Raw genomic sequence first — 288358 nt, 5'->3', positions numbered from 1 at the left:
CTTCACTTCTCTTTATCTCTGACTTTCTCTCATTTGGCATCATTTCCAGGGAAGACAGAAATCGGCGTAGCTCTGGCCTGTTGAATGTGTGACTCTGTCCTGAGGATACCAGGAGTATCTTTCCTACCACTGCACCCTCACAGAGCCAAGGGAGAAAATGAACTAATTACAAAATGTAAAGCAGAGACTGAAAACTGGCAGCCTATAGGCCAAATTCTGCCTGCAGATGTATTTTCTTGGCCAGAAACTTATTTTATTTTTTAATTTAAACTATTCACTAAAATTTAAAGCTGTGTTTCATGTAAAAACTTTTATTTTTGGCTTTCCCTTTAAAATAGTCAGAACCAGCAACCAAGGGCTCAGAATTCCACAAAGCAGTAGTTGGCTAAAGCTGAGCTGTTTCATTTGTATTACCTGCCTGGTTGCAGAAGTAATGAGAAGCCTGAGACCCTTGTTATAAAGGGCTGCAACTATTTGAACAGTTACTTAGGAGCAGATATGCATTAAAAAATTTTTTTTAATGTTTGTTTATTTTTGAGAGACAGAGAGAGGGAGAGAGAGTCATGCACAAGTGGGGGAGAGGTAGAGAGGGAGTGGACAGAGGATCTGAAGTGGGCTCTGTGCTGACAGCAGAGAGCCCAATGCGGGGCTCAAACTCATGAACCATGAGATTATGACCTGAGCCAAAGTCGGACACTTACTCGACTGAGCCACCGATTTGCCCTGATATGCATTTTTTTTAACGATAAAAATCATTTAGGATGTGGAAAGAACAAACTAGGATATTACAGATCTGCCATTCCCTATAGAAAAATTCTGGAATCTTCTAAAAAGTGGAAATTTATAAACATGTCAATATCAGATGAGCTTCTGTCAAATGAGGAAAAGTGAATATTCAAGAGGGAACAGAAAGCTGTACTGAGAATGATGGAGCCTGAAACTCCATTTCTAGATTAGCCTTGAGTCATCTGGGTGACCTCAGAAGAGTCAATCATTTCCTAGACTGCAGTTTTACTACTATAATTAGGGACTGGTGTAGCTAATGTTCCCCAAAGAGCATTTCTTGGTATACCAATCCTGAGTCTCTGTGAAAAGACGGTTTCTTTTCCAAATAGTTTGGGAATACTGAATCTTTTACCTGGCTTTGGAAGACAACCCTTGACTACTGCCACATTAAAGAGTGTTCCTATAGGAATAAAACTTGGTTACCTTTGTTTAATCTGGTGCATTGTGTAAATTTACTTGACAAAAGATAGTTTTTATTAGCAGTGTTCAGACTTGCTCTTGTGGCACACATTTTGATGAGTCACAACTATATCGGGATCCATCCAACCTGTGTGTTCCATGGTTTTGTGAAGGGTTTTAAGCACACATTTAGAACTGGAGGGATTTGCATTTCAGGATATTTCTAATTAATTCATTTCACTTTATCCATTTTTTTTTCTTCAGAGAGCACTCTATTTTTCTCCATTGCTAAGATAACTATGCAGCAAATTAGCAATGGGAAGTATATTCTCTGTATTATCTGAATTTGATTTTCCAAGGTCTTCTTTTTCTAGGTATAATACATGTTCATCCCTTCCAAAGTGACCATTATGCTGCTAAAATAGTGAAGTCTGGCAAAAGCAGAGCTGTTGTGGAAACATTAAGAAAACATAATTATCGTAGAACGGCACCACCCAATTTGCATATTGTTGAAATGCATCTTGATGGGAGAAAGAAACAATTTCAGGAAAATATTTTCTGTGTCATGATTTCCATCCTCTTTGTTTCTCTTATCCACGTGGGGCCGATCAGAATGCTTTATTACATAAATTTGAAATACATCAGGATTAAAAAAAAATCTATTTCCTGTGAACGAGGCAAGCTTAATCCTTTATGGTTCCTCAGGGGTGAATTTGGGAGCACCTGAAAAATATAGCTCCTTCTGGAGCACTAAAAATTCCTTCAAAGAGCTCATGGAAATGCCATTTCCTTCCAGATGATGTGACACCAACATGCAGGCATGGGGGAGTTAGCCTTTGAGCCAAATGTACCAGATATTAAGCAAACCATTCAGGGTTATACAGATAAACTTAGATTTATATCTTTAAAACAGTCTGAATAGGAACATGTGAATTCTTCATATAGAAGAATTTTTCTTTTCTTTTCCTTTTGTACAAAGGCAGAGATGGCTGCAGGTATTCTTTTCATTGTTGAACCTCAATTCTTCTTGTGCCCACTCCTAAAGCGCTCGGTGGTGAGGGATTTGGGGCTCACGGCACATGACTGCTTATAGTCCATCAGTTTGGCACACCAGGGGAATACTCTGCTTAGCAAGAGACATGGATCTAGCATCTAAAAAGGATTTTGATACTAATAAACTAAAAGCCAAGAGTCTAGACCATTAACATAAAATTTGCTGGGAATGCATATATAGTTTTTTCCTAAAGTTCAAAGAAGTCACAGATACATGGATATGTGGACCAAGGAACTTTGAGTTATCCATATGCTCATTGTGATTAGGCAGGTTCTGAGGTTTTATTAACAAAAGCACGATATTTAACACACATAGGCAGTTTCTGTCCCACAGAAACATGTCTTCTACACTGGTCACTCTGGATAAATACTACTGGTTTTTTCCCAAATGCTTTATTTTCTTAGGAACAGTGGTAAATTGGAGTATGTAGAAGATGCTGATGGGAGAGTGGGAGAAGAATGTTTGGAAATCCTGATAACTTGGAGACTGAGAACTCTCTAACGGAGACGCTGGGTCTTGATCATTTTTGTATCCCCAAGTAGCTGGGAAGAATTGACACTGTAAAGACCCCTGAAGAGCTTAAAGGAGAAATGACAGGTGGCTACAACATGGGATTTTTAAAAGGCTGACTTTCTCTAGGGGAAAGAAATTGGGTTGGTATTTGCAGATTATTGCTATGCGATAATGTAGAATATTATTATGTTTTAATCATAATGCCCAATGTTAGAAGTGAACTCAGACTAGCCTAAAATTTTCCACACTTTGCCTTCACTCTATTGTCTGTCAAGCACCTGTGCTATTTCTCAAGGCAAAAGGACCTTAAATGGATTTTCATGAGTTGATGTAAATTTACATAATGGTTTTTGTGACTCCCTCCCCACCCCTTCCCGTTGCTTCAGCTAAATGTTTCAGAGTATCTCTGTATTTTCTACATTATCTCTCTTCTTCTATCTCCAACAATTCCAACGATAAGCAAAATTTGGATTGAAAATCACAGCAAGCAGAATTAGTCTGGTATTACAAATCTAGGAAAACCAAAGAATGAGATAAAGCCCCCAATCAGACTTTCCTTACAAGGTCCTTTTGCTATGTGGATGGCTATAGTGAACAGGAAAAGTGATTGTAAATATCCTACAATTTCAGCTTAAAAGTATTTGTGAAAGTTTTTCCTCCCCATTTGGGTTTGGATTTGAACTTGGCATGATTTCTACTGCATGGCAATACTATGTGTTAGTAAAGTCTCTCAAGATCCTTCTGTATATTTTCTACCTTATTTTTTAAGTAAACTTAGGTCCAGAAAGGATCACAAGAAAATGGCAGTGGGCAGGTTGGTGCGTATGTGTATGTAGGAGTCCATAGTTGTAACACATAAATCACTGAGGAGGAAGTTAATAGTTCTAGAACTTTTAAACAATTAGAATCATTTAACAATGTCACAGTGGTGACCTTCTAACCCTGGAAATCTTCAAGCAAGGAGCCTGGAAAGCTAGCTGTCTGGGTGAGGAGACTTATCATGAAAGAAAAGGACTCTTGGATGGTTTCTGAGTTTCCTGTTATTTCAAATCACTCACAATCAATCATCAAACAATAAAAACAAAGAAAGTGTAGATTTTCAGTTCTAGCTACTACCCATACAGTGAGGGTTTTAATCCAACGCCAATGTACAACTCCATGATAATATGACCGAGAAAGAAGAAAGGCCTGTACTGCTTTACTGTGGGGACCATTCACCTGTTTGTTACCCTCCAGAGAGCAGGGTTTCCGGCAACAGCCAGCAAAAATGTTGAGACGCAGGATGAGATTCAGTAAACTTCTATGGAGCTTCTACTCTGTGCCAAGGGCTATGTTAGACACTTCAGGAGCTGAAGAGATGAACAGAGTACTTTTGCTCAAAGACATGACAGACAGACATGCAGGAAGCTGAATTATTTCTAATTCTTCCTTCTCTCATTATCCTTTCATGAAGCTAATTTCTGAAATCGTGAAGCCAGTCCCCATAGGATAGATGTTGCTCCTCTTTGCTCCTTCCTCTTACATCCTGACTAGTTTAGACTTGTACCTCTGGGCCAAGTGCCTCCTAAATGACCTTCAAATCTCTGAACTTGTCATTTCTAATTCTAACACTGTGCCTTCCCAACTCTGATCATGTTACTTGAAAAACTAACTCTGACTTCCTACGTCTTCCTCAAAGAAGTCCCAAACTCTAAGATGGGCATGCAAGTCTTAAAATTTTCTGCTTCAAATTATTTTCTGCTATTACCTATGGATGCCCGCTGTGATATTATTTGGAAACATGCAATGCATGGCCATCTCCATTTCCTTTCTGACTGTTCGCTCTAAGTGGAGTGTCTTCCTCCCAATCACTAAATATTTACATCTCCCCTTCCTGCATTGTTAGTTCAAACTCCACCTTCTCCATTGAAGGTGACCTCAATGACCTCCTTGTCTTAAGTGATCAACAGCATGTCCTTGTCATTCTCTTATGGCAGTTTCACACTCTAGCTTAAACTATATTTAGCCATATGGAGTAAAATAAAAAGTTGTTTTAACTTAAAATGATGCATTTAGCAAATTACAAAAGAAGAAACATAAATGATATATTCTAAATTTAGATAGAATAGACTATTTTACATGGCATTCCATTCAATGGGTATATCCCCATTGAATGAGCCCAAGGTGGGTGATAAAAATAATTTGCTATTCCTCAATTGGTCCCAACCCCCATAGATTTGCTTTCAGGGCATGCTGTAATATTAACATGTATCTTTCAACATGAGTGCCACAGTTTACTGAGATGTTCACATAGTAAACTACGACTACACTTGGCTTAGACTGGACCAAATGGACTTCCCAAGACAGACATAGTGATAAGGATCATCAAATTTGATTTAATCTTCCTCTTCCTGGGCTGTCAAGTATTTTCTACAGTACTCCACCAAAGAACTGATGATCTATTCCAACTACTGAAAACAACAGACTATATTAGACTTACTGAACAAGATATGTTGCTCTTCAACATGGCCCACACCTTTTTTTGGGACCTCAGGAAGAATCTGGACTATGGGCATTTTCTGTTTCTCATGCTGGCTTTAGACTCTAGTCTCAGTGCCCTAGGTGACGCCATGATATGTTTTATCCCTCTAACTTAAGTATGACTTTTAAGTTTTAGAACCAGGCTTTTGTCATCTCAGAATGATACCTAATGCACTTTGGGTACTTTTAATAGTGCCTGTTGAAGGAGAAAATGAACAAATCCTGAAATATAAAGATGCTACCATTAGGTATACCCTTTTAGCTTTTGTTTGTTGGTTTGTTTAATTCCAGGATTAACTGCTCCATCCATTCTCTTTCATAAAATCTACTGGGGCATTTGCAAAGTGGTTGTTATAAGGGAAGGATCTTAGGTATGGCCACAGAATAGAGTAAGGCTAGCCTCTCCCCTCTTCTCCTACTGCATCCTGTGAGTACATCAAGTTATCTTTTTTCCTGAAAATAATGTTTTAATGAAAGGGGACTGATACTCATTTTCTTGATAGACAAACAAGGAGCAGACAGGATAAGTGGCAAAATACCTGGTTTAATCAAGGTGGACTCCAATTTGGGCATTCCATCTCTTTTCTCTCCTTTAAGATATACAATGCATCATGTAAAACTGGTTCATGTTAACTATTGAGAACAAGGCAGCTGATGTCTGTTTCCTTGTTTACTAACCTGTAGATCAGCCATTTGTCATTCACATGTACAAAGTGGGTTGTATTGCAAATGACAGGATATCGCCCAAGCCATATTTCAGTTAAGAATAAGAAATTGTCAACTCATTGAAAATGTGTGAAAATAAATCTACCTGATATATATATTTTTGATCTGTTCCAGTGGGACATGATAAAAATGTCTCTGGGTAAATTTTATTGCTGGTGAAAAGCAGAGGATGACAGCCCATGGGGCAGGTTTGCAGAGCACATAGCCCATAGATTATGTCTCCTCTCCACTGCCGAATACCTCTCCTTTTTTTTCCTCCTTAGATCCATCCAGTTGAATCATAAAGTGTCAAAGTTGGAAGGGGCTCAATGTATCATTTTCCAGAATTATGACCTGAAACACATGAGCTTTGAAGGATGTTGAACCACCCTAAAACTTTCTTGTGTATATGCATCTTTTGGGTACATTGCTTCTCCAAGATTTTTAAAAGGGCCCATGGCCTCCAAAATAATTTTTGAAGTTAGTTGACATTTTATACATAAGGGAAGTAGACCCCCAGTAAAGAGTCTCTTGTTATTCTCTGAAAGTAATAGATCTAGGGCCAGAGCTCAAGGCTCCTGGTTCCTCAGCCAATGAACTTAGTGATTCACCATAACCAATCACCCAGTGTGAATGATGGTTGCTCAGGATAATTCATTTTTCCTATTCTCCTTTTGTAAATAAGACCACAGAGGTAGGCACATTGCTTAGGCTGGGTCAAACATAATTATTACAGCACAGATTGCACCATAGGATAACCAAATTCAATTTAATCTTCTTCTTCTTAGGCATACAGGAAAATTTCATTATTTTCCAGCCGGCTCTACTGTTAGGTGGGGCCATGTTACTTGGTGGGATAGGGATGAAAATAGTGTTTGCAGTTTCCAACTATGGCCCAAGTATAAAAACATTTCAGAGTAGAAAGCATTCTTTATAAATTTCAAGTTTTCTTCCCATGCCACAGGACCTTGGATGCCAGGTATTTAGGTCACGGGTGAGAAGAAGAGAGCCTAGACCCTTGGCTTACCTGATGGAAGAGAGCCCCTGCTAATAACATACTGGTGTTTGTATGATTAGCAATAAAGTGTGATGAGCCAAATCACAAATGTTTGTGAATTAATAGCACAGTATAGCCTATGCTACCCTTAGGAATGTCTCTGGACTAGGTAATTGGTTCAAGGAGAGCACATGACACAAAGATAGCCAAATACAATCTTTGGGTGGCATATCAGGCAGCTTTGCTGCAACAACAAACATTCTCAGTATCTCGGTGGCAGCTCAAAACAGCAAACATTTACTTTTCATTCATGTTACACATTAGCTTTTGTTGGGTTTGTGCATCTTATGTACCTTTTCATTCTGGGGTCCAGACCAACAGAGCAATCTTCATAAAGGGCATACCTTGACTTGTGACAGAGGAGAAAAGCAAAAGCTCATGGAAAACTGTGATGTCTCCTCAAGTTTACATTCAAATATGTCACACACTGTGCTCCCTTTCCTTACATGGACCAAAGAATGTCACACAGCCAAACTGATGTACACTTGTCCCAGAGTAGGCTTGGCAAATCACATGGCCAAGGGTAGGGAGGTACAGTCTTTTTTATGAGGAAGAGGGGAGAAAATTATTTTGAATAATAATTTGCACCTTGGATTGGTGCCTGACTGTGGAGGGAGAGAAACTCTATTTTCTCTGGGATTAACAATGATGGCTACTAATATTCATGCTTGCTATCTTGTGAAATTGGCTTGTCAATATACTGTTGGAGACATCAAGTCCAATGATCAGGAGATGAAGACAAGAAAAAGAATTTCAAGTGCAGGGAGAGAGAGGATTCTATGAACTTAGAGCCTCATTTCCAGTTCTGAGACCCTAGTTCCCATAGCTCATTCCTTGGTTCTAGGAGTTACCTACCCCAGTATCCTTCCCAGCATATGAGCCAACAAGGTACTATCTTCTTTTCATTTTTCCTTTTATTTTCTACAGTTTTTGCCTCAGTTAGCTTTAGAACTTCTGTCACTTATTTTTTATTATGAGAAAATTATAAAATTTTATTAAAATATGGTACAATACTTAAAATAGTACAGAAATATATGTAACCTTAATGACTGAAATATCCAACTTTCCAAGTATATGTACAGATTTAATGTAACTTCGGCCTCAGTTGCTTCATCTTCAAATATTTTGGGGAGCGTCATAAAGAATTTCTTCACTTATGATCAAGAGAACCCTAATAGAATTTACTATATAACACATATTATCATATAATATACATTTTATAGTTTATATTTGCCTTGTGGGATTAGCTGGGTTGATAGAATCAAATAAGGCTAGGGTCAAATCCACTTAACTTTCTTCTGTTTATATGACCTTGGGCAATTTATATAAGCTTCACGTCTCAGTTTCCCCATCTGTAAAATGGGGCAGCAGTACTCACTTCATATATTTAAGTAAATCTCCTCCTGTCTTAGCTTTTCCCATGTCACAAAATGGCAGCTCCATTTGTCCAGTTGCTGAGGACAAGATCTCTACAGATATGTCTGCCTTCTTTTCTTTCTTTCTCTTATATACATACCACATTCAATCTATTAGCAACTATATCAAGGATTCTACCACCTCTCACCACTTTTACCACCCAAGCCCATGCCATCATCTTTTGCTGACTCTTGCCACCTTCCTACAATAGTGGGAATGAACACTGGGAAACACAAATCACATGATGGTATTCCCCTGCTCAAAACTCTCCATCTCACTCAGGGAGAACCAAAATTCTAACCCTAATGAGACTGTGCATGACCAGGCCACCTGCTTCCTCCCTGAACTTACCTATACCACTTCATCTTCTTCTTCAGTCCACTCCCATATCTACCTTCATGCTACTCCTGAGAAAGTCAGCAATATTCTTGCCTCAGGGCCTTTGTACTTACAGCCCTTCTGCTTATGCTATTCTTCCTGAAGCATTTCTTCCTTCTCTCCTTTTGATCTTTGCTCAAGGGTGACCTCATCAGGGAAGACTTCCCTGACCTCTTTATGTAAAGAATGTTCCTCTCCTCCCCCATTTTCTTTATTTGTTGACTGTGATTTGCTTATTTTTATCAGAACACTGGCAACCACCTGACATGTTATGTATTTAGTTTATTTTGGTAAATTTTAGGAGAGCAGGGACTGTTTTATTAACTGCTTTACTCCATTTTGGGGGGGGGAACATCATAGATGCCTAGTAAATGTCTATTGTGTAAATGAATATGTTGAATCAATACCTTTGATACAGGAATAACTTAAAGCTCAAAATGTCTATAAAATGTGTGGAGCAAGGCCAGGCATATAGAAGATAGAACTGTACTGGGGCACCTGGTTAGCTCAGATAGCTAAGCATCTGACTCCTGATTTTGGCTCATGTGGTCATGTCATGGCTCTTGAGTTTGAGCCCCACGTTGGTCTCTATGCTGACAGCACGAAGCCTGCTTGGGATTCCCTCTTCCTTCCTCTCTCTCTGCCCCTCCCCTGCTTGTGTGTGCGTGCGCGCTCTCTCTCTCTCTCTCCTCTCTCTCTCTCAAAATAAATAAATAAGCTTAAAAAGAAAAGAAACTGTATCTACTATCTCAAGATATACTGAGCCTTACTTTTGTCCATGATTCTTCAAATAACAGAGGCTGACATGGGAGAATTTAGGGGTAAGGCCCCTTCAGACATTCCTGAAGCCACATGTCATGAACAGCTGTCTCTGTGGTCTATAAGGTCAGCCCTGAGCTCCAGACAGCAGGGTTCTAGGGAGAAGACTCCAGGTGTGACACCATTGTCCCCAGCAATGCCCAGCCTCAACTTGCCTTATCAGGACCTCTCCAGCTGTTGGTTTTGACATCAAGTAATGAAGATCTCAGGCAGAGATATCCCTGGAGGAGGATTATTGAATTTTAACCAGATGAATAAAAAGAGAAACCCCTCAAATCTACCCTTTAGAGAAAAGAGGCAGCAGCAGCTGTAGGACACAGGTGAGGGAAGAGAGAGAACTGTGAGCAAGCATCACCATGAGAATTATTTCCATGGATTCTGAAGCTGACTGCAGGTCAGAGGTGATGGTGGAGGGGGTCATCATTTTAGAATCCCTGCACCTCAGAAAGACTTATCTTTCCCCAATATATCCCCTTCAATGCTGTAATTCCAGTGGTCTTAGTTTTAACACATTTTGAGATGTTATCAGAGCAGCGTACAGAAATAGCAAGGGGGTGAAGCAGCAACCTCATCAGAGAGTCTATTATATATTCCCTCACACAGAGAGCCTATTACGCATTATTTGATGACCACACAGGGATATTGTTTATACAGAGCTGCTTTATTCTAGCAGAGATCCCACTGAAGAGCTGTAGGAGCCATTTACTGGCTGGCAGCAGCAACTGCAGATGGGAAAACAGAGCCACACACCCCTGCTCTGTGTTCTATTCTCTCCCACTCAGCCCTTCATTCTAAGGCCTTCTCTGGGGGGGGCTTCTTCTGGTGGGAGTATTTGTGTTCTCACCTTCCATTTGCCTTTTCTTTCTCTGGCTCCCATTCCTCTCCCCTCATGTCACCTTTTCCTCTCTCTGCGTGTACAGTGCCCAATTTCCTCTGGATACTGACGTAAAACAAAGATGACTGGGATATGCCTCCTGTCCCCACAGAGCTTGTGGTCAATTGCTGAGTCTGTATCTTCCAGGGAAAAGAATAGGAAGCCAGAGAGGCAACATCCAGTAAAGGTGGGGAGTCAGTAGGCTTTATGGGGAGCACCTGAAAGGTGGATACAGACTGGAAGAGATGGAGTGGGAAGAAGCCTCAAGGTGGCCACTGCCAGGGCACAGAGAGAAGTTAAATTTGTCCTTGCAGCAAGCTCGATGTCTGCTATGCCTACCTCATGCCCACAATGGGGCCAAGTCCACAACACAGACTATCTCATTTAATCCTCATTTAAGCCTCTGATGAATGACTTCTTTTACAAATAGAGATGGAGGCTAAAGGAAATTGAATAACCTTACCCAAAGTCACACAGACAGTTAATGGTAGAATTAGAAATTAAATCCAGACCCATAAATAACCCTAGGCTCTACTATTTTCTGAGAGAGTAGTAGGAAATCTGTTTAAAACACAGAAGCAAAGACCAGATGGTGAGGGGTCTAGAATACCAGAAGGAGTTTTAAATTTCCTTGGTAAGTAATGGTTGGGGTTGGGGATGGGTCTTAAAAATGCTGAACAAAGCATTAATAAACTCTCTTATTTAATCTTTGTCTTACCCAGTATAAATAGGCAAATAAATACCAATTAATCTCCCCACCACAGTTAACTATGTCCCATTTCCTTCGAGAGCTGGCAGATCACTCAAGATAAAGGTATTTTTTTTTAATTATAGCTGCTTCATTTCTTTCCATCTGAACGTTTCTTCCAAGTGTCTGTGTTACTGTTTGTTATTGTTATAAAGGCATTTTAGTATAGCTAAAATAAGATTCTAGAAATCCATATTTAATTGATGTTGGCCATTGCATATTTTGTGGTAGTGGTTTGTTTTCTTTCTAGTGCATTATTTAGTAATGAAGAAACTTTCAGGCTCAGAAATTGTGGGCTAATTATCATTTACATAATTATATGGTAAACACACTCCCGGATTGAGATTTTAAATTTTTTCCAAAGAGTCCCCAGGAATTTCATATTCTTTAAAAATTTGCTTATTACTTATTCATTAAGTAGATTTATCCTGAAGTATATAATATCATCTCTCTTGAGTGTAACTTTCATTACCTTTCCTTGAGGTTAATAGACGAAGGTCAGATATAAACATGCCAAAGAGCTTTTAACTCTCTTGTGTGGCCATTATCTGGATGGTTACTGGCTGTATTTTAAAATATTTCACTAGAGTTTTGTTGATTAGGGACTTGACCTTTGAGCTCCTCAGAGTAGCCCCCAAAGCAGACTGTTAAGTAAACGACCAGTCTCTCTGTTGGGAATTGGGACCTGCTATCTACAGTTTCACACATTCTAGAGATGTCTTTACCTGGGAAGAGGAAAAAGGCATTAGTCTGTCCTTATCAAAACAAGCAGGCAAACATTTCCATTTAAGTTTATATCAGCTTGAGATATCATAAGACCTTCTTATGATGAGCATAAAGGAGGAGGAGGGGAGGAAATAAAAAATGAATAAATAAATTCAGGATGATTTTAAAGCAGTAAATACAAGAAAAATACTTGCACTGTTTTGTTCTCTTTTCATGTAAATTTCTGGCAGACCTCAAACTTCTTGGGAAAAGGCAAAGGACTAGGAATAAACAATCTGATAATCATCTACATAGCCACTACTCCAGTATGAAATTTCTTGGTTTTAAGATTTGTGGTGTGCACTTTCAAACGTTGATGAAATATGCCCATGACAGCCTCCCTGGTCTGTGAAGCATATACACACTTTTCATCTGCATTAATTCATGTACTGATTTATACTTTTCATCCCCACAAGAGCACTGGGAGAGTTCATTTTATTTGTCAACTTGACTGGGCCACAGGATGCCCAGATAGCTGGTTAAACAAAACTTGGGGTGTGTCTGTGAGAGTGTTTACGTTTGAGATTAGCATCTGAATTGGTGTACTGAGTAAACCAGATGGCCCTTCCTAGTGTGGGAGGGCATCCTCCAATCTGTTGAGGGCCTGAATAGAACAAAAAGGTGAAAGAAGGTTGAATTAGCTCTGCCAGACTGCTTAAGTTGTAACATTGATCTTCTTGTGCCCTTGGTGCTCCCTTGCTCTCAGGCCTCCAGACCCAGACTGGTGTGTACACCACAGGCTCCACATCTCTCAGGCCTTGGAAATACACCACCAGCCCATGTGAATCTCCAGCTTACAGATGGTACCTCATGGGACTGCTCAGCCTCCATAACTACCTTACAATAAATCCCTTTCTAGAGATATATATCCTAATGATTCTGTTTCTTTGGAGAAGCTTAACTGACACACACACTAAATAATGCGGGAACAATGGGCTAAATCAGGGACTGCCAACTCACGTGCCATGGGGAAAACAAGAGAAGATAGGAAGGCTGCCTCCCATTCTCTGTGAAACATGCAGCCTTCTGTGTCTTTTTCATTTTCCTGTTTTCTCTAGGGACACATACACATGAAATATTTCACCTTAACTTCCCTCTAAGAAAAAGACTAGCACGGATACAACACAACAACTGATAGTTTGTCTTCATAGGACAGCGGGACCTGATAGAACTGTGTCATAGTGTAAAGCGGGTGTTGCGTAAAAAGAGGCTGAATGTTACCAAGCTTTAGCTGGCTGGTGCAGGTGGCAAAACAGTTCAGCAAGATCTGTTTTGTTTGTCTTTGTTTTAAGACATGCTAGATACCTGTTTTATGTGAACAACCCAATTTTTGAACCTGGCCCCTAATACAAATTTAAAACATCACATAGGTGTGGGGACAAACATGTTTGTAAGCCATTTCTGGCTCATGAATCATGAGTGTGAGAAGACTCCAGTTAATGGGGACGCAGGATGCTGAGAAGGGTAGAAGTGAGGAAAAAAAAAAAAAAAACACAGTAAGAACATGAGAAATGAGAAACTCATCATCCTCAGAACATGAGGAAAATGCATGCATCCACATGGTTTCCTATACCAGGCAGTGAGAACTTGTCAAATCAGGACCGTATTCATTTCAAGGTAGTTAAAAAGATTATCATAATGATATGTTGGTAATTTAAATTAATTGCATAGTGATCCATCACAGATTACACTAAGTGAAAGGGAATACAAAAATAAACACAGAGCTGGAACAGATTTTTAGGAGGAGCAGAGAATGACTAATCAAGAGGAAGTGGTACATGTGGGATTCATAATTCCTATTCTCTCACCATTTACCAAAAATATGAAGGGGACTTAGAAATATATGGGCAAAAATAGTAATATTTATTGCTCTTCTTTGACCAAATGATTTCAAATTTGGAAGCACCAATGAAGGGTCTTCAAAAGGGTTACTTTTCTTATCTGCAAATTATTTTATTGGCTTAGAGTAATTTTACATTCCATGAAAGTGTTTTATATAATTTGTAACCTTGAGACAGGTGACAATCTCACTGAATCTTAATTTCTTTATCTGGACCTGATGGCTTCTGATAGTTGTTCTTTAAACTCTACTATTTTATGAGATTCTCTAACAAGAAGTCATAGCTGTCCAGGGATAAATGGTAGTAGAAAAAGATAATTTAAAATGAATGCTATTAAAATGGGAACCCAAAATTCATAGTACATAAGGAAATGTGTGATTGGAAGCTTATCTTGAAAAATTATATCAAAGTTGCAAAATTTTATTCCAAAGTTAATATGTAATTTTTGAATGCAACTTTGCATAAAATGTAAGAATGAGCAGAACTTAAATCAAGCATTGATTATTAGGGGACAAGAATAATTTTTTTTTGTATTTTTGGCAGTAGAGAGTGATACAATGTCCTTTCTTTCATGTTTGACTTTCACAGTGTGATAATCAAAAGGGTCACTTCAGCAAAAGTGTTTGAAGGCTTCCTCAGTTTTTCCAAGAGGCTGTCTTTATCTTTGATATTGAAATCTTTCTCTTCTAAAGAATTTATTTTACAAACATTCTTGTCAATTTTCTCTTAATTTTTCTCTACTGGGTCCTTATCTGTGAATGGCGTTGTGTTCAATTAGAGAACTTTTCCTTCTCTCTCTCTTAAGGCTTTCTGAAATCCTGCATTTCAGGGGCAAGATTTGGTGGATTTGCAATTACATTTTGCATTTGTTTTATACTGCTGAAGCACAGAATTGACAAATAACCAATCAATGTGGTATTACCCAACATAGGTAATAGCTTCCAAGTCTGTGGAGAGGAGCTAATTTTATAAGGGGTCAATTATTAGTGAGTATTTTTATTCTTTCAAGATAGCCTGCTTTCAAGTAATTCTATGATAAACACCAAACAATTATATATTCATCCCTTTATAAAAATGAATTTATATCCTAATGATTTCTTTTCCCATTTTAGTAACAGTAGTATTATTCACTAAATACAGGTCAATCTCATTATAGCAAAACTCTGATTTTCCATCTCCCCAGTAATCAAAATCTTCAACAAACTAGTGTTTACTTTCTGAAGTTTGTATTTAGAAGAAAGAGGCAAGAAAATAACCTCATGTAATTAGTCTGAAAATCCAAATTTTAGGTATGGACCAAGGTTGGTACAATTTCAGACCAAGCCCTATGTATTCTTTATTTTTTTAATGGTTTATTTATTTATTTTTGAGGGGGTGGGGGGGGAGAGAGAGAGAGAGAGAGAGAGAGAGAGAGAGAGAGAGAGAGAGAAAACTCACAAGTGGGGGAGGGGCAGAGGGAGGGAGGAAGACAGAGAATCCCAATCAGGCTTCAGGCTCCAGGCCTAGCATAAAGCCCAAAGCAGGCATCAAACTCATAAGCCATGAGATAGTGACCTGAGCCAAAGTCAGATGCCTAACCAACTGAGCCACCCAGGCACCCCTGTATTATTTAATTATAGGAATTGAGGCTCAGAATGTTGTTTAATTGCATGTGGTAAAGTACATGTCATTATAGAAATATTTTAATCTTTAATTTTTATTTATTTATTTATTTATTTATTTATTTATTTATTTATTTATTTTTGAATTTAAATCCAAGTTAGTTAACATATGGTATAATAATGATTTCAGGAATAGAATTTAGTGATTCATCACTTACATGTAACACCCAATGCTTATCCTAACATGTGTCCTCCTCAATGCCCCTTGCCCGTTTAGCCCATTCTCCAACCCAACATCCCTCCAGCAACCCTCAGCTTGTTTTCTGTATTTAATAATATCTTATGGTTTGTCTCCCTCTCTGTTTTTATATTATTTTTGCTTCCCTTTCCTTATGTTCATCCGTTTTGTATCTCAAATTCCACATGAGTGAAATCATATGATATTTGTCTTTCTCTGACTTATTTTGCTTAGCATACCACACTCTACTTCCCTACATGTTGTTGCAAATAGCAAGATTTCATTCTTTTTGATCACCAAGTAATATTCCATCACACACACATACACACACACACACACACACTCACATCCCTATACACGACATCTTCTTCATCCATTCATTAGTCAATGGACATTTGGACTCTCCCTACTTTGGCTATTGTCGATAGTGCTGCTATCAACATTGGATCATCACTCCTGTATCCTTTAGATCATCACTCCTGTATCCTCTTAATAAATACCTAGTAGTGCAATTGCTGGGACATAGGGTAGTTCTATTTTTAATTTTTTGAGGAGTCTTCATACTGTTTTCCAGAATGTCTTCACCAGTCTGCAGTCTTACCAGCAGTGCAAAAGGGCTCCCCTTTCTCCATAATCTCACCAACATCTGCTGTTGTCTGAGTTGTTAATTTTAGCCATTCTGACAAGTGTGAGGTGGTATCTCATTGTGGTTTTGATTTATATTTCCCTGATGATGAGTAATGTTGACCATTTTTTCATGTGTCTGTTAGGCATGTGGATATCTTCTTTGGAAAAGTGTCTATTCACATCTATTGACCACAGGATTGCTTGTTTTTTGAGTGTTGAGTTTGATAAGCCCTTTATATTTTTGGATACTAACCCTTTATCTGATATGTCATTTGCAAATATCTTCTCCCATTTTTTCAGTTGCATTTTAGTTTTGCTGATTGTTTCCTTTGCCATGCAGACGCTTTTCTTCTTAATGAGGTCCCAATAGGTCATGTTTGCTTTTGTTTCCCTTGCCTCCAGAGATATGTCAAGTAAGAAGTTGTTGAATCCAAGGTCAAAGAGGTTGTTGCCTGTTTTCTTCTCTAGGGTTTTGATGGCTTTCTGCTTACATTTATCTTTCATCTATTTTGAGTTTATTTTGTGTATGGTGTAAGAAAGCGGTCCAGGTTCATTCTTCTACATGTCGCTGTCCAGTTTCCTCAACACCATTTGCTGAAGAGACTGTCTTTTTCCACTGGATATTCTTTCCTACTTTGTCAAAGATGAGTTGGCCATGTTTGTGGGTCCATTTCTGGTTCTCCATTCTGTTCCATTCATCTATGTGTTTGATTTTGTGCCAGTACCATACTGTCTTGGTGATTACAGCTTTGAAATAGAGCTTAAACTTTGGAATTGTGGTACCTCCAGCATCACAACTGGTTTTCTTTTTCAGGATTGCTTTAGCTACTTGGAGTCTTTTCTGGTTTCATACAAGCTTTAGGATTGCTTGCTCTAGCTCTGTGAAGAATGCTGGTGTTATTTTGGTAGGGATTACACTGAATATGTAGATTGCTTTGGGTAGTATCGACATTTTAAAAATATTTGCTCTTCCAATCCATGAGCATGGAATGTTTTTTCCTTTTTTTGTGTGTGTATATTCTTCAATTTCTTCCATAAGCTTTCTATTGTTTTCAGTGTATAGATTTTTCACCGCTTTGGTTAGCTTTATTCCTAGGTATTTTATGATTTTTGGTGCAATTGTAAATGGGATCAATTCCTTGATTTCTCTTTCTGCTGCTTCATTATTCGTGTATAGAAATGCAGCTGAGTTCTGTACAGTCATTTTATATCCTGTGGCTTTGCTGAATTCATGAATCAGTTCTAACAGTTTTTTTGGTAGAGTCTCTTGTGTGTTCCACATACAGTTGTCTACTAAGAATGTTGTCTACTAAGAATAAAAGTTTGACTTCCTCCCTGCTGATTTGTATGCTTTTTGTTTCTTTGTTTTGTCTGATTGCTAGGACTTGGAAAATTCTCACTCTGCATTATAAAAATGGCAGCCAGATATCAACTGTTACAGAAATGAAATAAGATGGAAAATTGTAACAAACTGTTTAAACTAATGTCTTAAAGAGGCTTCCTTCATTGCCAGAGATCTTGAATAGCCCCTTGGTCAGTCATCCAGAAGCAATTCTTCACATAACTGATGAACTTGACTTCTACTTTAGGAAGAGAATCACCTTTTTTCACACTTGGTTGCATTTTTGCTTTGATGTCTTCTACATAACTAGGTCCTTTTGGTGTTTTGGGAGTCTTTTCCTGTTTTTTGAAAGATGCTTGACCTTTTGATCTTGGTGTTGGTGGTTTTGAGTATTTTCCATTCTGGTCTGATTTTTGTGCATTTTTGGCTGGAGTATCTCATATAGATTTCTTTACTGGAGGCTTTTCTTCAGCTTCTTTATCATCGAAGTCGTCATCATCATCATCATCATCATCATCATTATCATCATCATCTCCACTGGCACCAAATTTTACTTTTTTCTATGGAATGTTACTACCACATCCAGACAGAAGGCTTTCCACATATACTAAGGAGTTTTACATCCTCTTCCTTTTGATCTTCTGACTCTGCATCTTTCTCCACAGCTATGAAGCACTGTCCACTAATATGCACAGGCCCTGAACCACATTTCAATCATGAGACCACAGGTGGTATTATTTTAAAGCCCGCAAGGGAAACTGTTAGCTGTAAAGACATTTCAAAGTTGCCAATGTGACTTTAATTGGACTGCCTTCATAACTCATTGCTTCTGCTTCAACAATGTGCAATTTATCCTTTGCACCAGCCCCTAAACTAATTGTTCTTAAAGATAACTAGTGCTTGTTTTCATCATTATCTACCTTAAAGTGATAATCTTTGTCAGCCTTTAATTCACAACCAAAAAGATAGTTCTGGAGCCTTAGGGGGCTCATGTCTGTGTCCACTGAATCTTCCATGGGGTGGTGGCACGCACTTAGGTGGGAGAGAAGGCAGATGGAGAGAAATGACTACTGTAACACAAAAGAGCCATGCAGGCTAGAAACATTTTCAAAGTAAAATGTAGATTTACAAATTAAAGTCTATGATACATTAAAGGGCAAAAATTGTAGGACCATTTGCAATGAAATGGTCCAAACAGATGAAATAAAAACTGCCACACTCCTTTGATCAGAATCACCCACACGAGATTCCTTTTTAAAGCTGAAACAATTAAAAAACGGGTAGCAAAAGGTCTGTGCATCTAGTTATAAAAGGACCAGGGGCAAGAATGCAGCTCACTGCTGGTACACTTTCTGAATTAAAAGTTAAAATAGAAGATACTTTATAATTAAATAATTTGTCTAGAACAAGCAGAAAAGTTCATCCAAAGGTCAAACACCCAAGAATTGCCAGCTCTAATGTGACATGTGAACTTTATCAAATAGGGACTTGGCCTTCAGACAAGACAAGCAGCGGCAGCTGAATTACCCCCAGCACAGTCAGGATAGAGCATTTTCTCCACCTTGGCACTATTGACGGATAGGGTAGATGACTCCCATTGTGGGCTGTCCTAGGGTTTTACAACATCCCTGGTCTCTAGGCACTAGATGCCAGTAACACAATCCCCACAACCACCCTCAAAATTGTGACAACCAAGATGTGTCCAGACACAACCAAATGTCTCCAGGGGGGACAAAACTGCCCCCCACCCCGGAAAATGGCTGGACTGTGGCTCTTTCTTATGGGCAGTAGTCCCTTTTACAGTGGCTCCTGTAAGGGCTCCTGTATTGTATTTCAGTAGAGAATGTCTTAAGTTTCGATCATTCTACGATGTTTATGTTTCGACCACTCTGAAGAACTTTGATCATTTTCCACCACTTGTACTATTATTTACTAATACTCCTGGAAGCTATTTTTTTTCCTTTGCACATATGTAGAACCATTCTAGATGCTTATTAAGAGAGCAGTTGATTCACAACATACAGTAGATAACTCTGTACACTGGAGCTTGATTCTTCCAGGAATCCAGTTTGAGAAAGGTTACATCTAATCTGAAACCTGGAAACCACCTGAGACAGCCCCATCTCCTTCACTCCGCTATGTAGTTGTCCTCTTAACCCTAGTTTTCACCCTGACATCACATGGGGGGAGACTCCCATGTAGATGTGCTGAGTAACATTCTGTCTACCTCTTACTTGCCTCACAGGAACCCCTTTCCTATCTTATTACCCCTTCTTCTAATTGAATGATTGATCGCCTGAGATATAACTGGCATATAACACTGCATCAGTTTCAGGTACATACCTTAAAGTTATTTTGAATGGAAATAAAGTTATAATAAGTGGACATGCACTTATTTTAAGAGGAAATATGTATTCTCTTCCCATAAATGAAGTGCAGCAGTAACTAGAAAGCAATCAAAAACACACTAAAAGGGGGCGCCTGGGTGGCTCAGTCGGTTGAGTGCCCGGCTTCAGCTCAGGTCATGATCTCATGGTTTGTGAGTTCGAGCCTCGCATTGGGGCTGTTTTGGATTCTGTGTCTCCCTCTATCTCTGCTCCCCCCCGCCTCGTGCTCTGTCTCTCTCTCTCTCTCAAAAATAAATAAATATTTAAAAAGTTAAAAAAAAACATACACTAAAAGCAAAAACAGTTATGAAGTTCTAGCTAGGTGGTATTGGCTACAGAAATCTCATCAGAGTCTGAGGTCTGCTCTCTGGGAGACTAAAAAGTGTTAGTAGAGGGAAGGAGAGCCTGTATGGTTCAGTCGGTTAAGTATCCCACTCTTGATTTCAGCTCAGGTCATGATCTCACGGTTTGTGTGTTTGAACCCCACATCAGTTTCTGTGCCGACAATATGGAGCCTGCTTAGGTTTCTCTCTCCCCCTCCCCCACTCCCAAGCTCTCTTTCTCTCTCTCTCTCTCTCTCTCAAACTAAATAAATAAGCTTAAAAAAAAACTTACACATAAAAAAAGTGTTAGAGGAGTTAAAGACATGCCAACAGCATGCTGAGAGATTCTCTTTATGGTATAAAAAAGGTCGACAAGTCACTTTTTTCACAAACTTAATGTTATTTAATGTCGTTTACAACTAAAATTATCTTCAAACAACCAGGGCAGTATTATCCCACACTATGGGAAATTATCAATGGATTTATCTGGTCTGTGTGGCAAGAGTCAGGTGCCTTGCAAAGGAGACTAACTATGGTAATTCCCCCTCGTAAAGCTGTCACTTAAGGATTACATGAGGTAAGTGATGTAAAGTAATCAGCATGCTTGGAACGCTGTTGGCACACAATCCTTTTGAAAACTTTTTTTTCCTCATTTTATTTATTTAATTTTTTTTGAAGTGTTTATTTTTGTGTGTGTGTGTGAGAGAGAGAGAGAGAGAGAGAGAGAGCGAGCGAGCAGGGAAGGGACAGAGAGAGAGGGAGACAGAGAATCTGAAGCAGGGTCCAGACTCTAAACTGTCAGCACAGAGCCCGAAGTGGGGCTTGAACTCATGAGATTATGACCTGAGCTGAAGTCAGACACTTAACTGACTGAGCCACCCAGGCGCTCCCCTTGCTCTTTTTATTTAAAGTGCCAATTCTCGAAGGAAGATGGCAGCATAGGAGGACGCTGGGCTCACCGCGTCCTGCTGACCACTTAGATTCCACCCATATCTGCCTAAATAACCCAGAAAACTGCCACAAGACTAGCAGAACAGACTCTCCAGAGCCAAGTGTAGACGAGGGGCCCACGGAAGAGGGTAGGAAGGGCGGAGAGGCAGTGCGCACTACACAGACTGGTGGGAGGGAGCCTGGGAGGTGAGGGGCAGCCCATCCAGCAAAGCAGAGCCCCCGAGTCTAACTTGCAAAAGCGGAGGGGCCAGACGGAGTGTGTTCTGATAGCCAGGGAGACTTAACATCTGGAAGGTTATAAGTCAACAGCTCTGTTCAGAGAGTGGGAGGTCTAGAGGACAATGGGAGGGAGAGTTGTTGAGCCCCAGAGGACAGAGCTCAGCTTGGCGCAGAATAAAGGTGCTGGGAAGCACCATCTCCCTTGCCCATCCCCCAGCCAAAATCCCAAAGGGAACCAGTTCCCATCAGGGAACTTGCTTGCACCACGCGCAAACACCCATGCGTGCTTCTGGAGATCCATCCCTCCAATGGGTCTGCCTCCCTCCCAGTGCCACAGGGCCCCTCCTGAAGCAGACCACTCAAGGCAAAGCAAGCTGCATCTGCACCTCCCCACCTTGTGCACCTTGTGGATCCACCCCAGCTAATATACCAGATCCCATCAAAGCAGCACCACAAGCCTGGCAGTGAGCAAGTAGCCTGGACAAGGGCCACACCACTCCACAGTGAGTCCTGCCTCTGGGAGAGGGGAAGATAAGGTACACACCAGTCTAACTGTGGCCCCAGCAGTGGGCTGGGGGCAGACATCATGTATGACTGAGGCCCCGCCCACCAATGCAAGTTACTCCAGACAGCACAGAGGAAGAGCCCTGTAGTTCTGAGGCACACCAGGGACTATCCAAAATGACAAAATGGAAGAATTCCTTTCAAAAGAAACTCCAGGAAGTAGCAACAGCTAACGAACTGATCAAAAACGATTTAAACAATGTAACAGAAAATGAATTTAAAATAATAGTCATAATAATAGTCATAAAATTAATCACTGGGCTTGAAAAAAGTATAGAGGACAGCAGAGAATCTGTTACTACAGAGATCAAGTGACTAAGAAACAGTCAGGAGGAGCTAAAAATGCTATAAATTAGCTGCAAAATAAAATGGAGGTGACCACAGCTTGGACTGAAGAGGCAGAGGAGAGAATAGGTGAGTTAGAACATAAAATTATGGAAGAAGAGGAAGCTGAGAAAAAGAGGGATAAAAAAATCCAGGAGTATGAGGGGAGAATTAGAGAACTAAGTGACACAATTAAATGTAATTATATACGCATAATTGGGATTCCAGAGGAGGAAGAGAGAGGAAAAGGTGCTGAAGGTGTACTTGAAAAAATCGTAGCTGAGAACTTCCCTGATCTGGGAAAGGAAAAAGGCATTGAAATCCAAGAGTCACAGAAAACTCCCTTCAGACGTAACTTGAATTGATCTTCTGCACAACATATCATAGTGAAACTGGCAAAATACAAGGATAAAGAGAAAATTCTGAAAGCAGCTAGGGATAAACATGCTCTAACATATAAAGGGAGACTGATAAGACTAGTGACAGATCTCTCTACTGAAACTTGTCAGGCCAGAAAGGAATGGCAGGACATCTTCAATGTGATGAACAGAAAAAATATGCAGCCGAGAATCCTTTATCCAGCAAGTCTGTCATTTAGAATAGAAGGAGAGATAAAGGTCTTCCCAAACAAACAAAAACTGGAGGAATTCATCACCACTAAACCAGCCCTACAAGAGATCCTAAGGGGGATCCTGTGAGACAAAGTACCAGAGACATTGCTACAAGCATGAAACCTAGAGACATCACAATGACTCTACACCCATATCTTTCTATAATAACACTGAATGTAAATGGACTAAATGCGCCAACCAAAAGACATATCATAATGGATAAAAAAAACGAGACCCATCTATTTGCTGTCTATAAGAGACTCATTTTAGACCTGAGGACACCTTCAGATTGAAAGTGAGGGGATGGAGAACTATCTATCATGCTACTAGAAGTCAAAAGAAAGCTGAAGTAGCCATACTTATATCAGACAAACTAGACTTTAAATTAAAGGCTGTAACAAGAGATGAAGAAGGGCATTATATAATAATTACAGGGTCTATCCATCAGGAAGAGCTAACAATTATAAATGTCTATGCACCAAATAGAGGTGCCCCCAAATATATAAAACAATTACTCACAAACATAAGCAACCTTATTGATAAGAATGTGGTAATTGCAGGGCACTTTAATACTCCACTTACAACAATGGATAGATCATCTAGACACATGGTCAATAAAGAAACAAGGGCCCTGAATGATACATTGGATCAGATGTATTTAGACTTGACAGATATATTTAGAACTTTGCATCCCAAAGCAACAGAATATACTTTCCTCTCAAGTGCACATGGAACATTCTCCAAGATAGATCACATACTGGGTCACAAAACAGCCCTTCATAAGTATACAAGAATTGAGATCATACCATGCACACTTTCAGACCACAATGCTATGAAACTTGAAATCAACCACAGGAAAAAGTCTGGAAGACCTCCAAAAGCATGGAGGTTAAAGAACACCCTACTAAAGAATGAATGGGTCAACCAGGCAATTAGAGAAGAAATTTTAAAATATATGGAAACAAATGAAAATGAAAATACAACAATCCAAATGCTTTGGGATGCAGCGAAGGCAGTCCTGAGAGGAAAATACATTGCAATCCAGGCCTATCTCAAGAAACAAGAAAAATCCCAAGTACAAAATCTAACAGCACACCTAAAGGAAATAGAAGCAGAACAGCAAAGACACCCCAAACTCAGCAGAAGAAGAGGAATAAAGATTAGAGCAGAAATAAACAATATAGAATCTAAAAAACCTGGAGAGCAGATCAATGAAACCAAGAGTTGGTTTTTTGAAAAAAATAAACAAAATTGATAAACCTCTAGCCAGGCTTCTCAAAAAGAAAAGGCAGATGACCCAAATAGATAAAATCAGGAATGAAAATAGAATTATTACAACCAATCCCTCAGAAATACAAGCAATTATCAGGGATACTATGAAACATTATATGCCAACAAACTGGACAACTTGGAAGAAATGGACAAATTCCTAAGCACCCACAGACTTCCAAAACTCAAACAGGAAAAAATAGAAAACTTGAATAGACCCATAACCAGCGAAGAAATTCAATTAGTTATCAAAAATCTCCCAACAAATAAGAGTTCAGGACCAGATGGCTTCCCAGGGAACTTCTACCAGACATTTAAAGCAGAGATAATACGTATCCTTCTCAAGCTATTCCAAAAAATAGAAAGGGAAGGAAAACTTCCAGACTCATTCAATGAAGCCAGCACTACTTTGATTCCTAAACCAGACAGAGACCCAGCAAAAAAAGAGAAGTACAGGCCAATATCCCTGATGAATATGGATGCAAAAATTCTCAGTAAGATACTAGCAAATCGAATTCAACAGCATATAAAAAGAATTATTCACCATGATCAAGTGGGATTCATTCCTGGGCTGCAGGGCTGGTTCAACATTCTCAAATCAATCAGTGTGATCCATCACATTAATAAAAGAAAAGATAAGAACCATATGACCCTGTCAATTGATGCAGAAAAAGCATTTGACAAAATTCAGCATCCTTTCTTAATAAAAACCCTCGAGAAAGTCAGAATAGAAGGAACATACTTAAACATCCTAAAAGCCATTTATGAAAAGCCCACAGCTAATATCATCCTCAATGGGGAAAAACTGAGGCTTTCCCCCTGAGATCAGGAACACGACAGGGATGTCCACTCTTACTGCTGTTGTTTAACATAGTGTTGGAAGTGCTAACATCAGCAATCAGACAACAAAAGGAAATCAAAGACATCAAAATTGGCAAAGATGAAGTCAAGCTTTCACTTTTTGCAGATGACATGATATTAGACATCTGGCTTTAAAACCCATGACCTAGCCTGATGTTTTATTTTCTTTGGAAGAGCATGGTTTATTTCTTTTCTCACCAACTGTTTTACTTTGCCAGGACTTTACCAGTAACTTGGTGGTGACTTTGCATTCCTGCTTCATTTTTCTATTCCTCAACCCAGAGAAAGGTAACCTTATATTCCCAATTCTATCTAAAACAAATCACAACAGAATGGGAAGAAGAGTATTGCCGCAACATAGGAGCAACAGGGAGGTTTTGTACTGAGAGAGGGGAGGTGCCGGAAAAACTCAACTTGTCGATCAGTCTCCCTGAGTTCACTGGACTCTCTGTGCTTTGAGGCCACTTTTCGATTCTCTAATTTCTTTCTGCTTTCAATATCTAGTAAGTAGTTATAGAAAGCAAAAAAGGAAACTGTTTTCCTCCACTTACAAGGTACCACTAGGTATGCCCTTTACTTTTTGAAAGCATCGATTTGGTATCCTAAACATTGGATTGTTCTTGTTACACTGGGGAACCAGTTCTATTTGTATTTGATGGGGCTCTGTTCACTGGACTCTGTAATCTGGTCTGGGACTTAGCATAGTAATTCTGAGATCTTCTAGGAGATGGTTCAGCTCAGCCGTCAAGGCTCATGTAGTCACGCCAGCATATGTCATATGATTTTAGACGCTCAGGTCTTCCTCACTCTCTTCCCTATGTGTCTGTGGCAAACTATGAAGTGGGAGCTTATCTTAGTTGTTTTTCTATTCCCTTTCAGTGATTTTTCCCTCTAGGACCTACTCTGCCCTTATATCTAACTTGTGTGATTACAACACCTGCAGAATGCGATAGACACTGGTATGGATTTATGAACCTCTCTTTCTTTTTTTCTTGTGGGCCTCAGCTTCTATTTCCCAGATCCTTTGAGCTGAGCTGTGTGCAGGCATGTGACCATGTCTTGGTCATTGGAATGTGAGCTAAAGTGAGATCCCAGTTTCCAGGCCTTTCCCAGGCACACAATGACTATTTCTAACTGGCAGTGGGCTACTAAGAACTAGAGAATCAAGTTTATTCGAATAGCACTAATGGTAAGAGAAAGAAGTCTCTGAGTTGGAACTCTGCAATAAATGGAGTCCAAGAACTTTAACACATGGTTATGATGGCATATATTTGGCATAAACTTTGGTAGGCTAGTATGCCTCCACCAAGATATCCACATCCTAATCCCCAGAACCTATGAAGATGTTGCCTTACATGGCCAAAGGGGCTTTGCAAATGGAATTAAGAATTTTGAGATTATTCTGGATTATCTGGGAGAACCCAATGTAATCACAAGGGTCCTTATAGGAGGGAGGCAGAGGGATATTTGACAACAGAAGAGGAACATCAGTGTAAGACTTGGCCAGCCATTGCTGGCTTTGAAGATGGAAGAAGAGATCACTCTAGAAGTTGGAAAAGACAAGGAACAAATTTTCTACTAGAGCCTCCAGAAGGAATGCAGACATACTCACACCTGGTGTTAGCCCAGGGAAACTGATTTCAGATTTCTGACCTATAGCACTGTAAGGTGCTGTAAGGTAATAAATTCATTCTGTTTTATACTACCAGATTAGTGGTAATTTATTACAGCAGCAGATGGACAGTAATATACAAGTCTTTGGATTTTTTACCCTGGTTCTCTTTTACATTCTCTTGTATGTTGTTATCTAAGCCACTTTGGGTAAATGACACTGAATAATAATAACAATAGATATGTCCTGAGTGTTAACTATGGGCAGGATATAGTTGTGACTGAAACTTTTTCCAATTGTTTTATCATGTAATCTCCTAAACAAGCCCATAGGATAGGTCAGATCATTCATTTCCTATCCCATGTGGAAAATGAAGACAATTCTTACAGAGATTAAGTCATTTCTGTAAGGTTACACAGTTTATTACTGATATATACAAGTGGTACAATACCACAGTTCATGTTTTTTTTAAAATGTTTACTTGTATTTATTTCGAGAGAGAGATTGAGAGTGGGGAAGGGGCAGAGAGAGAGAGGGAGAGAGAAATAATCCCAAGCAGGCTCCACGTTGTCAACTCAGAGCCTGAGGCAGAGCTCGAACCCACAAACTGTGAGATTATAACCTGAGTCAAAACCAAGAGTTGGGCACTTAACTGACTGAGCCACCCAGGAGTCCCTACAGTTTGTGCTTTTAACTGCATACATGTGTAAATAGGTATCTCTATGGGTGGGGTCCATATACTCTAGAAGCTTTCATAAAATTTGATTTAGAAAACTTTCAGTATAAATAAAAAAAGAGTAAAAACACCACTTTAAAACACTCCATTGAGAATATGTGTTCACATTGTCTCAGGCAAAAGCATGCATTTTATATTCATGTGTAGCTATGACCGAAAGATTAACCAATAAATCAGGCCAGTTTGGAGAAATTTTATCCAATAGTTCAGTTTCTACCATCAGGACTTCACTGTGTAAAATAAGTGCAGTAAAAATTAATGTAAGAGTTGCTTAGTATATTATAATGGGTTATAGTGGACTGAAAATACATAGAGTACTTAAAATTTTACATATAACTTATTAGGTCATTGAAAAAAAATCACTTTATTCAAGGAACTGTTAGCACCTGCCTAGCCTTGCCTCATTTAGATTGTAGAGACAGTCTAAGGGACCACAACGGCTATTACAGTTCAGAAGAAGATACAATATATAATGCTGTCTTATATTTCCTACCGTTCTTTCCTAATTTCACTCAGGAATATCTAAAAACTAAGGTGAACAGGTCAACTCACTATGTGTGTATTTGGGGGGGGACTTAACTCTACCCAGTCTGAATTTCATTATCTATACAATGAAGCACCTTCCTGTCCTGTCTATCCAATGGGGTCACAGTGAGGCTGAACCAGGTCACATCCATGAAAGCACTTAGAAAACAGAAGCCCTACTGAGATAAAGCAGGATTATCGTTAAACTTTAATCATAATAGAAAATACAAAAATAGTTAGCTGCTAAAATCTCAATCTTTCCATATGGCATTGTGAAGTGTTTAGAAGGGAAACCAGCACTAAAAACACCTTTGTGTTATGAAATTTCAAGTTCAGTTTAAGAAGATGGACATTCTCTGTGTTTTGCTGAAGGTCTGAGAGGAAGAAGCAACATAAAGCTGCTTGAATTCTAACCTGAGTCTTTATTTACATCTGTCTGGTTCCTTCTTATAAGGTGCTAGACTTATTGGCCATGCCCAGGTTTCGAGATAACAAAAGGCCTGGATGATTACATGTGCTTTAACACCCTTGCTATGTCTTCCAAGATCATTAGATATTCAAAGTATCTTAGCAACCTCTTCAGGTTGGAACTGAATCAGAGGACAGTCTTCCTCTTAGCCCCTCTGAGTTAATTTCCAGCATCTGATCAGAGAAAGACAATGTCATAACATGTGGGTTCAGGAAGAAGTTACTAGCACTGAAACTGAGTATGGTCCTTCACTGTACCCCCCAGCATCTGGAATAGGGTAGGGCCTGAGCCAGGACCACGTGTGTGTTTACCCAATGTCAGATAAAGAGGCCACTATATAGGATATGTACACAAAGTCAAAACACTACAGCAGGAGGAAGAGAAAGGAGAAAAGAGTAATTACTACAGAAACTACCCTGCCCTTAGTTTTTACCATTCTCATATAATCAATCAGCAAGTAAACATTATTCAGGCAGAAATATCAAATGTTGAATGTGATTTAAAGGCCAATGACATTGTGAAGATGGAGATTTACCAGAAATATGACCCTTTAATGAAAACTTAATTGGATGAGGCCAGACTGCCTAGGTCCAAATCCACGCTCCATCACTTGCCAGTTACGTGACATTAGTCAAATCCTGTATCCTCTCTGTTTCAGCTTCTTCACTTGTGAAATAAATTCTACCCCCAAAATTATTGTAAATATTAAAGTAGGTAATACATATAAAAGCTGAAAACAGCATCTAGGATTTGTCATGGTAAGCTGATATGGGCTCCCAAAGTTAGGTCTGAATCCCTATGTGACAGTTAATGTGTCAGCTAAGCTGGACCTCAGTGACCCAATTTGGGGTCAAAAATTACCATAGATGTTTCTATGAAGTGTTTTTTGGATGAGTTAAGATTTAAATAAGTAATTTGAATAAAACGGATTATCTTCCATAATGTGGGTGAGCCTCACACAATCAGCCGAAGGACTAATGGGACAAAGGTTGGCTTTCCCCAAGCAAGAAGAAATTCTGCCAGCAGGCTACCTTTGGACTTGAACTAAAACTCTTCCTTAGGTCTCCAGCCTAACAGCCTACCTTGCAGATTTTGTAATCAACAAGCCTCCCAAACAGCATGAGCCAATTCCTTAAAATAAATTTCTCTTTTCTTATCTTCCTCTCATATATATTATAATACTCAATCTCTCTCTCTCTCTCTCTCTCTCTGTTTTTTTTTTAATTTTTTTTAACGTTTATTTTTGAGACAGAGAGAGACAGAGCACGAACGGGGGAGGGGCAGAGAGAGAGGGAGACACAGAATTGGAGGCAGGCTCCAGGCTCTGTGCCATCAGCCCAGAGCCTGACGCGGGGCTCGAACTCACGGACCGTGAGATCGTGACCTGAGCTGAAGTCGGACGCTTAACCGACTGAGCCACCCAGGCGCCCCATGTTGGCTCTATTTTTATGAATAACTCTGATTAATATACCCTGTAACCTATAAATGCTACTTTATTTGGAAAAAGGGACTTTGAAGATGTGACTTAAGATCTTGAGGTAGAAATTATCCTAGATCATCAAGGTGCTAGTCACAGATGTCCTTATAGAGACAGATAAAAGAAAAGACAGACACAAAGAAGGTCATATGAAGAAGGAGACAAAAACTGGAGTGATGTGGACAGAAGTCAAAGAATGCTAAGCAATACCAAAAGCCACCCAGAAACTAGAGGAGGTGAGAAATGGATACTCCCTCAGAGTCTCCCGAGGAAACATGTGGTATAGCTGATCTACTGATTTTAGACTCCTGGCATCCAGAACTGTGAGAGAATATGTTTCTATTATTTCATGCCACCAACTTTGTGGTAATTTGTTACAGTAGGTTTAGGGAACAAACACACTTACTGTAACAAGTGTTTTCTACTAGTACTCAGTATCTTCTTACTCATTAGCCATAAAACCTCAAGTAGAGATGTGACACCAGAACCAGGAAGAAAGCAAATGGACACATTTCTCCATAGATTCTCACTCAGGGGATCACTCTGAATGTTGATCCTTACTATTATAGATTATTTCTATTACTAATAGAAATAATTTCTCCTCTCCTGGCTCCATGGAGGATGGTACGCCCAAAGTGCCTTGGTCCCCAGTGGGGATGGGTGGGAGACATCTGTGAGTCACTGACTGAATTCCCCACCCCCTTAGGGTTCTCTAGCAGGTCAGTAGAGCCATCCCTTGAAGGAGGGACCCAAACAGTCATGATACTGGCAGGAATCTCATCAATTTTCTCATGTTTGAGAGTCCAAAGAAGAAACTCCTTAATCCTTGGGGGTGGGGGAGGGCAATGAAAACAGTTGATGCCTGTGTCCAAAGCTGGCAAACACAACTGGAGCTCATCTTTACCATGCATTCTGGCACTGGCTCATGGACTGGGGCATGCCAAGGCTTGAAGGTGGGGAAATCTTGCTTCAACCTGCCATCACATCTATCTCTAGGGGAGTGTGTGGAATCAAGGACCCGGATGGGCACAAGGTCCCTGATAAAACTATCCAGGGCAGCTGCTGCACTTGTTTCACCTCTGCTCATTAAAGCCTCTACTTTAAGGTTTCTTAACCCCCCAGTCACTTATGTATCCCTTCATTAATTTTTTCTGTACTTCTGTACCTTTGGTACTACCATTCTTTAAATAAACCCACCACTTTATCTTAGCTTCAGGCTAATACAGGCCACAAATTCATGAGTTTGACGTAATAATGTGACAATTCTCTTACACAGAGTCATCATGGACATATTTATACTGTTGAAAACTATCCTGGGTGTCTTCAGTAGTCAGCCTAGCACTATATATTATACTTACACTTGGGAGGCAGACACTGCCACTGTGGACAGGGGACTTAGGGCTTGGGGCTCACGGGGGCATATGAAGGTCCCCTGAGCTGGGTCCAAGGGAAGAGATGAGAAGCTCCTTTTCTACTTAGTGTTAACAAAATTAACAAATGGTCAAGATAGAACCCCAGTCTCTACCTATCTGTCTTAAACTCTTCACAGTCCACCCTTCCAGGGGAAAAAAAAAATGTCTCTCTTCCAATCCCAGAGAGCAGCAGGGATGGAGTTATTTCCTTGACAGGCTGTAAATGCCAAAAGGGTAAGATGCCCTTGAGATGGCAATAAGTACACTTTGGCTAACCAGGAGGAATCTGTAGATACTCAGGGAGCTAAGGCGTGAAGCCTTCACTGTTCAGTCGTGGCAGAGTGGGGGCAGGCAAGCATAGCAGGGCCAGGCCATGCAAGAAATCTGAAAAAGGTCATAAGAGCAGCACCACTGGAGCCCCGCCTCATTTTATATTCACACCTGGGAATTGAGGATTTAGGAATCAGCCAGATTCCTAAAGGTGGGCCTGTCTCTGTTCCAGGGTGGGAATGAAACATCTGGGACTTTTGGTGGCTGTGAGCTGTGGAAGGGGTCCTGGTAGATAATGCTGGAAAAGAAACTCATCATTCATGGACCCTCAGCATCTGGCTTATTCCAGAATAGGGCTTATTACTTCTTCCCCCCACAATTTCTTCAGACAACTTCACATTGGTGATCTGATCACATTTCAAATTCTTTGTAGCTATTGTTGTTGTTTTTCCTATTAAGTGGTAACACCCTTGGGCACATCCCTCTCCAGGTTCTGCCTCACACTGGTTTCAGCTGCATTCTGTGCTAGGTTTCCCCACCAAAGCAGCAGAAATGTGGGCAGTCCTGTGTCACACTCAGGACTCAGAAGTACCTCCTGGAATGGAATGAAATAGCTGATGTTCTAATCACCTGGGTAATTGGGAACTGCAACCTCTCCCACATAAGCCCTCCATCTATCCTCTGTGCTCGTCCATCATGCCTCAGTGCATCTCACTTTTCCTGGAAACCATCTTCTGAGAAAAAAGGCAACCCAGAGGTACTTTGTCTGGACAAATTCTATTGCTCCTAGCATCATCAGTCATGGAAAGGATTTTTTTAAATGTTAATAACTTGGTTCATTTATATAAAAAGGTCAATATTAGAAAATGTCTCTCCCCCTGTGTCTCTTCCACACTGTAACATAATGTTCTACCCTGGCAGTGTGCTCTCTGTGACATCAATGCAGGCAATAAATGAGTATAGATTGAAATAATTACGGGAAAAGGCAAAAATTATTCTGAAGTTGGTGCTGAGTTTTTCTTCCAGTCTATTTTTTGTTTGTTTGATAAAACACCTAATGCAAGAAATTAAAAAATAATGATAGGACAATGTCCGTTTATTCTAGTGGATCAACAGAAGCCATAAATCTAAATTTAACCTTATATTTAATAAAACCTTCCAGGTTCCCTGAATTAGAGTCTAGGAAATTGATTTGCTTCATCCCAATTGCTTTTCCTGCACATCAAGCTAAATATTGTATCTAATCACCTGCTTTGGTGGCTTCCAAACACATATAAGTTAAAACCTGCCTTAAAATTGGTCTAGGCGATAAACCTTATTAACCTTTTTATAGGAGTTATGTTGATTCTACCTTTTTATACATTATTCTTAACTATCTTTGCTACTTTGCAATTCATAACTTGAACCACCTAAAAAAGCACAAATCATTACTTCAGGTAGCTTTGCTCTCACTTCTATGGCAGAGCACACTTTAGCTTCAGAGAACGTCTACAGGCTGATTCTCACGCTTTGCCTCTATGCTTCTTAGCTCTTTGAAGTAAAAACAACACGATAATGCTAAAAGCTTCTGCTGGTCAGTGTGAAAGAAGAGGGCTGGGATAGACATGAATGTGGGACAGGGGAGGTGAAGGGCAGGGCTTCCAAGTGAGTTTCTACAACACAATCATATACAATTAGTTTTTCTTTTTTATAAGTCAAAGTGGTTTGGTGGGGGCAATTTCAAATGGTTCCACCTGAAAAGAGTGGAAAAGTAAAATTTCTCTGCCAGTGCAGTAAATACTGATAGCATTCTAGAAATTCCAGTGGTGGAGTCATGTCACTGAATTTCATGTATCAAAAATGGCATTAGCTGTGGTAGGAGCTGGGTGTGCAGGCTTGCTCCTAATGATGGTGGGCTGGGCACAAAAGAAGCAAAAGGTGTGGAAAACGAACCCAGCTCTAGGTTAGCTTCTATTTTTTGGACCATATAAAAATTTCACATGTTTCTTTCATCAATGTTTTGTTCATCAATCTGTAGCTATCCTTCATTTGAGGAATGCTTAAGTAAAGCCTAATGAGTCTCATGTTCTTCCATGATGTAATGGGTCCCAAGACTACCGGTCTAATCCTTCTCTTACATCCTATCCCCCCAGAAGAATATGGCAAAATGTTTTTGAATTCTGAGTAATAGAAAATCTTTGTGAAATATTTAAATGATTCAGAAGTAAAACTTCCTTATTGTGAGTCCCTGTGAGATAACCAGACCTTCCAGATTCTGATATATATGTATCTTAAATAAAAAATAGTTCACACTATATTTGCTATCTTGTTTTAATCACAACATATATTGTAGACATTCTCATATCATCATATATGGATTTGCTATAATCATTATAAACACTAGTGGCACCTGGTTGGCTCAGTCGATTGAGAATCCAACTTAAGCTTAGGTAATGATCGCACAGTCCATGAGTTCAAGTCCTGTGTCAAGCTCACTGCTGTCAGCTCAGAGCCCACTTTGGACCCTCTGTTCCCCTCTCTCTCTGCCCCTATCCTGCTCGTGGTATCTCAAAAATAAACAAACATTAAAAAAAACCACTGAATAGTATTCTACTCCATTACCATACCATCATTGAATAAAATCAGTCCCCTAAATAAGGACATTTGGAGTTATTCCATTTTTTTGTTATTATGAATAAGTCTTCAGTAAACATTCTTGTGCATACACATTTGTAACCTTATGCCATTTATTTCTCTAGAATCAATTACTACAGGAGGAATTGCCAGATTAACAGGAAGGTACATGCCACATGTTGATACATAGAGTCAGAGGGCTTTCTAATATGCACTTCAACCAAGAATACATGAGGATTCATTTCCTGTACCCTAACCAGCCCTGGGCATCATCATGTCTTTTGGTCTTCGTTAGTTTGATAGAGAGCTCATGATATTACTGTTTCACTTAAATTTCTCTAATTCTAAGGATGGTAAAGAGCTTTTGATGTAGGTATTGACATTTGGATTTCTCCTTTTGTGATTTTTTTTTCTATTTGGGAGGATGCTTTTGCAATGATCAATTCCCTATCTCAAATTGGGTTAAAACAAATCAACCCACAAAAAGAGGATGAAATCGCTCACCAACTGGGAGAGACACTAGACGGGCACTCAGAAAACTGAATGAACGACAAGAACCTTGAGTCTCACGGACTGCATCCAGAGCAGCTTATTCTTTTGAATTCCTATGGCAATGAGTGACTGCTCTATACAATCCACAGCAGGACCCACCAATTGTTGCTTGTCTATGTTTACCCTTCTCACCCAGTCCTTGGGCGATTATAAACTGATTATAGCACTGGCCTGGATTCTGGCTGCACAGGTGTAATGCCACTATCCACCTTTCCTCCATGGAAGTGGGAAGAAAGAGAGCTGAAATTTGAACAGCATAGTTCCTAGTTATTTAATTCAAATCTCTTTTCCTTGAGGTATAAGCTTTCATCCTTTTGAGTTGCTATCTTCTATTTCCTTTGTATCTTTCTCAGGGCTCAACAAAGTTATCACCTTCTCTGAGATATCCCCAGTCTGGATGGAGTGCCCATTCACTGTGTTCCATTCAGCCTACAACCCAACCCTCACATGGCCAGGACCCTATGATCTATATTCTTGTCATTCACTACCACTACACTGTCATCTCCATAAGAGCATGGGGACTTGGATATCCTCAGCATTGCATAGCATACAACAGGTTCTCATGTGTTTAAAAAAAAAAAAAAGAAAGAAAAGAAAGGGAGAGTAAGAAAAGGAAGTTAGTTCAGATGGCTTCTAAGCTTCTTGCTAATTCTAGTATTCTTTGGAAATTATTGTATCTTTAATGTCTCAACCTAGCCAAAATACACACAGTAGACAGTCTCTGAGGAGTAGACAGGTTCAGATTTGGGTGGCAAAGTTGGTATTCTTGGTTAGGTTAGTTTGAAAGTGCTATTCTGCCAATACTTCCTCCTCTGAAGGTAGTGTGATCTACAGAAAGGAACCTGAAATACAGAAACAGACAGCTCTGATTCTACTACTTAACAGGTGAACTTGACCAATTTATTTAATCTATTCAACATCTTAAAAGCAAATTAACAAGTCAAAGTAAAAAGATAAAAGAACAAAAACAAGAGTAACAGCGATGGTCACCCAGGAATGTTAGGATGGAAAACAAATGAGCACAGTTGTGGCAAATAGTCACTCAGCAAATTATTTACTGAAGCAATGAAGCAGGTACATGTCCTTTACACAGTCACTGCTTAATGAAAGACAAGCCAACTAGATATTCTGGATTAGATCCCAGAGTATCTACGGGAGGTCAGTGGAACTAACAGAATCAGACTCATTAATGAACTAAGACTGTGTTTTGCATACCTTCTACTGAAAGCTACTGAAAGCCACCAAATCTTATTTTTATTCTCTGTAATGAGATAATACAGAAATCCATTTGCTCTTGTCTTATGTGAGAATGTGTACAGTATAATTCACATACCTCAGTTCTTAGCACCTTACTATATTGAGCTCCTAATTGGTCTGTACTACTTTATCAACTGCTCTAGTATTTTGCCAGGATTTACTTGGAGCAAGACCAGCTTGTTTTCTGTTCCTAGCTAGGTTGGGTGTGCAGTTCTCAGTGGCAATGGCGTGTGCAGGGGGCTCCAAGACAGTGCAGACTTTGAGGAAACAGAAAGAGAATGTGCATTGAAATCAGAGCAGGGAATGCAAGGAAGTATTGTGTATGAAATACAAACTAAATTTATTTGTCCCTTATAATATATAGTTTACGTTATTGGGCTTACAAAACACGTACCAAACGCTATTCAAAAAGAGAGTCAAAAGACTGTGGGATGGCACAATCCAAGATTGTGGAAAGAGATGGGCTTTTATTTATGCTTCTATAATCCATCTCTTTGGGATCACTATTACTCCCTTGAGTATAATAATATTTATTTTTTAAATGGAAAAATATGGTACAAAGAGGGGGAATCCAACTGACAGGTTAAATTTTCTGTCAGAATTTGCCTTGAATAGGCTAAGAGGATAGATATTGTATTAAAAATAGGCTTTGTATTATGAGTTGGCCCTGGGTTGAGAAAGGAACACTTAGCTAGGAGTCAGAAAATCTGCCTCAGTCACTAGCTGGGTGGGTGACCTAGAGCAAGTCACTTGACCTTCCTGGGCTGCAAATTCCTCCTTATATAATCTTATCATTCAACCAGATCAGAATTCAAATTATACTATTACTGTGAAACCAATGACAGGATCCAGACCCTCACTCCCACTATACACATACAAGCACATGCATTCAACAACCAGCTCTACATGTACCAGTTCTTTAGAGATTTAATGTAGGGACTTCACAGAAAAGAAGCTGTACAATATAATGGTTGAAGGAAGGGGTCTAGAATCAAACTGATAGAGTTTGAATGTGCATTCCACAACTCACCAGCTATGTGAAGTTATATAAGCCTGTATAATATAATTCCCACCTGTATAATTATTATCATTATTATTGTTAATAGATTCTTCATTATTACTTATTAATCTATTCATTGTTTTAACAATATCACCTTATAGAGATGTTGTGGGGGCTAAAAGAGCTAATACAAAGTGCTTGCCATAGTGTCTGGCATACAAGATCTACTTAATAATATTATTACATGTGGGGGAAGAATTCTGAAGCCTGAAAATGATTTTAAAAGTCAACGATCTTTAAAATGCCTTCCAGTTCTGAAACTGCCTTTTCTAAAAAGTTGCTGTTATAAGACAGCAGGGAGGAACCATCAGTAGATGGGGTTCCTAAGACTGTCTGATTTCAAATGCAGCTTGTCTTACATGGAGATTATTCAAGCTTAATGAGATGCATTTGCTTATAGTAAGGCTCTCCCATTTTTGGTATTCAGCTCATAATCACATACGCCCACAATCAAGACATAGTTCCACCCCCCCCCCCAAGTGTCCAGGTGGCTCTTTGTAGACTGTCTCCTCCCCTCATTTAGCCCCCGGAAACCACCGGTCAGTTTTCTGTCCGTGTGGTTTTATCTTTTCTAGAAAGTCATATAGAGGACGTGATATATAGCTTTTTGAGTCTGGGTTCTTGTACTTTAGTACACTTGAGCGTCATCTATGGTACTGCATGTACTAGTACTTTACCCCTTCTTATTTTTGAGGAGTATGCCATCATGTGCTATCCTACAACTTGTTTCTCTTTTATTCTGGGATGAGTTATAAAAAAACAAGTCACAAGAAACTCCTGAGGGGATATAAGTTTAAGTATCTTGGCATGAGATTACTGGGTCATATGTTAGATGTATTTTTAATTTTATTAGACACTAGCAAACTTGGTTTTCCAAAGTAGCTGGACCATCTTATGCTCGTGAGAAATTTAGGAGAGTTCCAGATAATTTCTTTTAATTTTCTATGGCTGTTACAACAAAGTACCTTTGGCTTTAAACAACACAAATTTATTATCTTATAGCTCTGGAAGTCAGATATTCAAAATGGATCTCACTTAGCTACGACCAAGGTGTGTTGGCAGGCTGTGTTCCTTTCTAGAGGCTCTAGGGGTAGAATCTATTTACTTGTCTTTTCCAACTTCTATTGGCTGCCCACATTCTTTGGCCTGTGGTCCTATTCCATCTCAAAGCCATCAATGGCTGGTCACACACATCCTTCTTAGGATCACTTTGATGCTCTCTTCTGCCTCTTTTTTCCACATGTAAAGGACGCTTGTGACTACAATGAATTATCCTGCATGATCCAGGATAATCTTAAAGTCAGCTGATTAGCAAATTTATTTCCATTTGCATCTTTAGCTCCCCCTTGCCTTATGACACAAAATATTCACAGGTAGAGGGGATTAGGACGGACATCTTTTGGAGGGTGGGGGGAGTGGGCTGCATTTCTCTGTCTACCAGTCTGCCTCCCCCCAGGCATATAATATGCTAAATTAAAATAAAAACAAACGTTAGTTTAGTGGTTGTATAGCAGATAATTCTTGTTTTAAATTATATTTCTCTAAGGACTAATAACGTCAAACATTTTTACATGTATTTCTTTGCCATCAAATGTCTTCTTCGTTGAAATTTTTGTTCAGATCTTTTGCCCATTTAAAAATATTGGGTCATTTGTTTCCCTTTTAGAGATTTGAGAATTCTTTATGTATTATCGATTGTAGTCTTATCAGATATGCATTTGGCAAACATTTTCTCCCAGTCTATGGCTTATCTTTTTTTCTTTAGTGTTATTTTTAAAAAGAAGATTTTAGGGACACCCGGGTGGCTCAGTCAGTTAAATGTCTGACTTTAGCTCAAATCACGATCTCATGGTTCGTGGGTTCAAACCCCGCTATGGGCTCTGTGCTGACAACTCAGGGCCTGGAACCTGCTTCGGATTCTGTGTCTCCTTCTCTCTCTGCCCCTCCCCAGCTCCTGCTCTGTGTCTGTCTGTCTGTCTGTCTCTCTCTGTCTCTCCAAAATAAACATTGAAAAAAATAATAAGATTTTAATTTGATGACATCCAATTAATCACTCTTTTTCTTATATAATTCATGCTTTTTTTTTGCCCTAAGAAATCTTTGCCTTACCCAAGGTCACAAACACTTTCTTCTCAGTTTTCTTCTAGAAATTTTATAGTTTTGAGTTTTACATTTTGATCAGTGATCCATTTTGTGTTGAATTTTATAGGTACAAAGTGTTGGCTCAAGTTTATTATTTTTAACAGTATGCTTAGTTGTTCTAGAACCATTTCTTGAAAAGAAGAAACTTAATTTTCATTTCATATATTTATTTAAAAAATATTGAAGGAAAACTTTTCAACATTTTTGATTTTTCATTACTTCAAAACTTTTCAGTTATTTTTTGATTTTTTATTACCTACGTCTAATGACAACACAATCTTGAAACTGAAACATTCATTCATTACAGACCGAGTTAGACACACACCAAGATGGTCAATACACATCCCCAGATTTATGATGAATAATTGATTTCTTAGTGTCATAAGATCTAAATAATTTGATTATGTATTTAGCTAGTAATGGACACTCATTAGGAGAATTCTATTTCATGCTTGTTTGCACCTGCAAAACAGTTTGTTCTTGTATAAAGGATTGTTCCATTTGGTCTGCCTGATATAATTTTGCTCATTAACACTGTATTGATGGCCACCACTCAACCGCACCTAGAAAGTATGATGAACTCTCAAACTCCCTTTCCCACCTGGTCTGATTACTGCTTTTTACCTCCTGTTGCTTTCAGTGGCACAATAGTGTTAGAGTCCCACGATTGCTTTTGAGAAGAGAACTTTGGGGAAGCTACTTAAGCCAAGAATAAAAGCATGGGAGGCCCATGGAGCACACATTATTGAAATCACATCTGTGTGCATATAATAAACTTCTGACATTTGCTTTTCATAATCATTCACTATAAGCATTGTGTTCTGTTGATGCAAAGTGGATGGAGGAAAGAAGATTACAAATGCCTACTGATTTGGAAATCATTAGAAATAGCCTTTTATGATAAGGAACCAATGATGATTGCCTCAGACCAAAATCATAGACTGATCACAATACAGATTCTTTTGTTTTCATAAAACTCTTGAATCAGATCGAAGTTTCATTTTGGGGGATGGATGTGAGCACTGATTTAGTCAACAGATCTGTGACTGGCTGTTATTTTTCACTGCATTAGTTGCAGGTTTTACTTATCCACGATCCTTCAGGGCAGGGAAGAGCAAGGATGTCATGACTCAAGGTTGGTGCTCTGAGATACTTTATCAACTATCTGAGAGCAACAGATCTCAGACTCCTGATGGGAAAAACGGTAAAGAAGTGGTCTGCACAAACTTGAAAAACATTTGGCATGCTATGCCCACTACCTCCCTTTAGGAGAAACATTATACATGTTAACAACTCCAAAAAGTCCCACATCAAAGAAACTGGATTTATTTAATTAGCTTCCGGAATATGAGCACGGAATGCTGGTGTTCTCAGCACACCTATTAACCTGTGGAACACTCTGGGACACTCCTGTAGGAAACACTGAGCTAGAAGGTGCAAAGAGGTCACAGCATGTGTATTGTTTTTTTCTTATTCTCTCAGTGCCTTAACTTCTCCTTTCATCCCCCTGATCTCTATGCATTTCATTTTTCTTCCATCCTACTGTAAATTTAATATTCTCAAGTAAACAGTGGGTTGGTGGGATACATTTTGTTAGTATCCCTAAATCAACACATGAGAATGGTGCCAGAAATCTCTTGAAAATGAAGATAATGTTACTGACTAGTCTCATTATCGGAGTGGTTAAATAAAATATCATAGTTGGAAATCCTTCTTCGTAAAATATACAGTAAGATGATCATATCTAGCTCTCCAGAGTAATTGTGTGTTTTTGTCTCTAAATTGAATGAACTAGTCTGGTCTAGGGCAAAATACTGAAATGATGAGGTTTCTCTTTAGGCAAACTGATTTCTACGCCACTCAGAGACCTCCCCCTTTCTGTTCTGCTATGCTGATGCCCTTTGTCCTCCTGCTCTTCAGAAGAGATAAAACAGAAATTGTTTGTACTTCAACATGAATGTCAAAAGTTGCATTTTCAGCCCTAGGTGAAGGAGCAGGGAAGTATGTGTGGATTGGGCCTTCTCCTCTACTTGTCACCAGCCCTGGAGTTAGGGGATGCTCATAGCTACAGTTATTCTAGATTTGGTCCCATCAGGAGGATTTTATGGGATGTGTCATCTTTGGGGCTTTTAGCCTTCTTGAAAATCTGCACATTCTTGTGTGATTTAGGGAGACATTTTACACCCTCCTACATAGCTTTAGACTGTTTTATGAGAGTAAGAGAATGACAGAAGGATCTCTAATAGAGAGGCAATGTGAGCTGTCCAAGAGCACAAAGTTCATATCTGGGACAATGGGGTGAGGGAGTGGAAGGCAAGAGGTGAATCTGTGAGGTGGTGGTGGGAGGGGGAGTTTAGGTCTTAAGTTCCACTTTTCCTTGTTAAGTGGATAACACTTTCTTTCTACCTGGCTCCCAAAGGTACTGACAGCTATCTGAATTTAACCATCCAATTCTCTTCTCAGTCCAACTCAGAGTAAGGTAGCAGAAGTCAGTGTTAGATTTCAGGTATGAATTTCTAATGGAGAAATCTTTAGCGCTTCAAGTTGAGACTGACATAGGATCTCAGTTTTCTCTGGGTGTGATGGAGCAACAGAGGAGGAGTCTTCGTAAAGATCAGTAAAGACAGGTGAGGCATGGAGACTTGGAACTTCCATCCTTTAATCTGAGCATCAACTTTGCAAAACCGAAATAATTTCCTAGGAATTCCCCTTTGAGTTGGAGGATTTCAAGCATGACCCAATAATTTGACACTTGAGCAATTAGCAATACGAGTCATGGCCAGAGTGAAATTGCCTTGGTAAAGGAGCAACATTTCTCTTTTCCAGAGCACTTGGCAGGTCACACAAAACTAGCTGCTGCCTCTGAGGCTGCTTCCTCCTGGGAGGTGATAGGGTGATAGGTCTGATAATATCTTTGATGTGATAGATCCAAGGTTTAAAAACAAGACAGAACAACATATAGCAACTCACTAGAAAGAGTAAAATAAGTCTTAATCCTCTCGTTCAATTAAATATTTCTGAAATAGAATATGTGCATTACTTTTGGTAGCCTCTTCCTTTGGAGGACAGTCTTACTGTATTTTAGAGTTCCATTACACCATTCAAAAGGAGTCTGATAAAATCTGTAGTCCAGGTTTTGTAGTTTTGTTTTTTAATAATTTCTTACCTTAGCATAAACAAAAAGCAAATATTTTTATGGCTCTCTGGAGAGTTACTGACCTGGAGGTAAGTGATTTTTTTTTTGTTTGGTTTTGTGTTATAGCCTCAAGAAATGTTCTAAGAAATACTGTGACACAACACCACTCAAGTCATACAATTTTCAGCCGAAGGGAACAGCAGCTCAATTTTTATGCTGACGCATTTGAGATTAGTAATTTAAGGGGTACTGCAGTGAGCTCCTGCAGTTCAACTAAAACTCAAATTCTAGAATTCTTCGAAACATATGATTGGTTGCATCCATGAGTCTTTAAGACCATGTTCTCCACATTGTGACATTGGTGAATTGCAGCATGTCTGATGTGAAGATGTCCTAACTGGATCCCTACAGGAATCATTAGCTTTGAAGTTGTTATGGCAGCTGCCAAATTCTTTGTCCCTGACAACTGCTTTATGTGAAAAAACCTTTATCTGCTTGATGCAGGCAAACCCAGGTGTGTTGTGTTACTCCTCCAAAATGTCCTTTTCTGTGTTTGGTTCTCTTGTTTCCCCAAAATTCACAATGAGATGAGACCAATGGTTCTGCAGGGACCAGAGTCTTACTGTTTTGGCCTATGCACTTGATAAGTGCTAGCATAACCATGGAAACAATCTTTCTACATATTTAAAAGTTGCAAGTGAATTTAATGTCACCTCATTAAATTTTTATAGAATTTCATGCTTAGGGAAAAACAATACTCCTTTGTAGTGCTTTTATTTTTTTATTTTTTTAATTTTATTTTTTTAAATTTACGTCCTTTGTAGTGCTTTTAGATTATGAGAACACTGTAGCATCCTGCATTTCCCTTTTTATAGTGGCTGCCAGGAAGCTCAGAAGTTGCCATCATATACTATGTCTTAGTAAGTTTCATTAACCTCACTTTTCTGTACAGTTTTTCTCTGCCAATAAATCTTTAATACACTGATTTTGCTCATTCTATTATATCTCTGTCTTTCAGTATAAGCAGCTAGAAAGCACACAGAATCCATATATTCTACCTGTAGAATATTTAACCTGGTATATCTTTGTTCCTGGTATTTTAAGAGCAATAGTTTTTTTATTGGGGGATATTCTTTTTAAGAACATTTTTCATGTTTTATTTTTATTTTATATTTGAGAGAGAGGAGAGAGAGAGGGTAGGGGAAGAGAGAGAGGGAGACACAGAACTCAAGGTGGGCTCTAGGCTCCCCACTGTCAGCACAGAGCCAGACACAGGGCTCTAACTCATGAACTGTGATATCATGACCTGAGCCGAAGTCTGATGCTTAACTGACTGAACCACCCTGGTACCCCTAAGTGTCCATTCTTAGGGATATCACCTTGAGTAGTGATGCAAGATAGGAAACTAGGTAGGTTCAGAAAAGATTCCTTAATGATTTTTATATGAGCCTTCAACTCCCTCCACCTAGATTGAGAATTACTGGTAATGAGAAATATTTTAAAACTTTAGTGTGGTGCATTCTGGCCTAGTAGGTCTGATACAGGGTCCAGACATATGCACTTAAATATTTTTCTTAAGGGACTATTTACATAAAGGATATGAAACACTGTTATGAGGACCCTGAGAAACAATGACTAACCAGAGTTTTAAGAAAATGGGAGGGAACAGGTGAAAATTACTTCATTCTACAGGTCAAGGACAAATGCAGATTTCATTCCCATGGAATATTCCCTGCCTCAATGCTATTGCAAAGCAGGTGAAATGGATTCTGATTTCTGCTCTGTCGGGAATGTCGGTAACCTTGAGAAGGCCACTATCTAAGGTAACCTTGAGAGACCATATCTCTCAATGTCCTCAGATGTAAAATAGATCACTGGGCTTGTAATCAAAAGGACTCTTCCCATGAAGAAAATGCAACGATTATTCACCACTATCCAGAGAGATGGTAGATGTAGAAACAGGAGGAATTTTAGTGCCACCAGGTAGGCAATGAACAGAATGATGGGAAAAGCCTTTCCTGAAAAAAGTCAATATGGCTTGGTTCTCTGCCAGGAAAGTACATATCCATTTTCATTCTCCAGCATTTTAAATGTGGAAACTGAATTCACAATTTTTGCCAAAAGGAATTGTTAAATATTCACAATCAATGAAACAAGTCTGTCAATTTAATTTCTCTTGGAATAAGGGATCTTGACTGAAAGACATCTCTGGAAGGCACTGGGCAGATCAGCAGGGAAAAGGGATGTTCAAGTTCTGTCCCTTAAAGTCTAGATCCAGTTAACTCAGGGATTATGATTCCCCCAATTCTGAAGATTAGACTTCCTTTGCAGCAATGGCCACTTGAAATTAATGAGTTCATAATCCCATGTCTCTTTTGGAAGCAGTTATGACCAAGACTAATTACCTTCCATATAAAAAACAATTTTTTTTTTTGGTCAGTAACCTCAACTCATTTTCCATTGCTGTACCTTACAGTACAGAGCTATATTTTAAACAGAGAAGATGTAATTAAATTAAAATTCATAGTGGAAACCAGTGGTGGCTGATAATAATTGCTTTTCAGACGCCACTATAATTAGTGAGCCAAGGATTTTATTTCAAAGCATCAAAGTCAATTTAGAAGGCTTCCTTTATCTGGACTCGAGCTGCTTTGATGAAGACACTGTGTCTTCATATGTCTAAGTTTTCTTACATTTAACTAAGCTGTTTTTTAATGATTATGTTAATAATTACAGTACGACAGCACTGTTTTATGGACACTGGAAGATGAATTCAGATTCTCCTTCTGCCTATTAAAGTTGTAATCACAGAATGTACACAATCCTTTCTCATTAACTGCTTGATAAGCCCTTGAAATTGCACAACCAATAAAAATACCTTTATCGTTCTTTACCTCCCAAGTAGTATTCAATACATGAAAACAAGGAACAAGAGGAAGCTTATTAACGAACACCCCAATATGCCACTTGTTTTTGCTCATACTGTTTCCTCTACCTGGAATGTATCCCCCTTTTTATTCTGCTCTAAGGGGTAGAATTCTACTTATCCTTCAAGTCCCAGCTTGGCTGCCACCTGCTATGGACTGAATGTTTGTGTCTCCCCTAAATCCATATGTTAAAATTTCAACTCCCGATATGATGGTATTAGGAGGTTGGGCCTTTGGGAGGTAATTAGGTCATGAGGGTGAAGACCTCATGCACGGGATCAGTGTCTTTAATAAGAAGAGCAAAGAGTTTGCTTCCTCTCTATCTGCTGTCTGCTAAATGAAGATACAATGAGAAGATAGCCATCTGTAAACCAGGAAGAAGGCCTTCACCAAGAACCCGACTATTCTGGTAGCCTGATCTTGCTGATCTTGGACTTCTAGCCTCCAGAGTTATACATAATAAATGCTTATTGTTGAATCTCCACACTCTGTGATACTCTGTTAAAGCTGCCTAAGCTAAGATACCACGTTTTGTATAAAGTCCTCCTTGATTGTCAGAAGTGTCCATCATTCCAAATCTTAGCTCCAGAAGCTTAAGTTTTCTTGTGGACAGTATAGTGATCACAGGGCTTTGGTGAAGATAAATGAGTTAATTTGGGGGGAAACTGAAAGGATACTATTATCCTGTTGGGAAAACAGTTTCTTTGCTTACCTACTAAGATGCTGCCAGCATAAAGACATAGGATTGAACACAAAAGTCAGCTTAAGATTAGTCATCAGGACAAAATTTTCACTTCCATGCAGCAAATATAATTAATTATTTGCAGAATGGTTTGTTGTGTCTGACAGAAAACATTGAGGTCCTAAGGTAGATATACTATCTTGCTGTGTGACCTCAGGAAAGTCACTTTACTTTTCTGAGTTTCAATTTTCTTTTGTGCAAAATAAGTTTATGGAACTAAATTATCGTTACGAATATTTTTGCCTACAGGAATTTATGAATATAATTACAGGTGGTACCAACCTTAAAATTGTGATCAAATTATTTATAGCATTAAAACTAATTAATAAACTAGCTAACCATGCCAACAGAGATCAATTTTTCATATGTAATTACCATTTCTGTCTTCATAAAGGCAAAGTAAAGCAAGAATCTTACCATTCTACGCAAACTTGACTGATTCTGCCGAACATGCTGGGTAATTAATAACTGGAAGTAGAACTCTCCATCTCACCGTTCCAGCATCCCTTTGACAAAAACCAGAGTCCCTCCACTTATTGCAGGGAACACACACAATTCTCTAAATGTTCATTGGTTCTGTGGAGGATGGAAAAAACAAAAACTTGATGACAGTTCAAGCAAAGGCTAGCATTATAATATTTATTATTATTATTATTATTATTATTATTATTATTATTATTATTAGCAGTGGTAGTAGTGGTAATAATAGCAGAGGCAGTAACAGTGTTAGCATTTGCAGAACGTATTCTGCACCAGGCACTATGATGAGCATTTCATATGGATTCCATTATGCACACAATGCTATGAGGTAGGTGCTCCCATTATCCCTTTCTACTGAGGAAAGAGAGGCTCAGAGAGGTCAAATAAATTGACTAGGATTATCAGATGGTATGTGGCAGAAATGGGATTCAAATGCAGGTCAAGCTGACTCCAGAATCGTGGCTGTCAGCTAGAAGGTTACACTGACTCATACATAATATCACTAATTAGGGTTAGTATCCAGTTTATAGAGGACTGGCTCTACAAGGTACTCAAAAGAAAGATGGCATTCAGCTACTATGTACATGTATGGCTGATAATTCTGTCATCCAATTCCAATGGGGGAGAGGGTTTTACTGTACATCCAATCAATTCTCTGACACCAGCTGGGTATCCTACTATTCAAGTCAATTCTGACACTATCTTCCTGGAAAGAGAGTCAGCCAGATGTAACAGATTAAGGGCTCAGTCCTATAAGCATGTGCACCTTCCCTCCTTTAAGGAGGGAATACACACACACACACACACACACACACACACACACACACACACACTTGAGACACCAATCTCAAGTCCAGATTGTTATCTGGTCTTCTGAATGAATGGCTATAGACTGACTGAAGGTTCCAAGGTTCCCATGACCCCTTCCTTATGTTTGAGTAATTTGCTAGAGTGGCTCACAGAACACAAACATTTTAACTACTAGTTTGCTTGTTTATTGTAAAAGGATGTAACTCTGGAACAGCCAAATAGAAGAGATGCATACAGCAAGGCAAGGGGAAAGGGCATGGAACTTCCATGCCTTCCCAAAGGTCTGCATGTTTACCCACATGGAAGCTCCCTAAACCCTGTCCTTTGGGTTTTTATGGAGGGTTCATAACATAGCCATAAATGATTAAACATTGGACATTGGTGATTGATTCAAACTTCAGCCTTTCTCTCCACCCTGAATGTTGAGGGTGGGACTGAAAGTTCCAACCCTCCAGTCACAATATTGAGTGCATTGCTAACTAAACTCCATCCTTAGGTTCTTTCCAAAATCCACCCCACTAGCCTGAGAAAAGGGATGTTCACTTCTCTCACCACTTAGGAAATTTCAATCGTTTCAGGAACTCTGTGCCAGAAACAGGGATGAAGACTATATATATATATATATATATATATATATATATATATATATATATATATAGCACATGATCACAATGTCTCTACCAGTACTTAAAATACAGAAATAGTCCTATTGGTTAGATATTGCTGTTGTCCTGAGTTCTTGACCATTGGTCTCAAGTGGTTGCGGACCCTCCCACAGATCCCCTTATACCTGCCACATTCCAAGTATCTTCTCAAGACCTAGCAGCAGTTTATGACTGTATCCCAGGGCCCTGCCCCAGGGTTAAGGCTGGCAACTAATTACACTGGCTATTGCCCATAATGAGTAAGAATTTAAAAAATACTGCTCTTGATAAACAGGAATATGTGCCAATGTGTTTTGTTTTGGGGCTGAAGGTTTGTATTTTTCTTTTATGGGTGGATGCGAATGGTTGGGATGGGAGACTATCTTAGTCGGCTTGAGCTGCTGTAACCAACATATTATAGATTGGGGGGCCTAAAGAACAAACATTTAGTCAAGGCTCTGGAGTCTGGGAAGTCCAAGATCAAGGTGATAGCAGATGTGGTGTCTGGTGAGGTCCTGCTTCCTAGTTCACAGATGCTGCTTTCTAGCTGTGTCCTTACATGTCAGAAGGGATGAGGGACCTCTCAGGGATAAGGGCACTAATCCCATTCATGGGGGCTCCACTCTCATAAGTTAAGTACCTCCCAAAGACCCCACCATTTATTACCATCACATTGGGGGTTAGGATTTCAACCTACAAGTTTTGGAGGGACACAAATTTTCAGTCCACAGAGACTTCTTGACGTTCTTATCTGGCAATGACAATATTAAAAACACCTTAGTAGCATCACTCTCAACACCATCCTCTGACAACACCAAAAAAAGGTCCTTTCGTGAATTGGTTGACTTCAAGACTGGGGCAGGGAAAATACAAGCCTGGAACACCTTGGAGTGCCAGAGAGTAAGGAATTTCTCAAAACCCAAAAGAAAACAAGAAGAATGGGGACATATAAATGAGAGTATTGGATTACAACCCAAAGAACAAAATAAATATCCATGTTCCCATACCAATATAAATAAATAAGTGACTAAATAAATGAGGGGAAAAAAAGCCGAAGTTACATAGAAAATCATCTGCAGATGATAGGTCTGGCAAGATCCAATGATGGATACAAAAATTGGTGGGTAAAAGTTTAAGCAGAAAGAGAGTATTTGCATACTCTCACAGGATCTCCCTTGTGAGAAATAAGCCCACTGACCCAATCAAAGGAGGGTTGCAGGGACTTGGATATAGTGAAGCGAGGCTTTAATCAATGTTCTTGCAAGAGCAGGTGTCTGATAGACAGGCACACTTGGGGCAGTTACAGCAAACCATACAGCATGCAAGTCCCTCCCTTGTTTCATCATTGGCTGAATTTACAGAGGCTACAGCCTTACCCAGACATCCACCTATATACCCATGCAAAGCAGAAAGTAGTCTGGTTCGAACAAATGTACCTTCCCTGACATGATGCAGAGACTTCAAGTCCCTCCTCCTTTGTTCTTTGGCACATGCTCATTGCAAAACCCTTGAAAACAAGCCCAAGAGAATAAGCCCATGAAAATGATCCTGTGAAATGGAGAGGGGATGAAGATCCAGGAAGTGAAGTGTCTAAAAGTTTGGAACTCCACTGTGGGAGGTGGTTCGTACATATTTCTAATAGGCTATAAATCTACTGTTAACTAGACAGCAGAGCTTTTATTTGCTATTTCTGAAAAATGAATCATCTCCCTTACTTCTCACATCCCCCAAATATTTATTAATTGCAAAGGGAATAAAGCAAGTTTACAGTGGAAAAATTCTGGAAGAGCATTTTAGGCAAGTGACTCAAGTTAACATCTTCTATTGTACCTACTGATATCATATGGCATCATGTGGATATAATAACATACCCGCTGATTTGACACAGGGAAAGGCACATCACTTCTATGGTATCTTTTCCAAAAATGCGTTTTCCCAATTTTATAACGAGAAAATAGCAGACAAACACAAATAGGGGGATTTCCTACAAAACAGTTGACAAGAACAATTCAAAAGTGTTAAGAGAAAGACAGACATAAAAAGAAATTGCCATAGATTGGAAGAGACCAAGGAAACATGACAACTCAGTACAATTTGAGATTCTCGAATAGAATCAGAAAAAAAGAGAAAAGGTCATTTGTGGAAAACTGGTGAAATGTGAATAAGTTCCGCAGTTTAGCTAACAGAAGGTTAATTTCTTAGCTTTTATAATTTTTCTATGTTTTTTAAAGAGGTTAACACAAGGGGAAACCAAGTAAAGGGTATGTGGAAACTCCATGTACCTTTTTTTTAAACTTTTTTATAAGTCTAAAATTATCTCAAAATAAAATGAATGTACAAATCAAAACCCAAGAGATTTTTTCCACATCATGGCATCCAAGGAAACATTACCCTCTCTTCCACGAAACTTAGGGAATAGTATATGGAATTTCGCAAAATAAGCACAAAGCTGGAACAAAACCTAAACCAATGATCACCAACAGGAACATTTGTTTATGTTAAAAAATCCATTCAACAAATTTTCGTAGATTATCTACTATGAGCAAGGTACTATGCTATTATGAATAGCATAATAGCATGTTTTATTTATATTATAAACTATATTATACTATAGTTTTCTTCTATATTGTATAACCTTCACTTCAAAAACTTTCTTCCTGACCTATGAAGTGTAATCTTCCAAACATGAGCCTGTCTATGTTCTCTGAAGGAATGGTTTCTGGTCAGGTGTGCCACCAAAAATGCCCTACGTAGTGGTTGATTTTATTTGTATTCTTGTGTTACTCTGGATGCTGCTGGTTATGTGAGGGTTTGGGAAATGTTTCTGTATCCCACTCTGGAAAAATAAATCATAGTGCCTATAAGTTCCCTCAGCAAATAGATGGGACCCATGCTATCACTCCAGTCTGGAAAACATCAGGCCTAGCTGGTCTCTTGCCTCACAGAAGGACAGGGTGCTATCAAAGTGTCTTTTCCATACCCCACCATGAAATCTGCTGTCACTTCAATATGATGCAACTTAATTTATGGCTCCTGTGGTACAGCTTCAATTATATACATAACATGGAAGGGGAAACTCAACCTAATCTGATAGTTTTGCTCAAAGAGAATATTTTTAATGGACAATTTGATGACAGGATTACATAACATCTTTCAGGGAGTAAGAAGAACATGATATGAGACATTACCATGGCTGTAACACAGTCAGTTGACATGACATAGCTTCAACCTTTCTATCAATTTCTTTTGTATGCCTTAGCTTAAGGGTTTACTTGCCTTGAACTTTGGACTACTTACTGGAAAGATAAAGACCCACTTGATAGATTTGGTGGTGGTAACCGAGGTGGGGGGGGAGGAAGGACAAACCAAAGAGCCAAGAGATTAGGAAAGGATGCTTGAATCTGAGATCTTTTAGGACATGGAAATAATTGTGGTTGTATTATGGTAATAATGATGACTTATGAAAAAGAAAAGCTGGAATTTACACACACACACACACACACACACACACACACACACACACACACACACAAACACAGTACCTAAAAAGCACAGAATTGCCATTGAAGGATATATTTTTAAAAAATCCCAATCCTTATTCATGCCTTTTGAAAAACTATTTACAGGAACCCCATTTGTACAGATCAGTAAGGTTTCTCCCAAGCTCCTTCCTGCATTGTTCAACTCATTCTTACACCAAGATACCAACCTCTCTTAAATCTGAGTTCAATGGCACTTCATCCGCTATTCTTACTCCTTTTCTCCCAGTTCTTCATTCTGGAAGTCCATTCTACCAAGTGTCACTTGCATCTGATGTGCTTCTTGATTGTGATTCTGTTTCATAAAAGCTCAGGACAGTGGAATCATTAAGCTCCTCTTGCAGTGGGTAATGAGGATAGAGGGTTTTGACTGTGGACTAGGGGGTGGTACTGAAAACAAACTCATGAGAATGAAGCCCTGCATGGAAGATTCTCGCCTGCTCCAGTCTCAACCTGGAAGTGAGCAGAATCTCCGTTTGTCCAGACAGGAGTTCCTCTTTTTCTACCATCCAGTGGCTTTGCTGCCATGCCTCAGGTACAGAAAGAGGATTTCTCAGATTTACTATGTGAGAAGCTCAAGCACGGAGCTCAATTGTTACTCACTGGCAGTTCAGACACAGTGGGCCCCTAGGTGGCACCGCTCTTGTTCTTGCTAAGCAGCTGTCTCCTCAGCCAGCCCTCTTTCCCACAAAAGTTTCATAAAAGCTTTTTATTAGATAATTATACTTCTGTGCTTTGTAGTTATGTGAGGTAACTCACAATTAGCATGTTTAATTAGGAAATTAGGTGTTATAATCACAATATGGAGCAAAATTTGTCATGAAGTTTTAGTTCATAAACAAAGGGCTTTTTTTTTCTTCCTTAAGGAGGAAAAAACCCACAAAATCAATGTTAACTTTCCATTTTGGCAGATAGTGAAATTTAATTTATGTTTAGCACTAAAAGAGAACATTCCATCTGTTTTCCAGATGGAACCCGCCTTCCCCCTGTAGCTGGGAATTAGTCACTCTGGTATGTAACTGTCCCCTCTGTCACTCCTGGGCTATGTTGGGTTTTCTCTCTAGGGCAGATGTTGAGCTGATTTACCTTGAGACATATGTTGTATAGTGTTGATGCTCAAGTGATCTAGTATATTCCTTTCAAGATATGTTCAGGGCATGTGACTATGTGTTAGGTATGGGGCTAAATGTGAGTTAATCAACTTAAGTGGGAGACCACCTTCTAAATACATTAGGCACTGGTAGGGTATGTAGGGAATGCTGTGAGAATGTAGAGGAGGGAGTACCTAATTATGTGGGATTTCCCAGGGATAAAAACCTATGGTCAAACCAAGCAACTAAAGACACAAAGAATTTGTTCGGATATACCATGTATCTTACACCACAGTTCTTTCTTTAAAAAAAAAAAAAAGGAGTGAGGGGCGCCTGTGTGGCTCAGTTGGATAAACATCTGACTTCAGCCCGGGTCATGATCTCGCAGTTCATGGGTTCAAGCCCTGCATTGGGCTCTGTGCTGACAGCTCAGAACCTGGAGTCTGCTTCAGATTCCAGGTCTTTCTCTCCCTCTGCCCCTATCCTGCTCTCATTCTGTCTCACTCTCTCTAAAATAAATAAACATAAAAAATGTTGACAGAGAGAGAGTGCAGGGAAGGAGTGGAGGGGGGGGTATAGAGTATCTGAAGTGGGCTCTGTGCTGATAAAAGATAGCCTGATGTGGGGCTCTAAGTCAGGAACCATGAGATCACGACCTGAGCTGAGGTCAGATGCTTAATCAACTGAGCCCCCGGATATGCCTATACCATAGTTTTTAACATGGAGTCCAAGGCTCCCCTAGGGATTTTGTGAGTGAACTTGACTATCATCTGGGTTTTGCTTCATTCTATATAAGGACAAGTGATATTGTGACATGTAAGATATCAAAGTACAGATAAAATTCATGAATTTGTGTTTTTCTGGAGAAAATGTACATGACTTTATCTACATTTATATGACCTATTCTCAATGGTGTCTGTGACTTACAAAATATTAAAGTTACTTATCTATATTTACAAATATTTCTATATCTATAGATATAGGCAGATATAGATTTGCCTAATCATTAATTTCATAAACATAATCTAGGAGATAGAAGATAGGGACACAGCCCCTACTTTTAAGCTATCAGGGAAGACTGAAAACATAGTGATGGCAGAGTTGGTCAGTTAACCAACTTTATATGCTCCTTTTTCATAGAGAGGCACTTTTGCCTGGAACAGCTGTCCAGCCAGGAATATTTCACAACCCTTTCTGCATCCAAGTTTAGCCACATAAAATGTTCTTGCCAGTACAATGTGAATGATGTAATGTGTGTCACTTTTGAGCTGACTAGGTTAAGAACTAGATCTAATCTCTCTACTCTGTTTCTCCTGTGCAATGACTATGGAAAATGGCCAAGCCACAAAATTGAAGGAGCACAGGTCCCTGAATCCTCACTGGAAGGTTGCTCTAAAACTCCTGCACTCTAAAATGAGCTGTTGTTTAAGCCAAAAAGAAAACTTATACTCTAATAACCATTAAAATACTTGTGTTCATATCTTATGGAAACTAATGTTTTCTTATTGAACACAAAGGTCAAATTCAATGGAATATAGTGTTACCAAAGTGTTAGATGCAATGGGATACTAGAAGAGGAGACTTGGGGAAAATTAAGGAAGACATATTATGGGGACATAGCAAGGTGAAGACATACCAAGGTGAAGAGCACATAGAAGGACAAGGGGGGTGAGTGGTGTGGAGAAAGTGACTAAGAGAAGGTGAGCATTTCAAGCAGAGGCTAACAACACGTGAAAAGTCCTGGAGGTGATAATGAGTAGGGACTGGCTGAAGGCTGTTCAATAAGATGGGAGGAGAGAATGGGACAGGGGTAGAGCTAAGAGAAATCTGCAAGGCCTAAATTTTATACTTGATCCAAAGGGCAAGATTAATGGATTATAATCAGATTTGGGTTTTTGAAAGATAATTTTGAGTGCTGGGTGGGGGAGTCAGAGAATAAGATTGAAGGTGGATAACCAATGCAAAGGCAATATTCTAATCCAGGTAAGTGGGAACAGTGACCCAAATGAACGAAGAGGCAATGGCAACAGAGGGAAGTGGAAGGATGTGATGGTGAGAAGATAAGGAAAAAAAAAAAAGAAATATACAGCTGGAGCCAGTGATAGATGCCAGCATGGAAACGGAAGGGGCAGAGGACTGACTTAGAACATATGATGCTCCTGCTAATCTTAGTTTTGCTCTTAGGTTGGAGCATGATTTTTATCTCTGTAGGTTTCATTTTACCTAAAACATGTGGATGATAACAACTAATTTGCAGAGGTTTTGTCAGGATTAAATGAGAGCATATATGGAAGTATTCTATAACTCTACAGTGCTTTATAAAGGGAAGACTCCCACCTACATAAAGAATCTATGCAAGCCTTGTCCAGTTCTCTCAGCTCCAAGAATCTAAGGAGTGGAGGATCATTAAGACCCTTGAGAGATGAATTTTTAGAGGTTCTACATGGAGAAGGACCACTTGCTACTCTGGTGGATCAAGTAATGTGGGATGGTGTCTGTCCTGCCGAGGCCACCATTTCCCTCGAAGTATGATGTAAAGACCTCAAGGTGGCTCAGCTTTCTTTAAGTAGATGGCATTTGGGAATATCCCATGCATGGATGTCTTTGAGGTCATCCTATCTTCTGGTACAGCCCCTGAGGTCTTGTATTTGTAGCTTCTTCAAACTATTCTTATAGCAGCAAGAAGTTCTCCATGACAGAGACTGGTATGCCTACATTTCCTCATTTCTTCCAGAAGCACTCAGGCCTGTATATAGTTAGGCAATTCAGAATGGACCTTCCTTTACCAAATTGGCCTGTATAACACCTTTTTGTGAGCAGAGCGCAAAACACACTAGGCCCTCAATAAACATTTGCTATGTAACTCCCACTGTTACATAACACATCTAAGCATAGTTTTTTTCCTTGACTCCTGATACCTGGGCTCCCTGTACTATAGTTCACAGTTAATGATCAAGACAGTGAGTTCACTTTTAAAGACCAGAAATACTTCTGCACCGAATTAATAACGTTTAGATATTGAAGTCTGCCTTGAAGAAACACTTGCCATTTTCTTACACATCTGGACTTTGAGGATAATTTAAAGAACTTCTCTCTTCAATCAGACTAACAAAGCATTTTTGGGACCCAAAGAAACCTGATTCAAGAAATTATTCTTACATGTACTTTTCAAGGCTTATGCAACTAACTTAGGCAGCACGTCACTGTTTATATTACAATGAAACTTTGATCGAAGTACTTGGGTCAAAGATAAAAAGGAGCAGTTCATACAACATGGCAGCTGGTATTACAAACTCTTTGCATAAAATGGCAATTTTCAACAAGTATAGATGTATCATTAGTGTTTTTGGAACCATAAACCACTCATTTCATTGTGCCATTAAAAATGTTTGATGCAGTGTATTGTGATATCTAATTTGGTTGTTCTTGAACGGCAGCATGGCTGATGTTTCCCATTTGTAGTGCAGTTCATCAAGTGCCTGCCATTATCCTGTGATGAGAAATGATTCCAGAAGGGAAAGGGAGGGCACAGGGTAAAATGTAGTGGAAACTGTCAAAAAGCAACAGGGGCACCTTCAAGTTGGCAGTCCCAGGTGGATAGCACTGGAGTCCAGGCTGGTCGGCCCTCTCAATGAGTAGGTTTTCCTGGTTCTTCTGCAAAACTCAGCTGTATAACATTCTGCACCCAATGGGCACTGCACTGGGGTTTTGTCTGCTCAGCAGGTATTCCCATCTCTCTTCTAATAACAGAAACTCTTTTCCTTTGTAAAAGTCCTTCACCAGCACATGTGGACTTTGTGGGGGTTGTCAACAGTAGTTCCCCACTTCTACCCCCAATTGTGACTATAGTGGGCATGTAGACCAGGGTGGGCCAGGTGGTGCACTTCCCCTTTTGAAATGGTGACTAGCTCAGGGACAAGCATGTGACCAAAGACAGACCAATCAGATTCTATCTCCAGACTTTACCAAATTAGTCAGAGAGACAGCTTGTTCTTGGTTTTGGTTCAAAAGTTGTGAACATGCAGGCCAGGATTATGAGCACTCATCTTTCTCATCATGTATTAAGAGCTGGCCTGAGGCAGGAGAGAACAAGGTGAGTGACCAGAGAAAAGTAGGGCCACACATGGAAAGTGTGCCAGAGAGCACTCAGATCCCGAGTCCCTGCAGCCAGGAGTGAAAGCCACAATTGGATACCCCAGGTATCCATTTTCACTTTCCCTATTTCTTCATGCACATGGTTTGAGTTGGGTTTCTGTTATTTGAAATAAAGAGTTCTGACTAATACAGTTGCTTAAAAAAATGCAATTTAAATGAAGAGATCAGTGAAACTTTTCCATAGCTCATTCTATCATGCCCTGTGTCCAGACACTACTTATTCTATATTAGTGATTCTAGAATGTGTGCAATGATTATTTGTAGCACTGTGTGTGTACGTGTGTGTGTCTGTGTGTGTGTGTGTGAGAGAGAGAGAGGGAGAGAGAGGGAGACAGAAGGAGAGAGAGGGATGGGGCGCCTGGGTGGCGCAGTCGGTTAAGCATCCGACTTCAGCCAGGTCACGATCTCGCGGTCCGTGAGTTCCAGCCCCGCGTCAGGCTCTGGGCTGATGGCTCAGAGCCTGGAGCCTGTTTCCGATTCTGTGTCTCCCTCTCTCTCTGCTCCTCCCCCGTTCATGCTCTGTCTCTCTCTGTCCCAAAAATAAATAAACGTTGAAAAAAAAAAAAAAGAAGGAGAGAGAGGGAGAGAGAGAAAGGAGGAGACATAAAAATCACTTTGAGGTAAACCCAGGGAAGAGGCCATTTTTTCCCCTTAGGTATAGAAAGAGACTGTGTTTAAATGTTAGAGCTAGGAAATTACCATCACTGCCCTAACAGACCCAGTTTTATAACACAATTTCCTCTTGGACGAAGGCAGAAAGGGTTGTCTTTAAAGGTAAAGGAATTTCATGGAGAAAAAATACATGTCTTTTTTTGATTAAACCCATCCTAGTGGGTGTGAACTGGTACCTCATTGTGATTTTGATTTCCCTTTCCCTGACGGCCAATGAGGTAGAACATCTTTTCATGCTCTTGGTGGCCATTTTTATATTTTCTTTGGAGAAATGTCTATTGGGACTATTAGTCCTTTTTTTAATTGGGTCCTATCTGATAGCAGTGGCAAGAGCACTTTGGTGAACAGAACTTGGCCTAAGGTTTTGGAAGAGCTTTACCTACTGCTGGGAAATACATTATATATAACAAATGGAAACAGGAAAATGAACATGGAAGGGGATAGAAAAAAAGAAGAGAAGTATTTCATCCCCCTCCTAGGGCAAGGGGTATGGTTGATGGATGTAGGGGGGATGAATGTTAATACGTCTTTTAAATCTTCAGGATTTAGTTTGGATGTCACCTCCACAAAGAAGTCTTCCTTGATTGCTATTAGACAGATCCTATGAATTATATTTTATATTAGGTTTGTTTTTTGTTTTCCTCATATGACTTACAATTTTATGACTTACAATTATTTGATTTTTTTAGCTTCCTTTTTTCCCCCTTTTAACTGTATCTTCCATCAATTTGAAGGCAAAGTTCATGTTTGTCTCCCTATTGCTATGCTCATAGCAGCTACATCAGTACTTGGTATAGCACCTTTGCTCAACAAATATTTCTTGAATGGAAAAAAGCTCAGGGTATAAGAGAGAGTGGTTATGTTAGTTTACAGTCCTCAAATACTGGAGATAACTTTATGAAATAGTCTCTACTAACATCTTAACTTTCAAACAAAAATCACTTCTGCCTTCCTATCTATAACATTTACTTAGTAGAATCAACATCTGTAACAGGCTTTCAATATTCAGGTTTGAAAATTGTGATGTATACTGAACAGTCTTCATGCAGAAGACATTTCAGTTCAAAATAAGTTCCTCCTGGAATCCATTATCCATGGACCAAAAAATATTAATAAGGCAATATTATGTATATTTTAACCCTACTATGCTGAGTCTACCTGTGATGGAATTTGAAGTTCCCCAAAAGATTCCATCCTTTGTTCTGCATTCTGTGCATTCTCCTTGGAAGAAGAAAACATGTCTCACTTCGCATAAGCACACATTCTCAATTCTACTCTGTTAACTGAAACACTCTTTTCATGTCATTTCCTATACCGGTCATGCTGTGTAGAATAAATATTTGAACAATATTCAGAAGTAGGACATGAAATCCCAGACTGGGATATGAGTATTTTTTAAAAAATTATGAGTGATTTTTAATGTTTGTTCATAGATTTACCACATTGTAGGACGCTAGCAGAATAAAGGACTTTCTCTCCCTTCTCTATAACTGTCTCTGCTGAGCACATAAATAAAGATCTGTGGGGGTGGCTGATGGCATACCAAGGAAGAGGGAGACATCTAGGTTCACCCTTAGGTGACTGGATGGGAGGTAATGTCATATTCCCAGAGAGGTAAAAGTAGTATTCAAGGTGGTATTGAGAGCAATTCTCTCTGGATTTGAGTCCTGACTGCCAGTATGAGCTAAGTAAATTTGGGCACGTTTCTCTGTCTCCATTTCTTTATTTTTAAAATGAAGATAGTAATAGCATTTATCTCATAGAACTCATATAAGGACTCACTGATTTCACACACATAAAGCACTTATAACTGTGCTAGAGGACAGTGTTTATAATAATGTACTTTCTTCTCTTCCTTTATCTTCATTAGTATCATCATTATTGTAATCAAGAGTGTAGGGGATGGAATTTTTGGAAGGGAGGTATAGTGTTGAAAGGTTCTATTTGGGGAGTATTCACTTTAGAGTATTTGTGGGACATCCACAACTAGGTAGGGACAACTAGAAGGTCAGTGGGAAGAGTGGCCTAGATCTCCAAGGAGACACCTAGGCTGCTGATGTTGTATGGGAACCACTAGTGTACAGATGAATGTGGGGGCTGGATAGGTGGGCAGCAGGTGGAGTGAGCAGACAGGAGTTATGGGCAATGTCTTATAAGGGAATATAAAAAGGCATCAGTAAACAAATGTTAGTGGTCATGAAATTAGGAAGAGGCTAGGGATGAGGCGTGCTGGAAATTAAGAAAGGAGCAAATGTTTAACAGAAGGAGTGTCCCATTATACTAAATGACCTAGGAAGTTCAAATAATACAGGGGACTAAGGGTCCTACTAAATTGAATAACTAGGATGTCGCTGGTAACATTCACTAGAGCACAGAAATACCTGAATTGAGGGTGGAGGTTACAGCCTGGTGCAAAATTATGTAATATCCTCTGCTAGGGAAGAAAGTCAATGGTTGGTGTCAAGAATTCTGGAAACTGCACCTTGCCTTGATACCTGTTTCCCTTCAGGCTGTTAATACAAGAAGCATGTATCTGAAGAAGAATAGTTCACAGAACAGGGAAGAAGGTAAGAGCTTAGTACTTGTGTGGCAAACACTGAATTCCAATGGGTGACCTTTTTGGTGAAACCAAATTGGAACCTGAACCTGAACATCTGGCCCAACCCTTGGACATAAGCTTCTGATCTTCATCATAAGGAAGAAGGTAAAAAGCAGGTGGGAAGAGTGTTTTCAGAGAATGGAGATAGGAAATGAAGAGGGACAAGGGGTGTCATTGCATTCCTAACAAGGTGCAGGTGTGCTGTTGCTACAGTTTGAAGTGTATGTCTCCATATTCATTTGCAGAAGCCATAACCTCAACATTATGGTATTTAGAGATGGGCCTTTAGGAGATAATTATGGTTAGGTGAGGTCAGGAAGGTAAGGTCTTCATGATGGCATTAATGTCTTCTTTATAAGAGAGTAGTGAACTTTCTCTGTCTCTGCAATGTGAGGACACAAGAAGAAGAGACAGCCGTCTGCAAGATAGGAAGCAGGCCCTCACCAGGGAGTGAATCAGCTGGCACCTTGATCTTGGACCTTCCAGCCTCCAGTATGGTGAGAAATAAATGTCTGTTGTTTAAGCCACTGAGTCAATGATATTTTGCTATATAGTAGTCCAAGCTAAGACACCTGCTCACTAGTAAAATATGGCTCAATGAGCACCCTACATGAACGGTTCCTCCTCCTTTGGGAGGGCTCAGTATTCCCTCATGATTTCACTATATAGATAATGCAGGAAATATGAGACACCCTACTCTGTCCCTCCTTCTCTGGGCAGTTTGATTAAGTTGAGGTTGGGAATTACTAGGGTACATATGCCAGAGAGTGTGATTTCCATATCTATCTTATGATCCACAAAAACCATACTTCTTGATCTTTTTAAAAAAGTTCATAATAACAGAACACTTGGAAGTTATTATATGCTTCATAGAACACCATGAAATATTGATACATTTAATTCTAGGAACAATTTCAGGCAGAAAATATGGCTCTATTGTATGTCACAATATAAAATCATAACCACAAACACACATCCATAAAAAACATGCTGTTGAATTAAGAGTGATTGGCTGTTTGCATTAACTTTTGCCTGCTACTTATTCATTTGATTTGTTATCAGCTACCACTCACCAGCAGATGAGCAGTAGCAGGTGCAGAAAGGCTGAAAAATTTTGGCAAAGAAAAGCTTAAAATTGAGAAAATTTTATCCATTAAGTTATATTTTCTGGAAATTGCAAAAACCCAGCAATTATTCCAATTTAGTGATGGAACATATCTGCTTTTCAGAGACTGAGAATCTCTAAACTATTTCTTAAAATTTCACACTACAAACTGGATACCACAAGGATCATGACTTGTCTATTAACAGATACCACATAGGCAGTCATATGAGAAGAGCCAAGGGAAACCATTTAGCTGTCTGTACTTCTCATTTCCTGCTACCAAATGGAAATGGACTTTTCAACTCTTTGCTTTTTCTCGTATGTAACTTCCAAAATTTTTGTGCCACATGAAAAAGAATAGGTATCTGGGGAAGAGGGAAGAGTGAGGCAATGTTAATAGAGTCTCTCCTCCCTCTACTTAGTTCTGACAGCTTCTTTCTCCTCTGGTCTCCTCAATTGTTCATTGGGTAAAGTTTTTAGAATCTCCATGAGAATATAAGCAAGGTCTCTGTGCTGCTATTGATTGCTGTACCCCTGCATTGACATTGAGGCCTGACACTGAGGCCTAGTATGTGCTTAATAAACATAAGTCCATTGAATCTGAAGTTCTGTAGAAGCACCATATTTGAAATGGAATGAGTTTTTAGTATGCCTGGTTTTGATCTTGGCTTACTACCTTAGTCAAAGAACTTAATGTCTCAAAATAGATTCACACATACGTTAAATTGAGGCAATAGTAATTACCTGATAGCATTGTAATGAGAATTAAGAGTACTCTAAGAACATTAATATAGTACTTTGCACAGAGGGGTTAATAAATGGCAGCTATAGTTTTCATAGACTGAAATTGAGATTTCTTTCAATTTATGTACTTTACCAAATGCACGATAGTAATGCAGTGCAGATTATTATAAACGCAGTTTTGACAATATAGCATCACATTTTTTTAAACTGTAAATTTTAACTGCAACAATTAATAGTCCATATAGTGAGAAACTACTTCTTATATTTAACCCTATATGGTTAATAGTTAAAGACAAAGAACTTGTCAAAGACACCTTAAAATTTTTTGGTTACAGAGAGAATAAAAGTTCAGTAAGTATACTGTTTTAATGGAAATGTTCTTTGGCCTTTCTATATTAAGGTCATCTTCATTAATTAATACCACCAGATACTCTATGATTACCATTCAAAGAAAACAGATGGGCCTCAGGTTTGATAGCCAATTTTCTAAGTTGATCTACCTATAAAAAGAACTACTGTGAACCATTTCTATAGGACAGATTTACCATTTATTATCAAATTAAATAAATAACAACAAAAAAAGCATATAAGACTAGTAACAAGGTCATGTCATCAGGCAGAATAAAGGAACTGGGGCGTTCTGAGCTAAAGTAAGAAGAAAAGCTAGTAAAAAACGAGATGAGGGGCGCTCGGGTGGCTCAGTCGGTTAAGCGTCCGACTTCAGCTCAGGTCACGATCTCATGGTCCGTGAGTTCGAGCCCCGCGTCGGGCTCTGGGCTGATGGCTCAAAGCCTGGAACCTGCTTCTGATTCTGTGTCTCCCTCTCTCTCTGACCCTCCCCCGTTCATGCTCTGTCTCTCTCTGTCTCAAAAATAAATAAACGTTAAAAAAAAATTAAAAAAAAAAAACAAAAACGAGATGAAAGGGGCCAGCCAGATGCCGAGGCTGGATATTCCCCTTGCATACTTTTGGCTTCTGTAATCTTGTTTGGCTCCTGTGTCCCCCAACTGCTGGGATAGCCCACCTAGAAGTGCCCCCCCCTTTTCCTTTTGTTTGTCTCCTGCCTCCACCAACTACCCATGTAGCACCACTGATGAGGACCCCCTCCCCTTTTTCTTTCATCTCTCACTTCCCTACCATCCCAGCCTTAAAAGGAGGCCAATGCCAAGGTTCGGGGCTCAGCCTTTTGGAGGTGACTCCGCTGGGCTGGCACCTGTGCGCAACAAAGTCTTCGGATTCCCTGAGTGCTGTGGCTTGTCTCTTCCTGGGTGCCGAATATTCACTGTAACAAAATCACATAATTTGGATGGGCTATTTCTACTTAAAATAGCAGCAGCACTCTCCCTGACTATTAGATAGAGGGAGTGTTTTCTGTTTGCTGTGGTGCACTAGATGGGTATAGGCCAACTGTGTCCTTGTTCTCATATACACAATCCTGGCTTGAACAGCCTTAGTTGGCAAATATATTATCTATTTGCTTACCACAGATGATATTAAATGTCAATTCTAGTCTGGAATTAGAGAGGAAATAGCAAATGTTAAACATGAAGATGAGCCTGCGAATCTAATCATGGAGAACTGGTTTCAGGAGGTGACCCAATATATGTAATCTGGGTTGAAGGACATCTGTCACATGTAGCTTACCCAATCTAGACGCTGCAGCTTCCAAATTTCTAGCATTAAGGATGATCTTATCACTTCCAGTTATTCCTGTTGAAAATGTATATAATTTATTTCTCCTTGAAACCAGTGTTTATTGAGCACCTTCATCATACCAGGTGCTGCTGATACAGCAATGTGCAATAATCCTGGGATGATTAGCATATTATCTCATGAATGCCCTAGTGTAAATCTGTTTATCCCAAAAATGTCCTCTGTAAAGGTGGAGAGCAACAGGTGGGAAAGGGAAAAACAAACATTTAGACGCTGTGGATCACTGGTACAGTTTAATGAGAGCTTTTAGTTGCAGGTAACACAAAACAATCTGATGTATCTTAAGATACTGCCCTTTCAAAGAACTAGCTTTTGTTTTGTTAATTTTCTCTACTTTGTTTTTAGGTTACTGATTTTTACTCTATTTTTTATTATTTCTTTTCTTCTGCTAAACAAGGAATAATTATTCTTCTTTCTCAATTCCTTAAGTGGAAGCTTGGGTTATTGATTATAGATCTTTTCTTCTTTTCTAATATATGTATTTTTTGCTGTAAATTTTTCTTTAACACTGCTTTTGCTGCATTCTATAATTTGGCAGATTGTATTTTAATTTTCATCTAGTTCAAAACATTTTCACATTTTTCCTGATACTTTTTATTTGATGCATGTGTTATTTAGAAGTGTGTTGTTTACTTTTTAAGACACTTTGGAGTTCTCCAGTTAAGCTTCTATTATTGATATCTAGTTTATTTCCATTGTTGTCTGAGAACAAACTTTGTATGAGTTGTGTAAATTTGTTCAGATGTATTTTACAGAACAGATTATGGCTTTTCTTGAGGAAAGTTCTAAGTGAGTTTGGATAGAATGTGTATTCTGCTGTTGTTGAATGGAGTATTCCATAAATGTCAATTAGATCAAGTTGATTGATAGTGCTATTCAGATCATCTATATCCTCACTGATTTTCCTCCTGCTTGACCTATCAATTTCTGACAGAAGAGTATTGAAGTGTCCACTATGATAATGGATTTGTCTATTTCTCCTTTTAGTTCTATCAGTTTTTGCTTCATGTATTTTGACACTCTGGTTACAGGCATACACAGTGAGAATTTTCATGTCTGTTTGGAGAACTGATGGCTTTATCATTATATGATACCCCTCTTTGTCCCTGATAATCTCCCTTGTTCCAAAATCCGCTTTGCTTAAAATTAATATAGCTATTTCAGCTTTTGAAAATTTAACTTATTTAAGTCTTTACAGTGTAAGTGGATTTCTTATAGACAACATAGTTGGGTCTTGTTTTGTTTTTGTTTTAATCCACTCTAACAACCTCTGTCTTTTAAGTGGTATATTTAAAACACATTTAAATAGACCACTGATAAAATTTCTACAATGTATATAACTATTCTCTATTCACTGTATTTGTTCTTTGATAATTTACGGTTTTTCTGTCTTCCCTGGTTTTAACTGAGCATTTGATATGATTCCATTTTATTAATCATTTAGAAGATCAACTATATTTTTTAAAAAGCATTATTACTGGTGGCCTAGAGCTTACAATATACATTCTATAAATGTTTTGTTTTGGATAATTATACATAACAAAATTTACCACTTTAACCATTTTTAGGTGTAAAGTTCAGTGATGTCAGCTATACTTACAATGCTAAATAACCATCTCACCAAATATCTCCAGAACTTTTTCATGTTCCCAAACTGAAGCTCTGTATCCATTAAAAATATACATTTTAAACTAATCTAACTTCACCTTCAAATAACCCTATACTTTTTTTTTGTTGTTCTTTTTTTGTTTTGTTTTTTTGCAGTTCGGTACCTTAAAACATGGTATTTCCAAATATACCCTCCTGTCCTGAGTGACATTTCTGTCATTCATTTCACTGAGCCAAAGGTGTCTCTAATCACCAAAAGATTGTTACTATTCTTTCTTGAAACAGTTACCTTTTATTTAAAAAAATTTTTTTAATGTTTATTTTTGAGAGAGAGACAGAGACAGAGCACGAGCAGGGGAGGGGCAGAGAGGGAGAGGGAGACAAAGAATCCGAAGCAGACTCCAGGCTCTGAGCAGTCAACACAGAGCCCAATGCAGGGCTCAAACCCACGAACCATGAGATCATGACCTGAGCTGAAGTTGGACGCTTAACTGACTAAGCCACCTAGGTGCCCCTAAACAGTTATCTTTTAGATAAGAGTAGGAAATATTTAAGATTTTGTTTTAGCTTTCTTTATTCCTTCTCTTAAGTTCTTCCTTCATACAGATCTAAGTTTTCAACACTTTATTTTCCTTTTATCTGAATAATTTTCTAAAATATTTCTTTCATCTGCTGGTGGTAAATTCCCTCATTTTTTTGTTTGTCTAAGAAAGTCTCTATCTCCTTTATTTAAGGATTAATTTTGTTGGATAGGAAACTCGAAGTTCTTGGGGGAAGCGTTCTTTTACACTTAATATTTCACTCCACACTCCTGCATAAGATTTCTAACAAGGAGTATGCTTTAATTCTTATCCTTATTCTTCTACAGGTAAGGGGTTTTCTTCCCCTGGCTTCTTTCAATACTTTCTCTTTGCTGTTTTCTGCAGTCTGAATATGATATACCTAGATGTCTTTTTTTGTTTGTTTGTTTTTGTTTTTGTTTTTGCATTTATCCTATTTGGTGTTTTCTCAGCTTTTGAGATATGACGTTTGGTGTTTGTTGTTAATTTTGGACAGTTCTCAGTCACTACATTCAAATATTTCTTCTATTCCCTTTCTCTTCTTCTTGTGACATCCCAATTAGATGTTTATTACACCTTTTGAAATTGCCCACGGTTCTTGGATGTTCTGTTCTTTTTTGCTGTTGTTGTTATTTTTGTTGTTGTTATATTTTCTCTTTTCCTTTCCCATTCCTCGAAATGGGTCAGGACTACTAAGGAACTCAATGAAGACTTTCTTCATTTCTGATTCTATGACCTTTATTTCTAGCATTTTCTATTGTTCTCTCAGAGTTTTGATCTATGTGACTTATCTTCTTGCACAGTTTCTACTATTCCCATTAAATCCCATATTATATTAATCACAGTTACTTTAAGTATCCCCTCTACTAGTTCCTACATCTATGTCATATCTGAGCCTATTACTAACAGCTGCTTTGCTTCTCCAGACTGTCTTTTTTTGCTGCCTTTGGCATGCCTTGTAATTTTTTTGTTGAAAGCAAGCATTTGTTGTATCACTTAATGGAATTTGAGGTAAGGAGGACTTTATCATAAGGATTTATGAGACTGTGTTTAATGTTTTTTGTAGCTTTAGGTGGCAAAAGGTTCACATTCTTCTAGTATTCTTGTATACTTCCTTACATAGAGGTATACATAGAAGGTATACATAGAGGTATACATAGAAGTATACATAAGTATACTTCCTTACATAGAGTCTGTATCCCATAGCTCTTTCTGCTATAATCCACTGGTGTTATACTGAGGTCCTGTTGGTGTAATGCTGAGACTAGGGGAAGGGAGTTATAATCTGATTAAATCTCAGTGTTTTCGTGGGCCTGAATCTTGGGGTTGTGACCTTAATGAGTGTTTCTCCAGTGGTATCACTTTTCCCTGCTGCCTTTTATTCCTTTCCCTGACTTTAGCATTCTCAATCTATTTCCTGGAAGCTCTGACTCCTCCTGAATCTCTTTTGTCCCCTGAGGTAAGACGGAAAGGCTTGAAGGACCAGAACTAGAGGAATGGCATTCCATTACCCAGATAAGCCTCTGATAAAGTCTTTTTCCTGTAAGAATAAGTCTCTGTTATGGGGAAGGCTTTGGGTCAGTTTTACAATGACTGTTATTCCTCTGTCCCTGCCAGAGCCTTGAGTGGATCTTTCTGGGATCTGCATCATGAGCATCTAGTGGGGCTCCTAGAGCTAATGCTCATGGAAATGTGGGTATCCTGAAATCTGTAGCCCTCAAGATTTTCAAGAAAGTAAGTGATTATCAGTTTCCCCCACTTTTTTTGTTGTAACAATGGGAATATATTTCATAAGCTCTTAACATGTCAGAGCTGATACCAGAGTCTCTATCTCAAGAAATGAAGACATATTTGTTTACTCTATAACAAATTCATGGGATGGGCAGAGGCAGAGATGGCTTCAGGAATTACCAGAACTAAGGCCTTGAATGTTGCCAAGACTGATTCTCTACCTTTTAATTTCTCTCCATTATAGCATCACTATTATTGCTGATTGCTGATCTGTTTTCTTCATGGCTGTAGGCAACTCTGCACTCACACCCTAATGGCTGTTACTGCACAACCAAAGAATCTTCCTTTTTAGCTTCAAATTAAAAAAAAAAATCTGTAGAAGGATTGTAATGGGCTCACTTGTTCATGTGCCCACAGCTTGAACCTATCAGTGTAGCTGTAGAGGGGAGAGGGTTATGACTGGTTTGGCCTGAACTATATGCCTACCCTTAGGACCACAAAGATGGGACCATTGCCAGAAAAGATAGGTGATTCCTCCTAGGCCTAAAGACAAATCATTTTACAAAAGGGAATATAGGAAGGAAAAGGAAGACAAATAGCCCATGCAGAGGAAAGGGAAGCAGGGAACAGCTCATTGAAGGCAAAATTTACCTACTTGATAATTTTACCTACTTAGAAATCCTTTTTAATCCTTTTAGATGCATATGAGAAGGGATGATGTCAAACCTTGAGTCATAGTTCTTGATGAAGCAGATAAATGAGTCTATTAATCTGACAATACATTTAAACTGAGTTATTGTGTCAAGGGACTTCCATTATCTATTTCATCTAGTTGTAAATTGTCAGAGTAAATCTCATGATGGGGGAAGATCAAAGCTGCTTTCTTCTATTTGCCATTTTTTATATTCTATAAATTCTTACATTTGACATCATTTTACCCACAATTCAGGACAAAATTACAAGGTGGGGATTTCTGCTGTAAGCTTCTGTGTTCCCAATTCCCCCCAAATAAAAGTAAATATCCCCTAAAATTACAATTCTTGGCAGCCCAATCTGAATAAGATTGCTATGTTTTGATTCATCAATGTTTGCTCATTCAAATGTAAGCTGAAATGGCCTGATCTCCATAAAAAACTTTAAAAAAATGAGCTAAAGTTTCCATAAAATCTTCTGTACAAATGATTAGAAAGGATGTAAGATCTCTTTCTGTTAAGCGCAACAAAAGAGGAAATTTATAGCCTTACTTAAAAAAAAATCAGGAAGGCTCAATCTAGAGGTTTAAATGCTATTAGGACATGCTCTAGCTTCATATCTTGGCTTTAGTCTTTGTAATGGGCTTTATTCTTAGCCCATTTCTTATGAATTGATATCCAGTGAAAGAGGAGGATAGAGTCAATATTTGCAAACTATCATTTAAAGTAAAGGAAGAGGTGGTTCTCCAGAACACACTCTGGGTTCTTCACCAAAAGAATCATAATAGCTTTAACAACAAGAATGCTAACAACAATAGACATTTACAGAGTTTTAGTATGTGCCTAGCACTCTTTTGGGCATTTTAAACTAATTTAATCCTCATAATAACCTCATGAGAGGATTGAGAGGTTGAGTAATTTGCCCAAGGTTACATGGCTAATAAGCAGTAGAACCAATATTTGAACCTAGGCAGTCTGGCTCCAGAATTACTGCAGTTAGCACTGCTTAATGCTGCTGCTTCGCACACATGGGGAAATAAAACCTAAAGGGTCACTCTAGAAGGCAGGGTATAAAAAGAGACGATGGTCAGTATCATTTCTTGGAGAGGCATTTCTTCATTTTCTCTTCCGTTGACTATAAATTGTATCCTTGGGGCGCCTGGGTGGCGCAGTCGGTTAAGCGTCCGACTTCAGCCAGGTCACGATCTCGCGGTCCGTGAGTTCCAGCCCCGTGTCGGGCTCTGGGCTGATGGCTCGGAGCCTGGAGCCTGTTTCCGATTCTGTCTCCCTCTCTCTCTGCCCCTCCCCCGTTCATGCTCTGTCTCTCTCTGTCCCAAAAATAAATAAACGTTGAAAAAAAAATAAATTGTATCCTGATCCCAGTCTGCCTGGTCCATTTGGACAGTAAACACGTCTGGGATCAAAGGCTAAAAATCTTGACTTTCAATTTATGTTCGCTATTTTGGCCCTATATCTCTAGTCTCAGCTTCACTAGATGGATTTCTAAAATGAAAATTAGGTTTGAAGTCAACCTTTGTTAATACATGTATGTCTGTATCCGTCTTATTCTATTTTTCCCTTGAAGGAAAATACCTCTATTTTACAAATATGTAGAAGTCAGCCTGCTCCTTCACTCCCATTATCTCCATTTTGTTTCTCCTCAAATTCCACAGGAAACCCCACTGAGTTGGACATCTGGAAATCAATTTCACCCTTCATGGCTATGCAAACCACCTACAGTGCCCTTTGACAGCAGATGAGTTTTAAGAGAATCCCAAAGAGAATTTGCACTGGTAAGGCAAAACAACTTGTTTCAACGTTTGAGAGATAACTTGTGGAGTTTTTGGGAAAAATGGCTTACAAAAATTTAAATCCAGGTGAATCAAGGGAAGGAGAAAAAACATTTAGAATTCTGAATTAGGAGTTTTGGTTAGTAACTGTGAATAACATAGTTTAAAAGAAAAAATCTTGATGTATGCAGTCAAAAATATTTTATACATACATGCTTGAGTGTGATTACCTATTTATTTAAAAAGTTGATCTGTTACTGGGTTTAAGCAGATGTTTTTCTTCCTAATATGGTTTATTCTGTGTGGCAAACCTGATAGCATAGAAAACATGAAGGATTTTAAGCCTAAAATCATGTTTCATTTCTCCTTAGTCTAAAGGTTCTAGGCTGGTTGGGCCACAGGGATGGCTCTGCTCCACATGTTTTTCATCTTTCTCTTGGAATTGGGCATGTCCTTCTCAGGACAATGGTAGAGATGGGAGAGAGCATGAACTCAACTGTGTAAGTGTTTTTCAACCTGCTGTTGGTATTATATCTGCCAACTTTCCAATGGCCAAAGCAAATCACACACAAAGCCTAGAGTCAAGGCATAAGAAGTATATGTAATACAACATTATACAACACAGGGATTGGATACAAGGAGGGATAAAGAATTGGGGTCTTCAATGCAATCTACCATACCTTATAACCCAACCTTGGTTGATTTGACCTAGGGTGGGAGCTGACAAAAGATCAGCACTAAAACATCTCTTAAGTTTATCAGGGGCCCATCCATGGCTGAAGGGAGCCAATCAGATACTGGTAACAACAAACACCTGTATCCTTACTATATATCATGCACAGTTCTATCTACTTTACGTACATTATTCAATTCTCATGACATTCTAGAAGTACAATTATTATCCCCATTTTAATTAGGAGGAAACTGAATCACAGTGAAACAAAGCAACTCAACATTGGTAAGTAGAAGGGTCAGGATTCAAACCGAAGTAGTCTGGGTTCAAAGCTCATAGGCTTAACTACGAGATTTTTCTCTTTAGGAGAAAAGCAGAAGGAATTTGCAAAATAGTAGTGGAGCAGAAGTTATAAGTATGCCATGGTAAGCCATATCCACATAAAGAAGGAAACTAAGAAAGCATGTTTAAGAAAGAATAAGAAATCAAGTAGAGGTTAAAGAAGTTAATAGGGAGAGACAGGATGAGAACCTAACAGATGAAAAAAGAAGCAAAGACCCTAAGAGCTGAGACCAGTAGCACAGGGAAGACGAAGGTAGATGTAGCTAGCACTGCTTTGGTCCTAACAAGTTTCCAGTTCTCAGTTCCCACTTCTAGCTTTGTTCCAGAGAAACCTCTGCTCAATCATAGATTTCTGAAGCATAAGAGGTAAAAGCAGAACAGTTGTAGTGGAATATGACACATTTCCATGTGGTCTCTTTCTGGAGCATTTCCTTCCCATTCTCTGTTCTCAGGTGAGCTCTTCTGAACAATTAGGATCGTTAGGAAATTATTTTAAAAACACTGTCCCAGACCGAAGGTCAGCAACATTTTTTTCAAAGGTACAGGATTTTAGGCACCACAGGCTTTCACCAAAACTCAACTGCCACTGTAGAGCAAAAGCATCCATAAGCAATATGTAAATAAGTATGCATGGCTATGTTCCAATAAAACTTTAGTTTTAGTATGGACACTAAAGTTTGATTTTCATAGCATTCTCACATGTCACAAAATGTTTTCTTAATTTTTTTCACCCGTTTCAAAATGTGAAAAACATTCCCAGCTCAAAGGCCATATAACAGGTGATGGGCTTGATTTGGCCTGTGGGTTATAGATTGCTGAGCCCTGCACTAGACCTTTGTCAAGGGATCCTGGTTAAGAACTCTGGCCTTGCTCATGTATGATAGAACAGGGATGATTTCAGCCATGTGTTAAATGGGCATGTAGTCTATAAAACACTGCAGGTGGTTTAACTCTGCCGCTTATCTGCTAAGGTTTTTATTCTACCAACTCAGGTATATGCTGCCCTTTTCAATTCATAACCTCTTTTATTCCACAATAAATAAGGAGATTTAAAAACCCATCTTAAATTCTGCAGGTGTGACATCCTTTTCTGAGAGTAAAGTTTGACCCAAGGAGATTAGGAAGGAACAGCTAAGCTTTTCCATTCTGGAGGTTTTAAGATTATATGACAGAGAAAGAAGAAGGTGGGGGCACCTGAAGGCATTCAGAAGGCCTTGCTCTGGGCCAATGTTGGGGACAAGTCCACAGAAGCTTCCTGATTTAGTTCTGGAATTATATCGCCAACTTTAAATATGTTGTGCCAGTGAGACAATGGAGCAAGCCTGCATAATGGAAATCTAAACAACTCCTGATAACTTTCACATAAAGTCTTTTAACAAGTGCTTCTGGACCATCTGTGGTTTCTTCCTCCCCATTTGGAGCCAATAAACAGAAAGACAGGAAATGAAAGAAGGAAGAAACTCTCCAGAAGGCCCCAAATGTAATCAGCTTCAAAGCAATTAAGAATTGACTATATTTTTATTATCATCTAAATCCCCTTTGAGGTTGATGATAAAAGCTAATTCACTTTGGCTGTATCTTTAATGCATGGGACTTATTAAAAAAAAGTCATTTGCAGAAGAAAAGCAAAAAAAGACAAAGCTTCTATTTTGATTGACTACGATTTGTTAATTGCTTGACTGGTCAAATTAAATTGAGTTAAGTATCAAGTCAGCCAAAAAACTCAAGCACTTTTCCATAGATGGAGCCACAGAATAGATAATAGAAAATATATGGAAGTAATCAATCCTCCCTCAATTTCCACTCCCCTCTTTCTACAGAAACACCTCACAATTTAACTTCTATCCTCGAAAGGACTGATATAACCTGAAGCTTTGCTTTTATTCTTTCACTGGGTAAACCTCTAAATAAAATACTCTCTATATTATCTGTTGAAAACATATCATCAAACTGGGAAAATTATAATTAAATGGTAATTTGTGATCCCTTCCTTCCTTCCTTCCTTCCTTCCTTCCTTCCTTCCTTCCTTCCTTCCTCCCTCCCTCCCTCCCTCCCTCCTTCCCTCCCTCCTTCCCTCCCATCCTCCCTCCCTTCTTCCTTCCTTCCTCCCTTTCTTTTTTGCTGCCGTCACCCTGGTTTATGTGATATTTGTGAGAAAGAGATCTGGGTTAACGAAAACATGGGTCCACTGATACAGGAAAGCAGTAAACGAAAATAAAAAGTGCTTATCTTAGAATCCTCTGTTGGGGAGTCAGCAGTTATAGCGACTAATTGTATTTTTGCAAACTCTATTCTATAAAGTGCTAAAAAAATCTTAATTCATGATTTTCCCTGAAGCTGTCATTTGGTCTCAGTGGGTGGTCAGGAAGTGAAGTACAACACAGAAGCGTGTTGTGTCTCAGCGAGCCTTCCCTTTGATCAAGCTTTGAGCCCAGACAGGAAACAATATGCTCCTTGCTTTACTGCCATTGTGGATTGTTCATTAGTTTTAATTATTTTCTAAGATCTAGAGGGAGCCATCAGAAAAAATTAATCATGAATGGAAGGCAAGGCAGCCTTCTGTGATCATAAAAACACATAAAGCGTTTTGGATTATGGACATTTTATGATTTACACTCAAACTTGAACTGAAGGGGGCATATGGTACATCAGCATTTATTAAAGAAGCATGGGGATTTATGATGAATCATAAGTTTTGCCATAAAATAATTTGCCTTTCTATTGTGCTTTTAAAGTCAGTTTTGTGAGTATGTGTGGGGGAGTCTTTTCCTAATTTTGACCTTGCCAGAAAAATAAATTTAAAAAATAGCATCTCATTGTCAGGAGTGATTTTAGAGATTGGCCAATTATGCAATGCTTGAATTTTCTCCAAACATTCCTACCAAACTCAGGGAATTCTCTCTTCTGGAGCAGCCTATTCCATCCTGGAAAGTGGAAAAGTTTAGAACCCTGTCTCTCCATGACTTCACATACACACTGACCACCGTAGTTTCATAAAATAAGCTCAGTCTTTCTCCCATGATAGCCATTTAAGTGATGAAGCAGCTATTGAGGCCTTTTACATTTTCTGAAAGGTTTAAGATTGTAGGCTTTGGAATCCAACTGCTCAGGTTCAATTCGGGATTCTGTCACTTATTAGAAGTGTTCCTAGACACCTATGTAGCCATCGTAAGCCTCGGTTTCTGCCTCCTGAAGATGGGTGTGAAGATGACATAATTTTGGGTCCTCTCACTATTAGGGTGACCAACTTGTCCTGGTTTTATTTATCTATTTTTTTAAAAACAGTTTTATTGAGGAACATTTTACATATGATAATTGCATATTTTATACATGCATATTTTATAACCTGTACATGTATATACCCATGAAATTGGCAACACAAAGTAGTAAGCATATTCATCACTCCAAAAAGTTTCCTTATGCCCTTCTGTAACCCCTCTCTCCTACCCTTTCCAGCCCTAACTAAAGCTTCCTTTCCTTTCCTATTTCCCTTTTCCTTTCATTTTTCCTTTCCTTTCCTTCTTATTTAAATTCAAGTTAGTTAGCATATAGTGAAATAATGATTTCAGGAACAGAATTTAGTGATTCATCACTTACATTATACATCCAGCGCTCATCCCAACAAGTGCCCTCTTAATGCCCATCATGCATTTAGCCCCTCCCTCTACCCAACACCCTGCCAGCAACTCTCAGTTTGTTCTCTGTATTTAAGAATCTTTTATGGATTCTCTCTCTCTCTGTTTTTATCTTACTTTTTGCTTCCCTTCCCCTAGGTTCATCTGTTTTGTTTCTTAAATACCACATATGAGTAAAGCCATATGATATTCATCTTTCTCTGACTTATTTCACTTAGCATAATATACTCTAGTTCCATCCATGTTGTTGCAAATGGCAAGATTTCATTCTTTTTGATGGCTGTGTGTGTGTGTGTGTATACACACATGTGTATATATATATATATATATATATATATACACATACACACACACACATATATATATATACACACACACATATATATACGTATATATATATACATACATATATACGTATATATATACACATGCATATATATATATATATATATATATATATATATATATATATATACATACACATCTTCTTTATCCATTCATCAGTTGATGGACATTTGGACTCTTTTCATACTTTGGCTGTTGTCAGTAGTGCTGCTATAAACATTGGGGCGCATGTGCCCCTTTGAAACAACACTCCTGCATACTTTGGATAAACACCTAGTAGTGCAATTGCTGGGTCATGGGGTGGTTCTATTTTTAGTTTTTTGAGAAGCCTCTCTACTCTTTTCCAGAATGGCTGCACCAGTTTGCATTCCTACCAGCAGTGCAAAAAGAGATCCTCTTTCTCCTCATCCTTGCCAACATCCATTGTTGCCCGAGTTGTTAACTTTAGCCATTCTGACAGGGGTGAGGTGGTATCTCATTGTGGTTTTGACTTGTATTTCCCTGATGATGAGTGATGTTGAGTACACCACATGTTGGTACAGGGTGCCTCTTAGCCATCTGGATATCCAGATGTGCCTCTTAGCCATCTGGATATCTTTTCATGTGCCTCTTAGCCATCTGGATATCTTCTTTGGAAAATTGTCTGTTCATGTCTTTTGCCCATTTCTTCATCGGATTATTTGTTTTTTTGGGTGTTGAGTTTGATAAGTTCTTTATAGATTTTGGATACTAACCCTTTATCTGATATCTTGCAAATATCTTCTCCTGTTCTATTGGTTGCCTTTTAGTTTTGTTTATTGTTCCTTTTCTGTGCAGAATCTTTTTCTCTTGATGAGGTCCCAACAGTTCATTTTTGCTTTTGTTTCCCTGCCTCCAGAGACATGTCAAGTAAGAGGTTGCTGTGGCCTGTCCTGGTTTTAAAAGTGAATGTACACATCCTGGGAATGCCAGGCAACTGGGATGATTTACCATCCTATTCAAATGTATTGGTTACTCACTTCAGGATTTTTCTGCCCCATATAAAGTAGCCTTAAGATGTCCCTAGGAAAGGGGCACCTGGGTGGCTCAGTAGGTTAAGCACGTGACTCTTGACTTCGGCTCGGGTCATGATCTCACAGTTCGTGGGTTTGAGCCCCACATTGCTTGGGGTTTTCCCTCTCTTTTTCCCTCTCTCTCTTAAAATAAATGAATAAACTTAAAAATAAAAAGATGTCCCTGGAATGACCTGCCACATGGGAGAGTCCACTTAAAATCCCAAAAAATGTGTTGGGGGATTCAGTAAGAGCCACTCTTTGGTCAGAGCTTTCTTTCTTTCTGATAACTGGTGTCTTTAATGCTGTGGCCTTGGCTTCAGATTTGGGCTCATTCAGTATTAGCTTTAACTGCTTCATTATAAAACTGATTTGGCCCCTCTCTTATCCATCTACCTCTGCAAGATGCTGCATCTGGTATCACAGAGAGAACTCATCTGTGCTTTCCTGGTGCTGAGCTGGTATTTCCCTAGAGACTATCTCCACTCTGTCCTCTGACATCAGTCACCCTGTACCAAGTCACAGACATGGGCTTAAAAATCACTGGAAATCAATTTATCTTCACTCTTAGGTACTGGCTTCTTAACCACTTTATGAAGCCTCTTAGTGGGTACTGTCCTCCAATTCCCACTTTGCTGTATCTGTCTATAATCACATTATGAGAGAACTTATCCATACCTTTCTGGAAGTTCAATATACGATTTCTCCTTTCTTCATGTTTCTTCTCTTATAGAAACTTTTGAAAAAGGAAAATGAGTTTGGTCTGGTATAGTGGTTGGTTCCTGTGATTCCTCTTTCCTTTTACAACACTTTTAGAAACATCTCTGTGATCATGGCAATGTATATGCTTTGTGAAAGAGAGCAAGAGACCCAGACATTTTCCTTAATGGCCAAGGATCAGGACATTTGCCAGTTTAGAAATGACTACTCCAAGCAGGAGATAATTAGCATGCTCTTGGCTTAGATGTCCCAAAATTCCCCATGGAAACCTATGGCTGGTTGCCCCTTCATGCAGGGTTGGAATGTCCACGCAAAAAGTCTGCACTATGTTATTCTCAAAGGTCCTCATAAGTCCAACTGCCCTTAAGATTTTGGCTGTGAGCCACCTAACTCGCCAGGTACAGTTAATTAGTAGAAAACATCCTTAACACCTTCCTGAGTGCTTACTGCCAGGCTTAGGTGAATCTAAGAGAAATTTCTCAGGTATAGTCTTCTGCACAGCCAAGTTTCAGACCTGCTTTAGGTTTCTTTTGATATTGTACTTTAGAAAAATTGCCTAAGATTATAATGAACATTGGTAAGTGGTAGAGAATCCACTTTCTCCTTTAAAATTCAGAACTAGATTTGCTAATCTTTAGGCTTCTGAAGAGTTTCCACGTTGTTTGTTCTCTTTTGAACCTTGTGGTGTTTCAGATTCTTTTCTCTCAAATGGAACTTCTCATGTGGAACACAAATGGGAGTTGCAGAGAGTTGGTAATACATTAGAAGTTGTAAGCAGGTTTTAAGGAGGAAGGAAAGGTCTGGAAATCTTTATCCTTTCTGAAATTCTACAGAAGGTGTTTTCTAATATTCTGTATACATTTTACCTTTTGTTACATTGTAAAGTCTCCAAGAATAGCAAATAGATTTTATTCATCTTTGTAGCCTACACAATGTTTAGCATGGGGTCTTAAAAAGTAGTCATTTTTTTTTGTGTGTGTGAAAGAATATATTCTAAAGAGAGAAATTAATCACATATATCCCTCAAGGTAAAAAGGTGATTTTTCTAGAACTACAGCTGTCACTATCCTGAATTTCAGTTAGGTGGGATTAAAAAATACCACTGATGGGGGTAGTTTAATGGAGCTTCACAAAATGGTGTGTGGATCCATGTCCCTGCCCATTAACTGTCCATCCCTTCCACCTTCCAGCATGAACAATGTTAATGTCAACAATTTCTGTTTATACTGCGGTTAATTATTCACACAGTCAATGCTTAGTTCTAATGTCATTTTTTTTTGAGGTAGATAATCAATAATCCCATTTTTCAGTTGAGAAAACTAAGGCTTAGTAAGCAAAGTGACTTTACTAAGGAAACAGAGCTACAAAGTGCAGAGCCAGCACATGGTATGTCATCTGGCTCCTTCTAATCTATCCACCTTCCTAAGGGATCTTCCTCCTGTCACTTTCGCCTCAACATCAGCGATGCTCAACTGGAATGTGCATCAGAATCACTTGGAGGGCTTATTAAAGTGCAGATTACTGGGTCCCTCCCCAAAGTCTCATTTAGTAGGTCTGGATGAGGCCTGAGAATATGCATTTCTAACAAGTGCCCAAATGATGCTACTGCTCGTCCTAGGCAACAGACTTTGAAAGACAGTGCTCTACACTGGGTGTTATATGGAAGTGATGAATAACTGAATTCTATTCCTGAAAGTAGTATTGCACAGTAAGTTAACTAGAATTTAAACAAAAAATTGAAAAGTTAAAAAAAAGACTGTGCTCTACACAGTATATTTCCCACAGAATAGAGTGATATTTCCTCAACTCAAATCAGTTTAAATGTCATGTTTTCAAACAAACTTCCAATACCTTCTTACTTATACTGATTATAAAAACCTGATCCCTCACACCTGCTTATGAGGCCCTTTTTCATATGGTCCCTGATGATCCCTCCATCCTAATTTCCTCCCTGTTCACTGAGCCTTCTTTCTGCTGCTCATCTCTCAAACTTCTTCCCACCTCAGAGCCTTCAGAAAGGAATATTCCACTTCAAATCTCTGAAAGTATGGCTCCTCCTTGTCATTTGAGTGTTAGCTCAAGGTGAGTATCTCTGTAGTCTTTCCCTGACTTTCTTATTAAGAGTTGCCTTCCCCGTGACTATCCTATCAGTTCATTCTTATTTTTCTATTTTATTTCATCGTTTTCTTTTCCCACCACCAGAATGCAAACTCTGTCAAAACGGAGCTGTTGTCTGCCTTATTTACTTCTCTGAACTCTGGTTTTAACCAGGTTTGGCATATTGCTACTCAAGAGACATTTGATAAATGAATGAAGGAGCCTCCAAAACTCTTTTTTTAATGTTTATTTATTTTTGAGAGAGAGAGAAAGCAGGGGAGAGACACAGAGAGAAAGAGAGAATCTCAAGCAGGCTCTGCACTGCCGGCATAGAGCTCAGTGTGTGGCTCAAACCCACAAACTGTGAGATCATGACTGTAGCCGAAATCAAGAGTCGGATGCTTAACTCACTGAGCCACCTAGGCGCCCCTCCAAAATTCTCTTAAAACCTACAAAATCCTTCAGGTTAGGAATCCAGGTGAGATCTCAGGTCTCATGCCTTCTGAATCTCTGAGGGTCAGTAATCAGTTCCATTATACCTATAACTTCCCTTGCCTTTGGAGAAATGGACACTATATGAGACTAAGGGCACCTTGTAGTGATGCTAGTTTAAAACAAAGTGTAGGTCATATATACAGTGACAAGTAGAGCTAAAGAACATATTTTCCTCACTATATGACTAAAGCAGTAAACGAAATCCTTAAGGAGCTACGGAATCTTGAAAGAGATGAGAAATTGACTCCAACCACTATCTGTAAATACCTTTAGTCTCTGTTGCTGACTTCAGAGATTGGATAAGGCTGTACTCATGAACAGGTGCAGTGGCTATAGATGTGTGTGTGTGTGTGTGTGTGTGTGTGTGTGTGTGTGTGTGTAAATAAATACAGAGACAAAACATCTGTGGTCTATCTTCTTTTAGGCAAAGTGTCAATCTTTTCTTCTCAGTATTTGAGGATCTGGTGGAGATTTCCTTGCCTCCAGCTCAATGGCTGGGCATGTGCCCCAGACCAGGCCAATAACATTACTCCATTCTTCTCATAGTGATTTGTCAAGGTATACACAAGTGCAACATGCCAGGGCCAATAAGAGTCCCGTCTATGAATTGTCCTTGTGCTGGCAGGAAATATACTCTCTCCTCAATCATGAGAAACCACTGGAGACTTTGGCAACCACCTTGTCACTACATGGAGATAACCTAATTGGGAATAAAACATAATCTAGATATGGAGACACAGAGGCTGGACCATAAAGGTTTAGTCCATGGATCTAGGTGTGCCTGAATCTAACACTTGAATCTCTTACTTGGGTGAATACATTATTTTACATTTGTACTTAAGCACATTTAAAATACATTCTGTCACTTACAGCTGAAAGCGTGCTGAGGGATCCAGCATATCCCACATGTCCTTATGAGACTCCTCCCTGAATAGTCCTGCTGTGCTGTGTTATGTTTCTGTCAACACCTAGTTCAAAGGCAGTTGGAACCACCCACAACACTGCACTCAAGCTACTGTGAATCTGATGCCCACACACCATTGCAGAAAATGTTATTAATAACAATCCCTTCATTTCGATGGAGTTTTCTTCCAAAGAGTTCAAGAATCCAGTATATATTTCTTTTCTCTTCATATTGTTTCTGTAATAGAGAACTAAAAACAGATACTCCCAAGTTGTGTGACCCTGGGCAGTTACATCACCTCTGGGAGTGTCAATATTCTAAAGTATTAAAAAGAGGGATAGGGTGGTGAGGCAGGAGTTTTGGATTTGACATTTGGTGAGACTCCAACACAATGTAAAACAATTAACATCATGACTGCAGGATTCTGCAAAATGAAATGTTAATATTGAACACTAGTGTCTGCAAGTAAGTTCTCAGAAAACACATTCTGGGTCACATCAGAATCTTTCAATGTCACTCAGAACATGAAAAAAATACTCTCATGCTTCCTAACTGATCTCTTATCTAAAAGGAAAAGATAAGCTTAAGCAGTTTCAAGAGATCCACTTGCTGTATTTTACTATGAACTTCCATAGGAAAAGAACATTGTCATTTTACCACAAACCTTGCAGCATTAGCCAGGATAATATGCCCAAGAGTTAAGCTATGAATTACAGCTATCTTCTTAGTTCCCCAAAGCAAATCTGACTCTGAGAAGGATGAGTTTGTGTGATCCACACTTGTGAAAAAAAATACATCTAAATCATTCCTTCTTAAAGGGTTATAACTCAACAGATGATCTGTATTATACCACCTTATTTAAAGCCATTTGAACCAACATAACTCAAACATGAGCAAATAAACCACCACTGGACAGATAGCGAATTTGTGTCATCATTACTTAGCTATTTTTGAACATTTACTCTGTGCAGAGTTTATTAACATATTTTCTTAGCGGAAAATGTAAAACAGACAGAGTTCTTGCTTCAAGTAATAAAGCAAGTTGTGGGAGTCCATGGGAGACACCAGGAAAACATTCCAAGGAAACATTTAACTACCTGATAACTGATATGCCAAAAAGAATAAAAATTGCAGAGAGAGCTAGATGGAATTAATGCTAAAAAAGCAGAAAAGATATTATCTAGACATTTTCTCTATTTTTCTCTACTTTTTCTATTATGAGATTTTCTAGAAGGTGGGGGGATATATCAGTATTTGGGAGTATTTGAAAAGATGCATGTTCTTTTATGAGTGGCAGAGGCAGACAGTTTATAAATGAGGACCAGAAAACAGTATTAAGTGGCCTGGTTGAAAAATATGTCACTTTACACTATCTAAAATATCAATGAAGTGAATAGGGCATCTCTTTTAAGAAGTGATGTCTAACAACAATGACAATAGCAATTGTTTTGTTTTCTTTAGTGAAAGTATGCCCAAAGCCCAAATATTATATGGGACATACTTGTAGTAAAAACAAAATGTTTTTTTGTTCATCTGAAATTGAAATTTAGCAGGAAATCCTGTATTTTCACTGACTAAATGTGGAAGCTCTATATAAAAGGATCATAAGTCAAAGATTGTGTTTTCTCTTTTTTAAAGAGAGATAAGCAAGTGTTGAAGATATTCCTATCAATACCATATAGCACTTAATTATGTGCCATGTCTTATTCTGAGCACTTTACACATTTTTCACTCATTGAATCTTTATAAAAACCTATGAGGTTCAGATCATGATGTTATCCTCTTTTTCCCAGAGGAAGAAACTGAGGCACAGAGAGAGGAGGAAAGCACAGAGCTGAGGCAGGATTTGAACACAGGCAGTCTGGCTTTAGAATCTGTATTCTTCCCAAATGTTCACTGACTGATGAATGGAAAAAGAAGATGTGATATATATATAATGGAATATTACTCAGCCATAAAAAAGAATGACATCTTGCCATTTGCAATGATGTAGTTGGAGCTAGAATGTATTACGTTAAGGGAAATAGGTCAATCAGAGAAAGACAAACACCATATGACTTCACTCACATGTGGAATTTAAGAAACAAAACAAATGAGTATATGGGAAGGGGCAGGAGAGAAGAGATGGAAATCAACCACAAGAGACTCTTAATAATAGAGAAGAAACTATGGGTTGAGAGAGGGAGGTGGGTGGGAGGTGGGCTAGAAGGGTGATGGGTACTAAGGAAGTATCTGTTGTGACAAGCACTGAGTGTTGTACATAAGTGATGAATCACTGAATTCTACTCCTTAATCCAATAATGCACTGTATGTTAACTAACGTTTAAATAAAAAGCAAGCAAACAAACAAAAGAATCTTTGTTCTTAATTACCAGGTAATTATGACAGGCAAAGTCTGTGGCCACACAGTGAGGGAGAAAAACACCTCATCATGGCTCTTTTAACACAGAGTTTAACTATTGGGTCAGCCCTCAAAACCAAAAACACAGTCCTTGGGAAAACATTGCTCTAATCTTGAAGAGAGCTCCAGATATCCCTGTATGCAGTCTGGACACCATCTAGTAGCTGGCTGTAGCCTACTGGTTCCTCACCTTCTAGTACCTTCCACCCACCCCCTCAAAATTCCCCTGATGGCCACTAATGTCCCTCCCTGACTGGCTTGTAATAGTCATTTTATGGTTCTATCACACAGCAAAAAGCCAGCATCACAGTACACCATACCAACATTTGCCCAGACTCTTTCTTTGGCCAGGTGCTCTCCTGGCAACCTAATAAGTGGTAGGGCCCCATGGGAGATGAGTAAGGGGCTATGCCACCCACAAGCCTAATTTACTGCCAGGGACTCAGGCACTTGCTAGGCTAAAAGGCCAGTCCTTTTGTACTATTTTCTATCTGTCAAGACTTGTTCTCCAGATTAGTAGAGAGCTCCTGATAGATTTTCAAATACGAGCAAACACCATACAAATCCAACAGAGACATCTCAAGAATTCCAGAGAGAAGAATGGTAGATATCACTGAAGGGTGATTTTCATTGAATTGATGCTCTAATTTGTACAACATAAATGAAAGAAAATCATAAATATGCATGTTTAGCATATTTAAAAACAATTAGGTCCCTGTATTGACCTATTTTAGCTTTTTATACTACACTATCAATTTGTGAAGTGTTCAAGCATTTTACTTCTAGTTAGACATTTATTTCAATAAAGTGATATAAAACCCTTCGTCCATTCCTGCTTAGAGCTGAGGAATAAGCCTATTTGTAATGACTCTTACATGAGAATTGTATTGAGTAGTTTTCTATTGTAATCAGACATTACATGAAATTAGAAACAATAGGGGAGCAAAATCAATCAGCCATGGCAGAGGGATTGAGATAATAATGACTTATTTGCCTGGGTTGCTTTAGAAAATTAATAACAACAGAGGTAATTACTAACCTGGGAGAGTCAGACTCTTGATCATTCTTTAACACTTTTAAACATGAAGCACACAGCAAACCATCACTGCAAGGCACATGCCTGTTTGCTGCAGTCAACAATGAACCGGCTCAGGTGGCTCAAAACTCACATCCTTGAGATTACTGGTTCTCAACTGGAGATGACTTTGTTGCCAGTGGGACATATGGCAATAGGAGGGGACATTTCTGGTTGTCCCAACTTGGGGCATGGGTGCTATGGGCATCCAGAGGGTAGAAACCAGAGATGCTGCTACATATTCTACCATGCATAGGAGAGTGCCCAGGATGCAGAATTTCCCAGCCCCCAATATGAACAGTGCCAAGGCTGAGATACCCAGGCCCAATGCCCTGTCTCAGGGTCATCAACTGTGAGACACAGTTCACAAGGCAGGTCATGAGAGCACCCAAAAAAGGAGCAGCGATGATAGGTCCAAGATGAATGCCTTATCTCCTGCTTCCCTTGGCTGAAGTCTCTATTCTGCACAAAAGACTTGACAAATCCCTTCCTTTTTCTTCTAGGTCTATGGGTTTTCCAGTGCAGGGGCATATATCACAGCCACCTGGCTGCTGGCTGTAAGACGCTGCTGTGGGATCAGACAGCTCAATGTATCAAAGAAGGGGCCCCTCTGGACACAGCAGGCAAACAGGAAGGTCGATGGGAAAATTTAACCTGGCTCTTTTTTCTGAGTCCCTAGACGTTGGTCATTTGGAAGTGACTTGACCTTTACTATTCAAAATATTTACTGAGCCAGCTTCCAAGGTACAAAAGGTATAGGTATATATGAAAGGATGAGATGGTTGAACAGATACACTAAGTACGTCTGCATCACATGCCCCAAAATTGCACGTTTATGCCTCAAGTAATCCTATACACAGATTGTCTTATGCTATGCAAAGCTGACAGTGACTACTTTGCAGTGTGGCCAAAACAATACAGCAAATTTCCTACCAAACCCACCATTAGGTCCACAAGATCTTGAAGATGGCTTTTCCTTGCTACTTTCCTTTTGTTAAACGTACGCTCCCATTTCACAGTGCTAGAAAAGTTTATTTTTACTATACTAGAAAAAGTAAAATTGGGATAAAATATTTGTCCAAATCAGCTATTTTAGGAATAATCAAAAAGTAAATGCAGTTTAATCTGTAACGTGGCTACCTTCTCTTCTTTGCTCATAGTCCAAGCTGTTCTTATTGGCATTCCAATCGCCTACAGCATCTGGATGCCCAGAGTATATCCCACTGAGACTTGGGTGAATCTCCCTGTAATGTCTCAGACCTGTCCCTTTGTCTATCACCTTGAATACTATGGACCTGCTCTTTGCTTAGGTGGCATTAGCATCAGGCCATCCCATAATTGTCGTTAGAGGTGCTTTCAGGTGAAGCAGAAGGGTGTGTCTTTAATTGTGGGGCTCTCTGGCCCCATGCAGTTTTCTCAGAGGAGGATTTTAGCTTAGTGTCCCTCAGACCATGCCATTTGGGTGGCCTACTTAGCTACTCTGTGAAACCTTTCAAAATCAAGTGACTATTGCAACTCCTTTACCTCAAGTGATATAGACATTATATTGTATTGTATTGTATTGTATTGTATTGTATTGTATTGTATTGTATTGTATTGTACAGGAAGGCTCCCCATTTCCATACATTTTTTCCAGAGACATTATTTAATCTTTTCCTGAACTCCTCAACAGGTACCTTCCCAGCTTCTCAAATATTACACTCATTTTACTAGAAGCACAGAATTTTCAGAGATGCCTAGTTCTGTCCTCGCATTTTACAGATGAAGAAACTAAAGGCTCACTGCCTTGTCCACTGTTACCTTGTAGATTGTCACTCTTCAAGGTATTTGATGCTCCTCTCTGTGAATGATTTTGTTTTTTCACTCCTTTGCCAGCAGATTTGGCTAACTTCTTTGCTTTGGTCAAAGGAACATGAGTAGAATTTTAGGTTACTTTCAAGAAGGAATTTTAAGAGCTATTATGTTCTGCCATGTTCTCTACCTCTTTCTATACAACAAGCAATGCCCTGGATAGGGATTTTTCCCTCAGCCTGGGTTCCACATTAGGGATGAAACAAGGCAGGACCATAGTCAACCTGGAGCAATGTACATGAGAAATAAGCCTGTATTATTGTAAGCTGCCCCTTGAGGTCATCTGTTACTGCATCATTACATAGCTTATACTGACTGGTGTAGTCACCAAGCAAGTTAATAACAGTTGGTCAGTCCTTATTCCTACACCAGTTTTCCAACATACCACACTGAACAGAGCATATATTAGCTACAATGAGCTACCAAAAGAATAACATCCAACATTTGAGCAGAGAGACTGTGGTTTTGATATTTTTAGTTAGTTTGTATCCCATAACAAATTAGAAAGGCTTTGAGGATTACCCACACCATGGATAAGTTGCATTTGTGGGAATCACTAAGGGCATATTCCTCAGCAAGGCATAGCTTAAAAGTTTGCACTTTCCATAAACTTCTATTTCACACTGCAGAAGGTAAATTGCATCTTACACAGTACCAAACATAATACGCTATTTAAAATAAAAAAATAAACCCCAAACATTAGAAAAACTCCTGAAATTCAGAGGACATCAAACAACAACAACAAAAATAAGACACAGTGACAGAAAGACAGAAAAGAAAAAGAAAAAAAAACCTTAGACACTGCACAGAATTGTAAACATCATTTAGGTGTATAAATTTACCTCATTATTTTCTAGTTAACGAGTTTTCAAATAAGCTAAGAACATTCTGGTGATGTCTTTACTTAACACTGTAATTTCACAAACTGTCAAGAATGAAGAACTCCACTGGGGTAAATGAAGATATGCTTGAATTTTCTTAATTGCCACCTTGCTAAGGCTTCGAGCTCATTGTTTAGCTGTGTGACAAATGGTTCTAAGCACTGTCAGGCAGTCGCAGGGGAGACTGGGTTGCTATACAATGTGCCTGTCTCATTACTGTGTTGCTGACAGCCCACAGGCTGGGAAAGCAAACAACACTTGTTTCAGGAGTAGAGTTGCAGGGGCCAGTGTGGCAGTGAATGACAAACCAGAGGAGCTCTCACTACTGTTAGAATGTTGGCTCTTCCCCTGTCTGATCATTCACCCTGGGAGAAGGACTGGCTTGAGGGGGAAAACTAGGTCTCTGCATCAGCCCCTAACACAGTACCGGGCACACGGTATGTTCTCAATAAATGCTTATTGGATGGATGGATGGATGGATGGATGGATGGATGGATGAATGGATTAACATCCCTCTTACCCACGTTTATTAGCACCTTCCTTTCTCTTCTCCACTTGCCAGAAAAAAAAAAGACTGAGTAAATTTAATCACATGGTAATAGAGTGTTCCAGGTTTTCACTGTGAGGCTAGGTCTCTCTACCTCCAGCCCACACAAATCACCTCCCCTTCACACCTACACTCACATTCTTGCACCTGTTTCTCTGCCCCACCAGGTCACAACTCCTCTGAGGGATGAACTTGTTGCTGAGTCAACTTTCACTCTTTCCTAATGCTTGCAAAGCATTTTATTCTCACCAGGTGTTCTACATCTTTTAATTTTTAAAATATTGTTTTATATGCTTACTGTGTTGTGTCTTAGAAATGTTTGCTACTTAGAAGAGAGATGGGATGAGAATAGAAAATGCTGAACACAAAAGAGTGAATTGCTGAGGGAGAGTTTCAGATACAAAGATAGGAGAAATACTTCTTTGAATCTTACTTCCTAAAAGAATGGTCTCAAGTCCTGGTCTTTGGTGTATGGCATGCGTTTTCAGTGGTGGTGTTATCATCCCCAAGAGGGGAAAATTGGTTCTTGAGGGCTCAAGAATTGTTAAATATGACAATGGTTTATGACCCTTTAAAGGGCCACAATACATACACAGTCCTTTTGTGATATTAAAATTTCATGGGGGTGTATGGGGAAAAGTGTCTAAAACGAACATAAAATAAAAGCAAGGTTAAAGAACACTCACTGGTTTATGAGGATATTTTTCCTAGCTCAAAGAAAAAGGGGCTGTGAATGCTATCATATATATGTATATAAGTCTGCATAGTGTAGATGAGATCAATAATCCATTCAGTTTTACCAATAGGAATTTTTTGGAAAAGCCTGGACTTTGAGATTTTTCTTCACAAATTAAATATTAGATAACTCTGTTGGTATTTGTCTACATTTAAAAAAAGTGCTTCTGGTCACTGAAATACAAAAGTTTGGGAACCACTATTTTGAACAATGGACTACTCAATTCATGTGCAAACTCGTAAGAAACTTACGAGTTTCTTACTATGTGCAAAGTGAGTCTTGTCAGATATGAAACAAAGCAAGGAGAGCTTATTAGGGAATTACCTCAGTCCCAGAAAGAATTCCAGAAAGAGATATATTTCTGTAAGATCCAGTGCAGGGGCTGAGTTAATCATGCTCTTTAGCTCAAGCTAAATGACTGTTGATTGTCCGGGCTGTTTGCTTGAGTGATAGATTCATTAAGTCTACCCACTCCCATCCCTCTCTCCCTCAACATTCTAATGTGTTAAAAGTGCATTCTATTTGATATATTATTGCAGAATGTATATTGTTGCTCTGTGTGAATTTTTAATCTATGTACACAGCAGTGTTATATGTCCTGTTCTGTTTCTTTCTCTATTTTTACTACTTTTTAAAAATCTGTCTGTGTTGTTCTATTGCTTCCTCTGGTACATAATCCTCCTGGACGTGTGCCCACCATGATCTACCCATCACTCTTCTAGAAACGCACACCCATGTTGCGTTTAACTCCTCAGGAGTTCAAATATACTGGCAAGATAATTGCTCACATGTGTCCCCTTATCTGGGATCTGGGTCTGAGTCACCTGGGATGCATTCCAGATAGGGACCTTCAAGATTCATCCTGGAATATGTGTCAATTATTTTGAAAAAATTTTTTGGCATCGGTAGTCATTAACTTACGAGTTTCTTACTATTTAACGTTATTTTAGAGATGTTTCCTTTGATTAGTATATATTTTCATACACCGATGAATTCTGTTAGCTAGTGTATTTTTATATTTATGTTCATAAATGAAATGTGCCTATAATTTCTATGATTTGTTTTCTACTCTTGTCTTTATCTTTACTTGGAATTAAGAACACAAGGGGCACCTGGGCAGCTCAGTTGGTTATGCATCCGACTTCAGCTCAGGTCATGATCTCAAGATTTGATTTGTGAGTTCATGCCCTATGGTGGGCTCTGTGCTGACAGCTCAGAACCTGGAGCCTGCTTTGCATTCTGTGTCTCCCTTTCTCTCTGCCCCTCCCCACTCATGCTCTGTCTTGCTTGCTCTCTCAGAAATAAATAAACATTAGCAAAATAAAATAAATGAATTCTGGTTAGTTAATATACAGTGCAATAGAATATATATTCTGTATTTCTAAACTGTTTTCTTGGGATACAATTCACATAGCATAAAATTCACTTGCTTCAACACAGTTGTTTTAAGTCACTTGTTTAAATACACCTGTTGTAAGTCACTTGTTTAAATACACTTGTTTTAACTTTAATGATTGTTTTAGTAAATTTACAGAGCTGTGCAACTGTCATCACAGTCCAGTGTTAAAAGCTTTCCATTACCCCAAAAAGATCCCACCTTTGGGAGCAGGGGCCAGTTATTCCCTGTTCTCAGCCCTAGACATCCATGAATCTCCTTTCTGCCTTTATAGATTTGCCTCTTCTGGATTGCATTCTGTTTCTTTGTTTCTCTCCACTAGTTTTTTTTCCCAAAGAATCAGGTTTTAGTTTTACTAATATGCCAATTTTGAAAGAGCTGTCAGTCCATCTCTTAGTGACAGTCACCAGTTATAGCAGCAGGATATTACAGGCCCATTATTCCTCTGATAATCATTTAGGCTTTGACTGGGCACAGTGTCTACTAAGCCTCTTCTCTTTGGAGACTGTGCTCATTTGTCAACACAGACTTTAACATTCTCTGGGCAGTTTGCCCCAAATCCTGGTTTCCCCCATATGTCAGAGGCCCAACTTCTGTGAAGCCAGACTCTGAAATTCTTGGGGAAAAAAGGATCCTGAGTTTTCTGGTCTAGACATCCAAGCCCCTAAACTTGTCTGGGATCTCTAGATTTAAATTTATACCATTGTGAGTCATCATGTGCTTAATTAAAAAAAAAAAAGCAGAAAGCCAAAATATGAAGTGGCTGGTTCCTTGCTCAAGGATAGAAGCCCTTTCTGGCCAAATCAATTTCTGATTGCTGAAGAAGAGTGTCAACATTGTCCCTCAAGTGAAAAAACAGAGGACAAAGGACTAGAAGGTATTTTGAAGTCCTGTGTCTCTCATCTTGCTTTGCAAATATGTGCCCACTACTGCCCCCTTTCCACACTCTGTACAATGATTACTGATCGGGCCTTATGGAAAATTTTTTTCATCTTCTTTGTGGTTCTGCTCCCTCACCAATCACTGGGAAAGGGCCGGGAGATAATACTGATCATCAAGAGTAGACTAAGCACTTTATGGAATTTCCTCTAAATACTCACAGTGGCCCTTTGAGGTTAGTACTATTATTATTCCAATTTCAGAAATAAGGCAATGGGGAGAGGCGAGGCCATTTGTCTAGGCCTCTTATCCTCCAGTCACTTAGTGACTTTCTAAGGTCACACAGATGGGGTCAGCGCCTGAATGAAAACTAACATCTATCTCCCTGCAAAGTCTCATATTTCTCCTGCTCCAATAAAATGTGCCTGCAGTGTTAGGCTGGAAGGGACTTTGGAGTTCATCTAGGGAAATACTTTCAACCTCCCCCAAGAGGTGTGAGACAAATGTCTAGAGGCAGAGTAGTCATTAATTAAAAGTTAGAACTGTGGGCACCTTCTTGATGGTTCTAAGACTTTGAATCACCTGTTCTGTCCACTGTGGTCTTTATGTGGGCCTCTGGGATCAAGCTGCTCCAGTATTTAATGAGAAAATGCCAAGAGTGGGTTTAATTTACTTGAAGGCTGCCTTCATCCCACCTTCACAACACAGAGAAGCACAATTTCAGTGCAAACTGGAGAACATTCAGTGTCTTAAATCCTTGTAAATTCTCTTCAGTTGATTGTGTGCTTGAGAGGCTAGTCCCCAGATAATTAAAATAACCTGGTTACTTGGAGAAGAAGTCTTTGTTCAGGTAGCTCTGATGATCTGGGACACCTTCCTGTTTGCTTAGATTTTTCAGATTCTGGACCAATCCCTCGTCCTCCTCTATGGAGTCTTCCCAGATTTCTCTAGCTTCTAAGACTGAAATCCAAATTTACAGCCCATGTTCCTTGCCCCATTTATTTGCTAATAACCTGAGTCTGGCCATATGATGAGACCAACATTGTGTGTATGCATACTGGGTGAAAGGGGCAGTTGTATAGCTGGGGTGTTAGAATATTGCTACATATTGAAAGTTCCTATCTTTATCTCTGCTTATCTTTATCCCCCTGGGTTGGCAAACTGTTTCCTCTTTAAAGGAAACATTATCTTGATTCACAAACACAGAAAAAAATTATTTACTCTCATCCTTGGGATGTTTTTCTGTCTGGGTAACTTTTCATCATTGAAAAGTCAGCACCAAATTTACCTTCAGGAAGATATCCCTAATTTTTAAATCTGAGTTATATGCCCCTTTGTGATACTTTCGTGACCCCTACCAATACCTATATCAGGGGTCAAATATTATTTTCTATTAAGTACCTGTTAGTAAATATTTCCAGCTGTGGGGGTTACATAAAGTCTGTCACAACTACTCAACTACAACCTGAGCCGATTTAGCTCAAAAGCAGCCTTGGGTGTGGCAGTGTTTCAGTAAAACTTTATTAACACTAAAATTTGAACTTCATATCATTTTCATGTGTCACAAAATATTATTCATCTTTAGATTTTTTCTGGCCATTAATTTAAATTTTCTGGCATTCTTAGCTGCAAAGTACAAAAAGAGGTGGTGGGCTGGAAACCCTTATTTGCTTAGTTGACTTCTTAATCTCACTGCATTAAAAATTCCCCTTGGAAACTTTCCATCTTGGCAAATGTAGGACCTAACAGGGTGCCTGGCTTGTGTGGTAGAGGTTAAGCTTTACCCACTTAAGAATACATTGCTAATCATCTGCTCTGCCCCACTCTGGTCCTCGAGTGGCCAGTGGGCAGGACCACAACAATGTTTAATGAGAAAACGACTTATTGAATTTAAGTAACGCGAAGCTCTCTTTGCCCTCCGCGCACACAGAAAGAAAATCACAATATCAGTACAAGCCTGAGAACATTAAAAGGGCTTTAAATCCTTTAAAATCTTCTGCAATTGGTTTGTGTGCTCAGGAGAAGGCCCAGCCACAGTGCTGTAAATGGAAATGTTCCCTCTCACCTTCTATGTCTTAGTTCTATAGCTCGGTTCATCTGGTAAACCTTCTCTGCTTGTTGAAGATCTTTCCAGGCTGGGACAAATCATTTTTCTTCTTCCCCATGAAGCTTCCTTATCCTATGAGTTTTTGTGTAAACTGTTCCCACTGCCTGGAATGTTCTTTGTGGCTATGCCTTCTAATTTTTTTTTTTTTCAAGTTCTCAGCAGTAACACCATATCTTCAGAGAGGCTTTCTCTATCCACTCCAATAGAACACCCAGCCCCATTTCTGCATCTCAGTATGTTTGTTTTTTTCCCCTTCCTGACACTATCATGATTTGTAACTCCTTCCCTATCTACAGATTTGCTTTTTATCTCCACGGTCTAGCATATAACTGAAAGTAACAGGTGCTCAGTAAATATTTATTGAATGAACAAACAAGGCCTTAGTTTCCTGAGTAACACTGTCTTTATTTAAATCCCAGAAACCCACTTTTTAACCTTTCTTGGGAAATTAACTTGCTAAGCTTTGTTGTTTTTTTAATCTGTAAAATGCACATAACCTGCTTCAAAATATTGTCATAAGTATAAAATGACAATAACACATGTAAAGTGCTTAGCACAGTGCCTATGAAATAGTAAGAAGAAAACTAGCAATATCTATTTATTTCTGTCTGTTATCTCTATTGTATGTATCTGTCAGTCATCTAACATCCACCCATCATTTATCATCTATTTTTCTCATCCCGATCCTATTATCATATACCTATCTATTATCTATATCATATTTGTCTATATATCAATCATTTATCGTCTATCATCCATCATCTACACTTATCTATCATTATCTATTAATCTCTATCACCTCTATCATATATATCTATCAGTTATCTATCCATCTATCCATATATATTATCCATATATATATGGATATCCATATATCCATATATATCATATGTATCTATCAGTTATTTATCATCTATCTATTGATTTGTCCACCTATTATCTATCTACCTACCTACCTATCTACCTATATCTATCCATCTATCATCTACAGATCATCCATCTATTAATCATCGTCATCATTATATATATCTCAAATGTATGAACTTACATTAGAGATCATTCAACTGATGGTTTTAAACCTGTTTTTCTGTATTTGGTTACAGCATGCAGAAGACCTCTAGCATTGCTTTATTCTGCTAAAAAGGAGAATAAACAATCCAAATCTTCAGAGAGAGAGATTTCTCCTATTTTCAGTTTCTCATCTTATAGTTGCCCTTGTATTATGTGCATGCACTTTAGAGTATCCATCCCTTGGATGGTTCTTTCAGTGGTAACACTGAATTATGATACATCACATTTCCCTCAGATTACTTCTGCAACATAAGTAATATCATCAGCTAGTCATGTCATATCTTGTGGATGCTGGCTATTTGAAAACACTTTTTTTTAAATCTCTGCCTCAGCTTTCAGCACTAGGAGGTCTCCACCAAGCCTAGCTTTTATGCTAATGAAACAAGACTGTCTTGTACAAAACTACAGAAAGGTACGAGGAGTTAATTGTTGCAATTATCCATTGAGTGGATTTGGACTGTGAATCCCTGGAAGGATGGATTGCTAATTGCTGCTAAATGGTGATTAGATTACACTATCCATGTTTTCAAGATGAACTGAAGTTTACCAGACCTCAAATAATTATCTGAATCAAACTAGAGGGCAGGGAGGAGGACATCATATGAGTTTGATAAAAAACACACACACGAGCATAAACTCACAACTTGCTTGAAAATTCTTTCATTCCTGCTTTCCAAGATACATATGGTAGGATATATTTTACTAGACCATACCTTTTGCTGTTCCAAATAATTTGTCAAAAAGAGAAAATCTATGCCTTGTGAAAATTGCAGATTTGAACTACAGAACCTATTGGTAGAATTTTGATATCAATGTCATGTGGTGATTTATTTGAATGGTTGCTTTGAATTGACATATATCCCTCTTCTCTTTGAAGGGTTTATATGTTTTCCAAACTTTCCATAGTAGGCAGCAATTGTAGTGCCATGTCAGATCAATATTTTAAAGCAAAAATTAAAAATTCCAATGTCTACATGGAATTTGTTCTTTTTCTCTATTTCTTTGACTTTCTTTTCTTTCCTTCCTTTCTTTCTTTCATTTTACTGTACATTGCATGTGCATTCTGAAGGCAGGCACTGGATCTTGACCAATATCCAGCTCCCATTGCCCCATCACAGTATCTAGTACAAATGTGAGTGAATTAATGATACTTGAATGATTAAATAAGTGAATAAATGAGTATTATACAACAATATAAATTTAAGCATGCTAATAAACATAAGAATTATTATTCCATAATATTAATATATTAAGATATCTGTCTCTAGAGTCCATGTAGAAATTGGTCTTCTCCTCCTTGAAATTTTCTTATCACAGTACTCAGATATGGGGCTGGCTTCTGAGACCTTAAAATATGCGTGGAATGTGCAACCCCTGGGCTTCCTGTCAGAATTAATTTTATTGGTGTTGTCTTTTTATACCTTAATGTGGATTAAAATTAAACAAAGCAGATTTGGAAGTGTTTGCTTCTAAGTACCACCCCCCCCATTTACCAAAAAAAGACGCTTACAAGAAAGCTGCTTTAAAGCACTGTGTCCACACAAAAAATTCCAAGAAAGAAAAACATCCTCCATTATCTGCAATGAGACAGGGTTCTAGGTATGACTTGAACCTACCTGTATCTGAGGTTTTTATCAGCATTACTTGGGACCCATCCAGGAGGTTTGCATTTTTCCAGAGGAATATTGTGGGAGGCTAAATAATGACCCCAAAACATCAGGTCCAAATTCCTGAAACCTCTAAATATTACCTCATATGGAAAAAGGATCTTTGGAGATGTGATTAAGGTAAGGAACTTGAGATGGGAGATTATCCTGGATCATCTGGGTAGGTCCTAAATGCAATCATAAATATCCTTGTAAGACTGAGGCAGAGGGAGATTTCAGACAGAAGAAATGGAGGCAAAATGACTATGAAAGAGAGAGGGCAGTTATGTGGCCACAAGCCAAGGAATGCTGGCAGCCACAAGAAACTAGAAGAAGCAAGATCAAATCCTTCCCTGGAGCCTCTGGAGGTAGCACTGCTTTGCCGATACCTTGATTTTAGCCCACTGAAACCAATTTCAGACTTCTGGACTCTAGAACTGTTATAAGAATAAATTTCTGACACTTGAGGCCACCGAATGTGTTGTAATCTGTTAGAACAGCCACAGAAAACTAATACAAATTTAAAATTTTGGTTTTATTCATATTGAATTCAAATCATGATACAGTCTATGATTTCTTATCACTACTGCATGAATGCTAAATCTCAGACCCAATTTTGGAATCAGAATTTGCAATTTAACGAGATACAAGGTAAGTCAGATACATTTTCAAGTTCAAGAATGACTGCTCTAAATGACTCTGCAGCCTTTTGGTGAGGAGCTGCTTCTCACTTGAAAGGCTTGAGGTCACCATTTGGTGGAGGGTAGATGTTATATTAACAGACTGGTGAGAGTCTTATGAAAGCAGACAACAAGCCTAGATTTCAGGTAAAATTTCTCCCTCAGTTGTAATCTCAACACACCTTCAGAAGAAGGAATATGTAAATGCCAATTATCTTGAAGCTGGATCAGGAAGGATTTCAAGATTCTTTAAGATGGTGCGTGAGTACCTAAAAATGATTCTATCTACATCATCAAAACACTCATTTTTCATTTATTCTACCAGTTAACAGAAAGAAATATGTGAAAGCCACAGCCATCCCTAGAGAAATGAGCTTCACATAGTGGGGTGGGGGACACAGAAGGGATATAGCAGGGATACAAGCTTTAAATGTGATTAGAATGACCAGGTGACCTGTACCATCTCTTTCAGTAAAAAGTTTGTACTTCTTTGATTCTTGAACACCATCTAAAATCATATTCGCAGTTTTAGCAACAGCTTTTTAACAAAGCAAAAGGGTTGAATTACAGCATCTACAGCCAAGGAAGTGCTCATTAAACAGTTTGGATGGGTTCCAAAAGCTGTGCAAGACTGTTTCCTGACCTATAGGAGAATTCAGCAGAGGAAATTTACCTGTCAACTCCTGCTTTAATAGGCAACAGCAAAATGCTGGAGTCAACAACACCATCGATAAATGTGTATGGCAGCTAATTTTTAATTGGCACTTTCTCTTGCACCTGCCATAGGAGTTTCGCACATTTATCAACATATTGAAAATGCTTACTTGGTATTTGCAATCTTGTTCCTTTCACACGTGGTCAACACTACTCAAATTAGTGTCCCTCTGAACACTCACAAATATTTGATGAAAAGATCATTTTACACTTGGCTAGCTAGAGGGGATCTCAGGCTATAGATTCAATGATTTCGTTCTAAAAGGAAAGAAAACTTGAAATCACGAGACTGATGCTATGATTTCTGCTTCAACTCTCAGTAGTACTAGAAGTTTCCAAGATGATAGGATATCCTAGCAGACACATGAGACATGAACAGAGACTTTGTTGGGGAAAGGAGAAAAACAGATAGGATATCCTAGCAGACACATGAGACATGAACAGAGACTTTGTTGGGGAAAGGAGAAAAACAGATTGAGTCAAGAATACGAATTGCCTATGTTGGATTGATTAGTGTTCCCCCAAATTTGATGTCCACCGAGAACCTGAGAATGGACTCTTTTCCTTATTTGGAAATAGGTCTTTTCTGATATAATTAGTTAAGAGGAGATCATACCCATACCCATACCCATTAGGGTGGGTCCTAAATTCAATAACTGCTGTTCTTATAAGAAACCCATGTGGAGACATAGATACACACCGAGAGAACACCATGGAAGGATGGAGGTTGAAATTGGAATAATTCAGCTATAAGTCATAGAAACCAAGGATTTTCAACAACTGCCATCAGATGCAAAAGACAAGGAAGGATCTTCCCCTAGAGTCTTCTGAGGAAGCATGGCCCTACCAACACCTTGATTTCAGACTTCTGGCCTCCACACTAAATTTGGTGAGATAATAAACTTCTGTTGTTTTAAGCCAGTCTGTTTTTTTATAATCTGTATGGCAGCCGCACGAAACTAGTACATTCCCATCCTAATTTATTTATAATGAAAAAATGATGACAGCGGTGCTGACAGCTTACTTTTACCATATACTTACTATGAGTCAAGCACAACGCTAAGTCCTTTACCTGGACTATTCTATTTAATCTTCATCACAATCCTGTGAGGTATGTTTGTTAACTTTATTCTATACTCACTTGCCCAAGGAACCATAGCAAGTGGCTAAGGCAGGGTTTGATTTTTTTTTTCTTTTAATTCAGAACAGGGCTCATACACTTCATAGCTACGCTCAACGGTCTCCCAATGATAATGATGAGGTGGAAGATTATCCCAAACTCACAACTCTTACAGTGTGCCCTTTTCCTGCTTCAATCTCTCTTCCTACTTCTTGAAGGTGACTCTAGAACTTTCAAGCAAATGGCCACGTACTTCATTGGAAGAAAGCAAATAACAAACTTTACAGCAGGGAATTTCTGCAATTAACTGTTTGCCTCATGGTAAACAATTGTAGTCAATGTGACTAGTTGCTATGGTTGTTTTTACTATGGAGGTAAGAGATAGAGACATAAAATGGGAAATTTACCTTTTTTTTTTTTCAGGTGAGAGCATGTTTAAAGACCACCTGGAAGGAGCTGAGTCATATATTCAGTCATGTTTTGAATCTAATGGAATCATAGGTATTTCACCAAAGAGGATACTGAGGACTAGAAATGAGGATGGTCTTACCTAATAACACAGGCAAGTTTACAAGTCAGGTTTCCTGACCACTATCCAATGTTAATTATATACATGCTTCCATCCATCCATACATTCTTTTGTTGATCCATTTGTCAATCCATCCACTCATCTACCCATCTAGCCATCCAAGCATCCACCTGCCCACCACTCACTTAGTAGTTATGAAGTACCTGCTAAGGATAGATACTGAGGATATGATGAGGAATGACACTATCTTCACCCCGTGGATCTTAGTAACACATGATATTCAAATTTTTGGTTTATCATTTAAGAGTTTCCAGAAATACAATGCTCGGAAAACACAAGTAGAGATGAATCTGAGTGGGGGGTTGACTACCAAAGCAGTTCCAACTGCAATATCTTTTGTATCTGGGCTCCAGTACCCATGTTTCCCTTTTCCTTAGTTTTCTGAAATCAGGTGACCATTTTCAGGAAAATGTAGTTATTGAACCCCCCCCCATAATCAAATAAATAATTAATTAAATATCATGGGCTATGTCTGCAAGACATCATCATAAAACTAGTTTCTTTGTGTGTTTTCCACTGAGTTTGCATGTCTTTGGACATGTATGAATTTTTAAACGGGGTCTCTTTCATGTAATTCAAAGAAAAAAGCATAATCATACATAGAGAATAATACAAAGAAAATAATATGAAGAAAAAATAAAAGAAGTGTTATTACAGAGGAAAAAGGCTTCATGTGATCAAATGCAGCAATGCTGTTGACTTTCACTGTTCTGTTTCCATTTCCTCCCAAATACACAACAATATATTCACATTAAGTGTAAGGGGAGTGGTTAAGAGCTAGGCTTCTAGGAGACAGATTGCCCTGGATTCAAGATGTGCTTCATCTTATAATTATAGGAAAACTGTTAATGTTTTTGTGCCTCAGTTTCCTTAATTTATAAAGTGGCATTCATGAAAGACTAGGTCCATGGTGGTTCTAAATATTAAATGAACTTACACATGTGAGCATTTAAATCCTGATAAAGTGATTCAGAGTCCCTCCTGCTCTAACATTTATTTTATGATATGCTAATCACAACAAGGAAGCACCTCTGAGATATAAACGAGTTGTTGTGGCATTCACTGTCTGAACTACTTTTATGCCATGATTTGGTCTGTGTTTATACAAATAGGGTACTTAGTGCTCCAACCTGTCTGAGATGTTTCTGTGGCAGATACCATTGGAGTAAAAAAAACGCTTTTTCTCAGAGAGCTCAAAAGATAGGTGAGGTGTGTGAGAAACAAACTTTTACTATGCTAGGCCACTGAGAATTGGGAATGTTTGTTACAGAATTTAGAGAGATTCACTCTCACAAACACAGGAGCCTTGTGCAGTAACAGGTGAGAGATCAGAATGACTTGGATTTGACGGTGAGTAGTGGAAGTTGTGAGCAGCGGTTGGAACCTGGATGTATTCTGAAGGTAGCACACACCACCAGATTTTCTGGAAGACTTGGAAAGGCAAAGATGACAGGAAGACTTGTGGCTCAATTAGAAGTGTGGAGATGTCACTGACTCAGATAGGAAAGACTGCAGGAGGAAGAGGTACGTAGGTGAGGGTGCTGTGAGACAGGGCAAGATCAGGGGTTCAGCTTTGGGCATGCAAAATGCAAAATCACTTTGGGGTGATTAGGAGACAGGTGAATGGAGATACTGAGAAGTTAAATTCTACGACTATACTCAGTGATGCTGCAGTCAGCTTGCACCAGCTGTGAGAACCAATTATATAATTTTTAGAAGTTTTATAAACTACTTATTAAACTGATGGTATCTTGAAGTCAGCAATGGTGGGAATATTTCTATCACGAAAATTGACAGATGCTCATGTCAGGGCTTCTCTCCCCCAGCCACCCCAGAGTGCTGGCTGTTAAACATTCACTAGTGCTCCATTAGGTCTAAGAGTTGAGGGGTGAGGTTGTATTTACAAATGAGATTATACCTTTATTATTTCCCCCCCAAAACATCTTACAGTCTATCTCAAGTCTCAGAAATATTTTTTATTCAAAGCTTTTTTGGGGGTTATATTCTATTAATCAATGCTATTTTTAGATGATTAGTATATATACAGTTCCACTTACATGGTTCACTCTGTGTTGACCAGCTATCACACACTGAAAATGTTGAGTAGCTTACTGCTATTGTCCAGTGTATTAAAGAAATATAAAATTAAATAATCTCACAGTCTTAAATCTCAGAATGCACTTACACATTTTTGTGAAATTCCTCATATTCATAATACCCGCAATACTCCTATCTAAATAAGTGAATAATCCACTGAATACAACCTCTTCTAACCTCAGATTACCCATGTGTAAAACAGACATTTTATTTTTCCTGTTTACATCACCAGATAATTGTGAAGATAAAATGAGATAATGTACACAGAAGTGCTTTGACAACTGTAAACAAAAACAAAAAAATATTTACAGATATGAAATAAAATGATGAGCAGCCACTACTACATTGACTGTGACATACAAAAGATTCATTAATGCATTTTTCTGGATGGCCAGATACCATTCAGAGTCAATCAGGTTGGTACAGTCCTGCTTTTCTAGAGTTGCATAATATGATGATACGTTATGGAAATTAACCTGGAAGGACTCTGTGACGACTTATATTTATCATATGCAAGAGAAGTGTAAGAAAATGCCTTCTTATTTCTTTACTTCATTACCTTCCTCACCTTAACACTTCCTTCTTCTTGGAGAGAAATCTGACTTTTCATCAATGATAAAGATGGAATACTGCTTTGTGATACCATATTTTTGCCTTTAGTTTTTAAACAATATTGCAGAAGATGCCTCTCTATTTTACTTCAAACTAAGTTAAGCTATGAGGAGGAAAAAATAGTAATGTGAAATAATCAAGTCAAATTAGTCACTATGTTTATGAGATGCAGTGAATAAAATTATTTCTATTGTCATTGATTCTATTTTAGGGTTTCCTGACTATATAGTCTCAATAAATGGGATCTCCAATAATACTTAGGCCTTGAAAATTTTTATTCAAAATCAAAAATTAGAGGATTAATAAATTAACAAACATTTATTTGAATACATCAGTATAACTTTAATGGAAGTACTTATAAATATAAAATGTCATAGATGATTTTTATATTTAAATGTCTCTCAATGCACTTAGCCTTGTGTGAACCTTAGTTTCTTTGTTTCTGCAGATAAAGCTTCAAGAAAGGGATTAGATCAAACACAGAGGATCTATAAGATATGAAGGAGGAATTATTGTCTATTCAGTTTGCTGCCATATTTGCAAGGAACTACTTCAGGCAACTTAAATTTTAGTTGATCCATGGGACGGGAAGGCAAAGGATACATGATTGGGTCAATAGACAAATCAATTTTGAAATATTTATACTCTGGTAGCTTAATAGCTATTTCTTTCTATTAAAGCAGGTGCTGCAAATGCAGGCAATTAAGAGGGAAAAGGAGTGATTTTTGTCAATTCTGTTTAGGACCAATTTAAGGAAGGAGAGATTCCCATTGATGTAGTAAGGTCTGATGAAAAACAAAGAGTTGAAATGCACAATGGGGCCTTTGCTCATGCTTTTCTTTTTTCCCAGTATCTTGATAACTCAGATGAAACAATGATCAAATGAATTGGGCATGACAATTGAGTATGTTAGCTATAGTGACTATAGTAAATGACAGAGAAGCAATAGGACATCATGAAGTTGGGAGGAGGGACCAAATAACAAGGGAACCTGTAATGGGCACAAACAAAAAGTCCTACTGTCGGTTAAAAACACTAGGTTAAAATTGCCTGAGTGTCACATAACCCATTGTACACAGTGATACATTCTGGGTCCTCTTGACCTCAGTGGTCTCCAGGGTCTCAACCATTTTTTCAGGCCCCAGCTATTGCACAGAGGACCCACCTTGGATGGGCACAACTGATTCCATCTTACCTCATACCTGCCTCCGACACCTCTAGCCTTCTGCAAGTGAGACATCTAAGGGTCTGCCCAGTGACCATGTGTGTTCAATTTGGAGGTACGGGAGGATGATTTCCCTGTGGAGCAAGCCCTTGAAAATGGATATTGACATGAAAAAACCAATACACCTCCTTTCCTCATGGTCCTGAGGAACAGTCAATTACAAAGCCTCTCAGAAGCTGCTAGACCTGCAAGATCTATCAATCCGTCACTCTGCTGGGTACTCTGCAGAATTCAGCAGGGAACTGCACTTTTTGGTTTGTTTTGCTTCCTACTCTCTTGTTTTCTCTACTTCTACTCCGTTTATGGGTTCCCAGGCTAAGATGGCCCCTCCAGTCTGACACTCTTGTTTCCCCTTCCCAGGCTCTTAAATAAACACCAACTACAAAAGTGCGTCACATAAATGGAGAAGACGTGGAGTTTTAATGTGACAAACATTGTGATCTAACTGCCCCCGAAATCACAACTCAATATCAGACTGCCTTTATCAAACAAGAGGGCACATGATTTTCCTAAATTCCTGCAGTTAATAAGCAGAGATTACATTTTAACCCACCTTCTCTAAGCCGTATGCTCTGATCCTCTGATCCTCTACACTATAGGAATGGATTCAAATCTATTTAACAAAATAAATTATTAAAATAGTAAGCATCTTTATTATGGAAAAAAAATCCTTTGATGGGATATAAAAGAGGTCTTCAAACAAATGAAGCGCTGTTATTTAGATGATGTGGACTCATTACACATCATTCTGGTGAGAAAAATTAAAATGGACAAACAGAATAAATACAACCATAATAAATTAAGAACTTGTGTGTGCCAGTCACTGTATTGCTAAAAGTACTTTATGCAAATCCTCATTGATGTTAGCAACATCCCTACAAAGTGCCTACTGCCATTATTTCTATTTTAAAGACTAGAAAAGTGATGCTTGGATATATTGAGCAATTTGGTAAAGGCCCAGTCAAGGAAGTGGCGAAGCTAATCTGGTCAGTGCCACATCTGTACCCTTAATCACTGTGCTATCGTGGCAACACAGCTGTGCAGCTGTCAGCTCAGTGTAAGGAAGAATATTTAACAATTGGGGGTTGAAGAAGTAATCGGCTGCCCTGCCCCCGCCTTGCAAATTCTCTGAGATTTGACAGGTGACCTGTGGGGTACGATATGGCCAGTCCTCCTAAGATGAGACAGAGCAGACACAACACAATCAGCTCTACGAATTCCTCCATACAGGTGGGTTTTGAGGGCAGAAAGCAGTTTGAGCAGGGTGCCAGGGAACCAAAGCAGGAATGGATAGCATCCAGAAGTCATTCCATAGAGGTATCAGAGGATTGTGCTGGGGTTTGGACTGGAGTGAGCTCAGAATTGGGAGACATGGAACATGGAAGTGTTAATGGTTAAGTAAGGATAAGGTGTAGCTGTTGACTGAGAAGAGCCACTATATTTAATCAGCACAAATATTCTCAGACTAGAGGCATTTACCTCTTAATAAGACCTCAAATAGAGCTGGTCATACTAAGTTTCTAGAATGGCCTAGATGTTCACTTAGCTGTGATCGACTGAATTCATGACTAGCCAAGAGCTGGGCTTCCTGACCTTCAAAATTCCTTCAAACTCAGAAATAAAACTAATTTAGGAAGCCTAGGAAGGGCTAGACTACTGGGAGAAGCTGCTGTAAAACATAACAGTTTTTGATAGTAACCCAAGAAGTTGACACTACCCACCTAGATTAGTTGGTAGTTGTTTCTCAATGAAATACCTCATAATGCATTGCTAGTCAGCCTTGGGAATAAAAAAAAAATGTTGGCTTCTGTTTGAATCACATAAGACTTCTGACTCCGTTCAAATCCTCTTAATGGATGCATTTCGGATAATCCCTTTAATTCCTCCCTCAGCGCTTCTCCAATCAGTGAACACATGGAACGCCCATTAACTCTCCTGAACAGGCATTTGTGCATAGACACAGAGAAATCAGCCTGGCAGCATTGACAAAGTACATAAAAACTGGCATAAGACAAGATGACTCATGAATAGCAGGCACATTTGGAAGGAAGAAAATCACAATGCATGTAGTCCCACAGTCACCAAGAATTCCTTATCTTTTCTTAAGGCAAGCTTCTCTTGTCTTTTCTCAATTATGCTTCATGTGCACTTATCTCAAAATGTAATTGAATTGGTTGCTTCACAGATGGGCTTAAAGGATATTTTAGTTTCCAAGTACCAGAGACAAAAGAATGACTGGTATTCACTCTCAAATTAAAAGCCATTAGGAAGCGGGAGTTTTAGCGAGTTTGAGAGAATGTATCCACCTTTAAAGGGAAGTGTTGTGAACATCAGAAGGATTTAGTTCCTGTTGAGAGGAACAGGAAGGGGCTGGAGTCAGACTATGGATCCAGTCTGTCTGATCCTGCTGACAGGAGAGTTACTTGCCCACAAAGGCTTTGTCCGTCGGTCCTGCAGCGAAGAGCTGTGCAGGTGAGGAAAGGAAAGAGGACTCTTGGAAGGAGAGGTGAGGTGAAATGCCCTGGAAGGAAGTGTAGGAGGCATCCAGGAGGAATGGGAAACTGGAAAGAGGTAGAGCCACCTTATTTCCTTTCTACCATAATGCTCTGGACACACAATTAATCATATTTAAATTCATACTTACACTAACTCCAACAATAACCCCTACTCCATTCCTAAACCAGATACTAACTTAATGGAAGACCACCTATCTGGGAGTCTCAATTCTGAAAACTCTTAAACAAAAAAAATTGCCCTAAAATGATTTTAGATCAGTATTAATCTATAAAATTATGCTACAGTAATAACTGTGAAAAAACAAAATTCATCTGAACAAATTTTAAAGATCTTATTGGCCTTATTCAATGATCCATGAATCAGGCAGCATCCAATGTAGCAGACAGAAAGGAGCTCCCAAGAGCTGTACAAAATGAGACTTTCATAGGCAGAATGGAACAGAACAAGGAAATTACCACCCAAGAGTAGATTGTTTCAGGCAAGGTCACCTTCCTATGGGTGTCAGAAGGGGTCTATCAGGCAGATTACCTCACTAGCGCTGATGGGGGAATTACAGATTGATGGCTTTAAGATTCCACTCCTGGGACAGGTTGAAATGTAATTAGGTTAGGTATTCAGTCTGAGTTTGATGAAGTGTGTGTGTACAACTGACTCCATTATAGATCAAATTATGACTTGCACTAGGCTAAATAATATCCAGGGGTTATGCCATTTAATTCCCACATGAATTTTTAATATTATCCCCATTTTACAGATGAAGAGTCTGAGGCTTGGAGGGATTACATAACATGGCAAAAGACATACAGCTAGCAGGTGGAGATTGTGTGGGCTGGGACTAACACAGACAGTCTAATTCCAGAGAAGTGAGTGAGAAACTAAGAGATGGTCAGAAATCGGCCCTCAGTAATGGAGACTGTGCACTGAGGACTTACTGATATTTTAGGCTCTAATGTGAAGCAGTTACTTTGTACTACTATCTCATTTAATACTCCCAACCACATATTATGACTGGCATCAGACTCGTGTCCTTTTCCTGATGAGGAATCCAGGTCTCCCAGAGATGAAGTTACTTGCTTGAGATTGCTTCTTGCATAATCAGGGGTGGGACTGACATTCAAACTCAGAATTGCTTGATCCTAGAGCCCCAACTACTCATCTACACACAAAGAAACATTTTAACACTTTTGAAGGACAAGAACCACATGGGCTACATGGTAGGTACTTGACAAATATTTTAATTCAAATTTAACTCAAATTTTGGTTCAACTGAGACTTTGATTAGACACTAAGATTAACATAAAACTTAGAAGAACCTGTAACCTGGGGAGGCAACTCTTCAAAAACAGAAATAATTGTTACCAGCAGGCATAAGGGATTTAGCGATCTAAACTATTAGTTTACAACCTTGTCTGCATGTTAGCATTAGGGGGACTTTAGAAAAACATACTGAAGAGTGAGATCTCAACCAACACAAATTAAATATCAATCTCTGGGGATGAGGTCTGAACACAGTAGTTTCAAAAACTTCTTTTGGTGACCTTAAGAGAGAACCTAAATTAAGAATTGCTGACCTTCCCAGCAGAGGCTTCCTTCAACCCTGTGGTGATTTGAGCACTATTTGAAAAATCTCGACTGTTTTCTTTACTAGATATTTCTCCCCTAAAGCCCAAAGTGTAGAACATGTAAGCCACATGTCCTTTCCATTTCAATAAATATCATGAAGAATAAAGTTGACATGATGTCTGGTTCTCAAATTTGAGCATGCATCAGAATTACCTGGAAGCTTTAAAAGACAGATTGTTGGGCTCGCGCTAGCTATCTCTCTTTCTCAAAATAAATAAATTGACATTAAAAAAAAAACAAACCCAACCAAACAGACAGACTGCTAGGCCCTACCTTAGAATTTCAGATTCAGCAGATGTGGTTGCGGGCTGAGAATGTGCATTTCCAACAAGTTCCCAAGTGATGCTGATGGTCCAGGGACCCAACTTTGAGAATTGCTTTCATAAAGGGTTTGAAGGGGCAGTGGTGAAAAATACAGTTCTTTTCTGTCATACACCATTAGTCTAACTCATTCTAATTAAGGTTTACACTTAGTGGTAGAATTTATAAGCCAAAGGGCATCACTGATTGCTCTCTTCTCATTTGATCCTCATTTCCCTAGTTACTGTCATTTCAGACTGCCTTTCAAAAGTTTAGAAAGTCTCTTGCCAAAATGATAAATTTCATCTCACTTGCCAGTAAGGAAGTTTGTTTTGGCATTCTGGTGAAGTTGAAAAGTAGCCAAAATGACCAGATTCTTAAGGTTTCTCAGATTCAATTGGCAAAATCCTCACTTGTGGGACTGGCTAATACCACAAATCCAGTGTATTATGGGCAAGGTCAGTTATGTCTATGACCAAGAAACCAAGTAACAAGGTGAGGAGGAAGAAAAGACAACTCAGATCTGAGGTGCCATCCAGGAAACCTTAAAAAAAACTATCAAGATTGGATTGAAGAGCTACCATAGCAGGGCATTCAACAGTCTGGTTATACAAAACCAGGAAAACCAAGAGGCAGTGAGAACATCAGCTATTTGTTTTGAGTGGTTCTGTTTGGTCCCACTCCACACCCCTCACCAGCTGCCCTTAACTTCAAGGACTCATCATAGTTTCTAACCAGCTTCTCTTGGGTAGAATGGTAGGACTGGGAATTAAAACACAGGGGGTCTTTTATTAATGGAGTGAGTTAGTGTAAGTATGTAATTTCCAAGCTAGCAGTATCTGATAAGGAGATAGGAAGTTTCTGGCATTCTGGTTATATCCTATCTCCTCCTAGGAATTAGCCCTACCTACAGGGCAAGTATATCCTAATTTCTAATACTAGATTGTTTTTGTCTATGTTTGAACTTTCTTTAAATAAACAGAATCATGCAGTATGTATTCACTTGTGCTTGGCTTCTTTCACACAATATTATGTTCAGGAGATTAATTCATGAAAGTATCAGGAGTTTGTTTTCATTGTTTACATAGTATTTACATAGCATTCCAATATATAGGTATATCTCAATTTATTTATCCATTCAATTGTTGATAAATAGTTGGGCGATTCCTAGTTTGGGACTTTTAGAAATAACACTGTTACAATTAACCTTGTGCAAGGACTTTGGTGACCATCACAGGAAGTTCTGTTCAGAATACACTTAGGAGTGGAAGTGATGGGACACAGGACCTGTTCACCTTTTAGCTTTAATAGATAATGCCAGATACTGTATGCTCCTAACAGTGTGTGAATGTTCCACGTATTTCATATTCATGTTAACACCTGGCTCTTTCATTGAAACCACCATGATATGTGTGTAATGATATCTCATTGTGGTTTCAAGATGTATTTCCTAGTGACTCTCTTTGATACATCTCGTTCAGGTGTTTTTCCCATTTCTCAATTGAGTTGCCTGACTTTTCTTACTGATTTAGAGGCATTCTTCAAGCATTTTGAATTTGAACTCTGTCAGATTATCTATCCATAAAATATCTTCTTTTGCTCTGTGGCCTGCCTTTTCTCTTAATGATGTCTTCATTAACGGTCTATATATTGTTAAAAGGGTGGTTTTGCTCTTAGCCTTCAAATAGTCTTTCTTCTACAATTCTGGCAAACATGGAAACACAGTTTTTAATGGAAATGAATTAAGTGGTATGACTTCTGACAGTCTGAGCAGTAAAATTAATTTCCCTTAATTAATCAGAAGTCGTGGCCACATTATTTTTCATTAATGTACATGTTTGGGTTCTTTCTTGGGTACTCATTTCATATATACTGCCTGCCCACTACAAGGCTTCATAATGGTCAGCTGTCAGTCAACTTTGGTAACATTCTGTCAAATACAAAAAGACTTCTGGTTATTATTCAATCACACCCATCTCACATGTTCACACAGGGGATTAAAGGAGAAGCAATAGAAGGAGGATGCTCAACTATAAACAAAGTGACTTAAAAAGATAACTGAGGAAGCAGAGAAAGAAGGCAAGGTTTTTATTCAGCTGCAAATTAGGCTTTGAATGAAGTCTTTGGAAAACTTTGGTGTAAGTGTCCTCAGAGGCCCCTTTCTTTTGCACTTTTACACAGAAGACAATTTACATAAGCAGAAGCCTGGTATCTAAAGTAACCATAGTAACCTCCCCCTCCATCGTATTCAGGATGTGCATTTGCTCCCCATTTACTGAAATCTCTCTGTGCACCAGGTATGCGAAGCTTTACATGTTGATATAACATTAAATAAATGGATCAGAGTTGGAGGGAACATTAGCAGAACTGTCAAGAGGTTTGCGGGAAGGGGATGTAAGGTGAATTGTCAAAAGGAAGAAAACAAGTCCTTAGGGCTTGTAGTGGAAATCACACCTGCCTAGGAAGGTACACACATGGACTACAGTTGCCAAGATGTATGATTTTTATTGCCTGAAATTATGTAAACTCTGACAGAGAGCAAACAAGTTAGAAAGGAAGGGGGCTCCCTCATAGCTGTGTTGTAATTAGTCTGTTAAAAAAATCAATAAATTGTGTTCCAGCTCCAACACTTAGGGATCCTCTCTCTGGGAAACCAGATGGTTTATTAATCAAGGGGACCAGCAGGTCTGAGGTGAGTTTACTTACAACCTGTGGCCTGAGAAAGGGATTCTTGGAGCTGAGTTGCCCTTTAGGCTTGATACAACTCCTTACTGTGAGTGGATCTCTCCTACCAGACCGTCTCCAGATTTTTCTGGATTCTGTTAGCTATGAACTTATAGCTGAAGTATATATTGGTAGTCCTTTCAGGATTAAAACATTAATGATCTCATTCAAATGATTAACACAGGTATCCACAACATCATTCATTATTTAAGGCATTTCTTTCCCTACTCTGGTGTCCTCTCTGAAGTGATTTTTGGTATGACTCCTGGGCACAGAGAGAATCTGTTCCACCAAATCTCGGAGGGGAAGAAAAACCAAAGACCAATCCAGTAAAGCTGACTTGACTGCCCATGCTTTGATTTTAAGTGTGCTGAAATCCTAAGGAGACAAGAGGGGAACATTATCATATTTCAATTCACCCGTCCATCAGCAAATATTTAACATGGCCAAGCAATGCATTTATAACCTTGTGGAGAAAACACTTAGATGATGTCATCAATAAATGAAGCCATGGAGCTTATTTTTATTGCATAGATTCTGTTTCTGAGATTAATGGGCCGATGACTTGCAGCCAAGTGGAGGATGCTGAGGAAGAACCTTCTGACATAGAAAACACTCAGTTATAAAAATACTGTCATAAAATGCTCACTCATTCTAGTAAAGAATGAGCGTGGATTTTCTAGTGTAAGAAAGTGTCTCAGCAAAAGACACTTTGGATATCAATTTTCAAGAACAAAAGAGGAAAGTTTTCATAATAAATACAATTCTCCAGAGTCACCACAATCATTTAATATATTTTAATGCCTGTTTATATCAAGGCTTATATATTCTTCTTCGCAAATAAAATCTCTCCCTATACACTAAATTGCTTAAAACATTGTCCCTTCTGTTCCGTAAACATTCCCTACAGTTAAAAAACAGCCTACATTTGCATTCATGAACCAAAATATAGCTTCTAGCAACTTTGTGAGTTGGCTTATTAGAAATGCCAGTTGCTTTTGCTGTTACTGTATAAGAAAATTGGGTTTCTAGCTAACATTTCTCTTTAATAGATGCCTACAGTGAAGTTTCAATTGTGAACACTTTCCTTACAATTTCTCATGTATAATTTTGCAGTAAATTTTATTTGTGGGTAATAGAACTATTTCTTTCAAAGCAAATTTGCTGTTTATACACAATCTTTCCACCTTCTCTTCCTATAAAAAAGGAGGATAAATGTAAATGAGTCACCTTAAATGTGATATGCACTATACATGTATACACATTTTAAAAATTATGTTTGCATTGCTCTCATAAAAGCATACCAAAGGAATCAGACTTTGACTTTGATATAGAAAATACTTGGTAAGTATTATAGTGTTATCTAATTCAATTCCACAAACACTTTAGTGATTCTGATGAATACAAATAAAATACAAAGCAAAACCAGTTCAGACGATACCAAACACAGGAGTTTTGATGTGATACACAAAAGTGTATCAGAATTCTAAAAATTATTACTTTCAAGATCAGCTATTTATGATTTGTTCATGTCTTAGTTCTATGCACAAAACAGGTGTTTGATAAATGTCCTTTGACAGACTGATGGGTTACGTGTGGTTCAGTAGGTTAAAAATGAGGTGGGCCAAATTATTCACCAGAGGCAAAACACGGAAGCAATCCAAATGTTTATCAACAGATGAATGGATTAGCAAAACATGCTCTAAACATATAATGGGATGTTTAGAAATTCTTAAAAGAAATTCTGAGATATGCTACAACATGCATGAACTTTAGGACATTATGCTAAGCGAAATGAAGCAGTCACAAAAATGCAAATACTATGTCATGTTATTTTTGTGATGTACTCAGGGTATTCAGTCATAGAGACAGAAAGTAGAAGGTTGGTTGCCAGGCAATGGGGGTGGGGTGGGGAATGGGGAGCTAGTGCTTAATGAATATACAGTTTCAGCTTTCCAGAAAATGAAGAGAGTTCTAACTGGATGGATGGTGGCAGTGTTTATACAACAATATGAATGTTTTAATACCAATGAACCATAAGTGGTAAATTTTATGTTGTGCTTATTTTAGCAAAATAAAAAAAATGGGGGAAAAGTAGTCATGGCTAATAATTTTATTATTATTATTAGTCATTATTATTAATGTTTGCAACACCTTATCCACTAGGAAGGGCGATGACTTCTGTGAACCAGACAGGATCTCAGTAACAAATCTTGGTGTCCTCCTGTTTTCATCTACCTCATGGGTTTAAAATGGCTCTGAGCAACATTTGACAGATATGAATTATACTGTGCTCTGGTACACAAGCATAAATAAAATGCTGGTAGATAGAGGAATAATTGCAAGCCTCATATATGCATTTATCTTTGTATGAAGCATAGTGACTCTGTACCATGTCAGAAAGATGATAAAAAAGCAGATAGCCTGAACTATGAACATCTAAGTTTGTCTATTGGAAATAATTCAGTTTTTGAAAATAACACTGCTCATAATACTCACAGGGTATGTATTGGCTCTGTGGGACAAACAGCAGGATTTAAACCAGAAAGCAGAATTTGCATTAGTAGGCTGATACTGCCGGATACTAAACCTTTTCAGAGTTTAATGGACAACTTGGTTTAAACTTCTGAGATAGGAGGTTGGGTACATAGACTACAACTTTGTTTCCTCCCCTATCAGAAAAGTTGTAACATTTAGCTCTGGACTTTAGAATCAAATCTGGCAAAAGCTCTATGCCTTTCCTAAAACATTCTTCCTTTTTAGGTATGGCCCCTAATTATTAGAGCTGTGTGACAATGGCCAGAGGCATATATGGGCTCAAGGTAAAGAAACGTAGAAATAATCCTCAAGCTTTCCACCCACAAATGAACGTTATACCCCTGCAGGAAAAAAAAATTCTATATTGTGATATGGGATGAGCTGTCCTTCTTTAAAGTGCTGCTTCTTCCTTCTCTTAGAAGGAAACTTTTCCTATATTGGTTGTCTTTGCTGTAAGGTGACTCAGATTGATGTTGCTGTGAAACTTTGTAAACACACATCTGTATCAAAACATCCGAACTTTAACAAAAGTTTAACCACTAAAGAGAGATGAAGGGGAAAGAAAAAAAAAACTTAGGTAAAAATTCTGTGGCTTTCTCACACATCTTTTGTTATTAATTATACAGTTACAGTTTTAATTGAAACCTTCCTCTCTAATTGTGACTTCCAGTTGTGACTTGCATTATCATTGAAAAATGTTGATTTTGCAAGGTGTACGCTTATAATCTGCTTTAGTATTCTGAGGCATTGTGCCTAGGATTCCTTCAGGTGGATTTGCCAATGGGGACTCTTTTTCTGTAGCTAGAATTATTGTACACATTGATAAGGGATGTTCTGGAAAGGTTTTCCCCTTCTCTCTTATTAGTTAAAATATCAGCATTAGAAATGACTAAGCTTTATTAACATTAGAATACCATTCAAAAACATATTTTAAATAAGGAGTACTATTTACGTACAACTGACTACTTTATAACTAAGGTAAATTTTAAAACTTGACGCATAGTCAAGATTCTTGGAAGTGTAAAGGCTGAGCATTTTAGCCGGCATATGCTAAACCTACCATCTTTAGTTACTCAACATGGAGGTCTCTAGAGACCGGCATTGGTTGGGCTGTTTTGAGATTTAAAACCACAGTTGAAAATGGAAATGCCATGGTGCCAGCATGGTGCAGTTGGTTAAGCATCTGACCCTTGATTTTGGCTTAGGTCATGAACTGGGAGTTCATGAGTTTGAGCCGCACATCAGGCTCTGCCTTGAAAGTGTGGAGCCTGCTTGGGATTCTCTCCCTCTCCCTCTGCCCTTCCCCCGCCTTTCTCTCTAAATAAATAAATACACTTAAACACATTAAAAATATAGCAAACGGAAATGCTGATGGGGTCCAGACAGGCAAAGTAGAGAAGCAGGCCCAGAGCCATTCATTTCAGCCAGGTTTGCCCCACTGGAATTTTATTCCAATGGGACAGATCATATCATTTTTACAAAAGGTCAAAAATGTAGATTTTTATGTGAAGTTTCTTGTGTGTTTTAGATGCTGGCAAATAATTTAAAAGGATTCACTTATATATAGCGTGGGCCAATATTATGCTGACAAAATGGCCTGACACAATGTGCTGTGTTTTAATCGAGACACAGCCATTTGGAAAACTTTTAAAACAAAGACTTCTGGTCTTCCTGTCTCTCAGCTAGAGACTATCCATTTTTGTCTCCCTGGGTTAACTTTCCTTCACTTTAATTCATTCTCCCCCTAACTTGTTTAAGTTAGTTCTTATTAAAATAGAATTTACAGACTGCAAAATTCATCATTTTTGAATGTACAGTTTGGTGCATTTTGGCAAAAGTGAATAGTCATGTTATCACCACTACTGTTAAAATATAGGACACTTACTTACTTCACCCCAAGAAGCTTCCAGTGCCCCTTTATGGTCAGTTACTCCGCAGACCCTCAGCCGTGGTCAACCCTCATCTGCTTTTCATCACTATAGTTTTGCCTTTTCCAGAATGTTGTTGAATTTATTCGTAGTCTCTTTCTTTTTACTACTAAGCAATATTCTATTGTAACACAATTTATGAAGTTTACCAGTTGATGGGCATTTGTTATTATTTCTAATTTTGGGCTGTTGTAAATAGAGCTGCTGTAAAAATTCAGCTATAGGCTGGATATATGTTTTCATTTCTCTTGGGTAAATACCTAGGACTGTAATTGTTGGATCGTATGCTAAGTGTATGTTTCGCTTTATAAGAAACTGTCAAAATCTCTTGCAAAGTGACTGTATCATGTTATGTTCACACCAGCAATGTACGATACATAGTTCCAGTTACTCCGAGTTACACTGGTTATCTCATCATAGTTTTAATTTGCATCTCCCCAATGACTAATGATATTGACTTTTTTTATTTTTTACATTTGCTTGTGTGTGTGTGTGTGTGTGTGTGTGTGTGTGCGCGCGCGCGCGCACGCGCACGCATGCTCATTTGCAACCCATATATGTCTTCCCGGCAAGTGTTCATTCAAGCCTCTTGCCATTTTTATTGGGTTCTTTGTCTTCTTATTGAGATTAAAGTTCCTTATATATCCTGGACGTAAGTTCTTTACCAAATAGTTATTTTGCAAATATTTTATCCCACTCTGAGGCTTGTCTGGGTCATTTAATTTACACTGTTTTTAAGAATAGAAGTTTTAAATATTTTTCTTTAGGGTTGATGCTTTTTAGTCTTACCTAAAAATAATCTTAACCCAAACTTAGAAGGATTTTTCTTCTGTTTTGTTCTTCTAGAAATGTTGTGGCTTTATGTCTTAGGTTTAGGTCTATGCTCCAATTTGAGGCATTTTTTTTTTAATGATGTGAAGGGAGAATCTTTTGGTCTGGAAAGACACACAATCTAAGTGTGGTATCCAGACATATATAAAATATTACCCTATGTGATGATTTTCTCCAATCAGAGAAAAGGGCTATTTGGTTCCATAGCAGTCTATTGCTGCCATATTCTTCTAGTGAAACTAGTGATCATTTTTCTTTAATAGCACATTTAACATCATGCCACCTTGATTACTGCTTCTGACTTAGCTCAGCAACTACCATTTCTCTCTTCAATGCTAGTTTCAAGCCTTCAAGGAGCATTGTGTACCTGTTTAAGGTGGTTACCCAATAGCTGTGCAATGTGGGGCAAAAACTCTCTGTCTCCTCTAAGTGTAATTTATAATTATATTTACTAATTGTAATTTACTAAGTGCAAATTACAATTAAGTGATTTTTCTGCCCCTTAGTTTTGCAAAATATCTTGGTACGCTGTAAAGCAGGTAATGTAAATATTGTATGAGGTGGCAATGTTACTGCAAGAGTTTTGCTATGATTTTTCTTTCTGAGCTTTTAAAGTTCATTTTAAATGTAAAAGAATTCAGAAAAACAGACCACAAAAACATGGGAATTTGGACACTAGGAATCTGGCACATGGTCCAGGGCATAGGCTCTTGGCATCGAAGCCCTTCTGAGCTTCCTCACATTTCAGCAGTCAATAATTTAAGTTACTCAACAAGAGTGCCCTTATGTCTTCCAAGTTCATCATAAAGAAGCTATTGTGCCTTTCTCACTTCCATGTCTTCAGAATATTGGCTTCTTTCCTTCTGCACAGTGTTAGCAAGCAAGACCATAGGTACAATAGTCACAAAGCAAGGAAGTGTCATAAGAAGTGCAAAAACCTCAGAACCAAGTTTTTATTGTTTTCTTTTTTTCTATTCAGATAAAATTTTTCACCTTGCTATGGTACAAGAGGACAAACCTCGCTCTTTTCTTTACAACTTGGCTTTCCATCGCAGACACAGCCAGATTTTTATTTGCAACAGTGTGTGTCTTAATAACACTGAAGAAACACCAAGCAATCTTCCACTCTCAGAAACTTGTTTTGGTGGAGAGGTATGGACAAAACCCTTCTTGAAATGAGTGCAAGGAAGAATGGGAAGCCAGGAAGCAAAGATAGTGCTAAAACGAAGTTTTGCTAGAAGAGGAAATGAAAAATAAGATGGTGGAAATGAAGGTTTTTAAAGAGGGAAGACAGTGGTCATAAGGAATGGACAACTACTGCATTCAGGAACTTGGGAAACTGATTCTATGAATGGTGTTGGCAAGCAGGGCAGAAAACAGACCTGCACAAAACTAAACGCCCAGCTTTCATCCGAGTCACCAATGACCTGCACACTGCGAAATCCAACAGTCCATTCTCAGCCCACATTTATTTAACCTATCTGCAGCATGGTACAGTGTGGCATTCCCTCTTCCTTGAAAGACTTTACATAGTGGGCTGAAGAAGGCAGCAGCCTTCAGAAGCTGAAAAGGCATGGGTGTGGATTTTCGTCTAGAGCCTCCAGAGAGCAACATAGCTCTATTCACATCTTGATTTTAGCCCAGCGAGATCTGTCAGCCTTCTGACTTACAGGACTGTAAGATACTAAATCTATGTTGGTTTAAGCCATCACATTTGTAGTACTTGTTACACCAGCAATAGGAAGCTGATACAGCCAAATGAAAGCTGTTATCTTCAACTATTCTTTTCACCACCCTAGATCTTACCTGTGAACTTCAGATTGTTCACTTGCCACCTCTACATAAATATCTAATGCATAAAAATTAAGTTTAAGACTTGCCTCTAAGACTTGATCTTCCCAGTCTTTCCCTTCTCAGCAAATGGATATTTCATGCTCTGAATGCAAAAGGCATGGACTCATCTCTGATTCTTTCACACTCATTTCTTTCACACTCATCAGCAAATTCTGTTCTACCTTCAAAATGTAACTCAAATCCAACCACTTTGTCCTTTCTCAACACTACCATGCTTGTACAACTTCCCAAGCCACCATCATTTCTCAACTTATTGCAACGTCCTCCAAATTGGTTTCCCCTCTTCCTCCCTTTCCCCTTAGAATCTAATTTATCAAACTTCACTCCTTTTAAAATATCAAACATGCCACTTTTCTGTTCATATCTTCCTATAGTTTCCTAACTCATGCAAAGTGAAATCTAAGTGCCTCACTGTGACCTGGATTATCTGGGTCTCTGCATTTGCCTGTCCCTGTACCTGGAACTCCTTTCTCCAAGGATCTAGATTGCTTGTCTTGTCTTCATTTGGATTTTTACTCAAATGTTACCTTTTTAAACATGACTTCTCTATCAACATGCCTTCTCTATCACCTGCTATAAAATATTAGCCCCCACTGATACCCAGTCTCCTACTTACTTTTTTTTTCACTACTTATTATCACCTGACATCTAACTTTCTGATGATGTTTTAGTTCTGTCTCCATCATTAAAATCTAAGATCCCTAGAACAGGGACTCGATCTGACTAGTTTTTGTTATAGCGTCAGAACTTAGAATGAAGTCTGGCATGTTGAGGATGATTCAATACAGACCATTTTATTAATTCAGTTAACAAACTCAATTAACAGAATGATCATGTATCTTAATGACTGGAAACACATATACTATTTCTATATATACATATACTCTTACTACAGAAGAGATATAATACAGGAAGCCTTAGAGTCAGATTGCTTTAGAATTGGATTCAGGTTCCTGCACTTAATAGTTCTTTGGCGTGGGGTAAGTGAATTCACCTCCTTGAGCTTTCATTTCCTCATATATAAAATGCAAAGTGTTTTAAGCATTGAATGACATGATACAAGTCAGGACTTTAGAGAAAGGGCGCAGACTGGAGACAGAAATTTGGAAAGTCATATGCATATAGGTGGTGTAAAAAGCCAGGAACATGGATAAGGTTACCTTTGAGGGGAATAGATGGATAAGATATTAAAAAAACAGCCCTAGGACCCTCCAAATATTTAGTTATTGGGGAAAAGAGTGAAGACAGCAGGAGGGAACATGGAGTAAGAGTCAGAAAAGAAGGAAAAGAGCTGGAAAGAGTTGTCCCCCAGGAGATAAAAGGAGTGGTTCACTGTACCAATGCTACTGACAGGCTCAGATGAGGTATATGTAAGTATTTGATAAAAGTGAGCTATATACAGTGTGTACCTGTATTAGTTTACTGTAGCTCTCATAACAAAATACTACAGAGTGGGTAGCTTAAACAAAAGAAATGCATTTTCTCACAGTTCTGAAAATTCTAAGTCCAAGATGAAGGTATTGAAAGGTAAGGTTTATCCTGACGCTTTCTTCTTTGGTTTGTAGATGGCCACCTTCTTGTTACCAACAGAGCCTCTTCTCTTTGTCTATACCCCTAAGGGCCGTGTCTCCAAATATAGGCACACGGAGGGGTGGAGCTTCTAAATATAAACTTGGGGAATATACTGCAGCCTATAACAGTGAATGTTTCCTATATGGGTGCACATTTGTGCTGATTTGCTTGTCTGTGCATGAGTGTATGAAATGGAAGCATTAATGACATACAAATAGTAATGCTCTCTGGGTATGGAATTTAAGTGGTTTGATTTCCTAATTTAACTTTTCTGGAATTTCTAAATTTTCTGCAATAATTATGTATGACTTTTACAGTCAGAAAAAATAAAACTGTTGTAAGAATTACCATTATTGTGATTAGCAGGAAAAATGATGGTATTGGGCAGGGACATATTCAAAGACAGTGTGAATGTAGATACTGGATGACCACGGCAGAAGGACTATGCATAATTACAAGAAAACATCAAAATTCCTCTTGATCTTTTAGAGTCCATGAGAATATTATCTATTTATGCAGAAAGAATATAAGTAATGTGGTTTATAATACTTGTAATACATTCGTGTCTCTCTCTTTTGGATACACAACCATCACTATTAATTTTCTCCCAAAGTGTATTTGTGACATACATCTGGGGAATGTTAATAGGTATTAAAGGTTTCAGTGCTCATGAAAATTGATAAACTCTAAGTTTCCCAATATTTTTACTTCAAAAAATTTTATAATTTTATTATGCATACATAATAATAAGTTACTTTTAAAAATTATTATGCCATGGATCTTCACAATGGAGGGAAAATATATAATATTTTAAAAATATATTTGACCAGAAACTCCATTCTCTTTTAGTATTTTGTTTAAGTAGTATTATTTTGAGGGGGGGGGCAGTGCACACATTGACAAGCAGTGCTGTATACAAATGACCCAAAAACCTCCTGATTTAAAAACACATTACAAAATATAGTGTGGTACTGGCATTGGCATAAAGACAAACATATATGCCAATGGAACAAAATGGAGAGCCCAGAAAGAAATCAGTGCATATTGGAGGGCACCAAGAATACACAATGGGGAAAGACTAGTCACTTTGACAAATAGGGCTGAGACAGCTGGATAGTCACAAGCAAATTGATGAAACTGGACCTCTATCTTACACCATACACAAAAATCAACTCAAAATGTATTAAAGACAAATGTAAGAAGTGAAACTGTTAAACTCCTAGAAGAAAATTAAAAAAAAGAAAAGAAAAGAAATTATAGGGGAAAATGTCAAGACACCGGTCTTGGCAACCGTTTCATGAATATAACACCCAAAGCACAAGCAACAAGGGCCAAAATCCACAAGTGAAACTCCATCAAAATAAAGAGCTTATGCACAGCAAAGAAAACAATCAACAGAGTGAACTCGATTCTTTTAAAATTAGTGATTTTCTACTCTGGCTGAGCATGAGAATCACTTTTAGAAATTGGACCCTCTCTAGAGAGCACCAGTGAGTTAGCAATCTCACAGAGATGAAGCTGAGCATCTCTAATGAAAACAAACCCAGAAATCTCTCCGCAGGTCATTGTGATGCACATCCATGTTGGTAACTAACAGCTGTGAGCTATTACTTTGAACCAATACTTTGAATAATATTAAATTATAGATATCCATGGAATAAACAAGATAGGTCCTATTTCCATTCTGTGCTAATAGCAATGGCCACCTCAATGTGCAAGAAAGACCCAGAAAGCAGGTTGTGATCCAAGGATGGATGGAAATAATTTGAAGGCATTCAGAGTATAAATGACTAGAAAGAGGGAGGTTGCTGGGATTCAGACCTGGGAAAAGTATGGGCTTTGTCCTGAGGAGGAACCGAGTTTGAATCCTGTCTCTGCCTCTGCTATATAACCATGGTCAAGTTACTTAACCTCTGGGGGTCTCACTTTCCTCCTTCCCTATGTGCAGAGAGAGAGAGATAGGAAAGAGTGCACACTTCCTAAGAATTCTAGGAAGACTGAATTAAATGAAATTATGAGTGGCAAGTACATAATTTTGCCTTAGCTATGTTCCTGAAAATTTGGAAGAAATGTTAAGTGTGTCCTTTATGACAAGCATAAAATATAACTCAAGCATACACACAACTAGTTATCTCACCAAGAGGCAGCAGCTGGGCTTACCAGTTTCATAATGACACAACCATGAAATATTAAAATTGTCTATGACTAGAAATTGCTAGGAGGGACACAAAGAGAAAGCATCCTGTTCTCAAGCTGAGAGTGAATAAAAGTGGAATTTGAGGCAGCTACGTTATCTCTAGTAGTATTAAATAGAGAGTAATTCCAGCTTTTTAAGTACAAAAAAATTACACTGTGGCAGTAAGTGTCCCTACAGGAGGTGAAGAAATAGTGACAAAGGAGGGGCTTTCAACCAGACAACCGCAGTGACATGGAGGTTTTGAAGGAAGGTACCTCATCTCTGGCTTTTCAAGGATGTCAGGGTCTTTGGTTATTAACATTCACTACTCTCCAGCAGTAAGGTTTTTTTTTTTTTTTTTTTTTTTTGGATGAAGCATCAAAGTAACTAACAGCTTTAAGCTGTTTTGTTTTGTTTTGTTTTGTTTTATTTTATTTTAAATTAATTATTTTTAATTTATTTTATTTTATTTTTTGTTTTTTTGTCTAGGAGGGATTTGGCACAAAAGTTGGTCTGTTTGTGGGTATATTGGCATCACCTGTGCTCTCAAGTGGGGAGGGCAGAGCCATCTCAGAGCAGTTTATAAAAAAGTAGAGCAAGTTTCTTTCTCTCCATTTCTCTCTGGCTGAATGTGGCAGAGCTGGCTTGTAAAGTCACAAGAAAAGGCCACCAGAGATGGAAGTCTGGAGACTATTAAATAGAGTTCATTTCCCTTGTTTTGATGTGGTCACATCATCTGTAAATTACAGCACTCAGATGTTTTTCCATTTAATCATTTTTTCGTCTGTTTAGCTGCCAACGCTCTCTCTCCATTGCATGCTGTTATTAACTCCAGAAGCAGCCATTTTAGGAGTGAGTCAGTTCAGGGAGAATAAATATACAGATAAACAAATGGGATATAAGTAGATTAACTTTTGTTTAACATCTCCATTATCCTTTCATCACTAGCTACTACTCTGACCCTTTAAATAAATTCTGCCCTTATGCTGGTTGATATTTGAATGTGACTTGAACCTCTACTGTTAAACATTTCAGTACTGGCCAAATATCCATTGTAATTATAATCATTGGTTTGTTCACTGGTGGGAACTACCCTAACCTCAGTCCTCATCCTTTCATAGTCACGATTCTGGAAGCGTTAGTGAGCTGTGGGAACGAGTCAGTTTATATAATTAAGATGCTTTCCAGTTGTACATTTTGCCATTTGGAAGCTTTTCAATACTTTTCTGAAAGAGTTAGTAGATAAGCTACTGAGATGATGACTCCAGACTGAATGTGACTGAGCCACCCAATTTCATAAATGGAGCTAATCCCTCTGTGTCTCAAGTCTGAGATGGCAGTTTCCAAGTGTAAGTGACAGTAGTAGACATCTGTGATCTTTGTTTACCAGCATCCATTTCCCCTCTGATAAAACAATGCAGTTTTCTTTGGGGAAGCAACCCTCTCCCACCCTTTAATTCATTTGGTGCCAGTGGCAATAGTACAATCCAGGGGGGTGGGTTAGGTGCATGACCTAAGCTTGGCCAATCAGAACATTCTACCTCCAGTCCAGTTAGGACTGAGTGATGGGCATGTGAGACAAGACAGGCCAATGGTATTCAGTTCTGGGACTTGTCCCTGTAACCAATGGGGTAAAATATTGTTTTTATTGTTCTACTGAACTGATAAAAATATAAGCTTCAATTTGCCGGTGGCTATCTTTTCTATTGGAGAATAAATAGACAATAAAGAAGAAAACAAAGCCAAAATATGGATAGATGGGGGGAGTGAGAGACAAAGTCCAAAGAATGAGACTCCATTTGAGCTCCTATATACAGCCTTACCTGCAGATACAGTGATCTGTGATTCTTCAAATACATGAATCAATAAATCCTCATTTTTGCATACACGAGTTTGAGTTGGATTTTCAGTTACTTTCAACTAAAATATTCCTGACTCTAAAGCTCAAGATTAGGATAAAGAACATGCTGGAATTATTCTTTGCTTTCTCATCCTTTCTTTTATATATGTTACTTTAGGTAAATCATTTCATCTCTTTGCCTTAGCTTTTGTTTTTATAAATAGGAAATAATGGATGCAAAATATTAGCACGATTTCTAGCACATATTGTGTTCAACAAGTGATAGCTTCTTTACTATTGCTGCCATTTATGAATTAGTAAAAGTAGTCATAATAGCAATGGGTATCTTCTCCTCCCCATACTACTGTCAACCTTGACGAGAGCATCCTATTTTGACTTTGAGGATATCAGTTGCCTCAAAGAAGCCCAAGGACAGAATTATTTTTCCCAATTGTATGAAGAAATAGATACCCTAATTTACTGGAAATCACACAGAAAAGTTCATTGCACATGTACACACACACACACACACACACACACACACACACGGAAGTATCTTCTTTCCTAACTGTAGCAGGGAAAATCAGCATGGTTGCTAGAAACTTTTTTTTTTCTAAAAGTATTACAAAAATATAATAACCTTTCAAAATGCCACTTCTTAAAGTTCATTCTTTTGGGGATCAAATTTACATGCATGCAAATTGTAGTGATAAAGCACCACAAGAATACCTTATTTCACATCCTGAGTGCCAAGATTATTTGAGATGCATATCTCAAATAGAACGTTACCTGTGGGCTACAACCTAAGGTTCAGTTATAAATAAATATGCCAATTCAGTAAGAAAAATGTAAAATGCTAAGAAGAATATTTGAGACATAAAATATGCTTAACAAATGTTATTTCTTTCCTTCTTGCCTGCCCATCCATCCACCCATCCATCCTAAGTTCAGGACCTAAATATGTCAATACAAATAAAAGCATTCAGGTTTACTTTAACTTTCCAATTTCAGAATAGTAAGTTGGCTAAATACTTTCATTTACTCATTGTATAAAAGAGAATTAGGTTTATGTTGTGCTTGATAGCATACTATGTTAATATACTACCATTAGTTGTGAAGTTCTGCATATATCATAATGAATGCTAAGTTATACTGCCATATGACAACAAATACAATATTTGATAGATGAAAAAAGAACCAAACAGCAGTCAGTGTTGAAAAGGCAGGCCTGTTTTCCTGCAAGATGACAATTCTTATATCCTCATCTTGATAGTTAATTGAGAACCCAAGTCTGCCTCTCTTGTACTTTATGTGCAACAGAGACCTCTATTTGGAATGCTTTCAGAATTTTAAAATCAGTTTGTGTATGGTTCAGGAAGTAGAAACTAAAGACTTGAAAAGATCTGTGATCAGAATCTGTTTCTACTAATGTGGAAAAAAAAAGACATCTTCTATTTGAAGCAGAATTGAAGGGTCTCTTGATGTACAAAAGTGTCTTCAAATGTATCAAACACAATACTTGATTTTCCCTTGAAAGCATAGGATGGAGTACTTTTATTGCAACTGCTCTGTAACAACCAAGTTTTGTAACTTTTCTTCTACTTTCTTCCTTAACTTTTAAAACAGACTTTCTGAAAGTGTGCTCACAGAGCAAGAGAAAAAATGACTAAGTGCTTCCAAGAAGGAACACAGTGTTTCTATCCACAAACAATTTGTGGTGAAATTGAGAAGCTAGAGCTCTGTCCAGTCTTCCTCTCATTCCAAGGGTGTGGTGGAGGGAGCATGAGCTCTAGACACACAGAGACCTGGGTTCAAATGCTGATTTTGCCTTAAAAGTCTATGAAGTTGGGCAAGAATGTGTTACTTAACTTCTCTGAACCTCCATTTCTTTACTTACAAAATGATGAAGTTATATCCAACTCAAAGAGCTATAAGAGAACTAAGAAAATAAGTGAAAACAAAGAACTTTACCGTCTGCCTGATAGCATCACTTGTGTCTTAGTGGATAGTTGCCTACTCAACTCTCCTACCCATCTGAACCAGAACCCTCTAGTCTCTTGTTACTTCTTAATATTTTTTCAGGATGCCCAGTAAATAGCCTGTGCACATAAATGTTTCTCTATCTTTTTCTGATATACATCCACAGTATATTTCATGTTTAAACTGCAAATGGGTGGTAGAGGTTTTTGAATGGAACACAGAATAGTATTTTGAAATGAACGGAAGACTCAGTTACTGAACTGCCCAGAGTGACTTGGACAATTGAACTACCTTGGACAAACCACTTGATTCCTCATGCTAAGCCTAAGCCTCATTTGCAAAATGGCAGTAATTTTACCTAACTCATAGGGTTGCTGTTTAGATGATGTGACATTCTGTAAATATAAAGCACTGTATAACAAATGCTGCATCAACTGGGAAATTATTGTCAGCTAGGACTTGATTACCTTTTAGGTAGACTGGTGTCTTAGCCTGGTAAAAATGCTCAATAAAGCCCTATGCTGATAATATAGGTTTGCGGTATGGTGGAAATGATCTACTTCTTCAAGTCAGATCAACATAGACTCTTCTAATTCCATTACTGTCTATCATTGTGATTGTGGACACATTTCTTTGTCTTTGCAAATTTTTGTGAAGGGCAAATGCAAGAATGTGTGTAAAACCACTAGCATAATGAGTGGTACAAAGTACTCAGTAAGTTTAGGCAATATGTAGGTTGGGCAATAGGGTGTCAGAATAATTCTACTGATAAGCCACCTGTTGCGCTTCCTATCAACATGCAAGTTGAGATTTTGCTTACAGTTTTGGGGTTCTCATGAAAGCTAGTATACAATTGATTCCCTTTGGACTACAACTGAGGTAAGTTGGTAGAAGACAGGATACTTCTTCATGTAATCAGCTGATAATGGGATTGTTGGGGAATATCATCAAAAAGACCTGACCACTGACTGATCCGTGAGCTACACTTGGGCACCTAGAGGCTCCTCACCCTCTCCCCTGTCCTTGAAATGTGGGTTCTGCTTGCTTTTCCTACTCCCAGAGGCTGATGCAAGGACACAGCCTTGAGATGGGATGTTGAGATCACCTGCATGATTTATATGACTGAAGCCAATTATGGTCTCTATAAACTTTTAAGACATACTGGGCAGGTGTGGGGAGTCATTCATTTTGCTGCCACCCAAGACAAGCCCTGCATGTAAGTTCCCTTTGCTTATTCAAACTGGCACCTACCAACCTGGACTGATCTGCCTCTTTTTTGGTCTCTCCCAGCCCTCTGAGTAAGGGAACTAGTTTCTGATTACACTTGGGAAGCTCCTGGGAGTATTATGAATCAACAGTGTGCCCGAAAGATCCTTTCTAGATCCTGATTTTGGGAAACAGACCATAAATGGTTACCTACTTTGATAGCAACTAGTAAGGGCCAAACATAAAACCAAAGAGATCAGCTAACTGCAGGAGTAAGCAGCCCATTTGTAAATATGGTTTTTAGGAACCTTCAGGGTCTCCCAAATCTAGTCAAGATAACAAAGGCACATCATCAGCTTGTGTTAACTGGTTTCTAAGACGTGTACAGGTAGCTGTACTTAGGTGTTCTGAAACTTGCTTAACAGAGTTAAAATGTGTAAGATAATAACAAGTTTTGCCCAAGGGTAAAAGATGATAGGATTATAATAACAATACAGGTTTTACATGGTCCATTGAGATAATCCTTCAGGTCATTAAAAAACACAAAACTGTGCTTTGTTCTATGAAGCCTTTTGAAAACTAACTTCCTTTACTAGGTAGGTTTATACACATAATCGAGTATCATAAGAGTAGAGTATAATATTTTGATTTTGGGGTCATCATTGTAAATTAAAACACTAATATTCCAGTTCATAGACCAATCTTCAATTCTATGTGAGAATCTGATGTATGCTAAGTTCACTAGAACCTAGAGAGTTTTGAGTAAATTGTTAAGACAAAAAGATAAGAAATGACCTCCAAAATGATAAGGGAGTAGTAGCCAAGAGAGAACATTATTTATGAACTCATTCAAGACATTTCTGAAGTTTTTCAAGGTTTACCTTGGATATGAAGACCAGAGTGAGCCCTTCTGAGAAAGGATAGTTGAGGAGATTCAAAGTGCATTTGTCAATAAATTTGGAAAAAAGGGGCAACCTCAAGATGAGAAATCTATGATAGAGTTATGTTTTGAATAAGCTGCATACCCCAAAGTTTCAAAAGGGTTCTGCTTTAAAAATAACACAAAAGTTCAAATATATTTTGGTTAATAAAAATAGGATAGTTATTAAAAATTGTCAACAATTTACCAGTATTGTAAATTTTTTTGTAGGCTCCTGGTATGTGTTTCAAGGGTAAGCAGGAGACTCTTATGGTCATTCTTTCCCCTGTGAAAAGCAAATAGTAGTACAATGATTGACAGCATGGACTCAGGAGCCAGATCTGTGTTTAGTTTGGTATTTCCCTAGGATTGTGGTTTTAGACAAGTTATTTTATTTCTCTAAGCTTCTGTTTACATTTCTGTAAAATATGGTGTACTATGTAGTGTTATATAAAAACTTACCCCTAAACTTGGTGGTTTCAAACAAACTTCTATTATCTTATATGGCTTCAGAGAGGCAGGAATTCTAGAGCAGCTTAGTCTGGTGGTTCTGGCTCAAGGTCTCTAATGAGGCTGCAGTCAAGATGTAGACTGGGGCTATTGTCAGCTGAACAGGGCTGGAGGATCCAATTCCATGATGGTGGACTCACATGGCTGCTGGCTGGAGGACTCAGTTCCTCACTAGGAAAATCTCCCCAGTGGGCTGCTTGAGCATCCTCACAACATGGCAGTTGGTAAGGCAGACGGCCTTTTATGATCTGGTCTTGGAAGTCTTATACCCTTACATTTTTCATTTATTTTAATGTTTATTTATTTTTAAGAGAGAGAGAATGAGCTGGGGAGGGACAGATAGAGAGGGGGACAGAAGATCTGAAGTGGGCTCTGTGCTGACATCAGAGAACCTGATGTGGGGCTCAGACTAACAAACTGTGACATCATGACCTGGGCCGAAGTTGGACACTTAACCAACTGAGCCACCCAGGCTCCCCTACTTCTTTTTCTGTTGGTCACATGGACCAATCCTGATACACTATGGGTGAGGGAACACAAAGAAGTAAACACCTGGATGTGGGAATCACTGTGGAATCTTGGAGGCTGGCTAATCTCATTATTATGGTAAAAATTAAGTAAAATACTGCACACAAACTGAGCAACCTAATCTCTGGTACACGACAAAGGCTCCATTAGTGGTTAAGTCTAAATATGATCTTCATCCTTCTTCCATTATGAGAACTTAAATGCCTAATTATTATTAAGTATTGTCAATATTACTGTTATTAGTCTCATCTATTTACCAAAGACTTTAGCATTATGGTAATTGTGACAATTAGCAGAGAACGTCTCCTTGTGTGAGATTAACCCACACCACCAAACACAAGTACCCTTAGTTTGGTAGTGGAGAGAGGTACATGGGAATTGTACACCTTAGTCATTCATGCTAAAAATGGCCACTCCCTAAATCTTGCCCATACATCATGGCCCTTCCTTAATTTAATCCAGAAAGTAATATACTTTGCTCTGTCCCTGCCAATGTATTCTGAGTCTTAATGAGAGAGAGACAGAGAACAAAAAAGAAATACAAAGAGAAACATAGAGAAAATAATAATTATATTTTAATCTTCCATTATTGCTCTAAGGCAGTAGGAAGTATCATTTTTATCTTATTTCATAAATCAGGAAACTGGGACTCAGGGAAATGAACTAACCTGCTCAGATTTTGCCAGCAAATTAGATGAAAGGCCAAAGTTGAACCCTGCTCTTTGATATGCTGTGTTCACTGTGTTTTTCTCTTTCTTATCCATAACCTGGACCCTAATTTGAGCCTGATTTAATAAGTGTGCTCTTCTAGAGAGGGCACTTTGTCCTCCGCCCCCCCTTAATATTTTAATAAGGAAGGAATCAGAAAAACATGTGGAACACTAATATAAACCTCATTCTAATGTTATTGATGATGGTAACCCTTAGGTAAAAAGCAACTTATAATCATAGAAGTAGCTTCCCTCTGACAGGTAGGCCTAGAAGAATTGGTCCTGTTTTCCGAGAAAAGAATGTGATTGGTGACACTTTGTATTTTGAAGGCTTGATAGAAAAGATATTCAGTCTCCAGGGGAAGAAAAAGAAATCAGGGAGAAAATGTGGACAATAGTGATGGGTTCCAGAAAGAGCAAGGAGCAAATGATCTGTGTGAAATAATCTGAACTCTGAGCTCTGGGGTTGACTTACAGTTTTATACAGCTATGTGTGCCCAAGGTCAAAGGGTTGATGGAGTTCACAGGGCCCTATGCCACCACCTTGAAATTAACCCACTTAGAACACCTAAGTATATCACCACTTTTTAGGCCTGATGCTAAAAATGTTTACTCAAACACTAGTGTCCATCTCTGTAGTCACTGTGGTTGATGGCTGATCCTAATGCTACTAGTTGTGAGCTAGATATTGTCCTTACTTGCGACCTTTGGGCTCACTGTACAAGGCCAGCTTCTCTTGAGTCCTCAGTACTTCTTCCCATGATACATGAGCACAGGGGCTCAGAAACAGATTTTGAAGCCCAAGCAATGATTAATTCTTTGAAGATTCAAATACAATTCTCAGCCGTCAAGGAGGTCAGTTCTTCTAAAACACCTAAATGCTGTGTCTTTTCTTCGACTGGGCTGTTTTCACAGCCACAGCTTTGGTCTGCTTCTTTGTCTCTCTTTTATGGATCCAAACAATGCCATGGCCCCTTTCACCCGCAGAGGAATTAGCGTCAGTGGAGGCAAGAGTTTAAACTTCTTCTGACTTTTTGAGAAAAGTAGGAGGGTGGTATCCATGTGTATTGGTCTTGTTGCAAGAAACAACACAGCCCTGTTCTTAAATAACTTCAACTCAAGAATTTTTGTTTTTAGGTTCACACAAGCTTCTGGCTGCCCATGACTTGAGTGGAAAAGAAGAGCCATATTTCATTCCTCTTGTTCCCAGTGGACTGCTTCACTCTGTCCTGGAAAATCCCAGGGGCAGGTGGGCTGCTGTGGTAATTGCTTAGCTGTGGTACAATACACAGTTTTGTTTTATCTCTGAAAACATAGTCCCCAAAGCCATAATATAAACAGTGTGGAAGTTCTCACCCTTGTCTGTAAATGAGGCTGAACCATTCCTGAGCCTGCTAACATTTTCTGTAAACTAAAGTGCATCTCTATCCTCACCAAACAATTTCTTCCTTTTCAAGTGCTGAAGTGTGAAGAGGGACACCGTATTTCATTGCAAAATGAGCAGCAAGGAAATAGAGAAATGCGATTAAAATTTAACACAGGTAGGAATTAAGACATCCCACACCATCAGTTTATAGCCTGCACTAAAGAGGAGAAAAGGAAACGAAAACAAAACAAAAACTCACTTCAACTCAGCTGGAAAACTGTTGGGCCATTTTACTAAATGAATCTCTTGTTATCGTCCCTGCCCTTGATAACAGAAAGTATAGTACAATATACTGTGATGCTCTGGGATTGGGCTGGGGATTAACAGGTGTCATTTTCTTGTCAATGTGATTCGTTGTGTGTTTCTTATACATACCTAAACTCGAAAGCCTAAGGTGACTACTTTCTTTACCTTCTGAGCCTTATGGAGTCAAATATCAAAGATGATCCAATCAGCTTTAAATAAGACATAAAGGACCTACAGTGTTCTACCTAAAGTTTCCATAGCAATTCCAGATACTGAGCAAGGACTGTACAATGAAAATAAATGTAGCTCATTTGCAAGGGATCCTAATGATTCAGCAAGTATTAAACATATTTCGCTTGAAATGGAAGAGAAAATTATATCTCAAAGCCCGATAGAAGGCAGTTGCCAACAGGAGTAGGCCAAGAGTCAACAGATCTGTGTTTGAATTTAGTCTAGACCATTTATCAGCTAGAAAGCTAACCTTAAGACAACTTATTTAAACTCTCTGAGGTGCAGTTTCCTCATCTGTAAACATGATTAAAAAGCATGGTGCTGAAAGTATTGCTGTGAGTACTAGGTGAGACAAGGTATATAAAGTCTTAGTGCAGTGCCTAGCATGTAGTATATGCTCCATAAATGCAAGTAAGGATTATTTCAGGAAAAACAAAACAAAACAAGCAGATAGAAAGGGTTCTTGCAGGAACATATGCCTGTGAAGGTGAAGTGACCTACCCAAAGTCACACAGCTGAGGAGTGGGGAGGAGCACTAGAAACCACATCTCTTCATTCCTAGACGATGATCATTTCCCATTGCTCTGTGCTGATGGGTGCTGGGCATGAAGTGAGTCTGTGTAGACCACTGGCTTCACCAACCACAACTATCTTAAAATAAACAATGAACAATTTGAGCTTGAGTTCAGAGTTACCAGATCAGAATGTATTTTTTCAAAAAGGTTCTCTTCTGATTCTCGTGAAACCCCTCTATGAGTCTTGATTGGGACGGGGGACTCCAGGTGAGAAAGAACAGTGTCAGCAGGGTACAGATTTAATAATGTGTAATGGCAGTTAGAGGGCCTGCAAGAACATGTGGCTTGGAGCAGACGGCACCTGCCTGGAACCCTTGAAAATTGTGACCGATTGGTCAAGTGGACCCACACAAGATAGACAAAATCTTCTAGGTATTAGGACATGCAAAAGAATTGTACAATATTAATATGAGAAAAGGTACTGTTCTACCTGCTGCACAGTTTGTGGAGTTGGATAGAAAACACCAATAAAACGAATACCAGAGAAATGCTAAAACCAATGAAGTGATCAATTTGGGTAGGCTCCAGACTTACCTGTCAAAGTGTCAGGTAAGGTATGACCTGAATTAAAACACATGTCCATTCTTCCTTTTTGACGTAGGAAGGCTTCCTTTTTGACTTAGGCTACATGTCCATTTTCCTTTTTGACTTAGTGTCCTTAATGGAGCAGTTATCAATAGTGTTTGCCCACAGAACCCAGTCAGTAGTATAAGTTGAAATCACTGATCATTATGCTACCGTGAGTGATTTCCAAAAAGCCTGAGATAAGATTATAGTTTCTTTAGAGGGCTTATTTCAACTTCTTCAACACTTATTTCAACTCTTGAAAGATTGTGAATGAAGTACAGAAATGTTTATAAGACCCAAAGTAGTAATATTCTTTAGTAAAAGAGTCTGCATTTGGTATTTTGTATGATTTGGTATTTGACGTCATTGTAATGTTTAAAGGAATTTGTCCTATGAAGGTAGCCTTATAATTTCCCTATAATATGTGCAATTGAGCAATTGATAGAGAATTGGGATTTTAAGGTAAAATCTTACTATATTTTTATATGGCACTGGAACACTTAAGATAACTTAAAGTTCACCACAGTTACGCATTTAATTTGTTAGAAGCATAAGGACAGTTTAAGTGCACGGGAAACATGGTTGAGGAACCTCAGGGGTCTTTGCACATTGACTTGGGATAAGTCACATCAGAGTAAACCCCAATGGGTTCCTTGATTAGGAGTATGAGACATGGTGTTCAGCTTTTCCAGGCCATGCTAAGGGGTCCCAGAAGTAGACAGGAGTCTGGCTAGGGCCCCTGTTGAGGATTCTCTGTAACAGAATCAGGAAGACATTTCAGGGGTCATTGCAGAGTGGTTTCCCAGGCCTGTGACAAAATGAAATGAATAGCTAACCTTTATGAAAACTTACTATGAACCAGACAGAAGGCTTTTTTCATCTGGTATTATTTCATTTAATCTTCAGTATAATCCTGTTCCGTATGTATGAATACTGTTTCCATTTTGCAGATAAAATACAAAAATGAAGTCACAAACGTTTGTACAGAGCTTTATAATTTGCAATTTATCTCTACTAATGTTTTCTTTTCTTTTCTTTTTTTTTTTTTTTTTGAGTCTCATGAAAATCCTCACAAAAAGGTGGGTATTCTTCCCAGTCTACAAAATGAAACTAAGGCTCAAAGGAAGTTAAGAGATTCACCACCAGGCCTCTACGCCAAACTGGGCTAAAGCCAAGACTTAAATCCTATGTTTTCCCATGGTATCCACTGCCTCTTTATTAAAACATCTGCTTTCTCACATTTTTCCCCCTTCACTGCAAAAATTCCATTTCTTCCATTTTTTCTCATCATGGTACATTCACTAATGAGGGCATTCCTCACCTTTGTACACCACACTCCCACACTGCCTATATCTGGACCCATCTGATAAAATAAATCAAGTGTGGCTCTTCCTAAACAAATTCCATTCACCTTCTCAGGCTGTGGATCCCACCCCTTTGGCTTTCTCTAGCATGCATTTATTCTCACTCTACGATACCATCAGTTTTACTGGATCACTCCTGTGAGCATATCAACAGACTCTAGTATCTCCCATCTTTAAAACTCCTTCCTTAAATCCATGTCTTTCTCCAGCTCCTGCCTCCTCTCCACACCCTTTCAGAATCAAACTTATCAAAAGAGTTCCCTATACACGTTGGCTCCACTTTCTAATCTCCATTCTTTCCTCATTCCACTCAAGGCTGGGCTCTGTCCTAACCTCTCTAAAGAAACTTCCCTCACCAATAGTATCTCACCTCCACTTTGCCAAGTCTAAGGGATACTTCCCTATCTTCATGTTAGTTTATCAGCAGCAAATGAAACAGGTGAATAGTATGTTTCCTTTCTCTTGGTCTGTGTGATCCCGTGCTCTGTCAGTTTTTTCTTTATGCCACTGGATGCTCCTTTTTATTCTCCTTAGTGCTGTTCCTCCTCTGTAAGACCCCTAAATGTAGTTTTTCAGTGTTCTGCTAAGGTTCCTCAATTTTCTATGTTGTCACTGTGAATCAATCCTTTCCCACGGTTTTAAATATGCCTATATTCTGGCCACTCCCAGTTGTATATCCCTAATCCCAGACCTCTTTCCTAAACTTCAGATTCTCCTCTCCAATTGCTTGGGTGATATTTACTCTTCAAGGCATCGGGTATCTCAAAATAAGTAAATCTCAAACTGAACTCTTAACTTTCAACCTAAACATGTTCTTTACACTTCCTTACCTCACTTATTTAAAGCATTTTGACATTATCATCATCATCATCTCAATTTAAAGCATTTTGACATTATCATCATCATCTACTCAATTGCTAATTGAATAGAAACCTATACCTATACCAAATTTTATTACTACTGCCTCCAAAATAAATCTCATACTCATCTTCATTGTTTATCCTTTAGACCAGAATTATATTGAGCACTGATGATAGATCATTAAATAAGAAAAAAATTTGGAGGGAAGAACACTGTTATAAAACATTCAAGTCACATGTATGTTTCATACCGGTGCACTTGAATATTTAGTTTATAGACAAGTAGGATTAGCACAGCCTGGGAGCTTGTTAAAAGTGCAGAGTCATGTAAATTCCCAGAAGCATGTAACCCACAAGAACTGAAGCAGGAAGAAATAGAAAATTTGAACAACATTGATTACCAGCAATGAAACTGGATCAATAATCAAAAGCACAACAAAACAAAAAACTCCCCACAAAATAAAAGTCCAGGACCAGACAGCTTCACAGGCAAAGTCAATCAAACATGTAGAGAAGAGTTAATATCTATTCTTCTCAAACTATTCCCAAAAATACAAGAGGAAAGAAAACTTCCAAATTGATTCCATGAGCCCAGAATCACCCTGATACAAAAGCCAGATAAAGATATCACTAAATAAGAGAACTACAGGCAAATAACTCTGATGAACACAGATGCAAATATCTTCAACAAAATACTAGCAAACCAAATCCAAAAATACATTAAAAAAAATCATTCACCATGATCTAGTAGGATTAATTCCCAGGATTCAAGGGTGGCTCAGTATTTGCACACCAATCAACATAATACATCACATTCGTATGAGAAAAAGTACAACATCTGTTCATGAATTTAAAAAAAAAAAAAACAACCTCAGCAAAGCAGGTTTAGAGAGAATATATCTGAACATACTAAAGGCCTTACACAAAAACCCATAGATAACATCATACTCAAAGGGGAAAAACCGAAAGCTTTTCCCCTAAGGTCCAGAATAAGAAGGTTGTTCACTCTCACCACTTTTATCCAATGTAGTACTGGAAGTCCTACCCACAGTAATCAAACTACAAAAAGAAATAACTACGAACCAGTAGGGAAAAAGTAAAACTTTCACTATTTGCAGATGACATGGTACTATATATAGAAAATCCCAAGGATGCCACCAAAAAACTGATAAATTCAATTAAGTTGTAGGATACAATCTCAATGTACAGAAATCTGCTGCATTCCTATACACTGTTAAGGAAGCAGTAGAAAGCAAAATTAAGAAAAAAAAAATCCCATTTACAATTGCACCAAAATCAATAAAATATCTAGGAATAAACAGCCAAAGAAGGGAAAGACCTTCACTCTGAAAACTGTAACATTGATGAAAGAAATTGAAGATGGCATAAAGAAATGGAAAGACATTCCATGTTCATGGATTAGAAGAATATTGTTAAAATGTCTATACTACAAAAACCAATCTATACTTTTAATGCAATCCCTGTCAAAACACCAAGAGCCCTTTTCACAGAACTAAAACAAACAAAATTTATATGGAACCACACAGACCCTGAATAGCCAAAGCAATATTGAAAAGGAAAAACAAAACTGGACACATCACAATTCCAGACTCCAAGTTTTATTACAAAGCTGTAGTAATCAAAACAGTATGGTACTTGCATAAAAACAGCACGTCAGATCAATGGAACAGAATGGAAAACCCATAAATAAAGCCACAATTATATGGTCAATTAGACTTTGACAAAGCAGGAAAGAATAACCAATGAGAAAAAGACTTTTCAACAAATGGTGCTGGGAAAACAGGACTACATGGAAAAGAACAAACTGGACCACTTTCCTTATACCATACATAGAAATAAACTAAAAATCGATTAAAGACCTAAATATGAGACTTATAACCCTAAAATCCTAGAACAGCCCAGTCAGTAAGTTCTGCAACATTGGCCATAGCAACATTTTTCTAGATATGTCTCCTGAGGCAAGAGAAATGAAAGCAAAAATAAACTATTGGGAATGCCTCAAAATAAAAAGCTTTTGCACAGCAAAGGAAAGAGAAAAACTAAAAGGCAATCTACTGAATGACAAAGATATTTGCAAATGACATATTTGATAAAGGATTAGTATCCAAAATACATAAAAAAGTGATACAACTGAACACCAAAAATACAAATAATCATATTAAAAATGGGCAGAGTACATGAAAAGACACTTCTCCAAAGAAGACATACTGATAGCCAACAGACACATGAAAAGATGCTCATTACTCACCATCAGGGAAATGCAAATCAAAACCACAATGAGATATCACCTCACACCTGACAGAATGGCTAAAATTAAAACTACAATAAACAACACGTTTTGGCAAGGATGGAGAGAAAAAAGAACACTTATCCACCATTGGTGGGAATGCAAACTGGTGCAACCAATGTAAAAAACAGTATGGAGTTTCCTAAAAAAATTAAAAATAAAACTACCCTGTGACCCAGCAACTGCACTACTGGGTATTTATCCAAAGAATGCAAAAACATGAATTCAAAGGGATACATGCACCCCTATGTTTGTAGCAGCATTATTCACAATAGCCAAACTGTGAAAGCAGTCCAAGTGTCCACCAACAGATGAATGGATAAAGAAGATAGGACCAAAAATATATATATATATATATATATATATATATATATATATATATATATATATATATATATATTTATTTATTTATTTATAAACACACACACACACACACACACACACGGTAGAATATCACTCAGCCATAAAAAGAATGAAATCTTGCCATTTGCAATGATGTGGATGGAGGTAGAGAGTATTGTGCTAAATGAAATAAGTCAATCAGGGAAAGACAAATACCTATGATTTCACTCATATGTGGAATTAGAAACAAAACAAATGAGCAAAGGAAAAGAAAAGAGAATAGAGAGAGAGAGGAACCAAGAACCAGGCTCTTAACTATAGAAAATGAAACTGACGGTTACCAGAGGGGTGTTAGGTGGGAAAATGGGTAAAAGAGGAGAATAGAATAGAATAGAATAGAATAGAATAGAATAGAATAGAATAGAATAGAATAGAATTGCTGAATCACTACATGGGACACCTGAAACTAACGTAACACTGTATGTTAACTATACTGGAATCAAAATTAAAAAACTAAAAGACTTTAAAAAATTAAAAAGAAAAAACCCACAGAAAATGCAGAATTGTAGGCTTTACCCAGACCTATGGATTCTGAAGAAGGCGTTTAGGAATCTGTTTACTTGAGATCTCCAAGTGCTTATTATTCATGCTAGAACTTGAGAACGAGCGGGCTACACTGCACCCTATGCTCAGAGAGTCAATGATGACAAGTGCAGGCCTTCTGGCTCAGTGGCCCCAGAACAAGTATCAGCATGTAGAAAGGTATCTGGAGGTGTCTGTGGCAAAGGATCTTAGCCTGAAACCATGTAGATTTCAGGAGGCAGACTGGCAAAGTTAAACAGTGTGGCCTTGGAACCAGAGGAACAGTTTTAAAATGTTCTTACATTTTTATGAAAACATAACACACACAATGGCAAAAGAAAACTCAAAGTGCACAAAATATCTGCAGATATTTTCCACTTACTCCAAAGCTCCCACTCTCTTTCCCTAGAAACAACCCATGTTTTACATTTCTCAGTTATTGTGTCCAGAAATCTATGGAAACCTCTATACCTATTTATTATTCTCTCCCTGCTTTAACAAAATAAATTGTATCATATAATCTTCTGTGACATTTTTTCCCTGAAAATTGTTGCCACTGACACATACAGGGGTTTTTTGTTCTTCCTAATGGTTGCTTTGCTGAACTCATCTTTCTTTCTTATTTTAATTTACCTACTGGTGCCCATACAGGTTGCTCCTGAGTTTTGCTATTATAAGCAATGCTACAAAAGATATCCTTTAATATGCATGTGAATATATCTATGGGATAAACATATGCAAACAGTATTTGCCAACACATTTGCCTCAGTCCCCTCATCTGATGATTTCCAGGAGCCATTATAACCCTGTGGACTTTAGCTCTCTCTTCATTCACACAGCCTCCTGTTTCAGCACCATTAGAAGATGTGAACCTTTGTTGATAAAGAAAACATCTCACTAAATGTGTGCCGGCTTCTGCCGTGTGTCCTGAAATACACAACGCATATCAGGATGAGAGATGTTTATGAAGTTAGGGAAGGTAAAGTGATTAGTGTAAAATATCCCCAGCCACAGATGATAAGCATTTACATCCCTTCCTTCTCCACGTTTCAATTGCTATTTGCCTTTTTAAGACCACAAAGGGGGAAAAAAGCATTAATTTTCTTCTTCCTTGTGTTATTGAACTCCAGGTGTTTCTGAGAGTTCTAAATTTCCTCAAGTTTGCTTATGACAAACATAAAGTATAAGTGGGTGGTTTCTGTTTGCAAGGGTCTTTTTTTTTTAAATGAACCTTTGTGCTTTTTACCTAGATGTGAGCTCAAAGCATTCAGCAGATATACATATTCACATGCATATATGCTGTCACAGACACATTGCAGTTAAGATTGTGTGAGAAAATTCCACTACAAGAGGGCTACGGACAAGTTTTTCTTTGCCTCTTAGAAGATGAAAGACTCCCTGACAAGGATTTTATTTTCATTGTAGTGGGCTGTCAGCGTGACCATTTATCATAGCCTGAATTAATAAGGAAAGAACAGAAGAAAGATGGCTTGCTGCCAAACGGCTTGGGGATGCTCGGGGCTGCACAGATCAATCAGCTGGACACCCAGGCTATTGTCTGCTCATCAGTTCATTTTCACTGAGTTTCAGGACAGATAACACCAGGCCTTTTTCTGAGGCATGATCCTGAACTGACCGCCTATACTTGTTTTCCATTGCAACCTTTTATTCCCATAGGACACTCATCAAGGTGGCACATTGTGTTTAGATTAAGCTCCTTCTCTGGAAATCAGCTAGTGGCAGAGCACTTCTCCTTTCCACTGCCCAGATGCACAAAAGTCTTAATCTTTTGAAACTAACAGGCAAAAGAGACTCACATCAAGCACATCTGGGATGCAAAGGGAGTCCTTTATGCACTTGTGACAGCGTAATAAATTAAAAAATAATATGCTTTCTAAGGTACTGGGAGACATGTAGTCCACAGAGGAAAACTACAATGTAGGTTTCCAGAGGGCTGCTTTAATGGACATTCTGTTGTTTTCTGTTATCCAGAATGCATTCCCCTTCTACCAAAAACAGTTTTCTGACTTTTTCTCAGCAAAGCATGCCCTCTGCCACTTTCAGATCTTATGCTTCTGATTGGGCTTCAGACTTATTTTTAGTGTGGGGTGATTTGACTTTAGGTATGGTGCTCATTCCCCAGGTCATAGTGATTGGCTCAAGAAGGGACACATGACCCAAGAGAGCCAGGGAGACATAAATACAATTTCAAGGATTCATAAATATTTGGTTTTTTAATGGCTTCAAGATAGTAGCTGTATAAATGGCAAGTCTCCAAAGCCCCATTACAGTGGAGAACTTCTGCCAACATGGCAGAAGATTGAAATGAGACATAGACTAAAACCAGTCCTGAGGAGATTATTCAAGCAGCTGCATGAAGCTCCTGCTGAAGCTAGGATGCCTCTGGATTAAGGGATCAGATATTCCCAATTTTTAAAAAGTCAGCTTGAATTGGGTTTCTATTATAATAAAGAGAATCTTAACTGATACAGACAAAGGTAAATTGATTGGGTTCTTGAATTTAGAGCCCTGAATTCTAAATCTGAAATGGTCCTCCAAGTTTCGTTTTGGACAGAACCTAATGGATTTTTCACCTGGAAATCAGAAAACATGAAAATATGTAAGAGAACTCCCTTCATGAAATTAGTTGTTTTCTATGAAAAGTGAGAAATAGGGCCTTCTACTTCTGATAAGTGTTGACAGGGGAATATGGACCAAATTTTTTATTGATAACTATTATAGCTATAGAAAGATAAAATAAGGGTATTGGGATGCTAATAAAGGAGGAAAGAGTTATTGGGGCAAAACCTAGGAGAAGGTAGTACCTTAAGAGATGTAGTATCAAGAATTTGCTATTCTAATGGAGGAAACGAAGAGTCTGAGCATTACTTCTACAAGATTATATGGAAGGACCAAAGTCCAGGCTTGCTAAGGAGGGAATCATGATAAATTCCCTGAAATTTGTGTTGAAGCCCTGGATGTCTGTATTGTAGGAGGAAGACTAAATTGGAAGAAAAGCTCTTTTCACATAGGCTGGTCTCAGCTAGGAGATAAATGGGTAATCTAGAAAAATAACCACTTTTGAAAATAAATTAAAGTAATCCCAGATTAATAGAGCCCCACCACAAGTAGCAGAAACAAACAAAAATCTTCTATGGAGGAAGATAATATCACTATAGGTCACAAATTCTTGTTTTAATTATTAGAAACAATGGATTGCACACAAGCACAGATAACAAGACCTACAAGGAAATCAAATGGCATGAAAGAGCTTAACCAGGGGAAAAAGCAAAGAAGAAAACAGAAAGCAATCCAGAGCATCTTCAGATATTAGAGCTATACTTTAAAAATTACGATTATTGCAATGAGCTATAAGATAAACTATACTGACAGATAATTAAATATTATATAATTGACAGAGTTAATCTCAAAAGAACTAAATAGAAATTCTAGAATGAAAAAACTGAAGTGCTGAAGAACTCAGTGGAAAGTCTTAACAGATTAAACCCAATTAAAAAGGGAATTAGTGTCTTCTGAGGAAGTTAATTTCTTAATTTTAATGTAGTATAATTACCAATATTTTCTTTTTGGTTACTACCTTTTCTGTCCTTACTTTAAAAAAAATAGTGCCCTTCTGTGAAGTCATAAAGATAGTCATCTAAATTATCTTCTAAAATCTTTATTGTTTTACCTTTCAATTTATATTAGCAATCCACTATACTTGTATTCTCTCTGTGTGTATGGTTAGGAAAGGTCAAGAGTTCTTTTTATTCCACCTTGTAACCAGGTATCCGAGCACTACTATTGAAAAATATCATCTTTCCCCATTACTCTGCAGAGTAGTTAGAAATTAATTCAGATCGCTATCTTCATGACTTTATAGAAGAGGACTACCAGAGTGGTAGAGGATATTTTTTAAATACATAACTGAAAAAGGACTAATAAACAAAATACAAAATGATGCTCAGTCACACAGCAATAGACAACTTGATTTAAAAACTATGCAAGACACTTGAAGAAGAAATTGACAAAAGAGGATGTCCAAATGACCTTGAACATATAAAATGCTACCTAGCCTCATTAATAATAAAAACCACAGTGAGCTACTATTACACAATTTATCAGAGTGACTAAAATTAAAAAGAATACCAATTGACGTGTAGCAAGAGAAATTCTTACATACCACTGGTGGAAATATAAATCGGTACTACCACTCTGGAAATAGTTTGGTGATACCTACTGACGTTCAACATATCCATGTCTATAGACCCAGCAATTACACTTCTAAACATGTACTCAACAGAAATACATGCATATGTGTAATAAATGACAGAGACAAGGCTATTCACGGTAGTATATTTTGTAATTCTTTTGTACGGTCCATTAACAGTAGAATAGATAAATATATGGTGATATAGGTCTACAATGAATATACAGGGGAAGAAAAGTACAGGTCACAGGACAAACAGCTGAATGAATCTCATAGATATGTTCAAAAGAAGCCAGACAAGAATATTATATAGGATTCCATTTACATAAAGTTCAGAAACAGGTATACCTAATCTACACTGTTTAGTTGATGCCATATTACATGGTAAAACTATTAAGATAATTACAATAAACATCAGGATAGTGATTATCTTTGGGGAGAGTAATAAGGGAAAGTAAAGGGCTTCTGGAGTGGTGGCAATATTCCATTTCTGGTTTTTTTTGAAGGTTTTAAATGTATTTTAATTCTTCAGTCATGCCATATTTTAATGGGTGCACAGTGCTTTCATTTGGCATCAATTATGAGGTTTTGAAATAATTAAATATTACACCAGCTGGTATGATTACTGATTTATCCACTCCTTTGGAGTGACTCTTCCAACATGGGACAGCTCCCATTCTGTTCTAAATTTCATGATATAATACAGCATTACCCTATTTGTCATGGAAATCAGTTATCTGTTTATGGTGGCACTGTCTTGCCATTGTTTGCTGAATGCTCTGAACTCAGAGAAAGCTTAGAGCATTTTTGGCAATGGGAAACATCATGAAGCAGAAGACACAACACTGGCAACTGCAGCTGTTGGTTTGCCACAACTTCAGGCCAAGTCCCCTTGCAAAGAATGAATGTTTCATTTCTTGATGTAGGTCGCACTTATATGAGTTTTTCCTTTATGTAATTTATTAATATTAATTCATTAAGTATTTTTATGCATTTTCAATATATATATCTCACCATTAAATGCATTTAAAAATGTTAGTAAATGTCAGCTGATCTATGCAAAATAACACTGTCAGTATATACCCTGAAGCTGGAAGGATCCAGCTTCCAACCAGTCTATACCTAGATTCTGAATGTGAACCTTTGGGTCAAAGACAGATTTTAGCATGATGTCACTAGTAGGAACCACTAATAACATAGAGAGAGGCTTGAAAATTCACAAAGGTTTGAGAGACAACCAAGAACTCAAGTTGGGCTGATAGATAAGGTTCATATCTTACATAAGAACACTCTGTCAAGACTGAGAGAAGTGGCTGTTTTATCTAATGCATAGAAGCCAACACAGAGAGGATTCCAAATAAGATGACTCCAAAGAGACCCACACTGAGACACATAATTAATATGTCAGAAGTTATGGCCAAGGGCAGAATCTTAAAAGTAAAAGTAATAAGAAAAAAAGAAGAAGAAAAAAGAAGTACAAGGGAATCCCTACAAGACTCTCAGTAAATTTTTCAGCAGAAACATCGCAAGCCAGAGGGAGTAGCATGATACATGCCAGTGCTGGAAGAAAAATACTGCTAACCAAGAATCTTCCAACTAGCAAATTTTACTTCAAAACTGAACTAGAGACAAAGAGAACAAAAGCTAAATGAATTGATTAGCAATTGACTTGCCTTACAAGAAATATTAAAGGGAATTCTTCAAGTTAAAATAAAAGGATATAAATGAGTAACAGGAAAACAAATGGAAGTATAAATCTCCATGGTAAAGGAGAACATATAATTGAATTCATAATATATTAATGTAATGGTCGTGGGTAAATCACTTATGAAGCTAGTATGAAGGTAAAAAGACAAAAGTATTAAAAGCATCTATAACTACAATAAGTTGTTAATGGATGCACAAGGTAAAAGATGTAAAATGAGACATCAAAAACATAAACTGGGGAGAGGGTAGTAAAAACGAAGAGCTTTAGTATGCATTCAAAGTTGTTTTCAGTTTAAAATGAAATTATAAATGTAAAATACTTTATGTAAGCCTTATGGTAATCACAAAGCAAAAACCTATAGTAGATGCACAAAAGATAAAAAGAAAGCGATCTAAATAGTATACCACTACAGAAAATCATCAAAACAAAAAGGAAGAGACAAAGAGAGAAGAAAGGAACTACCCAACAGTCAAAAAACAATGAACAGAATGGCAATAGTAAGTCCATACCTATCAATAATTATTTTAAACGTAAATGGAGTAAACTCACTAATCAAAAGGCAAAAAGTGACTGAATGGTTAAAAACATCAGGACCCAACTAATGCTGGCTACAAAAACTCATGTCAGCTTTGCGAAACACATGTAGACTACAAGTGAAGGGATGGAAAAAGAAATTCTATGCAAATGAAAACCAAAATAGAACAGAGGTAGCTATAACTTTATCAGACAAATAGACTTTAAGATAAAGACTGTATTTAAAGACAAAGAGGGGGATGCCTGGGTGGTTCAGTCAGTTAAGCATCTGACTCTGGACTTTGGCTCAGGTCATAATTTCACAGTTCGTGGTTTCAAGCCTGCATCAGACTCTGCACTGACAGCATGGAGCCTGCTTGGAATTCTCTCTCTCTCTTTCTCTCTCTCTCAAAAACAGAAGAAAAAAAAAAAACCAAAGAGCATCATTATGTAATGATAAAGAGGTCAATCCAGCAAGAAGAAATAATGTGTAAATATTATTTACATATTATTTAGAACCTATCTATATAAAGCAAATATTGACAGATCTGAAAAAAGTAAACAACAATACAATAATATAGGGAACTTTATTGCCACAGCTTCAACAAGAAATAATGATCCAGGTAGAAAATAAATAAAGAACTATCAGCCTTAAGTGACACATGAGATGAGATGGACTTAATAAATATCTATAGAACATTCCATCCAAAAGCAGCAGAATACAGATTCTTCCCAAATGCCCATGGAACATTCTCCAGGACAGAGCTTGTTAGGACACAAAACAAGCCTTAATAAACTGAAGAAGATTGAAATCACATCAGGCATCTTTCATCTTTTCTGTCTGCAGGTATGAAACTAAAAATCAATTATAAGAATAAACCTGGAACATTCACAAAAATATGGAGATTACACAATATACCACTAAACAACCAATAGGTCAAAATATAAATCAAAAGAGAAATTAAAAAAAATCTCTTGGAACAATTGAAAACGGAAATACAACATACCAAAATTTATGGGATAAAGAAAAAACAGTTCTAAGAGGAAAATTTACAGCCCCAAATGCCTATACTCAGAAAAAGGGCTGTTTCCATAATTTGGCTATTATAGACAATGCTGCTATAAATTTTAGGGTGCATGTGTCCTTCTGAATTAATATTTTTATATTCTTTGGGTAAATACCCAGTAGTGCAATTGCTGGATAATAGGGTAGTTCTAGTTTTAACTTTTTGAGGAGGCTCCATACTGTTTAGCCCAAGTGTCCATTGACTAATGAAAGGATAAACAAGATGTAGTGTGTGTGTGTGTGTGTGTGTGTGTGTGTGTATATATATATATATATATATATATATATATATATATATATATACATATATATATATGCATACATACATAAGGGAATATTACTCAGTAATAAAAAAGAATGAAATCTTGCCATTTGCAACAACATGAATGGAGGTAGAGAATATTGTGTAAGTGAAATAAGTCAGTCAAAGAAAGAAAAATACCATATGATTTCACCCATATGTGGAATTTAAAAAACAAAACAAACAAGCAAAGGGGGAAAAAAAAAACAAAAGCAAGAATGGGAAACCAAGAAACAGAAAACAAACTGATGGTTACCAGAGGGGAGGATGGTCAGAGGGCTGGGTAAAATAGGTGATGGGAACTAAAGAGTAAACCTGTGATGAGCAGTGGGTGATGTATGGAAATGTTGAGTCACTCTATTGTACACCTGACTAATATTACACTGGTATCTTAACTAACTAGAATTGAAATAAAAACTTAAAAAAAAGAAAAAGTAAAAAGGAAGATTTCAAATAAACAACTACATACTTCCAGGAACTAAAAAAAGAACAAACCAAAGTTAGTAGATGGAAAGAAATGACAAAAATCAGAGGAGAAATACATGACATAGAAATTAAAAAGGGAGCAGAGGGGCACCAGGATGGCTCAGTTGGATGAGCATTTCACCCTTGATTTGAGCTCTGGTTGTGATCCCAGGGTCATGGGATCAAGCCCTTTGTTGGGCTTCCCACTGTTCATGGAGCCTGCTTGAGGTTCTCTCTCTCTCTTCCTCTGCCCCTCTCCCCCTTGTATGCTCTCTCTCTCTCAAAAAAAAAAAAATCCACAAGAGAAAAGTCAATAAAACTAAGAGCTAATTTCTTAAAAAGGTAAACGAAATAGACAAACTGTTAGCTAAACTAGATAAGTCAAATAAAATTAGAAATGAAGGAAGAAAGAGGAGGTATTGCCACTGATATTACATACCACTACATAAATACAAAAGATCATATGGGACTACGATAACTACTATAAACATACAAAGTACCAAGGTGGAATCATGCAGAAATATAAAATATGAACAGGTCATTCACATGTAAGAAGATCCCATCAGTAATCAAAAACTTCCCCCAAAACAAAAGTGTAGGCCCATATGGCCTCACTGGTGTTGTACCAAACATTTAAAGAAAAACAAATAACAATCCTTCTCAAACTGTTGCAAAAAATGGAAGAGGGAATACTTCAAACTTAAAGGACTAAGCAAGAATTAACCTGATAATATATATCTAATATCTTTACCTATTTGTCTCAAAGAAAATAAAACCAGGAGATAAGAGATATTTGCATTCCCATGTTGACTACAGCATTATTCACAATAGCCAAGATAAAGAAAGAACCAAAGTGTCTGTCAAAGAACCAACAGATAAAGTTGTGTCATGTACAGCACTCTCCCACAATAGAATATTATTCAGCCATGAGACATAATGTAATCATGCCATTTGTGCCAACATGGATGAAACTTGAAGGTACTACCCTAAGTGAAATAAGTTAGAGAAAAACAAAGACTGCATGGTATCACTTATAAATGGAATTTAAAAAAAAGTCAAACTCATAGAAAGAGAGAGTGGGAAAATGGTTGTCAGGAGCTGGTGGGGTGAATAGGGACAGTTTGGTACAAACATTCAACTATTAAGAAAGTCTGAGAATCTAATGTGTAAGATGGTGACTGTAATTGATAACACTGTATTGAAGACTTGGAATCTGCTAAGAGGGACTTACATGTTCTCACATATACCTAAAAAGATAAATATGTGAGGTGATGGATGTGTTAATTAACTAGATGGGAGAATCCTTTTCAATTTACACGTGTATCAAATGTACACTTTAAATACCTTGCATTCCCATTAATCACTTGTATCTTGATATAGGTGAAAAAAAACCTTAATGTCAGATGATATTATGGTACTATTCTTCACCAGATATTCATTTTTACATGTCTTGTTATTAAATTGTTCTGGGCACAATATATGGACTGAGGTGCCTTTGCTAACTTTAGAAGCAAAGAAGTTCATAACTCTCATACAGTGTATTAGATTTAAAAGCAGCTTAGAAATTTATCCTTATCCCAAGAAAAACGTATTTGTCTTCTTGATATAGAATAAGCAAAATCCTTATGTGGGAGTGTATCTGTGGGTATAGCATGCCCACAATCTTATTTCATGGCAAACAATTTAAGTCATTTTTTTAATTAAAGCAATTCAAAATACATTGTAGAAAGAATTTAAAGTTTGTGACTTTTTAAAATAAAATAGGTACTATCAAAGACATTTCAAATTTATGCTAGCCTACTATAAGCTAAGCTACCAGAACTGTGAGGGGTAATCAATTCTTTGTACATTTTTGCTCTTATAGATTATTTGGTGAATAAGTTTGAGGTACGGCAGATGAATGATCAAAAGGAACAATCCCAAATGGTATAGGTTAAGTCAGAAAAACAGGAAGGTTCTCCTCTGTGAACTCAATATTGCAGTTCTCCTGGTGTGTTGATCATTTGCTTCCTGATGTTTCAATACAGGAAACAGTGTTGCCCTGATGGGGAATGGTTCCCAGTCAGCTGTTCTGGCCACTTGAAACAATACTCATGGTACAAAGTGGCAGCTCCTCAGTAATGAGAAGGCAAGATGGTAATGCTCCCCTGGGTTCAACTTAACTTCTGGATAATGGTTTATCTGTTAGAATCGCATGCTCCCTTTTACAGAGCACAATCATGATGAGCTAATAGTTTTAAGAATGCAAATCTTGCCTTTTAGCTTGATCAGGAGCTCCTGGAAAGCTCAAAAGTTTTGTATTTGCCGTATGGCCTAGAACAGTGTTGGGAATAAAGAATTTTTTACCTCTCTAACCAGATAGCTAGACCAATCTTATTTTCCAAAAGTATTTGAGGTGACTCCAGGCCATGTAGATGTTCCATGAGTATTAATTTAAGAGAGTCTCTGCTTTTAGATAACAAGATGTCACCTAGGTCTTTTTCTGTACAAATTTTGATAAGTCTTCATAACTTAGATCAATGGATAATAAGCATGCATCCTAAAGAGAAATGTTTGATAATACTCTGTGAGAAATAAACAAAAGATAGCAAAATCAGTCTAGTGACTACCTCCCCATCTGAGCTGAAAAAAAGGGAGGGGGTGGTTAGAGAATAATGGAAGGGTTTTTTTGAAATAAATTCGTGTAAGGGGAGAACGAATGGAGGTAGTTACTGGCTAACTTTACCCTCCTTAGTACCTGAAGCATTTTCCTTATTATTTGAAGCATCTGTGAGAAGGACAACTTACTCAGTGACTAGACCTGTCCATTATATCTGGTAGAAGGAAGAGGAGTCAGCAAGTATATTCCACAGTTTGGGGGGCAAACAAAGTGAATTCTTGAGAACCAAGTGAACTCAACTGTGCTGAAAAAAAATTAATAGCTTCCTGTCCAAGTGTAGGGACCTCAGAGGATAAAAACTGTGGGTATACCACTGGAGGGGGTATTTTAAAGGTCAAATGGAGAATCAGTTGGTTCACTGATCCCTTTGGGATCTCCAAAGAACACACTCAGGAATCCCACAAAAGAGCCTGAAGTTGGGTGACTTCCAAGACAGAATTTGACAGGTGAGAGAAAACTATAGACACAATTAGCTGAGTAGACAGATATTTACTTCTTTTCCTTTCATCCTTCTTTCCCTCTTTGCCTTCTCCTTTCTCCTTTCCAAATACTTTATTAAACCAATCTTTGAAGATGAGGGCCTAGAAAAAGAGAGTTGAGAAACAAAGTAACATGCCATCCAGCTTTGCTCTGGGTGTTGGGGGGAGGGGAGAAGCTTTCATTGAAAGATTAAAGTTTTGATTTAGACTGGATCAGAATTTTTAATATCTCTATGAGAGAAAATCATGGGGTCTGAGAGTGGGGAAGAAAGACCCAATTACTGAAGATAATAACTGAGAAGTTCAAGATGTTTCCTGATTAATTCTACTAAATTTAACTAATTCAACAAATAAGTTATAATTACTCAAAAATGTTATAGTCCTTTGATAATTCATCAATTAAATATCCAGAGAAATATATTTAACCCCTCTCAAACCCTAAAATCAGAATTGCAGACCTTCTTATAGGCGGGGAGCAAGGGATCAGATACTGTATAGAGGATAAACAACAGCTTTCAGTTTGACAGGAGCGCTTTAAGGGCAAGAAAATATTTTTTCTCCTCTGTTATTAGATAATAGAGTAAAACTCATATTGACTTTAGAGAAAAATTAGAAATTGAGTTTTCACTATTTATAATCACCCAAATGCCCACCAACAGTAAACAGGTCATAAATTGGGGTATAGACACATTATGGAATCAGAATAAACCAATGATTATCCAAAAAAGTGCAACAATATGGATTAATCTCAGAAGTGTAAGTCAAAGACAAGAGTGCATACCATGTGATTCTGTTCATGTGAAGTTCAAAAATAGGCATCACTAAGCCAGACTAGTAGAGGTCAGGGACAGTGGTTACCTTCAATGAGGAGCTGTAGTTGCTAGGGGCACAAAAGTCTTCTGGAATGGTGGTAACACTCTATTTCCTGACCTGGATTTGTAGGTGTTTTCAGTTTGTGAAAGTACAAGGCATATACTTATAACTTGTGTACTTTCATATACTTATAATTCAATACAGCGTTCCAAATTTTTTTCTATGCCTCCTCCCCTTATCAAGTAAATCAACTGTTAGAAGTACAGACAGAGTTAACATTATGGCTGGGAACAGTGACTTTAAGGGGACCTAAGGAGAGCAGAGCTTCTTTGGATATGTTCACTTTGTAAATATTCATTGAGCTGCATACTTATGATGTATGTACTTTTACATGTATGTGTGTGTGTATGTATGTAACTTGAGAAATTTTACATTAAAATGATGGAGTACTTGAATCTGAAATTTCAATCTTTATGTCCTTAATAAGACCTCCAAACAAAATGACACCCATCAGACCTTTTCTTATTTTATTATTTAATAAAATATTCACAAGTTGGCCCTTTGCCAGATAAAATGTATCAGCCATAATCAAATATGTATTGATCAGAGGTTTAGCTTTGTATCTATGAAACGTTTCCTTAGTCCTCCAGTTGTATTTTACCACTGGCCTGTTGGGATATTAAAATGACCATTGTGTTTGAGTTGGTGACAACTAACCTTGCATATATTTAAAACACCGGTAGTCCCGACACATGATATATCCAGGTGGCTCACAGTCTCCTTCCAAGTCTCACCAATATTTGAAATTGGAGCCTCAAATACAACTTCTCTATGAAGATTCCCTACTATGTAGGTGAGTTGTGAGACCACTCACTTTGCGGGTCTTAAAAACAAGGGAAACACCGGAAATCACAGATGGCCCATCAATATGACAATCAAAGGCAGTTTTAATTTTCTGAGATTAAAGATCCCAGTCCTTAATCTGCTAACTATATAGAGATAAGGAGAGCAGAGAGAGTCATTTTACCAGATAACTAATAAGATTTGGTAAAGAGAATCATTTTACTAACTACACATAAGATTTATGCTGGCAGGAAGAAAAAATTAAACTGGCACCAAATATATCTGTTGTGATTGTGTAGTTACCACTTTAATTATGCTATCTTTTTAATGAGGAAGGTAGGGAAATTATACTATTCAGAATATAGATGGGCTTTAGCAAACATGGGTAGAGAAGATAAATAGCGCATGTGTCTTACTAAGTTTTCCATCAGCAAAGCTAAATCTATTCAATATGTTCCATTTGAAATCAGGAACCACTGCATACACATGAAAAATGCTGGGTTATAGGCTCTATTTCATTCAAAATTGCACTGAAACAATCACAGAAGGACAAAATGGTACACTGTAAAATAGAAATGATGCTCTTAATTGCTGAGCAGTAAATAAGAAGAAATCATGGAAGGAATAAGAGTAGGAAAATTCTTTTGGTTTCTGCCTTAAGCAAAACATGCTTGGCAGGTGGAAAAAATGTTTGATGCCAATCACATATAACATACCTACCGGAATAATCTCAGTAAGGAAGAGGCAAGTAAGCAGGTGTGAGTGTTATCCTCACCATGATGATCTTGAATTTTTCTTTTTAAATAAAACTATTGCGGTAGGTTTTATCCCATTATAAAGAATCATTCTCAAAAGTTTGCTTTTAAGTTTTGATGGTAAGAAAATTAACTGGCCCCTAAAGTTTATTATTACAGGAATCATTTTATTGTGATGAGGAAAAAATGTAATAGGAGAAAAACCCTTTTCTCAAGTTTTCAAAGCTATGCAGTTCAGAGGCAGGCAATAGCTCAAGCAGTTACTATGTCTATTATCAGGGAAGTCAGTGAGACATGAAACAAGGATGAACCCCATTTGCCTGGGCAAAGAGCCCAGGGAGGAAGTAATTGCTAGTTGGGGCGCAGCTGCAAAGAGAAGTTGATCAAATCCAAAGATCAAAAGCTTATTTCATCCTGATGAAAATCATTAAATCACGAATCAACTTACCCCAGGCTCCTCTACACTCAGGAAATGACTATGCATCCATCTACACCTAAGTCTCCCTTAATACATTAAAACAGTGACAGTGGCTTTCATTATAAAATTCCTAGATGTAGATAAGTGATCAAAGTACAAGTAGTAGTCATTCACATTTTATTTACCTACAAGAATGAGATTCCATGTGTGAACTCAACATAGGAAATTTCAAAACAAAACCAAACTTTGAGAGAACCAAGGCTCCAAGATGAAATTGCCACCAACTTCTTAAATATAGTATTTCTCATTGGGCTGCTCTTTATTCACATTGTGAATCACACATTTTTTTCTGACATAGAAAAAAACTCCAAAAGGTTATTATAAATTATATGGTATAAATAGAAAAGTAAAGTGATAAAGTACTATTTAAGAATTATAGAGTATTTCTTTACCATAAAATATTCATGAAATGTCTGTGAAGAGGTATCTGATGGCTTAAGCTCCAGAAGAGGAGCTTAAAAATAATTCTGTATTATTTTTTGCCTAAAAAATTGAAAACAGTTGGAAAGTTTGGAGACTTCCATCCAAAGACAGGACAAGAGGTTTTGGTTTTACAACAGAGAGTTGAAAAACAAAGATGTATCTATATATCTATATAGATATCTATATAGGTCTATATATCTATATATATCTATATAGATGTATATAAACCGATTCAACTTTTATGTTTTATGCTATCAGCTTTAGTTACCACCAATGTTCAGATGACTTGAAAATCTGTATCTATGGTCTCCATGCTCTTCTAACAACTAGATTCTACTCTACATTTCTTCTTGAATGTCTCAAAGATGCCTCTGACTAAATTTGTTCAAGACTGGACTCAAGGTCAGCCACACATTTCATGTTTGTCTTTCTTTTTCTTGCCACAAGAACTTTGTTCCCTCTGGCCTCTGCTTGTTCCTCCTTCACTTAATGCCTACTCATCTTTTAGCCCTCAGCTTAAATGTTTTTTCCTCAGAGAAGCCTTTCCCAATTCTGTGACTAGGCTAGATTTCTATGTATGGTTATATCTCTGAAACTTCTTCCTAGCACTTATCACAGTATAATTTTACATTGTACCATTATTTATTTTTGACTCTCCTATTAAGTTATCATTGTCTCTACAGACATACACAAATGTTTGTTGAACAAATGAGAGAATGAGTGAATGCCTGCATGAATGAATTGTGCTATCTCTCAGTCTATGGTAAATACCAAACTGAAGCTGATCTCTACATTTGGTCTCTATATTCACCATGAAAACATGTCTCTTGACTAGAAGTAAATAGGTAGCACAAATGATGGAAGATCATAGCTGCTGGGCTCTGAGATCCCTCACCATGTGTGCATCCAGGCCGTGTCTCTATCAGGTAGTTCTCTGGCAGAGAATGGCAGGGACACAAAGGCAGCCCCATTCCTGGGAGATGCAGAGCTCCTCTTATAGGAGGGAGGGGTGCATTGGCCTTGCCAAACTACCATCCAAATTTTCTTCCCTCTGTCCTTCACAAAAGTCTGACCTGAATCATGACCTTCTGTCTTTTCTAGTCTCCCTTCCCATTTTCCCTCACAGATTTTTACCCTGGGAAATATCTTGCATGTCTAATTGTATCATGGTGCATGTTTCTTAAAGGACTGAGATTAACACAGTCTGACAAAGACAGTGTGGCAGGAATGCAAATGTGTTAACACCATATGGGAGATGCAATGTTGAAGGCACTGTGCCTTTGCTCTAATCTATATTTTGAAGAATGCTGATCTGTGTTATCTATTCAATATTTCACACATTGCCACTGTGTGATATTCAATTATATGGTAACACCTTTGGACCTCAGGCAGAATATACACAGGACTGTGCAACTAAATGAGATATTTAAGATGAAAAACCTAGCATGATACCAGCACATAGTAAAAGCACAGATATCATAAGCTATAGTGTCATACACAGGGTTATTACCATCATCATTGCCACTCTCCTCTTGAGAAGGTTCTGCCCTCTTTCAACATATGGAGTTAGATATGCAAAAGGGTTTTTACCTATTTAATTGTCTGGCCTTCCAAAAATCGTCTATAACTGCATCTGCTAATGAAAACAACCTTACTCAATACTAACTAAACTTACTTTTGCAAACTGCCTTATTGTTTCATTCTATTGTTGATCAATTTCAAGCCCAGTTAAGCAGAGTTTTTCCCCTACTTGTGGCCAACCTGAACTGATCAAAATTTATGGCTAAATGTATTAAGCAGATGATAGTAGTTTGGACACAGGAGATGAAGTCTTATTAGGATTCACCTTGGTATAGAGCATTTTTCCTGTGATTTGACCCTGACTTCTGAGAAGTGGCCTACTGCTTTTGGAACACTTGGCCACTGTGGAATATTTCCAAATATATCTCTCTGGCTGTGCTGGAACATTGTTCAAGAGCCTTAGTTACTAAAACATGTTTCTAATTTTTGTAACCTATTTTAGTAATGTCAGAAGAAGCTTAGATAAAAATGCCAAAATGACCATTATTTCAGGAGAAAGAATGTCAGAGAAAATATTTTAGTCCTTTCATGCTTTCTGATCTTCCGGCTTCTGTGTCCTCAGAACTCTTTCTTCTAAAGGCTCAGTGAAGTTGGCACAAAGGATGCAGCTACTAATCAGAAAAGGAAGTTTTGCTTTTTACCATGTGCCCATAGAATAAAGTCCCAGGGCATGAAAACATTGATAATAATTTATTTTTCTAGCTGAGAAGATGGTGACTAGGAGCATCCAGGAGGAGCAAGGTAACTGGGTTTGAAAACTATAAAGAGAAAAAGATTTAAGAGATTTTTTTCCTCTTTGTTGGAAATATTATGCATGTGTTACTCATTAAATCTTTAAAATGCTAAAATTATTACCTCTGGATGGTACAAAAATGGGAATTTACTTTTCTTTCTTCCAAGTTTTGATATTTTAACATACAAGTCTGGGAGGTAGCATTTCAAACATTAAATGAAAAGAATTAGTAGTGGTGCTAAAAATTAGAAATGAACAGGATTCGGGCTGTCACATTAGATTTCTACTCTGTTGAGGACTCTGGAAGGATAAAGTCAAATGTCAAGTATGGTCTCTCTGAAACAGTAGTTCAGTTGCTCAGTGCAATTTCCATAATTGCCCTGTGACCAATGATAGGTGTTTTTATCCTTCAACTGCTGTAGAACTGTAAACTGTATTTACATTGAAAAATTAAATTAAATTCTGAAGAAGAGCAGCCCATTTATATGAATGGGTTTTAACTCAGGGTATGCTGCACAGGTGAAGAAAATATTTCACTTCTAAGTTTTTTTTAAAAAAATCACAATCATGTTGGTATTATGTAGACATAAAATCGGTGCTACTAATTTACAAGTTTTTGTGCATACTATAATATTCATTAATTAGGACCAAGGTTCATAAATCAGTAAAGGTTTAATTATTGGTCTCTTATTTAGAGTAAAATATTACCAAACAACCACTTAGCAAATGCAAAAAATTCTCACTTAACTCTTGATTCAATGGGGAAATAGAAATAAAATCAAAGGCTATGTAGAAATTAATGACAATAAAGAAGACAAAGCCTATGAATACAAATAAGGCTATGCTTGGAGGAAAATTAGAGACAGATATATTATTAAATAAAAAGAAATAAAAACCTCAAGTTTCCAGCATTAAAGAACTCAGGAAAAGTAGTAAAAACTAAATCTAGTTAAAGTAAAAGTAAAGGGGCTATAAACAATTTTTTTAATATAAAGAAGAAATTAAAGAGGAATACAACTAAAAAAGAGCAGAGTTTTTAAAATATCCAAGAATGATTTTTTAAACTAAACCAATAGCAATGATCAGCTAAGGAGTAATAATGAAATAAACCATTGGGAACACAGAAGTTTTAAAATGAGAGAAAGTATCAGTTATAGAAATGGCTTAACATATAGTGCAATAAGAGAGAATTACATGTATTACTTCTAAGCAAAAAAAAATTAATATTTGGTTAAAATGAATGATTTTCTGGTAAAATGTAATACACAAAATTAATGCCAAGAGAGATAGATAGGTTAAGTTTAACAGACCCATAATGATAGATACAATTTAGAAAACTATCAAGGATGCAAAAATCTCAAAATAGTAGCAAGTAGGATTCAACATTAAATTTGAAGAATGATGATTCTCAGTCAAGCAGTTTTATCTCAGGAATGCAAGGTTAGTTCAACCTAAAGAAATTTAATGGCATATTTCATTGTATTAACAGGCCAAAAGAGGAAAAAAAATATATGATCATCTCACTAAATATCAAAAAGTTGATTGATACATTTCAACTCACATTCTGATTTAAGTGTGTGTTTAATAAATTATAAATTTAATATTTCCCAATCAAATTTTTACCACTTATATACTTTATCTCAATAAAGTGATACTAAAGATCATCTGTAAAATAAACATGTGACAATATCCAGAAAATTTCTGTAAAATAAACAATAAGGCTTTGTCCTACAAGAAAGTACAACATTATAGAATGGGATAATTAAAATAGTTATGTAGTATGGAAGGAACAAACTGAACAACAACAGTAAAAGAGAGTCAATAAATAGATACAGATATCCAGGAATTTAGCACATGATTAAAGTGGCATTTCAAATCAGGTGTGAAAAGATGGGTGTGGTCTTTGATTAAACAAGTGGAAAAACAAAGTGCATGTCTCCTTGACTTTACTTCAAAATAAATTCCAAGGAACCAAAAAGATATTAGGGGAAAAACTCCTAAGATATAAATAAAAATGTCAATGTGAATTTTAAGATGGCCTTCAGAGTAAATATGATTTCCAGAATAACTGAATCATGAGTCCTTTGATTTTAAAAATGATGTAAAACATAGTTTTTCCTGAAACTTTTAAGATCAGCCTAAAATAATCCTGTTAGTCTATTAAATTCATTTTAATAAAGCTTTTGCTTATAAGCTTAAACTTCATAACATTTTGAGCTGCATTTATAAGTTTGATATATTGAAGTACATTTTTGGAATCTTCAAAGTCTTATTACCAGATGAAATCATCATGAGTTCTTAACTAAATCCTATAAATATAAATGAAATTTTTAAGTGTGTAAAATCATATGCTATTACCAATGGTCCAAATGATCTCACTATAATTTCTGATGATCAAAATTCCAGATCAATGGATGACCCAACTGAACATTTTATTGCAAGGAAAGTTTATGACTCTAATAGGCCAGATTCTTGCAAGTGAGTCCTTAAAACAGAAACATTACTACTTTACAATATATTTACTTCATCATCTCTACATTAAATTTTACATTTCCACAGAATTGAAACACAGTTTTCTATTAGGGAAGCAATGTGTCAATCCCAATACCTTTGAGATAGCCTAACTAAGAAATTTAGGGAATATTATTTCAGCTGGTTGAAGATGAATATTGACCAGAGATTTGGGAGATCTTGAGCTGCAGAGACCAAAGCAAGTTTTCTTAGGACAGTAAGAAAAAAAAAAAAAAGAAGAAGCCCAGAGCAAAAATGTTTAGGCCAAAAGAAAACCTAAGTTCATGCCCTCTCTAAATGAGTTGGTCTGCAGCCAACATCTCTGAGATTCAAGTCATCCAATATTAAATTCTCAAGTTGTGATGAGGCTGTATTCCTCCAAAAAGCTTGTTAGCTGACACTCTTCACCCCTTCCATTGGATTGTGCTTTTCTTTAGGTCTCCTGAGATCTTTAAATGATATCCCCGTATCTCCCAGGCTTTGTGTGGTTTTAGGCCACCATTTTTAGGGCTCCTGTTCTCTGGTGCATGTGCTTCCCCCCTGTACTGGAGCTTCATTTCAGACCTTTTTTTTTTCCTCAAACACTCTGCACTTCCTCTAGCAGTTTCACTCAGAGCTGAAGATCTTTCCCTACTTCCTCAGAAAAGTGAAGTCATCACATGAGAACTTCCAGGTTTCCGAAACAACAGTAACCACCTTCAAGCCTCTGCCTTCCAAACTCAAGTGAAAGGCCCATGATCTTATTCAATGTCAAATCTTCTCCCCTTGTCTATTCAAGGATGACTTCAGTGATTTTCTCTTCCCTCTTTCTCACATCATAGATTTTTTTTCTCTCACCACTAGGTATCTTCCATTAGCATCTACAAATACCAGTATTTTTTCCCATCTTAAAAAAAAAGAGAACTATCTCAGCCCCATTTCCTCTGCCAAGAGAGCTATTTCCTTATGTCTTTGCTGCAGCAAAACCCCTAGAAATAATTGTTTATATTTGCTATTTCCATTCCTTCTCCTCTTATTTTTTCTTCAACCCATTCCAATCAGGCTTTTGCCCTCAACATTCCATTTGAACTTCTCTCAAGGTAACCAGTGACCTTCATGTTGCCAAATTCACTGAACAACTCTCAGTCTTTATCATATTCTTTATCAGCATTTGACACAGCTGATAACTCCTTTCAGACACACATTTCTCACTTTGCTTACAGGCCACCACCTGATTTTGTTTTCATCCTACCTTGCTAGTTGCTTTTTCTTAGTCTCCTGAGATATTTCTTCAACTGTTCCTTAATTTCCTCATGCTGGACTAACCAGATTCCAGTTCTTGTCTTATATTTGTCTACATTCACTTTCTGAGTGACATCATCCAGCAACCTAACTATTACAAAATGTATTTCACCAGCGCATATTAGTCTCCTCATCTTTAGACTCATCAGTCTACCAGTATATATGGGATCTCCCCTAACGATAGGGCTAACAGATGACTAAAATTCACTGCGTCTAAAACTGAACTCCTGAGCCTACACCCAAATCCATTCTACCCACATCCTTCACCATGTTGGTTGATTTTAAGTCCATCTTGCTTCTTGTTCAGGCCAAAAGTCATGGAATCTTGCTTGACTTTTTTTTCTTTCTCTCATACCCCATAATTAATTGATCAAGAAATCAAATTAGCTCTATCTTCAAACTATATTCCAGAATCCATTGGATTCTGTGCTACCACCATATTTCAAGTCATTATGTAAGTGATTAAAATAGCCTCTTAACTATATCCAGCTTCTACCATAGTCTCCCTATATTTGCTTCCACTTCTGATGGATGCTACTAAAATATAATTTCTATTAACAGCTCTTGATTTCACCCAGAATAAAATCATACACAGGTTTACTCGGCCTTATGTGGCCTCTCCCAAGCCCTTTACCTGTGTGACCCTATTTCCTAACCATCTTCTCCTAGATAACTCAGCTCCAGTAAAACCCCTTGCTTAGTATTCCTGGGACCTGCCGGGCAGCCTTGGGTCCTATTCTCAGGCCTTTCCTGTGAATAGACTAAAACCCTCTAAATGTCCACATGGTCAGTTCTCTCACATCCTTCAGACTTCAGCTCAAGTATAACTTGTTCAATGACTATCCTGACCTCCTTATTTAATACTCTGATCTGCCTTTACCATGATGTCCATCCCACACCCCTAATTCCCATTACCTTGCTCTACATTTCCTGCTCCCATAGCACTTGTCTTCACTATACCATAGAACTTATTTACAGGCATTTGTTGTACATATTTGAAGATAAGCTCCATGAGGGCAGGGATATTTGTCTTTGTTGTTCATTGAGGTATAATAAACACCTAAAAGCAGTACCTTACACACAGTTGACACTTTGAAAAAGCATTTGCTGACTAATGAATTAAATTCAAGGGCAAAACATTTGACACATTAACTTATAAAAATTTTACATTCTTGTGGCAAAAAATTAAAATAAATGAAAAAGACCAATGGCAGCCTGGCAGGACAAAGGACCAACTCCCTTTCAGTGAAGAATTCTTACAAATCAATAAGGGCAAAGAGCCCAATGAATAAATGGGATATTAAAGAAGAATGTCACAGAAAAAGAATAGAAATGTCCAATGAATTAATAAAAATATGATCACATAAAAATATGATGAAGTCACTCATAATTTAAAAAATAAAAGATAATACAATGATATATTATTTTTTCTTTAGGAGAAACAACAGATTTTTTTAGATGACCAAAGATCTCATAGATGAAAATTAATAGTATAAAATAAGCATGTTTTAATGTTTAAAGGAAATGTAAACAATAGGAAAGGCTATTAGGAAAACTAGCAAGCAAAGCAAAATTATCTCAAATCAGGAAGGTGGAAGAGAAACAGAGGTAGTGCCAGAAGAAAAGAATGTGCAAATGATAGGCAGCTGAGCTAGTGGCAGTGAGGTAAAAAGTGGGGAGAAAACTTGAGATCTGGAAGCTAGATCAGAGGAAATTACACAAAATAAGTATATAGCAAAAAAAGGATAATATAATATGAAGATCAATACTCATAGAAGATATGTTCTCTTTTTGCTAATTTGATCAGTTAGGTATTTGGATCAACTTTTTTCCCTAACAATTCAAATATTAAAATATTTTAAATTACTATTTTAAGAATATTTGTGAAAGAAATGAGCTGACAAGAAATTAATGAATTATCAGGCCTAATTCTAAGCGAAGGCAGGAATCCCAGGAGATGAGCAGAACACTGATACCATTTGTTCTGAGAGTTTGTGCCAAACCTAAGCAGTACAGATCAGATTTTTGACAGCTTTACAGGGTTTAGGGTAGTGTGATCAAAGATCAGGGCAATAGGGTTGATTCCCCAAAAGGTAATTCACTCAGGTAACAATGACATGAAGTGAACCTCTCTAACCCCACCCCAACCCCAGGTATCTACAGGGAAAGTTCCCTTAAATTTTACAAAAACTTCACAAATTTTTGTGAGATATTTCTTTTAAATATCAGACTAAAAATATTTTAAAGTTTGATAAAGCCAAGAGTTGGTGAAGCTGAAAACAAACAGGCATTCTCAGATAACACAAATTGGTGAAACTTTTCTGGAGAGCAAATTAACACTAAAACAATTTTTAAATTCCTATCCTTTTGACTGAAAAAATTCATTGCTAGACATTTATCCTCACGTCTACAGGATAAAATATGCAAATGTGCTTAGCACAATGATGTTTTCAGTTTTCTGTTATTTAAAAGAATTAATGAATCAAAAATATTTAAATAAAGTATATTGATGCAATGGAATTCTCTGTAGCCATCACAAAAGATAGGGTGGATCAATATATATTCTTAGAGTTCTCTAAGATGTGAGAGCCAAGTACAAACAGATTAATTCCATTTTTGATAAGGGTATATATAGATGTACATCTGTGTGTGTGTGTGTGTGTGTGTGTGTGTGTGTGTACTCATATTTGCATTTAATTACACTAAGAAGTGCTAACAGTCCTATTTTTCATGAAACATGGATAAAGATGGGGGGAGAACTTTCATTTTTTCATTTATATACTGTATGCAATTCTAATTTTACAGTTTATTAGTGTTTTAATAATTTTAAACTGTAATGTTAAAGAAGAAATGCAAAATTAATCCTTCTCAATACATACAATACATTTTTAGGTCAAGTGTTTTGCTAGGTGCCGAGAATGTTCCAATTAAATGATCATGGTCCTGGCCCAATAGACCTTCCATGCTGTTTGAACAAATTGAGTGAAATTATGATTAAGAAAGATTTATCATTATGGCCAAGCAAATAGATGGTTTTAAAGTATATGAAAATCAGTTCCTTTATGTAAATATTACCTTTTATAAATGTATTTTCTTACACTATTCATTCCTACCGTGGGATTTTTGTTAGATATCAAGTATGGATAACATCCTGTATACTTATTATCTAATGTTCTAAATTTTTGAGAGTCTAAATATATGCAGTTTTACTGTATAGACGAATGAGATATATAACTATAGCATCCCCAACAACAACTTCCTTGCCATATGTCCCTAACCTTATGTTGGCAGTGAGCTTGGCTTATACATCCATCCAACACTAATCAAGAGATAAACAGAAAATAACTACTGATTATAATCATTGTCTAGTCAGATCCTTAGGGTCTCTGTTTCAGCTGGCTTCAATCTGGATATCCAAGTGGGACTTGTTATTTGACTTTCTATAACTATTTACAAAATGTCCTCAAACTAATTATACAGTTAAACTTTCATGTTTCAGGATCAGTATTACAATAATCTATTGAAGAAATTATGTTGTTGAAATTGGTAGTTTCATATTAAAGACTCCAAGGTTAGGGGATTGAAGTACTTTGTCCAAGTTCACTCAGTCAGACCTGGATAGATTCAGGCATCCTGACTCCCAGTCAAGTGGTCTTCCACCTAGGGCATACTACCTGTACCACTAGTGTAGAAACAGGTGGGGTTTCTATTTATCATTGATCCAATTTCCTTTTTTCTATAACTTTAGGGTTATTCTTCATATATTACATGCTTTCTGTATATGTGGACCTATCTTCTACTTTTAATTAGTCTATCCAAAACATAATTACTATTTCATTTTCTCTATTTTTGTGCAGGATTCAAATAGATAATTACAGGTGCAGATCAAAAATCTCAATGGGAAGAAAGCAAATTTTTTTTTAATAACTCCATACAAATGGGCAGATTTGTGTGTTGTTTGGAGCCCACTAGGTAACTCTGTGATCTGGAAAATCCTGGACAAACATATTTATTAGTAAGAAAATGCAAGTTATGGAAAGGAGGGAAAATGCCAAAAGTTTTAATTCTCTTCTCTTTATTCGTTAATAATTAATTTTCAAAGTCATTTATTTTATTTTATTTTAAAGAGAGAAAACATGAGCAGGGGAGAAGGGCAGAGGGAGTGGGAGGGAAGGAGTGGGAGGGAAGGAGTGGGAGAGGGGGAGGGGGAGGGAGAAAGAGGATCTTTAAAGAGACTTCATGCATAGTGTGGAGCCAGGCATGGGGCTCAATCCCGGGATCATGACCTGAGCTGAAATCAAGAGTTGGATGGTCAACTGACTGAGCCACCCAGATACTCCAAAGTCATCCATTTCTTGACTTGATATTTTGACTATGTTGGACATATTCAATTATTTATATATCTTTTAAATATTATATATAATTTATATATTTAAAAACAATGAAAAACAAGACATTTTTTAAAAGAAATTCTAAACTTAGCATGGTTTCCTCAACCTTTGATTCTGATCTATCCTAAGTTTTAAATGTAAATATGAGAAAGAGTTTTAAAGGAATCTTTTGACTCACAAAATTATGTTTAAGGATTCTTAAGGTTAAATAAGGCAGATAGTGAAGGGTTATTCCTGAACATAGGACTGATTAAAAAGCTTATTTCTCCACAAACATATTTGTTTCTTTCTATATCCAACATCATGTCCTTTCTCTCTGTATAATTATGACAAATCTAAATTTGGGGCAGGAAAAAAAAAAGGAAAATAAAAAACAAAACAAAACAAAAAAACACAAATGCAACCACACCTGAGTTGTTAAACTAAATGTTAAACTAAATGATCAGTGCTATTAAAAGAACCTAAATTGTTTGCTGAGCCCTTAAATAGCTTGGTAGATACATACATACTCAAGTTTCTACAGATGGAAAGTTAAATGTAGCAAATTACTCACTAGGAGGACATTACATTGAAGCTAGGAGATATTGTTAGCATCCACAGTTCCCTACCCATCCTATTTCCTCCCCTGTCATTCAGGAAAATCATCACTTGTTCAGAGAATTAGAGAAGAGATTTAGAAAAGAAGCACTACGTTTAATATTTCAGCTCCACCAACCACTGCCCCTGCCCCCCAACCTGCCCTCAAAAAACTTCAGAAGGAAGGAGATGAATGAGCCCAGGTGTGTAACTCAAATCTTATTACCACCTGCATTTGGTCTCTCTTTATTTCACATACACTTTCTTTTTCTTGAGTTTCCCTATTATCTCCAATGACTGGCAGAAAGCAAATAGGAGCAATGATTGGGGCTGAAAGGTACCAGGTGGGCTAGTTCATTAAAAAGAACTAACGAAGTATTCTAACACACAATTCATGATTGTAAATAGCCAACATATAATCATAAAACATTAGAAAAATATTGAGTTTTGTGCATACAAATGCTAATGTAACTTAAGTTCTTATTCTCTGGGAGACCATTTTAATGCCAACTTGCATTCAAGAATGCGTTTTCCTCAGAGACAGGCACAGCAGTGCTTGTGGATAATGAATGATACAAATCCTGCTTCCTGCCCTCTCATTGGCTGAAGGAAGCAGCAGGAGTGAAAAGAAATAAAGTCAGTTTTTTACACTCTAGAAGTTTTAAGATAACAGCAGGGGATCCAATCTGTGAGAGGAAACCATCTCTTCCCAGAGCATTAAATCAAAGAAGTGTGGCATGTCTACAGTCACATTCTCCATTAGTCATGAGTTCATTCCTCAGTTTTAGGTGGTTTGTGTTTCACCTCCAGAGGTGAGGTTGGGATAATGTCTTTGTTCACTGACCACCTCCATTAGGGTGTGGAGGAAAAGGGAAGTAAACTTGAGCCAGTGCACATGATAACCATTGGTAAAAATTTTACACTTTTGTGTGCAGAAGGATCATTTATATGTACTTATTAAGATGCAGATTTCTGGGTGCCACACCTAGTGATGGTGTGCATAACAAATTATCACAAAATACAGTGGCTTAAATTTTTATTTTGATGTTTTGTGGATCAGAAATAGAGGAAGGGCTCAAATAGGATATTCTCAATTAGAGTTTCTTGCATGACTGGAATCAGGTGAGACTATACTTATTTGAAAAATCAAGTGTATAGAACATTCAGTACTGCTCACCTACATAGCCAACAGTTGAGGGTGACTGCTAGCTGGGAGCTTAGCTGGGGCTCTTAAGCAGAAGTCCTCTATGGACTTTACCAGTATAGTGTCATCAGAGTAGTCAGATTTGCATCGCAGCTAGTTTCTTCCACAGTGAATGTTCTCCCAACAGAACCAGGTGGGAACAGCAAAGTCTTTTCTGGCATTATCCACAGAGATCACATAGTGTCACTTCCAGCAAAATCTTTTGAAGTAGTCAGAGACCTTCCCAGACTCATGAGGAGGGGACACAGAGCCTACCATTCAATGGTAGGATTATCAAAGAATCTGTGACTATTTAAAATAAAAATAGACTTCCCTCTGAGATAAATTATTTACATTCCTCCCACTTACATACTTGTCTCTTTACCTATACTCCTAAAGTCTCCTCTTATTGTGATCTCAACTTCAAGTCCAGGATTTTGTCCTGTGAGTCAGGACTAGAGTATGGGTTCTTGGATACGATTGCTTGAGTATGGCTATTTTTGACTTGAAAACCCAGGACATACATATTATCTGTCTTTTCTTCCCTTCTGATATAACATATAATTGGGGACAGGCATAGGATAACAATTACAAGTACTCCTATTTAAAAAGAGGGAAAATAGGAGGTAGAAGGAGTCTGTGGTCCATAGCAATTTTGAAATTCAACCAGGCACATGTTTCCTGTTTCTTGAATTAGGCTCAACTATTTTCCAGGGATCTTCACTCTCCTTCTGGATTCTTGGTTCACCTTTCTAGAAATATTTCCCTTTCTATAAGAAATGGCTTGTGTTTATACTTGAGTGTCATTCTGCCTGTACATTCTGCTATTTATTTTGTGGCATCTCTGTCCTTTTCAACACCAGCTGATATAATGCCTTTAGAAGCATGGTGGCCTTTCTGTGTATACATTTATAAACCATTCCATTTAACAAAAACCACGCTCACTAATCTCTTTGAAATAAATATCTTTCTCTATCCATGGCTCCCTGTGGAAATGCCATGGGATAACACTATAAATTTTCTTAGGACCCCTATTGTTGTTGTTGTTGTTGTTGTTTTTAATTGCTGAAACCAAGAGTCAGACACTCAACTGACTGAGCCACCCAGGCACCCCTGGGAGCCCTACAGTTTAACAGAAAGGGTTTGCAAAGATCGTTTTTTCTAAGGATCTTAAGGAAATCTATCAGACACCACTTAAATCTTTCTATCTTAAGAGATTATTTTAATCACACATTTGTCATCATTTTTAGCAAGACATTTTACTCAAAGTTCTCTGGCTTTGGTATTTTTCCTGTGTCCCTTTCTTATTTCCTCTCTGAATTAATATAACATCACTCAAAACCTCAAAGCACTTTTGTCATTTTCATATGCAATCTTCAACATTTATTCTAAAATAACTAGGCATACCAGGGAAAAAGACTTGTTTATAAACACTGAAAAAACGAAAAATAGGCTTAGAACTAAAATGTATAATAGAGTCAAATAAAAGTTCTTCAAGTAAAAAATAATGAAATTAAAAACTCAAAGTGTGGTTTCACAGATTAGACACAGGATAATAAGGGTTAGTAAACTAGAAGATAGGTAACAAGAAAATGCCTACATAGAACACAGATAAAGGATAAATATATAGAAAAGAGTGCAAAATATAGAGGTAATACAGTAAGATGCAACATGTATCTTTAGAATTTTATTAGAAGAAAACATGAGGACAGAAAGAATATATGAAAAGAGTAATGACAGATTTTCAAAAATAGATAAAAAACCTTAAAAAAATTCTAGTAACTCCATAGCTTCTAGAAGTGCTGGGGACCCAAAGGAGAATAAATACCTGGTCATATCACAATAACATTGCTAAAAATGATAAAGAAAAAATCTTAAGGCAGTTAGAAAGCAACAAAATCTAACCTTTAAAAAAGGAAACAATAAGACTAATATGTGACTTCTCAACAGAAACAAAGATGCTCGAAGACAATGGACTGACATTTTAAAAATGCTAAAATAAAAGAACTCTCAACATAGAAATTTAAACCCTAAAATGAAAATGTATAAAAAACATTTTCAGACAAACAACACTTGGAATAATTTGTCACTCTCAGGCCTACAGATGAAGGAAATATTAATGCGAGTTCTTCAAACAGAAGGAAAATTAACTCAGATGGAAACATAAACATATAGGAGGGAATGAGGAGACAGAGAAAGGGTAAATATGAGGGTAAATCTAATATGAGGGTAATCTGTATAATAAAACATTAAGTGTAATGTCTTCTGAGGTTTAGAATATTTCTAGAATGAAGTCCATAAAAAAAGTACAAATGGTCAGGAAAGGGTACAGGCCCTCACACTGTTAACTGGCAAATTTCCAATTTATATTAGACTCTAATAAGTCAATATTAATGTTCTAATATTCAGAGAGATCACTAAAAGAAGAATAAAATAATAAGTTCTATGTAGATTTTGGATACTAACCCCTTAGAAGATCAATGCACTTTAAAGGATTAAAAGCTACAGCATTTTTTTTCTCAGATGACAGAAGAATTAAACTAGAAATCAAAAATAAAGATAATGAGGAATTTTCTAAATGCATAGATAGTAAGTCTTACACTTGAATATGTAAAACAAGAAATGACAAAACCTAGAAAATATTTTTAATTGGATAATAAAAGCAAAATATAAAAAGAATATGCAGTAAAAGTCATGAGTAGAGGAAAATACACAGCCTATTTATAGAAGAAAAAGTGAAAATTGATTATATAAATACGTACTAAGAAATTATGTAAGAGATAGCAAATTGACACTCCTCAAAAAGTAGAAAGAATGGAATTAGAAATCAAGTACAAAAATTAAACTACAAAATTACTTTTTAAGTTTATTTATTTTTTGTGAGGTGGGGGGGGGGTGGGGAGAGAGGCAGAGAGAGAATTCCAAGCAGGCTCTGCACTGTCATTTGCACAGCCCAACACAGGGCTCAAACTCACAAACCATGAGATCATGACCTGAGCTGAAATCAAGAGTAAGATGCCTAACAGACTGAGCCACCCAGGCACGATTAAAATAATTAATTTGTTATAATCAACTAATTCAGAAGATGGTTCTTTGAAAGAACTTAATAAAAATGGTAGTCCTAGTAAATTAGTCAAGACGAAACAGGCAACAAAGAAGTAACATGGATAATGTATGAAGAACCCAATGAATACCTAAGTGAAAAACATCTAACCCAATAAAAAAATAGAGAAAATATGTGAAAAAGTGCTTTACAGAGGAGTATGGCCAATAAACAAAAGATACTCAATTTCATTAGTCATTCAAAAGTGCAAATGAAACCACAATAACTTAACACTTTAAATCCACCAGAATAATCTGCAGAGACAAAGTAAGTAAACAAGAATGTCTCCTGAGTATACCAAATGTTGGGAAGGATGTGAGGCAATTATATTTTTCAGGTGGGAGTAAAATTTAGTATAATGGCTTTGGAAAAAAACTGTCAGTATTTGCTAAATGTTGACCATGTGCATAACCTCTGACTCATGTATTTCACTTACATGTATAAGAGAATTTTAAAATGGTAACACTAATATATATTTATTACACTGTAATTTAAAACAAGAGAAAATGAATGTTTTACTTCTTTGTAAAAAATTTTATCAAGAATAGTTTGAATACTGCTTGACACCTTTTATGGCTTGGTGAAATGTCTACTCTTTTCCCAAGTTCAGATCAGCTTCCAAGTATCTTGTGGAATATCTCTGAGAGTTTCTTTCATGTTTTTGTTTGTGTGTGTGTTTTTTTTTTGTTATTTTGGGGTGTTTTTTTTGGTTTTGTTTTGTCTCCCTTACTTTCTATGGAATGTATTTTTTTAAGTTTTTATTTTAATCACCCAGGGCTCGTTAAGGAGACGAGTGCTCTCCTTAATCCCCATCACTTATTTTACCCAGCCTCAACACACCTCCTCTCTAGTAACCATCAGTTTGTTCTCTGTAGTTAAAAGTCTGTTTTTTGGTTTGTCTTTTTTCCCCTTTGCTAGTTTTTATTATTATTTTTTAATGTTTATGTTATTTTTGAGAGAGAGAGAGAGAGAGAGAGAGAGAGAGAGAGAGAAAGCAAACATGAGCAGGGAGAGGCAGAGAGAGAGGGGTAAAAAGATGTGAAGTGGGCTCTCTGCTGTCAGTACAGCAGATGGCAGTGGCTCAAACTCACGAACCACAAGATCATGACATGAGCTGAAATCAGACACTTAACCAATGGAGCCACCCAGACACCCTTGTTTTGTTTTTTAAATTCCACATATGAGTGAAATTATACAGCATTTGTCTTTCTCTGATTGACTTATTTCACTGAGCATTATACTTTCTAGCTCCATCCATGTTGTTGCAAATGGCAGGATTTCATTGTTTTTTGATGGTTGAGTAATATTCCATTGTATGTATATATAAATATACATACTATATTTTCTTTATCCATGCATCAGTCAATGGACATAGGCTGCTTGGGTATCTTGGCTACTGTAAATAATGCTGCAATAAACATACCGGTGTATGCATACCTTTGAATCAGCGCTTTTTCATTCTTTGAGTAAATACCCAGTAGTGTGATTGCTGGGTCATAGAGTAGTTCTATTTTTAACATTCATACTGTTTTCCAGAGTGACTGCATCAGTTTCTCTATATCCTCGCCAATACTGGTTGTTTCTTGTGTTTTTGATTTTAGCCATTCTACAGGTGTAAAGTGATATCTCACTGTGGTTTTGATTTGCATTTCCCTAATGATAAGTGATGTGAGCATCTTTTCATATGTGTTGGCCATCTGTATGTATTCTTTGGAGAAATGTCTGTTCATGTCTTCTGCCCATTTTTTAATCGGCTTATTTGGTTTTTTTCTGGGTGTTGAGTTTTATAAGTTCTTTACTGAATACTAAACTTTTATCAGATGTATCATTTATAAACATCTTCTCCCATTCCTGGAACATCTTCTTTATTTTCATCACAACTCCTTTTCTTATTTATGTTGACAATATGCTTTCACTGATTTCCTCTGGCTGAATTTCTAGACTCAATGTTCCCACGGTCAGCTCTTTATTTTATAACTTCATTGATATTTATTTTGAATTTTACTTTTAGCATTAACACTTTTAGTTACTCTCTACACTCCCCTTTTTTTGGCCAATTCTCTCTTTAAATAAACATTTTTATAAAATGTCACAAATGTCCTTGAAGGCAAGGAGGCAACCCAACCACATGTTTTGCTGTTTGTGCACAGACTGAATAACAGATGCTCAGTGACAAATCACCAGCAGCCTTTGAGAAAGTGACATGATTGGTCACTGACCATGTTGCATATCTGTTATTTACACAGTGGACCAAGGAACTAACAGAAAAATTTGGACTTTATGCAATTACTCATTGTTAACATACAATGATAACTGAAATGTAAAACATTAGGGGACTTTTGTTATTTAAGTCAACCTGATAATAAAATTTGTGCATATTATAACTATGCAAAACAAAGACTGCCTGTAATTAGAAAACTTCCCTTCTTGGGGCACCTAAGTGGCTCAGTGGGTTGAACGTCCAACTCTTGATTCCAGCTCAGGTCATGATCTCAGGGTCATGGGATCGAGGCCCATATCAGCCTCCTTGCTGTGTGTAAACCCTGCTGAAGATTCATTCTCTCTCTCTCTCTCTCTCTCTCCCTCCCTCCCTCCCTCCCTCCCTCCCTCACTTCCTCCCTCTGCCTCTGCCTCTGCCTCTCTCCCCCCACTCATGCACTCTTGCTCTCTAAAATAAAATAAAAAATAAAAAATAAATAAAAAGAAAATTTCCTTTCTTTGTTCCTTTGGTGAAAGCCTCATCAGTTTTATTATAATTATCTACCTATATTCCCATCTCAGCTGTTATATCATATTCATGTGCCCTGTATCATATTTGGTGCATATCAAATGCTCAAAATATATTTGTTGAGTGAATGATGCAAGACTTGTACACCCACGACAATAACCTCACAAAGAGAATGGAAGTGAGAAATGACTTCTAGTGGTTCTATAGATTTTAATTCATTTGTACTAAAATCATAACAAAAGTTCAGAATATCAATATAGCAGACTTTTATTAAACACCAAATATGGGTCAGGTATTTTGCTATGTGACTGAAAGTAACAAATCAAGGAAACAAATATGGTCTCCTTCCTCAGGGAGCTTACTAATTAGCCAGCAAACAGCTTTATCACTATGGACGACAGAATAAAGTCTGCTGACATTTGCCTTTACTCATTATTAATATTCATGTCACTCATGTTGTGCCCTCTTAAGAAAATAAGCCATATTTTTAGCCCTTGCTGATTTACTACCCAAAGGAATGAAGCATAATGTTCTTGTGTTCTCACTAGTCATGGAAACACTTTGCAGAATGTGAAGCTACTGTCCATTCATAGCCTTGATCCTACACTCTTATTCACTTACAGTTTTCTATGGTCTCACCTCATCCTCACTAAGCTGCCTTTATAATTGGAAGATTATTTGGAGCTAGGGGAAGAGTGTTAGAAAGGCAAGTTCTAATAATACATGCCACAGAGTCTTGATCACAGTGTTTCCTTCTCCTCAAATGCTTTTCAGTCCCTTTCACCTAATTAATGCCAACTTACTCTTTAGAACTCAGATCCCTGGCCCTCCAGTCTAAGTCAAGAATTCCCCTTGATACTCTTATAGTACCATATATATTTCCTTCCTAACATTCGTCAAAATTTGCAATTATATATTATTTGTGTGAAGATCTGAGTAATGTTTCTCTCTCAAAAAGTACTCTGTTCCATAAATTCATAGTACCTGGCACACAGAGTAGGTACTCAACAAATATAGCTGAATAAAAAAGCTTGGCTTGTGGTTAAGCCAAATTTTAGACATAGGAATGTGATAAAAAAGAAATCCTTTGACTTTCAAATTTACTTTCTGATCATTGGCATTCAGCCAGAGTAGAGCTGGTGTCTGAGGAGATTTTGTCATTACATCATTTCTGGCCTTTATCCCATGACCTTATTTCTTCCCCTCTACTCAGGAGAACATATTGTATAAGGTCAGTAAGATGGATCTGGAGCCCCAGTTTAATGTCTTTGCTCGCCAAAAGGATTGCTTCTGCTCTGGGGCACACACCTGCTTCTTCCTTCTCTGCCAGCTCTGTGAGGTGATGCAAATTATAAATGTTCTTCCCAGGGCTGGTGGGATGAAAGCCTCCAACTCCTCATACCTCCATCAAATGGCAAGTATTCAATAATCAGTTATCACATGCACCGCAAAGGACCAAACACACCAGACAATGGAGTTAAATCAGTTATGAACCTAGCAATACAACTTTCTCTTCCCATATACCATCAATCAACAATCCTGTTGATTTAAGTTCCTGGAAATCTTGCCAATCAACCCACTTCTTTCTGTCTTTGTCATCATTATCCAAGACCAAGCCACCATCTTCCTTTGCTCTGTCTTTTAAGACGTGTCCCAGCATCCACTCTGGCTCTGTTCAGCTGATCTCCTCACTGAAGCTTAAGTAACATGTCAAATGGTAAGTTGGATCATTTTGCCTCTCCCTACTCACCACTAGCACTTGTTCAAAGCCCTACAATGTTCTGCCATTGCTCTTAGATTAAGAAATACCCACACCATACCCCATGAGGTCTTGTTGGTCTTGCAGGTTCTTGTTCCTGTCTGTTCTTACAGCTTTATCTCATGTCACTTCTACCTTTACCCTGTGCTCCAGCGACTATGGCCTTCTTTAGGTTTCCTGAAGGAACTCCCACTCACCTCAGAGCCTTTGCACATATGGATTCTTCTGTCACAAATACCCTGGTCAATTCCTCCATCACTTTCAGTTATCATCTCAACTATGACCAATGAAGATAATAACTGGACTTCTAATCAAGGTCTGTTCATCTCTAAAAGCTGGTGTGATTCCCAACAAACTCTGTACCCCCCACTCCCTGGTAAAGAAATAGGTCATGGTGGGCAAAACACAGGGGCCAAATGCTAGTTCATAGCTTAGGAAATGCTTCTGGGTTAACCTCTTCCTCAGGATCCAGCTTTATTTTCTCCTAAGAATAGCAGCTTCTAGTTAAGCTATTTTTTCTTCCTTCCTTCAGTATTTTCTTTTCCCCCCAGATGTTTCTCTGCCTGGATCATGACAGAACTGAGGTTTCATGGAAAGACCACAAGAGTGAGTGTCAGCAAAGTGGGTCCAGGCACCAAAGTGGGTTCACCACCAACTGTGTGAACATGCTCAAGAGATGTGACTTTGCTCAGTGTGTCAGATTGGGCTCTCCAAGACACAGACACTAAGACATAGTTGGACATGCAAGAGGTTTACTGAGGAAAATGCCTATACAGGTTAAGGAGGAGGAAGCATGAGTAGGTACAGAGAGTCTTCAATACAAGTCTGACATCTTGAAAAGGATAGGGGAAATGAAGGAGGACTGCATCTGGTTTCTAACGAAGTTTAGGCTAGGTTGATGTGGAGTCCTGGAGCCCAGGCACTTGGTAGAGGGGTCCTGTATCCCAGATGAATGGACCCTTACTAGTATCACCTCCTGGCTCAGAAATTGACTGGAAGCAGCCTGGGGAAGCATGGCTTTAGCATGAATATGGGGTACATCTGGGGGATGGTGGCTGGGGATATCCATCAACTATGCTTCCCTCAGAGGGAGATGTGAGGGGCAAATTACCATATTTAGTCTCCGTTTCCTCATACGTAAGAAGAGGAAGGGGTACTCAGTGATTCCTGGTGTGACTTCCACCTCTGAAACTGTAAGATTATCTACTTGCTTCCATATTATTTATTTCTTCTAATTTTGAAGATCCTCCCCCCCCCCACCAGGAGTAACCCAGGAAATGAGAATGAATAATATAAACAAAAGGGATATTTCTAATAAGCCTGAGAAATAAGTCCTGTTTTTCCTTCTTTCCTTGATTCAACTTTTAGTATAAAGATAAAGACTTTAAGTCTTATGTACCCTTTCATCTCCAGGACTCAGCACTGCCATATAATGCCACTTAACAGGGACTCATTCTTATTTGATTGGATGCCTGAAACTGAATGGAACTAAGTCTGATTTTAAACACATTAATTCACTTACATTTTAGGTTTTCATTCCGAGAAAGAGTGTCATGTAGATATGTTTTTTCTCTTATTTTGGCAACAAGAGCTCCTAAATCCCTCCCCTCAGGAGCACATTTACTTTCTTCATCCTTGTCTCCCTCATAAAGGCTCAAGGGACATTATTTTCCCCTTAGAAGATCTCCTATCAATCTAAATGTGCCCCAATATTTCTCCATAAAAATAGTATTTAATCATCTCTTCACATATGGTCCTTATTCTCAAGGAACTCACAATCTAGGGGTGCCTGGGTGGCTCAGTTGGTTAAGTGTGACTTCAGCTCAGGTCATGATCTCATGGTTCATGTTTTGGAGCCCCACATCAGGCTTTGTGCTGACAGTTGAGTTTATATATATATAAACTCAAACTCAAGAACTCAGAATCTAGTTGGAAAATAAGACCTGAACCAGTAGCAAATTCAAGATAGATGATAATCATGGCCATAAACACACCAACAGCTATTGCCAGACATTGTGCTATGTGCTTTTCATGGCTGGGAACAGATAAATAAATGAGAAAAGGCAGGTCGATGGGACGGATGAGTGCTGGAGAACTTTTCCTCAGCTGAGTTGAGGTAGAGAGCAGCCACCATTCTGCCCACTGGGGAATGCAGATCCAGTATTGCAGAGCTGCCTTTCTGAGAGGTACACAGAAATAGGAAATCAGGATTTCAATATGCAGTCACTCCATTTTATAATAAAAGGAACTTATTCAAACATGGTGTTATTTAAAACACGGTGTTGGGAAACTATACATATTTGATAAGCAAATCTGGCCCATGGGTATAATGAGATCTGTGGGTAAATGACACCATTTAATTATCACTAAGTGTTAAATATAGAGTTCACATCGAAGAAGTTGAGAAGACGAATTAATGATATTTTTTTTTCAGAGACAGTTTGGTAAAAGAGGTTAGTACCTAAGATGATCCTTGAGAAATGAGTAGCAGTTAAATAGGCAGAGATAAAAGGGGGTATTTCAGGCCAGAAGAAATATGTATATGATGAAAGTCTGACTAGCAGGAATGAGCAAGACATCTTTCTAGTGATGAAGAAAATAAGACTAAGTGGGTCAAGTTGGAAAAAAAATCAAGAAAGACATTGTCACTATAGCATATAGAAGGTCATCTTTTGAAGTGATGATCTGTGAAGCACCACACATGGGCTAGGTCCTAAGGGATAGAAGAGTGGGACATATCTGAAGCAGATGGAGGTGGTGAAGGCAGGAAGGATGTTTTCCTGCCAGACTACCAAGGGAGTAGCAACTAAGGAAAGACCTCCTCCACTCCAGATGCTCAGCCAGGATTTGTCAAATAGAATCTAACCAGGGGATAGCGGGGCATAGAAGACAAATTGTCCTCTGGGATCATTTAATAACCTACTTCAGGTTTGTAAGCCAAGTATCTTCAGAGCAAAAAAAAAAATGGAAATGGAGATCATCAATTGAGCTCTCTGAAAGTATAAAGAAGGATAAGTAAGATTGAGGTTGGTAGATCAAAGGGAGAAGGGGGAGACTATAGGAATGAAGGAAACAACCGGGAAACACAGGAAAGAGTAAAGGCCAACCTTTCAGTGGTAGTCACTAAGAACACAAGATGGATGACAGCAAGATAATTTGGCTTTTTAATACATGCACATGAATAGATCTTACAGTTAAATCCAATGATTCTTGTATGTGTGCTGGAAAGCACAGGGAAGGAGGCTGGGAGGGGGAAGAGGACAAAATGAAGATGGAGAGAGAGGGGAAAAAATATAACAGTAAGAAGAGAAGATGCCAGATGGAGCCAGAGAGAGAAGAAGAAGGAGGGAGGGGGAGAGAGAGAGATTGAGAGAGATATTAGTGTAGGTAATTTCAATGGCCACCCCAGTGTGAGAGCTCATATCATAGGTGAACACAAGAGGTGAAACATCCATAGGCTGGCATTGCAGCTGAGTTTCATTCCCCTTTGTTTCTTATACTATGAGCTTCTTGCTATGGCAGGTGTGAAATTACACAGTGGCTACTAAAAATAATAATAAAATAAATAATTGATTCATCTGGTGTCCAAATGAGGAAATGGCAATGTGTTCCAACCCCAGAAGACAATCTGGTTGCTTGGGACCTATTGGAGCAGTATGTGGTCTCCAATGTGAGATTTTCAAAGTTAAATGTGACTCTAAATGGTACTTCTTCTTTATGTAAGGACTGAGAACACAATTCCTTTACAGAATGCAGCTCCAGTGATGCAAAGAATGTCCACTTTGGTAGAGCCAGCTGTGAAAACCCACAATTCTGATGAGCAAACACATGGAAGCAGTAGCTGGCACAAAGTGGGCACCCATCCTTTCATAAGAAATGGAGTCTGCAGAGAAATGATCTAAGGAGAAATAATTGCCAGGGAAAGAGAAGGGTTGAGGCCAGGTCAGTAGATTCAAGAGGACAGACTCCAACTGAGCTGTGAGGAGCCAGCAGGAGGTCTGACAGAGCCCTACAGACCAGAAGAGATTTGCCAAACTGTCTAGAGATGCTGATGAGAGGCCAGGAAGAGCTGCTGGAGAGTGAGCTCATCCATCACTTAGGGCAGTAACTGTCCACACTGACTTTCCAGGAGGAGTAGAGGAGCCATTTCCAGGGAGAGGAAAGTGCATTCTTTGGAGAAGGAAAAATATCAAGAGGAAATTCGCTTTTCAAAGGGAATAGTGCATGTTATTTAAAAATAATTCAGAGTGATGACTTGCACTGTTTGTTATGCAGCCCACTGTCATTTTCAGCAGCACTCATCTCTCTCATTGCTCCATCAGGCAGGAAGACAGCCAGAGCCTTTCTCAAAGTTGATAGGATGGAACTTCTTCCATCTGCCAATTACCGTGACCTTAGAAATTCAATAGACTCTATCGGGCACACGCGAGCAATTTAATCATGAGGAACACAAGAAAATGTTTGCACAACCAGAAGACACACTGCGTATGAACAATGAGGAGGAAAATTCATGTGTAGACAGACCTAAGTAGAGGAGAGATGACGAGCTCAAGTGTGGCAGAGATGGAGAATTTTAAATTTTGTTAAGTTGTGAGCTCCCATACTTAATAATGAAACAAGTAAACAATATGAGATTATATAGCACAAAGCCTCATTCACGCAATTCAAGGTGGCTCAGATGGAATATACTGTTGGGCTGAAAATGATCTCTGAGGCACATCACTCTCCAGCACATGATATGTGTCTCAAGACCTAAGCCTCTCAGTGCAAGTTGGACTACCTCAGCCTGATTCTCTTCCCACCGTGAGTCTCAACATTGCTGCAGCAACACAACAGGAAAGGGGATGCTAAGGGTGACTTCTAACATGATTTGTTGACAACTGGCTTATGGTACCGATCCCCCAGCCCAGTTCACCTGTGCTCTTGGAGATGATGGAGGAGGAGGGAAGACATTGTGCACGGGGCTCGGTCGCTTGCTTTAGAACTTTGAGTCCAAACAGACCGACCTCACCCTGTGACCTGCAAGTCAAACACTACTCCTGCAGTGTAATGACAAATGAGGAGGGTCATTTCCACAAAGATGCATGGTTCCTTGACTCACTTCTGTTGCTAGTGCCTGAACTGTGGGAAAAGCTGCAGTAGATCAAGACACCTGGTAAGACTCTCAAATTCCACAAAGGCTGAAAGATGCTGCTAATGAAACTTGATCTACCAAGAGAACAGTCACCAAGGTTGATGGGGCAGGACTTCTTTAAAAAAATTTTTTTAATGTTTGTTTGTTTTTTAGAGAGAGATTCAAGCAGGGTAGGGGCAGAGAAAGAGGGACAGAGAAAATCCCAGGCAGACTCTGCTGCCAGTGCAGAACCCGATGCAGGGCTCGATCTCACAAACTGTGAGATTACCACCTGACCCGAAATCAAAAGTTTGATGCTTAACCTACTGAGCCACCCAGGGATTAAGCAGCACTTCTAGTAAATAAAACTCATTTGTAAGGATTTAGGGGAGAAAAACTTCCTTAATGATTGCAACTAATAGTTTAGGGAAAACCAGGAATGAATGAGTAGAACATTGAAAAGTAGAACACAGTCACTACTTGCCTAAAAACCTATTCATCTTTTAAAACCCCAGCTTAAATGCAACCTCCTACACCAAGCTTTACCCTAAATTCCTATCAGAAAATTATTTTGTTCATTCTTATATACTCATGCACTCATACATCATGTTGTGCTTACGTCTATTAACACACCTGTAAGAACTCTATCTTGCACTTGTGTTATTTTCTTGTCAGTTTTCCATGCTACTGGTATACTCCTTGAGACAAAGTCTGAATAATGAACTAAGTTAACTCTGTCCATTCCTTAATATGGAAAGCTCAATACCTATTTTTTTCAAAAATAATTTTATGGATGCATTTTGAAATAAAGACAGTGACATATTCATAACCAAAGCATTGTTACCTTTTGTATCACTAAATGTACTGAATTCTACAACCAGTCACACAAGCTTTAGAAAAAAACATTCATATCTTCTTGTTTACTTACATATTTGAAAAATTTTTATGAATATCTGCTCACTGGGCTAACTAACATATCAGGCCTTTTATTTAACCTCCAGTAGAGAAAGGTTTGGAGGAAGAACTGGGCTAATGGAAGTAAGTGTTCAGAATGAGTATTATTTTATGTCATCTCCCTTTGTTCACTGGGACTTCTTAATTGGTGCTCCCACTAATGGTGTTTCTTGTTTTGGTTCTCTAAGAAAAACAAACACCCTAAAATAGACACACACAGTGAAAAACCGTCTAGATTCTCAGACGCCAGCTTCCTCCAGGGAGCAACACTCAGATGGAAGTAACTATGGACAATCACAAACACTTCCTGTGAGAAGCAGATGTTCCTGTATTAAGGGCCCAGAGAGAAAAAAAAAATGAATCCTTTTAGGGAGACTTACATTTTTTTAAAAAAAATGTGTAGACAAAATGAATATAGAATTTCTTATGAAATCCTGTGCTCCGTTAATCATAAATTTGCAGCACATATGCAGGGCTTTTCATCTTCAAAAAAGAAACCTTGCTGCTGGATTTCAGAAATATCCTTGTTTTTAAAGAGAAATCCTAAAGAAGGGTTTCCTAGCACTGCCACGCATATAAATGTCATCATCTATGATTCTTAAAAATCTAGCTTTTCCAATCCAGAAGATTTTTGTATGCCTATTTCACTACAGAATTGTTCTGTTATCATTCCTGTTACTGTTATTTTTGTTGTTATTATTAGTTTTCCAGCAGCCTCTACCTTTCTCCTGAGAAAAGAATGCTTCTTTTCAATACGATATCTATCCCATCTGGTTTGGGTGAGGCTAAATCCTCAATGTCATGTGCCATGCAAGATATGCTCCAACCCGAATGGGACCCAGGTCCAGCCAACCAGAACACCCTATTACTCTGGTTGTTGGGATGGGCAAATGACTTACACTCTCAGTTATAAACTTCCCTTATGTTTGCAACATGGATACTTAGAGAAACACTAGCTTCTTCCTTTTAATAATTGACCATAATCATGTAGGTTTGGGATTATGCAGTGCCATATCACTCCAAAAATGGAAATAATCCGCCAGAAATGAAATCAACCTATAGAGGTGAGGAGAATTGAGAAATGGAGAGAGTCCAAGCTCTGAAGATGGCATAGAGGTCTCTGTGTCCAGAGAGACTTGAGATGTAGTTAACCCTTGTACTTCATAGTTATGTCACCCAAAATATTATCTTTTAAGTAAATCTGATTTTGTACTCTGTGATAAACAACACAAAGAAGTCTAATCAATAATCCATATTTGCCTATTTTATGAAAAGGATGCAATAGTGAGGTTCTGAATATTCCACATCTATACCTTTTCGTCATGCAACTCTCCCTGTTTGAAACCCTTCTTCTCTGCCCATTTAAGTCTTATGGTCCAATTCAAGTCCCATTTAGCCCATTGGCTTCTTTTCTTCATTTTTTTTGGAAACTTCTTACACATACTATACAAATAAGAATTTCTCAAACTAGAATCCAACAATCTCCAGAATCCTCAGGTTATCCAGGGAAGGTTCTTATTTTGTTATTTTCTGTTAACTGTTTACTGAGCAATTACTTTGTTCCAGGTTCAATCTTAAGTATTGGGAAGAGAGAAATGAATAAGACAAATTTTTTGATGTAGTTCATTTTCTAGTGAGGGATGAGTGATGGGCAGTAAACAAACAAATATCTGGTGATAGAAGTAAACAAGGGGCACCTGGGTGGCTCAGTCATTTGAGTGTCCAACTTGAGCTCAGGCCATGATCTCAGTTCATGAGTTCAAGCCCTGCATCAGGCTCTGTGGTGATGGCATGGAGCCTGCTTGGGATTCTCTCTCTCCCTCTTTGTCTCCCTCTCTCTCTCCCTCTCCTTTTTTCTCTCTCTCTCTCTCTGCCCCTTCTTGTCACTTGCTCTCTTTATCTCTTAAAAATAAATAAATCAATTAAAAAAAAGAAATAAACAAATAAGCAAGTTTCAGATAGTGATAAATGCCATGAAAATGATCAAGCAGGGCCATGTGTTACAGGGTCTGTGGTAGGAGGAGGCTGCTTTAGACAGGACGAATATATTTAAACATATTTAGGCAGAGATTATAATAAAAATAACAATGCAGCACCAGGAGCAAGCAATGTTTTTTTTTTTTTTTCTTTTAAAAGGGGTCTCTAGTACTACGTGGCAATGAGAAAGAATGAAATATGGACTTTTGTAGCAACGTGGATGGAACTAGAGAGTGTTATGCTAAGTGAAATAAGTCATACAGAGAAGGACAGATACCATATGTTTTCACTCTTATGTGGATCCTGAGAAACTTAACAGAAGACCATGGGGGAGGGGAAGAAAAAAAAAGAGGTTAGGGAGGGAGGGAGCCAAAACATAAGAGACTCTTAAAAACTGAGAACAAACTGAGGGTTGATGGGGAGTGGGAGGGAGGGGAGAGTGGGTGATGGGCACTGAGGAGGGCACCTGTTGGGATGAGCACTGGGTGTTGTATGGAAACCAATTTGACAATAAATTTCATATTTTAAATAAATAAATAAATAAATAAATAAATAAATAAATAAATAAATAAAAGGGTCTCCAAAATGGTAAACATAGAGTTACTACATGACCCAGCAATTCCCTTACTAGATATATACATGGAGAAACGTAAATGTGCATTCATAAAAAAATGTATATACGAATGTGCATAGCAGCATTATTCATAACAGCCCCAAGTGGAAACACCCCCAAATGTCCATCAACTGATTGGTGGTTAAGAGAATGTGGTATAATCATAGAGTAGATTGTATTTGCTTAGAAAAAGGAACAAAGTACTAATACACGTTACAATATGATGCACCTCAAAAACATTATGTTAAGTGAGAGAAGCCAGTCACAGAAGATCATTTGTTACGTGATTCCATTTATGTGAAATGTTCAGAATAGACAATGAGATAGAAAGTAGATTAATGGTTGCGTGGGCTGGAAAAGTGGGGGATGGGAGTGATTGCTAATGGGTATAAACAAGGTCTCTTTTGGGGTCTTGAAATATTCTAAAATTAGGTAGTGGTAAAGGTTATACTCTGCACGATGAAAAACCACCGAATTGTACACTTTAAATGGGTACATTTATGATATATGGATTATATATCAACAAAGCTGTGAAGAAAATCTACCAAAAAAATAAAGAGGTCTCTATATCACTTGGGTTTGAGGGATACTGGTATACAGTTCTACCACATTAACCTAATCAACTATCATCTTGTGTTGTTACTTTGTGTTTCCTAAGGTGGTATCTTCTGGCCCCAACTAGACAATAAAGCTTCAGGGCACTAAGGGTTGTACATTTAATATTTCTTTGATACTACTCCAGAGGTGTCCGCATAATAGGGTTTCATTAAATACATGCTTACTGATAGGTTATCGGACGGAAAACAGCAAGGAGAGTGAAGATCTGGGAGTCTTCGTTTTCTAGGGCTACAGTAACAAAGTACCACAAACTTCATGGCCTTTTAAACAACAGAAATTTGTCTCTTAATTCTGGGGGTAGGAATTTTGAAATCAAGGTATCAGTAGGGTTAGTTCCTTCTGAGGGCTGTGAGGGAAGGATCTGTTCAGGGCCTCTCTCCATGGCTGTCTACATGTACACGTGTGTGTGTGCATGTGTGGGTGTGGGTGTGTCCAAATTTCCTCCTTTTAAAGGACACCAGTTCTGTGGGGGATAATTCACAAGAATGACCTCATTTTAACGTGATTACCTCTGTAAAGCCTCTATCTCTCAACGAGGCCACGTTCTGAGGTAATGGGGATTAGGACTCCGATGTATTGTTTTTAGTGGGACACAATTTGACTCCTAACAGAGGCAAATTTCAATTTTTAGTTAAATTCTTACCCATGAATTTCATGATTTTGTCAACTCCCTGACAGCTCCCAGGCCAGAGTATTTCAGCCAGGCCTGGGGAAGTGACTATCATAAAGCTATTACCATCTCTCCGAAGTTGAACAGAAAGTGTCTCACTCTGGTGATCAGGCTGTAATTCAGCCTTTTTGCTAAGACTTTCTTATTTTGCAGTCCACTACTTTGCCCTATCACTAGATGAATTCATTTGGTTTAGCCTTATTCTTACGTCCACCGATTTCTTAATGTCAAATAAAAGGGCAAGCCAAGTGAGGCGCTCAATTTTTCTGAAAGGTACAAAGCATTACTATTTCTCAAATCACTGGGAGGTAGGTCAGTCTGAATGAATAAAAATCCTGGGAAAATAAATAAATGTACACAAAGTTTGAACCGGATTAAATCCTTGTGTGTGTATCCATACATTCCACACACATCCACGGGGACTGGGTTAAACAAAATATTTTCTGACGTGGACACTTTGTTTTTTTAAACAAATAGAACAGCATAGTTTTTAAATCATCTTTCACTTGTTTTATTTAAAGAGTGTTCCTAAAAATCTTGAAAATAGAGGAAATTTTTGGTTTGTTTCTTCCTCACAATTAGGGAAATGTTTACCTTTAAATATTCTTGCACTCCTCCTCCGCTGAGCAAACAGTGCTTGTGGAGATGACAGCCTCAGCTGTGTAAGGGACTGTAGCCTGAAAGTCAAAACATCTGGGTCCTGCTCCTGAATCTGTCCAAACTTAGGTAATGAATGTAGACATGCCGCTTAACCTCCCAGACCCCTATTTTTTCACCTTTAAAAAGAGTATGATGCTAGGGGCACCTGGGTGGCTCAGTTGATTAAGTGTCTGACTTCAGCTCGGGTCATGATCTCACAGTTTTTGAGTTCGAGCCCTGCATCAGGCTCTATGCTGACATCTTGGAGCCTGGAGCCTGCTTCGGATTCTGTGTCTCCCTCTTTCTCTGCCATCCCCCACTTGCGATTTCTCTCTCTCTCTCTAAAAAATAAAATAAACATTAAAAAAAAGTATGATCCTACCTGGATAGCTCACCAGATTATTGAGAACCAATTGAATCTACCCCGAAGAAATTGAAATTTGATAGCGTTTTGTGGTGGAGGTTAAAATATTCACTATTTATACGTTTATTGACTAGAAAAGCACCTGGCACAAAGTAGATGCTTCTAAAACATAGGTTAAATGGTTATAAAATCATAGATACATCCTTACAAAAAGAGAGTTTCAAATGATATCAATGAAACATGGAACTTCAAACTCAAATTTCTGACTGAAAAATACAGTACTACTTGTGAAAGTTCCTGTGAATTTGCAATCATTTAAAAATAAAAACTTCAAAGCAATTGTAACAAAACTGAGTCTCAGCAAAATGGAGGTATTCCCATGGAATGTCTCTGAAGAGAACATCAGCTGTCACATGTGCTAAGTCTCAAAAAATGTGAGGATTTGTGGCTTAGAACAAGTGCGGCTGCCTGAACAGGACAGATGCAAAGGGCCTGAAGAGAGGAAAGGAAGAAAAAGAAAACAAAACAGAACAACTCAATACATACACATGCATATACATGCTTTGTAATAATTAACAGGAAAAGAAAACCTTGAATTTTTTTTTTGTTTTAGATACCTATATTGCTAAATCAAATTACACGTGACACACAGATTACTTTTTAATATTTAAAAAAGTGTTAACTAGTTCTTTCACATGATCAGTAAGTTGGGCTATGATACGACCCAAATGAAAAGACAGAGGTTATATCTGCAGTTAATTTTATATTCAGAACACTTAGGGAAAGTTTTCATTGCTCAATTATACTATGCAGAACTTAACTGACATATAAAATTTATAGAAAAAATTATTTTATTTTTACTAGGGTTAACGTTCTCTGATGGTTTTGTTCCAAACCCAAGAGGATTGTGAATGTTTAAAGTTACAATGTGCTGTCATTATAAATGCCTTTGTCCAGAACACATTACAATAGCATTTAATTCTCTATCTTCTTTAAAATAAATTCAATAGTGTGAAAAGCCTATGTAGGTGGTTAATTTTCCCCGTTTATAAGCTTTTTCCAAGTGGTGAAAAATTAAAAAAAATAATAACACCAGAGAAAAGTAGGTGAAACTGTAGATTACGGATGGACTGAGACAAGTAACTGTACATTGGTGGCAATTTTGCGGAAAACTGCTCATGTCCTTGGGAGACATCATCAGAAGAAATAATTCATGTGAATAAGACTCTATAAAATAGGGCAAGCCAGTGTCCATGCTTCCAACAAATATTGATTGTACTGATTATATATCCACTAAATAATGTAAAGCACAGCTGTGACAGCTACAGAAAAGATATAAAGTACCACAAGACCACATAATTGGAAGGAGTGATACGATACACTGGTTCAGAGGATGAGGAAAGGGAGCTTGGGCTTACTTTGCAGAGTTAAGTAAGAGGTAACTAAGCAATACGTGAGAATTTAAAACATATGCCCACACAGAAACTTACACATGCATATTCATAACAGCATTATTCCTAAGAGCCAAAAGTGGAAATAACTTAAATGTCCATCACCTGAAGAATGAATAAACCAAGTGTTGAATAGCCACTGGATGGAATGTTACTATTATTCAATCATAAAAGGAAATAAAGTACTTATTCCTCTTATAACATGGATGAATCTTAAAAAAATTATGCTAAGTGAAAGAAGCCAGGCACAAAAGTCCACATATCATGGCTGCATTTTGTGAAAAGTCCATAACAGGAAAATTCACAGAGACAGAAAGTAGGTGCGTGATTGTCAGGGCTGATGAAAGGGAATGGGGAGTGACTGCTAATGGCAATAGTGTTTCTTCTGGGGGTAATAAAATGGTCTGAAATTTGACAGTGGAGATGGTCGGGTAACTTTGTAAATACACTAAATATCACTGAATAATACATTTTAAGTAGATGAATTTTATGGTATGTAAATTTTATCTCTCTCTCTCTCTCTCTCTCTCTCTCACACACACACACACACACACACACACACACACGAGAAAATGGGAAAATGAAGTGGGAACAGCCTGGCAAGTAGAAGGAAGCCCAGTGTTGCTTGAGCAGAGAACCAAGGGTCTATGGGCAAGGAAAATGGAAAGAAGGGAGGCTTCAGACCAGACAGTGCCTCATGGAGAGTTTGACATTCTTTTCCTCTAACTACCTGCTGCTGGTCTGCATTACTATATAGTTCCTGGCATCTTTTGATGTATATTCCAACCCAACTCTATTTCATCAAGTTTGTTTGGCATTTTTTCCCACAAAGCACTCTCCCCCTGAATCAACTCAAGATCCTTATCTCTGAACCATATAGTATTCTTTCCCATGTTGTTCTATACCTGAAATACCTTCTATATGACCTGTTCTACATTCTAGGGTAGAGGCAGCATGCACCTCGTTGGGCAGCTCTCCTGCTTAGCACAACACCTGGATGAATATTTTGGACAAATGAAATGATGTTCCTAAACACAGTGTTGATTTGCTAGGCAAAAAAGGAGCTACCTTCCTCTGAAAAACAAAGTCACTGAGATTTGGCTTTTGAAGTTTCCATTTTGAGAATGTAAGGATAGGAGAGAATGGAAGGGGCTATCAAGACAGGACAGATCCTAAAAGAGTGAAGTAAGACAAAGAATGGGGGTCTGACTACAGGTGTATTCTTCAGGTTTTGGGAACAGTCATATTGTGTACTTGCTTCAAGTTCTTCTTTTCTTTTCCTACCTTGTGGTCAGTGTGGTTAATATGTATACTCAAGTTTTAATGAAAAATCACAGCCATGACTTACTCATTGATTACTGGCTGTTTCCTGTGGTGTATTTCTTTTGCAGGGCCCTGAAGTTAATACACCAGTCTCTCTCAGAACCATTCCAAAGGCAATATGAAAGCAGTATGGCTGATAAAGCCTAAAGAACAGAACACAATCATTCATACAGAACATGTTTATGAGTACCTTCCATTTGTCAGACCCATTTCTGGATGCTGGTGATTCTGGAGTCTAGAACACATATCCCCTGACCCCATGGAGCTTCCATTACACAAGTCTTTCAAATACTTACTAAGCATCTTCTGCTTGTCAGGCATCATGCCACACAATGGAACATAACAGGAGAAGCTCACAAGGGCCTTTGGCAAATCTTGCTTAGCAGTGTTTTCCACTGTTTTGTGAAAAACTGGAGTGAATGTAATCTGTTGACTGGAGGCTAAATCACCTAAAGTCCCTAAAACAGCAGCTACAGTTGTCAATTATGGGTCTCCTCACAATGTATGTGAAAAAGTATTTCTTATCTTTTGTCAAATGAGAGCAACGGCCTTCTGTCTATTATCCCATCCCCAACCCTTGGTGGTGGAGGAAATATTACCATCAGAATCGGTCCTACTGATGTCAGAGGTCGATCTCCCAAGATACAAAAATGAGCTGACAGATTCATCTGATGCAGACATTAATTGAAAACTTTAAGGGATTCCAAACAGCTGAATCTACAACAGGGTTCAGTTTCCTTATCAGAAATGTGGGTGACAAAGGATACAAACAGAGATTCAAGGGGGTGCTGGCACCCCAATGTTTATAGCAGCATTATCAACAATAGCCAAACTATGGAGACAGCCCACATGTCCACCAACTGATGAATGGATAAAAAAGAAGTGGGGTGTATGCATGTATATAATACACACACACACACAGACACACACACACACTGGAGTATTACTCAGCCATCAAAAAGAATGAAATCTTGCTACTTGCAATGGTGTGAATGGAGTGACAAAGTATTATGCTAAGCAAAATAAGTCAGTCAGAGAAAGACAAATACCATATGATTTGACTCATATGTGGAAATTAAGAAACTAAACAGATGAACATATGGAAAGGGGGAAGAAAGGGGAAAAAAAGAGAGGGAGGGAAACAAACCAAAAGAGACTCTTAATGGCAGAGAACAAACTGAGGGTTGATGGAGGCAGGCAGGTGGGGTAATGGGCTAGAAGGGTGATGGGTATTAAGGAGAGCACTTTTGTGATGAGCACGGGGTATTGTATGTAAGTGATGAATCACTAAATTCTACTCCTGAAATCAGTATTGCACTCTATGTTAACTAAGTAGAAATAAAATTTTTAAAAAATGTGGGTGACAACTGAGCTCTATATTTTATCATAGGTAAAGACTGGACTTCTAAAAAATGCTTTTCATTCTGACAGGCACCTGGGCGGCTCAGTTGGTTAAACATCCAACTCTTGATATTGGCTCAGGTCATGATCTCACAGTTCATGAGTTTGAGCTCCATGTCAGGCTCTGCGGTGACAGTGTGGAGCCTGCTTGGAATTCTGTCTTTCCCTCTCTCTGCCCCTCTCCCACTCTCTCTTGCTCTAAAAATTAGTAAATAAACTTAAAAAGGTAAGTAAAAAATGTTTTTTATTTTGAAATAGTTTGCCTCATAAGAAGTTCCCATGTACCCTTCACTCTGTTTCCCCATAATAATATCTTGCAGAACCACAGTAAGTTGTCAAAACCAAGAAAGTGACAGTGGTAAAATACTATTAACTCAAATATAGACTAGACTCAGATTTTGTCAGCTTATGCAGACACTTTTTCCCCAGGGATGCACAGCCCTAGGATATTTTATCATATATGCAGATTCTGCTAACCATAACTAAAGTTAGGGTACAGAACTGTTCCATCACCACAAAGGATCTCTCTCATACTACTGCTTAATAGTTATACTTTGGCCCTGAACCCTCACCCCTGGCAACTGCTGATGTATTCTCCATCACTCTAATTTTGTCACTTTGAGAATAAAGGGTTTTTTGAAAACATAAGTTCAGTATTCTCCTTAGAGGAAAACAAACTTAATTATATTTTGGGGTATTTGGTGGGGGGTGATTATAATCAATAATATTTCCTACCATACAAACTTTCTTCTCCTTCTCTGCTGCTCTCCCTTTCACATTCTCCACTTAAAAATTTCTAAAGAGAACTTCACCCCACAGCTAAGCCATCTCATGGATTTCAAATTTCTTTATTACTTTAGTGTCCCCAACCTGTCACTGGCCCAGCACAGTAAGAAGGAAAAGATTAATGTATGTTTCTCTCGGGCCCCAGAGCTCAGCATGTTCATGCTAGAAAGAGGGAAAAAGAAAGAGAAGAAAAGCAATCTAGACATTTCTCCTTCAGGTCCTCCTCTGGCCACAGCAGAATCAAGAGAGGAATCAAGAGAGGAAATATCCTGAAAGTTGAGACCACAAAGATGCTTCAGAGACCTTTGTACACATAGCCTGGTTCACACACTACCCCAAAGTAGATGTGGTTTATGATTCCTTAAATAACTTACAAAAATGTGGGTTGAAACAAAACAAAACAAAACTTTAGATGATGAGTATACACTACTGTGGCACTTCTAGTTTGTTCAGTGGGAGTTACTGTCATTCCAAGGAAACCCTTTGGGAAGAGCCATAATGCTCTGTAGTTACCAGATGTAATCTAAAGCAAGATGGTGAGCAAACAATTTCACAAAAGGCTATATAATGTCACAACTCTTCTGTACATGGAGAAGCTGCCTGAAAAGAAATTAATGCTAGGGAATGCTGCCAAAGGTGTGCAACTCTAGTATATTTCTCTCTATTATTAAGTATTCTGGAAGGCTCCCTATGAAATGAATGGGCTAACAACAGTTCTTTAGTCCTGTTCTCTTAAATATAAATGTTTCCAAAAAGTAAAGAATTAAATATGCAAGCACCAAGAAGTAGGGGTTATCCATTAAATTCTTAAAATGAATTAAATTTTTACAATTTCAACTACACTTACCAATTCTCTAACTGAATTTTTAAAAATTTAATTGTGCTTTTTTTAATGTTTATTTATGTTTGAGAGAGAGAGACGACAGACAGACAAAGTTTAAGTGGGCTAGGGGCAGAGAAAGAGGGAGACACAGAATCCAAAGCAGACTCCAGGCTCTGAGCTGTCAGTACAGAGTCTGATACAGGGCTCGAACTCACGAACTCCAAAGTCATGCCCTGAAGCTGAAGTTGGACTCTTAATTGACTGAGCCACCAAGGTGCCCCTTAACTGCACCTTTAATGAAAATTTTTTGAATCAACAAATTGGTTAAACTTTGTTTCAATGCAGCTGAAACATGTGAGGAACACCTATTTCCATATATCAGATACCATGCTACTTAAGCATGTTCCTCTGGAAGCAGAAAGGAGACTCACCTGAATGTCTATAAAAATCACACCTGGACCAGTAAAAGTAATGAGTTGAATATAGAGGGAGGGAATAGACCTTTCCACTGATGGGCCATCTTACATGGAAGCTTGGGTTCCATGGAACCAAAACCTTTGCCTCATTTCCCACCCACTATGCAAAGAACTAAAGTTTTACTCTGCAAAGTCTGTCCTCAAAACGTTCCTCTCGATATTTGCTGCCTCTCCTACCTCTGCCTTTTTCTTCCCCACCTTCTTTTCCCCATCCTCGATGACATTATCTTCCAACCTCTTTATGATCCATCTAAAATTAAAAACAGAAAAACAAAACAAAACTAAACAAAAAAACACTTTAACTTCCGTCCAGCTCCCAAGTTTCCCTGATGTCCCATGGGAGGGGAGGTGACATTTATAAATATCCAGTAAGAGCCAAGTGGTTGAGTATGCATTATCTAATTTAAACCTCATTCCAGGAGAGGAAGGCATTATTCTCTTTAGAATGAAGACAAAAAAGAAGTCAGAAAAGCCATTCTGTCCTTATTTTAGTACAGCTGGGAGTGGTCTAGCCACTTAATTCTATTTCTAAAGTCCATGTCCTTTAGAGATGTCCCCTTGTTTTCTGCTTTGCTCAGTTACAGCCTCCTACCCCCACCTGGTATGTTTAATGTTTGATATGTCTCTGACTTGTCTTGCTATTTAGACTAGCAATCTCTTTGAAGCAGGTACCTCCAGCTTTCCAAACCTTTATCACCCACAATATCTAGGGTGTCCTTTAAATAGAAAACGTTCAGGGCACCTGGGTGGTTCAGTCTGTAAAGTGTCCAACTCTTGGTTTCAGCTCAGGTCATGATCTAACAGTCTATGAGTTTGAGCCCCACATCAGGCTCCGTGCTGATAGCGTGGAGCCTGCTTGGGCTTCTGCCTTCCTCTCTGCCCCTCCTCTACTCACTCTCTCAGTCTCTCTCTCAAAATAAATGAATAGAAAATGCTCAAAAAATGACTGCTTGATTGAATTTTTCCTTTTGTTCTCTTTTCATTCAACTCCAGGTTTGCCTGACTGATTATTCTTTTAAACAGCTAAAGAGGGCCCATTGTCTAAAACAGGAAGCTATAGTGTCAAGTGCACAGGGTGAGAAGGAAATGCTCCCTCCTTCTTGCTTCAGCCGGGGCTCCTTGCTTCAGCTGGGGTCGGGGCAGTGACACCACAGACAGAGGCAGGTTAGGACATGAGATCCCAGAACGTGCTTACTGCACTGTTCACTTCTGGCATCTTCAAGAGAAAAGAGTTGCAGAAACAAAGGGACTTTGGGAAATCAGCATCCAGCTCCCACATTTGATGGATGAAGAGCCCAGGGAGGTAAAAGTGGCTCAGCACAGTCTCCCAAAGGACTCTTCTCTCCTGGGGTTTCAGGGCCCTTTTCTCCCAATTGCTAATTTTCCCCCTAATTATAGAAATTGTGAAATACTTTACACTAAAAGTATGAAAACCAGGAGAGAAATACATCAATAATCCCACAATGCAGCAATCAGCACACTGTGTATGTGGGGCTTGGACATGCTTTGGCCCCTGTTCATATTTCTTGTTTCATCTCACAGGGCTCTCACTGCCTAAGCCTCGGGCTTAAGAGTACTGTTGCAACTCTTTCCAAGGGTTTTGCACTTACCTCCAGTTCCTACCTTAGGTACCCCTAATCTTTGTCCTCCCACCTCCCACCCTGCACGTCTCCCTCCTCCAGCTACCACGCTTTTCTTGACAGAACCATGGCTTCCTCAGAGATGCTGCCCTCTCTCCCAGGCTGGCCTAGCTTCCCCTTATGCAACTGCTGAGCACCTTGTATTTCTCCTTGACTGTACTCCTCAGCTCTCTAATTCCTTCTTTCCTTTATGTCTTTCCTTATAATGCTGTTGTTCTTTTGACCTCTAGCGCCAACCACTGTGCCCACTATGCCTGCCAAGTAGATGCTTGATAAATGGTTGTGCAAAGAATAAGTATTATAACTATCTGTCATTTTCTTCCCCTCTTCCCTGCTGCCCCCATTCCCTCCTCCCTCCCCCCTCCCCTCCTTCCAGGTCTCTTTACACACATACACACACACACACACACATCCATGCATGTACTTAATTATGATCATAATTCATTTGATAAAACTTCACTAAGGCCCATAAAAATTTGCATACTGTTTTTTGTAGGTAACAGAGCATGAACAATTTACCATTTCAAAGGTTTTTTTCTTTTTTGGTGAAAGGCATTTTTAAATAACTGCATGCTCTAGTTATAGAAATGTAATATAATTTACATATTTCCCCTTTATTGGCCACTTAAGGTTTAAAAAATTTTTCAAAATATAAATAATACTGCAATAAATGTGCAAACAGCTGTCTGCATTTAGGATTCTTTTTTGGATGGATTCCTAAAAGTAGCATAACTGGATTAAGGGAAAAAACATAAGCCAAACAAACGAAAACCCCTCCTGAAACACACAGTCAATATTTTCCAGAAGAGAAGTTTATTCTTATACCAGCACGCAATTCTTTATATTAAAGTGTTTGTCCCTGAATGGTCCTGAGTAGTATAACTGACCTTGGAATCTGTAAACTTGGCAGTATTACCCAAGAGCAAGTTCAATGGTCAAAGCTGTTGACCAAAGCTAATGGAAGTATTTTCTGTTACCTCCTAAATTTGGCTCTTGCCATTCTGTACTTATGAGAAGGGAGATGGTTCAATTTCAAAAATACCAAATAAAAGCTGTGCTGTCTAACAATAGGTTTACAACCAGCTGGAAATATGTATGAAACCTCCCCCCGCCCCTCCCCAACAATGGAGTCCCAAACCCTTAGACACTTCACTTCCCGATTCTTCTTCCCCTCTCCATTTTGAGGGCTTATTTTCACGGGCTTTGCAGTGAGCATGCACCAAAGAACAAAGGGAGGAGGGACTTAAAATCTTTGTGTCACCTCAGGGAGTATACATTTGGTCCAATCAGACTACTTTTTGCCTTCCATGGGCATAGGCAACTTCTGGGTAAGGCTGTAACCTCTGTAGTACTCAGCCAACGAGGAAGCAGGGAAGGGACTTGCATGGGAGGAGATAAATTGTCTGCTGTAACTGCCCTGAGAAGACATAAAAGTTGATAGATATGGTGGACTCCTTTTGGAATACCTAGGAAGTTCTCATTTTGGGAGCTTTTCCTTCTCTGCCTGGTGAGAGCTGGTCATTCTTGTGGTCCCAGCTTTCTTAACTCAGGATTGGACATACAATGATTCCAATTTCAGTTTCAACGTGTGGGCTTTTCTCCATATCAAACAATTCTCCAACACCATCTTGCTGTCCTGCAGTTCACTCAATTCTGGCACTATGTTCCTAGGGATGGCATCAGAGCCCACAGGTGAAGGGCTCAGTCCTGTAAGACTGCTTCCACACCCCACCCTCCCCCCCCAACTTCAAAAGCCAGTAACAACCCCATACTTCTGACCAACAAGGCAGAGAATGGAGGTACCAGCAACCCTTTCCTTGGCTTTGACTAATTTGCTAGAGAGGCTCACAAATCTCAGAGGAAACATTTTACCCACTAGATTATTGGTTTGTAAGAAAAGGATAATAACTCAGGAACAGCCAAATAGAAGACATGCATAAAGCAAGGTTTGGGAAAGGACAAAATGAATAGATGCCTTCTCCAGATACATGACTCTCCAACCTGTTCACCAACCTGGAAACCCTACAAACCCCGTCCTTTTGGATTTTTCTGGAGGTTTCATTAAGCAGGCATGGTTGATAAATCATTAGTCATAGGTGATTAAAATCATCTCTAACTTGTGGGAAGTGGGTTAGGGACTGAAAGTTCCAGCCTTCTAATCACATGGTAGGCTCCTTTGGCAACCACCCTCAGCCTTGTGTGCTTTAGGAAGGCCAACTCATTAACATAGCAAAAGACACCTTTACCACCCTCACCACTTAGGAAATCTCAAGGGTTTTAGGAGATCTCTGTGACAGAGAAAAAGATATGCAGACCAAATGTATATCTCTTATGATAAATTAAATCAGAACATGATACTCGGATGGGCCAATACAAACTCTTCCTGGGATTACTGGTCAAAGCTACTGAGAAAAAGCATTTCTGTTAGAACACCAGCCAGGGATACAATGTGGCTTGGAGCTGCTGATAGATTTCCTCCCACAGACAAAGTCCATCTGAGAATAAAAGTAGCAGGATGGAAAGTAGAGGCAAGGGAAAGAATCTAGAAGACATGTGAGTACCAAAATCTACGTGTTACAAGCCACAGCTCTGTCCTCTTATATGAAACATTAAGTTCTACTTTCCTCCTTTTTTATTTACTTTAGAATGACTATTTGTCACTTGCAACTAAATGAGACCTTACTACCCCAACACTACTTGTAATGGATAGTAATATACATTGAAACAAGCACATTATCCTGCGCATTTAGTTGTCATTTTAAATTCAATACTGTTCATCTTTGGAATGGGAGTTACATCCTAATTCCCCGGAAAGGTTAATTTTTATGAGTTCGTAAGCCTTTAGAATAATTTTTTATCCGATGTGTGCCTCTCAGCCCTGATATTTCCCTCAAGCCATCTTGTTCCTGTTTGACTTTAAGAAAATGAAAGTTAGTGATTTCAAATTACATTTTAATTATTTTCTTCATAATAAACCAAATTACATTTTAAAAGCTAAAGACATTTTCTGCTCTTGAACTTAGAGTTGTAGCTTTTAATGAAATCTACTGCACTTTTTAAAAATTTTAATAAATTTTCTATATCTTACCATGCAGCCTTTTTCCTGAAAAAGATAATCAATGTTTAATTTTGCTTTATTATGATGTTCTTTTTATGAGAATCATAGAGAAACTTCTCTTCTGCTTAAGTATTTCCTCATAATACCTATTCTAACTTCATCTCTGACAAACTTTGGTTTAAGCTTTACAATTCTAGTTAACTGAGTATTTCTCCCCTCTGAGACATTCTAAATTCAGTCAAAAAAATCTTTTGAAGTCTATCTCTAGAAGAATCATATTAATTTGTGAGGTGCTTACTTTGTGATATAGTCTGTCCAGTACTACTCTATCCAATGCAAGCTTATATCATGCCTTATAAATTTGACTTGACTTTGTCTACATATATTTATCCAAACTTGTTAATTATCCAAATATTTCTTTTCAAATGTGAATAGAGTCTGGGTTTACTTTATCTTTAAATGGAAATACTTAAAACAAATCAAATATTGCATCACTTTTATACTCATATACACATACTTTAAAAAAATCATCTAATATTCAAGCATGTAAATGTATATCAAAAATGTCAAGAAAGGGCCATTAAGTTCTGTGTGGAACTTTCCAGACTTCTATACATATTTAAACATATAAACATACTTTGAATCAAATCTTACATACTGTTCTACACTGCCCACCCACCACCAAGTTACACACAGTTAGCATATCATGGTTATTTCTGCAGTATTAATTCATGAAGATTTATCTTATTCCTTATATGGCAGCTTTAGTATCCTATTGGATTTCTGTACCTTAATCTAACCAATCCACTTCTAGTGGGCATTTAGGTTAGTTCTAGGTTTGTGCTATATAAATAATGTGTTGAAAACACTACATCATATTTTGACCCAATTATCATACAATTTCCTTAAATATTCAGCAAACACTGTTTTAAAATTTTAAGTAAACACTGCTGGATTAAAGGGTAAACATGTTTAAAATTTTAACACATATTGCCAGACAGCCCTCCAAGAAAGTTTTAAGAAATTATGACCTCACCAAGATCATACAAGAGGGCCTATTCTATTATTAAAACCTCTAGGCCAGTGTTCCTTAAAATATGGTTCTGGGATAACCACCAGCCTTAGATGTATACACAGAGACATCAGCGGGCCTCACAGCCAACCTAATAGATAGTAAATGAAATAGACTGAGCCTAGGAATCTCTATTTTTGTAAGTTTGAGAAACACTATCCTGGTCATATTATTTTAAAAGGCATTTACTACACAGATGGTAAAAGATATGTTCTCAAATTTTAAAGTACATTTATCTGGATATATCTTTCCAAATATTTATTGATTATTTCTCTCTCTGTCCCAACTATCAGCATATCTGTTTTATCCATTTTTTATCTGGGATGGGGTTTCATTTTTTGATTGTTATCATCTTATTATATATTAAGGACATTAATATTCTCCAAGTAATATAGCCTATAAATATGTGTTTTTATTCTTGTTACTTGTGTGATGGCATTTTCTTAAACCATGGAATAATTTATAATTTTTGTATAATAAAAGCATTCAGTCTTCTTGACATTCCCAGCTCTCCTCTAATTCCCACCCCAAAATATATTTTTAAGATTTTTTTAAATCTAATTTTATGTTTTGAGAAAGAAAGAGAGTATGAGTAGGGCAGGGAGAGAGAGAGAGAATCTCAATCTGTTGGCACAGAGCCAAACACGGGGCTTGATCTCATGAACCCATGAGATCATCACTTGAGCTGAAATTAAGACTCAGGTACTTAACTGAATGAACCACCCAGGTTCCCTGCCTGGGCCCAATATTAAAGTCATTCTTTTATAGTCTCTCTTGCTAGTCAAAAAATCTAAACCAATGGGGCACCTGGGTAACTCAGTCAGCTAAGCATCCAACTTCTGCTCAGGTCATGATCTCGCAGTCTGTGGGTTCAAGCGCTGCATCTGCCTCTGTGCTGACAGTTCAGAGCCTGGATCCTGCTTCAGATTCTGTGCCTCCCTCTCTCTCTCTGCCATTCTCACATTCATGCTCTGTCTCTCATCATCTCTCAAAAATAAATAAACGTTAAAAAAATCTAAACCAATCTAAAAACTTTTTTGACATATTTGTTTTTTAAATAAAACGTGAATTTTCTAATCATCATTTAGTGAAGAGTCTTCTAATAGTGCCTTACCTGAAACACAAAATGCTAGCAGTCTCATACCACTCTGATTTTTTTCCTTATTTTAATAACATCATTATTATCATTATTTTTAATTTTGAAATTCAGAAAGTCTACTAGAGTAAGAACACATTCATTTATATAGCACTTGGGAAGCTTGTCCAATATTTTTATTTTAAGTTTCTTGTCCTTTTTTTAACCCCAAAGAAAATTTTTAATAGTATTTTTTAAAGTAATTCTTTCATTTACTCTGTTCTCTTTATATTTTCTACCGTGAAGAAGAAATTTGATTTTATGAGGCTTTCCTCTGTATCAGTTTTACTTCTAAGGTTTATATATATACTTTTAGGAGGTAATATTAACAGAAGACATTTATGTACATAGGTAACTATCTAGCTATGTTATTATTTATACTCATAAAAAGTAGAAATATTATTCGATATTATTCTTCAGCCAGTAAATAAAATATGGGCATGAAGAGCTAAGGATAACATAAGAAAATACTTCTGTTTCAATGTTCAAAGGAAAGGCACAGTGAACGGAGGGGTACACACTTGTATTACAGTAAGATCACGGCAACATAAAACAGTAACAAGTAATATGCACCAAGTACACACACAAAACTGCTACAGTTACCACTGGGAAAGGAGCTGTGAATGACTCATTTTTTTTCTACTTATTTTTTGAGTGCTTCTGTATACTTTGGGCTTGCTTTTATAATGGGAAATCTCTTAGCTCAGGTCATGATCTCACAGTGGTGAGATGGAGGCCTGCTGAAGAGTCTCTCCTACTCTCTCTGTGCTCCTCCCCTACTCATGCATCTGTACACGTGCTCTGCCTCGCAAAACACACACACACACACACATCCATCCATCCATCCATCGTGGGAAACCTTAACACACACTCTTACTTTATAGGTAATCCCAAGCACCAGACCGTCATCACTGACTTCTCGGACTTGAAGAAACAACCACCATGGTGGTCCTGGAAGGCACTGGCTGCTGTTGGAGGTATAGCAGACGGGGCTCATAGGAGTAAAGGGGCTTTGCAAGGAAAGAAAAGAGAAAAATTGGAAACGCAGCCCTGAAAATCACTGAGACATCTCAGACGACCTTGAAATGCCCACAGCGTGTGTTTCTCCTCCTTCAGAGCTTTCACATGCATGGCTCTTCATTTTATATTTATTTCTACCTCAGGCAAGGAGAATTTCTCTTAGCAATTTTTGTTTTCTTATATCTTATGCCATTTTTGGCCTTTCACCAAAAGAGGAGAAAAGGGCATAGACCACATTATGTGATAACAAGTTATTTGATATTAATGTTTTTATTTTATCTTTTGTTAATAAGGAAAATACTATATTTGGCTTTTATTCATTTTTCACGTTTTATTTTCTTACAAGAAAATTTTAAAACTGTTTAGCCATCTCTCTTGTTTGCCACATCAAATCTCTCATATTTGAGCAATAAGTAGCTTTTCTGTGCTTAAAACATATTTGTCAAGTATTAGTGATGCCTTTAATTGTCATGAAAAATAAATTACTATCTTAAAACTCATCTGCTTGTATCACTCAGAACTCTCACGTAGAGACAAATGACAAATACTCAATGTCAAACTGTAAGAGTCAGTAAGTTGCTGTTTCGTATTTCCGAACTTCTAAAATGATAAGGTATGAAAATAAGGACCAAACTACAATTGGTACACATTTTCCCCTCTTCATCTCTTTCTCTCTTTCTTCAACATGCCAGCTTCACTCTATCAATCAGTCTGTGGACAGTGTCCCTCAGTGAAAGGGTATTTTATTAAATCTTTGACCAGGGAAGAAAAATGCTCTCACATTTCCTTTAGAAGGAACCGAGGAAACACCCCAATTAGTCCAGTCTGGGTCACATGTCCACCTACAAGCCAATCACTACTCTCTGTGAAATGGGTATAAAGGTTACTAGCCCTGGTCTTGACTAGGGAGGGAAACTGTTTCTTAGCAGAAGTGATGTATGAGATGGGAGGAGGCAGACAAAATCAGTCACAGCCAGATTTTCTATTTTCAACAACAAAAGCCATTTTTACATCTCTATCTGATTCTATTAGATGTGCTTTTGGGTAGGTTTGGGTTCAGGTGTGAAAAACCTTGAATGAGTACACTGTTCTGTAGATCATAGAAATATTTCTGGAAAAGCTGTTTAAAAAACAAGTACGTGTCAAAGCATTCTACCCTTGTGCTAAAGAGCTGGTTCCTTGATAGATATTTGAATTCTTCTACCACACAACATGGACTCAAATTCTGTATGGAGTTAAGTGTCTGTAACTGTCATGTTTCCCTGGTTAGCAACATGAGAACCATCTTAACACAACAATTTCCTAAGTAAACTAAATGAGTCCCATAGCAATTTTGATTTGGCAGAAATGAAATCACTCTGAGTCTAAAGATTATGTTCAAAAGGACAGAGTTAAAATTTTTTACCATTAAAAAAAAAAAACAAGTTCCTTGAATGCATTTTGCCAAGATAGTGTTTTGTATGATTGTTTCAAAATTGCTCAGGACCGGGTTTCTATCTGTCATGGGAAACTGGGACTTTTCTCTGTCAGTACTGTCTCAAGTTGCTACAAGAAGGCAGTAAATGTTATGACTACATCTTTGATCAAGATGGTCTGTCTGCCAGGTTGTCTATGTCAAGAACACATTTCTCTGGGTGTAAGGCCAAACAGCTGGTGATGAAGGCAAAAAGTGCTCATCAGAGATCACAGTCTCCAGTCAGTTTTAACTTTCTCTGGCTCAGAAGAGACTTTAAGGCTATTTCTGGCCTCTGTTCACTGTCCAGATTGAAGACAGAGACAATTAATTATGTTAGGCTGTTGTGCATGCACATGGGGTGTCCTTGAGTGAGAAAACTTGGTGTATCATATTGCCTTTTGCTCAGTGCATTTAAGAATCCACATGCTTATTCGATTATTCTCACAAATATGTTCAAACGATGGGTTAGTAGCTAAAGGATATGCTGAGAAATGATAGCCACTGCTTCTTTAAATTTTTTTTTCAACGTTTATTTATTTTTGGGACAGAGAGAGACAGAGCATGAATGGGGGAGGGAGAGAGAGAGAGAGAGGGAGACACAGAATCGGAAACAGGCTCCAGGCTCTGAGCCATCAGCCCAGAGCCTGACGCGGGGCTCGAACTCCCGGACCGCGAGATCGTGACCTGGCTGAAGTCGGACACTTAACCGACTGCACCACCCAGGCGCCCCTAGCCACTGCTTCTTAAAAAGAAAAACAAATAAAAGAGAATGCAATTGCTTTGACATGTTTTACTTTAAAATTGACAATTTCATGTGTGAAGAAAGTCATTGGGAATGATGAGGCTGCCAGGTAGAAGACAATATATACAGGCTTACAAAGTAATATTATATCCAGTACACAGAAAAAAAAAACCCCACTTAATTCTGAAGGGGTTGGTAACTTTCTCGCCACATGTTAATAGCACCTGGGGGATTCTTCCTTCCATCCAAAAGGAAATAACAGGTACTGCATTTACGTTCTTGCTGGAAACCATAAAAAAACTGGGCCAAACATATGAAAGTGGTTTTCAAGACAATGGACATCTGGCAATGAAGGACAATGATTTCTCAAAGACAGGAAATGAATGAGCTGAGCCCTATGACCATGTCAGCTTACAGCCCAAAAAGATTTCCAGGTCACAATACAAGATGGGGAAACTGAGTCAGGGTCTGGCAGACACACTGGATTAAGGAGATGGAGCTAACATTCAGGGCAGACCAAGATGGTGGGAGTTCACAGGACAGAGTACTGAAGATGAAGAGAGCAGTGAGAGAAGAAATTCTGGGAATCTGCAGAGTCCTTTTTGAGTGTTGAACAGAACAGTCAACAGTGCACGTGTGTGAGAGAACTACCTACCCGGGGCTCCTGGACAGAACCGCCCAAAAGAAGCAGAGGGACAAGTGTTCAGAGCTTACAAGGAGCTGGGAATAGCACAGGTTCCCATTCATCGCAGTGGTTATTCCCATATCAATGAAATGATTTGTGCTATAAAATGGAGAAATTTAAGCAGAGGAATACTTTGTTATACTGGTATTTAGGCCAGATCCTAACCAACAGTGTCACAGACCTATTTTACAAGTGTCACAACAAATGCAAACAGACCTATATTTGCAGTCAGGAGAAAAAAGGGCTACTCTTACAAGTCACAGAATGGAAAGGCTTCTCATCCTAGTTTTAGAACTTTGCAGGAAGGTAAGTGACTTACCCAGACAGAAATTAGTGGAATCTAGGGTTTTGACTCTAAATCCAACCATCTTTCTTTTACTTAAAATTATTTCTTTCTACCACTATGACCTGTGTTAAGGCAATACAATATTAAATATAGTACAACAGTCCCGCCCTTATCTGTGGTTTTGCTTTCCAAGGTTTCAGTTACCTATAGTCAACTGCAGTTTAAAGTAGATGATGCTCCCTCTGAGACAAGGTCAGAAAATCAAGAGTAGCCTGACACTATGTCATACTGCCTATGTCATTCACCTCACTTCATCACATCACATAGTTGATCCATCATCTTACACCATCACAAGATGACCGAATTAGGTACAGTAAAATATTTTCAAAGGGAGAGACTACATTCATATAACTTTCATTACAGTGTATTGTTATAATTGTTCTATTTTCTTATTAGTTACTGTTAATCTTTAACTGTGCCTCATCTACAAATTAAACTTTATCATACGTACATACAGGAAAAAACAGGGGCGCCTGGGTGGCTTGGTCAGTTAAGCATCCGACTTCGGCTCAGGTCATGATCTCACAGTCTGTGAATTTGAGCCCCGCGTTGGGCTCTGTGCTGACAGCTCGGAGACTGGAGCCTGTTTCGGATTCTGTGTCTCCCTCTCTCTCTGCTCCTCCCCTGTTCATGCTCTGTCTCTGTCTCAAAAATAAAAATAAACGTTAAAAAAAAATAATAAGAAGGAAAAAACATACTATATACAGAGTTCGGTACTATCTGCAAGTCAGGCATCCTCTGGGGGTCTTGGAACGTATGCCCCACAGGTAAGGAAGGACTGCTGCACCTCTTCTTATCAGAGTTTTAGGCTACTTGAAGGATTGATAGAGGCTGAGGAAGACGGCTTTGTGGACTTCTGTGTCAATACGACATTCAAAGCTTTAGAACTACATAAATGAGACCTCACTGTTGCAGAGACCACTGGGGAGCACTAGGGCCCATTTTTCTCTCTTTTGCCTCATTCATTGACTCAGTTTCATTTCAGCCCTTCACAGTTAAGTGGGGTCATGTGACTAGGTTCTGGTCAGTGGAATATTTGCCCCTTCAAGGTGTGGACCACACAATAGCTCTTTGCATAACCTTCCTCCTTTGTCATCTTCTTTGGTTACACTGGAGTCCTCTCTGTAACCTGAACATGTCACAAAGAGAAAGAGCTGGGGGACCAGAATAACTCTAAGGAGCACAGCCCTCCCCCTTTACCCAGCTAGGTACACTGGACAATGACATGAGAGAATGATACACTTGTCCTATGCTAAACACTAAGATTTTGGAGTCATTTATAAGGCAGAAAGCCTATTGTAAAAGACCTACCTGCTCTGTATTAGATCAAATAGATCAAGTATATCAGTAGGGAGGGGGCAAAGATTTTTATGAATTTCCCAGTAAAATTAGCAAAGATTAATGATTACGTTTCCATAGAATGTTAACAATTTTCTCAGAAAATTTAATGGCTGTTTTAGTGTTAAAACTTGGTTTACAATTTGGGGTAGTAGTTCTTTATTTTATAATTGTTGGGGTGGAGGGAGCCTACTACCAAGGAGACACTTATTCTGCCCCTTTTCATTATCTATTTAAAGCTCTTGAGAAATTTATAAAACCTATAGGTCTCTTAGCTTTCACTTTTCCAAAGATAATTTCTTGCTTGGAATGAGTAAGATTTGGAGCTCACACTGTGAGGAGTTCACCAAGACCATTCGTTATTCAACATTGAGCATGTAGTGTTGAAGAACACACTTTGTCAAAGTTAGGGTAGGAACAACCTTGCTAACATCTCAGAGATTCAAATAAGGAAATTAAAGGGTAAGATTTCTGCTCAGATTATGTAATTTCAGTGAACCCCCCCCCCATAAATGAAACTGAATTTCACCCACTGTTTCACTCCATAGTTGGTATTATACTGGCAGGGTGGGTTTTTCCCCCCTAATTCCCTCTTCTCGTTTCAAGATAAAGTATAAAACAGGAAACAAATGCTATTTCACAGTAGCGGCCCCTCAATTTCTATGGAAGAGGGCCATAATGATTGTAGTCCGGATAGAAAAAGGGGCTTGTCTTTGTCAGTATTTGCTTCACAAGCATGCTATTTTCATTTTTATTTAAGGAAATTTATTATTTATTTTTACTGAAGGGAATATAGTAAGCACAAAGTTCACTAAAGATGTTTTTATTCCTGTGTTATACATTATATTGAGAAGATATCAACTGCTTATATATTTTTCTTTGGGGTGGCTTGAGGGAGTTGGATATTTTTAAAGTGGAAAGTAATAGAACTCCACAGGCGTTATTTTCTGGGCATTCGATTATGAAATATTTATGGAGTACTTGCAATGTGCCAAGCATTGGTCTAAGCACTGGAGATACAGCAGCAAACAAAACACAAAGACCCATCCCCTCATGGGATTTGCATACTTGTGGGAGACACATGTGATAAAAAATTACCTAAAACATATACTATACAGTAGAGGAGAATAAATATAAATACATGTAAGATAGGGGTACCTGGGTGGCTCAGTCTCTTAAACGCCTGACTTCAACTCAGGTCATGATCTCACAGTTCATGGGTTCGAGTCCCATGTCCAGCTCTGCTGAGGGGTCAGAACCTGGAGCCTCCTTCGGATTCTGTGTGTCCCTTTCTCTCTCTCTCTGCCCCTCCCTTGCTTGTGCTCTCTTTCTCTCAAAAATAAACAAACATTAGGGGTGCCTGGGGGCTCAGTCAGTTAAGCGTTCAACTTCGGCTCAGGTCATGATGTCAACGGTTCACGAGTACAAACCCCACATCGGGCTCTGTGCTGACAGCTCAGAGCCTGAAGCCTGCTTTGGATTCTGTTTCTCCTTCTCTCTCTGCCCCTCCCCTGTTTGCACTCTGTCACTCTCTCTCTCAAGAATAAACACTAAAAATAAATAAACATTTAAAAATATCTAAAAAATACATGTAAGATATATATATGTATATAATGCCTCCCATACTACAAAAAAGTGATGGCAAGGACAAGAGATGTCAGGGGTAAGGGAAGAGAAGAGACACTTTAGATTTTTGAGAGGTTGAACAACCACAATAGGTCTTAATGAGATATTTGGGTTACAAGCTAAAGGAAGTGATCCATGTGCATATCTGGATTGGATAATTGTACGTGGAATATCAAATGCAAAGGTCCTGAGGCAGGAACTTAACTGGGTCTACTGAGGGCAATATAAGTTGATTATAGTGATCAAATTGCAGATGCTATCTGCTAAGGTCAGACCACTGCGAAAGGCCTCCTTTTCTTCTTTCTTCCCTTGATCCTGAGCCCTGAGGGCACCCGTTGGCAACTGATGGATCTGAAGTATTGATTGAAGACCAGCACATAAAAAGATGTGCCCCTAAGGCAGAAAACTGGCTGGATGTCAATAAATACCCCTGGCGGTGGAGTTGGGGGTAGATGCACTGTGTTTCTCCTGCCTGTATGAGTTCTCTGAGGTCAAAACCCAAGTCTCTGTGCCAATGAGAAAAAATGGTGGAAAAGAAATAGCTGTGTGGAGTGTGGCAAATTAAGTCAAACTGTATTGATCTCTATCTTTAAAATGCCTCCTCTCAGAAATCCAACAAGTTAAAAAAAAAAATCATTCCTTAGCAAGAAAACTAAAACTACCTCATAGAATCATGACCCTTCATAGAGGTTGGAGCAAACTTAAAAATCATCTAATTGAACTTATTTATTTTATGAAAGAGGCAGAGAGGCCTCGCTAAGGAAATTGATTTTGAGAGGTTAAATGACATGCCCAGCATGATAAAGCCAGTTGGGAGCAAAACCAGGTTGTCTGGCTGCCTTTTCAGTGCTGTTTCCCCAACAATTTAAGTGATGTTTCTCCTTTAAGCGTGATTATCTTTGAGATTCTATTCTGGAAGGAATTGGTGCTTTAAAGCAACATAAATGGCTATAGGCAATGCAATATAGAGAGAGACTTTTGACTCAGCCCCAGATTTAAGTCTTGGTTCTAAAGGAATGACCTTGCTACATAGATGGCTGGGACACTAACAATTTTCTCCTGTATTTTTGAGAAGATTATATATGAAGGTCTTGGCACACAGTAGGAATTCATGAACTGTAATGACAAGAGGCTCGGAAGTAACTTATCGGTAGAGGAATATCACATGTTGCCTGATTGTCCCCACATCTAAACATTCCTCACCCCAGTTTGTGGAAGTACATTAATATCCACAAGGCCTTCCTAAGGCTCTTGTTTACTTGACCTCAGACTGCCCAGGAGAGTAAGGCAAACTGGTCTTGTAAGAGCATCAGAAGGCTTCCCAGGAGGCAGTCAAGCAGTGTTTTGAAAAATCCATTATGAGTCAACCTTTAGTGAAAGTACATACCCATCTCACTCCCACCCTATTAGTTAGAGGGCAAGACTGGGTCGCAAAGTAGATGCAGTGAAGCTCCACAGACACCAGCGTGTTTCCACGACAACAGTGTGTGAAATGATGGTAAGGGCTGCAATCACCAGACTGCTGAAACTCCTGTTTTAATACAGTATCCTATTAAGGACTTACGAGCTGTGAGCTCTTTCCATCTAAATGCAGGGCAAACACTCTCACATTTTTGGGACAATGATGTGTGAAATGATGGTCCTTGTTAAAATAGGTGGAGTGCAGAAGCAAATGCTTTGAGGTAAGAAGCTTATTACAGACTTGTGAGAAGTTAGCTTTGCTTCCTTCAGGCAAGGGTCTGCAGATGTCTGCAAGTTGCAGTCTGATTTAGCCCTTTGGGGGCCCTACGACACCTGCATGGACTCAGTGACTTAGGAGGGTGATGGTTGCACAGGAGCTGAGCTCTGCTTGCTTTGTGACCACCCCCACCGGGCTCTGTGTTTAAGTGTTTGAGTGAGGCTCCCTGAAGTGGTTATCTACCATGTGCTTCTCAGACAGTGTCATGAAGGCTCATCTTGCCAACAAATGTCCTCTCTGTGCATGTGCAAAAGTGCTTGAAGTTTCAATACACAATCCCTCTTGAGACATCCTGCCATTTAGAAGATAAATATACTGCAGGATGCTTTCCACGCAATGGGAATTAACTGATCAGAGTATGTTTTTCCGCCCTTATGGACAAGGTCATAGCCATGAATCTGCTTTACATAGAGTCTGACACAGCTGCAAAGACTCTGTGGAAAGTGATTTCAGAAGGACTCTAACAATTAGAATATGGATGAACAGGAAAAAATTGAGAAAGCAAGTGCTTTGGAGACTGATTTTTCTAAAACACAATCCTTTCATTTGGAAGATGTTTTATTTAAGGTTCCTTTTCATTTAGAAGATAATTAAAATTGAAAATGGCTTAGTTTCTAAAGGTTTTCCTACAAAAGAACAGATAGAAGTTCAGGGAAAATGGATTTTGTTAGATCAAAACTCATGTTCTTCTCTTTAAAAAGCCTTGTACAAAGACTGCTTGTTGAGTACAGAAGGCAACATCAAAGCTGTGCCTCACTGTGGCTCCAACTCCAAGGCTTTTGCCCTCTCGGAAGCTGAGGATGTTCTATTTTCCTAACTTGGAGGAGCTGGCTCCAAGTTAGAAGTCAGATATATTTACTTTAATATTCTATCTCAGCCTCATGAAAAGACGTTTGAACTGTGATCAAAATTTGACTTGACCATTATGGCTGAACATTATGATAAGACACTAAAAGATGGAAGGAGATGAATTTTCTCTCAATGATTAATGTGTGCACTTGAAATTTAATAACAGATGAAGTTATATGGCTTATTGTCACCAGCCAGTAAGTCTATTGAGGCTCCCAAGGTGTCCTCAAGACTCTGGAAAGATACAACAAATTATTTCTTTTATTCATTTTTCTATTTTTTAATGTTTTATTTATTTTTGAGAGAGAGAGAGAGAGAGAGAGAGAGAGAGAGAGAGTGAGTGAGTGAGTCAGAGCTCGAGCAAGAGAGGGGCAAAGAGAGAGGGAGACAGAGACTCCAAGTCAGGCTCCAGGCTCTGAGCTGTTATCACAGAGCCTGACAAGGGGCTCAAACCCTTGAACCATGAGATCATGACCTGAGCCGAAGTCAGACACTTAACCAAATGAGCCACCCAGGAGCCCTAAGATACAGCAAATTATAAGAAATGATCTCTGCTCTGAAGGAATTGACAGTCACCTTTGATTAAGAGAAATTTAAAATTTTAAACAAATAATTTTAAAAAGTAAGGTTGTGAATTACCTTGACTTACTGAAGGAATTCACTAGCTGTCAGGGGAGGCTGGGGTGATGAAGAAAAACATCAGAGAAGGTGTTTGGTGGACCTGGGGTCTCAAAAAGGCTTTCACGTTTGGGTGCGACTTAGAAATACAAAGAGGCAAGTGAAACGCACTCCTCAGTCTTGAACATGACAACCATAAAAGTTTGACTACATCTATTGATGTGCAAGAGTGACAGACCCCCCGAGCAAAGAAACACCATACAACATGATGTAATGTAAAATGTACAGATGGCTTCTCAAGTTCTTTAGGGGGCCAAGAAGACAATGTAAAGGAGGGGAGCAGGTTATGATGGAGACAATAAGCAGTGGTGGCTGTTTTGGAAACCATGTGCCTAGCCTAAAGGTATTCACCATAATAACAGTGTTTTACAGGTGACATAACTGTAGGGTCACTGCTAAACTCCAACAATATTCTTAGTTCCTCTGGGCTGTGCTTTGCCTCAACCTGTGTTTTCACACACTCGGTGTGAAGAGTGCCATTTTCCTGAGGTCTCAACTTGGAACTCCCAGCGCCCCCCACTTCCTTCTCCAGGGGTCACTTCCACCATCCACTTTACTAACTTACACTAATGCTGAACTAGGACATTTTGTTCCCTGAAATGATCCTGGGCTTTTCTGTTTCCTCCTTTTACTCTCTTCCCTTCCCTCATGTCTCAAATATCTCATCAAAGTCCTCCCCCTTCTTAAAAGCTGTGTTAGTTATGCCTCGGTTCTCAGTGGTAGAAACACAACCCAAATGAGCTTTACTAAAACACAGAGATTGCTTAGTTCAGTAATTGAAGTATAGCCCTAAGGACTGGAACTACTCGACTCTTGCAGCTCTGTGTTTTACTTACTTTTTTTGCCTGTAGACTGGCCTCACTCTGTCTTTCTGTGGCCCTACTTCCTTGGTGTGTAGGGGAGGACAGGGGCAGCCAAGGGGAATGTGGAAAGCAAGGCAGATCCAGAAGTACATCCTAGCTTTGTGACCCTGGAGGAAGGAACATTCTTACTTCCAGCATCTAGGATAAAATGTGTCAGAAATAACTCTCATTGGCCCAGCTTGCATCATTTGCTATGGCACAGGATAATATGATAGGCCAAATATCAGCTACATTGTCCTCAGTACGAAGACTCCTTTCCACAAAGAAAGGGAAAGGAATCTATCAAAAGGTGTAAAGGGATTCTGAGCAACCATAACCACCACCACCATCAACCATCAGCCACATCAGCCCTGTTGGAGGATCTTACTTCAGGAAGCAGTATAGCCTTATCAGGAGGAGCACAGAATTTATGAGACAGGCCAAGTTTAAATCTAGTGCTATTATTTCCTGGTTGCATAAACTAATTGAACAACCACTAGGAACTTCAATTTACCTGCTTAGTGGAGGTGACACGAGCTTCCTCTCCCCTCATACTAAATTTGTCGTGAAAATTAAGTGAAACAGTATATACAGCGTGCCCAGTTCAGCTCTTGGGATATAGGAAATGCGCAATATATAGTTGCTGCTATTATGATGATGTTATCTATGACCATCATTACTACCATCACTGTTAATCCTGCTTTTCTACCCTTTCCCCTTCATCCCTCTATTTTTTTGTTTATTTTATTTTATTTTTTTTTTGCCTTCAGCCAGAAAGGACTGCTGTCTTTCCCCTTCCTCTGTAGATAAATTCTAGAGTTTGTAATTCCCTTTTATTAAAGTTATTGTTTGCATGTGTGACAGGACTAAAATGCTTGAAGGTACACAGACAGCCCTTGTGAGGGTATTCAGCTTTTTCACTTTCTCTCTTTTTGTTGAATAAAATTTCTTTATGCCCACCCCCTTTCCCCTACCCACCATTCTTTGAGTAGCCTGGTTCCTTGATATTTTTTGTTTATGCGTATTTATTCATTTAAAAAAATTTTAACGTTTATTTATTTTTGAGACACAGAGAGACAAAGCATGAATGGGAGGAGGGTCAGAGAGAGAGAGAGAGGGAGACACAGAATCTGAAACAGGCTCCAGTTTCTGCCTGTCAGCACAGAGCCCGACGCGGGGCTCGAACTCACAGACCACGAAATCACGACCTGAGTCGAAGTCTGACACTCAACCGACTGAGCCACCCAGGCACCCCATTCATTTTTTATTAAAGTGCCATTAACATACAGTGTTAGTTTCAGGCATACAACAATTCTGTACATTACTCAGCAGCACTCACCATGATAAGCATAATTTTAATCCCCTTTATCCATCCCCCACCCAACTCCCTCTGGCAACCATCTGCTTTTTTCTCTGTATTTAAAAGTGTTTTTTTTTTAATCTCTGTTTTTTTGTTTATTCGTTTTGTTTCTTAAATTGAGAATCAGAAGATAATATGTGGGAGGAGGAAAGAGGAGGGAAAAGAGCATAGGAGGAGGAGGAAGGGGGCCAGATAGCCTGAATTTGGGAAGGCTGTGACTAGGGGTGTGTTAGTAACGGAAAAATTCCTGAGCAGCTATTCTGTGGGGGGAAAGAGGAGGAGATTAAAGAGGATGACATGGGTATAAAACGGAAAGTTATATTCAGATTTTTTTTCCAGATTTACAGTCTATATGCCTCAAATTCATCTATCTACCTATCTACCTATCTACTTATCTAGCTACTTATCTATCATCTCTATCCATCTATCTATCCAATCTATGTACCAACATAGATAAATACACTCCTCAAATTACTAACTAAATTAAAAGAGGAAATAGGTGTATCTTTTTTGCTGTCACAAAAAGTATGGGTTCATAGAACAAACGGAGAAAAGCCTGGGTATACAATGAGTTTTTTAAAATCATATCTTTTAACTCTATTTTTTGTGTTTATTACATTATCCATTAAAGTCAAAGTCCAGGAACAAATCAAAGAATTCAAAGTAATGACCCTTTATCACCATCTTACCTTGAGCTAATATCCTAATACAAGGCATGGTATATCCAGGGCTTGGGCAGTAAAGTTGTGGTTATCTGATAGGACAAGGGCTTTGTTGCCTCTGTTCACAATGCATACCACAATGCAGTGCTTATGTGTAAGCAACTGCTTTATCATGGGCTAGAATAAGAGGGGGAAAACAACGAATGCTGATGACCAAGAAATCCCCCCAAGATATTACTCATGGCTGGATCTTCTCAAACCAGAGAAGTAAGGGGAGTTATGCTAAACATTGGTAAGTCTATTGAGACGAATGCCAGCAATTTCTCAGAGGGTCCAAGTGACTTATCTTAGAGGGGTGGGGGACACGTTTCTTCCTTAAGCCTAACAGAGAGGAACCATTTACAGATGGTTCCTGCTGACTTTTAGAATATGTCTTTCCACTTCCATTTATAGAGTTGTTAGAGATTTAATGCTCTATAGGTTGACAGAGCATCCCTTGCTGATTTTCTCTCCCTCCTTTCCACGTAAACTGCAACTGCACACAATGCCAGCTCTTTGCTCCCTATAAAATCAGCCTGAGATTCCTGGGGGATGCCAGGAACCCCCCTTCCTTCACCATTCAGACCACCCACCTAGATTTATTAATCTAAGTTTCTCCAGGTTACACTTTTAACCAGAGGAGAAATTTTAAAAAGCATAGTTAAAAGTAACATTAAGATAGATTTTAAATGGTCCTATCTCTTGGGTCAGCGAAAGTAACAAGTGTTAATCTCCTCCCCACTACAGATGGGACAGAATGGAGGCTATAGCACTGATGAAAAGTTTCCTTACTCTGAGGCTTGATCAGAAGACAATTGGTGGAGATGTGTTTTCAGGGAAGGGCAGACACCACCCTACTCCCAGGACATCCCCCAAAACTTCAGGTGATGTATGGTCTTAGGATACATGCTGAGATTGGATGCTGAGCCTGTTGGCTTTGATGCTGCTGTGATCAGGGAAAACAAAACAAAACACGCCAAGAGGCTGCTGGGGTGAGCAGCAGAGCCCCACTGTCAGTGGGGGGGCAGCCCTCACCAGTGCTATCATGTGTGAAACAAACATGTGATGCCATGGGCCAGTGGAAAGATACACAGAAGCCTCTTCTCTAAGTTTGGAGGCCTGACTTAGTCTCGCAGTTCTGTTACCACCCCAGTTTGGGGAGTAAGGGAAGAAGAGATTCAGAACTTATCAATTCTGTTAAATGAAGTTTGCAAGCTGGGGTTGTCTACAAGATGTTAGAATAGAAATGTCTCACCCTCTCACTACCAAATGTCCGAACCTACCCTGTCTCTAACCATATTGTCTACCACACCCCCATTACAATGGATTTACCACTCATCCTCCTACTTAAAGCAGCCCCTCCATTTGTACAAGAGACCCACTAGTGCCCACTCTCTGCCACTCAAGGACAATGTTCCAGCTATCCTTTTTTATGCACCGTTAATCCCCAATCCCTGTCATTCCCATCACCACGGCGATTTGGGATACATGGGAGACCATGGGATACACCATGGCTGTAGTAACTCTTGTCATGCCCTTGTGATTCTATATCCTCTTCCAAATGTGCACCAACTCTCTGCTTCCTTTAGGGTAAAACTCTGCAAAATGGTTACATATACTGCAGTCCCTGTGTTGTCACCTTCTTCGCTCTGCCATTTGTTCATCAATCCACTCACTCAGGCTTTCATGCCCACCAAAATCAGTAGCAGTTTCTGCATTGCCAAATTAAGAAACCATTCTCCAGCCCTCACTTTCCTCAACCTCTCACCTGCATTTGCTGTTGATACATTGTACACTTTCTTCTTGAAAGACTTTGTTGCCTTGGATACTAGGATACCATCTCATTCTGTTTTCCTATGACACAGTAAGAAGCCTGCTCTCCCTCATTCACCTCTGCTGAGCTCTCCTTTTCTTGGCATTATTATGTGCAGGAATACCCCCCCCCCCCCCCCGAGACTAGCCCTTGTCTCATTGGGCCCTATGGCTTTAAAGGCTAACTCTATGCTAATCTATGTCAGATTTAATCTCCAGCCTCTGCTTTCCCCTGAACTCCACACACATATTCAATTCCTACTCAGTATCCTTACTCACCTGCTAGTAAGTACTTCAAAGTTAGTATGTCCTATATTGAACTCTTCACTCCCATGCCCACACCAACTATACTTACTCCTAAGGGTTTTCTATTTCATTAAATGGTTCCAACATTGACTAATTGTTCAGCTCAAACACTGAGGAGCTGTCCTTGATTCTCTGTTGTTCTCAAAGCTTACATCAAGTTTATCAACAAACCCAATTGGCTCTACCTCAGCGAGTATGACTTGCCACCATTTTACCACCATTCTGGTCCTAATAGTGTCATCTTTTTCTTGTACTCTGATTTTGATTAGTGCCTTATGTCATTGTTAATGCTGCCACAAATTCTCCACACAACATACAAAGTGACACTTTTAAGAATGCATGTCAGATTACAACACTGTTCAACTTAAAATTCCCCAATTGGCTCCATAATATTTACAATAAAGTCACAGTAAGTGACAAGGTACATAATTTCATAACCCTAGGGACCTGGTCTCTCTCTCTGTCTCTGTCTCTCTCTCTCTCTCTCTCACACACACACACACACACACACACACACACACTCACGCATACACAACTTACCAACCACACACCTCATTTCCGTCTACTCTTTACGTATCTCTCGGTTCTGAGAACATGTATGCCATGCTTCTGCCTCAAGGTCGTTGTGCTTGTTGCATCCTCAACCTGGAACATTCTTTCCCAGACATGCCTATGATGCTACTCACTCACTCCAATCCCTTACTACCTGATCAATATCATTAACTTTTTCTAGAGATCTTATTCTTAACATTGCCACAAATTAAGAGATTATATTTACAAATATTTGATTATAAAACCATTTATAGTATTATGTAGTTGTTTGTATATTTGTCTAATGTTTATCTCCTTCACTACACTGTACAATTCATGGAGCAGGGACTTTGCCTGTTTTGATTGCCATTTTATCTGAGTCATCTAAAAGAATGTGATAGTCAATGCTAAATATTTTTGTTCAATGTATAAATTCCAAATTTTAATCAACCCAGTAGACTTCAGTAACTTGTACTGAACGAAAGCAGTGGGTTAGCACTAAATTGTTACAGCAACTGCACTTATAATGGTTTCCTTATGATTAATCTGTGGTTATTTCAAAGATGTTTATGGAGCAAGAAAATGCTAAGAGAAAACCAAACAGAATTTACAATTCTTTTGTGCAAAAAAAAATGATCTATTACACAACAAAATGGTTTTAAAAATTACTTTGTTTTTAGCTGCCTCAAGGGTTTTGTACTTCCTAATGTTTCCTCAACTTGAAACATTATTTTCCCCCAAATATTTTCATGGCATCACATTCTCATTTGATACAAAGCGTTCCTGCTCTGAAAAAAAAAAGCATTGATATTTTTTGACTGGGAAAAATTATTTACATATATTGCTACAATAAAAACCAACTAACAGGAGAAGATATTAGCAATACATATAACTGACAGAAGACTACTGTATAGAAAATGTAACCAATTTCCTTAAATCAGTAAAAAAATATAAGGGAAAGGAAGTACAAGTGACTCACCAATATATAAAAATTTCAACTTTCTAAGTTACTGGTAAAGGCGAATTGAAACCGTAATATGAATCCATTTTGTACCAGAAGAGTGGCAAAAATTACAGAATTTAACAGTACTTAATATTGAGGGTGTGGAGCAATTGAAACCATCAAAAAGATGGCGGTGCTTTGGAAACTTTTCAGTATTACCGATTAAAATGAAATCTACGTACTTTATACTTCCCAGCTAGTTCAATACTACATATGTAAGGTGGAAAAACTCTTCCCCATGGGTATAAGAAGTCATGTTGAAGAATGCTATTCCAGCTGACCCTGAAAAAATAACACACACACACAACCCCCAAATTGAAAGCAATCCAAATGCCTTGTAACAAAGGAATACATAGTTGCTTTATATACATGAAGTATATATTACTCAGTAAAGAATATGAAAAACTCCAGCTACATAAATCAATGTGGATACATCCCAGAAACACACTGATGAGTCAAGAAGTAAAACATATCATACCCATATCCTATGATTCTATTTTTCAACATTCAAAACAAAAAGACGTATGTAAGTATATATGCAGAACTGGTAAAAACTATAAAGAAACCAAGAGAGAAACATAATTTTATGATAGTGATTAGCTTGGGTATCTAGGAGGGGTGATAAAATTCGGAGCCTTCTGGGATATGATCATGAACTATTTCTTGGTTGGTAGGCACAAGGATGTTTGCGTTGTTTTGTTATTTAAATTGCACTTACACGTATTCATCTAATCTATTTCTTAGGGAGAAAAAAATAATACCATACCAGAAGTTGTATGGTGAAAGTAACACTAAAGTCAGAAGAACTGACTTGAAAGTGTTCCCTCTTCCATTCCAGGGTAGGGCGCCCCTTCCTATTCTGGGCTTCAGTCTCCCCATAGATAAAATATGGAGCCAAGATAAGATGAAGAGTAAATTTCTGTACTATGACTAATGTTCTGTAAGTTCTCTGACTCTATAAGAGCCAGGCATTTGAGCAATCTGATTTCATGAGCAGAAGGCTAAGTTTTACCAAGTAATTTCAGTGAATATCTGGAAGTAGGAAATCAGTCCAAGTATTATGACACTGTGCAGACTTTGGATAGTTATATCAAAACAATTAGCATATGTGATGTCTAACAAAAGACCCACTTTCAAGAACCTTCAGGGGAAAATAGTCTCGTGGATTTATTACTCTCCTTTGTTTTTCTCCGTCTTTTGCTTCACATGCCCTGGGAAAAAGAAATGAGAATCTGTGTTTGGCAAAGTTGGATGTTACATGTGGTTTTAATAAATGGTCTCATGATAATAAAGATTTTGGAAATATATAGTTTCTACCTTTCCAACTATTAGGAATATTAAGGTGAGATAATCAAAGAGAAAGTGGAAGTTGAATAGAGCATGGTCCTAGGAATCTCAGCCAAAAGGTTCTTAAACCCCAAGAACAACAAAACTCTAATACATTAGGCAATTAATATGAATTATATTACATAATTATAATTTGAAAGTGTCTTCCAAATCATGCCATGAAATACCCACCTTAAACTGTATTCAAATGAATAGGTATTATGGTGATGAGGTTAGAAGCTTTAAAATGGAAGGGATATAATAATTAGTAGTATTATTACAAATAAACCTTATAATTAAGGGATATTTTAGCATTTTATTTAGTAAAAAATAAAGGCTTTGGAAAACTGAGGCATATTTGTATTTATTTATAGTCTCCATTCTTCCAGAGAAAATTTAAGGGCTATATATATTCTATTATTACCATGGTTGTATTTTGAATTGTGTTTTTATCACCCCGAAACTACAACTTAAAAAACTATCTAAAGGATGAGATGATGGAGACTGTATACACTCTGCTTATCTCTGCCCACTTCCACCAAGATGTAAACAGTGAGACTTCTAATTTGATGCTCTAAATTGTTTTCTTTTTAAAAATTTCATGCAACCAGCCTAATTTCTCAATATAATATACAAACAAATATGTAAACATATGAGGGTTTATGCATTTAAACAAAATCATGCTATTGATACTGAGCTGAAACTTACATTTTTTTAATTTCACAATATAATAACCATTAAGCCATTCCATATATATGTTAAAATATATACCTCATGTTATCACGGTATCATAATTCAGGAATTGCCTGTGACTGGGCAATGATAATTTTAAAACATTTTATTCAAATAGTGATGCACTGTAAAACCATTGTACTGCTAAGGAATGCATTTCTGCAAATGCAAGTGCTGAATTAAAGGGTAAATGCATTTTTAAATTTTACAGTCCCACAAAGCATATTTCCCATGGACTGTCTACTACTATGTGTTACTGGTTTGATAACTTCTGCCAAATTTGATCAATGAAAATTCTATCTCAACTTATGTAACTGTGAATGAAGATAAGTATGAAGATAAGTCTTGTGGTCCAATTATATGTACTCTTCTATAAGCAGCTAATTACATATTTTCATTTTTTTTAGTGGTTGTCCTTTATTTACAGGATTTTAATATATATATATAGATATTAATCTTTCCTGTGTTACAAGATCCTAAACATTCTCTCCTGCTTTGACATTTATGTTTTGACTTCACTTATGCAGATGTTTCCCATAGTCTATTTCTTTCTTTTTTTTTAATTTTTTTTAATGCTTATTTATTTTTGAGAGAGACAGAGACAGAATGCAAGTGGGTTGGGGTAGAGAGAGAGGGAGGCACAGAATCTGAAGCAGACTCCAGGCTCCGAGCTGTCAGCACAGAACTTGACACAAGGTTTGAACTCAGGAGCTGTGAGATCATGACCTCAGCCAAAGTCAGATGCTCAACTGAATGAGCCACCCAGGCGCCCCTCCCATAGTCTATTTCTAATCAAATCCCCGGCTTTCTTATTTTTCTTAGGATGGCCTTCTTAGGACAAAGTTCCAAATCTATTCTACATTTTCTTCTAATATTTAAAAAGTTTAACTGTTTAAATTGAGATATTGGTTCTTCTGGAGCTTGTCTTTATATATGGGTAAGACAGGAAACAGCTTTATAATATTCCTAAACCTATAAATCATTGTTGCATTATATGTTAATTTGGATGTAAATTTAAAAAAATAAAAAGTAAAATAAAAAGATATTCCTAAACCTATGTACTGAATAATCTATCATTCTATCCACTCTGGACTGGAATGATAATTTCACTGTGCGAGGCGAGGCATCTTCTAAAGTGATTCTCTATTATCCCCACCTCCTTATATTCCTGTCTTGAATGTGATCCAGACCTTGTGATCTGCAGGTAATAAACAGAATATGGATTAAGTGATGGGGCAACACTTCTGAGATGAAATTCGAAAGACTAAGACTTTTGTTTTACAAGCACTCCCTTTTGGTAGCCCTCTTTCTGCTTGCACAGTCTGATGAAGCTAGTTGTCTTACAGAGAGACCTGGGTAGTAAGGAACTGAGGCGAGCTTCTGGATAACAGCCAGTAAAGAAGGGAGGCATGCAGTGTAAGAGTCTGGAAGGAATAGAGTCCTGCCAGCAACAACTGGAGTAAACTTCGAAGTGGATCCAGGCCCAGATAACCCTTGAGAGAGGACCACAGCTTTTTGAATGAGTCTGAGAAAGACGACCCAGCCAAGCTGCCCTGGACTGCCAAGCCACAGAAACTATTAGATAATAAATGTTAATGTTTTTAAGCCACTAACTTTTTAAGTAATTTATTATGCAGAGCTACACCACTCATTCCTTTATCAATTTCTACTTGGTGTTTCTTGAGGGTTCTTACTCTTTTAAATTTAATTTTATTGTGCCAGGTATCACTTTTGGCAGTCTGATGAAGCCCACAGAAACCTCATTATAATCTTCAAAAATTTTTTTAAATGTTTATTTATTTTTGAGAGAGAGACAGATCATGAGCAGGGGAGGGGCAGAGAGAGAGGGAGACACAGAATTTGAAGCAGGCTTAAGGGCTTAAACTCACAAATTGCGAGATCATGACCTGAGATGAAGCTGGACGCTTAACTGACTGAGCCACCCAGGCGCCCCTATAGTCTTTTTAAATGAATAAAATGAGATACATAGGAGTACAAAGGAAACAAATTACATATACTGCAATCCACATTTAAAACACCACTTAGTCCATTCAAGTACATTTTAGTTATTGTGCCAGATTCAGAATGTTTTGATTATATTAGATACATGTTAAGTTTTAGTAGTTGGTAGTCAAGTTTCTTTAAAAAAAATTGTTTTAATGTTTTTATTGTTGAGAGACAGAGAGAGACAGAGCATGAGCAGGGGAGGGGCAGAGAGAGAGAGAGAGACAGAGACAGAAACAGACAGACAGACAGAGAGACAGAGACAGAATTCAAAGCAGGCTCCAGGCTCTGAGCTGTCAGCACAGAGCCTGATGCGGGACTCAAACTTGTAAGCCATGAGATCATGACCTGAGCTGAAGTCGGACGCCCAACTGACTGAGCCACCCAGGGGCCCCGTAGGCAAGTTTCTATTAACTATTATTTTTCATTATTTTCTTGGCAATTCTCATTTGTTTATTCTTTAATATAATACTAAAACCACTTTTCTCTCCCCAAACTGATTGTGATTCTTATTGAAAATGTATGAAATATATATTTTAATTTGAGAAGTACTGACATTTTTGTGATTTTAGCTCTTCTATTTACCCATATCTTATTGTCATAACAGCTTTCTTTCTACATCTTCTTTGAGTAACAGTAGGAATAATTGTAATAGTAATATAAATTAAATGTCATTCATTTGAGAAGACTTACCATGTTCCATACCATGTGCTAAGTGTTTTACAAAATTCAGCCAAATGCAACACTGTAAGATATGGGAATTGCCTATTTCTAGACAAGTAACTTTAGTTCAGAGATGGTAAATGGGTTTTCCCAAATTGAAAAGTTAGCTAGTGTCTAACAGCTAATATCTGCCTGGAAATCAGAAGGCTTCACTGCTAAGCCAAACTGTCAATTTGTCTACTACAAGAATGTAAAGGGCAAAGATGTTTAAATTTCCATAGTACATATCACAATGAATAGTTGCTCAAGTGAAAGCTTGCATTTCCAAGCTATAAAAACACATTTATAGTCAAGATACTAACTCCTTTTATGTTGACTGTTGACAGCTTTCAAGCACCACCTCTCACCCCATATGCGCCTCATCTGGGAAAGCCAGTAGGAAAGCACATTTAGCACCAGCACAAAGTTCTAAGCTCCCAAGTCCTACCTCTTGCAGGCAAACCTTCAACCCAGCCCCAGTTTCTAACCTTCATAAAATCCCAAGCTAGTCTCTCTGTTCTGTTCTTTCTTTGTTTCTTTTCTTGCCTTTCTTTCTTTTTCTGTTCTGTTCTTTCAAGCTTAGGAACTTGTCCTATCCCCAATAAAGCCTCATTATGTGAGTAATAAACATTTTCACACTCTTTTGATGCACATATGGCATCTTTAGTCTTCACATATGAACAAAATTTTGAGTAGAGATTTATCCTACCCTCTGGGTTGATCACAGCAGTAGTGAACATTCCACTTAGTCTTTTAGATATTGCTATTTAAAAACCACAGTTGATCTTTAACAACAATAATTTTACACTGAATTCATTTCTTCTAAGGGCATTTATTAAGTATATACTGTATAGGCACACTTTTCTTGGAGCTGTGCTGATACCAAGGAATTTGTCATGAAGTAATTATGAGACCTGATTGTAGCTTTGGGAACTAAAGTTGGAACTAGAAATATAAAACGAAATTCAGGGCCGGGGTGGGAGGGACTTATAGATTAATTCAAGATGATTAATGTACTAATACCCTATCAAAGAAAATTAATCTGTAGCTAATTTATTTAAAACACTTGCTATTTTAATCATTTGAAGAAATTAAAGATTTCTATTGTCAGTGAAAGCTAAAGGTCACAATAGATGTTTGCCTTGCAATCAAAAACCATTGATTGTTTACAATGAAATGAAAACTTTCCTACAGATTTAAATTTCTTTAATTATAATATGACATCATCTGAAGTCTGTGAACACAACAACCTAAAAGATGCTATAGCAAAGCAGCCCCAACCATGTTCTGCGGGCAGACATCTGATGTGACTGCCGACCCCACCAACCAACAAAAAGCTCACAGCAGGCAGCACAAAGACAGAGCTGTGTGGTTCAGGGTCATTGTAGCCCCAATGGACAGACTGGGGCCAGATATTTGGTGGGACTGCAGGCTTTGCCCACCAATGAAAGCCTCTCATGGGACAATGGAGGGAGAGTGCTCTGCAGTTCAGGGTGTTGACAGTTCTGGCAAATGGGCTGAGGGCAGGCATCTGGTCTGATCCAACTACAAGGCCAAGGTGGCTCCAGACTGGCTCCATAAGAGCATAGAGACCAAACACTGCCTAAAACAAACAAAGAGAGCCATTGCGGCCAACTGGACTGAAGGCAAACATGACTCAGCCACAACAGTAGGGCACGCACACACACACACACACACACACACACACACAGGAGATACACCAGAACCTGGTGAGTAAAGAACATTTCACTTGAGGCACCACAGGACCTCTTCTTCATAAGGCCTCTACTTTCAAGAACAGGAGATGTATCTGGCTTTCCTAATACACAGAGACAAATACAGAGAGTAAAGCAAAATGAGAAGACAGAGGAGCAGGTCTTCAATGAGAGTACAGGACAAAAATCATAGCAGAAGAGCTAAGTGAAATAAAGATAAGTAATATGTCTGATAGAGAAATCAAAGTCATACAGATACTGAACAGACTTGAGAAAAGAGTGGAGGATCTCAGTGAATCCTTAAATAAAGAAAGTATTTAAAAAAATCAGAGATGAAGGGGTGCCTGGGTGGCTCAATTAGTTAAGCATCCAACTTGTGATTTCAGTTCAGGTCATGATCTCATGGTTAGTGAGCTTAAGCCTTGCATCAGACTCTGCACTGACAGTGTGGAGCTTGCTTGGCATTCCCCCCTGCCCCCAACTCTCTGTCTCTATGCCCCTCCCCTGCTTGTACTCTCTCTTCCTCTCTCTCAAAATAAGTAAATCAACACACAAAAATATCAGAGATGAAGAACTCAACTGAAATAAAAAAAATACATGAGAGGGAATAAAGAGTAGACTAGAGGAAGCAAAAGAAAGGATTAGAAAGCTGGAAGACAGAGTAATTGAAAGCAACCAAATGGAATAGTAAAAAGAAAAAAAAGAATTAAAAAATGATACTGAGTTACTAGAACTCAGCAACATTATCAAGCATAACATTTACATCATAGAAGTCCTTGGAGGAAAAAGAGGGTAAAAAGGGGGCAATTGAATTGAAGCAATAATTGCTGAAAACTTGTTTAATCTGGTGAAGGAAATACACATTCAGATCCAGGAAGCAGATAGAACCAAATAAATCAACCCTAGGAGGTCCACACCAAGATAGATTATAATTAAAATGGCAATAAGTTGCGACAAAGACAGGATTTTTAAAGCAGCAGGAGAAAAAGCAGAAAATAGTTGCATACAAAGGAAACCCCAAAAGGCTATCAGCTGATTTTTCAGCAGAAACTTTGCAGACCAGAGGGGAATAGCAAACATATTCAAAGTGCTGCAAGGAAAACCTGCAACCAAGAATATTTTATCCAGCAAGGCTATCATTCAGAATAGAAGGAGAGATAGAGTTTGCAGACAAACAAAAGTTAAAGGAATTCATTACCATTAAACCAACTTTACAAGAAACATTGAATTCAATAAGTAGAAAGAAAAATATATAATTAGGAATAAGAAAATTAGGAAAGGAAAAAATTTCACATGTAGAAACAAATATAATAAAAGTAGTGGATTAAACACTTCTAAGACTAATACGGAGGTTAAAGCACAGAAGTTGTAAAATCAATTATACCTATAAAAATCAGTCAAGGAACTCACAAAAGGATATAAATATGACATCATATACATAAAATATGGAGGGGGCAGTAAAAACGTAGTGCTTTTAGAATGGGTTCAAACTTAAGCTACCATCATTCTAATATAGACTGCTATATGCAGAGGATGTTATATATGGTAAGGGCAAATGAAAAGCTTATAATATGCAAAAAATAAAGAGAAAGAAATCCAAGTATATCACTAAAGAAAGTCATCAAACAACAAAGGAACAGAGCACGATAAAAAAAGGAATAGACAAGAACTACAAAAACAGCTATAAAACAAGTAACAAGATGGCACTAAGTACATACCTATCAAAAATTACTTTGAATGTAAGTGGACTGAATGCTTCAATCCAAAGACATAGGGTGATTAATGAATAAAAGAGCAAAACTCCTGTATACACTGTCCACAAGAGACTCATTTCAAACCTGAAGACATATGCAGGTTGAAAGTGAAGGGGGTGAAAAATATTTATACATTTGTAAGTGAGAAGAAAGCTGGGGTAGCAATACTTGTATTGGACAAAAGAGACTTTGAAACATAGACTGTAGTAAGAGACAAAGAAGGACACTATATGATCATAAAGGGGACAGCCTAACAGGAAGATATAACAATTATAAATATTTATGCACCCAATATGAGAGCACCCAAATACATAAAGCAACTATTAACAGACATAAAAGAAAATGATAGTAATACAATAATAGTAGGAGACTTTAACACCCCACTTACATCAATGTATAGATGAACTAAACAGAAAATCACTAAGAAATTAGTGGCTTTGAATAACACATTGGACCAGATGTATCTAACAGATATATTCAGAACATTTTGACCAAAAATAGGAGAATACACATTCTTTTCAAATGCACATGGTACATGCTCCAGAATACATCATGTTAGGTCACAAAACAAGTCTCATCAAATTCAACAAATTTGAAATTATATCGTGCATCTTTTCTGACTATAAGGGTATGAAACTAGAAATCAATCAGAAGAAAATATCTGCTGAGAACACAAATACATGGAGCTTAAATAATGCTACTAAATAATGAATAGGTCAATCAAGAAATCGAAGAGGAAACTTAAAAAAAAATACGTGGAGACAAATGGAAATGAAAACACAATGAGCCAAAATCTTTGGGATGCATCAAAAGCTCTTCTAAGAGGTAAAAGGACCTACAAGCCTATCTCAAGAAGCAATAAAAATCTCCAAAACACACCCTAACCTTCCACCTAAAGGAATAAGAAAAACAACATCCAAAGCTGACAGAAGGAAGGGAATAAAAAATATGACAGCATAAATGAAAGAGAGACTAAAACAAAAACAAAACCAATGGAAGAGATCAAATGAAACCAGGATCAGGTCTTTTGAAAAGATCAACAAAATTGACAAACCTGTAACCAGACTCACCAAAAAAAAAGAAGGGGTGGGCTCAAATAAATCAAAGAGGAGTAGTAACAACTGGCACCACAGAAGTGCAAATGTTTATAAGAGAATATTCTGAAAAAAATTTTATGCCAAGAAATTGGACAAACTAGAAGAGATGGATACATTCCTAGAAACAAATAATCTCCCACAATTGAATCCAGAAGAAATAGAAAATTTGAATACACCAATTATTAGTATTGAAATTGAATCAGTAATTAAAAAACTCCCCACAAACAAAAGTCGAGGAGTGGAGGCTTCACAGGTGAATTCTATCAACCCTTAAAAAAGAGTAATGCCTATTCTTTTCGATCGGTCCAAAAAATAGAAGAGGAAGTAAAACTTCCAAATTCATTCTTTGAGGCAGGCACTACCTTGATACCAAAACCAGATAAAGGCATTACTAAAAAGAGAACTATGGACCAATGATCCTATTAATAGATGCATAAAAAGCATTTGAAAAAATACAACATTCATTATAAAAACTCTCAACAAAATAGGCTTAGAGAGAACATACCTCAACACAATAAGTGTCATATATGAAAAGCACACAGCTATGATCATACTCAATATATAAAAAAAAGTTTTTCCATTAGGATCAGGAACAAGACAAGGGTGTCCACTCTTACTATTTTTATTCAACATCATACTGGAAGTCCTAGCCACAGCCATTAGACAAGAAGAAAGAAATAAAGAGCATGTAAATTGGTGAGAAAGAAGTAAAACTTCGACTATTTGCAGGTGACATGATACTATATATGAAAAGCCCTAAAGACTCCACCAAAAAAAGTACTAGAACCAATAAATGAATTCTGTACACTCAGAGGTTAAAAAATTAATATACAGAAACCTGTTGCATTTCTAGACACTCATAATAAAGTAGCAGAAGGAAAATTAAGAAAACAGTCCCATTTACAACTGAACCAACACCAAAAAAATATCAGGAAATAAACTTACCCAAGGATGTGAAAGGCATGTACTCTGAAAACTTTAAAACAGTTGAAGAGGACACAAATAAATTAAAAGGTATTCCATGCTTATGGACTGAGAGAACAAATATTGTTAAAATGTTCTCACCACCCAAAGCGATCTACAAATTTAATTCAATCCCTATTTTTTTAAGTTTACTTCTTTTGAGAGAGAAATAGAGACAGAGTGAGTGGGGGAGGGGCAGAGAGAGAGAGGGAGAGAGGGAATCACAAGCAGGTTCTATGCTGTCAGTGCAGAGCCTGACATGAGACTTGAACTCATGAACCATGAGATCATGATATGAGCTGAAACCAGGAGTCAGATGCTTAACTGACTGAGCCACCCAGGTTCCCCTAATGCAATCCTTATTGAAATGCCAACAGCATTTTTCACAGAACTAGAAAAACTAATCCTAAAATTTATATGGAACCACAAAAGACCCTGAATAGCCAAAGCCATCTTGAAAAAGAAAAACAAAACTGGAGGTATCACAATTCCAGATTTCAAGATATACTACAAAGCTGTAGTAATCAAAACAGTATGGTACTGGCACAAAAATAGACACATACATCAATAGAACAGAACAGAGAGACCAGAAAGAAACCCATGCTTTTATTGTTAATTAATTTACAACAAACAAAGCAAGAGTATACAATGGAAAAAAGACATTTTCTTCAACAAATACTGTTGGTAAAACTGTACGACATGCAAAAGAATGAAACTGGACCACTTTTTTTTTTACCGTACACAAAAATAAGCTTAAAATGGATTAAAGACCTAAATGTGAAACCTGAAGCCATAAAATTCCTAGAAGAAAACAAAGGAAGCAATCTCTTTGACCTAGGCCATAGAAATATTTTTCTAGATAAGTGTCCTTTGGCAAGGAAAACCAAAGCCTCACTATTGGGACTATACCAAAATAAAAAGCTTTTGCACAATTAAGGAAATAATCAACAAAACAAAAATAAAACCACTGAATTGGAGAAGATATTTCTAAATAATGTATCTGATAAGGGGTTAATATCCAAAATATATTAATAATTTATACAACTCCACACCAAACTTCTCCCACAAGTAATTTAATTAAAAATGGGCAGAGGGCATGAATATTACATTTTTCCAAAGAACATATACACACGGGCAATAAACACATGAAAAGATGCTAAACTTCACTAATCATCAGGTAAATGTAAATCAAAACCACAATGAGATATCACTTCATACCCCTCTGAATGACTAAAATAAAAAACACAAGATGGGTGCCTAGGTGACTCAACTGCTTAAGCATCTGACTTCAGCTCAGGTCGTGATCTCACAGTTTATGAGTTTGAGCCACACATCGGACTCTCTGCTGTCAGCACAGAACCCACTTCAGCACTACTCTCTCTCTGCCCTTCACCAGCTCAACATTTTTTTTAACGTTTATTAATTTTTGAGAGAGCATGAGTGGGGAGGGGACAGAAAGAGAGGGAGACACAGAATCTGAAGCAGGCTCAAGGCTCCGAGCTATCAGCACAGAGGCTGATGCAGGGTTTGAACTCACCAACCACAAGATCGTGACCTGAGCTGAAGTCGGATGGTTAACTGACTGAGCCACCCAGGCGCCCCCAAAAAGTAAATTGCCATTAAAAAAAACACAAGAAATAACAACTGGATGGAGAGGATATGGAGAAAAGGGAATACTCATATATTGTTGGTGGGGATGAAAGCTGGTATAGCTGCTGTGGAAAACAATATGGAAGTTCCACCAAAAAATTAAAAATGGAAATACGATATCATCCAGTAATTCTATTACTGGCTATTTACCCCCCAAAACAAAACACTAATTTGAAAATATATATGTACCCTTATGTTTAGTGCCGCAGTCCTTAAAATAGCCAAGATATGGAAGCAACCCAAATGTCCATCCATTGATGAATGAATAAAGAAGTGGTATAGATATAAAATGGAATATTTAGTCAAAAAAAAAAATGAAATCTTGCCCTTTGCAACAACATGGATGGATCGGGACAGTATAATACTTGTTGTAGATTCTAAGTCTAAAGTTCTCTCTTGGCCAGCAAGAGAGAGGGATGCAGAATGAAAAGTGAGAGATGGTTAATATCTTGGAAAAGACAAGAGCCCAGAATAAGGGTCCTTACCCCATTTTTATTAGGATCAGAAGGCTTAAAAACATGGTGGTGGACGTGCACAAAGAGACAATGAAACTGTGAACATTAACTTGAGGACATGAGGGAAAGAGGGTCTTGAAGATATTTGGGGTTAGGGTTTTGGGTTAATACAAAATGAAATCCGGGTGCTGGGCAGTCAGGCAGAAGGTTGTTTACAGTGGACATGAGGCACCACCTCTGTTTATCTTAGCTAGCCTAGGGGATGAGACAGGTAGGACATGTGACCTCAGGGTTAACAAGGCACCTTTTCTTTTGTTAATCAGCTCTGCTCTGGGCAGTTTCACCTGCAGTACAGCTGGTCTATAGCCCTATTTACCTGCTTACCTAATTTGGTCCTTCCTTCCTGTGAAAGCTACTTTCTGCTATAGTACTAAATTGGGGGTGTTTTCACCCAGAATGCCAAATCTTGCTTACCTCATATACCTTTGTATTGGGGGATTTTGCACTCCCTCTCTATTCTGGGTGCCTTTGAAGCCCCCCTCAATCCTGGGTGCTTTTGCACCCCTTGCTCTATCCTGTGGTCCTTATCTTGTTTACCCAAACTAGGATGTGAGCATCCTATGGCTCTTTAATTCCTTATGCCTTGTTAACCCATTGGTGTAAGCCCAGGGAATTTCTAAGCTTGTTCCCCACAAATACTTAGTGAAATGAGTTAGTCAGAAGAAGACAAATAGCATATGATTTCAATCATATGTGGAATTTAAGCAACAACAAAAAATGAAGAAAGGAAAAAAGCCTAACAAAAAACCACACTGTTCTCTAAATATAGAGAACAAACTGGTGGTTGTCAGAGGGGAGGTGGGCAGGGGGTAGTGGGTGAAATAGGTGCTGGGGATTAAGAGCAGACTTACTGAGATGAGCACTGAGTAATGTATACAACTGTGAAGTCATTATATACACCTGAAATTAATGTAACACTGCATGCTAATTATACTTGAATGAAAAAAAGCTGTAGTTGACAGTCAACACATTCATGCATGCAGTGATTTGCCAAATATTTATCATTTATATGTTCATTTGAAAAGAATTGATCTATTTATAGTAGTGTGATTTCAGAGTATATATACATCTCCAGTATTCAAGTGTTATTTAACTCATCAATGGGATTTTATGCTTTTAACCAGATCTTGTACCTTTCTTGTTAAATTTGTTTTTAACTCTTTCAAATTTTTGTGTGTGATAAATGATTTTTTTCCATTTCAATTTCTAACTGGTTATAGTTAACAAAGAAAAAATAATGCTTCTTTTTGTATTTATCTTGAATCTAGCTACTTTACTGAATTCTCGTATTGGTTTTAATAGAATTTTTTATATAGAAGGTATGTGATCATATCTTGCGAAAAAACAAAAAATATTTGCTCTTCCAAATGTTTGTATCATTTAATGCAATTTGTTTTAATGCATTAATTAGAATTTCCAAAAAGATGTTGAGTAATGATGATAATAGTGACTATATCATATTCCTCATTTTAACAAGAATGTTGTTTGGTAAGACAATCACTCTTGGATTTTATTCAATATGCTGTCACATTTAGGAAGTTTCTATTCCTATTTTGCTTTGATTTTTTTTTCTTTTCATCATTTCATTTTCAAATACAAACATCACAGCTTCTTCTTTATTTACTTCAGGCAAATACCAACTAAATATCATCTTGAAACTTTTTCTTATTTTAAGGACAGCTTTAAACTATAGTTTGAAGAGTCAAAGAATGACTCCTGTAGCAAGTGTGCAATAAAGCTAACTCTAATACCTAATAGGGGCCGGTGATCTCAGACATCTTTTTAATGTTTTGAATTATGGCCTGATTTATGATTATACAGTTTATTGGGTTTTTTTTATTTTTTTATTCATTTAAACTAGGTACAGATCTAATATTAGGTAACAATCTCCTTCTCACGGTGGCACAGATAGCTCCAGGACAAGATACATTTGTCAAAATAAAGGAAATGGAAAAACAAGTAATATTCAGCAACATTTAAATAAGGCTCTCCAAAGTGCTAAGACTTCTAAAGGGATGGCAAAATGAGAATACAGTTATTACATCTGTCTTCTGATTCATTTGCAACTATATTTTCAAGTATGATTAATGGCCTTATAAATACGTTTCTCACTTCATCCATACCAACAAAAGATTTCAAATTAATTCACTATTTCTGACTCCTTCCCTAATGGATTTTTAAAGTCCATGGCAACAAATCAATCCAGTGCAGACTCAAATCTTTGAAATGTGATATATTCTTTTATATTCAGAAAGGAATGGGAATGTGATGCTGTAAATGATACTGCGAGATAGACTGGTACCACTTGTCCTAAACAACAAAAGTGGCATGGTCATTTCAACATATTTAATTTCTACTACCAAAAAGTTATGTTTTTTATCTTTCCCAGACAACTAATGGGGTCTGGAATATTTTAAAGGCTTAAACATAAATACTGTAAGTTTTAACTAAGTATGATTTTCATTAAAATTTCTTTCCCAAGGTATTTGAAATTTAAAAGAGGCAAGATAACAGTGTATGCACACAGGATATATAAATGGTTCTTAGCTTCAAGAAACACATATTAAAGAAGGTAACAGTGTTACTTGGAAAGCAAAAAAAAAGTTTCAGAACTGCTAAAAGAGAGATTTCTCAAGACTCACAAGAAAGAAAATTCCAAGTATTAAGGGTTGAGGATTTGTAATAAAAGACAAATAGATCAGTGACACAAAATAGAGAGGCTTAAACTAATTCCAAATATAAACAGGAATATGGAATATGACAGAAGAGAGAGGTATAGCAAATAAGTGAGGAAAGGAGACCCATTCAATAAATGATACCAGGGAAATTTGTTCTTCAGGTGGGAAACAATAAAAATAGATCCCTATTTCACCCCATTTCCACATGGATTAGAATTAGAATTGCCAAATGCAAATAATTTATAAGAAATACAAGAGAATATATTTTGTATATTAAGGCTAGAAAGCATTTTCTTAAGTAAGGCACAAGTAAAAACCATAAAGGTAAACATCGTTTGTCTATATTAGAATTAAAATTTTGTTTATGAAAAAAGTTATTATTAAAAAAAGCTATCACAAAACACAGTTAAATGACAAGTTGCTAACTAGGACAGTTACTTGTAACACTGCCAGGCAACTAAGGTTTAACAATAATAATAGTAATAATAGTAATAACAACAATACAGTAAATAAAGATCATTTAAAGCAAACAAACAACAACAACAACAACCAATATGGTAGGCAAGTTATATAATAGTATATGCCAGACACTGTTCAAAGAATCTTACGTCAAACTCATTTAATCCTCCCAACAAACTCTCAGGTCCTATTATTTCCCCCATTTTACAAAGGAGGAAACTGAATCATAGGTAGACTGTGTGAATCATCCACGATCACAAGGCCAGTAAGTTCAAGAATTAGGTTACATAAATACCTCCTACAAACTGAAACAAAAAAAGAAGAATAATGCAATGGGAAAAAAACAAGGCTGTGGACATGTAATTCAAAAATGAGGAAACTCAAACACATATCAAGACTTGCCCGATTTAACTATTAGTGAGCAAAATACAAATTAAAGCATGAATACAGTTTCACATCCATAATACTGGCAAAATTTTAAAGTCTGGAAATACAAACATTGGTAAAATATAACAAATGGGATTTTTTTAATATATATACAACTGACATCCAGGATAGTTTTTTTTTTTCAATATATGAATTTATTGTCACAGGGTAGTCTAAAAATTATAAACTCTCTAACTCAAGAACTATACTTTGAAGATGCTCTCATATGTACAAGGACAAGAAATACTGTACACAGATATCTACTGAAGCAATGATTATAGAATTATAAATATGAAAAATTATAGGTGCACAAGTTTCAAAAGGATATCATTTCATAAACATTTTCAACAGGAAAAATGTTTATCTAAATGATAAAAACATAAAACATCATGATATGTTGTTTGTGACTATATATCTATATCTGTATCCATCTAGCTAGCTATCCACTAACACAAAGTAAAGATTTTAAAAACATACATATGAATGATACACATAAACTTCAAGTTAGTTGTTACTTCTAAGAGTGGAAAGAGAGGAAGGGAAGTGGGGTTTTATTTCCCATGGAAAATGGGATGAATCAAAGGTGGAAAAACTTTAGCATCTATTAAATGTACCTGACAGATGCCCAAGGGTCAAGTGTATTGCTTTTAATACTTAACTGTAGGTTCTGAATATTTTTCAGTTAAATTTGATTTTTCAAATTAATGATATTCTGCTTTTGCACAGTGAAAGAAAACATCAACAAAATGAAAAGTAACCTACTGAATGGTAGACAGTATTTGCAAATAATATATCTAATAAGGAGTTAATATACAAAATATATAAAGAATTTATACAGCTCAACACCAAAATAAATAATAATACTAACAACAGGCAGAGAAATTCAATAAACATTTTTCCAAAGAAGACCTACAGATGACCAACAGTCACATGAAAAGATGGTCAACATCTCTAATCATCAGGGATGTGAAATCAAAGCCATAATATCATCCTACAACTATTAGAATGGCTTCTAGCCAAAAGACAAGAAATAACAAATGTTGGTGAAGATATGGAGAAAAGGGAACCCTTGTGCACTGCTGTGGGAAATGCAAACTGGTACAACCATTGCAGAAAATAGTGTGGAGATTCCTCAAAAAACGAAAAATAAAAATACTATACATTCCAGTATTCCATTACTAAGTATTTACCCAAAGAAAATGAACACGCTAATTCAAAAAATATATGCATATATATGCATAATATATGCAAAAGGTATACCTAAAATAGAAATATAAAATATATAAAATGGATTTTATATGTATACATACATATGTATATATGTATATATGTATATATGTATAATGTGTGTGTATATATGTATATATATATATACATATATATATTTAGTAGTCACAAAAAAAGAATTTACAACAACATGAATGGACCTAGAGGGTATTATGCTAAGTGAAATAAGTCAGAGACAAAGACCACATTTTAGTTAAACGTGGAATCTGAAAAAAACAAAGTAAGTGGTACGTGGATGGCTCAGTCAGTTGAGTGTCTGACTCTTGATTTTTGGCTCAGGCCATGATCTCAGTGTTGTGAGATTAGACAGTGAGTGGAGCCACAAGCTCAGTGTGGAGCCTGCTCAGGACTCTTGCTCTTTCTCTCTCTTTCTGCCCCTCCCCAACTTGTCCTTTCTTTCTCTCTCAAAATAAATAAAGATTAAAAAAATAAAAAATAACCCCCCCAAACATAATCATAATACACAGAACAAACTGGTGGTTGACAGAAGGGAGAAGTTTGGGGTGGGGTAAGGGGGTGATGAGCAAAATAGGTGAAGGGAATTAAAAAGTACAAACTCTCAGTTATAAAATAAATTTCCTCCTAAATTATGCTTTGTACTAGTCCTTTTTAGGCTACTCTAGGTAAACTCTTTCTTGGTCTCATCTGGAAAGGAACCTGGGGATGGTCCTGTCCTTCATAAAAACAAGATCTGCTTCTACAATTTTTTGAGTGTGTAAGAAGCTATCTTCTCACCAGCTCTGGACAGGTCTCATCAATGTTCTCTTCAAATCTATTCCCTTCTCATCTTCTTTAGAAACTTAAAAAAAAAAAAAAACCAAGTTTCAGTTTTACCATGCTTGGGAGCATGGCACAGGTGTCGAAATGTTAAATAAGGCTGCATCTCCAGAACATCATAGTAATTGGTGGATTCAGTCAATTTTGTAAAATCCTCTGCTTTCCTTATCATTAGGGGAAAACATGGGCAGTCAATTTCATCCCCTGAGGAATAACTGCTATTTCCATTGAACCAGCTGACCAATCCAGTCAAATAAGTGGTTTACTGTTTATTTCTCTGGTGAAATAATTAGTTGTTTAATTGAACTGAACAGATTTATAGGTTTCTTGGGTATGCATGCACAAAGCCACAATGAAAATCAATGGCTCAGTGTGACCATATAGATGAAACAATTTGAATGAAAAATTTTTTCCCACTTGCAATTAAGTTTTGGCTAAGTTTCTTATCCTTGTGGGGCTTTGCTCCACTCAAAATGTGCTGGATATTTTGGAGGAATGATCAGGAGTATTATTATAAGGTAGTGGGAGTGGAGTAATGAGTGAGTTTGTCATAGGCTTGGTGGAAGACATAAATTTATGCGTATAGAAATTAATGCACCTGCATCAAGATTTATAGATATTTTATATGCAAATTCTTTTTAATGTAAAACACAGCTCTAAGTACTACAAGTGCACCCAAGATGAAAATGACACTCTCTACCTTTAGTGAGAATACCAGTTAAGAAACTTCTATCTGCTAGAAAGAGAATATACTGTTTGGGCTTAAACAGTTATAAAAGACAAAGAATATATCATTTCACATGACTAGAATTTTTGAGAGAGGGTAGTTTTTTTGTGTGTGATTTAATAAATGACTTAATTATGACACAAAAGACAACATCCTAGAGTAGGTTTAGTTAGGTTCTAACAAAATACCTGATAGCCAGAAAAGAGGAAGTCATGGCCAGCTACTGGTTAAGTCAGAGACCTATCTTGTCAGCAAGTCACAAGAAGCCAGATCAAACCAGACAGGCCCAAGATGGTGGGTGCCATGACTGGAAACCCCTGACCAAATAAGGAAGGACAGAAATTCTTCTTCCAAGAAATTCCTGCCCCAAGTAATGAATTTTCCACCCCTAGTTCATAGCTGTCAAAAAAAGATAGAAACTCAAACCCTAGGGGACATAGCTCACTGGCCTGTGCATGCTGCCTGCTGCTAGTGTGCTCTCTCTCGCTCATTCTCTCTCTCACCTGCACTCACACCTTGAGAGTGCACTCTCACTTTAATCCGCTTTCCTATTGGCCCCACTCAACTACTGTGTCTGGTAAATCCTTGAACTCTTCCCTCTTGCCAGGAGACCAAGACCCTTCAACAACATCTTTGGGATGGGCTGGATCAAGGCCCCAGAGCCCAGGTTCTCCCTAGTACATCCAGCAACAACAGCTTCTGGTATTATTCATTCTGATATCCCCAACATGAGATCCACCCTAAGTTAAGTTCCTCTTTTGGTTACAAGGTGACTGTTAGGACAACTATAATTATATACTGTTTTGCTGATATCTAGTATTTGAGTGAATATGAGTCAGTGAATATGTGAATGAGGAGGGAGAGATCAGGGGAGCTAGTGAGAGAAAGAAACTGTGGGGAAAGAAGGCAAGAGCACAGAAACATTTCAGTAAAACTCTCCCCTAATTTTAGAAGGTAAGCCTTTCTTTTTTCTTCGGTGGGGCCAACTTAATACAGCTGTCCTAGACTAAGAATCTATAGCAACAGCAATGCCAGGTATTGTCTTAGAAGATTCAGTGATTCATTGGCCCCCACCTCCATATCAAAGAATATGCATCTTTAGTGGAGGACAGGACACAGAAATAAAATTGTGACTTCTCTTAGAAAGTAAGAAGAAAAGAGATAGATGTTGGGTAATGAAATAATAATGTCTTCTATGACTTTGCAATTTACTTATTTTTGCACGGTAGCAGGGAAGAAGGTAAGAAAGACCTACAAACAATTATAACACAAGACATAATATAATAAGTAAACATCTTCATCAGTCACTTGGTGTTAAAAGTGAATCATGCCTTCCATTCCTGAAATAAATCCTTGTAATTCTGAGTGGATATGTTACCGCCAGAAATACTCACTTTGTGAATGCTAGTTTGAACAGATCTCTGTATTCCTCTGGAATTATGTTTTATTTTGGTTTTCTTTTTATAAGTACTCAGAATGCATATTGACCTTTTAAAATTTATTGAAGATTTTTCTCTGATTTATGGCCACTTTCCACAAAGTACTAAAGGTTTCAATTACTGCAGAGGAATTACTATATATCCAGTGAGCTAGAATTACCCATTAGTTACATGACTTGTTCTCACACATCAGCTTGTCTATGTGTTCAATTTGAATATATGCCTCAGCAAAATTTCAAATCAAAGCATGTCATGGACTATCTGGGTCATCTGCAAACAGTCAAAACCACTTACATCAAATCCATAAATGCAAAGGGTCCTCAATACAAACGTAAGCTATTAATAAATTTCATGAAAGAAGTTTGAACCAAGTATTATGGAAACTTGAAAAAGAAAAATCGTTTCCCAGCAGAGTAACTAGAAATATTAAAGCAAATTGTCATTTGCTCATGGCAGATTTAGAAGCTTCTTTTGCATCTTCTAGGATGATGATTTGATGCGGACAACCAAACAGTTCACAGATATGTACTATCCACATTAGCTTAAAAAGGGAAAACAATTCTTCATTTAAACAATAGCTTTTTGAAAAGGAAATGGAAACACATTAGACTACCTTTGTCTCGAAGACATATTTAACTATGCTTCTAAAGCATTCTTAGGAAGTACAGGGAACAAATGTGCTATCAATAGGGAAACTATTTTCAACACACAATAAGCAGATGAAGTAGGTCAGTTTTCACAACAATCAAATTGCTTGCAAGATACAGGGCATTTGCTTAAATCACACGTAGAGCAACAATTCCAGAGCGACAATTCATAAAAGATGGAGAAGAAAAAGAATTACCTAGAAAAGGTCTCTTGCCTCTCTCCATGGTATTGCAGGCAAGTGGCTGAACCCTAACCCAGTCTTGAAGACTCACAGCTTAAACCTACAATTCTTTTCTTGGACCATACAGCCAACTTCATACAGTGATCAAAATGGATAGTTAGCATGTCTAATTAAGCAGTTATACTGTTAGTTAGTTCTAGAGGAGTATCAGGTTAAGTTAGATTGTAAACTCGTCACCAAAGGAGAATTACTTACTCTTTAAAGTCTCCTTCAGCCTTGACTTACATAGACAGGATAACTTTGCAGTAAGAAATTAACTTCTAATTAACCAGGAGATTTGGCTGTCTCTGTATAAGAAAAAAAACACAAATATTTCAGACTTCATAATAATTTGGAAAGGAGATAGTAATAAAAATATGTGCAGCTGTTTTCTCAGAACACCTGGAAATAAAAGTTACTAATGCTTAATTAGCTGTAAATATAAGAGATAGGACTTCAGCTTTCCTTATGAAAATCTTTCCATATGCTATCTGGAAACCACTACTTTGTTTCACTAAAGCACACTTGAAATATATGAGGTCATTTAAATAAATTCACTTCCTCTAAAATAAAAAAAAAAACAAAGCTAGAAGGAATGATTATTATTAAACACTCCTATCTTTGAGTTTACTTTAATGAGAACTTTACACCTAACACCTAGCTGAGAACCTACCTGCAATGAGGGAATGACTTCTTTAACAGGGCTAAAAAAGAGCATGGAGGCACTCTGGGGTAGCAAGACTGAGTGGGTCAGTAGAGTAGGGGGTACTTTGGGAACTCTGAAAGTTCTTAGGATCTACAGACCAGTGAGGAATATATCAGATGAATTTCCTAAGGTGAGGTATGCACACCTACCACCTAAGAAGCTAAGAGATACAAAATGGGGACTCTCAAAACTAACCTATCTCTTTAAAAATCATTGCTTCCTCCCGTGTTGTTAGTTGCCTACGGCTTTATGGATCCAAGCATCATTAGAAATTTATTGAGCACCTACTATATGCCAGGCACTCTACAATTACCTTACACAGATTATATTACTTAATCTTTAAAACAGTGGTAGGTATATACTCCATGCTTTACAGACAAGACAACTGAGTAATCTTATATACCACTTAACTTGAAATGACAGCATTATAATGTGAACCCATTATAATGTGTTCTGACTTCAAAGACAATGTCCTTAAAATATGTAATATTTTCTCTGGGTTCCTATTCACATTCAATCTGACCTTCTTCCTATGTGGCTATAATTGTGGCTCATCTTAATTATTTTCTGTCCTCATGGATCCTTTATTCTAGAAATTCTTTATTATTTTCTGATCACAACTTTTTCCTCTGTGACCAATCGCTTTTGGCTAAGAACTAAAAGTCTGCTGCATTAGCCGGTTTTCAGTAACCTTGGCTAATTTGCCCCATACCAACAACTAATTTCCCAAATCCTTGATCTGAAAGAGAAAGCATGTAAACATGGAAGAAGGGAAAGAAAAGGAAAGTTGATGGGGCCAAAGTCAACATTTTACTTTTAAAATTAAACCTAAGGTTAATAGGTACTAATATGGTAGCATGTTTGGAAGTCAGTGTGATGCCATGACCTTCAGGTAAGTTACTTAACTTCTCGGACACACTCAGTTAACAAATTATATTTGAGACCTACTTGGAAAAATTGACATATACCCTGCTCTCATGGGAACTACAATCTACAAAACAGTGAATAATAATCAAACTCTTGAAGAATAACTGAAAATTAATAGCTCATAATAAGTAGCCATTTGTTTAAATTCCATTTACTACTTCTGGGTAGATATCAAATACTATTGATTCCAGTTTAGTTTAATCTAAATCATGCCTCTAAATTGTTATTACCAGTATTTGAGTTATGAAACCAAGGCAACTATTGATGTCTTCCTTCATCCTTACAAGTCCAAGCCTAAGTACAGAAGAAGCAGAAGAAAGGTAAATTGACAGAAGTACCAGACTGAATTGCTAGCGAGTGCTTTTCCTGTACAGAAATTGTAGGACTTTGTTGGCCTTATTGCACCTAGAGTAAAAGCAAGGCTTTTGAAAAAAAATGCAAAGTGCTAACACTTTAACAAGCTTTATTCTACTTGGAAAAATACCTACAGCTATGGCATCATAGTATGTTCCCAATGACATGCAGAAAGACACCTCTGTAAGTAGCCTTAAGGTCTATCTCTAGATGGAATGGCCCAAGTAAAAGACACTGTTCTAAAACTTAGAATTTTATGAGATTCCACCTAACCACGGGTGCATAAAATACCCTCTGAGTGTGAAGTATTTATTGGTGTAAAGGGTATAACCTCAATTCTCAGACAGACAGGATTTATCCAATATAAAGTTAATGCTAACATTGCTGGTCAGCACAACTCCGTCTCAAAATATCAGGCTCCTGCCCCATTCTCACGGACTCATTTATGTCTTTCCCATACAATTAAGTGAGTTTTAATAAATATATATAACTTAGTACTCAACATATTAACCAAGATAAGTGAAATTCCTATTACCCCCCCAAATTCTCATTCCTCATTCATGTGGACAAAATCTTCCTAAGTTTTATTGACCTAACAGCACAAATTTCAAGAAAAGTTCAAGTTAGTTTATAAAACTGTATAGAACATCGTTTATGGTCCAAATATTTAAATGCCCTCTCCAGTGTTGAATTAATCAACATCAATTCATTTATTATTTAACCCAACTGCACATATGCCTTATAATCTCATTCAACTGTTACCAGTTTTGAGTGTTTACTAGTGAGTTAATAAAGGCTAGTAAAAGTGGAATTTTTTTGTTTAAATCATTTGCTATTTGGGGAATGTTTTTTACTTTAGCTGTGATTTGCATTTTCTAAACCTTCTCTAGGTACTTTGCTGAAGATTAATTGTCTATCAGGTTTATGTAAATAGGAGAACTAAGATTCCTGTGCATATTCATTCATAAATTTAAAACAATGTTTTCCACCAGTTAGCTCTATAAAAGGGAAATAGACCTTGACTAGACGTAATTAGGCATTTGTGTTCTCCATAACTATAATTTACTATTAGTGTTTGAAGAACCATCAGTTCTCGTTTACTCTGGTAAGTGACAATAAGTGAGGCTAAAGTAAATTCAAATCAACACTCCTGGGTCACCTTAGTGAATTTATGGAGCGTACCGTAACATTATTTCAAACAACTGTAATTTTGGTCCTGTTGTGCAATGACTGAACCACAGTCTGATTTGTCATTTTGTATATCCAGTAATACTTAAAGTGCATGTCCTCAGGAAAGATGAATTTGAGTGCATCCATGGTTACATGGTAGGTGGTTTGTACTCTGATTTAACATATGATGCTCAAGGTGATCCATGTGGTGCAACTGTCTGCAGAGTCAAACACGAATTGTTCACTCTTTTGAGATGCTTCAGTAAAAGACTGAAAATATTGTGTGGCATATATACCATTAGATTATAACTATGTGTAAACACATAGACAAACATGGTTTTCTAAAGCTAGGAATAAAGGGGGAAATCAACAATAATGTAGGTTTTAAGTTAGCACAATTCTTACGTTATATGGAGTGTCATTTTTAGAAAATTACAATCATACAAAACATAATGGGAAAATTAAATAAAAATACCTTGATGCTTAAGGTTTTTAAATGGTGTCACCTCTGCCTGAATAGCTTTTAGAACATGTAGATTCAGGAGAGACTGGACCCATGGGACTTTACTTCCGTGCCCTTCAACCTGAACACCTCTGTTTTACCTAATGAATTATCTAAAGTTCTGTTGAGAGAATGAATAAGAGAGTAGATCACTGACCTAGGTCGTATGTTAGAAAGCAGGTGGACCATGGGGCATCTGGGTGGCTCAGCTGGTTAAGTATTCAACTCTTGGTTTGGCTCAGGTCATGATCTCATGGTGAGTGAGTTCGAGCCCCACATTGGGCTCAGCAATGACAGTGCAGAGCCTGCTTGGTTCTCTTTCTCTGCCCTCCCCCACTCTCCCTCAAAAATAAATAAACTTCAAAAAATACCATTAGAAAAAAAGAGAAAAACAGGTGCACCAAATCCAAAGTGTTCCTTAAAGGAGGTTCCAGAACTCTAGTAATCTGCAGATATTATAAACTTGGTTGACTAACGTTTTTAATTTACATAGATCCAAAGAAGCAAATCTGAGATGGGATAGCAAAATACAGACAGTAGGCACATTTATTATCTCTAAAAGCAATCACTGATACAAAGCTATAATAATCAAAACACTTCTCGTGCTAGCACGGGGATTAGGCCAATGGAATAAAATTGAGAGTCCAGAAATAAACCCCTATGTCTTTGCTCAGGTAATTTTTGACAATAGTGCCTAGTCTATTTAATAAGTAGAGCTGTATCTTCAATAGATGGTGCTGAGACAAATGGATTTCAACATGCATGATGATAAAGTTGGACTCTTATCCCATATCATATACAAAGATTACCTCAAAATATATCAATAACCTAAAGAGAAGAGCTAAAACCATAAAACTTTTAGAAAAAAAATGTTAAATCTTTACAAACTTAGATTTGGCAGTATATTCTTAGACATGTCACCAAAGCATAAGTAGCAAGAGAAAAAAAAAGATAAACTTGTCCCCATCAAAATTAAAAAAAAAATTGTGCATCAAAGGGCATTACCAGCAAAATAAAAAGATAACCTACAGTCTGGGAGAAAATATTTGCAAATCACATATCTGATAAGGATTTGATATCTAGGGTATATAAAGAACTCCTACAACTCAACAATAAAAACAAACAACCCAATTCAAAAATGGGCAAAGGCTGTGAATATAAATTTCTCCAAAAACATATACCTATCACCAATAATCACCTGAAAAGATGCTGAACATAATTAGTCATGAGGGAAATGCAAATCAAAACCACAGCGAGACTCCACTTTCTATTTACTATGATGTCTATAATAAAAGAAACTAAGAAGCATTGGCAAGGATGTGGACAAAATGAAACCCTTGTGCACTGCCAATGTGAATGCAAAATGGTACAGCTGCTGTGAAAAATAGTTAAAAAGTTCCTTAAAAAGTTAAAAATAGTCACCGTAGGACACATCAATTCTACTCTTAGTCATGTACTCTGAAGAATTGAAAACAGAGACTCAAATACATATACAGACATCTTCACATAAGCCCTATTCCTAATAGCCAAAAGATGGAAACAGCCCACGTGCTCATCAACAGATGAATGGATAAATAAAATATGATATTATACGTGTAATGGGATATTATCCAGCCTTAAAGAGAAAAGAAGTTCCGGGGCGCCTGGGTGGCTCAGTGGGTTGAGAGTCCAACTTCAGCTCAGGTCATGATCTCACGGTTTGTGGGTTCGAGCCCCGCGTCAGGCTCTGTGCTGACGGCTTGGAGCCTGCTTTGGATTTTGTGTCTCCTTCTCTCTGCCCCTCCCCCGCTCTTGCTCTGTCTCTCTCTCTCTCCTTCAAAAGTAAATAAACATTTAAAAAAATTTTTTTAAGAAAAGAAATTCTGATTTTTAAACTCATTTTACAGACAGAAAGAAAAATAGGTTTAGCAAGGTTTTAATTCGTGACTTCTAGTTCATAATCACAATCCATACTCTATAGTTCATACAAGAGGTACATAGCTGAGCTGGCAACAAACATGGGTCTGTCTGCCTGTATTCTTAACCATTCTACAGCCTCATTCCATTTCAGGAAGTATAAGAGCACTGTCACCACCAAAAGAATGGGAGCCAGTGGCATTGTCAACTGAGCTGGTCACTGAACACCCTGGATGAGAAAGAAGGAAGAAAATCGGAAATGTTCCATGTATTCTCATTGCAATCACAGTAACTGAGGTTTCCTTTTTACAGTTGTTTCATTGGCATACAAGTGGGATTTCTTGCTTTCCCTCTGACGACAGGCACTGTGGAAGGATCAAGGGAGACAGATGTCATGTGAGCAGGACTGCAGTGCAGCAAGTATGCGTGGTGTACAGGAACTCTGGCCAGTCTTCAGCACTGCAGGCCTCCTTTCTGTCATCAGTGAAGCAAGGGCCTTGAGGACATAGGGCTCTTGTTCAAACAATCTGTGCTTTGATACTATGACACTATAATGAGCTGAGTCTTCCTTCCCTGCTTCTTCGGAGATGAGCTTTACTAATTTTGTGCCAGATTCAAGGTAGTAATTAAACTGAATTCACCAGTAGCTCTGAGTGCATGTTTGCAGCTGGCATCCATGCTGCCTAGTTACTGCTCAGTTGTGCCAGTTATAAATATTTACTGTGTCATATATAAATATCACTCATCTTTTTTAAAAAAAGTTTATCCCTTGCATCTAGTCTTTCAGTGATTGCTTTTTTTAATTGTAGTAAAATATAAAATTTGTCATTTTCATCATTTTTAAATGTACAATACAGCAGCATTACTTACATTCACATTGTTGTACAAACATCATCACTATTTCCAAATCTTTTTCATCACTCCAAACAGAAACTTTGTACTCACTGAGCAATAATTCCCCATTACCCCAACTCCCAACCCCTGATAATCTCTACATTCTGTCTCTTGGAATTTGTCTATTCTGGGTATTTCCTGTAAGTGGATTCATGCAATATTTGTCTTTTTGAATCTGGGTGGCTTCACCTAGCATAATGTTTACTACATTATGTAGCATAATGTCACCCATTCTCTTAGTGGTGACAGTGCTCTTACACTTCCTTAAATGGAATGAGGCTATAGAATGGTTAAGAACACAGGTAGGGGTGGGGGCACGCCTGGGTGGCTCAGTTGGCTAAGCATCTGACTTTGGATCAGGTCATGATCTAGCAGTTCCTGAGTTCCTGAGTTCAAGCCCGTGTCAGGCTCTGGGCTGACATCTCAGAGCCTGGAGCCAGCCTCGGACTCCGTGTCTCCCTCTCTCTCTCTGACCCTCCTCCACTTGGGCTCTGTCTCTGTGTCTCTCAAATATGAATAAATGTAAAAACAAAATTTAAAAAAAAGAGAGAAGGGTAGTGATTTATCCTTCTGAGAACACTTTGTCTCTCCCTCTCTCTCTCTCAAATATAAGTAAACAAAAAAAATAAATAAAATGTCAATGTCTTACATGTCATCAGCATCCAATTAGTGGTAGCTACATTAATTACACCTCCCCCACTTTCCAAACGCTGCCATCACCACATCCTCAGACTGGCTATACCTGCATCCACAGGGGAGTCTCCGTGTAACTCCATTCTACTGCACTTCAAGTCACCTCAACGCCCTACTCTGAAAGTTAGGATCTTTCCTCTCACTTTGCCTTCCTTCACAATTAAAAATCTTGTTTGCCATCTGACTGTTCACGTACTGGTTCTGGCATTGCAAGAACATACCAGTTCTCTACTAACTGCTGCCCCTTTCAAGACCTTTTCCCCAACTTTCAGGGGAGAGTAGCATCAGCACAAAGATCTGACTGGGAGATGCTGAGCGAACTTCATGTAGCTAATACGACACCTTTTTATAATTTTCACACAGAAGAGATGAGAAAGAGGCTATCCGAGACTGACGTCCATTCAATGACTGACATGGAAAACTCAGTTCTCATACTTTTGAGGCTATTCAAGCCCAATCATTAGCCTAATAAGTCTTACACTTGATTAGGATTAATGAGGAACATGAACTCTCTATCACTCCTAGGTTTCTTGGGGAGACACTGATGTATGGCCCAGAAACCACAGAGGGAGGAAGTTACCTCAGGAAAGCAATCAGACTACATTTCTTACCCCTGTCCAGCCTTGACCTTTAAAACACAAACATTTGAATTCTTCTGCCAAATACCTGCATGTGACTAAGCGGTACACGAACTTACATCATGACTTTATAAAATAACAGGTCGTCTGAGGAACACGTGTAGGAAAACAAGGCCTAGGATCAAACACAAACAATGGAAGCTCCAGTTCTAACATCAGAGCAATCGACGGCTGTATCACTGGGGACAACATGATTAAAATCAATATGAATGTCTCAAAATGAATCCACAAAAAGAGTCTAACAAAACACTGACAAAAATATACTTCAGGTTTTTTCTGTATCTTTCAGAAATTAACGAAAAAAACCCAATGTTAGTATTTCCAAACTCGTCTTCTGTATGTATTCAACAGAGTTTCATCTTAGGCATAACTTGTGATACTTTGTTGAAATGCACATTAGAGTACAAAAGCTTTAAGGATTATTTTACCATCTAACTTAAAAGATCAATTTTTAAGGACTCCAAGAACCTTAGGTAGTGACTATTTTAGTTCACTGATTTAAAAAAATTCACTTTTATGAGGTGAAATACAGATAATTCAGTGACTAATACAACTACTTCCAGGGTTCTAGCTTCAGATACCCTTTAATACAGGAAACAACAGATAACCTCAAGACTTACCATTTTTGACTCTTCTTACCTCTGTTGGTTTTGTTGAGAATATTTTTCACTGCTTGACTCCTGTATCACCAGGTCTATGGCACACTCTTTCAGCAACCTCAGTGGCAAAACAAGGTCTAACTAACAGTTTTAACTGTGGTTACACTGTTATTCTGGGATTGCTCTGTTTAGAGTAGTCAGAAAAATAGACTATACCAAGAGGCCACATTTGGGTCATATTCTCACCCTTAGAGCCAGGGATTCAACCTCATCTAAAACATGAAGACAGAAAACAAGAATCCAAATATTTCAGGCTGTTGTTTCCTAAAGACCAAATTCTGAGCAGCCAGAAATACAACTTGACCTTTGGCCCAGGTCAACTATTTTTCAACATGGAAAAATATTCAGAGTTGCCATTTCAGTTTTTCACAGTGACTAGGAGCCCCAGAGTAATAACATCTCTCTGTGCTGGTGCTTCTCCATCTGTGACATCAGAATATTCAGTTACCTGGCTTGTAGGCACACTATTTACACTTAATGCTAGTAAAATGCTCAGGGCCCAAAACACACTATATAAATGCAAAGTATCAATATAAATTGTGCTAAAAGAGGTATTCCCCCGTTAACAGAAGGAACAGCATGCCTGCAAAGATACATCAAATGCTATAAAAGAAATGCTAATTTCTTTTGCCTTCTCACCACATAATTTAAAAATTGCTTTACCCACATCCTATATTTTAGAGGTTATATTTTTTCTCAGACGTCTGCACTTCAATCACTTGACTTTCTAAAGGTTATCAAAACACAACTTTTTTTTTTTTAACTGAGCCACTTCTAGAGGATGACAGAAGAGTTTGTTAGAATTCCAATACAGTGACAAAATTCTCTGTGCCCTCACTCACAGCCCTGAGAAAAATTGATTTTTCAAGTGCCTCTGGTAAAAGATTACAGTCATTTGGGTTTTAGTTGTTTTTTTTATTGTTGTTGTTGTCGTTTGTCTTTTAGAGAAATAAAAAGAAGTGGTTTGGGCTAAAGGTATAAATTCACCTTTTTAGTTACAGAACTGAATTTAGATCTTTATAGCACATAGAGAAGATGAATGAAAATCCAGCACCACACCCAAGTGCCAGGATGAAAGGTAGAAATCTCACGTGATGGGTGATCAATGAGACAGTAAAGGTTAGAAGAAGTACGAATGTGAATGCAAAAGAGCAAAGGACAATAGAAAAGACTGTAAAACAAAAAAAAATGTTTTTTGGTCATTTCTTTTATAAATCACAATGTAAAATGATCCATGTGTAATGAATTATCTGTTGCAACTGTCAGTGTTTCTTCAAGGCCAAGTCTAAACATTTTCAATTCATGACCTGTTTAAATGTTTTTTCGTGGTGGTGGTTTTCCTTTTTGTTTTGTTTTCATTTTTGTTGTGTTGTGGCTTTAGTAATAAAAACCAATTGTGGACTAAAGTGTTAAGGAACGGGGTAGAAAGATAATTTCATTAACTAAGAGTCATGACCATTAAATAATAGTATACCAAGGCACATGGGTGGCTCAGCCAGTTAAGCATCGGACTCTTGATTTCGACTCAAGTCACATTCTCACTGTTTGTGAATTCAAGCCCTGCGTGAGACTCTGTGCTGATGGTGTGGAAGCTGCTTGGGATTCTCTCTCGCCCTCTCAAAAATAAATAACTAAGCTTTAAAAATGGTGTACAATAAAGCAGGTTACAAAGCAGCATGTGATATAATCCATTCATTTTAAAAAGATGGTATTTTATAGTAGCTAGGACTTAGATGGCACTTCCCCTGGGCCAGGAACTGTTCTGAATGATTTACATTCATTAACTCATGTAATCCTCACTCTACAGATGATACCAATTACCATGTGATAAATGAGGAAACTGAGGACAGAGACAATCAAGTGATGAATGAGTGGATTCGTCAATGGATAGATTTTTTTCCATTTTGGCATTTAAAAATGATAAATATTTCTCCGTGAAAACACATATCTTTATAATCAGGAAATAAATATCAATAGCTATTGTCATTCTGGGGAAAATGTTTTATATTCTGAACACATTCCTTTCTGGTGATTCATTTATCCTGTTGAACATCTTACAGAGTCAAATCAAAGTTAACCAGCTCCAGTGGATGGAAATGCATCTTCTCACCAGCCTTTCTTCTCGTCCTCATTCCCTTTCTTGATAAGTGGTGCCATCCAAAAGGGAATACAGGGAGTAACCTCAGATGAGGTTCAACAAACTCCATTTTACCACCTACCTGGTTCTCAAACTCAAGGTTTCCTCCTGTTTGCCTTTTCTCTCTCCCCCATCATCTACACCAACCAAGTGAAAGCTTTCAGCATTTCCTGCCAGGATTATTGCATTTGACTGATCCTATTCCCTCTATACATGACACTCCTATCTTCCCTCCATCCTTCTAATTTACCCTCCTTCTTGCCAACAAAGCTACCTTTGTGGAAATATGATCATATAGTGCCCCAGCTTAAAATAACTGAGTTTCTCACCCTTATGAAAAAGAGATTTCTTAGTATTAAATAAAAGGCCCTCCATGATCTGGATCACACTTACCTTTCTTGTTTATAGCACAAGCTTTCCATTTACTCGGTTTACTCATGAACTGCATGGGTTTTTCTGTGCTTATACAACTATATACAAAGGGCGCCCATCTCCAGAACTTCACATGTGCTATTCCTTCTGCCTGAAATGTCTTCCGTTGGATTTAAATCTTTCTGGCCTTAATCCCTAAAACAGAGACTAGTATATGTTCATTATTCAGTTAATATTTATGAAGCACTTACTATGCATCAAGCAATTTGCCAGTGCTGGTGCTATTAGAGCAAACCTAAAAAGACCTGGTCCCTGCAAAGAGAAACCAACTCACCTCAGTTTGCCTAGTACTTTCCTGACTTAAGCAGTAAAAGACTCAAGTTCCAGGAAACCCCTTAGTCCTGGACAAGCCAGTGCAGTTGGTCATATCATTCCTATACCCAGTGAATTTAACATTCAACCAAGAGAAATGGCTTACTAATGGAAAATGAATCAAATAAGAAAATGAGCAAATGAATAATTTCCTTTTATACTATTTAAGGATGGTCATTATAAACATCTTTTATCTTCATACAATTTTGCAATAAACCTGAAGTCAACTTTATGATAGAGAGAAAAACATGTAAGTAACCTAACATACTCAATGCTAACATGGAGTAAACCAGATTATCTGATGCAGGGGGTAGAGAGGCAGTCAAGGCATCTTGTGAAAGGCTCCCTGGAGAGAGGCAGGTAAGAAGGAAAAGAATCTTTGATTTCCTCTGAGCCAAGTGGAAACTGAGCTTGTGTCTATTTTCAGGACGCATTGTCAGCAGGATGAAACACTCCTGCAACAGCTTCAAGAAATGATGGGTATGAAATACAGGAAATAAAGGAGATGTTCTCAATCTCTCCCACTCAAACCGTGCATTATCTTTATCTGTAAAATGGGGGTAATAAAAATAACTAACTCATATATTTTTATAAAAATTAAGTTAATACAGGATATCTAAGGTGCTTAGGACAGTGCCTGGAATATGTTAATACTACTGAAGGATTAGCTTATATACTCACTGTTCCATTTCTTACCTCCACTACTCATTCTAAATATTGTCAGCAGAAATGACTGCAGAGGAACTGAAGATAGTGAGGCTATCATGAGTGCAGTGTTGCTAATCTCAGTTTAATCCAAGAAGAAGCTTATGGAAGGAGGGTAGAAGAGGGCTTTGATTTCCTGTCCACCAGCTTTCCCAAGCATGTCCTTGAGTGAAAAATGATTTAAGACTTAGCCTTCCATCCTACTCTGTTTCAACTCATGAAATCATCTCTATCCCTGTGATTATGTGCTGACAGGAATAAATTTTTTAAAAATGGGTTAAAATGCACTGGAAAAGATATATACTTTTCAAACTATTCCCACACAAACTATTCCATATTAAAAATAAAATAAAATTTGATAAAGAAGGAAATTATTTTTCAGACTTTAGCCAATTATTGCTGAACTTAAAAGTCATAATGTATCTTATTTGATCTTATTCATACAGATCAAAATTAGCCCTAATAAATTAAGAGCAAAAAAAATCCATCTTTTGCCAAGAGGTTTGACACATAATCTGATATTTATATTCTGGAACCAGGAATACAGTCATGTCCTTTTAAAAGTTAAATTAAAACAGGCCAAATAATCAAATTAAGTATATGTGTTGACATGCTTTTGGCTCCCTTAAAAAAATTCATTGAGTTAACTCAAGTATGGAGGAATAATTTTTAGCCCAGTCACCAAAATTGCAACCAGATGGTAATATAAGCCCATCTGAGTTAAAAGGATTGCATCCCAACAATGCCCAGATGGGGTTCTTGAGTGCATGTGGCCAGGGTAACACATGCCTCCTCATCTTCAAACATTTTACCCAAACATATGGCCTCAAGAGGTACAGTTGATTACTGAGAATTCTAATTGAGACCTAATCTCAGTTACTTTGATGGTGAATGTTAGGCTAAAAGCTGACAAACAGACGGTTTGGGTTAAGATTGACCAGGCAGAGAAAGGAAGTGTGGAGGTGGCAGTCTTTGTGTGGTAAAGAACAAAGACAAATTTGGTATTCCCTGGAAGTGCATACCCTTTCTCTAAGGCCTTCTGCTTTTTCCAAAAGCTCCTCTACTTTCACTGCTACCCATAAGTGAGAAAATGCCCATATTTCTCGTGAATAAAACTGTGTTCAACATTCTGAGACTTTTCCACACTTTACCCTACCTGTGTCAGCAAAACAACAAATACAAATAAAAAGTGTTTCAAGAATGTGTGTGTGGGTTTCTTTTTAAAGCCTGACTCAGCACTTAAAAAATGTTTAATTCCTTCCTGGTCCACACTGTCTGGGTTATTTTAGGATTGCCTAATGAAACAGACATGAAAATAGCCTATGGTCTATTTAAGTGGCTTCCAATAGAAATCATGTCAGGTTGAAAATAAATCATTCATTAGCTCTAAAGAGAAACTGCGGTCTGCTTTGTAGCTCTACAATCAGAACAAATTTCTCAAGAAGGCATGTAGTGTAGGAAGCCAAATCATATTCCTTCTACCTAATAACCAACACAAATCTGAGAATGTCCCTTTCTTGTTTAAACCCTTCAGTGATTATCCATTTCTGATGAATGTGGCCCTAAATCCTTAAAAGCCTTAGTAAGACTGAAGAACAGTAGAAAAGAGAGCTACGTCTAGAACTCCCACACTCCCTCTGTTATTATCTATGGTTGACCCCTCTGCATTTTTTTCTATTTCTCCATATGACCAAGTACTTCATCTCAGAGGCTTACACACACACACACACACACACACACACACACACACACACACAGTTCCTACTGCTTGTACGCTTTTACTGCCCCTTTTTACTCATTTTGAGTAAACAAAATGTTTACTCAATAAACATTTATTCATATCTCTGTTGGTCTTAAAACAAAGTCAATTATTTCCTTGGGAAATCTTCCCTTTCTCTCCTGGACAATTTGGGACCCCACTATGGTTGCTAAGCCTAGGGTATTTTTTTTCATAGCTGTCATTAAAATTGCAATCATTTTTGTAATTATTTCTTTAATGTGTGTCTCCCTTACTGGGGTTTTAACTTACTCATAGCTCCACTCCAATATCTGGTACACACCTGGCATCTAGGATTTACAAACTTAACTTTGGTGAATGAGGAACATCTGACATGGTAAGCAGGTAGGAGGCAGTGGGACCATAAAGAAGGCAAAGGCCCCAATGCTGGGCACACAGCTATGGCCACTGCTAATTAAAAGTCTAGTTATTTCAGAAAGCTGAATCACGGATTTCTGCTAAACTTGATTCCAGAATTACCTTCTTAAAAAAATACAATTGGACATTTAGCAGAGAGTTGCATTAGTCTATCATAAATTTCATTGCATTTTTGAAATTACAGTCCTGACAATTTTGAAATCTACATTTTCCAAATATCTATTAGCATCTCCCAAGGCAAAGCCTCTCTGTAACTAAAGGTAACATTTTTTTCTAAGATAATATTTAAGGATTTACAGAACTACAATATCTTACAGAGCATTTCATGTGCATCTAAACATGACTTTTTACAAATTTTGTAAAAGTAAAAGATTGACAACACGTAGCCCTTCTCTTATACCGATTTAAATGATTAAAATGCAGTAGGATGTGCTTGTTCTACATATTTGGGAGAAGAATAGCAAATCATGGCTCCCAAAAGACACCCATGAAGAGTAAATGCTGGTAATGCCATTGGCTTCTGTATGTAGTCTCCATACTTCTCTCTGGCCATGTCAGTTTTCTCAAGGGCCATTCTCAATACATAATTTAGAAATTTTCTATTTATGTGAAAATAGAATCTTGAAGAGTTTTAAAAATCATACTGGTTATGTGTGTGAACTTCAGTATAAAGTTGAATTATGAGAGCAAAATGGGAACACCTATAACTCCAACTCAAAAAATTCAATGTTTTGTTCAATGGATAATAATGTAATCTTTTGTAATGTTGCTTTACCTGTGTTGTTAATAACAAGGTGACATTTATGAAACTAATGCACTGTAAAGTCCATTATGGTTTATCACCGTTTCTTGAACATGAATCTTATAATAAATTCATTTATAAAAACCATTTGAGTCATTTAAATATCATTAAACCATGGCAGAATTAAAATGAATTCTCTCCCTGTGTGCTCAGGTATATAAGAGTAAAGTTAGTATTTGTGTAGACTAGTCATCCAGTTTGGAGTCTGATGTATGACATGGTATGCTATTCCAGCCATCACCCAGGGTAGGGAGTCAAATTAACTGATGAGTCACTTCCCCAGTGTAAACCTTGGGGAAAGTGTCTTTTTATTTCTCATTGTGCAGTCAGAAGAGTGGTGGGTCTTTTTCCATATTGAAGCATAATTAAAAGCTTTTTCCTATTATCCTTACTGTCTATGTCCTATTCCATGACTCTTACTGGAAAATGTGAGACTGAACCATTAATTGGGAAAATCCAGGGAAGTGTTCTTCCTGAGATTAACTCTGTCTTCACTATCATCTCAATCCAAGTTCATATCCTTTACATATGAACTACTGCCGAACTGAAGGGCTAGGTCTCCTGACCCCCAGGAACTTCTCCTTCCTAATAATCTTCTCCATCACTATCCTCTTAAAGTGGCATGGCTCTACTTAAAGATTATATTCAGGATTACTTTAGTTAAGAAAAATACCTAAACTCTACATTTCTGGCCTATCAGGCTGATAAATCATTTCCTACATCAACACTGTTTAATAACAAAAATGGCCAAAAGTTGAGGATGTGATGAATCCTAACATTTTTTTTCTCCAAATAAACAAAGGACTTATTCAAATTAGTCTGACCTCCCTTTTGGTTACTGCCTGCATTTACTATATGCCTCGAGTGTCTGAGAGCTGTCGTTGCTTAATCTTTATTGCATTCTTGTCTATAGAGCTAAATTAAGGAGGGAGTCAGCTGGACGGCTGCCTGGGACATCAGTTCATAAAGCACATTAAAAAATCCCTAGAATAAAGTGTAAATACAGTGCTAGTTAACTTAGGTTTCCACATGAGACTACTAACATAATTGGCAAAAAGAGGCAACACGTTTAAGTGGAAATTGTGAAAACACTTCTCCCAGTGGTGAACTTGCTCTGTTGACTTACTTTTCAAGGCATAATTGCAAATTGCATGTTGCAATTACAGACTGCTCCAGTAGCCTTGAGACTGGCCTGCTGACTGTAAGTTGACATTGTAAAACTGAGTAAGGCATGGCCTTCTTTTTAATCTAAAAATGAGTGATTTGGTTCATTATCTGAATTTCAACCCTTGGAATATGCTCCCAAGATACAGTGTGTTTCAAAATTTTAAATACAAAATGTAAGTGAGGGGTGCCTGGGTGGCTCAGTCATTTGAGCATGTGACTCTTGATTTTGGTTCAGATCACAATTTCAGAGTCATGGGACTGAGCCCCAGGTCAGGCTCTGCACTGAGCCTGGAGCCTGCTTGGGATTCTCTCTCTCTCTCTCTCTCCCTGTCCCTCTCTTTCATTCTTCATCTCTTCCTCTTCTCCTCTCCCCCAATCACACTCCTCTCTCTCTAAAAATAAAAAGTAAACTAAACTAAACTAAAATGTAAATGAGACTGGAAACAGTGAAACATAGGAAATGAGTTATCAACCTGAAGGCTAGACAATTAGAACTTGGAGATATAACCTGAATAAAATGTAACACATTTTCTGTGTCTCTAATGTATCCCTATTCTGTTAGGCTGTCTGAGGAGCCCATTTGCCTCCATACAGCCCGGTCTTAGAGGTAGGTACTGGGACACCCACTGCAGCCTTGACAAAAAACACCCAGAGAGGTTATTATCTTCAAGAGATTATTTTCAAGGAATAATTTTGTCAGAAGCCTGAGAGTGAGAGATAGTATTTCCATCTTGTTTCCTTAGAGGTTAACAATAGCCCACAGTCCAGAATTGTTGAAAACTGTCTTGTGTGTATATGTGCATATGTTTTAGTTTTTTAATATGAACTGACAGATGACATGAAATAGAGATACGAAATAAAAATACTAGATAGCACAATCACGATCCCCAAGAATTTGAAATGAGCTGATATGAAAAAATTGAACTTGGTAAGATTAAATACAGCAGAAACAGAAATACACTTGGGTGTAATAAGGAGAGAAAGAGAAAATCTACAGAATGAGAGAGGGAGAACTAACATGTGAAATAAGTATAGAGTTTTCATGTAATATAAGCAAAATAAAAAGGGGGATACAAAATACATGTATTCATATTGTTTGAGGTCAATGGCTAATTGAAGGAATGATAAGTGAAATCTGTGACTGCTTTTCCCATAAAATACACATGTAAACCAAATTTAGGATTTGATTTGGGATTCAAGGGACTCTATAAAAACTTGAAGCCCATTTAAGAATCCCTAAGCTATTCACAGATCTCAGAATTAGAAGAATAATCTCAGAATTCATACAATCAGAGATTTGAATAATGACTCCACCACTAACAGGAGGACATGAGACACATGACAAACTTGATCAGCCTTCAAATCCTCCTCTGTAATAGAGGAATAAAAATACCTACCTTGTAGAATGGTAGAATGGCGGGGCAGGGGCGGGGGGGGGAGGGAGATGAGAGCATTTTTAAATAGAGCTTCACCTAACACTTGCTAAGTACTCCCTCAATTGTGGATTGTCATGGGCAAGATGGTAACCATAAAGAGTGACCAGATGTACTATGCACAACCCCACCTGGTGGGTGATAGGTATGAGAGAAGCAGAGCATGAACAACTCTAACATTGAGCCAGATCTCTATTTCCAGAGTGAAACTTGACACTAAGTATTGCAATTTTAGGTAGGTGACACCTCATTTTTACTTTTATGCATAGGCTTAATACATATACATTTTCTTCCGAGTGCAGTATATTTATGATTGCGAACATCATATATCATTAGAATTAGAAGTCTTTAGTATCTCTATGCTTATAAATTTTGACCCTCTTTACCACCGAGTTTATTTAAAAATGTGTTAAGCAGCCTGCTGACATAGTGGTACCAAGAAATTTATATGGCGAAAGGAGTTTTGCCATTAAAAAGAAGAGGTTGGGAACTAAAGTTTTAAATATTCCCCCAAAGTCACTTCCTAAACCAAAGTTTTCAGATGTGGTAACCCTTCCAAGGCAAATGAGGAGATTAAAATAAGGGGGAGATGCAGAGAAAAGCTGGGAGAGGAAAGGGTGTGCTGAATATGCTACATCTTAGGCAATGTACTGGAAGGATGCTGGCAAATCTGTCATGACATCGTGAACACATTCTTCAAATGGCAAAACTTCTCTCTGACAAGCTCTTGGCAAGCAGCACAGCACAGTGTATCTTTCTGAAGCAGTCCCAGGGGTAAGGGGTAAGGGGTAGAGGGAAGCTATGAAGATGAGGTAAGACAAAGAATAAGATGGATGCATCTAGGTTATCAACTGTCGTTGTAAAAATAAAATAAATGAGACAAGGAAATCAAGCTACAGGATTGAAGATTTTTAGTTTGTACTTTAAAAAAATGTATGAATATTGCTACTTGTGATCAAGAAAATGTCTGTGCCTACTTATCAAATAATGTATTGGCTCTGTTTGAAAGCAGTAATTAGCTGATTCTTGGAGATGGCAGATCACCCAAAGTCTTGCTTACTACTGGGATGTTCTTCAAATGAGAAGACCACGTTCCCCATTCTTAGCTTAGCTTCTCAAAAGCTCATAAATTACGCAGCCATCTGAGCCCTCATGCACTCCACTCCAACTCTACATATTACATTTTTAATGATAGCTGAGAGTTTTCACTCTTATGTCTGTTGACAGAAGATAATGATAATGTATTGTCATAGCAATCTGGTAAAAAAAAAATGGGATTTGTTTTTTGTCCTACTTCCCATCTGCAAAGTCATGTTTAATATCTAATTGTATATTTTCATGATTTAAAGATAAAGTAGAGAGCCCTGTTCTCCACTCCTCTTGTGTCTATCAACAACCAGTTTCTTATTCTACTTTTCTTCACTAGAACAAAAGGAATTTATTCTCCTACTACGGGACTCATAAATGTCATTTTTAATTTCAAGAACTATACAGGCAAATGTGTTTTCTTGTTCAGTCATGAGGACCACCAAATGTTTGCCTAAGCTGTATTCCCTTTGGGTGATCCAATGTAAGAGCAGTCTCTCTATATTGAGTAAATAAAACAGTAGTCTGGAGATTGCAAAGAAAAATGATGTAAATTAAATGAATAGAGACAAGTCAACTATATGAATAATGTTAATAATGCTAACAAGTATTCTTACTACTATTACAGTCCTAGTAGTAGCAATTATCATTTACTGAGTGCCAGCTGGATGATAGGTATATTGCTGGGTGTGCCATATGCATTTTTTCATTCAATCCACACAGCAACCCCATGAGGGGGCCATTACTTTGCATATTTTATTGATTGGGAATCTGAAGCTAGGAAGTAATAGCTATATTTTTGGGAGGGGCCAGAATTCAATTCCAAGATTGTTTGGCATCATATACAGGGGCTATACTACGTTGTTTCTTACATTCAAGTAACAATCACCTTAACCCCATACAATGGAAAAAGCTAACTGGACAATAAACTGGCATTTCTTATCGTATGAGGTGATGTCATTCAAAACATGTGGTCTTAGTGTATTTTTCCAGAAATTGGGCATTATTTGTGCTGAACTTCAGTATGATATTTGAACAAAAGAATCATAGAAGTCCAAGTCCAGTAACTGCTGATGCTTGAACCAAGCATCATTCCAACCAAGCTTCTTCAGAAGTCTTCCAAGGCATTCATTTCATCTTTGCATTATTCTTACTGTAATGGAGTATCAGAAGCTGTTCTCTCCATTTTCCTGCCCATGTGGCATACAACATTATCTTGGACAGACCTACAATTTTAAAGGAAGATTCACCCATAGTGATTTCCTTCAACTATGTAAATGAAAACTGAAACTGAGTAAAAGATGTCTTATATATCATGACAAAGGTAAGTTCCTAAATTACCCCCACAGTACACTGTATTAGTCATTGATGGTAAGGCAACCAATTTGCATAAAGAGACAGGAATCTTTTGTGAAGAAAATGTCCTATGTCCTGTGACTTGAAATGGGTGAAAATTTCTAGAGCAAGAGGTTTTGTTTGAAAAACACCTTGAGACAATATTTTTGGCACCTGCTACAGAAAAAAATTTCTAATTTCCACATATCATTCAACTTGCATGGGCCCCTGAATCTTCCCTTTCCTTAGCTTAAGTATCTCTTCCTCCTTCAATTATTCCTCCTAAGATAAGGTTTGATGCTCAAGTCAAGTTGGCCCACTTCTCTAAAGTGTTCTTGCTGTTTTATATCTCATTTTTAGGTTCTCTTGGACAAAACCTACTTCAAAAGCCCAGCTCTAGTGTGAGATTTCTCTCTCTGTGGAACAACAAGGAATAATATATTCCCTCTCTCATTCCATAAATTATGCTTGTGTCCAAGTAATCCAAAAATGAATTATCATCTTGAGTAGCTCCATCATACAGCTGACAAACCTTTAAGTTTACTCTCAAGTAAGAACCACATAACCTCCTTGAGTCACTATTGTGCTTTTATGCACTATTTCTTCCCCATCCTGCATTTTGCAGTTGGTGTTACAGACTCAAGGTCAGAAGCCTATGATGGAGTTTATCTTGTTAGATTCTGTCTATAATTCTGGCTTACTGCCACATTAGTGTTTCCATTCTGCCCTCCAGTATATTCCCCAACTCACTTGGCTTTTTAATCCACAAATAAGTCAAGGACACCTTCTTAATTCAAGTGTAACTACATGACTAGTTACAATTAGGAATTCTTTTTGTGGCCATAGATCTCAAATATACCTACATAGCAAGATCCATGCCCCCCAATTCCTCTTAACACAATGTTCAAATTTTTAGGGGACTGCTGAAAGAAAAATGATAAAAGCTGATGGACAGGAGGTCTGTACAAATTTTTTAAAACACTGGAACTGTCAATACTTATATTTTAGTGGCTAAATACATTGTGAATCTTCATTTTACCTCTTACATTCTAAAACATCAATATTCTTCATCCATCCACCCATCCATCCATCTATCCATCCATCCATCCATCCATCCATCCATCCATCCATCCATCCAATACACGGTTTGTAACCACTTACTATGTGCCACCAGCTGCATAGTAGGTTTTAGGTCTACCAGGACAAATAGAGCAGAGTTCTCCTCCACCCCATCTGGTGATAGTGGTAGGAATAAAAGAGGGGACAGTCATTTATTAAGCAACTACAGTGCAACACATAGTACTATGAAAGGACAAAACATAAAAATCTAACTGTCCCGAGTTTGTACGTAGGCAGGGGATTCAGAAAAACTTCCTGGAAAGGTTTCTATCTCAGCTAAATTCTGAAGGAGAAGAATTAGGCAGGTGAAAAGTAGGGTCAAAGAGTTTTCATTAGAAGAAGCAAAAGAAAGCACAACATGCTTGGGTAAGGGCAAGTCACTTAAAATCAAATCTCTGGTGAGAGCTGCTAATGTTAACTAATAATTTATACACAGCTTTGTATAGAATATCACAATAATCTGTTTTAGGGACACCTGGATTGTTCATTGGTTAAGTGTCCAACTCTTGACTTTGGCTCAGCTCATGATTTCATGGTCAGTGATGAAATCTAACCCCACGCTAGAAATGGAGCCTGCTTAAGCTTCTCTCTCTTTCTTTCTGCCTCCCCTGCTTGCATGTGGGCACATGTACTCTTTGTCTCTCTAAAAAAAAAATCTGTTTTAGTCAACTACCTGAAAGTAAGAAAACAAAGAAAAAAATCATACCAGGGACATATTTTTGAGAGAAAGAGAGAGAGTATGAGATGAGGAGGTACATAGAGCAAGCGAGGGAGAATCTCAAGAAGGCTCCATGCTATCAGAGCAGAAGCAGACATTGGGCTTGATCTCATGAACCTCTGAGATCAAAATCTGAGCCAAAATCAAGTCAGATGCTTAACCAACTGAGCCACCCAGGCACCCCCTGGGATTGATTTTCTAGGGACAAGGAAGAAAAATACACAAAAGTCTCAGGCACATTTTGGCACATGCTCCCTTCTGGTCTTTAAAACACCTGGAAGGTCATTTATTTTAACTCCCAAAATTTGTACTCCATTTTTCTGAGAACATGCAACTCTTCCAGTCTATATTTTATTTTGAATCATGTTTTACAATTCACTTTACTAGAAAAAAAATCAATGCAGGTTCGTATAAATGGCAAACAACACAATAATATCATGTACATAGTAGGATAAAGTGAGGACTAGAAAACTGCACACTGGTGTCCTAACGAATGCTCCTCACATCATGCCACCTGATTACATAGAAAAATTTAAGTCCTGTATCATAAGTTCTCCATTTTTTTTTACCAGAAATAAAAATATGGTAAACCAAATTTCCCTTTTATACAGGATATCGTCTAGAGGAGGGAGGTAGCAACTAATGTATAATGTCAGGAAGCCCAATACAGGTCATTATTTTAAATTAAAAGCATATGTTGGGCACTACTAGTCCTCAAATGTTAGTTTAGATGCTTGATAAACAATTTCTTACAAATTAGTGATTAGTTTTCCTCAAATTCTCAGGGCCAGGTTTCAAATTTCAGCCAAATAATGGCATACTTTAGGACAAAGGAAATGGACAAAATTTCATTTTGCGTTTGTGGTTGACTTAAACACACCTAACTCTTCACCCTTTCCCCAAAATGATTTCAACCCCTTATGGCTGCCAGGACAAGCACATATATTAAGTGGCTTATCTGCTGGGAGTTTGTCAATGTGATTAATTAAAGAGCCAAGTGTAGGAGGGAACCTTCTTGCATATCCTTCCCTGTGCAGTGATTTTTTGAGAGACTATCTTATCACAATTAAATTCCAATTTCACAGTTTACTAGCTTTTTTCATTGCAAACATGAATGCATTCATAATGTCACAGAAATATAGAGAAACTGACATCCTGTTCACTGTTTGACTGCATATTAAATTCCTACATTAAAGCAGCCAGTACATGGATATACATAACTTAGGGGTACTCGAATTGGCTTGTGTGAGATTAAACGTGTAATTTATAAACTTTTTTAAAGTTTATTTATGAGAGAGAGAGAGAGGGGGGGGGGGGAGGGGCAGAGAAAGAGGGAGACACAGAATCTGAAGCAGGCTCCAGGCTCTGAGCTGTCAGCACAGAGCCCAATGCAGTACTCAAACCCAGAAACCGTGAGATCATGACCTGAGTCGAAGTGGGATGCTTAACCAGCTGAGCAACCCAGATGCCCCAAACATGTAATTTAAAATAGATTTTCCTTCAGGAATAACTTTTTCTCCAAGTATAGAAATAATTCAAGTGGTTCCTGTATTTTCATGTTTGAGTTATCTTACATTTGTGTTAATGGTCACTTAGTTTTCTGTGGAAAGGCAGGGAATTATTAGGGGGTTATTTTACTGAAGATGGTGTAGGGGAGCAAATTTTGCCACCCCAAGATACCTCTTTGGCATAATGATTATTTTAAGCTGGTGATTTTTTAAGAAATTGTAAACAAAAGAGAAGCTCTGAGAACCTCTAGTAGTACCCTTTTGTAAGAAACACCCACATTCATAAGAGAAATCTCCATTTGTAAGGCTGTCTCTGGCTGTACCAGGAAGAGAGGATTACTCTAAATCTCTAGAAATTCTTACCAATGGAGAAGGCAAGCACTTAAACTTTTTACTGTGCTTTCTCTAGTAACCTTCCACAACTGATATCCCACCCCCAATATATTCTTTTGTCTTCTTTTGTCTTTATTTGACCTTGGTAGATAGCTTTGGCCATTTGGGGGAGTTATTCAGTTTTCCCAGGTCTTTCCCATGTGTACAAAAAGAATACATGTTCTCAAATTTTGTTCGATTCTCCCTTGTTCATCTGCCTCATGTGCATTTCTTAGACAAGCTAGAAGGATATGAAAGGGCAGAAGAACATGTTTTCTCCACAACAATAGCCAGTTGGACAAACAACAAGCATTTATTAAGTGCTGACTGAAAAAAATTCATAAAAGAAAGAAAGGGAAAATGAACCAGAAACATAATACTGGCCTTTAGGAAGATTCAAGTCTGATTGTGCTGGCAAAACATATGTCCATATACCAATTGGAGAATACTTCCAAAGGAACACATCACAATTTCTTGACTACCAACAAGTGCAAATGGTGTTGAAAATAGAACATGTCAGACCTGATAGAAACTTAAGACGTTTCCAAAACGGCAAAAAGCTTTCCAAAACAACCTGGATACTTCCTATTGGAATGCACATTTTTTAAAAGGTACAGTTTGAATGTTTATTAAATGTCAGGAATGAGTCTAAACACTCTGCATACATAAATCTCCAAAGCTAGGAGGTAAATTCTATTATTATACTCATCTTTTGGATGAGGAATTTGAAGCTTAGAGAGGTTGAATTACTTGCTCAGGATTATGAAACCAGCAAGTTCAGATTTGTACCTAGTTCTGCCTGACTCAAAAGCCAAGAGTTTTAATTACAATGCTATAACGTTCAGTACTTGGAACACTGCTTGACACAAGCCAGGCACCCAGAAAGTATCTCATGAATGAATGTTTCCTTGGATGATTATTTGTCATTAGCCACAAAGCTTTCTTTCATCTGTCCCAGAATGCCTTCATGATTTAAATATTTTGAATCAGTACGATTTGAATCAGTACTGATTTGAATCAGTATTTGAAAAAAGACATGATGTATGATGTCATGCATTATTAAATATAATAATTTCGTGAATTAACAGTCTTTTTTTTTGAGAGAGAGAGAGAGAGAGAGAGAATGGGGGGAGGGGCAAAGGGAGAGGGAGAGAGAGAATCTTAAGGAGGCTCCACACCCAGAATGAAACCTGACACAGGGGGCTCAATTTCATGGCCATGAGATCATGACCTGAGCTGAAATCAAGACTTGCATCCTTAACTGACTGAGCCACCCAGGCATCCCCATTAACTATCTTTTTAACCACACTTAAAATTGTACTTGAAATACCTTGACAATTTTTATCATGTCTTTTAAAAATAAGTATTCCTTAATTAAGTTACACTAAAAAAATAATTATCTGACATTTGACAAAGGAACATGTAGAACATGAGATTTTAGAAAGCTGCTTGTTCTTGGCCACATCACCTCCCTTGACTAGGTATCAATTTCACATACTGTCCCTTGAGGGTTTGACTTCCAGGGTTGCAATTCTGTGGTTCTGTGTTTGGAAACATGAAATAGTTTGGGATCAGCAATTCAATTAAGGAATCTTTATTACTTATTAGTCTTGAGGCAATACATAGCCAGTGCAGAGAATGGGAAACCAGGACTCGCTGGAGACCTGCTAGAGAAAAGAAAGACAATGTTTAGGGAAACTAACCTGTCTGTTGGGGCTACCAGAATCCAAGGCTATTAGTAAAATCATTATAATTTAGAATTAAAAACTAAGAAGGCCTTTAAATAGCTAACAGTCTTCTGGTTTAGACCCAAAGGGAGTTTTTTCCTAATGGGGCCAATGAAGTTCTACACATAGTAGGTACAGAGTAAGTATTTGTTGAATAAATGATGTCCCCTTATCTTTTTAAGTTATCTTTTTTAAGTTATCTCCCCTTATCTTTTTTAACATTTATTTATTTTTGAGAGAGAGAGAGAGAGAGAGAGCATGGGAATGGCAGAAAGAGGAAGACTGAGAATCCCAAGCAGGTTCCACGCTGCCCACGTGTTATGTGGGGCTCAGTCTCATGAACCGTGAGATCACAATCTGAGCTGAAATCAAGAGTTGGTCACTTAACTGACTGAGCCACACAAGCACCCCTCCCCTTATCTTCTATGAGAAACCATTTTATTATTTTTTTTAAAGTTTATTTATTTATTTTGAGAGCGAGAGCACACAAAGGGGGGAAGGGCAGGGAGACTGAGAAAGAGAATCGCACAGCACACAGCCTGATTCAGGGCTCAAACCCATGAACTGTAAGGTCATGACCTGATCTGAGATCAAGAGTCAGGTTTAACTGACAGAGCCACCAAGGCACCTCTAGGAGAAAGCAATTTAACACATCAAACCAGTTGATGGATGTCAGCTTCTGGGGAAGAGACTCAAGAGTTCAAGGGCAGATGTACTTTCAAAGTTTCTTGAAGTAGAGGATCTTTGTCTATGAATCAATGCCTAGGGGTCTCTTCTTTTTTTTCTTTAAGTTTATTTATTTTGAAAGAGAGAGAGCATAAGCAGAAGAGGGGCAGAGAGAGAGAGAGGGTGAGAGAGAGAGAGAATCCCAAGCAGGCTCTGCACTGTTCAGCACAGAGCAGGACATGGGGTTCGAAGTCACATACTGTGAGATTATGATCTGAGCCAAAATCTAGAGTTGGACACTTAACTGACTGAGCCACCCAGGCACCCCATATGCCTAGGGTTCTTTATCTCCAAGATACCTTACTGATGTGATGTACATTTTAAATGAAGGTGAACAATTTATGAGATGATTGTAAGAAACCTAAATTTAGATATACATTCCAAATCAATAGGCAAAGAAACTTTTCTGATTTTCAACAGTGTTATCTATAAATTATGTGGTCTGTGACTTCTCAAAGATTCATTACTTTGGGAAGAGAGTGCTAATAACAGCACAAAGCTTAATACACACACACACACACACACACACACATATATACACACACACACTCACAGGAAAGCAGAGGATCTAAGCACTACTGTGCTCACTAAGCTAAGGCCAAGGGGTAGGATTCTAGCAACGAGGAAGAACATGAGCAATACTAGTTCTAAGTTCTGGAATTGCAGTAAGAACCAGAGTTCATGGCACAACTTCACTCTTGGGATGTGTGTATGAGAGGAGATAAGGAGTAGAGGCTAGGCAGGATTTCAGTCCTATCATCAGACCCAACATAATACATGTAAAAAAGCTGAGTGAACAACTTAGCCCCCTAGAACTAATACTGGCCTAATGGTCTCTTACACATGTAAGACTCTAAATAGATTGGAAGCTTAGCAGTTGTAACTATGCCAATAGTCCCAGGCTGGCACAGTGTTGGCAATGAGTAGTCTTTACCTTCATCAATTTGTCACCCCCTTTTTTCAATAAATATTCTTTGAAGTCCCCTGGGAGTGAGTGAAAGTACTAGAAATTGAGGGTACAAAGTTGAAATTGAGTAAAATGCATATATTTATCACCTCAAACCCCATACCAATCCTCCAGAGGAAAGATTAATTAATCTATATTCCAATGAGGACCTTTAGGGAAATATCTGAGGCTCCAGTTGTGAAAAAAAAAATGAGAAGAATTAACAAAATGGCTTATTGGGTTTGAGTTGTGGCTCATATTTCATAGATAATAACAAGTAATTTGATTCTAGGTATAGGCTAAGGGAAGGTTAGGACAGTTACAAAGGCATGGTGCAGGGTGGGTTTAGGAAGTTTTTTGGGGGATAGAAAATTGGGTGGCATATCTAGAACTGATTTTTTACAAAGTAATAATTATATACAAAGTATGAGAAGAAGAGGTATTAAATAGAAAGATAGAAATGTTTGTGGAGATTGTTTTGGCATGTGTGTGGGGTTGGCCTGGCAGAGGTATGGGAGAGGATAGAGACACACTGAGAAGTTATTTCAAAAACTGCTGTAAAGCTTTTTTCTGGGGTGGTAGTTCTTATTTCCAAACCATAAAATGGTCTATACAAAGCTCTAATTTTAAAGAGTACCCGAGTGCCTGGGTAACTCGGTTAAGGGAATGACCTTGCAGTTCATGAGTTCAAGCCCTACATTGGACTCTGTGCTGACAGCTCAGAGCCTGGAGCCTACTTCAGATTCTGTGTCTCCCTCTCTCTCTTCCTCAAAAATAAATAAACATTAAAAAATTTAAAATAAAAGAGTAGATAAATAAAATATTATGCTGGTTTTCACCTCATCCTTGAATTCCTTCGCTCATAACAGGTGGATATTTATAGGAACCTAGGTATTACCATAGCATTGCTGCAGCAAACTTTGACAATTGGAAACAAGAAAGAAGGAGATTTTCTTTTTTCACTCCCTCTTTCATTGCCATTTAACATCAGACAAGATAATGAGAGTTTGAGAAAATGACTAAGAGAATTGTATGTGTAGAGGAATCCATAAAATTTAATCCTCTAATTGATCCTCAGGGGCCATGATGAACCTGAGTCAATGTGTACTGAATTAAAGAGAAATAGATTACTATTAGTATTAGTAATTGACAATAATGATGGCAATGACAACAATGCTCACCCTTTAGAGAAACCCTACTACATACTGAAAACCTAGCCTCGTAGGCATCTCAAGTACAATGTCTCAAATTTTCACAAGAGCCTTATAACTTACACACAGAACTACCTCAGTTTTGTAGAAGAAACTGTTAAGCTTAAATGATTTACTCAAAATCTCAACTTTTAAGACAACATAGTCTGGATTTGAACACAGGCTTAAGTCTGTGACACAGTGTTCCCCCCACCTCCGTCATTCATTTGGAGAATAATACAAGTGTCTCAGAGACTTATAAAATATAGTTTATAGTAAGATTCCAGCGCTTTAGTACTTGATGAAGATATATGAAATCCACCTTCAGTGTGTCAGAACACTTCACAGACCTTATACTTAAATAGAGATGTCAATATTTAGCAAATCTGAATGTGTAGTTTAATACTGATGAATGCAAATCTAGGATGAAAATCTGTTTCATTGGCATTTTGATAAAATTACCAATATCTTTGGAGAAACATCAAGGATAAGTGGGATGCTATTTCAAAAGATGAAAAGATGTGATCTCATCACACATTATGTCTCTAACAAGCAGTCTACTACCCGTGGACTCATGGTTAACATTATAACTACTGTAAGGCTTGTTGAAACCCTAGTGGAAATAAAAATTTATGACGCACTGCTTCATCTCTCAAACTGAAGTAATTCAGACTTTGTGAACTTTGTAAGAGATCAGTTCTGCATAATTTATTCAATAAAATTTAGAATCATAACTACATTTTATTTGTTAATATGTAAATGTGCAAATAACTTCAATCGTTTAAATAATAAATGTAGTAATTGAGGGTTTTCCTCTCATCTGTCTAGAACACTCTTCGTCCTACCCCTTGGTCATTCTTACTAGCTACAATCACTAATCCTCCCTGAAAGGTGCCTGGGTATCTTCTGGGAAGACTGTCCTCATTTTCTGTGCATCTTAAGGCCCTCTCATCCCCTTTACCTCCCTGATCAAAATCTTGTCCAAGCCTCCATGACAGCAGCTACTATCCTTATTATCCTTATATTAGAGAGGAGACAGAAAGGTACACATGCCCTTATTTGCACAGCTTGAGAGTGATAGAGCTGACATTCTTATTCAGCTGGTCACATTCTAGGGCCCATACTCTTAACCATTAAGCATGGGACCTTTACAGGGTACATGCTTTGTATATATTTTTGCATCTCAGGACTTGGCAAGGTATCAGACATGTTAGAGGAACTCAATGAAAGAATGAACAAATACTTTCAATTCAGAGGGGGCTTCAGCTTTAGCCCATCCCATGGGTACTGCCTACCCATATGACACTGTCAGTAGTCAGTGAGTAAAAAGGCAGTAATAATTGAGTACCTCTCCTACACTATCTTCTGGAGGAAAATAAAGCAAAGCACTCTGAAAAAAGAGTATCTGCTTCTCCATTCCAACTGCTTACTGCCTCCTACCCTCACACCCAAAACAATGGCAATGTCTGGCTGGCTTTGCTGTCATCTCTTCTCTCACCAAGTACCAGATTCATCTCTCCCAAATACCATAGAGAAGGTCCTCACTCAAAGCTTTCAGGAGCTTCCTATTTTCTACATATCTAATCAAAAACTCATCTGTCTCAGTCTATAGGTCTTTCTAAAACAGTATGCTTTATCATTACTTTCCAAAATGTGTTTTTTAATTTCTACACTGTCACAAAAATATACCATTCTTCTAGCCCTTCTGAATTTCATTACGTAGTCCCTCTATAGTTTTCATTGTAATGCAGGGGTCAGCAAACTACATCGTGCCATGTGTTTTTATACAGCCTCTACGTGAAGCATGCTTTAAAATTTTTAAATGTTTGAAAAAACCATAAGAAGAATACTGTTATGACATCTGAAAAGGATATGAAATTTATCTATAAATAAAGTTTTATTGGGATACAACTAATTCATTTATGTATTGTCTAAGGCTGTTTTCATGTTATAACTATAGAGGTGAGTAGTTACAACATACACCATTTGCCACAGAAAGCCTTTAATATTTATAATCTGGCACTGTACAGTAAAATTTTGCCAACTCTGGGATAATGGAATAAAATAATGATGCCCCATTGTTGAGTACCTACTCTGCATGAGACCTCCCACCTGGGATAGGTGGGTATTATTTTCTCACATTGTAGATGAAGAGACTGGTATTAAACAAGTACAAAGTCTTATAATGAGAAGGAGAACTAAAAATCTTCAGATTCCACAACTCACTCATGGTTTTTCCTCTATGACAAGCTATTTCTCCATACACTTGAGAACAAATGAATATATCGACAAGTGTGAAATCACACAGTACACATTCAATACATAATAATGGGATGCCAAGTAATGAAATGGCCCTAGGGAAATCCAGCTAATCCAGCAAATGCCAATTGCATCCGGAGAGCTGCTTGGGTCTCACTTTTATCAATTCCTAACTTGACCTGGCACACAGTTACTTTTCCTTTTTTTCTTTAAACATTAAACAATTGCAAATCCTTTCAGGTAGAACTTCAAAATTCCTTCTTATCACTTTGTCTTTTATCTACTCATCAGTTTATTCTCTGAAAGAATAGATTTTTTAAAAGTACAATGTTGTTCCTTGAATTTCATATGGTAAGTTTTAAATAAGTGCTTCATACCACACCTATTTGAACTACCTAGGATTACTGTCCTTCAGTTTTCAGGACATATGGAATGGAATAAAGAAAAAAAGACAAAGAAAAATGTCCAATTTTCCCCAAAGAGTCTACATCTTGAAATTCATGGTCAAAACAAAGCAGAATCAATAGTAATACGCAAACAGGAAATCTAGCCAAGATAATATAAGTGAGACTGTGTGATGATTTTTTCCCCTGATCCAGGTGAACCTGATGCGTTCTGACTGCTAGTTAGTTCTGGCTCATGTGTAGACACACTCAACAAAGCAGGAGATTCCAAGCTTAATTCTTCCTTACAAAGGTAACTGACCCTTAAGAGAACAGTATTACTGTGCAAGTCTTCTGCACTTGCCTCTAATAAAAGCCAACATATGTTGACCATTGCCATGTTTTACACTCCCAACATGTATTAATTTGTTTAATCCTCACAATGGCTCTGTGTGGTAAGACTATTATTAATTCTATTTCACAAATGAATAAGCCCAAGTACAGGAGGTTAGGGGACGTGATCACTGGTATTCACTTAGTGGCGGAGACAGGACTGAACAAAATAACTCAGAGTGTGTACCCCTAACAACATGATAGACTGCTTCTGGTCTGCTTCCCAGTGTTTCACAATCATCTAATTAAAAGTCAAATGGTAAATACAACATTTAATTAAATATTTTCATTGTATAGTTTGGTGACTGTTTTCCAACAAAAACTTGTTCATTTGGTTTTCACCCTCTTTTCCTAAGGGGTAGTTGTCTTGAAGATGGATTAAAAAAGTCTTTTGATAAAAGCATTTAGTTTGGCAGCTCTGCAAATAACCCAGAAAAATAAGAGCAAACATTTCCTTGTGAGAAATTCCAAATCTTATTTAACAGTCTTAAGATTTAGCATTTACATGAAGATACTGAAAGCGTCTATGTCTGTAACTGTCTAGAAAGTAATTTCCCATCTTTAATGAAGAAAGATGATCAATGTAACAGTAGATTATCATGTTTTAACTATAGCAACATACACAAAAATCAATATGAAGTCATTAATCCATTCAGAATGGAGAATTGAAGGCCAAAAATTAACCTAGATTGCAATGCATTTTTTTGTAGTAACATTTCTTTTTCTTTTGAGCTATAAGTGATGTATAATATTATATTACTTTCAGGTGTACAACATTTCCACATTTATAGAGATCACCAAAAGGTCACCACTGTAAGGCTAGTTACCATCCATCACACTACAAAGTTAATATAATATTATTGATTCTATTTCCCATGCTATACAGTACATCTCCATGACTTCTTTATAACTGGAAGTTCATACTTCTTAATGACCTTCACCAGTTTTGTTCCTCATCCCCCAACCCACCCTTCCTTTCTCAAGTGAAATCATACGGTATTTGTCTTTCTGTGTCTAAATTATTTCACTTAACATAACACCCCCTAGGTCCTCCATGTTTGTTGTTGGAAATGATAAGATTTCATTCTTTTTTATGGCTGAGTAGTATTTGTGTGTGTGTGTGTGTGTGTGTGTATGCACAACCTCTCCATCCATTCACCCATCAATGGTCATTAGGTTGCTTCCATATCATGGCTATTATAAATAATGCTTCAGTGAACATTAGAGTGCCTATTTTTTTTTTCAAATTACTGTCTCTGTGTTCTTCAAAGAGATATTAAGCAGTACAATTGCTGGATGGTAGCTCTTTTTTTTAGTATCTTGAGGAACCTCTATATCATTTTCCATAATGGCTGCCCCAATTTACATCCCAGCAATGGTGCATGAGTGTTTCATATTCTCTGTGTCCTTGCCAATACTTTTATTTTTGCACTAGCCACTCTTAGGTGTACAGTATTAGTTCCTTGTGGTTTTGATTTGTATTTACTTGATGATTCGTGATGCTGAGGATCTCTTCATATGCCTGTTGTCAATCTATATGTCTTCTTTGGAAAAATGTCTATTCAGATGCTCCACCCATTTTTTAAATGATTTTTTCTTGCTATTGAGTTGTAGGAGCTCATTGTCTATTTTGGATATTAACCATGTTCTGTACATATCTGGTAATTCCATTAGGTCTAACATGTTCTTTAAGGGTAATCTTTTCTTACTGATTTTGTGTCTGGATAATCTATCTATTGATGTAAAATCCCCTACTATTATTGTATTGTATTCATTTTTTTTCCCTTTGGTTCTGTTAATATTTGCTTTACAAATTTTGGGGCTTATATGGTAGGTGCAAATATATTTATAAATGTTATATTTTCTTGCTGGATATACCCCTTATCATCATGTGGTGCCCCTTTTCATCTCTTGCTACAGTCTTTGTTTTAAAATCTATTTTGTCTGATAGTAGAATGGCTATACCAGCTTTCTTTTCATTGTCATTTGCATGGAATGTCTTTTTTTCCTTTCCTGCACTTTCAGTCTGTGTGTCCTTACTTTTGAAGTGAGTTTCTTATAGACAGTGTATATACGCATCTTTAACAAAAAATCCACTCACCCATCTAAGTCTTTTGGAGTTTTTGTCCATTTACAATCAAAGTAAATTATTCACAGGCTTGTACTTACTGTCATTTTTGTTAATTACTTTGTGGCTGATTTTATAGATCCTTTCTGTTCCTTTTTTCTTCTTTCTCTCTTCCCTTGTGGTTTCTTTAATTCTTTAATGTTTTGGTTAGACTCCTTTCTCATTTTGTATATTTACTGTAAGTTTTTGCTTTGTGGTTTTCATGAGGTTTACATATATTATCCCATGAATCTAACAGTCTGTTTTAAGTCGATAGCATCCTTAAATTTGAACACATTCCAAAAGTCTACATTTTTAGTCCCTTCTTTCATGTTTCATGTTTTTGGCATCACTTTTTACATTTTTAACTTTATGTATTCCTGAACTAATTATTATAGTTACAATTCATTTTACTACTTTTGTCTTTTAAACTTCTTAGTAGCTTCATAAGTGGTTTATCTACTACTTTATGTAAAATTTTTTTTTTATATTTATTTTTGAGAGAGAGAGACAGAGTGCTAGCAGGGGAGGGACAGAAAGAGAAGGAGACACAGAATGTTAGCACAGAGCCTGACGTGGGGCTCGAACTCACGAAAGCGAGTTCATGACCTGAGCCAAAGTCAGATGCCCAACTGACCGAGCCACCCAGGCACGCTTCTACTACCTTTATTATATATTTGTCTTTCCTACTGAGATTATTATTTTCAACTTTTCTTATTACTTAGTGCCATTTCTTTTCAGCTTGAAGAAGTCCTTTATTATTTCTTGTAATGTTGATTTAGTAGCAACAAACTCCTTTAGCTTTTTCTTGTGTAGTAGACTATTTACCTCTCCTTCAAACGTGAATGATAGCTTTGATGAGTATTCTTAGTTGGAAGTTTTTTCCTTTAAGCACCTTGAAGAGGTCATACAACCACCTTCTGGCTTGTAAAGGTTTTGCTGAGAAACCTGCTGATAGGTACAAGGGAAACCCTATAAGGTTAACGATTTGTTTTTCTCTTGGTGCTTTTAAAATTCTTTAACTTCTGCCATTATAATTATAATATGCCGTGGTATGGGTCTCTCTGGTTTCCTCTTATTTAGAACTCTCTAGGCTTCCTGGATTTGAAGGTCTGTTTACTCACCTAGGTTACCAAGTTACACAACTGCTCATCCCACCATCCTAGCATGGTAGGGTACCATGTCTGAGCTTGCCTGCTTGTGCTTGGAGGACATGTGGAGAGTAAATAATGTTATCTGCAGTGATTCCATCTCTAGGGAACATTGGTACATCAATCTCCTTCACAAATAGTCTGGATGCTTTTCAAACTTCTGGGTTTCTTATATTTTGTTTTTTGTTTTTGTTTTTGTTTTTCCTGGGTCTTGGGGTTAGCAAGACTATCCACAAGACCTCCAAGAGGAGAATCTCAGTTTCCTATAGCACTTTGAGACCTCTGGACATCAATACCATCCCAGATATTCTGGGGGCTTGTTTCTCCAGTGCAGATGTCAGGTGCTGTGCTGCCTGATGTGGAACGCAAACCCCTCGCTCTTCTTGCTCTTCTAGTAGAAGCACTGTCTGGTGAGATCCCTCCATACTGTGTGTTGCCATAGTATAGGGGCTTTTGTGTGTGTGTCTGTGTGTGTAAGCCTGTCTCTGTCTCTCCTACTCATTGTGATGTGGTACTTTTGTCCTTTGTTGTGAAGAACAGTTCATCTAGTTTTCAGATAGCAATGATCTTTATGAAGTTGTAGACTTGGTGTGTCCACAGGAGAATGCAAGTTCATGATCTTCCTATGCTGCCATTTTGGACTCCCTTCCCCATGATGACATTCTTACTACAAATCTGTTTGTGCAATTTTGAAATAATCCGTTCTAAGGACATACCAAATTATACTGAGAAGATGAAAAACAAGAAAAAAAAGCTTCACTTTTTCTCAAAAGGTAGTTGTTTAAAATAAAAGGAAGAGCTCCAATTTTCTCATTGTTATAGTCTCATTTATTTCGCTATTGCAGTGGGACCACTTATCACCATTTACTTTAGAGCAGAAACGTGGCTTGTTTCTTTTTAATATTTCTATTCTTATCGTGTTCCAAAATGGGTTTTTGGCATTAAGTAGACTACAGAAACAAAAATAAGAAAACATTTGCCCTAGACTTTGTTGTAGGCTTATCAATAAAGGTATTTCTTTTAAGAATCAGTGACCTCCAAATCAACCATTTAATTCCTGAGTTTCTCCCAAGAAAACTGGGGAGATTCAGGAGACAACATTTATAACAGAAGATTTCCCATTTTTGCACTAGTTTTACTTCTCGGCTGTCATCATTCTAAGTAGTGCAGAGCAGAAGGCTGGTTGGGTTTTCTAGAAAATGGAAACTTCTAAACTAAATACAGCTTGGGAGCTACCATGCTATATTCTAATAATTAAAATAATTGATTCAATCAAGCAAATATAAAAACTGTTTTCTAATCCCCTTCACTTTTTAAAGTAAATTTCTTTACTACATTCCTGAGTAAAACAATGAATATTTTTTAGCTTGATTTATTTTCTTAAGATGACATTTTAAATTTTAAAAAATCCTAAGAGAAGATGCGTTTTCTTTCATAAGGCAGAGTAAATGATGCTAAACTAGTTTATACTGTTCTTAGCTGCTGAAATTTGTGTGAGTGCCATATTATACACCATTTTTATTAGAATACTAGATTTGGTTGTAATTATTTTATGAAAAATATGGTCAATAACATTGAAGTAAATCACAAACTTAGAAAGTTGTATAAATAATGTCAAATACATTATCACTGTATATGTACTGCTCTTTCATTTTGTTCTTGATCAGTCTCGATTAAATGATACATGAATATTTATTCCAAGTAGTACTACTAATTTCATAACAAGGGAAATCTTGTTTCAATCACAGATTTATACATTAATTTAAAACAACATTGTAATCTGACATCCTTCTCATCTTTTCATATATATTGAAAGAGTTTCACTTCTAGTTATGGTGGTGTACTTTGTATTACAGGAAATGTATAAACTCTCAATAAAATTACTTGAAGGCACTGGAAAGCAAGGCAGAGCAGAGAATAGGAAGATACAGTGTGGAAGGTAGACACCATGTTGGAGCAGGAGGTAGTGTATACTTGGAAAAGGTAACGGCATAGTAAGGCTTCCATCAATGACATGGGAGTTACTACAACTCAAATACAAAGCAGCAGTTTTACTGGTTTAAAAACCCAGACCATAGAGTTTCAAGCACCCAAAGTAAGTGGAAAGTTAGTGAGGATACTGAAAAGGAAATAGCCAGAGAGGAAAAACTCATATCATGGTACAAACTCTGTCCAAGTCCTTGGCTGATCCCATGAGTAGGACAGACCCTAAGCAGTCCAACTAAAACTAAAAACACTGTACAGAGATTCTAGCTTATTACAATCACAAAGGAGACAGGAGTTTTCAATCTAGGTTTAGCCAAATTAATTGCTAATTTTTTTTCAGTATTTGAAGAATGTAAAAGAATATAGTGTCTACTTGACAAAATCAAGGATAAAATCCAAACTTTAGACATGTGTTTTGGGCATAAAAATTTAAAAAAAAAAGTATTCCAGATTGACTTTGAAATGCTGAATTAGCAGAAGAGCATTTTAAAATAGCTTATACGAAAAGCATCAGCAACAAAAATAAAAAGAACCAAGACCATATCAAACTAAAAAGCTTCTGTACAGCGCACACACACACACACACACACACACACACACACTCACAAATCAACAAAATGAAAAGACATGAGGGAGGGAGAAAAATTTGCACACCACATATCTAATAAGGGGTTAACAACCAAAATCTATGAAGAACTTGTACAACTCAAGAGCAAAAATTAATAATCTGATTTAAAAATGAGCAAAGGAGCTGAATAGCCATTTTCCCATAGATGATATTCAAATGGCCAGAAGGTATGTAAAAAGATGCTCAATATCACTAATCATCATGGAAATACAAATCAAAACCACAATGAGAAATCTCTTCAAACTTGCTAAAAAGGTTACTATCAAAAACACAAGAAGTAACAAGTGTTGGTGAGGATGTGAAGAAAAGGGTGTACTGGTGCATCCTTGGTGAGAATGTAAATTGGTGCAACCACTATGGATAACAGTGTGGAGGTTCCTTTAAAAATTAAAAATAGGGGCAACTGGGTGGCGAGTTGGTTAAATGTCCAACTTTGGCTCAGGTCATGATCTCAGTTTGTGGGTTCGAGCCCCACATAGGGCTTTGTGTTTACAGTTCAGAGCCTGGAGCCTGCTTCAGATTCTGTGTCTCCCTCTTTATGTCTCTCCCCTAGCTCACGCTCTGTCTCTCTCTCTCAAAAATAAACATTTAAAAAATTAAAAATTAAAAATAGAACTACTATATGATATAGTAATTCCATTTATGTATATGTATCCAAAGTTAAAACACTAGTTTAAAAAGATACATGCACCCCCATTTCCTTTTCTTTTTTCCCCATTTTAATTTCAGTATTACTTATAATAGCCAAGACAGGGAAGCAACCTAAGTACTCATCAACAGATAAACGGATAAAGAAAATGTCACACACACACACACACACACACACACACACACGAATATTATTGTCATAAAAAAAGAAGGAAATGTTACTGTGTGGTATGGATGGAACTTGAGGGCATGATGCTAACTGTATAAGTCACAGAGAAAGACAAATATTGTATCATTTTACTTACATATGCAATCTGAAAAAACTCAATTTACAGAAACAGAACAGATTGGTGGCTGCCAGAGATGGGGAGGCAGGGGTAGAAATCAGGGAAGTGGGTGAAGTAGGTCAAAAGGTACAGCTCTAGTTATAAATAAGTTCTGGAAATATAATGTATAGCATAACTACAATTAACAATATTGTACTTTATCTTTGAAAACTGCTAAGACAGTAAATCTCAAAAGTTCTCACCACACACACAAGAAGTGGTAACTATGTGAGGTAATGGATGTTAACTAAACTTAGTGTGGAAATCACTTTGCAATATATAAACATATCAGATCCTTACTCTGTACACCTTAAAATTACACAAAATTTTATGTCAATTATGTCTCAATAAGGTTGGGGAAAAAACCACTCATGCATGTTTGAAAAATTCAAATTATATACTTAAAGTTTCATGCTCAGCTATAAAATAGATTTAAAGTTGACTGAGGGACTTCTTTACAAATGCAATGCCTTTACCACAAGGTGATGGTCTGAAGCATTTCCCTTGTTTCTCATTTAAAGCCACTATCTTCACCCCTAACTATCCAAGTTCCACAGCATTCTCCAAAGGAGAACATGCAAATTCTTCCTTTCACGTGTTTGTTCTTATTATTTCTTAAGTTCACTTTTACATTGGTACCACTTTAGCCTTTATCATTTCACAGAAAGAGTCTTCCTGTGCTCCTTCTCTTGTCCTATCTTCTTCAGATCCTTCCTTCATATTCTCACTAGATCATTCTTTACAAAATATGGCTCCAAAGAACTTCAATTTTTTTATTCATCAACACGTTTTTCTTAAAATAATATTCTAACCTGAACGTATAAAATTCTATTCATCTGCAATCTGACTAATGCCTTCAATCTTATCTTCTGTAACTCCTTTTATTCTAGGCCTCAGAAAAAATAAAGGACATAATTCCATATATCTAAATATTTAAAAGATGTAAATGAAGCCACATAATAAAATACTGTATGCTTCTACTTAAACTTTCACATCAATAACATTGAAAACTATATGCAAAACTATGCTTTTAAGAGGCTTAAAGCAAATAGGTTATTTTAGAAATAGCTAATGTAACTATGCTAAAGATCATATAGGAAAATATGCACTTAGTAAATGAACAAAAAGAAAAATCTCAGCAGAGAAATAGAAAGTATACAAAAGAACCAAATGTGAATCTGAGCATTAAAAATACAGTATGTGAAAATAGTTAATTTGGTGAGGTTAATAGCAGATTGGCGGTGCCTTTGGGGACCAATCAATCAAAAGCATACAGTTGCTAAAATAATGGGGGAGGGATAAAACAAATAAATAAGCAGAGCTTCAGAGCACTGTGTGATAAAATCATCCGATATACAGGTAATTAGATTCCAGAAGAGAAGGTAAAGACTGGGATGCAGTAAGAGAAGACGACGACGAAGGAGAAGGAGAAGGAGAAGGAGAAGGGCAATAATGAATAAATAATGGCAAAGTTTTTCCAAAATTGGTCAAAAGCCTAAATTTACACCTTTCAAGAAACATAGCAAATCCTAAGAGGAATAAATGCAAAGAAAATCACACCTACACACCCCATAATCAAATTTCCGAAATAACAAAAATGTCAAAATCTCAAAGCCAGAGGAAGCAAACATATTACAATACCATTTATTCCTTAATTCTCATTAGAAAAATGAAGTCCAAAGACAGTAGGAGGAAGTGCTGGAAGGAAAACAAAAACTGTCCTCCAAGAATTCTATCTCTATCAAAAATATTCTTCAAGAATGAAATCAAAATGGAGTTTTAGCTAAATAAAAATAAAGAAGTTGTCATTAGCTGAACTGCATTATACAAAATGCTACAGTAGGATCTGCAAGATGAAGGAAAATGTTCCTTGGATCTTTAGAAAGGAACTGAGAGTACCAGAAATGTTAAATATGTGAGTAAATATAAAAGATTATGTTTTTCCTTTTACTTTCTTTACACGAGGCTCATGAAATTGTACTTTGGGATTTATAATCTATCCAGAAGAAATAAATACATATGGCAACTAGGGAAAGGAATGAGCAGTAATGGATAAGTAGGGCTATACAGTAGCCAAGTTCTTTCATTTTATGTGAAGTGATACAATATTAAATCTGAGTTGATAGTGACAAGGTAAAGATACATATTTTAACCCCCCAAAAAACTACGAAAAATAATTCAAAGAGGTATGGCTAAAAAGACAGCAGATAAATGGAGTACAAGAACAAAGACTCCTAGAATATCAAAGATGGATGAGAGTGCAGAGTACAATATTTGATCCACTGTCAGAATCCCTTTTATGAACATTTGACTGCTCATTTAGCCTTGACACTGCTCACATACTTCCGGATGAGAGGGCTCATGAGGCACCCCATTGCCCTAATGTTTCTGGTTCTAAGTTATACTTCTATGGAAAAGGTCTCTTCCTTCACAGAAACTATTACCTCTTATTCAATACCTAAACATCCATTACCTCTCCAGGTTCCCCCTTTTTATGGCTAGAGAAAGGAGGTTGTTCTCTTCCAGATGAGCCCCAGATGACTTTATGCATCCCTGTGTCTTCTCCTAGCATCCTGTGTTCCTTTGTACCCTTTGCAAAAATATAAAGGACTTGACTGTCTACTAATTTTATTTGTTTAGTGAATGTGCCTGACACCTAATAGGTGCCCAACAAAAATGAAATTAAAATTAGCATGATTGGACAACTGCGTAGCGATCCACCATATGGAAGAATAATCTTCAAAAGGATTAGGAATCTAATGCAAAAAAAAAAAAAAAAGTGAAACCAAACAAGCATTTGAAAGCATGAGTAAATTTCTCTTTAACTTTGGCACAGGAAAGTTTTCTAACTATTACACCAATTTAGAGGCAATATAAAAAAAAGAGTAAATGAACTTTTCTTTAATATTTAGAAAAAAATCCACTATAAACAAAATCCAAGAACAGCTGGCCAAGTGGGAGAAAATATTTGCAATGAAAACCACAGGAAAGGACTAATGGCATACATGAAAACTATCAAGTATCAGAAAGAGAAGTGAATATTTGTATCATGAGCCAGATAGTCTTTTACATATTAAACATTTTTTTAACATTTATTAATTTGAGAGAGAGAGAGATGGAGATTGAGAGAACTCAAGTTGGGGAGGGAAACAGACAGAGGCAGATCAAAATCCTAAACAGGCTCCAGGATCTGAACTGTCAGCACAGAGCTTGACACGGGGCTCAAATCCACCAACTGTGAGATCATGATCTGAGCCGAAGTCAGACACTTAGCTGACTGAGACACCCAGGCACCCCATCTTTTACAAATTTTTACAGGTATTATTCTATTTAGCCTTCACCTTTAAAAAATTGTTTTATAGATAAGGAAACTAAGTTACAGAGTTAAGCAACTTGCCTAGGAAATGAATCAAGAACAGAAGGAGTGAAGCATGCAGTTGCTCCTAATACTCTACATGGGTCAGGACTACTGTTCTGATGTCTTCGGCCACAGTTCCTCACTAGTTTGCTTGCCTTTACGCTACCTTTTTCCCTCTAGCATTTTCATACACCCCTATTGGGAATATCTCTTCCCTTCTCTGATTCTCACATTCTATAGAAACCTACTCCAGCTAGCTTCAGTGTACCCCCCCCCCCCCCCCCCAGTTACCAATCCCATCCTGGTCATGGCCCTCATGGTTGCCTCCTGAAGCAAAATGGAATCAATAAAATAGTATTTTGTCAAAGATGACCGATCTTGCTTTAAATAATGAAGTATAAACAGCAATCAGCATTATCATTCCATATTATTGAGATTATATCCTAGTTACAAGATAGTTTCCAATGTGTGAGTTTCCGGACTTATCTTGAATGTGTCTTCAATTTCCACTTTTGATTTAGGTTTGTCTGAATTACAATTTGTATTGATCTTCTTGGTGTATATTCCTGAAGGGTATCTTGTGAATAAAAGAGCAAGATGAGGTATGGACATGATCGAAACAGCCAACTATCAGCTTTGGTGACAACAATTTACTACTCTATTAAAGGGTTACAAAACTTACTTTTATGGGCCACTGTTTGACATAGTCTGGGTTTCTTAATCATAATACCGAGTTGAAGATACTGTGGTAAAAACCCAAAATATTCAATTTTATATTCCACTATCTTCTAATATCAGTGTTCACACATATCATGAAATGAGGGTTAGTTTGTTTACTACTTCCTTGTGATAATTAATGTCAAAACTATGACTCTTTTGTTCCGTCTCCATCAAAATCTTAGGTCATGTTGAAAATACCACATTCCTTTAAACGCAAATCAGTTTTATAGGTGATGCTATAAACACCTAAAACACAGCTGATATGATCAAGTGGGATTTATTCCTGGGTTTCAAGGTAGTTCAATATTTGCAAATCAATTAATGTGATACATCTCATCAATATGAGAGAGGCTAAGAAACATATGATCACTTCAATAGATGCAGAAAAAGCATTTGACAAAGTACAACATCCATTCATGATAAAAACCTTCAACAAAATAGGTTTAGAGGACACATACCTCAACATAATAAAGGCTATATATGAGAAAACCACAGCTGACATCATCCTTAATGGGGAAAAACTGAGAGCTTTTCCCCTAAGGTCACGAATAAGACAAAGATGCCCGCTGTTACCACTTTTATTCAACATATTACTGGGAGTCCTAGCTACAGCTATCAGACAACAAAAAGAAATAAAAGGCATCCAAATTGGCAAGGAAAAGGTAAAACTTTCACTATTTGCAGATGACATAATACCATATATAGAAAACCCTAAAGACTGCACAAAAAAACACTGCTAGAAGTGATAAATGAATTCAGTAAACTCGCAGGATACAAAATCAATGTACAGAATCTGTTTCACTACTGGTGTATACCAACAATGAAGCAGCAGAAAGAGAAATTGAGAAAACAATCCCACTTATAATTGCATCCCAAATAATAAGATACTGAGGAACAAACCTAACCAAAGAGGTGAAAGACCCGTAATGTGAAGACTATAAAACACTGATGAAAAAACTCAAGACACAAAGAAAGACATTCCATGCTCATAGATCAGAAGAACAAATAATTGTTAAAATGTTGATACCCCCCAAAACAATCTACATATCCGATGCAACCCCTATCAAAGTAACACCAGTGTTTTTTTTTCACAGAACAATTCTAAAATTTGTGTAGAATCAGAAAAGACCCTAAATAGCCAACTTAATTTTGAAAAAGAAAAGCAAAGCTGGAGGCATCACAATTTCAGACCCCAAGTTATATTAAAAAGCTGTAGTAATCAAAAAAAAAGTATGGTACTGGCACAAAAATAGACACGTAGATCAATGGAACAGAATTTAAAAAAAAAACAGAAATGAACTCACAATTATATGGTCAATTAATCTTTGACAAAGCAGGAAAGAACATCCAGTGGGAAAAAAGACAGTTTCTTCAACAAATGGCGTTGGGAAAACTGGACAACAACACAGAATAAAACTGGACCACTTTCTTACACCATACATAAAAATAAATTCCAAATGGATTCAAGACCTAAATGGGAGACCTGAAATCATAAAAATACTAGAAGAGAGCAAGGCAGTCACCTCTTTAACATCGGCTGTAGCGACATCTTTCTAGATATGTCTCCTGAGACAAGGGAAACAAAAGCAAAAATAAACTATTGGGACTATATCCAAAACAAACAAACAAACAAATAAACAAACAAAAACAAAACAAAACAAACTTCTGCACAGCAAAGGAAATAGTCCAAAAAACTAAAAAGGTAACTTACAGAATGGGAGAAGACATTTGCAAATGACATATCTGATAAAGGGTTAGTATCCAAAATCTCTAAAGAACTGATACAACTCAATACCCAAAAACCAAATGAGCCAATTAAGAAAAGGACTCAAGAAATGAACAAACAATTCTCCAAAAAAAAGACATGCAGATGGCCAAAAGACACATGAAAAAAAATGCTCACTCATCATCAGGGAAATAAAAATCAAAACCGCAATGATGTATCACCTCACACCTGTCAGAATGGCTAAAATACACAACACAAGAAACAAAAGGTATCGGTGAGGATGTGGGAAAAGGGGAACCTCTTACACTGTTGGTGGGAATGCAAACTTGTGTAGCCACTGTGGGGAACAGTATGGAAATTTCTCAAAAAGTTAAAAATAGAATTACCTTATGATACAGTAATTGCACTACTGGGTATTTACCTGATGAATATAAAAACACGAAGAGTACATGAATCCCTATGTTTACAGCAGCACTATTTACAATAGCTAAGATACAGAAGCAGCATAAGTGTCCAGCAAAGATGCAGTATTTATATACAATGGAATACTATTCAGCCATTAAAAAAGAATGAAATCTTGCCATTTGCAATGACGTGGAGAGAGCTATAGAATATAAAGCTAAGTAAATACAACAGTCAAAGAAAGACAAATACCGTATGATTTCACTCATATGTGAAATTTAAGAAATAAACCAACAGAAGAAAATAAAACGAGAGAGAGAGACAAATCAAGAAGCAGACTTAATTATAGAGAACAAACTGACAGTTACTGCAAGGGAGAGAGGTGGAGAGATGAATTAAATAGGTGATGGGTATTAAGGAGTGCACTTGTCATGATGAGCACAGGGTGATATATGGAATTGTTGAATTACATATTATACTCCTGAAACTAATGTAACACTATGTTAACTAATTGGAATTAAAGAAAACTTAAAACATAACACAGTTGGTGTTCTTTCAACAAAAATTAAGATCTATAAGTTTTAGACTGAGTGGTTACTTATAAGACTGTACTAAATTCTTCAAGAGAGAGTTGAATAGATCACAGGTCTACTTCAAGTAGCTTACAGTTTACTTAATGGAGACAAATACATAACTAATAGAAGGCATCACAAAAATTAATTGGTTGCCTTAGCTTTATAATAACAAACTGGATATAGGCCAGTTACAGTGAATTCCTTGCAATACCCCAAAGCAAAAGTTATAAATTCACCCTAAGTTACTCTGTGTGGGACAACTAGTTGACTCCAGGTCTCAACATCACTGCTACTCAAAGTGTGGTCTATAGAACAAAGTGTGTGAGACTGATCCTCAGTGAGTCAGAGAAAAAAAATTAGGGTAAGCATTTAGAAATATTTATAAAAATTTGATAAGGTAATTCTTTCTGTTAAATAATAAAACATTGAGGCTTGTATTAGTATTACTAAATTAATTGATGTTAACAATGAATTATGGATATTTTATATACTTCCATTCATCAGCTCTGGAAAACTTTAAAAAGTAAACCAATTATTACATTAGTTCTCTTCACAACACTGGTCAGTTGGCAAGGATTCCAGCATTCAGTTACGTACACTGTAAACATCAGAATGCTGGATGATCTATCTTCTTATGTTGACATTTTATTCTATTTGCAATGTGGAAAATAAATGTAGTAAAAGCCAGCTAGTATTTCCTGGAAATCTTTCAAGTTCTTTGTCATTTTATAATTTCCTTAGAATGTTTCATTTTTATTTTTTTTTAATTTTTTTTAATGTTTATTTATTTTTGAGACAGAGAGAGACAGAGCATGAATGGGGGAGGGTCAGAGAGAGAGGGAGACACAGAATCGGAAGCAGGCTCCAGGCTCTGAGCTGTCAGCACAGAGCCCGACGCGGGGCTGGAACTCACGGACCGCGAGATCATGACCTGAGCCGAAGTCGGATGCTCAATCGACTGAGCCACCCAGGCGCCCCTAGAATGTTTCATTTTTAAAGGTAAGTCTATTATATGGATTTTAAATAGCTTTATTGAGGTCTAATTTACATTCAGTAATATATACCCTCATTTTAGGGTGTATGAAATTCATAGTTCGATGAATTTTGGTAGTTGGATATAGTCATGTAAGCTCCACCAAAAATGAGAACCCAACTCTAACGGCAATCCATCCAGTCTGGAGGGTTAACTTGCTTCAAGTTAACAACCTCCTTGCTTGCTAACCTAAAGCCCTTGATCTGTAGCAGAACTAATTTATTTTCTTTGACATTTGCAGACGACTGGCCTTGGGGAGTGAAGGACCAGAACTGTTCCTAGGCCACAGAGGTCAGCAAGTCTGTTTGAGGCCATCTTGGCTTTCTGATTAGCTCAGCGATTTTTTCAGCAATATATTTTTCTTCTTTAAGGTCACACAAAAGGTTTTACTGACCTCCCTTTATGCATCTGTAGATCTTGCCCTCCTTTGCAGAAAGAACAGAATACTCTTGTACAGTACCCTAGGTACCAAGGAACTAGACCTTCTTGCATGACCTCCCCTGGGCACCAAGGATCTAGAACTTCTTACACAACCTCTGAGCACTGAGATAGCTCTGTAGTTATCATTGAGTCTGCAGGTAATCAAGAAATGTCACAGACCAACCACTCCACTCCCTGAAGTGATTAAACCCCTTTAAAAAAATCCTGGGCCAGGCAGAAACCTGAGAGTCCACCTTCTCCCCAGGTGGCTGGCCTCCTGGATAAAGCTCAAATTTCTTTCCAATCAGAACTCTTGAGTATTGGCCTGTGGAGCTCCTGGAAGCCAGACTTGGGTTTCAGTGATACAACTATGCTTAGCACAAGGGTAAGAGCTACAAAAGTGGAGAGCTTACTTCAGATAGCTCCCTCCTGTACTTTCTCTGCCCACAGACTCCCTACCAGAAACTGTTCTGCTTTTGTTCACTCTTCACTGCGTCTGAGTTTTATAGTTGTTTTCTGTGAAAGCCCTCCGGTAGGATCTTAGAATCTATCATTCCCTAGGGTTTGTATTTTCTCTTTGTTTTAAAATTTCCTTTTTAGAAACTAGTTGTATTGAATTTACAAAAGTATTGGCCTACGATATCTGGAAATTTTTACAAATCTGTTTCTTCATTATACGTTGTTTGAGAAGCACAGCTCTAAACCAGAGGTCCTCAAAATGTGCTGTTAACTCATTTGAGGAACTCGGTATAAAGCAAGATGCAGTCCCATGCTAATTCAATAAGCCTGGCACTCTTCTATATATTTTTTCCCACCCTAGGTAATTCTGATTCACACAAACTTTGAGAATCAATCACTAAATTAATCCCAATTTAACTTTCAGAATTCTGGCTTAACCTTGTTCCATTCATTAAAGGCTACACAGTAGACAGAGTTGACTAACCAAGCTGTCTAAGGCCTATTATTGGATTAAGAATTTTTGATTATATGACAGACGTTAGTTTATCACTAACTGTGGTCTTTTCACACGCTAGTTGTAATTTGGATAGCAAAATGAATAAGGACCCTGTTCTGATAGGACGTACTATCAGAAACACAGAAAACCTTTTGATATTAGCCAGTTAAATGGTCCCAAAACAGGAGGAATGTAATTTTCCTACTGGTAAAGTATAAACATTTTCTGTAAGTTACTAATATTCTCACAAATACAACTTCTCCATTTTTCTCTCAATTTAAGCTTCATGCAATGAAACATATCTGAAGTCTTACATGATGTCAGCAATAGGCCTTACCTTTTTCGATACAGTGTGCACCCCTCTTCCTTTTTTCCACCAAATGCATATCAGTTGCCTCCCTAACAGTGATTGTACTGTGTGGCCTCAGAACTGGGAGCATCAGAATCTCCTGGGAAATTCTTTGAACTGCAGATCCATGAGCCTTACCCCAAACCTGCTCAGTCAGAAACTCTGAAATGGGACATTATGAATAAGAGGACTCCCTGGTGATTCTGATGTGAGCTAGTTTGAGAACCTCTTCATTAAGGTATACCACATACTAACTCATACCACTCACCTTGTTGGTGGACCTAAAGGGGCCTAAGAATACAGCTGAATGCCACCCTAATTTCCCGTCTTCTCTTTCTAGTTCTCTCTACCTACACAGCCAGTGTTCCTGTCACACTTACCCATCTTGACAAGGACAATCTAATCTCCCTCCTAAAAATGTTAACACTTTAAGGAGGACAGCTAAAGAAAGCACACTTAATTAGTTAATGACCAATAAAAATTTTTTTTCTTAATTCTGGGACTGGGGGTATCTGTCACGTATCTTCACATTCCGTAATAGGGGAGCAACTCCTGTGGTTCATATTTGAGACTGACCCTGGTACAGAGTACTGAAAATTTCTCTCCTACAACTATGTTAATTTCAGTAGAAAAGCGTTTACTTCCCTCTACCTTCATTTTCCCCTTCCTTCCTTTAATCATTATAAAACAACTACATGGCAAGATTGAAAGGATGGATGGATAAATATTGTTGACTTAACTTCATGCCAAAGTTTAAAACAAAACTTCTTCCCTAAATTCTATTTAAAAAGAAAAAAAAACAAAACTGTGGTATAGCTATGATTATTCCTATAGCTACAGAGCACATAATGTCTTTTTTTAAAAGAGATTTTATTTTTAAGTGATCTCTTCACCCAAAGTTGGGCTCAAAGTACTACCGTGAGGTCAGGAGTCACACGCTCTACCAACTGAGCCAGCCAGGTGCCCCAAGAGCACATAATGTCTTAAAGTGCCCTTTAGAATGATCACATTACAGTATAAGTTCTAACATACTCTCAAATAAATCCATATAACCAGGAAACCAAGGTGATGACAAATTTTAACCTGAATGTTTACTTAGAAATTCCTAGTGCTTTTTGTGTATACATAAGCCAAGCTCTCATCTCAGAAGCCAATTAACATTATACAGAGATGTTTGTATAAGCAACTGAGGCACAGATAAAAATTTAAATAATATAATTTGGAAAAAGTGAAAAAATAAAAATTACATTTATCAAGGTCTCGCTTCCTTTTAATAGAAAAATTATTGAAAGGGCCCATCTTAACATTCACTCCAGTAACCCATGGGAAAGCTGAATTGTAATTTATTTTCCTTTCTAGTAAGTTAACTGAGAATTTCTAATCATTCAGTATATGTTTTGATTCATTAAGTATCCTGTTCAAATTTTATTTGGTCCCCCCAATCAAAGTACTAAATCCTCCTAACAACAAACACATGGAGAGATGGATGTGTTGAGGCCAGTAAATGGTTCTGGCTACATTGCTTTTGGGAGAGAAGACAAGACAAATTTTTTTGTTTGGTGTGTGTGTGTGTGTGTGTGTGTGTGTGTGAGAGAGAGAGAGAGAGAGAGAGAGAGAGAGAGAGAGAATCTTAAGTAGGATGCACGCTGTCAGTGCAAGTTCGTGGCTCAGCCTCATCAACCATAAGACCATGACCTGAGCTGAAATCAAGAGGTCGACGCTTAATCAATTGAGCCACCCAGGCTCCTCAGGACAATTAAAAAAATTAATGTTTATTTATTTTTGAGAGAGAGATACAGAGAGACAGAGAGAATGAACAAGGTGGGAGGGCAGAGCGAGAGGGAGACACAGAATCTGAAGCAGGCTCAAGGCTCTGAGCTGTTTGCACAGAACCTGATGTGGGGCTCAAATCCACGACCACAAGATCATGACCTGAGCCAAAATTGGACACTTAACTGAGCCACCCAGGCATCCCTGGGACAGTTTTTGATCAAAATTATTTAATAATTACCTGATCTAGTGATAAATTGGCAGGGTGCTAATTGAGTTACACCTGGAAGGCAGACACTACATGACTCAGGAGAGATTAGGAGTGGTTTCCATGCAAACCACAGAGTAGAAGTAAAATGAAAAATCCTGATGAAGGCTAAAAGTGCAATAAAAATGCCATGGTAGGATATACTCGAACTCTTGTTTACTTTGGTAGAAAATGGAAAAAAGTTTGGGATGCAGTAGATATAACCGTAAGCTGTAAATTTCAGCACTGTAAGAAATGTCACTCAAGTGTTTAAATCCTGAGAATGAGTGCACACATCCTTTAAATGTGTAACAGTCTCTCTCCAATCAACAGGAAATTTCAGATTTCTCATTTTCTACTGAATGTGTTACACATCTCTGAAATGGTAGTCTGGAAATCAATGGTTTGGTGAAAGGATGTCTTATCCTTGGGTTTTTCCCAAAAGTCTTTGGTACTGAGTATGAATTAGTTCGAAAAAAAAAAGTTTTCTTGCATAGGTGGATATTTATCATCTTTATGGATATATTTAGGTCCTAAAATTCTATGTATTAGCTGTATGGCACTTGAAACACTGTCAAATTCTAACTGTGTCATTGCAATTTACAGTGAGCCAACCATCAGTGGGAAGCAACCAGAGTGGCACATATGGTCTCTGTCACAACAAGTCAACTCCGCAGGACAAAAGCAGCCGGAGGTACTATGTAAATGGACAAGTATGGCTATATTCCAATAAAACTTTAATGACACTAGAGCAGAATTTCATGTAATTTCCAAGTGTCACATAATATTATCCTTCTGATTCTTAAAAACACCTAAAATGTAAAAGCTATTATTAGTTTGTGGGCCATACACAAACAGGTGTTGAACTGGACCTGGCCTGTGGGCTATAGTTGGCTGACCTCTCAGCTAAATGTAGCATAATTTGATCCCCTAGTGATGGACACCTGAGTCATTTCTAACCTATGCCATAAGAAACACTGCTTGAATAGAGAACACTGTACATATATTTATCACCTATAAAAATATCTGTCTAGGGGCCCCTGGGTGGCCCATTTGGTTTGGTGTCTGAACGCAGCTGAGGACATGATCTTGTGGTTTGTGAGTTCAAGCCCCAAACCAGGTTCTGTGCTGACAGGTCAGAGCCTAGAGCCTGCTTCACATTCTCTCCCACCACTCACTCTCTCTGCCTTTCCCCTGCTCTTCTCTTTCTGTCACTCTCTCAAAAATCAATAAATATTAAAAAAAATACATCTGTCTAAATTTCTCAAAAGTAAACTCTTAGCTTAAAGGGTCTTTGCTTTTTATTCTTGATAGAGATTCCAAATTGTCTTCTAATTAAAGTTGTATCAGTGTAAACTCCCAGACATACTATGAGTAAGCCTGTTCTCCAAAGCCTCATCAGCAAGTTGTGTGAAGCTTCTAGATTTTGTCAGTCTGACCGGTAAACAAAAGTGCATATAGTTTTAATTATATTTCTCTTATGAATAGAGTTGATGTTTTTTGTTTTATTGTTTAGGAGTCACTGAAAATTTTCTTTGCTGCCAACTACTAGTATCATTTTCTCACTTTTCTATTAGCTTGTTGGTCTTAATTTCTAAAAGTCTTCATACATGAGGAAGGCACAAATGGTTAACTACAAGGTGGGGCACAAAACAACAGAGATTTGGTCACTTTTGTTTACTGACATAGCCCTTGCTCTTAGATAAATGGCAGATATAAATTTGTCTTTGTCTGTAAATGAATTACAAAATGTTTCCTAGTCATTTGTATTTTGACTTTGCTCAAGTTGATTTTGGCTGTGCATTATTTTCATGTATGTGGTTGAATTCATCAATCTTTTACAGTTTCTAGATTTTTTTTTAATTTTTTTTAACGTTTATTTATTTTTGGGACAGAGAGAGACAGAGCATGAATGGGGGAGGGGCAGAGAGAGAGGGAGATACAGAATCGGTAGCAGGCTCCAGGCTCTGAGCCATCAGCCCAGAGCCCGACGTGGGGCTTGAACTCACGGACCGCGAGATCGTGACCTGAGCTGATGTCGGACGCTTAACCGACTGAGCCACCCAGGTGCCCCTACAGCTTCTAGATTTTGAGAAGAATTTAGTAAGACCTTCTCTACTCCAAGCTTATAATGTAGTTCTTCCCTATTTTCTTCCTATAGTTGTATAATTTTTTTCTTAAATCTTGAAAGCATTGGGGCTTTTTTTCTTGATACATGGCGACAGAGGTGGATTCAACTTTTTTTTCACATTGACATTTTTATTAACATCAACTGTTTTTTAATTATTATTATTTTTAAAACAATAGCACAAAAATGTTTCAAGGAAGCAGTCTCACAATCTGATGAGCTTCTGAAATACAGTTAAGCCACACCAAATATGAATTCCTGTTAATAACACAAAAAATATTTTTAAAAAGAAAAAGAAAAGGAAAAAAGGAAGAAAAGAGGTAGGGCCAGAAAAATGGAATGAGGTTTAGAGTTAAAACTCACTGGATTAGTTAGGTGAGGCTTGCTAGTAGGATACACTGTTAAAGCGAAGAGTGGCATACAGGCTTACAGTTTTTGTTGTTTTATTTTAATTTTTTTAATGTTTGTTTATTATTGAGAGACAGAGAGACACAGAGTGTGAGCAGGGGAGGGGGCAGAGAGAGGGGGAGACACAGAACCCGAAGCAGGCTCCAGCTCTGAGCTGTCAGCACAGAGCCTGACACGGAGCCCGAACTCACAAACTGCGAGATCATCATGTGAGCTGAAGTCGGTCACCTAACCAGCTGAGCCATCCAGGAGCCCCCAGTTTTTGTTGTTTTTACCAGTTACCACTAATATGCGGCCCTTGCAGCAGTTAACAGGGACTTCTTACATGTCCAGAAGGAACCAGGAGAAGCCAGCGTTGATACTGTCAGAAAGAGGCTTAACGGTTGGCCTGTCAGACAACTAACCATTGTTAGCACAGTAAGTCCTTCAGGATGGCCTGGCTGAAAACCCTTTCATCGCTATGTCTCACCACTTGTATTGCACATTCCATCTCTTCCCTTACTACCTTCCTACTTCCACTATGAAATGCCTCCTTTGCTTGCTGTTTACATATATGAAAGCTATTAATATTTTCACATTAATAGTATACTCTAGTACTTAACTGAACTTGATAGTGTCATAATTTTAGTTACCCTTAAATGTTTAAGGTATGTATATTATATATATCATCTAAAAAAGAGTGATTCTTTACCACTTTTTTTAATGTTTATTTATTTATTTTGAGAAAGAGCATGCGTGCGCACATGTGTGCAGAGGGGCAAAGGGAGAGAGAAGCCCAAGAAGGTTCCACGCTGTCAATACAGAGCCTGACACAGGGCTCATTCTCACAAATCGTGCGATCATGACCTGAGCCAAGATCAAGAGTGCCTCTGTATGCCACTTTTTAAAAAATAACATCATGTGGTTATAATTCACTTATAAAATTCACTCTTAACACTGCCTCTTAAAATTTGTTAAGATATGTTCACTTATCTAACTATACATGCAGTAAATGCTAAAAAGTCTTACAAGAGGGCTTCCCTTTTTTGTTCCTATCTTTAGTCAGGAATGAGTGTAATATTCCACTGGGTTTGATGCTGACTTTGAGTTGAAATAGATGTAGTTTTATAATGTTAAGAAATTATTTATGTATTCTCATCATAAATAGTTAAATTTGGCAAATGTCTTAAGCATCTGTGAACACGATCATGACTTGACTCCCAGATATTATAATCAACGTATACATTATTTTTCCCGTATTCTACTTTTCAGCTACCGCCCCACCCCCCAATATCATCCCGATGAAGCTTGTGTTGCATATGACCTCACATGGTGGCTTCTGTGGTCATCTTAGCTGCTTTTGGCACTTTGATTCAGCATATTATAGCTGCCGCCTACTTTCACTCAAAAAGGAGTTCACTCAAAAAGGAGTTTTCTCTTTCATCTTTATGGTATAGCGTGATGTCCAGGAGGAAAAGGACATTGATGTCTCATTCCACCATGCTTATGTAGGGACTAAATCCTTTCTAAAATAGAACCACTGCTAGAGAAAAGTTGTTCAACCAAACCCCTTTTCCTCGAGTGGACACTGAACACTGTCCAGTTATCCTCCTGTTTTTCTCTAGTAGGAAAGATGTCCTGTTGCCCACAACAGGTCACATCCCTTTCTCATTGTCCATAAATAATAAAAGAGCTTAACTTTTATTGCTCTCTTGCTACCCATTCTTAATATTTCCTAATACTTCTTAATACTTCCTGAGCACCACCTTACTCTATCTCCCTAGGACACTTGTAAGGAAGGCACCAGGGAAGCAGGGGGAGAAGAGTGGGTAAGAAGTGGACTCTAAAGTGGGACAGCTGTGTTTGAACCTCACCTTTACATCCTATTTTGCCTTTCCCTTACAGCTTCTGAAGACATAAATGAAGTCTGATGATAGAACCTACTTACAGGTTGTGAAGAGTAGACGAGAGAATAGATTAGTACCTGTGACACAACAGAATGGGATGCTGTGAGATACAGCAGACTAGCACCCAAAGCAAGCTGTCACCAAATGTTTACTGTTGCTATCCTAACTTTCCAAATGTGAACAGAGTTAAAGGACATACCCAAGGTTCTGTGGTTGCTAACTGAAGGGAAGCAACTAAGTAGAGCTGTGATTCAAATCAAGCAAGTCATTCTCCAAAGCCTCTGCTCTTTTTATATGCTGTATTAGTTTGCTATGGCCACCATAACAAAATGCCACAAATCAGGTGGCTTAAACAGAAATGTATTGTCCCCCCCCCCCCCACAATCTCTATCCATCTCTCTGTTCTTGACTTTCACAAAGTCCTGTGAGTGAGGTCCTATTATTATACCTATTTTATGGATAAAGAAACTGAGTCACATATGGGTGAACATTCTATCATTCTCTCCCATCCTCATGCCCTTGCTCTTTAATGTGTGGTCTTGCACTTCATGGAGCCAAGATAAACCATCACGTAAGATTCCATCAGGTTCTCACCTGCACCTATGAATAATCTCCTCTTCCATTTCTGTCCTTGCCAGAGAGAGAACATCTTGACCCAACTTGGTGGGGATTGTGTTTTGAAAATCACCCTGTCTCTTTTTTCTTTTTTTTTTAACCATCAATAAATAATCATAGAATTAAATATGTAAAACTTAACCTAAGTGCTATGAAAAGATAGGGGGTTTTGACAGAAATAACAAGACAGTGGCTAAAGAGCTATAAGAAAGGAAGTGGCACTAAATTAAGTCGGAGAGCCCTGCATTGCATGGTTAAGAGGGTCTATTTTATCCTCACTATAATGGGAAACCATTGCAGGGAGTGGCATGAGCCAGTTTACATGGAGACAGATAATTATAACCATATGGTAAATGCTATAATTGAGCCGAATATTGTGAGAACACAGAGGAAATGCAACAGCTCAGCAAGTGGAGTCAGGAAGGTTACAGAAAACATTTGATTTGACAAATAAAGGGTCAGTTGAGTTTTCCTCAAAGATGACTAGTACTTAATTACATGATTTGCCTCTTTTGCAGCCATAGGGTGCTATTAGTATATAAATCCATATTAGACAAGCTACCTGGGGCCT

At 37.7% G+C, this 288358-nt stretch overlaps 1 long non-coding RNA gene and 1 pseudogene across 1 annotated transcript; both read right to left on the bottom strand.

Moving 5' to 3' along the window:
* Positions 1–17829: 17829 nt before the first annotated feature.
* Positions 17830–18741, bottom strand: LOC106969551 (nucleophosmin-like; annotated as a pseudogene).
* A 27649-nt stretch (positions 18742–46390) lies between these two features.
* Positions 46391–287578, bottom strand: LOC128314871 (uncharacterized). The gene is made up of 3 exons (XR_008297028.1): positions 287250–287578; positions 233222–233313; positions 46391–46698 (listed from the first exon to the last, which is right to left on the bottom strand). It is a non-coding gene; the product is annotated as an uncharacterized LOC128314871 (long non-coding RNA).
* Between the last annotated feature and the right edge of the window lie 780 nt (positions 287579–288358).

This window comes from Acinonyx jubatus, chromosome A2, assembly GCF_027475565.1.
Source record: "Acinonyx jubatus isolate Ajub_Pintada_27869175 chromosome A2, VMU_Ajub_asm_v1.0, whole genome shotgun sequence".
NCBI classification, from domain to species: domain Eukaryota; kingdom Metazoa; phylum Chordata; class Mammalia; order Carnivora; family Felidae; genus Acinonyx; species Acinonyx jubatus.
This window is presented reverse-complemented; position numbering and strand designations above follow the sequence as displayed.